General features: G+C 45.8%; 4 protein-coding genes, 1 non-coding gene and 5 pseudogenes across 11 annotated transcripts; 6 read left to right on the plus strand and 4 right to left on the minus strand.

The window, feature by feature from the left end:
* Positions 1–42939: 42939 nt before the first annotated feature.
* On the plus strand, positions 42940–56665 carry LOC103295110 (zinc finger protein ZPR1-like; annotated as a pseudogene).
* Positions 56666–65044: 8379 nt separating this feature from the next.
* Positions 65045–160689, minus strand: SNAP47 (synaptosome associated protein 47). 4 transcript variants are annotated; one of them, XM_054717164.1, is made up of 5 exons: positions 160484–160689; positions 136577–137122; positions 96940–97430; positions 81083–81207; positions 65045–66681 (listed from the first exon to the last, which is right to left on the minus strand). In XM_054717164.1, exons 2-5 carry the CDS (start codon positions 137074–137076, stop codon positions 66535–66537), a joined length of 1263 nt encoding a protein of 420 aa, XP_054573139.1. In that variant the 5' UTR covers positions 137077–137122; positions 160484–160689; the 3' UTR covers positions 65045–66534. The 4 variants fall into 4 exon arrangements, with proteins under 4 accessions (XP_054573139.1, XP_054573138.1, XP_054573137.1 ...); XM_054717163.1 differs by having other exon boundaries at positions 136577–137117; positions 160294–160689; XM_054717162.1 differs by having other exon boundaries at positions 160294–160689.
* Positions 118875–122246, plus strand: LOC129149469 (cysteine-rich secretory protein 2-like; annotated as a pseudogene).
* On the minus strand, positions 137528–137634 carry LOC114235139 (U2 spliceosomal RNA; annotated as a pseudogene).
* On the plus strand, positions 144290–145624 carry LOC103295111 (beta-1,3-galactosyl-O-glycosyl-glycoprotein beta-1,6-N-acetylglucosaminyltransferase 3-like). The gene is given in 3 exon segments (XM_008151539.3): positions 144290–145132; positions 145135–145265; positions 145267–145624. Coding segments are annotated over 3 exon segments (1332 nt in total).
* A 119-nt stretch (positions 160690–160808) lies between the features above and the next one.
* Positions 160809–165936, plus strand: JMJD4 (jumonji domain containing 4). Of its 3 annotated transcripts, XM_054717166.1 has the most exons (7): positions 160809–161031; positions 161142–161227; positions 161482–161647; positions 163798–163923; positions 164264–164510; positions 165048–165194; positions 165522–165936. In XM_054717166.1, exons 1-7 carry the CDS (start codon positions 160940–160942, stop codon positions 165831–165833), a joined length of 1176 nt encoding a protein of 391 aa, XP_054573141.1. In that variant the 5' UTR covers positions 160809–160939; the 3' UTR covers positions 165834–165936. The 3 variants fall into 3 exon arrangements, with proteins under 3 accessions (XP_054573141.1, XP_028016291.2, XP_028016296.2); XM_028160490.2 differs by having other exon boundaries at positions 160809–161227; XM_028160495.2 differs by lacking the exon at positions 161482–161647 and having other exon boundaries at positions 160809–161227; positions 164350–164510.
* Positions 165937–187008: 21072 nt separating this feature from the next.
* LOC129149374 (ferritin light chain-like) lies at positions 187009–189341 on the plus strand (annotated as a pseudogene).
* Positions 189342–203369: 14028 nt separating this feature from the next.
* ZNF496 (zinc finger protein 496) lies at positions 203370–241620 on the minus strand. 2 transcript variants are annotated; one of them, XM_054717167.1, is made up of 10 exons: positions 241536–241620; positions 241117–241311; positions 239598–239700; positions 238822–239248; positions 238227–238410; positions 234078–234154; positions 210774–210906; positions 210217–210324; positions 209103–209216; positions 203370–205892 (listed from the first exon to the last, which is right to left on the minus strand). In XM_054717167.1, the coding sequence occupies exons 4-10, from the start codon at positions 239209–239211 to the stop codon at positions 205138–205140; spliced, it is 1761 nt and encodes a 586-aa protein (XP_054573142.1). In that variant the 5' UTR covers positions 239212–239248; positions 239598–239700; positions 241117–241311; positions 241536–241620; the 3' UTR covers positions 203370–205137. The 2 variants fall into 2 exon arrangements, with proteins under 2 accessions (XP_054573142.1, XP_054573143.1); XM_054717168.1 differs by lacking the exons at positions 239598–239700; positions 241117–241311; positions 241536–241620 and adding an exon at positions 239470–239538.
* On the minus strand, positions 212572–228975 carry LOC103295088 (polyadenylate-binding protein 4-like; annotated as a pseudogene).
* Positions 228901–229030, plus strand: LOC114234037 (small nucleolar RNA SNORA33). Its single transcript, XR_003620236.2, has one exon. It is a non-coding gene; the product is annotated as a small nucleolar RNA SNORA33 (small nucleolar RNA).
* Positions 241621–286045: the final 44425 nt, after the last annotated feature.

Consider the following 286045-nt stretch of genomic DNA (forward strand, 5'->3'; position numbering starts at 1 on the left):
TTCCCAAATAGTCCCCACCCCCCCGCCCGCTCCAATACTCCTAGGGTTAGCATTCCATCCCATAGTCAGATCTAGACATACTGCTTCTTTTTGAGACTTCTGTAATATATAGATCATGATGTTTTCAGCCTTCTTTATGGCCCAATCAATTCTATTAGGTCAATTACTATTTATAGACCTGCCATTCAGCCATAAAGTCTTTTCTGTTAAGGTGTAACTTACACACAGTAAAATTGATCCAATCATGCAGGTTTTGACAGCCAGAATATAAAAGAGTTCCACTGCCCTGCCCAGTCTCCTCTACCCCCATATAATCAAGCCCTCCTGCCTCCAGCCCCTTGAACAATTAATGTAGTTTTCCATCCACATAGTTTTGCCTTTTCCCGAGTATCATATATGTAGTCTTTAGAGTCTGGCCTCTTCTATTAGCATACTACATTTGAGATTCATTTATAGAATGGCCTGTAAAACCAACTTGGCCTGGAATTTTATTTTCTGAAAGGTTTTTAACTATGAATTCAACTTCTGTAACATATGTAGGAGTGCTCAGGTTATAGATTTCTTCTTGGGTGAGTTTTGATACTTTGTATCTTCAAGAAAAATATCCTTTTCACTTGAATTGTTGAATTTATGGGCATAAAGTTATTAGTAAATATTCCCTCTCAATTCCTGTAGTAATGACCCTCCTTCATTCCTGATATTGTTAGCTTCTAACTGATAATTGTTTTATATGTGAAGACTATTGTTTGTTTTTGTATGCTACTTTACTGAATTTTCTTTCAATTTGTGATAGTTTCACATTGATTCTCTTTTTGTTGTTGAGTTGTAAGATTTTTATAAATTCTTGATACAAGTCTCATCAGATATATGGTGTACAAATATCTTCTCACAGTAGTGTGCTGCCTTTTTACTTTCCTGAATGTGTTCTATGACACACAAAAGTTTTAATTTTAAAGAAGTCCAATTTATCTCCTTTTTTGCCATTTACACTTTGGAATTTATATCTAAGGAACCATTGCTTAACCTAAGATCATGAAGATTTACTCCGATGTTTTCTTCTAAGTGTTTTATCATGTTAGAGCTTACATTTAGGTCCATGATTGATTCTTAGTTAAATTTTGTGTGTGAATATGTTTGTCCCAGCATCATTTGTTAAAAAGAGTAATCTTTTCCTATTGACTGTCTTGAAACCTTTGTCAAAAAACAATTGACCATAAATGTATGGATTTATTTCCGGACTCTTAGTTCTATTCTATTGATGTATGTTTCTGTCCTCATTCCAGTTCTACACTGTCTCAGTTACCATAGTTTTGTAGTAATTGTGTAATCAGGAAATGTAAGTCTTCCAACTTTGGTCTTTTTCAAGATTGTTTTGACTTTTCTGAGTCCTTTTTCACATGACTTTTTGATCAGCTTGTTAATTTCTGGAGGAAATCCAGCAGAAATTTTGAAGAAGATTGCAATGAATCTGTAGGTAAACTTGGAGAGGATTACCATCCATTATGGGTTGGATTGTGTCTCCTCAACAAATATGTTGAAGCCCTAATCCCAGTACTATGAATGTGAACTTATCTAATCTAATAATAGACAAATATGCAAATTGACCGCACCTTCGCTACACCTAAGCCACACCCACCAGCCAAGCCACGCCCACCAACCAATCAGGACGAGTATACAAATTACCCCAACAAAGATGGCGGCTAATTTGCATATCAAGACAGCGTCGAACGAAGCCAAGAGCTGCAGAAGGGAGTAAAGCTTCGAAGAAGCAAGCAAGCCGGGGGGGGGGTGCGGGGGAGGGAGGGGAGGAGAAGGGAGGAGCGAAGTCAGGGCCAGGGGTGAAGGGAAACGAAGGCGGGCTGGAGGAGAAGGCAGGGCGGGTGACAAGGGTGGAGTGGAGGCGGGGCCGGGGGCAAAGGGAAACGCAGGAGGGCTGGCGGAGAAGGCGGGGCGGGCGACAAGAGAGGAGCGGAGGCGGGGTAGAGTGCAGCAGGAAATCCTATTGCAGGATTTTTCCTGCAACGGGAACGCTAGTTTGCAAATAAATTGGTTGTAGATATACTTAGATTGAAGATGAAGTCAAACTGGAATAGGGTGGGTCCATAATCCAATATAACTGGTGCCTTTATAAGAAAAGGAGAGAGAAGCATACAGGGAGAAGATGGCCTTGTGACGACAGAGAGATATATGGAGAGCACAATATGAAGATGGAGGTAGAAATTGGAATAATGCATCTACAAGCAAAGGAATTCCAAGGATTGCCGGCAATCACCAGAAACTAGAGAAGAGACATGGAACAGACACTCCCTCAGAGCCCTCAGAAGGAACCAACCCTGGTGACACCTTGGTTTCGGACTTCTGGCCTCCTGAACTGTGAGAGAATACATTTCTGTGACTTTAAGCCACCAAGTTTGTGGTAATTTGTTATGGCAGCCCTAAAAAACTATTACAGATTTTGGTAACAGAAATGGAGTCTGACAAGTCCAAAATCTATAGGGCAGGCAGTAGTCTGGAAATTCTGGCAAGAGTTGAGGTTTCTGAAATTGGTAGGGCAGGTTGGCATGCTGGAAATTCAGACAGTTTCTGTGCTAGTCTTGGGTGAGGCCTTCTTCTTCTCCAGGAAACTTCAGCTTTTACTCTTAATGCCTTCAACTGTCTGGATGGTGCACACTCACAAATCAAGGGGAATATCCTTTACTTAAAGTCAATTGATTGTGTTTGTTAATCACTTCTACAAAATACCTTCAGAACAACATTTAAACAACATCTAAAAAACAGCTGGGCACCATGGCCTAGTCAAGTTGATACATAAACTTAACCATGACCATTCTCTCTTTTCAAGGTTTCCCAATCCATACCTAATCTTCAGATAAAGACAATAACCAAGTCATTCTTCTACATTATATGATACAGCCATCCTGAACAACTGAAAATGCACTAGCTCTTTCCCCAGGAGAGTCTGCAGACTCTTTAGGTGATGGGTGCTCTTCTTCTTGATGTCCTATAACACATTCACACATACATGCTTGCATGTTCATACACACACACATATATACACATGTACACATTCGTATTCATAGCAAAATGAGGAAAAATACTCATAACTATTATAGTCCAAGTTTCTTCAAATGATCCTAGCAGGGATTTATAGCTTTTCCACTACTCATTACATATTGCCTTTGCCCTCAGCAAGCAACTCAGCTGATCGTGGTTTTTATTTCTTTCCTGAAGGATCTGCACCATCAGCAATCCTGCCTGAATTGGGATATTGCAGTTTTCCAATGATTTTTGTCACAGGGCATGGTGATCTTAGAGACACTGTAAGGCAGGGGTGGGGAACTTTTTCTTGCCAGTGCCCATTTGGATAATTATAACATTATTTGCAACCATACAGAATTATCAACTTAAAAATTAGCCTGCTAAAAATAAATGACATAGAGACAAAACAAAAAAAAAACAATACAAAAGACCAATGAAACCAAGAGCTGGTTCTTTGAAATGATAAACAAGATTGATGAACCTCTAGCCAGGCTCACCAAGAAGCAAAGAGAGAGGACCCAAATAAACAAAATTAGAAATGAAAGAGGTGAAATAACAACAGACCCCACAGAAATACAAAGGATTGTTAAAAAAAAATTCTATGAACAACTCTATTTCAACAAACTAGATACCTGGAGGAAATGGACATATTCCTAGAAAAATACAGCCTTCCAAAACTCAATCAGGAAGAATCTAAAAATCTCAGTAGGCTGATAACTATGGAAGAAATTGAAGCAGTCATCAAAAGCTTCCAGCAAACAAAAGCCCAGGGCCAGATGGCTTCACTGGGGAGTTTTACCAAACATTCAAGGAAGAACTAAAACCTATCCTCATCAGACTATTCCAAAAAAATTCAAGAGGAAGGAACACTTCCAAGCTCATTCTATGAAGCCAGTGTTACCCTAATACCAAAACCAGATAAAGACACTAAAAAGAAAGAGAATTACAGGCCAATATCCCTCATGAACATAGATGCCAAATCCTCAACAAAATTCTAGCAAATTGGATCCAGCATTACATCAGAAAGATCATACACCATGACCAAGTAGGATTTATTCCAGGGATGCAAGGATGGTACAATATCCACAAATCAATAAACACGATACATCACATAAACAAATCCTATATAGTAAAAGCCTAATATGCTAAGTGTCTGACCATTTGTTTGATGATTCGACCAGTCGCTATGATGAGCACTGACCACCAGGGGGCAGATTCTCTGACCAGTAGGTTAACTTGCTGCTGGGGTCCAGCCGATCAGGACTGGGCAAGACAGGCTGGACATGCCCTGGACGAATCTGTGCACCTGGCCAGTTTTAGCCCAATCCCAGAAGGCCAGGCGGAGGGACCCCACCAGTGCATGAACCCATGCACCAGGCCTCTACTTGAGAGATAAAAATCACATAGTCATATCAATTGATGCAGAAAAAGCATTTGACAAAATTCAACACCCTTTCTTGATAAAACCCCTCAGCAAAATGGGAATAGAGGGATCATACCTCAACATAATAAAAGCCTTATATGACAAACCTACAGCAAACGTAATACTCAATGGGGAAAAAACTAAAACCATTTCACCTAAGAACAGGAATGAGACAGGAATGCCCACTTCACCACTCCTGTTCAACATAGTTCTGGAAGTGCTCGCCACAGCAATTAGACAAGAAGAAGAAATAAAAGGTATCCAAATTGGAAAAGAAGACGTAAAACTGTCATTATTCCCAGATGACATGATACTGTACATAGAAAACCCTAAACACTCCATCAAAAAATTATTAGACTTAATAAATGAATTCGGCAATGTAGCAGGATACAAAATCAATGCCAAGAAATCTATGGCATTTCTATACACCAATAGTGAACTTATAGAAAGAGAGACTAAAAAAAAAAACAATCCCATTTATCATTGCACCAAAAAAATTAAGATACCTAGGAATAAACTTAACTAAGGAGGTAAAAGATCTGTACTTGGAAAACTACAGGACACTGAAAAAAGAGATAGAGGAAGACATAAACAGATGGAAGAACATACCATGTTCATGGATTGGTAGAATCAACATCATTAAAATGTCCATACCACCCAAAGCAATCTACAGATTCAATGCACTCCCCATTAAAATGCCAAAGGATATTTCACAGATCTAGAAGGAACTCTCCAAAAATCCATCTGGAATAAAAATAAAGACCCCGAATAGCTGCAGCAATCCTGAGAAAGAAGAACAAAGTAGGAAGTATCTCAATACCAGATATCAAGCTGTATTAAAAAGCCACTGTTCTCAAAATTGCCTGGTACTGGCACAAGAACAGACATATAGACCAATGGAATAGAATAGAGAACCCAGAAATCAACCCAAACCACTATGCTCAATTAATATTTGAAAAAGGAGGCAAGAACATACAATAGTATCAAGACAATCTCTTCAATAAATGGTGTTGGGAAAATTGGACAGATACATGCAAAAAAATGAAATCAGACCACCAACTTACATACACCATACACAAAAATAAACTCAAAATGGATAAAGGACTTAAACATAAGATGGGAAACCGTAAAAATACTAGAGGAATCCATAGGCAGCAAAATCTCAGACATATGCCAAAGCAATTTCTTCACCGATACAGCTCCTAGGGCAATGGAAACTAAAGAGAAAATAAACAAATGGGACTACATCAAAATAAAAAGCTTCTGTACAGCAAAAGAAACCATAAACAAAACAATAAGAAAACCCACTTCATGGGAGAACATATTTGCCAATGTTATCTCTGATAAGTGTTTAATCTCCAACATTTACAGGGAACTCATACAACTTAACAAAAGGAAGATAAACAACCCAATGAAAAAATGGGCAACAGACCTAAATAGATACTTTTTGAAAGAAGACATGCAGAAGGCTAAGAGACATATGAAAACATGCTCGAAGTCACTAATCATCTGAGAGATACAAAAATAGATCCAGAGACAGAGAAGCATCAATCAGACCATCAAACATCAGAGGGAAGGTAGGGGAGGGTGGGGGTAAGGAGGCAAGATCAACCAAAGGACTTGTATGCATCCATATAAGCCTAACCAATGGATGCAGACACCGGGGGCTGTGGTGGTGGGGGGAGGGGTGAGAGCATGAGTGGGGAATGGGGAGGGGGGACAATGGGAGGATAAGGACACATATGTAATACCTTAATCAATAAAGAAAAAAAGTTTTAAAAATTAGCCTGCTATATTTGGTCAAACATTTAATTAACTCACCCCTAATGAGATGGCTGGAACTGCTTCTCTTTAGTGAGGCGTGTGATGTTAGCTGGTATTGATGATGTTGCTATTTGTGACTGCTTTTCCAGGTTTGCGTCCATCCGTCGGGAGCGAAGTCGACTCTTTGAGATGGCAAGTTTTGAAAAGAACTGCTCACAGCAGTAAGTTGTTCCGAACACAGATGCATATTTCAATGCATGTCCCCTCAAAGTGTGAAATTCATCACTGCTTGTGTAACATTTCTAGAACTCAAGTAGTGAAGTGGTTGTACCTAGCTTTCAGCTCATCATCACTGTGCAGCTGAATGATTTCATGTTGTAGGTTATCAGCCACATCAGCTGGTTCCACATTGAACGGTGTACAAAGATGTTCAATTCCATTAGTTTACTTTTCACATCCTTGAATCTTTCCTTAAATGTCTCAATCAGTTTCCCACGTTCATCAGCATATTCACGTGTTGCAGAAGGCTTTTGTCTGTCCAGAGTGGGAAATGCACTGTGTTATTCCTTTCAAGTTGCACTTGCCACAGCCTTAATTTAGCTTCAAATGATTTCACATTGAAAAGCAAGGAGCTGAGAAGCTGGTTGGGGCCCGGCAACTTGATGTTCAGCTCTGAGAGGTAATGTCCACCATGAACGCTAGATCACACAGCCACTTGCTCTCACTGAGTTCCCTGACAGGTTTTCCCTTCCTCCCCATGAGCTGCTTGACCTCATCTGCAGTTGGTAAAACCTCACGAGCAAGTTTCCACGACTCAGCCACCACACTGCACATTGTTAAACAAGATCACCGTACTCAGAGTAAAGATCATTCAGTAACTCCTTAAACTGGCGGCTGTCTAACCCTCTGCCTTTCACAAAATTTATGCATGACACTATTGCTGTCATCATTGTTGAGCCACAATGACTGTGCATAGAGACTTCCTTGGTGTATGATGCAGTGGCATATAATTAAATCACTTGGATCAAGACTGAGACGATTCAGGTCTTTCTTGACAAATTCATTTAACCCTTTTTGGGAGCCAACCATGGCTGGAGCTCTATCTGTAGTGAGGCCACTTAACTTTTCAAATGTTAGCTCAAATTTTTTCATGATAAAACAAGTCTCTCAAGTCCTCACCCCTATGTTCATAGCAATACTATTTACAATACTAAGATCCGGAAACAGCCCAAGTGCCCATCAATAGATGAGTAGATAAACAAGCTGTGGTACATTTACACCATGGAATCATATGCAACAGTGATAAAGAAGGATCTTCAGGGACCTGGAGAGTATTATGCTAGTGAAATAAGTCAGTCAGAGAAAGACAAGTATCACATGATCTCACTCATATGTAGAATCTAAGTAACAAAATAAAATGATGAATGGAGTGGATCTAGAGACATGGAAGCATGAAACAGAGTGCAGAATCTCAGAGGGAAGGCAGGGGAGGGTGGGTGGATAGGAAGTGATCAACCAAAGAACTTGTATGCATATATGCATAACCCGTAGACACAGACAATAGGGTGTTGAAAGCCTGGGGCGGGGATGACCCCGAGGGTGTCATTGAGGGGGGAAAGGGGACATATGTAATACTTTCAACAATAAAGATTAAAAAATAAAACATCCTGGTACTGGCATAAGAATAGTCATATAGATGAATGGAACAGAACAGAGAACACAGAAATCGACCCAAGCCATTATGATCAATTAATATTTGAGGAAGGAGGCAAGAACATACAATGGAGTACAAGAAAGTCTCTTTAATAAATGGTGTTGGGAGTATTGGACAGATACATGCCAAAAAAAATGAAACTAGATATCAACTTACACCGTATACAACAATAAACTCAAAATGGATAAAAGACTTAAATATAAGTAATGAAACCATACTCTGTCTTTTGATTGGAGCATTTAATCTATTTACATTTAAAGTGCTTATTGATAGGTATGTATTTATTGCCATTTTATTCTTTAAACTATATTCCTTTGTTTTTTCTCCTTCTTAAAGCAGGCTCTTTTACATTTCTTATAATGCTGGTTTGGGGTAGCAAACTCCTTTAGCTTTTTCATGTCCGGGAAACCTTTTATTTCTCCTTTAATCCTAATATATAAAAACCCAGGATCCGTAACAACCAAAAGCTCGACCAAACACTGGAAGTAAGTCTTTCAAGTCAGTGCTGGATTGCCATAGCGACCCAGCACTGACTGCCAAGGGGGCTGCGGATCAGGTCTGGAGAGAGGCCCAGAGAGAGAGGCAGGGTCTGATCTGCAGCCTCTGTGGCACCTGTTGATCAGCCCTTGCCTCTCTCTTTCTCTCTGGGCTTCACCAGCAGCCGCCCCTCTCTTTCTCTCCAGGCCTCCACAGGGGCTGCTGATCAGCCCTGCCTCTGACCAGGCCTGGAGATAGGCCCAGAGACACTTATTGGCATAGAAACCAACCAATCAGAACCAAATTGGCCAGCAAGGGAGGGCAGTTAAGGGTGATCAGGCAGGCAGAGGCAGTTGGGGGCAACCAGGCCAACAGGGGAGGGCAGTTGGGGGCAAGATCAGGCCAACAGGGGAGGGCCATTGGGGGAAACCAGGCTGGAAGGGGAGGGTAGTTGGGGGCAAGATCAGGCCGGCAGGGGAGGGCAGTTAGGGAAGATCAGGCAGGCAGTCAGAAGCAGTTAGGGGTGATCAGGCAGGAAGAGAGGTTAGCAGTAATCAGGCAGGCAGAGGGGTTAGGGGCAATCAGGCAGGCAGGCAGAGGCAGTTAGGGGTGATCAGGCTGGCAGGCAAGTGAGCAGTTAAGAGCCAGCGGTCCCAGGTTGCGAGAGGGATGTCTGACTGCCGGTTTAGGCCCGATCCTTGTGGGGTTGGGCCTAAACCAGCAGTCGGACATCCCCCAAGGGGTCCCCAATTGGAGAGGGTACAGGCTGGGCTGAGGGAACCTATCCCTCCCATGCATGAATTTCATCCACCGGGCCACTAGTTTTAGCCTTGCTGGTTAAAGTATTCTTGGTTGTTACTGCTTGCTTATCATTACTGTGAATATTTCATGCCAATCCCTTCTGGCCTGAAAGATTTGTTGAAAGATCAGGTGGCAGTGTTATGGGCACTCCCTTGTAAGTAAGTAAATGCTTTTCTCTTGCTGCTTTTAAGATTCTCTCCTTGTTGTTGCCTTTGCCATTTTAATTATGATGTTTATTGGTGTGGGCCTCTTGGGTTCATCTTTTTGGCACTCTCTGTGCTTCCTGACTTGTGGATCTTTTTCTTCACTAGGTTAGGGAAGTTTTGGGTCATTATTTCTTCAAATAGGTTCTTGGTCCCTTGCTCTCTCTCTTCTCCTCTGGTACCTGAATGATGTAGATGTTGTTGCACTTCATATTGTCCCAAAGTTTCCATATCCTCATTGTTTTGTTTCATTTTCCTGCTCTGATTTGGGTGTTCTTTTCTACCTTGTATTCCAAATTGTTAATTCCATCATCTGCTTCATCCAACTACTTTTATTCTTTTCAATGTATTCTTTTTTGCCTTCCAGAGTATTCATTTTTGTTGTTGTTAATCCTCACCCAAGGATATTTTTTCCATTGATTTTTAGAGAGAGTGGAAGGAAGGGAAGGAGAGAGGGGGAGAGAGAAAAACATCGATGTGAGAGAGACACATCAATTGGTTGCCTCCTGCATGCACCCTGACCAGGGCCTCATATTGAATCTGTATACTAGGTATGTGTCCTTGACCGAGAATTAAACTGGTGACCCTTCAGTGCATGGGCTGATGTTCCAACGACTGAGCCACACTGGCCTACGATCTTCCAGTGTTCTTGATGTCAGATATTGTATTCTTCATTTCTGACTTGTTCTTTTTCATGGTTTAGTTCTCACTAAGTTTCTTGATCATCCTTATAACCATTTCTTTGAACTCTATATCTGATCGTTTGCTTGCCCCCATTTTACTTAGCTCTCTTTTTCGGGAGATTCTTCCTTTCATCTGGGACATGTTTCTTTGTTTCCCCATTTGGGATATCTTTTTGTGTTTGTTTCTATGTATTAGATAGATCTGCTTTGACTCCAAGTCTTATGTAGTAGGTATCCTGGGGGACCTAGTCCTGCAGTCTCCTTGATCTCCTGAGGCAGGTGCTCTAGGAATATCCCTTGTGTGAATTATGTCAGTCCTCTTGTTGTAATTGAGTGTTGATTGCCTTTGGCTCATTCCTGCATGAAATCAACCCTCAGGCTGTCTGACTGTGAGGCTCAACCCGACCACACCATGCTAGCTGCAGGTGCTGACCAAAAAAGAGAGAAAGAAAGAATAAGAAAAGATAAGATGACTAAAGAATAAGAAAAAAAAAAGAAAAAGGGATGAGAAAGGAAAAAGAAAAAAAGAATCCTATATAATAAAACCCTAATATGCAAATCAACCGAATGGCAGAACGACCAGTCGCTATGATGCACACTGACCATCAGGGGGTAGTCTGCCAAGGCAGGTGCAAGCAGGGGCTCCCCAATTGCCCCGCCTGCCAGGTGCCCCACAGATCAGCCCTGATCGCCGGCCAGGCCTAGGGACCCTACCCTATATATTGGGAACAGTCTCTTAGATTTAAAAATTAAAACCTGGCAAGGCTACTCTAACAATGAAAAAATAGGATGATGCAGCAATGACATGCATGGACTCTGGCTTGCACATTTTGTGGTCAGCCCTGATTCTGACACTTATAACTGTGTGACAAAGCCAATTACTTACCTTCTCTCTGCTTCAGTTTTTCTACCCATAAGATGGGGAAAATAGTACTACTGCCTCAGAAGGATCATGTTATGTACTACTTTTTATAATCAGGGCAAAAAATGTAGCTGCCCATACACAGCAAGATGCCTTTCACCTGTATGAAAAGTATGGTCACTGATGCATGCAGCATCCCAGATTGCGAGAGGGATGTCCAACATGCGGGGATCAGGCCTAAACCAGCAGTCAGACATCCCCTGAGGGCACAGGCTGGGCTGAGGGACCCCTCCCCGCCCCATGCAAGAATTTTGTGCACCAGGCCTCTAGTAAGTAAGTAAAAAAACAAATTTAAAAATTAAAAAAGAATAAAGAGGAATTTCCCTCAGCAGTTTAGTGCCTGCTGCAATCTCCCATTGGATATGTTGTTTGTGAAGTTTGTTGGATCCTGCTTCAATGTTGTTTGAAACTGGCCACTTGGTGTGCTGGTTTTGGGCCTCTTTGGAGGAACTCTGGTGCAGGCCAATGTCAGATGCTGTCTGTGCCTGGCTCTCAGCAACCTGTGTGAAGCTACAAGTGAGCCATAGTTTGTAGCTGCCTCTGCTGGGGTTGGCTGTGCACAAAAAGGACCAAGCTACACTCCAAGACTGGGTTTTATTAGCACCAAGCCCCAGGGCAGGTAAAAAAAATGTCATAAGGTACCCCAGAATCTGCCTCTGCCTGCTGGCTGCCTATTAGGCTCAGTCATTGAAAGAGCCTCTGGCAGAATTGGGGGGATGGGGCTAGTTGATCTCCTGTAAAGAGACAGTGCCATATATACTTCAGGGAAGATGGTGGATGTGATCTCTTGCCCCAGAGCCAGACAACTGAGTCTGTCTTTAGATTTTGCCCTGACCTCAGCAGGCAGAACCCCTAGTAGTCAGGTGGGTGGGGCCTCCGGAACCCAGAGGTTGGGTCTGCCAGAAGCTGGGAGGGTGTTTCTATCATATCTCCTGTGAGGGAGAAGCATCACTTGGGTTCACAGAAAAGTGGAGGGAATGGCCCCACTCCAAATCCACTCACTGATACCCCTTGAGTATGCCAAAACTTCAACACTACAGCCTATGCTGCTGACTACTCAGCAGGACTTAAGATCTGCAGGGTGGGGCCTGAGGGATTCCTGAAGATGGGATAATTGTTTTCCCCCAGGCTGATGCTGCTCAGAAGAGATTGCACCACCCAAGAAGGATGGCAACTTTAGTATCCAAGAATGACTTAGTACAGGGATCCTGGCAGCTGTCCACACACGTTTCTCCCCAGAGCCACAAATCCCAGAATCTCCTCAAGTGACTTCAGTCTGCACTGGTCTCCTTCCACTGAAGTTTAGGGTGAGTCTCTATGAACAAAATTTTGCATGATAGCCCTTTAAGAGGGTGGCTATGGACTCTATCTCTCCTTGGTGGACAGAAAAATCTTGCCACTTTTCACATTCAGAGGCTATGTAGACATCTCTTCCTTGCTCTGGTGCTCTGGGCTGGGGAGCCCGGCCTGGTGTTTAGGTCCCACCCTTTCAGGAGAAACCTCCTACAGCTGAGATATCCCTTTGGCACCTCAGCTGCCACCCATGGGACTGCTCCCAGTTCATTGCATCTCCACCCTTACTAGTCTTAACATGGCTTGTTCTGCAAATCCTTGATTATAAGACTCCTCTTCAGCTAGCCCTCAGTTGGTTATTCAGGGTGATTATTCCCCACTTTAGTTGTGCTTCCAGTTTTGTCCTGAGGGGAGGTGAGTACAAGATCTACCTACTCCACTGCCATCTTGAAAGTCCTTAACTTTCTTTCATTTCTTTTCCTCATCTAATAAGAACAGGCATCCATGTCTTATTCCTGATCTTAGTTGGAGAGCTTTCAATATTTTATCATTAACTATGATGTGAACTGTGGGATTTTCCTACATGCTTTTCATCAGGTTGAGGGAATTTTATTATATTCCTAATTCATTGGAAGGTTGTTTTTTCAATCATGAAAGGGTGTTAGATTTTTTTCAAATACTTTTTCTGCATCAGTGAGATAATCATGTGTGGGTTTTGCCCCTTAATACAGTTAACTACATTGGTGAATTTTTGGATGTTAACTCAACCTTGCATCCCTAGAACAAATCCCCTACTTGGTCATGTTAATATTTTACGGGATTCACTTTGATAGTATTTTGTTGAGGATTTTTGTGTCTGTATTATAAAAGGTAATGTCTATAGTTTTCTTGTGTGTGTGTTTTTTTTTTTCTTCTGGTTTGGTGTCATGGAAATACTAGTCTCAAAGAATAAGTTGAGAGGTATTCCCTTCTCTTGTATTCTTATGAAGAGCTTGTGAAGTGTTGGTATTTTTTCTTTAGGTGCCTGGTGAATTTACCATCAAAGCCATCTGGGCCTGGGCATTTATTAATGGGAAGTTTCTAAAGTATTAATTCAATTTATTTACTTGTTGTGGGTCTATTAATATTTTGTATTTCTTTTTTAGTCAAGTGCATCTAAGTTATCTCATCTGTTGGTGTAGTTGCTTTTAGTTTCTCTTTCATTCTTTTTATTGTTAGAGTTAATAGTGGTAACTCCACTTTCATTCTGCATTTAGCAATTTGTGGGTTTTGTTTTTTGTTTTTTGTTTTAAATATTTTTATTGATTTTTTACAGAGAGGAAGGGAGAGAGATAGGAGTTAGAAACATCGATGAGAGAGAAACTTCGATCAGCTGCCTCTGCACACCCCCTACTGGGGATGCGCCCGCAACCAAGGCACATGCCCCTGACAGGAATCAAACCCCGGACCCTTCAGTCCGCAGGCCGACGCTCTATTTGCTGCATTTAGCAATTTGAATGTTCTTTGTTTTTTGGTGGTTTTGTTGTTGTTGTTGTTGTTTGTTTGTTTTGCCAGTCCAGTTAAACCACATTGATTCCTTAGGATTGAACTATATATTTAAAGCATCAACAAATGACAGTTCACCTAGGCTGGCTTGGCTCAGTGGTTGAGCACTGACCTATGAATCAGGAGGTCAAGGTTCGATTCCCAGTCAGGGCACACTCGTGGGTTGCAGGCTCAATCCCCAGTGTGGAGCATGCGAGAGGCAGCCAATCAATGATTCTCTGTCATCACTGATGTTTCTATCTCTCTCTCCTTCTCTCTGAAATCAATAAAAATATATATTTTAAAAAACAGCAAATGATATAATTCTTTCTCATTTCCTCAGGTTATTTTCTCCTGGTGTCGGGCTAATAATTTCAATACTGGCTGATACAGAGGCTTAGTTGCTCATGGAGAATGATGAATTGGGGGTGGAATGTATATATTCATCATGAATATTATGCATCTATAAATTCTCATTTTAAGTGTTTTAATGCATTGTGCATTTGATGCAGTGTCTCATTATCTTTATTTCTATAGTGATTAGCTTTGGTTGGTATTTATTCTTTCACCCTTTCAATGGGAGAGAAAATCATCTCTGGTTCCTCCTTTTAAGTCAGGAGAGAAAGCCAGTGCTGCCATCCTAACACACTGTGGTGTCACTTAGGGCCTCTTCTTATCTCAAGATGCATTGTTCAGTTCTCACATGGCTCCTATGGCTCCACTCACGTGTGCAGAAACTCATGGAGTCCTGTTGGTGCAGGTCAAATGCAAAATTCCTAGGGTCTCTCATTTCATACACTATGCAGGATTCTATCAGTATTTCAGAGGTAACCACTGTCCAGTAAGACTGTTCTCTTTGCATGTGATCCTTGAATGTCTTGCATGCCACCAGCAGACTTTAGGACCACTGCCCTTTGAGGCTTGTCATGCCCATGTCTTGCCCTCTGCAGCTCTGACACCCTGAACTTGCTTGCTGAACCCTCCTAAACCCCCTGGCTGGAGCCTCATGCATGTGGATGGCCCTCAGACAGTGTATGTAACTGCCAGAAGGTAAAGAGTGCTTGGAGAAGAAAGCTGCCCTTTGAAAAGGTGAGGAAATGGGTGGTAAAGTGGCTCAAGAATGAGGGTCTTGAGGAAGGTGGGTGAGCCTCTCAATTCTTGATGAAGAGAGGCGTGCAGTCTCCAGAGGCTGAGCTTGCCTGCAGTGCCAAGACCTGCATTGTCTTTGGGTTGGGTGCAGCTGGTGGACAGGGCAAAAATTGCAGAGCCATACTGACCCACCCATATGGCTGGCAACACTCTATATCTCAGTTTTCATTATTTAGAACAGAAACTGAATAAGAAGATATAAGAGCTAAGCCTGTATGCTAAGTTTGGAATATTCCTGTCCCACTAATCAGCCCTTAACATTTGTTGCTAAGGTAGCTTTGTGTGTTTTTTTAAACTGACTAGAAAGTACTATTTCTTAAAAATATTTACAAGTTTTTAAAAGTTCACTAAAAACTTGTTTTGAATGTTACAATTCTTGTGGAAAGGTAAAATATAAGGAGAATGCAGAAGATAAATTTTCCCTTCAAGATACCAAATTTTTTTCTGCACAGCAAAAGAAGCCATCATCAAAACAACAAGACAGACCACTGCATGTGAGAAAGTATTGGCCAATGTTATCTCCGATAAAGGTTGAATCTCCAACATTTACAGGGAACTCATATAACTTAACAAAAGGAAGATAAACAACCCAATAAAAAAATGGGCAATGGACCTAAATAGATACTTTTCGAAAGAGGACATAAGGAAGGCCAAGAGACATATGAAAAGATGCTCAAAGTCACTAATCATCTGAGAGATGAAGATCAAAATGACAATGAGGTACCATCTCACACCTGTCAGAATGGCTATCATCAACAAATCAACAAACAACAAGTGCTGGTGAGGATGCGGAGAAAAAGGAACCCTCATGCACTGTTGGTGGGAATGCAGACTGGTGCAGCCACTGTGGAGAACAGTATGGAGTTTCCTCAAAAAAACTAAAAATGGAACTCCCATTTGACCCAGTGATCCCACTCCTAGGAATATATCCTAAGAAACCAGAAACATCAATCAGAAAGGATATATGCACGCCTATGTTCATAGCAGCACAATTTACCATAGCTAAGATTTGGAAACAGGCCTAAATGCCCATCAGCAGATGAGTGGATCAAAAAACTGTGGTACATCTACACAATGGAATACTACGCTGCTATAAAAAAAGAAGGAGTTCTTACCATTTGCAACAGCATGAATGGACCTGGAGAGCATTATGCTAAGTGAAATAAGTCAGTCAGAGAAAGATAAATATCACATGATCGCACTCATTTGTGAAATATAATGAACAACATAAACTGATGAACAAAAACAGATCCAGAGACAGAGAAGCATCAAACAGACCGTGGAACCTCAGAGGGAAGGTAGGGGAGGGTGGGGATAAGGGAGAGAGATCAATCAAAGGACTTATATGCATGCATATAAGCATAACCAATGGACACAGACACCAGGGGGGTCGTGAGGGCATGAGCAGGGGGGTAGGGAGACAATGGGAGGATAAGGACACATATGTAATACCTTAATCAATAAAGAAAAAAAATACCAAATTTTATTATGATGCTATAGTAATTAAAGCATAGCTATACATATATGCAAGGATGGAAGAGAGCCCAGGGTTAGATCCTTACATACATGCAGCTTCAATACATACCTGAGGTGACATGGGAAATCAATGTGGAGAGGAGGATTTATTCAGCTAATGGTCCTTGGAAAAGTGGCTCCCACTGGGGAAAAATGAAAGAACTCCACCTCATTTTATACAAAAATAAATGTAAATGACAAAGACAACACTTTAATCTTTTAGTTTAAATTATGAATAAGTTTTCATGAATGACAAACACTGCAATAAGGGCCTCTCAGGGAAGACGACTACAAATTCATCCAAGTCATTTCCATAGGAGCAGGAAATGTCTAAGGCATGGTGATAAATCACAGACCCAGGGGAGCAAGGAGGGCCAGCGGGGAGCCAGGCATTCAAAGCTGGTTCTGCCCTTTCAGAAATGGCAGCTAATTGACTCTGTGTCACTTTCCCCACTCTTCTGAGGTTAGGGAAACAAAAGTAGGAGGCCAGGACCCACCGTGAGAGTAGGCCACTACAAACCACACCTGCTTTGGGCTGAGACAAGAATGGATGCACCCAAGGGCTGAGTCAGCAGTGAGCCAGCCCACTTATGGACAGCAGCCCAGCCTTGAATCATCTGAATGGCTCAGAAAATCTCAACTTGAACTTGGTGTAATGTCACTCCAGATGACTAGTGCGCCCTATGCCTGACAGAAGCCAGCGAAACTGCTCTTAGGATAATGGTAATATTACCCTGAGCCTAAAAGTATTTCAATAGCTTTCCAGCACATAAACAAAGATGACCAGAAATGTGAGATAATGTACCATGACGAGGAACCAGCAGAGACACAGACCTGAAGAACTCCGGGTACTTGAATTAATAGCCAGAAGCTATGAGACAAATGAGCTTGTTGTGTTTAAGGGGGTAAAATCAGGCTGGTAAATTTCTGCAACAACTGGAAACTATGTATTCCACAAAGAAGACTTGAGAAAGAACTTCCAGAATAGAGCCAAACAGAACTTCCAGAAATGAAAAACACAAAAATAAAAATTCAGAACTCATTGAGTAGCTTTACAACAGTCCAGACCAGTGATGGCGAACCTATGACACACGTGTCAGCACTGACACGCGTAGCCATTTCTGATGACACACGGCCGCTGAGGCGGCCGCATGCCGAAGATGAAACATTTGCTGCTCCTGAGGATGAAACATTTGCAAAATAATGTTTTTTCCTCAAAGTGACACACTACCCGAGTTATGCTCAGTTTTTTGGCGAAGTTTGACACACCAAGCTCAAAAGGTTGCCCATCACTGGTCTAGACACAGGTGAGGAGAGACTCCATCGATGGGAAGATGAGTCAGAAGAGACTGCCTGGAACGGGAAGAAAAAGAGGCAAATTCAAAAAGGAGCATGAACTTACTTTAGTGCCATACGTGTGCATTTTAAAAGAACACATGGGGACAACTGTAATACTTTCAAGAATAAAGATAAAATTTTAGCCAAAACCGGTTTGGCTCAGTGGATACAGCATCAGCCTGCGGACTGAAAGGTCCCAGGTTCGATTCTGGTCAAGGGCATGTACCTTGGTTGCAGGCACATCCCTGGTAGGGGGTGTGCAGGGGGCAGCTGGTCGATGTTTCTCTCTCATTGATGTTTCTAGCTTTCTATCCCTCTCCCTTCCTCTCTGTAAAAAAATCAATAAAATATATTTTAAAATAAAAGATAAAATTTTAAAAAGTAACAAATGCTATTTTTGGTTTGAGTTTGTTTTAAATAAAATAATAAGAAAACCTTCTACCTCTGGCCAAGATGGAATAACAGGGACCAGATTTATCTCCCATTTGAAACAACCTAAAACACAGAAATAATAAATACAGGAAACTGGTTTTCAAGATCGGAACATCAGGCCATGAATAATGTGATCCCTGAGAAACAGAAAATAAATGGAGTTCGCTGCAGGACTGCTTCAGCTCCCAGACCACAGCAAGCGGAAGAGCCCAGATGGAGCCTGGAGGAGCACCTGAGTCGAGGAGATCAAAATGGTTTCAGTTCTCAGGACAGAGGACCAGAGAGGCAGGAGCTGCACAGAGAGAGCTCTGTCTCTGCTGGCTCAGCAGAACCTGATCAGCGCAAGTATGCGAGAAAACTGCCCAAAGCTGGTAAAGAGTCTTCCCAAAGAAGGAGAGGGATCAGTATCCAGTGCTCGATTGAGCTGGGAATAATGCCTGTTTCCACCAACCACTAAAAGCTCCTAATACACAGGGCACTGGGCAGAGGGCTCGTGAGTTCTCACCTCAGCATCCAAGGAATTTTTATTTATTTTTAACATATTTTTATTTATTTCAGAGAGGAAGGGGGAGAGAGAGTGTGATAGAAGCATCAATGATGAGAAAGAATCATTGATCGGCTGCCTCCTGCATGCCCCACACTGGGGATCCAACCTGCAGCCTGAGCATGTGCCCTGACCGGGAATTGAGCCGTGACCTTCTGGTTCATGGGTCAATGCTCAACCACTGAGCCATGCTGGCTGGGGGCTGGGTGCCAAGGAATTATTAACACTAGACTGAGCACTGTCCCAGACCCACCTAACAAATTGTAAAAGCAAGACCTGAAAGGTCTAACTATTTGTAGTCAAATAATTTAAACACATCCCAGATCAAGGTTCAGGAAGATGAGTAGGAATAAAAAATATCCAGCACCAACAAAGTAAAATTCACAATACAAGAAAACACAACCATAATGGGAATTTTTTAAAAAACAGAAAATAACAAATGTTGATGAGGATGTGTGCACTGTTGGTGGAAATATAAAATGGTGTAGCCACTATGGAAAACAGTAAATAAATCAGTTCCTCAAAAATTAAAAATGGACCATCTCACACCTGTCAGAATGGCTATCATCAACAAATCAACAAACGACAAGTGCTGGTGAGGATGCGGAGAAAAAGGAACACTCGTGCACTGCTGGTGGGAATGCAGACTGGTGCAGCCACTGTATGGAGTTTCCTCAAAAAACTAAAAATGGAACTCCCATTTTACCCAGTAATCCCACTTCTAGGAATATATCCCAAGAAACCAGAAACACCAATCAGAAAGGATATATGCACCCCTATGTTCATAGCAGCACAATTCACCATAGCTAAGATTTGGAAACAGCCTAAGTGCCCATCAGCCGATGAGTGGATTAGAAAACTGTGGTACATCTACACAATGGAATACTATGCTGCTGTAAAAAAAGAAGGAATTCTTACCATTTGCAGCAGCATGGATAGACCTAGAGTGAAATGAGCCAGGCAATGAAAGAAACATACCACATGATCTCACTCATTTATGGAAAATAAAGAACATTATAACCTGATGAATAAAAAGATAGATACAGAGGTAGTAAAGCACTGAACAGACTGTCAAATTATAGCAGGAAGGCTGGGGAGTGTTGGGGAGGGGGAAAAAGATCAACCGAAGGACTTGTATGCATGCATATAAGCACAACCAATGGACACAAGACACTGGTGGGGGTGGGATGAGGGCATGTGACAGGGGATAGGGGAGGCTGGGGGAAGGTCAATGGGGAAAAAAAGGAAATATATGTACTACTATTTGTAATACTTTAAACAATAAAATAAAATTTAAAAAAAATTAAAAATGGAACTGTTGCAACTGTAAAACAGAAAGAACTCTTACCATTTACAACAGCATGGAGGGACCTGGAGAGTATTATGCTGAGCGAAATAAGCCAGTCAGAGAAAGTTAAGTATCACATGATCTCACTCATATGTGGAATCTAATGAACAAAAAAACCTGATGAACAAAATAGGTCCAGAGAAGTAGAAGCATGGAACAGACTGTTGAATCTCAGAGGGAAGGTGGAGGAGGGTGGGTGGGTGGCAAGAGATCAACCAAAGAACTTATATGCATATATGCATAACCCATGGACACAGACAATAGAGTGGTGAAGGACTGGGGTGGGGGATAGGGGTGGGCTGCAGGAGGTCAGTGGGAGAGGGAGGAGGGACATATGTAATACTTTCAACAATAAAGATTTTTGAAAAATAAATAAATAAAATGAAAGTACAAAGTAAAAAAATAAATGGAACTGCCATATGATCTAGCAATTCCATTTCTGAGTATGTGCTCAAAAGGTTTGAAAACAGAATATTGAAGATATATTTGTATAGCCATGTTCATAACAGCAATATCCACAATGCCTAAAACATGGAAACAGCCCAAGTGTCCATTGATGAATGAAGGGTTATCAAAATGTGGTATATGCATACAATTCAGCCTTCAAATTCTGACATGCAACACATGGATGAAATTTGAGAACATTGTGCTAAGTGAAATAAGCCAGTCACAAAAAGACAAATGTTGTATGTTTCCATTTATATGAGGTCCCTAGAGTAGTCAAAATCATAAAGACAAAAAGTATAGTGGTGGTTGCTAGGGGTTCGGAGCAGGAGCCAATGGGGAAGTGTTATGTAGCGGCTATAGAATCTTAATTGTGCAAAAATGAAAGAGTTCATGGTGGCAATGGTTGTACAATAATGGGAATACATTTAAAAATGGTTAAGCTGGGCCCAACTGGTGTGGCTCAGTGGTTGAGCTTCAACCTATGAACCAGGAGATTACAGTTCGATTCCCAGTCAGAGCACATGCCCAGGTTGCAGGCTTAATCCTCAGTGTGGGGCATGCAGGAAGCAGCCAACCAATGATTCTCTCTCATCATTGATTGATGTTTCTATCTCTCTCTCCCTCTCCATTCCTCTCTGAAATCAATATATATATATGATGGTTAAGGTGGTAAATTTTGTTATGTGTATTTTACCACAACAAAAATTGAGAGAAATGAACAAAGTTCTAATATATGTTACTACACAGATTAGCCTTAAAAAACTAGCTTGGTGAAATAAACCTGATATAAAAGGGTCAATAATGTATGATCCCATTTATATAAGTTTCCAAGAATAGGCAAATTCATACAAACAGGAAGTAAAATAGAGGTTTCCAGAGGCTGGCGAAGGGGAATAGGGACTTGTTTCTTAAGAGTTAGAGGCTCTGGCTGGATTATGAAAAAGTTTTGGGAATAAATAATAGTGATGGTGTACAACATTGTGAATATAATGAAATTAATGCCATTGGATTATACACTTAAAATGGTTAAATGGCAAACCTTATGCTATATATATTTTACCAGTTTTAAAAATTAATAATGAAATCTACAAAAGATCATGAATTGTACACTTTAAATGGCTGAGCTGTATCTTAATGTGGATTGTATTATAATAAACTGTTAATTTTTTAATAAAATGACTACTAACCCTGGCTGGTTTGGCTCAGTGGATAGAGCATCAGCCTGCGGACTGAAGGGTTCCAGGTTCGATTCTGGTCAAGGGCACATGCCTGGGTTGCAGGCTCAATCCCCAGTAGGGGGCATGCTGGAGGCAGCCAATCAATGATTCTCTCTCATCATTGATGTTTCTCTCTCTTCCTTTCCCTTCCTCACTGAAGTCAATAAAAATATATTTTTAAAAATGACTACTAAGAAAAATACATATAAATAAATATAAAAGCAAAAATTCTCAATAAAATACTAGCAAACTTAATTCAGCAGCACATTGAAAGGATCATGGTGAATGCACCAGGATCAGGGAGATTTATCCCTAGGATGCAAGAATGGTTCAACATATGCAAGTCAATTAAATGTGATACATCATATTAATAGCATGAAAGAAAATGATCATATGATCATCTCAATAGATGCATAAAAATCATTTGGCAAAATTCAGCATTTACTCATGATTTAAAAAAAAAAACCACCTCTTAACCAAGTAAGCAGATAAAGAACATATTTTAATATAACAAAGGTCATATATAAGCCCATAACTAACATTGTACTCAGCGGTGAAAGGCTGAAAGATTTTCCTTTAAGATCAGGAAAAAGACAAGGGTGCTCAGTTTCAACACTCTTCTTAACACAACACTGGAAGTTTTAGCTAGAACAATCAGGTAGGAAAAAGAAACAAAAGGTATTGGAATTGGAAAGGAAGAAATAAAATTGTCTCTATTTGCAGATGACATGACTTCATATATAGAAAATATATATGTTTTGTTCTGACATATGAGGACCTGGGAAGTCGCACTCCATCCTAACAAGTTAAATGCTGTACAAACTGAAAATCAACAGCTCTTCTTTGATCCTTTAGAGAAATGAGGTCATAGGGCAAACCCCCAAAACCAGAGAGACAGAGGTGAACCTAGAGCAGTGATGGTGAACCTATGACACACGTGTCAGCACTGACACGCGTAGACATTTCTGATGACACGCGCAGCGGCCGCATGCTGAGGATGAAACATTTGCTGCTCCTGAGGATGAAACATTTGCGACTAGAGTCTTGGAGTTAGTTTTTTCCTCAAAGTGACACACTACCCGAGTTATGCTCAGTTTTTTGGCGAAGTTTGACACACCAAGCTCAAAAGGTTGCCCATCACTGACCTAGAGAATCACAACTTACCAGAGAGAAACCCATGAGCAGAAATGTCCTGGGAAGCCAGTCCTGGGGCAGGAAACCCTGAACTATCCTATATAATAAAAGCCTAATATGCTAAGTGTCCAGTCATCCAGTCGTCTGTTCAACCAATCAAAGCATAATATGCTAATGATATGTTAAGGCCGCTCAACCACTCGCTATGATGTGCACTGACCACTAGGGGGCAGATGCTCTGGCCCATAGGTTAGCTTGCTGCTGGGATGCGGCCAATCAGGACTGAGCGAGACAGGTCGGACATGCCCTGGAACCCTCTCGTGGTCCCTCCCCAGCTGGCCAATCTCCCGCATCTCTCTCTGGCCCCGATCGTGCACTGGTGGGGTCCCTCGGCCTGGCCTGCACCCTCTAGTAATCTGGGACCCCTTGGGGGATGTCGGAGAGCTGGTTTCGGCATGATCCCACAGGCCAGGCTGAGGGGCCACACTGGTGCACGAATTCATGCACTGGGCTTCTAGTAACAGATAAATGCTGGAGGCTCAGTGTGGACAAGAATGAGTGCAAAACTCCAGGAGAGCCTGCACTTTTGTGAGTTTTACCTCCAGGAGCCACACCAAGTTTTCACACTGAAGATGGGAGAAAAATCCTTTACTCCTTCAGGCAGAGTGCTGGGGGAAGTAGCCATTGTGAGTACACCAGAACATCTGTTCTTCTAACAAGGCCTGCCCTGAGGAGAAATCATTCCACCAGAGGCTGACCACCTTGGGGGAGGGAAAGCCCACCCCAGTCCCTTTATCTTTCTTGTCCCACCTAAGAGGAGCTGAAGAACACATGTGAAGGTCACAGCTCAAGGTACAGGCCCACAAATACTGAGATCTGCTCATAGCAGGATAGTAAGAAGCTAGGAAAATCCCTGGGCAAGTGGAATGGGGAAACTGAGACAAGAAAATTAAACAAGGCCAAACAGTTTGGGCAGCTTGCAGCCAGCTTGTGAATCGCAAGAACTCATCTTCCCCAACCAAGGACACTTGAGAGCAAATGGTTTATATATTTTTCTCCCTAACCAGAAAATACATAGCTTAAATCACCCTGGCTGGGGAAAAAGAGAACAATGACCCAACTAATGCGATTTGTGACAGCTAAACCCAGGGACAGAGATCATATGTGTTCAGAGATCACAATATGCATTCAGAGATCGGGGAACAGATAGTAATAACCCCATTAAAGCCAGACAGACCTAGGACAAAAGCAAAACAGTCCAAAGAATAACCCAAAACTCCCCTATACACTCATTTTGATGCATCAGCATATTTAAAATGCACCTGAAAAGCTGATGAATATTCTACTGAAACCCTCCCCTAAGATTCTCCCCTACAGGGGAAAAAAAAGAATAGAATAGAAAGCCCTAAGGACAAAGATTCAAGGTGGGCTCATTCTAGAGCACCCCCATGCCCCTACCCAGGCATAAATTTTTTATTTCTTCCTTAATTCTAAGGGTCTCCATGAGACTTGCAGCTAGGGAAGCAGTGGGCAGCGGCAACTCGACCCAGGCTCACCCCTGATCCTGTCTCCAAGGTCCTCTTTTTCTGACTTCCCAGGGAGCTAAAGCAGCCCCACCCAGGCTCACTCTGTCACTGTGACCTTCCCTTCCCAGTGAGCTCACAGCAGCCCTGCCCAGGCTCACTTCTTTCCTGTAACATTCCTAGGGAGCCAAGCAGAGCCCCGCCTACGCTCTCTCCTGCTGCTGCTTCTACCCCAAGTCCTTCCTTTGTTTCACTGTCCCCAGAATTAAAAAAACACACTCTCAAACCCATCTGGACTCCTGATGCAAAATCTTTTCTACACAAAGTCAAGAACCCACACGCTACAGGCCGGCCTGAGGTAGACCTGCTCAGGGCCAGTCTCTGTCCAGTAGCAATACAATTATGGAATGCTCTCCTGCCCCACACCTCACCACCACACTGAAATGACTCCTGGGTAATAATAGGAATACAATTTTTAAAACTATGTTTCTCAGACAATACTTAAGAAGTCTCTGGGGAATCCCAAAGATCAAAGTTTGTCCTCTGACAAGACAGCTACAGCATCCAAAACCTCATACAAACCTCACACAAAATTGTTTTTACCTCAGTTCCTTTTACTGGTGCATCTTGTCAGCTTTAACAAAAAAGTATAAGGCATACTAAAGGGAAAAAACACAGTTTGAAGAGACAAAGCATCAGAACCAGACTTAGATATGGCACAGATGTTGGAGTTACAAGATGGGGAATTTTAAAACCACTGTGATTAGTATGCTAAGGCCTCTAATGGATAAAGTAGACAGCATACAAGAGCAAATGGGAAATATAAGTAGAGATGGAAATTCTAAGATAGAATTAAAAGAAAATGCAAGGGAAGACTGCCTTTGATGAGCTCATTAGTAAACTGGACACGGCCAAGGGAACAATCAATGAGCCTGAAGATATGCCAGTAGAAACTTCTAATACTGACATGCAAATAGAAACAAGGAAAAGGAACAGAATACCCCAGAACTGTGGGACAATAAAAAAGGTGCAACACAGCCATGGCCAGCTTTGCTCAGTGGTTAGAGCGTCAGCCTGTGCACCAAAGGGTCTTGGGTATGATTTCTGGTCAGCGAACCTACCTGGGTTGCAGGGTCGCTCCCTGTCCCTAGTCTGGGTGCATGTGGGAGGTAACCAATTGATGTGTCTCTCTCACATCAATGTTTCTCTCTCTCTCTCTCTCTCTCTCTCTCTCTCTCTCTCTCTCTCTTCCTCCCTCCCTTTCACTCTCTCTGAAAAAGCAATGGAAAAAAATATCCTCAGGTGAGGAGTAACAAAAAAACCACATATTTTTTAAAGATGCAACATACACATAATGGGAATATCAGGAGGAAAGAAAAGAGAGAAAAGAACAGAAGAAATAATTGAAGAAACAATGTCTGAGAATTTTCCAAAACTAATGATAGACACCAAACCTCAGATCCAGGAACCCCAGAGAACATCAAACAGGAAGAATAACAAAAAAGTCCACCTAGCCATATTATACTCAATACTGCAGAAAATTAAAGACAGAGAAAGTCTTTAAAAAAAGTCAGAGGGGAAAGGCTCTACCTATAGAGGATCAAGGGTAAGAATTATATCAGACTTCGCCTCAAAACCAAGCAAGCAAGAGGAGAGGAGGAAAATATTTAAAACGTGGAAAGAAGAAATCTCACTAATCTAGAATTCTATTTTCAATGAAATTATACTTCAAAAGTGAAACAGAAATAAAGACTTCCTCAGAAAAACAAAAATTAAGGGGTTTTGTCACCAGTAGACCTAATTTGCAAGAAATATTACAAGAAACTTTTCAGGAAAACAGGGGAAACTATATAGGTGAGATACTTGGATCTACATAAAGAAACACCGGAGAAGGGGTAAATGAAGGCAAAATAAAACATACCAAACATTATTCATAGTAGCCAATAATGGTAGCTAGAAGGCAGTGAATAAAATATTCAAAGTGCTAAGAGAAAAAACTATTAACCAAGAACCTATATCCAACAAAGCTATCTATAATAATAAAAGCATAATATGCTAATTAGACCGGACAGCCGAACAACCTTCTGGACGTCATTCTGGACATCCTTCCGGACAAAGCCTCTTTCGTTTTAGTGAATTTTATTGTCAATTGCCTTACAGTAAAATATACATTGCAGTAAAATACACATCACATAGCATTTACAATTTTGACAATCTTTTTAAGTGTTCAATTCAGTGGCATTAAGTGCATTCCCAATGCTGTGCAACCATCACCACCATCCATTCCCCGTTTTTCATCTTTCTAAATAGAAATTGTGTGCCTATTGTTGACTCCTGCTACCCCCTACTGAAGCCCCTGGAAACTTCTATTTCCTGTTTCTATAATTTCCCTATTCTAGAAACTCCATATAAGGGGGATGGTACAATAGTTGTCTTTTTGTGTCTGGCTTATTCCATTTACCACAGTGTCTTCAAAGTCTATCCAAGCTGTAGCCGGTGTCAGAATTCCCTTCCTTTTTAAAGCTAGGTCACATTCCATTGTATGGCTAGACCACATTTTGCGTATCAGTTCATTTGTCCATAGGCACCTGGGTTGTTTCCATGTTTTATATTGTGATTAATGCTATCATGAACATGGGTGTACAAATACATGTTTGTTTGTCTGCTTTCATACTCTTGAACATATCATAGAATGGTTGGATCATATGATAATTCTAAGTTTAAATTTTTGAGGAACCACCAACCTTTCCACAGCAGGGGCACCATTTTTCACTCCCAGCAACAATGTACAAGAGTTCCAATTTTCCACATCCTAGCCAGTACTTGTTATTTTCTTTTTTCCTTTTTATTGACTTCATTGGAGTGGCACTGGTTAAAAAAAATTATACAGGTTTCAGGTGCACAATTACACAACACATCATCTGTATATTGTATTGTGTGTTTATCACCCAAGTCAAGGCTTATTCCATCACCATTTATCCCCCCATACCCTCCTCCACTTCCCCCCACCCACTCTCCCCCTGGCAATCACCACACTGTTGTCCACGTCCATGAGTTTTCTCTCTCTTCTTTTCTCTCAATTCCTCCACCCGGCCCCAGCCCCTCAACCTCCCCGTTACAGCTGTCAGCTGGCTCTCTATCTATGAGTCTGTCTCTATTTTGCTTGTTAGTTCAGTTTGTTCAGTAGATTCCACACATGAGTGAAATCATATGGTACTTGTCATTCTCTGACTAACTTATTTCACTTAACATAATGCTCTCCAGGTTCATCCATGCTGTCGCAAAGGGCAATTTTTTCTTCCTTTTATAGCCAAGTAGTATTCCATTTGTAAATGTACCATAGATTTTTTATTAATTCATCTACTGATGGACCCTAGGGCTATTTCCAAATCTTGGCTATTGTAAATAATGCTGCAATGAAGATAGTGGTGCATATATTATTTTGAATTAGTGTTTCAAGTTTCTTTGGATAAATTCCCAGAAGTGAAATTGCTGGGTCATAAGGCAGTTCCATTTTTAATTTTTTGAGGTAACTCCATACCACTTTTCACAGTGGTTGCACCAATCTGCATTCCCACCAACAGGGCACAAGGGTTCCTTTTTCTTTACATCTTCACAATATTTGTTGTTTGTTTATTTATTGATTACTAGTGGCCCAGTGCATGGATTCATGCACAGTGAAAGGAAATTAATTAGAAGAAATATTTTCATATCGTTATGAGATTTATTCTCATCCCATAATTTCAACAGATCGAAACACACGTGTGTGAGAGCTTTATATATATGGCGCATGTGCAAGTCAATGTTTATTTTTAAACATTGTGCATGTCATATGTACTGGCCGGTCAGTCGGTCAGATGGTCGGACGAACGATCAGTCACTTAGCCTTTTATATATAGAGATAGCACTCTGACAGGTGTGGGGTGATATTGTGGTTTTAATTTGCATCTCTCTGATGATTAGTGATGTTAAGCATCGTTTCATATGTCTATTGGCCATCTGTATGTCCTCTTTGGAGAAGGGTCTATTCAAGTGCCTTTTCCAAATTAGATTGTTTTTTGGTGTTGAGTTTTATAGGTTCCTTATAAATTTCAGATATTAACCCCTTATCAGATGTAACATTGGCGAATATGTTCTATCATTCAGTGGGCTGTCTTTTCATTTTGTTGATGGTTTCCTTTGCTGTGAAAACATTCTTATTTTTGTGTAGTCCCATTTGTCTATTTTTTTTTTACTTGCCCAAGGAGATATGTCAGAAACAATATTGCTACAAGAAATGTCCGAGATTTTACTGCCTATGTTTTCTTCTAGGATGTTTATGGTTTTGAGTCTAACATTAAGTTTCTATTCCGTTTTGAGCTTGTTCTTGTGTGTGGTATGAGAAGGTGGCCGCCTGACCTCCCCCGGGTGAGTTTACCACTAGACTCCAGCAGGGCTGCAGGGCTGACCAGCAGCCTCTGAACGGTGGATGAGTGGATTACTCCAACACAGTTTCACTGTGAAAGAGAAGGCTAAGGGACGGACAGCTAAAGAAGCCAGGCAGCCTCCATTGCCTGCCTCGTTAGCCTTTTATTGTAACAGCAGTTTGAGATAAAGTTTATCTTTTAGATACAATCAGCAGGGTCAGTAATATTGGGAAGATACATGTGTTTGTAGTGTCTTTAAAGCAAGGACACCCAAAGGATTAAGCATAAGGATTCCAGTAAACACCCGGGGGTCTGCACCTGCACAGACTTGCTTGGAAAGGTCAAGGAATAATTAGGGGCACGCCTTCAGCACTCCCTTAAGTCTCCCCTAAGTCAGAATTCCGATAAACAGGGCAGGCGGCCTTCCACACACTCCCCTTTTCTCAGAATGTCCTCCTTACAACTTTCCAACCAAGTCTTATGTGCTCCCCAACACAGAGCCTTTACTCGGCCTGGAGGATGGGACCTGGACAGCGGTGATAACAAGACCCCATGGCCACAATGTAATTGCAAGGGCATCTTCCACTTTGGGAGATGAAGGCTCTCCGCTGGCAGAGGGGCCAGAGGTCCTTGCGCTTGTCCAAATGCAAGCCTGGACTCCTGCGTGCTGCGCCCAGAAGGCCCACCTGGCTACAGGGAGTATCAGTGACCACTGTCCCCTGGGATCCACATGGCCAGTGTGCCAGCAGATGGGAGCTCCTCGGCGCAGGGTCTGGCTCCCCACCCCCAGTCTCTGAAGGTGGGGGCAGTGCCACCCCCTCTCCCGACAGCGCTCAGGGGTGAGGAAGAGCCTTGGCCTGGTCAGGTGCGTGCTGACCTGAGCTGCGCTCTGCTCCCTGTGGGCAGCTGGTCTGCCACCGGCCTGGAGTGGCTGTGCCTGGGGGCCGGCAGTGGTGTCCGCGGATGTCCTCCCTAATCCGTTCCCTATGAAGCCAGGGAGGCCCAGCCCAGGTGGGTTCACTCCAGCACCACAGCCACGCAGCCAAGACTGTCCAGGCTCCTCCAGGATGTGTGACCAGGGTGAGGCCCCGCCAACCCACCCCATGGAGGAGGGTGGTTACGTGCAGACACAGGTGAAACTGGCTGAGAACCCACTCAACACACAGAGGGATGCTTCGCATAACCGGCACACCCTTCTTACAGCTGTCAACTATCTCAACAACTTTCCACTATACGGACAATGCCCCATTCTGCACACCAACACATATTCCAATGGGATGCATTTTTTAAATACATTGGCTTATGGGTGTGTCACCATAGTTAGAGGTGGATGGACAGATTCCCCTAAAAAGGCTGTACAAGCGTCCGCCAGCAGACTGAAGGGTCTCGGGTTTGATTCTGGGTCAAGGGCATGCAGCTGGGTTGCAGGCTCAATCCCTGGGGGATGTGTGTGGGAGGCAACCAATTGATCTCTCTCTCTCTCTCTCTCTCTCTCTCTACCTCTCCCTTCCACTCTCTCTAAAAATCAATGGGAAAAATATTCCCGGATGAGGATTAAGAAAAACAAAGGCTGTACTAGCTTAAACTCTCACCCCATAGGCCAGCTCCTTCCAAAACAAACTGTTCCTGAGGCCTGTTCCTTGCTCCCCATGACCCCTCCTATACCAAAACTGTCCCCAACTGACCTGCTCCTTCTACACCATGTCCCTCCTCCACCCACGTGTCCCCACAGGCCTGCTCCTTCTAACCCTATGTATACTCCTGTATCCAAACTGTCCCCAAGGGTCTGCTCCATCTACCCCATATCCCTTCCATACCCCAGCTGCCCTACAAGCCTGATCTTCCACCTTTATGTCCCCTCCTGTACACACTTGTCGCCCATGACCTGTTCCTTCCACACTAGGTCGCCTCTGTCACCCATTTGACCCTACAGCCTGGCTCCTTTCATCCCCACGTCCTCTGTTCTATCCTACTTGTCCCTGAATAACCTACTCCTTCCACCTTTATGTCCCCTTTTGTATCTCATTTATCCCCCACTGGCCTGCTCATTCCACCCTCATGTCCCCACCTGTACCTAGTCTTTCTCCCATCGGCCAGTTCCTTTCACCCACGTGTCCCTTCCTGGATTGTGCTGCAAGGGTAGCTGTCACTCCCCACACGGGCCTCTCTGGTCCTTCCCAGAAACCCCCCTCAGCTCATGGGGCAGGTACAAAGCCTGTGTCCCTGGGAGACCTGGGGTGGGAGAACTATTCCTCACTCCTGAGAGCAGGTAGATGGAGCAGGCTGAGAGCAGTGTGACTGTACCAAAGTGGGGGTGCCTGCTCAGGGGGCCTCACGGGCTCAGGGACCAGACAGGTGGCCCTGTGCAGGGAAAGCCAGGTGGAGAAGCAGTTTTCCTGGGCCTGAGGACAGGCCTCTGGGCAGTGACCGTGAAGCCACCACTGGCCCACAGAGCCCTAGACATGGTCCTCAGTTACTCCAGGTGTAGAGCTGCCAGGTCTTCCCTGGGAGATGATGTGAGCAGGGAGACATGGCCTGCTCCCGTCTAGACAGCGTTCCTCCCGCAGCTGGTTCCCATTAGAGCAGGGCTCAGCGCCCCTCCCCCCCGCCCCCCCGCCAAAGTGAACTGGTCAAGCAAATGTAAAAACCCCCAATAGTAGTCTCCTTTCCCACATTCCAGCCCTGGGAGTGGGCAGGGCAGCACTCCTGTGTCCCCAGCCAGTCCTTGGAGACCCTCACTGTCAACTGGTTCCAGAGGGAAGGGCTCCAGGACAGGAGCTGGGATGTGGCCCACTCCATCGGAGGAGCAATAGGAGCTCCACCCCCATGTCTTTGGGCTGGGACTCTGGGCAGGGAAGGGTTGCCTTTCAGGGCTAGGCCAGGCCATCCTTTGATGCTGGTGGGTGGGGCTCCAACGCATCAGAGAGATGCTCCCATCCCCTTGCCCTTTGAGGACCCACCAGCGTGAAGGAGGACAGAAGCTGTCCCGAACCCCCAGTAGCTCACTCTGCTCATGCCCCTGGGGCCATAACCCGAGAGCTGCTGAGTCCCCACTTCTTCACCTGCACCAGCCAGTTTCTCTCCCCACTCACCGGCCTGGCGGTGTCTGCCCTTGGCCTGGCAGAGCCCTGGGGCACAGTCTCCTGTCCAGGCTGGAGCTGGAGTGATGGGAACCCAGTGTCCTTCCTTGCTGTAGAGCTCCCTGCCTGGGGGTGCTGTGTGCTCCCCACCCCGGGGGCTCCTTGGCATCGTATAGACCAAGGTTAAGGGGACAGTAAGGACTGTCCCCCAGGCAAACTGGTCGAGACCGTGGCCATGCTATACATGTGTATGTGAGCCATGTGTGGGTGCTATGCACACCTGTGTGGGCGCCATGTGTTGTATGGGTGCCCAGGTCTGGTTCTCAGCCCTGGCCTGGCCCTGGGGAGGGGAGGCAAATACGGGCATGTTCCTCCGGAGAGCAGAGGCCTCAGCCCGACTCCCAGGCCATGAGGGGAGCTGCCCTGACTCTACTCTCTAGATCAGGAAATGACGCTTACCCCTGGCTGGCCACGCTGCTCCCTTTCTGGACCCTGTGGCCTCTCAGTGAGCCCTACTGGGAGAAGGTGGGCTGGGGGCAGGGGAGCACAGGGCTCCTCAACCCCCTCCTGCCCTGGGGCACCTCTCCCAGGGCTCCCTAGTCAGAGGCCTGCAGGGTGGCACTGGGCCGGGCTGATGAGAAAGCTGAAGATGGATCCAGATCCTGGGGATCCTCTGCCTTCCGGTCCCGGGACTCTCGCCATTGGTGGGTGGCTGGTGGCAGGGAGGGTCCCAGTCATGGACTGAGGGGCCTGGGGACAAGGGTCAGCCAAACTGTGCTGAGAAGTGGCCCAACCCCAGGGAAGGCCAACAGACACTCGGGAGCTGGCACTGGACTCCACCCACCCTGCTTCACACTCGGAGCCAGCCAGGACCCTCCCCAGTGGGGCTCTCCGGGCCCAGGTCCAGCCTGGCTCTGGGTCCTGTGACTCCAGCGTCCCTGGAGTCTGGAGGGGCAGGGTCTCTTGCTCCCAGATCCTGTCCCTCTCAACCCTCAGCTAAGGGTCACCACTGCCCAGAGATTCTGCCCAAACACCCACCTCTCCATCTGTTCCATCTGTGCTCTGGGCTTGTCCCCCTTGCTGCCTGGACCATGGCCCTTCAGCCTCCACCCCACCCGCTCCCCACCGCCTGGGAGCAGGGGCCTGCCTTCAGCATGCTTTGCAGTTCTGCTCCGTCCCCGGGCAGGCATCACTGCAGCTGCAGGACAGACACCTCGAGGGTGTTGCCAGACCCCTGCCCTCTGTCAGCCATCCAAGGCATCAGTCCACACCAGACACACAGGCAGGCATGCTGAACATACACACTCACACATGCACACATGCAACCATGCACTTACAGACATGCAATCACATATGAGCCCTGGCATACATGCACTTGTACGTATGCATGTGTGCACACTGCATATATACACATGTTTGCACATGCACTGGAACACTGGTACTCATGCCGTATAGAAGTAGATGGGGACAAAGCCAACTCCATCTTTGTGTCCCAGATTTCATTTCATGTGTTAGTTTCATGCTGTGACCTCTGACCAACCTCACTGTCGTCAATGAGTATATCAAAGCGTTCTATTTGATGACTGTCTGTGTTCCTTTCAATGCAGCCATGGATATTTTGTTAGCAACAGCCAGAATGGCATGACAACCAACATAAACATCAAAGTGGTGATAGTATTGATTATAAACAATCACTTACCACAGACCACCAGGGGGAATGGCCCTCGCGTTACCGCATTCTTTGTGTTTTCCTGTCAGTGCCCGAGTTGTGCTATTAAAAAAAAAAAAAAAGGTACAGTAACAGGGGTCTGTGAGCTGAGCTAATCCACGCAGAACTGCTGGGTCGTTGCCCAGTCTGACCCATTCTCCCCGTGAGTAGATGATCCTGTAATAAATCCCATCATACTCATGGAGTTGCCTGCTTTGTTCGTTTGTCTGAAAATACCTTCTTGTTATGGTGGCCATTACACTTTTTCCCCACCATTGGACACATGCAGGCACACACATGCACATGTGCTGGCACACGTGCACACATGCAGTGACATTCACGGCACTCATACGCACAGGTGCTCGGGCCACACCAGCTAGACCCACCTTCACTCCCTTTCCTTCTTTGGACTTTGAGTTTCAGCTGTGCCCCTGCCTGGTCAGCTTATCGTCAGCACTCAGGGTCCAGCTCACATGAATTTCCTCTGTGCAGCATCCAGCCCGCAGGTGAACCCCGGGGCAGTGGTCATCTTGAGGGCACGAGTGCTCCAGACACACACACCCCTCCAGCAAATGCCTGCCCAGCTGGGTGGACATGACTTACCCTGACTGCTGTCATCCTGAGGCTTCAGGGGTTCACACTCAGGTGGGAGCAGGAAAGACAAGCTCAGTCCCTCACAGCACTAGGTCACCCTCCACTACAAGGGCAGGTGGCTACTGGCCGAGTCAGGGCACAGAAGCAGTTGTGCTGGGATGTGAGCCCAGGGGGCAGGTGTTGGAGCTAGACCTTCACACCTGCACATTCTGGCTGGGAGGATGCTCTATGCTGACAACTGGGCTGCCCTACGGCCCCAGAGCTTGACGGGGCCACACTCCTGGCCAGGACAGTCCCTGGATGAGGGATGCTGGACCAACACTCTGGGTCAGGAGGATGGAGCAGGAGCCCATGTCCAGCCCACCTCAGGAAAGGTTCATCTCGGTTTTGCATGGTGACAGAGTGGGGGCAGGAAGATGATCAGGTCTCCCCATGAGTGGGGTCGCCTCCAGGATGGACATAGGTAACACTGGTGGAGAAGAGCCAATGCTAACACCTGCAGCCTGCTACTGGAGTGGCCTTAGAGTGAAGTATGTGTAACATGCCCCCCCCCCCCCGCATCCTGCAGATGGAGAGACTGAGGCCCGGGCTGGAATAGTGAATCAGAGATACAGCTTGGGAGGGGCCTGGGACTCAGATACCTGGGAAAATAGGAGCTCTGGTGAGAATGAGGGAACAGTGGTGGCTCAAATGCAGGGGCAGGTCCTGGCATGGGGACAGACATAGGAGCAATAAGATGGAACCGGGAGTCCAAAAACACAGCAGGCAACTATGGTCAATGGATTTCGCCAGGATTGCCAAGTCCATTCAGGGGGAAAGAATCGTCTCATCAACAAACGGTGCTGGGACAGCTGGATAGCCACATGCAGAGGATGGCCACACATCAACACCCAAATCAGCCAAAATGGATCAGAGAGTTAAAACTATAAAATGTTTAGAAGAAAACATAGGGCAAATCTTCATGGCCTAGGATTTGGCAATGATTTCTTAGATATGACACAAAAACACAAGCAATAAATTAAAAATAGATTTGTTGATATTCATCAACATTAAGCACTTTTGTAAATCAGAGGCCATCATTAAGCAAGTGAAAAGACACTGTACAAAATGTAAGAAAATATTTATGTCATATATCTGAAAAGAGTCTAGTATGCATAAGATATAAAGAATTATTTACAATTCAACAAGAAAAAGACAAACAACCCAGTTAAAATGAGCAAAGGACTTCAACAGACATGTCAAGTAGACACACAAACAGCCAGCAAGCACACAAAAGATGCCTATCATTACCAATCAGTCAATAGGGATGTGCAAATCAAAGCCACAATAAAGTATCACATCGGACCTGTTGAAATGGCTAGAATAAAATATACAACTAACAAAAATAACCACACACACACACACACACACAGAAAATAACAGGTGTCAGTAAGTATGGAAATTGGAATCCAGGTGTCATGCAGGTGGGAATACAAAGTAGTACATTCATTATGGAAAATGGAATGATGATTGCTAAGCAAGTTAAACATAGAATTACCATGTAATCCAGCAATCTTACTCCTAGGGAATGGAGTTTCTAGAACTGAAGTAAACACACATACCCAAGCCGACAGCAGCATTATTCACAATTGCCAAAAGGGAAAAACAGCCCCGTGTCCACCAATGGTGAACAGATTAACTCGTGTCAAAGAAAACTTACAAATGGAGTCAGAGCTGCCATCCCAGAGGAACTGCCTTTCGAGTCTTAGGCTTCAAATCTGTGGGATGTTAAGACAGGGCAGCATAACCGTTGGACTGGGCCTAAGCAGCATGGTGTCCCAAAGAACTGTTTGCAAGGATCGTGAGGAAGCAGACATTATGACTACTGGACTGATGGCCGCTTACTGGAAATTAAAAACATTGTTTGAAATTAGCGGCACTATGTTGGTTTTTCTGCACCAATACAAATGCCTTCCTTCCACTGTGGTCATTGTTCCTCTTCTTCTCATAAATACCCCTAGCCTTTGTCTCCTCATCAGGACACTCTCTGGGCTTCTGCCTGAATCTGTGTCTCATATAGCTACTCATGATTTCAATAAATGTGTTGCATTTTTAAAAAATCCTCATCCAAGGATATTTTTCCCTTTGATTTTCAGACAGAGTGGAAGGGAGGGAGGGGAGAGAGGGAGAGAGGGAGAGAGGGAGAGAGCGAGAGAGGGGGAGAGGGAGGAGAGAGAGAGAGAGGGAGAGAGGGAGAGAGGGAGAGAGAGAGAGAAACATCAATGTGAGAGAGAGACATCAATTGGTTGCCTTCTGCATGAGCCCCAACTGGGACTGGGGATTGAACCCACAACCGAGGTACATGCCCTTGACCAGGAATCGAAACCACAGCCCTTCGGTCCAAGGGCTGATGCTCTAACCACTGAGCAAAACCGGCCAGGGCTGTTGCCTTTTTCTGAAAGGCCTTTTATTTTCAGGTTACCACACAGAATATCATACAGCCACAAAAAGGAGCGAAGCCCTGACACAGGCTTCAATATGGATGAACCCTGAAAATATTGTGCTCAGTGACACAAGCCAGACCCAAAAGGCCACGTTTTGTGTGATCCCATTTATATAAAACTAGAGGCCCAGTGCACGAATTTGTGCACGGGTGGAGTCCCTCGGCCTGGCCAGCAATTGAGGCCAGCCAGGGGGAGAGGCCGCGGGAAGTTGGCTGACTGGCCCCACCCCCGATCGGTGCCCATCAGGGCCAGGTCAGGCAAGGGGGAGCAGGGGCTGTGAGAAGTTGGATGTGGGAGCGAACTGACCACCAGGGTGCAGCTCCTGTTTTGAGCGTCTGTCCCCTGGTGGTCAGTGCACATCATAGCGACCGGTCGTTCAGTCATAAAAGTCACTTAGGCTTTTATATATATAGATGTCCAGAGTAGACAAATCCATAGACACAGAAAGCAGGTTGGTGGTGCTGGGGACCAGGGAAGGGGAATGGGGAGAAACTCATTAGACACGGGGTTTAACTTGGGGTAATAAAAATATTCTGGAACTAGATAGAGGTGATGGCTTCCTGACACTGTGAACGTGCCAAATACTCCTGAATTGTTCACTTAAACATGGTTAATTTCCTGTTCTGTGAATTTCACTCTGTCCTGTAGCAGCAAGGGGACCATCAGTGGTGTCTTTTCAGAGACTGCTGACAGCCCACCCAGCGTGAACCCTGGCCTTCCCCCAAGCCACCTCCAGCCTCACTCACACCTTTGCATCCCTGACCCCTACCTTGACCCGGGGGAGGGTAAGAGGCTATTGAAGAGTCAGACAGGACCAGGCCATCCCTATCTAGGGCAGATAGCCATGGGGGGGGGGGGGGGGGGAGAGTAGGGGGAGTGCAAAGCCTGCCTGGGACATTGTCTTCCCACTTGGCCTGAAGGTAGGGCTGAGGCTTTGGCAGCCCTTGTGGGCTGGGGGCCCGGGCCCAGTGCCATCAGCCACCCATGGCAGTCCAGCTTGCCCTGCAAGCTCAGTGATACCCATCTCAGTGGCTCTAGCAACCCCTCAGGGGAGCCTCAGAGGTGTCCACAGTGGCCAGCACCCCAAGCAACCCTTCTCTGAGAGCCATGGGCCACTCCTTCAAGACCCTGCCACAGGTGAGTCCTGCCTGCGGTGCCCTGACCCCAGCCACAGAGCCCTCCGCCAGAGCCTAGACAGCCATGACAGGTGGCCACTTCCTGGGTGTGCGGGTCTTATGGGAAAAGGAACACTTCTGTCCCTTTTCAGGGGAAGGGGCTTAGTAGCAGGTATGGTCTCTTTTGGAAAAAGGTGTTCACAGATCTACAAGCTTTAGGGTGTAGAAAAAGGTATTCATCAGGCTACAAATTCAGATCCCTGGGTTCTCCGGGGTTCTGGGCCCAGGAGTCTGCGTGCCCTGAGGGAGTGGGTGGGGAAGCTGGGGGGCCGCACTCTCCAGCCTCCCTTCAGTGACCCGGGACTCCTTCAATGTGTTGGGTGCACCAGCGCAGGCTCCTTCCTTAGCCAGCCTTCGGAGAGGGTGATACACAGAAAGCACCTCTGGCCTGCAGATGCACACTAGGGCTCTGTGGGGTCTCAGAGACCCTCCTGCTAGGCACACCCCTCACATTGAAGCACAGTATGAGGATGCTTTGAACCCCTCTCATTTAGTGCATTTTTTTAAATGAGAAAATATTTTTTAAAGGAGTTATCTAAGTTTGCTTTGGAAATTGGAAATTTCAATTTAGCAGCTTTCTTTGTATATTTAGAGGCCAATATATGTATTAAAGGGTCTCAGACATCCTAGCAGGTTTTAGGAAAGGCTGCAGGTTCCAGCACTGGGGGGCGGGGCCTGCCCTGGCAAGTACCATAAACCCTGATCTCCAAGAAGCTATGCAAGTGGGTTGAAATACATTCATCTGCAGACTCCTATGTGTGTGTCCATGCACACACACACACACACAAACACACATATGTCCATGCACACACGTAGAGACTTGCACACATAGATCTATGCACACACACACATTTAGGTCCATGCACAGAGACCAACACTGGTGGTTGTTGGTGCTAATTCAACATCAACAGGAATCCTTAATTTGGGGTGTGGTGAGAAAGGAAATTATTTAGTGCAAAACAGCTTACTTGTGATACGGCGTGGCTGTGAATACAGGATGGCTGTGGAGACAGCGGGGCTGTGGAAGAGCTCAATCGGGATGCAGCAAAGCTGCCGAACAGGTCTGGGGCCAGGCAGCCCTGGGGCCAGGCTCCTCTCCAGCGATACAGCTCAGCTGTGCCACAGCTCTCCTCACAGCTCTCCTCGTGCTCTGCTCCATGCTGGGCTGCTTTGTGCTGCACTGGTTTGCTCCCAAGAGACACCTCGGGTGCTTCAGCTCACCAGGGACACACAGCCTCCCCTCTTCCGTGGAAAAGAAAAGTATACTCTCCCAACCCAAGGGGCGCTGGCTTATATGGACAGAAATCCCCGCCCATGGCCCCTGATTGGTCCTTTTTCATGCAAATGAGGACTCCAAATCCTTGCAGTTTGATTGGTCCAAAGGGACGCTGTCTCGATTGGTCAGAATAGAGCTGCTCTGGTTGGGTGGAGAAAGCTTCAGTCCTACTGGTTGAAATAGGATTTCAGGAACTCCTTTATAAGGGCTGGCTCAGGTGGCAGAAACCGTGTTCACAGGTCTACAAGCTTTGTTTTGTTTTGTTTTGTTTTGTTTTGTTGGTTTTTAGCCAAGTTAGCCACCAGGGTTCAGAATACACACAGATATCCACATGCTTTTAGATGGGCACTGTCCTTAAGCTGGTGTGTGGGCTGGGAGAAAAGCGTGAGAAGCTTGGCCTCAGGAAGCCCACACTCTCAGCACTGAGACGGGCTCACCCCACAGAAGGAAGGAAGCAAAGATCCTGGCTGCTCCTGCGCTTGATGCTTGAGGGGGTTTGAAATCACCTACTTTGTGGACCCCACCATTTACAACTTTGGGAAACTTTCAAGCCACAATGCAGAGCCAGAAGCAGCAATACTGGGCGAAAGCCAGGGCACGCGCCCGCCTCTTTCCATTCCTTCTGAAGGAGGGGACCCGGGGCCACGCAGCGGGGTGGCTCTGTGGAGGAGCCTGAAAGGAGGAACTGACCAGGTGGGCTGGGGTCTGGCCCAAGCATGGACAGCAGGAGAGGGTAGCAGCCAGGGCCCCTACCTAGGAGGGAGTCTCTAGAGAATTAGGGTAGAGGCAGGGGGACTGTTGGGTTTCTAGTACTTGGGGTAGGGAGTCCAAGGAGGGAGGGCAGAGCCTGGGAGTAATACAATGGGCAAGCAGGGGCTGCATACCTACCTGGGCAGAGAAGCCAGATGCTGGGGGAGCCTGGGAGACCCCAGCCCATGGCTGCCCCGTCCCGTTCAGGCCTCTCTCCTGCCTGTACAGTGGGAGATTGTTATTCACTCACACAGCACTTACTCCTCCGTTTGGGAGGCTGATCCCTGAGCAGAGAGAGCACAGCCAGCCTGGGGTTGGGGATGGGAACTGTTCCAAGAGCAAGAGGCAGGTTAAAGGGAATGATGGGGAGTCAGGCCTGGGCAGCTCAGGAGTCATCTAAGCAGGAGGAAACCTGCCCCCCCCCCCCCCCCCCCCCGGCCCAGCAATCCAAGGCCTGACTGCTCAGAACAAATCATGTCCCTGGGCCCAGGACCTGGCAACCCAAGGAGGGCTGACTGTCGACTCTTGGCCCTCTTGTGAGTGACCTCAGATGGCCCCCATGGTCCTGCCCCAAGGGGTACAGGGGGTGCAGGGGGCAGCTCCACCCTTCTGGAATCAGCATGTCAGTCTCCTCTGGTAAGGCCACACATATTCTCTAAAGTACATTCCAGGGTCCATCAATGGCCCGAAACGCTCCCCTGCCATTCCACCCTGTGGGGCCCACAGTGCCCCTCGGAATCTAGGGGCCTGAGTTTACATTTCACCAAGAGGAACGGGATTCACAGTGGCCTCCTGCCTTTGGTTGGGACTGAGAAAGGGTGGGCGGCCAAGAGATGGTTCCAGCTGTGTAGCCACATGGCCACAAGCACTTCCCTCCCTCTCCAGGCCTGGCCTCACTGCCACCTCTACCCAGAACGTTTCAGCATGTCCTCTAGAAAAAGGCCCTCCCAGCCAGCTCCAGCATGTCTCAGCTTCATCAATGCTCCATAGACATCTGGGGTGGCTCCCTCTCACATGGCTGCCACCTCACCCAGCTGTTATACCTCACCCAGCTGCTCCTTCTCACCCAGGTTGCTCCCTCTCACCCAGGCTGCTCCCTCCCACCCAGACTGCTCCCTCCCACCCAGGCTGCTCCCTCTCACCCAGGCTGCTCCCTCTCACCAAGCTGTTCCCTCCCACACAGACTGCTCCTCCCACCCAGGCTGCTCCCTCTCACAAGGCTGCTCCCTCCCACCCAGGCTGCTCCCTCCCACCGAGGCTGCTCCCTCTCACCAGGCTGCTCCCTCCCACCCAGACTGCTCCCTCCCACTGAGGCTGCTCCCTCTCACCAGGTTGCTCCCTCTCACCAGGCTGCTCCCTCCCACCCAGACTGCTCCCTCCCACTGAGGCTGCTCCCTCTCACCAGGCTGCTCCCTCCCACCCAGGCTGCTCCCTCCCACTGAGGCTGCTCCCTCTCACCAGGCTGCTCCCTCCCACCCAGGCTGCTCCCTCCCACTGAGGCTGCTCCCTCTCTCCCAGGATGCTCCCTCTCACCAAGTTGTTCCCTCCCACTGAGGCTGCTCCCTCTCACCCAGGCTGCTCCTTCTCACAAGGCTGCTCCCTCCCACCCAGGCTGCTCCCTCCCACCGAGGCTGCTCCCTCTCACCAGGCTGCTCCCTCCCACCCAGACTGCTCCCTCCCACTGAGGCTGCTCCCTCTCACCCAGGCTGCTCCCTCTCACCAGGCTGCTCCCTCCCACCCAGACTGCTCCCTCCCACTGAGGCTGCTCCCTCTCACCAGGCTGCTCCCTCCCACCCAGGCTGCTCCCTCCCACTGAGGCTGCTCCCTCCCACCCAGGCTGCTCCCTCTCACCAGGCTGCTCCCTCCCACCCAGGCTGCTCCCTCCCACCCAGGCTGCTCCCTCCCACCCAGGCTGCTCCCTCCCACCCAGGCTGCTCCCTCTCACCAAGCTGTTCCCTCCCACACAGACTGCTCCTCCCACCCAGGCTGCTCCCTCTCACAAGGCTGCTCCCTCCCACCCAGGCTGCTCCCTCTCACAAGGCTGCTCCCTCCCACCCAGGCTGCTCCCTCCCACCCAGACTGCTCCCTCCCACTGAGGCTGCTCCCTCTCACCAGGCTGCTCCCTCTCACCAGGCTGCTCCCTCCCACCCAGACTGCTCCCTCCCACTGAGGCTGCTCCCTCTCACCAGGTTGCTCCCTCTCACCAGGCTGCTCCCTCCCACCCAGGCTGCTCCCTCCCACTGAGGCTGCTCCCTCTCACCCAGGCTGCTCCCTCTCACCAGGCTACTCCCTCTCACCAGGCTGCTCCCTCCCACCCAGGCTGCTCCCTCCCACTGAGGCTGCTCCCTCTCACCCAGGCTGCTCCCTCTCACCAGGCTGCTCCCTCCCACTGAGGCTGCTCCCTCTCACCCAGGCTGCTCCCTCCCACCCAGGCTGCTCCCTCTCACCAGGCTACTCCCTCTCACCAGGCTGCTCCCTCCCACTGAGGCTGCTCCCTCTCACCAGGCTGCTCCCTCCCACCCAGACTGCTCCCTCCCACCCAGGCTGCTCCCTCCCACCGAGGCTGCTCCCTCCCACCCAGGCTGCTCCCTCTCACCAGGCTGCTCCCTCCCACCCAGACTGCTCCCTCCCACACAGACTGCTCCTCCCACCCAGGCTGCTCCCTCCCACTGAGGCTGCTCCCTCCCACCCAGGCTGCTTCCTCCCACCCAGACTGCTCCCTCCCACCCAGGCTGCTCCCTCCCACCCAGATGGCTAAAGATGGGAAGGGCCTGGAGAGAGAGGGAAATGCTTGTGGCCATATGGCTGCACAACTGTAACCATCTTTGGACGCCCACCTTACCTCCTTCTCAACAAAGAGCAGAGAGATGGTGACATAAGGGTGTGTCCAAACCTGTCTGCGGCCTCTCCTCAGAGTACCCTCTCTGATCCCCAAACAACACTCAGCCCTGAGAAGGCAGCCCCTCACGACCCAGCCATGGCCCTTTTCAATGCCAAAGCCACAGCAGTCATCTGGAGCATGGAGGACGCGGACACGTCGGTGGGAGCAGAGCACAGCACAGCAGCCTCGGTGGAAGGCCTGTCCTGTTGCTCAGAGGCACCAATGTGTGCCAGGTATGCCCAGTGCTGGTCATCGACATCGCTGAGAGCAGTTCCTGCGGAAGATTCCGTGCTTCACCCGGGGACAGCATCAAAAGATGCAGAACAGGCTCCCGGGCCTGCAGGTCCTCACCTGTGACACGTGGAGCAGTCATGCCCATCAGCTCAGGTACATAAGGACTGATGCAGGAACCCCGGCTGTCACCACATTGTCATCACGGTGTCTCCGTGTGCTTTCATTCCCAGCTCTATGTGGCATCACTGTCCTTTCTCCCATTTGCTTTCTTGTGACTAATCTACGTTCAGAGGAATTCTGTCCTTTAGGAGCTGTTCTAAGATCTTTCAGAACATGGCGCACGGAGTATATGTTGTGCCTATCTGCACGTGGCTGCCTGTCTCCACGAGTCTGCCTGTTTCATGTGGGCCTCCATTCTTCTGTGCGTCTTTGTGTTCCCTTCAGGGTGGGTCTGTGAGTTTCCACGTGTCTCAAGTTTTCATGTGTCTGCCTATCTTCATGTGGGTCTGCAGGCCCTCATGTCTGTGTGTCTCCATGTGTGTTGCATGTGCCTGAGTCTGTCTGTCTGCATGTGTGTGTCCCTGTGTGTGTGCATGCCTCTGTACACACACCCAAATAAATAACTACATAATTACATCTGAGTTGGTGGGGGGTGGGGAAGTCCCAGGCGACTCTCCCGTGCTGGTTCTAGTGCAGTGGTTCTCAACCTTTTTAATGTCACGACCCTTTAATACAGTTCCTCATGTTGTGGTGATCCCCAACCATAAAATTATTTTCATTGCTACTTCATAACTGTAATTTTGCTGTTAATGAATCGTAATGTTTTCCGATGGTCTTAGGCTCTACAGCAGCAGTTCTCAACCTGTGGGTCACGACCCACAGGTTGAGAACCCCTAGCAGGGTCGCCTAAGACCATCGGAAAACACAGATATTTACATTACGATTCATAACAGTAGCACAATTACAGTTATGAAGTAGCAACAAAAATAATTTCATGGTTGGGGGTCACCACAACATGAGGAACTGTATTAAAGGGTCGCGGCATTGCCGGAACCGGTTTGGCTCAGTGGATAGAGCGTCGGCCTGCGGACTCAAGGGTCCCAGGTTCGATTCCGGTCAAGGGCATGTACCTTGGTTGCGGGCACATCCCTAGTAGGGGGTGTGCAAGAGGCAGCTGATCGATGTTTCTCTCTCATCGATGTTTCTAACTCTCTATCCCTCTCTCTTCCTCTCTGTAAAAAATCAATAAAATATATATTTAAAAAAAAAAAAAAAAGGGTCGCGGCATTAAAAAGGTTGAGAACCACTGTTCTAGTGGGTGGGCACCGTCCCAGGAGCTCTGCGATGGGAGGCATGCCTCCTCAGGGTGGCCTCCTCCTCGGGGGCCTGGTGCCATGGGAAAGAAGTATGTCAAATGCTGAGGAGACAGAAACATTGCACAACATTACAAATGAACCTGCCGTCACAGGAAGGCATGAAACTGACCAGCCCAAGGGAGCATGGCTCCCAGGACAGGTGCGTCTGGAAGCTTCCGACAGCTCCCAGAGTGCAGGCTTCCGGGCTGGCACATGCTGACCCTGTCTCAAAACAACCTGCTTTTTCTTCTGATTAAAACGGACTGGGGAAGAAAACTGCTTTCCAGCATTAATTCCCCCTTCTTTCCTCTCACACAATATATCCCCTGACATAGTTTGGAGCATTCCCCCGGACGTCAGCTCCCGAGGCAGGCTGTCTGCAGTTACTACTTAAAATGCTTCGTCAGAGCCTGCTATTCCTACAGAAATTGGTGTTCAGTCGTCAACTCTTCAATCAGATAAACATTGCAGGCAAAGAGCAACCCCAGAGAGGAGATCTAGATTTCAGATCAGTCCATCGATGCATTCAGCCCTGTGTGTGGACACTGTCCCATTCACGGAGGTGGCAGGGAGGAGGTCACGCCTTCATCAGTCTCAGCAGTTTATTTCCGTGGCCGGACAGTAAGTTCAATGGTGTGGTTTTTAAACTTGCCTTGCAATATCAGGACACATTTTCATTATGCTGATCCAGAAGCTCAGAAGGAAGAGAGAAGGAAAACAAGGCTTAACACGGCTGTTTGCATTTCTACCTACAAAATAATAAAAGCCAGCCAGGAGCACCAGCACTTACAAGGCCCTGGAGTCCTCCTTAATCTACGTAAATGTTCAGTTCCAACATTTGCGGATTACAGAGGCAACTGGCAAGTTCCAGGGCAAGAGCGTGGGGCCCTTGTCCTGACCCGCCCGCCCCCTCAAAGATCGGTCCTGGCAGCCCAGGTGGATGAGGCTCCTGGAGAGAGCCCGCTTCCCTGGGACCACTGCATCGGCTCATGTCCCTCCGGGGCCATCATGCGCCCGATCATGTTGTGGGGAGCCGGCACGGCCATGGCATACTCAGCCCCAGGGCACCTTATGTGCCGCGCCAGCTCAGCCAGGTTCAGTGACCCTGAGAGGGGGCGGTGAAGGATTGAGAAAAGACAGACAAGACAATGAAAGCTGGGTCTGGGTGGGACTCTGCTTCTCTGATGGAGAGACAGCGCCATGGACTACAAGCCGGATACCACGAGGCAAAGGAAGGGCGTGGTTAAGATGTTTACAACATTCTTGTGGGTTTCGATCCTCCTCAATTACAGGCACCTGATCAAGCTTTGTTTACTTGCAGCCTATATTACTCAGGCACGTGGGGCCACGTGTTGGGACCATAGGTTCAAGCTCACAACTCCAGCTGTTGGCTATAATTGTGCTGGGAAGGCCCTGCCCTCCAAGCTGGGACTTGCACGTGGCCATGAGAGGACTCTGCCCTCTCATTAGTCCGAGGCTTGAATCTGTCCAAACACTGTAGCCGCTCTCCACACATGTGGCCTCCACCCAGGGACTCCGGAGAGACCTCCCCCCGACACACACACACACACACACACAGGTGTCTCTGCCCACTTTCCCGCTCTGTCTCCTCAACAAGAGGGTGAGCGCTCGCTAAGCCCGATTCCAGTTTGCAGTGTTGCACAGATGTTTCACTGTAAGCCAGCATGGTCCTTTGTGAGAGGAACCGAGCACAAACCGTTAATTAGTCCATGATGTAGTCGTTAATCATAGCAGAGCCTCATCATTCGAAGGTTCTGTATCAGTGACTTTTCCTCCTTTTTAACTTCGACTTGCTTCAGCTCTTTGAAACTTGTCTGGCCTCTTTCAGTGACGACCCAGAAATACAGGACTGGAGTTGAGGAGAAAGGCCTGCCCTGCTGAGCAGGTCTGCGCTGCCCAGAGGGCCGGCTCAGCACCTGCTGCTCCGAGCCCCTGTTTGCTGCTCTCGCCTCCGCAGGGGTGCGGTGGGGCCTGGGACTCAGCCTCCCTCCTGTCCGTAGGCGATGGGGGGTAAACCAAGGGTCTCTCCTCGTATCCCTCTCGCAGCTTCTCCCTCAGCTCTGGGCGAGGGCGTCACCAGGGAAAAGATGCGCCGGCTTGGGAAAGTTCAGAACATTCTCCCACTGGCCCCTTCGCCAGGGAACCAACCAGGCTGGCCCTCCCTCTGTCCCCTCACACCGCTGTCCCCACTGTCCCTGTGGACCGTGCCAGGCATGTGTCCCCTAACCAAACACAGCTCTGGCGTCAGGAGGGAAAAGGCCAGCCCTGGGCAGGGCTCCTGGTTAGTCTCCTGGGCAAATCCTGGTGGCCAAAGCCCGAGGAGGCGGAGGTTAGGGATCAAGCAGGCCATACATCTGGCCAGAAGCTGGCACCCTCAGCAAGGGGCTGGGAGCCTCCCGGGGTTGGCTGGTGCCCTCCCCGGTGTGGGCAGCCTGTATGCAGACGTGCTTGTGGAGGGCCCTCCAGTGTGGGCAGGTGCCACTGCCAGCTCCTAAGTTACCGTTTCCAGCTCATTCGTCGGGGCTCCACCCGGTCTCCTTGCCGAGGCCTGGCACTTGGAAGGTGTGGGCCCTTCGCTCCCCCCACCCTCCACCCCCCACCCATGCTTACTGAAGACCTGCCTCATAGAGATGGCTCAGCATCCACCCCTCCACCTTCCACACACTCTGGGTGCCAGCTGCAGTGAGATAGCACCAAGCTCTGCCCTGCCCTCTGTCCCCTACCGCCTCTGCCTGGATGCCCTCCCTCTGCCCGGGTCCAAATCCCTGGGGCATGCCACTCCGTCCCTCTGCCCCACTGCGGTCATCAGCTGGCTCTTACCTCCTGGGGGCTGGTCGGAGAGCAGGGTACAGGCGTGCTCACACTTGCAGGTGAGTGTACTGGGCAAGCGAATGCGTGAAACACTTCCTGCTGCACAGAATTTATCCTGAGTCTTTTCAGCACCATGTGGGCAGCAGGGCCTCCGCCGGCACCTCATTCTATCAGACTCTGAGCATAAGGAAATAATTGAGTTGAAGGGGGTATCGTTTCCAATCTAAGCAGATTTCTGTTTTGGAACCTTCTCCTTTGAAATTCACAGAAAGCCAATCCTGACAGGAATGCTTTCTTCTGAAATTGCAGAGTAATTTGTTTATTTGTTCAGGCTATGCACTCAATGGGATGGCATCTGGAGATAAACATCTGCTTTTGATGAGAGTCTGCCATTTAGTCGCGTCCAGCACACTGTGACTTTGGCCACACAAATGCCGAGTGCCCGGCCCTCTTTCTGAAATAAGAGCCAGGTCAGAGCCAGGCCAGGGTGGGGTCTTCCACAGGACAACTGATTGCAGAAGGGGCCTTGGACCGTCCACCCTCCTCTCCCCAGGACCCCGCTCCGGGCCTTCTCCTTCCTGCCTGTCCGCCCCCCTCTAACCCACAGTCACCTCCCCCACCAGGCGGAAAGCAAGGATGGTCTCGTCCCCATGGCTACAGCCCTCACCATGGGCTTCATCTGTTCCTTCTGTCTCTTCAAACGCATGCGAGAGAGGAAGGGGACTCCCAGGACCACAGAACTAAGGGACTCCTGGGACAGGAGCGGCCCCTCTGTCCCCCAGTTCCTGGAGACACCGGAGGACACAGATGACAGCGGAGGCGGTGCAGCCTGGGCCAGGGGTTCTGCCTGGTTGTGACGCTGGCTCTTCAGGATCCCCGTACTGCAGATGCAGAAATGGATGTTCAGAGGCAGGAGGTAACTTTCTGAGGCCCAAGCATCCGCGCCCTGTGGGTAAGGGAGGAGTGAGGGTGGACCCCGGCTGTCCTGGGGTGGAACAGAGAGGAGCAGATCCTCAGAGGCCCTGACATTCCTGTCTGGTGCACACACAGCTTCTCCCAGTTACCCAATCAAACGCTAATTAGGGGCTGCCATCAGCTTCTGCAGATGGAGTCATGGTCCCTGATCAGCGGGGCTGAAGAGCATCCCCCCCGGCGGGCCTGACCAGATAGCAGGGCCCTTTAAAATCAGTTTTCCCTGGCTGGTTGCAGAAGGAAGTCCAGGAGCCACAGCGTGAGAAGGATGTTGCTGCTGCTGTGGTGTGAAGACAGAGGGGCCGTGGGCTGAGGAATGTGTGTGACCTCTGGGAGCTCAGTGCGGCCCAGCTGAAGGCCGACAGGAAACGGGGATCTGGATCCCACTGCCACAGGAGCTGAAACCTGCCAACAACCAGGACGAGCTCGGAAGCGCCCAGACCAGGCCAGATGAGGGCCAGATGAGGACGCAGCCCGGCCAACACCCTCCCTAATTTCAGAATTCCAGCCTCCAGAACTGTGAGGGAATCAATTTCTGTTTTTTCAAGCCTCCCAGTCTGTGAAACTCTGTTACAGCAGCCCGAGGAAACAAATACAAATCCTGTCACCTGGATGCAGCAAATACCTGAAAATGTGCAAGTGCTTTGGAATTCGGTAATGGCTTGAAATTTTTGAGACAGAGGGTGGAAAAGGCCTGGACTGGCTTGAACAGGCTGCTGGTAGAAATACGGACATTGGCGACACTGCCAGTGAGTGCGCAGAAGGGAGGGAGGGATGGAGGGAGGGAGGGACACGGCACTGCAGACTGGAGGGAACTGGTTATAAAGTGGAGAGAGCTTGGGTGAAAAGTGAAAAGCAGAACTTGTAAATAATAAGCCTGAGAAGATTTCTAAGCAAAATGTTGAAAATGCAGCCTGATTTCTCCTTGTTGTGTTTAGCACAATGTGAGAGGAAAGAGATACATTGAGGAAGAAATTGTCAAGCAAAAGGGAACCAGCACCTGATGGGGGAAATCCTCAGTATGTCCAGCTTGCAAAAGATGCTCAAATTAGGAGATTGTGTTTGGGAAAGTGTGCATTGCACAGAAAGCCAACAATGTGGCGGGAGAGATTAAGTGTGTGACTTGTGGTCGCGCTCAACCATCTCGGCAGAAGCCGGGAATGGGACGGGCTCGCCCAGGACAGATCTGTGGAGGAGCCTCCTCTCTGACGGTGCGCATCCCTGTGACCAACACGGAGACACACAAGGTATTTGAGAATGTTATATCAGCAGAAAACTCATGTTTAGACTGAAAGGGACAAAGTGAAAAAGGGCGGCGGCTGGACTGCCAACAGTCTACAGGCAGGAAATAGGCGAATAGCGCTACTGAGCTACGAACATGTTCTACCCTTCAAGAAAACGGAGTGATTCCAAGAGGGGAGTCATCGGTGCAGAGGGTAAGGCCTTGAACCACAGGGGATTCTCTCAGGTCTTGAGTCCTAATGGAATCTGCCTGCTGGGCTTGGATATCCTTCCTTTACCTCCATCCTTTCCTTCCCTCCATTTTTTAAGTACACTTTTTTTTTTTAAGAGCCATTTTAAGTTCACAGCAAAATTGAACGGAAGGTACAGAGACTTCCCATGTACTTCCTGTCCCCACATACAAGAAGCATCTACCACCATCACCATTCCACACCGAAGAGTTTCATCTGTAATAGGTGAGCCCACACTGACACATCGTTATCACCCCAAGTCCATAGTGTACCTTAGGCCCACTCTTGATGTTGTACGTCCTATGGGTTTGAGACGAATGTATCCACCACTACAGTATCACACAGGGTAGTTTCACTACCCTGAGAATCCTCTGTGCTCCGCCAATTCATCCTCTTTGCCCCCAACCCCTGGCAACCACTGATTCTTCCACTGTCTCCATAGTTTTGCCTTTTCCAGAATGTCATACAGTTGGAATACGATATGTGGCCTTTTCAGATTGGCTTCTTTCACTTATTAATATGCATTAAGGTTCCTCCATGTCTTTTCATGGCTCAACAGCCAATTTCTTTTTAGAACTGAATAATATTTCATCATATAAATGTAGCACAATTTATTTATCCATTCAGTCCTTTGGATAACAGTCTTTCTCTGATGTGTCATTTGCAAATATTTTATCCCAGTCTGTGGCTTGTCTTCTCATTCTTTTGACAGTATCTTTAAGAGTGCAGAATATTTAAATTTTAATTTAGTCCAGTTTGTGCCTTTAGTGTTCTACACACCAGAGTTTTATAGTTCTGTGTTTTACATTTAGGCCTATGATCCATTTTGAGTTAATTTCTGTGAAGGCTGTACACTGTAAGGGCTGTGTCTAGATTATTTTTATTTATTTATTTATTTGTTTATTTATTTTTGTTGTTAATCCTCACCTGAGGATATTTTTCATTGATTTTTAGAGACAGTGGAAGGGAAGGGGAGAGACACACAGAGAGAAACATCTATGTGAGAGAGACACATCCATTGGGTGCCTCCTGCATGTGCCCCGACCAGGGCTGGGAATTGAGCCTGCAACTGAGGTACATGCCCTTGACCAGAATAAGACCCATGACCCTACAGTCCACAGGCCGACACTCTATCCACTGAACCAAACCAGCTAGGGATTCATTTGTTCATTCATTCATTCATTCACATGTGAATGTCCAGTTGTTTTAGCACCATTTCTTGAAAAGACTATCTTTACTCCATTGTATTGCCTTTGCCACTTTGTCAAAGATCAGTTGACTGTATTTATGCGGGTCTATTTCTGGGCTTTCTATTCTGTTCATTGATCTATTTGTCTATACTCTCACCAGTACCACACTGTCTTACTATAGCTCTGCAGTAGTGTCAGTTCTCCAACTCTGTTCTTCTCATTCAATATTGAGTTGCCTATTCTGTTTCTTTTGCCTCTTCATATAAACTTTAGAATCAGTTTGTTGGTATCCACAGGAAAACTTTCTGGGATTTTGATGCGGATTGCATTCAGTCTATAGATCAAGTTGAGAAAAATAGATAATATCCAGTGTTTCTATCCATAAATATAGAATTTCTATTTATTTAGTTCTTCTTTGATTTCTTTCATCATAGTTTTGTAGTTTTCCTGGTATAGCTCTTGTACATATTTTGTTAGAGTTCTGCATATTTTATTTTGAGGTGCTAATGTAAATGATGTTGTATTTTTAATTTCTAATTCCATATATTCATAGAAAGGCTATTGACTTTTTATATTAACACTGCGCCCTACAAACTTGCTTTGATCACTTGCTAGTTACAGCAGTTTTTTTATTCATTTTTTTTCAGATTTTGTATGTAGACAATCATGTCATCTGCAAGCAAAGACAGTTGTATTATTTCATTTCCAATCCATGTGCTTTTTATTTCCTTTTCTTGTCTTATTGCATTAGCTAAGACTTTCAGTGCAATGTTAAAAGGGATGGTGAATGAGGGCAAGTGCCAGGGGTTAGGGGAGGCTGAGGGGAGGTCAGTGGGGTAAAAAAAGAGACATATGTACTACTATTGGTAATACCTTAAACAATAAAATTTAAAAAAATAAAATGGTAAAAAAAAGGGAGGGATGGTGAAAAGGAACATCCTGGCCTTGTTCCTTATCTTAGTGGGAAGCTTCTGGTTTCTCAACATTAAGTATGATGCTAATCTGTAGATTCAATGGCATATTTCAAAGACCTAGAACAAACTCTCCAAAAATTCATCTGGAATGAAAAATGACCCCGAATAGCTGCAGCAATCCTGAGAAAGAAGAACAAAGTTGGAGAGATCACAATACCAGATATCAAGCTGTATTACAAAGCCACTGTTCTCAAAACTGCCTGGTACTGGTACAAGAACAGACATATAGACCAATGGAACAGAACAGAGAACCCAAAAATCAACCCAAGCCACAATGCTCAATTAATATTTGACAAAGGAGGCAAGAGCATACAATGGAGTCAAGACAGCCTCTTCAATAAATGGTGTTGGGAAAACTGGACAGATACATGCAAAAAAAAAAATGAAATTAGACCACCAACTTACACCATACACAAAAATAAGCTCAAAATGGATTAAAGGACTTAAATTAAGACGGGAAACCATAAAAATCTTAGAAGAAGCTATAGGCAGCAAAGTAGCAGACATTTGTCATAGCAATATCTTTACCAATACAGCTCCTAGGGCAATGGAAACTAAGGAGAAATTAAACAAGTGAGATTACATCAAAATAAAAAGCTTCTGCACAGCAAAATAAACCATCAACAAAACAACAAGACAGCCCACTGCATGGGAGAACATATTTGCTAATGTTATCTCTGATAAGGGTTTAATCTCCAAAATTTATAGGGAACTCGTATAACTTAACAAAAGGAAGATAAACAATCCAATCAAAAAGTGGGCAAAGGACCTAAATAGACACTTTTCTAAAGAGGACATGCAGAAGGCCAAGAGACATATGAAAACATGCTCAAAGTCACTAATCATCTGAGAGATGCAAATCAAAATGACAATGAGGTACCATCTCACACCTGTCAGAATGGCTATCATCAACAAATCAACAACAACAAGTGCTGGTGAGGATGCAGAGAAAAAGGAACCCTCGTACACTGCTGGTGGGAATGCAGACTGGTGCAGCCACTGTGGAAAATACTATGGCATTTCCTCTAAAAATTAAAAATGGAACTTCCATTTGACCCAGTAATCCCACTTCTAGGAATATATCCCAAGAAAACAAAAACACCAATCAGAAAGAACATATGCATCCCTATGTTCACAGTAGCACAATTTATAATAGCTAAGATTTGGAAACAGCCTAAATGCTCATCAGCAGATGAGTGGATTAGAAAACTGTGGTACATCTACACAATGGAATACTATGCTGCTATAAAAAAGAAGGAATTCTTACCATTTGCAACAGCATGGATGGAACTGGAGAGCATTATGCTAAGTGAAATAATCCAGTCAGAGAAAGATAAATATCACATGATCTCAGTCATTTGTGGAATATAATGAACAACATAAACTGATGAACAAAAATAGAACCAAAGTCATAGAAGCATTAAACAGACTGTCCAACCTGTGAGGAAAGGTGGGGAGTGAGGGGTAAGAGATCAACCAAAGGACTTGTATGCATGCATATGAGCATAACCAATGGACACAGATGGGGGGAAATGGGGGAGGTGAGGGCATGTGCTGGGGGGTGGGGACAGCCAGGGAGAGGTCAATGGGGGAAAAAGAAGACTTGTGTAATACTTTAAACAATTTTTTTAGAAGTATGATGCTAGACATAGACTTTTTGTAGACTTCTTTATGAAGTTGAGGAAGTTCTCTCTGCTCCTAGTTTGCTGGGAGTTTTCATCATGCATAGGCGTTGGATTTTGTCAAATGCTTTTTCTGCATACATTGATGTCATCATGTGATTTTTCTTCCTTAATTTGTTGATATGATGGGTTATATTGATTGATTTTTGAATGCCAAACTTGCCTTGCATACCTGGGATGAATCCTACTAGGTCGTTGTGTGTAATTACTTTATACATTGTTGATTTGCTAATATTTTGTTGAGCATTTTTGTATCCATGGTCTGTAGTTTCCTTTTCTTGTAATGTCTTTGTCTAGTTTTGAATTAGAGACATGCTGGCCTCATAGAATGAGTTTGGAAGAATTCCCTCTCCTTCTATCTTCTGGAAGAGATTATAAAGAATTAATATGAATTCTTCATTACATGTTTGGTAAAATTCACCAACAAACCCACCTAACCTGGTGCTTTCTGTTTGAGGGAGTTATTAATTATTTATTCGATGTATTAACAGATATAGGCCTATTCAGATTGTCTATTTCTTTTTATGTGAGTTTTGGCAGATTGCATACTTCAAGGAATTGGACCATTTCCTCTAGACCAGCGGTCACCAACCTTTCAGACCTCACAGACCACAAGTGGTCTGCAGACCACTGGTTGGCAACCACTGCAGACTATCAAATTTGTGGGCATAGAGTTGTTCATAATATTCCTTTACTATCATTTTAATGTCTACAGGCAAATAAGGTGATTTTTTTCCCCCTCCTTTGGATTCTTCTGAGATTTTTTTCTTTATCTTTGAGTTTTTGAAGTTTAAATATGCCTAGATATAGTTTTTTGTTTTTGTTTTGGCATTTATCCTGCTTGTTGTACTCTGAGGTTCCTGGATCTGTAGTTTGTTGTCTGACATTAATTTGGGGGAAATCTTAAGTCATTATTTCCTCAAATAGTCCTTCTAGTTCTTTCTGTCTTGCTTCTCCTCCTGGTCTTCCCATTAATTACACATATATGTCACCTTTTGTAGTTGTCCCATTCTTGGGTATTCTGTTCTGGTGTGTGTGTGTGTGTGTGTGTGTGTGTGTGTGTGTGTGTGTGTGTTTCAGTCTTGATTCTCTTTGCTCTTCCATTTTGGAAGTTTCTGTTGACATGTCCTCAGGCTCACTGATTGTTTGATGCCATGTCCAGTCTACTAAATGAGCTCATCAAAAGCACTCTTCATTTTTGTTACAGTGTTTTGATCTCTAGCACTCATTTCTGATTCTCTCTTAGAATTCCCATCTCTGCTTACATGCCTATGTGTTTTTTCATGCTATCTACTTTATCCATTAGAGCTGGATATTAACGACCGTTGTGTTAAGTTCCAGCATCCTTGCATGTCTGGTTCTGATGCTTGCTCTGTCTCTGCAAACTACTTTTTGTCTTTTGGAATGCCTTGTAGTTTTTTCTTGATAGCCAGACATGTGTTGGATAAAAGGAACTGCAGTAAACAGACCTTCAGTGATGTGGTGATGAGATATAGGGATGGGGCATTTGATTATGCCCCATATTTGTGAGTCTGTTGCCTGGACTGTGGCCTTCACATGTGCTCCTCAGCCCTCCTTAGGTGGTACAAGAAAGATAAAGGAGCAGGATGGGCATTTCTCTCCCTCATGGTGGTCAGGATCTGATGGAATGATTTCTCCTGAGGGCAGGCCTTGTTAGAACACATGCTCTGGTGTATTCATAATGGCTACTTCCCACGCCCAGCCTGAAGCAGGAGGGGATTTTTCTCCTGTCCTCAGTATGAGAATCTGGGGTGGCTCCTAGAGGTAAAACTCAAAAAAGTGGGGGCTTTGGCCCCGCCCTGCCTGCCTCGGCCCCAGCGCGTTGTTCCGGCCCATCCACGCCGAGGATGAGGGCCAGCAGCCCACGGAGAACGAGTCGCTGTGCATGAACTGCTATGTGACGGTGTGACGCACCTGCTGCTCACCACAATCCGTTCTTCAGAGAAGTGATGGTCAGCTCCTTTTTCTGTGAGCACTGTGGCTGGAACAACACGGAGGTCCAATCATTGGGCAGGATCCAGGGCCAGGGAGTGCACTACACTCAGACGGTCAGGGCGGCGGAGGACATGAACCGAGAAGTAGTGAAGCCTGACTGCCACCACAAGGATTCCAGAGTTAGATTTTGAAATTCCCGCCTTCAGCCAGAAGGGAGCTTTGACCACTGTTGAAGGATTGATCAGCAGTGCTATCTCTGGCCTGGACAGGATTAGCCCCCATGAAGGGCAAACGAAGAAGCCATAGCTGAAAGACTGGATGAGTTCATTGTCAAACTGAAAGAGCTAAAGCAGGTGGCCTCTCCTTTCACCATGATCATTGATGACCCCTCAGGGACAGCTTCGTGGAAAACCCACACGCTCCCCAGAAAGACGATGCCCTGGTGACCACATATTATACCCGGACTCTGCATCAGGAGGAGATGCTGGAGCTCCAGGCAGAGGCACCAGAAGAGAAGCCACAAGAGGAAGATCTCAGAAATGAAGTGCTGCCGTTCAACACAAACTGCCCGGAATGCAATGCCCCAGCTCAGACCAACATGAAGCTAGTTCAACGCCCCCTCTTTAAGGAGGTTATCATCATGGCTACCAACTGCGAGTACTGCAGTCATCCGACCCGACCAATGAGGTGAAGTCTGGAGGAGCAGTAGATCACTTTCCATATCACAGATCCCTCAGATATGACCAGAGACCTCTCCAACCTGAGACGTGCAGTGTGGAAATCCCAGAACTGGAATTTGAATTGGGAATGGCCGTCTTCGGGGGCAAGTTCACCACACTGGAGGGGCTGCCAAAAGACATCCCGGACCTGGTGACCAAGAACCCTTTCACACTGGGTGACAGTTCCAATCCTGGCCAGATGGACAAACTGCAGGAGTTTAGCCAGAAGTTGGACCAGATCATAGAGGGTAAAATGAAGGCCCACTTTATTATGAAGGATCCAGCGGGAAACAGCTACTTGCAGAATGTGTATGCACCTGAAGATGATCCGGAGATGAACGTGGGACGTTGTAAGTGCACGTTTGATCAAAATGAGGAGCTAGGGCTCAATGACATGAAGATGGAGGGCTATGAGAAAGGCCTGGCCCCACGGTAGCAGTGGACGGTTTCCCGGCCAACCTCCTGTACTGCTCAGATCACAGGCTTATCCATTACTATTGGAAAAGCGGGGAGTGACCTCCCCACCTGCACCTGGTCTGAATCATGTTGAGATACGCTCCCTCTATTCTCACATTGCTAAGAGCTTTTATCACAAATGGGTGTTGGATTTTGTTGAATGCTTTTTCTGTGTCTATTTATATGATCATGTGATTTTTGTCTTTCAGTGTATGTAATGTATCACATTTATTGACTTGCAAATATTGTACCAACCTTGCATCCCTGGGATGAATCCCATGGGATGAATTCCACTTGGTTATGATATATGATCTTTTAATATATTGCTGGGTCCAATTTGCTAATATTTTGTTGAGGATTTTAGCATTTATGTTCATCAGGGATATTGGCCTGTAATTCTCTTTATTTGTAGTGTCTTTATCTGGTTTTGGAATGAGGATAATGCTGTCCTCATAAAAAGAGTTTGGAAGTGTTCCTTCCTCTTGGATTTTCTGGAATGTTTTGAGGAGTATAGGTGTTAGTGAAGCAGTCCAGACCCAGGCTTTTGTTTGCTGGGAGTATTTTGATGACTGCTTCTATTTCATCAGTTGTTATTGGCTAATTCAGGTTTTCTGATTCTTCATGATTCAGTTTTGGGAGATTGAATTTTTCTAACAATTTGTCCATTTCATCCACATTGTCTGGCTTGTTGGCATGTAGTTGTTCATAGTATTTTCTTGCAATCCTTTGTATTTCTCTAGTGTCAGTGGTCACTTCTCTGCTTTCCTTTCAGATGTTATTTATTTGGGTCCTCTCTCTTAGTTTCTTGGTGAGTATGGCTAATGGTTCATCAATATTGTTTATCATTTCAAAGAACTAGCTCTTGGTTTTATTGATTTTTTTATTGTTTTTTAGTTTCTATGCCATTTATTTCTTCTCTAATCTTTTTTACTTCCTTCTTTCTACTTACTCTGGGCTTTTCTTGTTGTTCTGTTTCTAGTTCATTAAGTTGTAGGGTTAAATAGTTTATTGTTAATTTTTCTTGTTTTTTGAGGTAGGCCTGTAGTGCTATGAACTTCTCTCTCAGGACTGCTTTTGCTGTGTCCCAGAGATTTTGTGTTGTTGTGTGTTCATTTTCATTTGTTTCCAGGAAGTTTTTGGTTCCTTTTTTTTTTCTTTTCTTTTTTTTTTATCTCGCTGTTAACCCATTCATTGTTTAATAGCATACTATTTAGCCTCCATTTGTTTGAAAATTTTTGGGTGTTTTTACTGTATTTGATTTCTAATTTCATTCCACTGTGATCTGAGAAGATGCTTGATATGATTTCAGTTTCCTGGAACTTGTAGAGACTTGTTTTGTGTACTAACATGTAGTCTATCTTTGTGAATGATCCATGTGCACTTGAGAAGAATGTATGTTCTGCAGATTTAGGGTGAATTATTCTATAAATGTCAATTAAATCCATCTGATCCAGTGTGTCATTTAGAGTCAATGTTTCCTTGTTGAGTTTTTGTCTGGAAGATCTAAACAGTGAAGTCAGTGGGATGTTAAAGTCTCCTACTATGACTGTATTATTGTCAATCTCTTCCTTAAAGTCCTTTAGAAGTGGTGTTTTTTTGTGTGTGTGTGTTTTTTTAAATATATTTAAGTACTCCTGTATTGGGTACATGTATGTTTACCAGGTTTATATCCTCTTGTTGGATTGATCCCTTTAGTATTAGATAGTGACCTTTATTGTCTCTTGTGATGGCCTTCACTTGAAGTCTATTTTGTCAGATATAAGTATTGCTACTCCAATATTTTTCCCATTTGCATGGAAAAATTATTTTCCATTCGTTTACTCCCATCCTGTATCTGTCTTTTGTCCTGAGGTAGGACTCTTGTAGACAGCATATAATTGGGTCATGTTTTTGTATCTATTCAGCAACCCTATGTCTTTTGATTCAAGCATTTAATCCATTTACATTTATTATTAAGTACTTATTTATTGCCTTTTTAATTCTGTATGCATAGGTTTCTGTCTCCATTTCTTCTTCTCATTACAGCAGTCCCTTTAGCATGTCTTATAATGCTGGTTTGGTTGTGATGTACTCCTATAGCCTTTTTTTTTTTTTTTTTTTTTTTTTTGACCAGAAAGCTCTTTATTTCACTATTTTGAGTGCTAGCCTTGCTGGATATAGTAATCTTGATTTCAGATCCTTGTATTCCATTACATTGAGTGGCCTGTAGAGTTTCTGATGAGAAATCAGGTATCAGCCTTACTGGAGCTCCTTTGTAGGTAACAGTTTGCTTTTCTCTTGATGCCTTTAAGATTCTTTGTCTTTAATTTTTGGCATTTTAATTATGATGTGTGTGGGTGTGGGCCTGTTTAGGTTCTTCTTGCTTGGAACTCTCTGTGACTCCTGAACTTGTGTGATAGCAAATGACTGCATGAGAAAGATGACCTCTGCAGCATGAGGGGATGTCTCAGCACAGGATACTGGGGTGTCTGCTTTCTGAGCTCTAATCCTTGAGCACCCCATCCTGGCTTCTTCTCACACAGCTTCAGTCCACTCTGCCCTCCCTCTGCTGGAGCACAAGGTGAGTGGCTGCCCAGGGAATTCTGTGTGTTGGCCCTTTAAGAGGATTCCTGCATTCCCAGCCATCTCTCCCTGGTGGACAGTAACCCCACTGCTCTTCACAGCCAGATGTGGGTATCCTTCTCAGTTCTGGTGCCCTCTGCTGGGGGCCCCGGCTTGGGGATTAGACCCCAGAGTTCTCAGTGGCAACCCCCCACAGTTGAGATATCTCTCTGGAACTTCAGTGCTGTCTGTGGAACCCAGCCAGCCCTTTCACACCTCCAACCCTCCTACCAGTCTCTATGCTGTCTCCACTTTCTGTTTTCGGTTACCAGGGTTCTTTCTAGCAAGTCTTCTGTTGATTATTCAGAAACTTTTTCTGTATTTTAGTTTTAATTCCAATTTGGTCCTGGGAGCATGTCTGTGTAGTATCCATTTACTCTGCCACCATTTTTAAACACCCTCTCTCCTGGAGTTTTGCACTCAGTCTTGTCCACACTGAGCCTCCAGCATTTATCAGTTATAGTTCAGGGTTTCCTGCCCCAACACTAGTTCCCCAGGACATTTCTGCTCATGGGTTTCTCTCTGGTGAGTTGTGATTTTTTATAGGTTCACCTCTGTCTCTCTAGTTTTAGGGGTTTGCCCTATGGCCTCATTTCTTAAAGTATCAAAGAAGAGTTGTTGATTTTCAGTTTGTACAGCTTTTAACTTGTTAGGATGGAGTGCAACTTCCCAGATCATCATATGTCAGAACAAAATAGGAACTCTGGTGCTCTTTCTAATTTTCATATTTTTTCCTCTTTCAAGTAGGAGCACCCACCTCTTTATCTGGAAATAGCTAATTTTTCTGACTTCACAAAGTTGGAGAGGAATTCTGCCCCAGGATGGACTGTACTATCACCCATGTCGGACTTAGAGATTAAAGCTGATGATATATAGGTGAGATTTTTGGACAAAGATCTGATGTGTAATAGTTGAAAATTTTGGAGATGTTGGGATGGAGTAAATATATTTCATATGTGGGATGAATGTGAATTTGGCAGGAATAGAGTATCATAGGTGGAATTGTGCTCCCCAAAATATATATGTCCAAGCCCTAATTCTAGGAATCTGCAATTTGACATTAATTTGAAAAGGTGTCTCTGCAGATGCACTAAGGTTAAGGTTCTTGAGATGAACAGATCATGAGGAATTATCTGTTGGGAGGGAAGATTCTGAAGTCAGTGGAGAGTGAAGAGCCAGGAGATGGGGAGACCCCACCATGGTGTGGGGTCTGTGCACAGTGAGGGCTGTGACATGGAGACCCCATCATGCTGTGGGGTCTGTGTACACTGAGGACTAGGTGACAGGGAGACCTCACCCATGGTGATGTTCTTGTGTTGGGCAGTGTGATAAAGCAGAGCTGAGCAGGCAGTAGGCTGAAGGCAGCCTCAGGCCAGTCTGAGATGCCCCATAGGCAGAGTCTCTTTTTCATGATCCAGAGGTGAGAGCTTGGATGAGATCCTATCACACACTGGTACCAGCACCTTAGGTGATAGGATGTGATAGGATGGCAGCCACAGCTTCAGGATGAGCCCTGGGTGTGCAGTGGTCTTTCCTCATGACCACACACTCTAGCAATGCACAGTGATGAGGCTGCTGGTTCAGGAGTTTCTCTCATTTTGGTTTGTGCTGGAGAGACCAGGACACCTTGTACCTTCGAGGGCATCTTGATCCACCCACCCACCAAAATCCCCATATTGCTCCTACCTTGTCAGGGCCATGTCCCACATGGATAAGATCACTGGGAAGAAAGGCATTGTGTGAGTTCAGCAGGCAGCTCCCACCTCTGGTAGGAAACCAGTTTACTCTGAGATGGTCCTTGAATAGGTGGGTTTGCACCTGTAGACTCTGGTATGTATGTGCACCCTGAGCAGCTTTGGCCTGTCCTGGCCATATCTCACAACCTGGGACCCTTTTCCTTCTCACCACTGTCTACCCTGCAGGCTCGCTCTCCTGAGTAGTCGGGACCTAGTGTGTAGATAGAGGACAGAAGCTGCCAGAGACTCAAGCATGGACCCTGGGCGGGTGCAAGTGTCTGTCCCCTCATCTGTAAGAGGAGTAAACAGACCGCCCAACTGGGGATCCTCTGAGCATTGGAGCAGACATGAACATCTGATTTTCAGATGAAGCACTTAGTGGGTACCAGGAATGGGCCCTGTCTGACCCGCTCCCATCTTCCTCTTTTCTAATATTCACTGCCTAGTGGAGCGTCTTAATGCTGTTGTCCCACATTCAGAACCAAACCACCCTCTGGAGCAGCGGTCACCAACTGGTGGTCCGTGAGGTCTGAAAGGTTGGCGACCACTGCTCTGGCGCATCACTTCCATTGGAAAATGCAGCCCAAGGCCCAAGCTACTGCATCCCAGGGACCTCATGAGGCTGTGCTTTGTGTTTGTCCTCACCCCCATGGTGCAGGAGCCCAGCGATGGCTGCTCCAGCACCCTTTTCCAGGGCATCTGCCCCAGAGCCTCTGGACAAGGGTTGGTTGGCCTCATTAACTTCCCAGCAGCAGCTGCATGTGCGGGACATGGAACAAAACGAGCACTGAGGCAGTGGGGCAGTTGAGAGTATGCAAAAGAGGAGACCCCCCAAGGGAGCAGCCTCAAGCTATTGGTGCACATCCAGGGACACCCACCAGGCCCAAACCCTCCTTTGCATCAAGCTGGGCTTCTGCAAACATGATGGGCACGAGCCTTGTACTCATCTAGGAAACATGACCCTGCTTGAGCATAAGGTAAACTTCCCTCCCCAGGATTTTACCAGGTCAGGGAAGTTTCCTGCCATTATTTCTTCAAATATGTTCTCTATTCCTTTCTCCCTTTCTGTCTCTTCTGGCAAACCTGCTATTCGAATTTCATGTTGTTCTACAGCTCCCTTAAGCTCTCATGTTTTTTAATTGTTTGTTTTTTTCTTTATGGTTCTCTGATTTTTTTTTAACCCTGTCTTCTAATTCACTGATTTGATCCTCATCTTCCCCTAGTCTACTGTGTATTCCTTGCACTGTGTTCTTTATTTATGCTATGTCATTCTTTATGTTTTCATAGTTACTCTATTTTTTTCTCATGCTGTTGAGCATCTTTACCATCATTATTCTGAACTCTATATCAGTTATATTTCTTATCTCCATTTCATTTAGCTCTTCTTCTGGAGAATTCTCTTGTTCTTTCATTTGAGGTTGTTTCTCTGTCTCCTCCTTTTGGCTGCCTGTTTGCGTTTGTGACTATGCATTACATAGATCTCTTTCTCCTCTCAGTATCTAGTGCAGGACAGTATAAAACACTGTTTCTGACTAATTAGATCAGGCAAAGCCTCAAAGCCTCCAGAGACCACCTTGGCCTGCAGACTGATAGGAAGGGGCAGAGGTGGGGGGGATAAGAGATGGTGAATAAAATTCAAGGGCACTGAGGAGCAGGTGCTGCTTAAGACTCAATGGGAGACCATGCTGGAGGATCCTGTGGTACTGGTACCTTAGGACAGCAGCTGTGTGTGATAGAATGGCAGCCACAGCTTCAGGATGCGTGCCCACATCCGCAGGAGCCCTGGATGTGCAGTCCGGGCCATAGCGCACAGCCTTGAGCCAGTCTTGCTCCTAGCTCCTGGCCCTGTAGCCCAGGTCTCTCTGTCCGGGCTCAATGGCCTTCACTCTAGAAACTATACATGGGCCTCTGTGGCTCTCCCAGCGGCAAGCAGCTCCTGGTGCCTGAGAATGGATGCTTCCCCGCTCCACCTCCCAGGCCTGCTTCTCACTGAGGAAGCTGAGGGCAGGATGAGACCAAATGATCCTGTGGGAAGCAGGACCACCCTTGCCTTCAGAGGAGCTGGAGGACCAGCCCTGTGGCTTTTCACTTTCAAAATGAATCAGGGAAAATTGCCTCCTCGACAAGCCCATTGCTATCCCACGTTTCCAAAAGGGTGCCAAAAGCTGGAAATATGTGGATGTGGAGATCAGTTGCAAATGTGAAACCTAACTACAATTTGGGTGTCTTTCAAGTTTTACTAAAACCTACAGCTAATAATTAAACTGGCAGCAGTGAAAGGGGAGGGGGCTCCTCCCAGGTGAGGCCGTGGGGCCTCGGAGGGGCTTCTTGTAAAGTGGTCTCACGCCAGGGTAAATGCCTCAACCAATACAGCTGCCTCCTGGAGGGCATTTCACCCAACCCCAAACCAAATCAAACCCCCACCCTGATTGCATACAGTCGAGTTTTCTGTGGTTTTTGGAAATAGCTCAAGGACTGATGGGTTTTTGTTTTTTCTTCTCTCCTAAGATTTCTGTGTGCTGATTTGGGGCATCCAGGGAAGATCACTTGTGAAAACCAGCACGGGCCTTTCCTCATCTTGCCCCCCGCCCCTTCCACTGTGCCCCTATTCCAAGCTCTGCCTTTAACAGGAATGGGACCAAATGTCTGCAAAGCTCTGGACAGCTAAGCACAGCCAGAAAATGAGGTGGCGAAGGTCTCCTGGCCGCAAACCTGGACTGGCATTGGCATTGGCATTGGCAGCAGTGTCATGCTGAGGGCTCAGGCCACTCTTCAGTTTGGGGCTAAGAAGGGCAGTGAGTCACCCTCCAGGACAGACATTGCTGAACTGTGGCTGTAGCCTTGGAGATCACACCTGCTGGGCAGGTGAGCAAGCACAGCAGCCTGCTCCCCTGTGGCCTGCATGCTAAGGACCTACTTGAATTTTCACTGGTTGAAAGAAAATCAAAACAAGAATAACATTTTGTGACACATGGAATTCCAAGGTAGTTTTATTGGAACCAGCATACCCATTGCTCACAAGTCCAGGCCGTCTTCACGTAAACAGCAGACCTAAGATGTCATGACAGACACCAATATGGCTCCAAAGATGAAGCAGTTACTCACTGTACTTTTACAGAAAGTCTGCTGACCCCTGCCCTCAGCTAACAAAAGAATCAGCCCACCTTTTTATTGATTTTTAGAGAGAAAAGAAGGGAGAGGATAGAGAAGAAGAGGGAGGGATAGAGAGAAACATGGATGAGAGAGAAACATCATCGACTAGCTTCCTCCTGGACATCCCTGAGCCCGCAATCCAGGCATGTTCCCTGACCAGGAATCAAACTGTGACCTCTTGGTTCATGGGGTTGATGCCCAATCACTGAGCAACACCAGCGGGGCAGAATCAGCCTTTTCTGATAAAATGTCAGAGTCGTTTCATTTAGTTGCATTCGAAGGACTTGCACTGTGTCTACCTTCATAGAGAGAGTAACTAAGCTCACATTAAGTTTTAGGAACTGCAAACACCTTACAGGGTGACAACAAACTTACAAAATACTGACAGGGTAAAGGGCAGATTTTGGTGCAGGAATGATGCATGCGAAGTGCTCAACCCCACACATAGGCCCGACATCAGTGTCAGAGGGTAAGCTCCAACTCAGGAGGGGGAAAGCAGGACCAGAGACACCCTGCTCTATGCCAACTAATGATGATGATAATGGCTCTAGAGGGTCTAATGACCTGATCCGCTCGGTGGGAGCCATCAGGGCACGTGCTATCTGGATGCAAGAGATCACTGGGCTGCCTGCTGACCTCCTTTCTCCGGTCTAGCATCTGAGCATCATAAGGTCCGCTCCCCTCATGTTTTCCCTAGGGTGAAAGTGTAAGGTGAAGACAGTGCACCAGGTGAGGGGGACAGTGAAGATGAAGACAGAGACCTGGCAGTGGGAGCACTGGAGGGTGAAGTTGCATCGCCTTGGATGTGCTAGTCTAAGGAATTGGAATTTGTGCTCCTAGGTGGGGGGGGGAGGGGTCAAGAAAGATAAGCATTCGTGCACCTGGTGTGGAGGGGCCAGGAAAGGGGGAGTTAGTGCACCTGGGGTGGGAAGCAGTGGGAGGTAGAAGTGAGCACCTGGGTGGGAAGCAGGGGCTGTGCGAGTTCTTAGTGTCAGGGTTTTTGGTGCTTTTGCCTCAGTTAGGCAACTGTTAGTGGGTTTAAACAGGTAGGTTTCTGTGGTTTGGGCTCGAGTCATCAACTCAGATGGATTTTCTGTTACTGGAAGCTTCTAAGTGCCAGGAGGGAGTGTAGCCCTGCAACACCCTGACCTTGTACTTCTGACCTCCAGACCTGGAGAGCACACTCCTGTTGTCGTATACTCTGTGTGGACTTGCTAAGGTCAGCTCAGAAATCTAGCACTGCCCAGGGCAGTTCCCTGAACCCACCCAGGACTCCGAACACAGCAGCACAGGGCCTGAAGGCGCCATCCCAGGAACTGTAGACACTCCTCAAGATCTAAGGAGCCTCTCTTTGTACAGCCTCCCAGGATGCTATTTCAAAGTGGTCTGGGAGATGCACGCTCCTCCACTTTCCCCTCATCCCCCAAGGGGCCCGCTCATGGACTCCAAACCAAGCAAAAAGCAGCATCAATGTGTATCTTCACAAAAAATCCTAACACTAGCATTTCTCTTTTGTTTCTGGATAGAAATGGGGCAGTAAAAGCAAAAACCAAAACCTCTTAAACAGGTGCAATATGTACTATTTTCACCTTGGCTAAAAAGTGGGCAGTGAAATAGTATTTCAGGTGTTTACTAGTATATGATGACCTTAAGGTATGCTAGACTCTTAGCTTCAGTTAGAAAATGAAAATACAACCAAAAAGAAACTGGCCTGCCCACCAGAGAGATGGAACAAGTGAGGGTGGTGGGTCGCTTAGCGGCCCAGAGGGGAGCAGGCTCAGGCATGTGGTCCTGGAGAAGGGATTGTGCCGATACAAGGTACACCTGCAGTGCTTAGACCCGCAGTTAGGAAAAAGCAGATTTTATTCACAGAGGCTTAAACCTTCCTTTTACGAGAAGGATGATAATGCAGCTACTGGTGATGCTGGAGACCTGGGATAAAGCCATGCAAAGTGGTCCCTCAGCGCTGGGTGCAGACCAGCCTCTGAATGAAGAGCCACCACGCAGCTGTGCAGGGCTCACCGGGGCTCAGCCACGTGCTTGAGTGCATGGGTGCTCCTGACGGCACCAGCAGCTCGGGAGGCCTTGGCGGGAGGCCGTTTGCTGTGTCCACAGCAGAACTCCTCTCCTGCAGCTGCACCTTCAGGGCCTGCAGAGGGCCCCTCCCTCCGCGGCTGCCCAGGGCCTTCACAGCAGCCTTTGTCCTGAGGCAGGTATGCCCGAGGCAGGACCAAGTTTCTCTCTGGCCCTGAGAATGACCTCCTGTGGTCGTCATCTGAAGGCAGCATGCAGGGGTTGAGGACAACATACTGAGATGCGATTCTCATCAAAAGCTCTCACCTCTACCCTCCCTGTCCTTCTAAGTCAGTTTTTTCACTCGTCGATTGTGCTTGTCAATGGTTAAGGTTGCCCGGTCCACGGCAGTGGCGATGCCATCCAGTGCCTCGTCCTGTCTCTCCAGCTCTGCCTCGGCATCCAAGGCAAGACCCTTCAGCTTCCCAAGGATCTGGAGAGAAGCACAAAGACAGGAGGGGCTTACTTTCCTTAAACTCTCAAAATAGACAATACTTCTTTCCACCATTTTTATAATGCTTAAGGAATTTTATAAGTCAGTGGGGATAACCCACCCTCTGTCCCACGATGGAGCCAAGCCAGAGCTTGGGTGTGGGTCTCAGCTCGGCTCTGCCACTGACTGGAGAGCTGTTGGAAGATGATGCATTTGCCCCTGGCCTTGCTCCAGACACGGGCAGCAGTCTGATCTCAAGTCCCTGGGGCATTACTGTTCCAGCCCACAGTATGCTGTGTCACCAATGCCTTACCACATCCATGAGGAATTCCAGCGGTAGTAGAGGGGCGACAGACACAGGAGAACCAGAGAGCTGGGGCCGACAACTAGGATCCAAGTTCCAGCTCCTGCCCAATCGTTATGTTAATTACCTGTCTGCACCCAAGTACCTAACTGAACACTGAAGCTCAAAAAACAATATGTAAAAAGAAAAGCAAAATCCTTTTGTCTGTGTGTTTGAAATATTTCACATACAAATACAAAAGGCAGAATAGAACATAGCACTAATAATTCAAATCACATAGCACAACCCCCCACCTCCCGTCCCCCATGCCCTGAGCCTGAGAAACTGAGAAACAAGGGAACTAACCAGGAAGCACAAGGCCTGGGGCTCCAGGAGGTAGAGAAGGGACCAGGGTGAGAACACACAGAGGGCACAGAAATGCCACAAACCACAGCGATGCCACAGGGGAGGCTGGTGGGCGCCCACAGGGTGGAGGCTGCACTGAAGGCCCTCCCCCACTTGTGACTCATGAGTGTCAGCCTTCATACCAGTAAGAGTGGTAAACCAGTAAGAGTGGCCGTTTTATCACAAGTCTACTGAGACAAACTGCATTGTGAAATGTACTTTAACTACATTCTTACTTGAGCCTGGGGTTGAAACATTTAATATTCTCAAGCAGACAAAAGGAATAGTTTTAAGAGAAATTATAATGACCAACTACTTGCTATAAATGTTAATGCCTCTTTTAGGGAAACTTTCAATCACTGGTTAGGCCAAGCAGCAGGAACACAGAATAGCAGTATGAGAGACTGCGGAGCCTTGCTTGTCCCAGGGGATCAACTGCCATGTCACATAGAGATGGATGTCAGCAGTTATCAGCCTGGACGACCACCCCAAAAGACCCCAAGTCCAGTCCTATATAATAAAACCCTAATATGCAAATCAACTGAACAGTGGGACAACCGGTTGCTATGATGTACACTGACCATCAGGGGGCAGATGCTCAATGCAGGAGCTGCCCCCTGGTGGTCAGTGTACTCCCACAGGGGTAGTGCCACTCAGCCAGAAGCTGGGGCTCACAGCTGGCAAGCACCGCAGCGGTGGTGGGAGCCCTGCCTCTATAGCAGCGCTAAGGACCCCTCAGGGGATATCCGGCAAGGGGTCCCGGACTGCAAGAAGGTGCAGGCTGGGCTGAGGGATTCACCCCCCTCCCCAGTGCATGAATGTCATGCACCAGGCCTCTAGTATGTTGATAATACATCATGCCTCACAATGACATCAGCCCCGGGTCCCACCAGGTGGTCCAGGACAATGCTACCCCCGGGGGAGCAGAGTGAATGGCCCCATATAGAGTCAGGAGGCAGGGACGGTACCTGGGCTATCACATGGCAGCTCTACACTTAAGAGTCACAAGAAATGCCTGATCACCTGGCCACCACCCACTGCCTGGGGGGACTGCTTCATCAGGTTAACAAGAAACAGAGTCAAGGCAGGATGATGCGAAGAAGGATAATAAGATCAGCCAGGAATGATGAGGCTCCAATGAGGTTACAAATGTGAAAACTGTGAGGTGCTGTGTGGTACCTCAGCCAAGCCTCAGCACGCTCAGCCGGCAGGTGCCCAATGCCACCCCATCTGTGGAAGGGACAGGGACGAGCAGAGCTGAGGTCATCCATGCAGTCACACCCAGGTTGGTGGCAGAGGCAGGACAACCCCACATCTCTCCAAGCACAGCATCGTCACTGGATCTTTATCCTGAGACACCAGTAGATCGTAACTGGGCCATCCAGCCCAGGCACCACCTTTCTGCACCCTCTGGGAGCTGGTGGAAACTCCATCAGTTGAATCACTTGAAAAACTGGACAGCGCTTTGGAAAGTATACCAAAGGGTCAGCCGGCTCTGGAGGGGCTGGGCTGGATGACCTAATACAGGAGGTCTTTTCCATCTCTCATTCAAATGATCTCACAGGGCTGAGGCCCAAACAGCGTACTAAAAAAATCAGAGCTCACCACCATGTCATGCAGGTCCTTTCATGACGTTTTCTCTGGTCAACTATTCCCTCCTAACTTACCTCCATTGTTAGTGTGATAAGAAGACTGCTCTATCAGATACTTGTACAAAATGTTCCCTGGAGATTGGCCTTTGCCGCACATGTGCAGCTGGTTTGAAACCCCGAGGTCTTTCTCCTGAGCTGAGTGATCAGGCTGCACAGACCCCTACAGCTCTCTCTGCACCCTCTGTCGTAAATCATATCAAAGTGTGGTCAAGTTCATTTCCAGTTGAACTGTCCTTCAGGCCCCGGACTGTAAACAGCCACCCTTGTGCTGTGCTGTGCTGAGGGTGGAAACGGGCTCAAAGCAGGCAGCCACGGTTCCCTTCAGTGCAGCTCAGGACAGAGAACTTAGAGAAGAGTCCACCGAAATCCACATCCAGACCAGGCCTATCAGACAAGCACTGTGAGTGACTCTGGTGGCGCCTTCCTTCCACCCCAACAACCACTCCCACAGAAAATTAAATTGGCTTTAGAGTGTGCACACAGATTTGTTTTCTGTTTCCTCATTCCCTAGTCATCCAAAGTAAGGCTGAGTTATGGGGCCTGGAGGTGTGCCCTAACTATCCTTTCTCTGTTAATTCTCAAAGTCACTCTGCTTCACAAACTAGGCTGAGGGTGCTGGGTGACTTGTCTGTTTCCTAAGCTCTCAGGATGCATCTCCTGGTGTAACCCTGACATGACTGTCACACCGATAACAGAGGTCACATACCAGGACACTGAGAGAAATCGAAAATATCCCTTAAGAAAAAGGCAAAAGAGCCACCACCAGGATTGGCAAGCCATTCGCACACCAAGGGAGGACTGTGCCAGCTCATAGAGCCCTCAGCAAAAGTGGCAAGAGGTCCAGTATAAGGAGAGCCACACTTGTAATTTTTAAATTTGTTAAAACAGTCAAACTGCAGTTCTTTAATATCTCCCATGTTGAATAATTAAGTTCTTAACCAAGTTGTTCACAGAAAATAATGTCATGGTTGTCGAACAAAACTTCGGTTCTTGACCTAACAAGTGACAAACGAGAATGAGCGAATGAGTCAGTTTACCGCTAACCTCGCATTGTTAATATCTCAGGAAACTGTGCTGTGAATACTTTCTAATGGAAAAAAATGATTTGGTTTTGGAACGAATCACTTCTCAAAGAGCCTTCTGGCCCTGGCCGGTTGCTCAGTGGTCAGAACATCGGCTCTCAGACCAAAGGGTCATGGGTTCAATTCCAGGCCCCAGTGTATGCAGGAAGCAATCAATTGATGTGTCTTTCTTACATCAATGTTTCTCCCCCCATCCCCCTGCCTCCCACCAACCCTCCCTCCACTTTGTCTGAAAATCAATGGGAAAAATATCTTCAGGTGAGGATTTAAAAAGTTAAATAAATAAAAAAGCCTTCTGGAACTAATTAAGTTTGAGAACCAAGGTTCCACTTACTCACATTTTAAAAACTAAAAAATGAGTGTAATTCATTTTAATAATATATTTTATTTAACCAAATCAACTTCATATATAAAATTGATATAATTATTAATGAGATATTTTATAATCTTTTTTATATGAAGTCCTAGCAAGCTGGTGTGAATGAGAAACAAAGGAAGTAAGCATGTGCTATATAGATAGCACATCTCAACTTGGACCAGCCATTTTTCAAGTGCTCAGTAGCCACAGGTGCTAGTGGCTACTGTGCCACATAGCATTGTACCACATTGCCACATGACAGTCCCTGTGTGTCCTACATGTCCCTCGGCCGGCCACTTTCCTTAGGAGGATGAATCGACTGCCTCTTTCCCAGTCCACAATTAAACAGTGGCAAAAGCAAGAATACCTCCTTCCCCGAGTCTATGTTCAAGCAGCACAGTAATAACAGGCGCATACCATTTATTTTGTGAGCAAGAACAGCTGACATGCCTGAAGAAGTTGAGCATTTTACTGAGTCTGTAGTGCAAACAAGGGCTGGTTCCTGCCAAATTTTTTGATTTGGAAAAAGTCTCCTGGAGGATGGCCTTACCTATAGCACGCATTCTATGCAGCCTGTTGAGACCCTTAGATACTCTGCCAAAAATGGTACTTGAAATTAATTTTGCAAAAATACTAGAGAAATCTTTACAGCTACTAAGTGTACAAAAATAATTCCCGAGTAAACCTCTAAATTACTATACCTCAGAATACTGGTCCTGCGTCTTTTTCCTTTAAGACAGGGATTGAAGTAATTAAATGTCATTGCATGCATTCCATATAACATGGGATGGAAAGAATGGAGAATAGGAAGACTGGCCAAACCTTAAACACAGTTGTTACTTCTGTGGCCCAGGATGACAAGCTGTCTAGTCATCTACATAAGACGCTGCCAGCCTCTAAATATTAGCTGGCCTCTCAGATGGGCCCTCACTGGGTTCTGAGTCTAAGACCAGGCTCAACGCGGACTCTTCTCCGAGTCCATGTGACACTGATAAATAAACCAGGAGCCTTCTTTCCAGCCTTATTCAGACCTCTGTTGAACTATCTGGTTTAAAGGGCATTGAGTTTTACAAGAAAATAACCTTATAAACTCCAAAGAAATACACAGTGCATTTAGTACAGGAAGACACAAAAGCACATGTGCCAGCACTGCCCGGGCACAGGGTCATGAAGAAACAGGAGCACTCGGTTTCCTTAGCACGAGGGTCACAGGCGCCCACAGAGCCAGTGCAGGAGGCTCGGTCCCACAAGCAAATGCTGGGCCCGCTCACCAACGTCAGTGATTAGGGGTGGGGCAGCCAAGAAGACTCAGGCAGAAGTGGGAGGCACTACATGGCCCAGGGCAGAACAGACATTACTGGAAGGGTAAGAACCTCTACTTGGGTCACATACTATGGCGCCTCCATCCTCCAACACCACAGATCTCAGGACTGCAGCATAGGCACTGTCTGGGTCAACACAAGAACAGATATGGAGGCATTTTAGCCTTCTAACCACTTCCATTTTGTTTCTAAAAACAAAAAATAAGTTATGGAAAAATAGCTTACCCAGTAGAGTAGGTCCACTCACCAAAACAGACGTGTTTACACGTCTGTGCCTCACCAAGCCATCGGAACCCTGAGCTCTGCTGTGAGCTGCGCCCCTGAGGGGCTGAGGCATGTGTGTCACTGAAGCAAGGGAAGAGCATGGTGCACCGAAGGAGAGCCTTGACATTTCCAAAATATCTACAAAATTCTAGTTGTTGTCTCAACTTATAGTCAGAAAAAAAAAAAAGTTTTGCTCTACTTCATGATAAAAATCCAGGATTCTGAATATTACTATATTAATATTAAGCACTTAAAATGAGTTTAGTATTAGTTAGATTGTCTGCCCTCATCTTGTTATTAAGCTGACTCATTGCAAGACTGAATTTTCTTGCAGTGAGAAATTAGCAACCATTTAAGAACAGAGCTGGGATAAATCAAGCTGTCTGCAACTCCAAATAGTTCTACCAGTTGGGGCCATTAATATGCTATAGAGAAGGGTAAGAGGGAAAAATTGGCTTCTAGCACAGCTAAAGCTTTAGAGGTTGTAAAGAACATTCTGGGCTACAAACTGTCACATTCAACACTCATAGACCACCCCCCACCCATGTCCCATCAGATCCCCCTGCTGCATTCCTGGGCCCCGGCACAGGGTTCTCTTGTAGGGCCCCCTGCGTGCTCCCTTTCTCATGCCCCCTCAGGGCAGAGGGTAGAGCTGAGCACAAACCCGCTTGATGAATCAGGGCTGCAACTACACAGCAGGGAGTGGTCAGTCCTCAGTTATAAATGGCCTCTCCAACTCAAACACAGGTGAGCACCTCCCATGACTGGAAGGGGTCCTGGGAGCCAACCTGCCACCAGACCCTAAACAGAGCTTCCCATGACAAGAACCAGGTTTTTAAGAGAACAAAGAATCCCCACCAAGTAAGACACTCAATTAACTGAAGGTTCCTCTTACATGTGGAAGTAAATGCCTCGGTGGGGCAATTCTCAGAGTATGAAACATATGGAAAATGTATTAAGTTTGTGGCTTTTCAGAGCTGACAGGGTCACAGTCAATCAAAGCCTCACTGACATATTTGTCTAGAGCTCACGAAACAATTCCACCCCACACAGTGCAAGCCTCCTCACCTCATCCCTACACAGCCTTGAGGAGGAACCCTGTCCGAGAAAATGCGACAGGAACACTGAGCAAACATGCAGCTTGCCGAAGGCCACACAGCTAATGTGGCAAAGGTACTCTCTGGCCACCTCAAGCCAAGTCTCCAACAAATAATCCCCAGACCTCGTGCTATAGATGGGACAGACAGACATATGCTACTGAGGACACAAGGTTAAACATTCTCCCCAACACTAGCTCAAAAACCATACAAACCAACTTCCAGCATGAACTAAAAACCACCTAATACCTGCTATTTTAAAAAGTTAATAAAATTACATTGGTAATGGATAAGACACCCAGACAAAGATCAGTAAGGAAAGAGAGGACATAAACAATAATATACATCAACTGGACCTAACAGATATATACAGAACACTCCACCCAAATCAGCAGAACACACATATTCTTCTTAGGGTCTCTAGGACAGACCATATGGTGGGCCACAAAACAAGCCTCAGACATAAAAAAGACTTAATAAAAAGTAAATTCCCTTGACACAGTGGAATGAAACTAGAAATATAGAAAACTAGAAAATTCACAAATATGTATAAACTAACATATTCTTTTGTAAATCCTTACCCGAGGATATTTTTTCCATTGATTATTTAGAGTGGAAGGGAGACAGGAGGAGGAGGAAAGAGAGAGAAACATCAACAGGAGAAAGACACATGGATTGGTTGCCTCCTGCATGCTTTGAAACAGGGCCAGGGATTGAACCTGCAACTCAAGTATGTGCCCTTGCCCAGGAATTGAACCCGAGACCTTTCAGTTTGCAGGCCGACACTCTAACCACTGAACAAATTGCCAAGGGCTAAATTAACATATTTTAACCAATAGGCCAAAAAGAGAAATGAGTAAAATTCTTTGAGACAAATCAAAACACACCATACTAAAATACTAGCAAACCAAACCCAGGGATTTATCCCAGAATACAAAGGTGGTTCAATGTAAGAAAATCAATCGATGTGATAAGCCATGTTACTAGAACACCATCTCAATTGATGTGGAAAAGACACCGATAAAACCCAACATCCTTTCATGACAAAATCAGTCAGAAAATGAGGAACGGGACTTCTTCATGAACCTAAGTAAAACTGTGGACACTCAATGCTCAGTGAAGCCACCTGGCTGGTGAACACACTGATGTGTCAAGAAGAGTGGCACACCACTTCTACTGGGGAGGGCACAAAGCTCCAGGTGGGCCCCTCCCAGACTTCACCCCAGATGTCTCTTAATTTGGCTGTTTCCAATCTGCATCCTTTGTAGTCATAAGAAGAGTGAACTCCTAAATTCTGTGAGTAGCTCTCATGAACTATCAAGCCTGTGAGGGTTCATGGGAACCCCCCTACATTTGTAGCCCATTGGTCAGAAGGTGGACCCCAGTGCAGCTGGTGTCTCAAGGAGGGGCAGTCTTGTTGGGGGCCAAGACCACTGTGGAGTCTGCTCTAACAATGGGTAGTTAGTGCCAGGATTGAATTGCAGTTCATTAGCAGGGCTTGGGACCAGTATTGCGTCAAAGGGCATTATCAAGAAAGTCAAAAGACAACCCACAGAATGAGACAAGTTTCTGCAAACCACAGATTTGAAAAGGATTTAATATCTAGAATATGTAAGAAACTCCTACAACTTAAACAAAGAGACAAACAGCCAATTAATAAAGGGGAAAAGAACTTGAATATACATTTCTCCAAAGAGGACATACAAAGGGCCAATAAAGCCATGAAAAGATGGTCGACAATGTCAGTCACCAGGGATGTGAAATCAAAACCATAACGAGATGGCTCTTCACATCCACCAGGATGGCTATAACAATTTTAAATTTTTCAAAAAGGAAAATAAGTGTTGGTGAGGCAACATTTTGAATGTAACTAATACCACTGAATTGTACACTTAAAATGGTTAAAATGGCAAAATTTGCATTATGTATATATTTTACCACAATAAAAACCATGGTTATAATATATATAATACATATTCATTACATATAATCCTATCTAATAAAAGAGAAACATGCAAATTGACTGTACCTCTGCTACGCCCACCAGCCACGCCCACCAGCCAATCAGGAGCAAGTATGCAAATTATCACAACAAATATGGCGGCGGCCATGGAGCTGGAGCAAGCAGGAGGCTTGGGTTGCCCCCAGCAATGGAGGAAGCCAAGCTTCCTGCCTGCCCTGGCCAGCCCTGGCCTCCACTCAAGGCTACAAAGTTTCAATTATAGAAGATAAAATAAATCCCAGATACCAGGGCCTCCACTTGGGTCGCTGGGGGGCGTGGCCAGTCTGAAAACCACCACAGGCCCCTCACCCAGGTGCCCCACGCCCCAAGGGAACCCCCACCCTGATCCGGGACACCCTTCAGGGCAAACCAGTCAGCCCCCACACATGCACCAGGCCTCTATCCTATCTAATAAAAGAGTAATATGCAAATTGACCATCACTCCAACACACAAGATGGCTGCCCCCATGTGGACACAAGATGGCTGCCACAAGATGGCCAGCAGGGGAGGGCAGTTGGGAGGGACCAGGCCTGCAAGGGAGGGCAGTTGGGGGTGATCAAGCCTGCAGGGGAGGGCAGTTAGGGGTGACCAGGCCAGCAGAGGAGGGAAGTTGGGGTGACTGGGCCTGCAGGGAAGTTGTGGGGGACCAGGCCTGCAGGGGAGGGCAGTTGGGGGGTACCAGGCCTGCAGGGGAGGGCAGTTAGGGGTGACCAGGCCTTCAGGGGAGAGCACTTACGGGTGACCAGGCCTTCAGGGGAGAGCAGTTAGGAGTGACCAGGCCTTCAGGGGAGGGCATTTAGGGGTGACCAGGCCTGCAGGGGAGGGCAATTAGGGGCAATCAGGCTGGCAGAGGAGCAGTTAAGCATCAATCAGGCTGGCAGGGGAATGGTTAGGGCCATGTTCGGCAAACTGCGGCTTGTGAGCTACATGCGGCTCTTTGGCCCCTTGAGTGTGGCTCTTCCACAAAATACCAGGCCTGGGCAAGTCTATTTTGAAGAAGTGGCATTAGAAGAAGTTTAAAAAATTTGGCTCTCAAAAGAAATTTCAATCGTTGTACTGTTGATATTTGGCTCTGCTGACTAATGAGTTTGCCAACCACTGGGGTAGGGGGTGATCAGGCTAGCAGGCAGAAGCGGTTAGGGGCAATCAGGAAGGCAGGCAGGCGAGCAGTTGGGAGCCAGCAGTCCTGGATTGTGAGAGGGATGTCCCAGATTGGAGAGGGTGCAGGCTGGGCTGAGGGACACCCCCCGCCCCGTGCACGATTTTCGTGCACCAGGCCTCTAGTATAACCATCCAAAGCCAGGCACTCAATAACAAAATAATCAAACACTTGATTTTAAGACTTGAGGATCATTTAAGTGCAGACTGAGAAGACAGGAAAATGTTCCAGGGAGAACAAGTCATTCTTTTAATCCTGCCGCCCTCGTCCCACCCCCTGCAGCCATGCAGCTGCTTTAGAAGAGGCTTACCCGGACGCTGGTATGGTCTGGAGTTCTGGAGTTCCTTATCTGGCAGGTCCCTCCCTGTCCACAGTGCCCAGAGCAGTGGAAGGGACAGAATGCATCCCAAGATTCATGTGCACGGGCATCTGGACCATGTAGCCCAGGCTTAGCCATGGCTTCTATGTGAGGGAGGTCCACCACACCTGCACAGCCTTCTGTCAGCTGCAAGGGACACACAGCCACATGCCTGGACAGGCCCTCCCACTCTGAACAATCATTGCCACAGACAGCATGGGTCTATGCTAGATAGGTGACCACATTCAATGTGACAAGAGCTCTGACAGCTGTTCGGAAATTTCAGAGGGACCACAACAGGCAGGGTGGGGTGGGGGGTGTTGCATGTCTGCTGTCCTTCAAAGCAGTGCTCATTGTTACCAATGACCTAGTTAACCAATAGAGCAGACAGAAAAATCATGAATGGATATTTAAAAAGCTTGGCACTTTTTATAATTCAGCTTTCATTTCATCATGGTAGTTTCAGAAGTAGACAGTGGGAACTGGAAGCCAGGGCCTCGCCTTTCAGTGGTGGCGGCTGAGGCCAGGGAAGGAGCAAACCTGCCTGGGTCTATGGGCCAACAGGGCAGGGCCAGGAGCAGTGCCAGGACCCTGATTCCTAATGCAGGGCTCATCCTAGGGCACATGTCCTCTTATTAAAATGTCAATGGTGTGTGGATGTCAGAAGTTACTAAGCACCTTTTCTCAGTTAACTAGAAAGGCTTAACATTTAGAAATGACATAGGATGTGATGTAAGGAACATCCTATATAATAAAAGGGTAATATGCAAATCAACTGAACAGCAGAATAACTGGTTGCTATGATGTGCACCAGGGGGCAGACACTCAATGCAGGAGCTGCCCCCTGGTGGTCAATGTGCTCCCACAGGGGGAGCACTGCTCAGCCAGAGGCCGGGATCACGGCTGGCGAGAGCAGTGGTGGTGGCAGGAGTGGGCCTAAGCCATCAGTAGGACATCCCCCAGGGGCTCCCAGACTGTGAGAGGGCACAGGCCGGGCTGAGGGACCCCTCCCGAGTGCATGAATTTCGTGCACCGGGCCTCTAGTTTATTAATAATTCACAATTAAAGTAACAGATACTGAAATAAGTGGCCCAGCTCACTGGTAATATCTATACTGGTATCAAAGCCATTAAAAAAAAACAAAGCATCATAACCACACCTCCTCTCCCAATTAATAAATGAAATTAGCAGTCTGGAGAAGGTTCAGAAGGCACAGGACAAGAAGAGAACCTGAAGAGGTATTCAAGTCTGAAATTATCCCACCACTCCTCACTCAAAAAATCCTCAGTGACTCCAAGCTGCTTACAGGACACACTTCTGACTCCCTGCCTGGCAGGAAAGTCCCACTGTCTGTGCCACACCCCTTGCAGGTCCTCCCTGCCTGTCCACCCTCGAGGGTCCCCCAGTCCAGCCACACTGTGGCCCTCTTCATGGGGAATGACAAGGGCATCAGCTCAAGTCTCCTGTCGTTGCTGTTTTCAGTGCTGGGGCTCACACAGCACCTTCCCTGCAATCCACCAGGGTGGGAGCCTGCCCCAAACCTGCCTGGATAAACTAAAATACCAGACTCGTGCCAGCTTCTCATCTGGTTCTTTCCTGGTGAAAGAGGAAGGCAGGAAGAAGAAAGACCAAACGCAGGACAAGACAGAGGAGTTGATAGGTTCAGAAGTTATAAAGAAAATGCCATGAAACCGAGATGCCCTCAGAGGAAGCCAAATGTGGTTTGGTTTTGTCATCTCCAAATGCTGCATCAAACATGTGGCAGTGACAGACTGTAATAAAGAGCCACCGTTCTGAGGCAGGGGAAGTTGGCCCATCCCACATTAGACAGGAATCAGGGCACACTGCCAAGCCCGTCCCAGCCAAACCACGCTCTCCAGCCCCCACAGGGGTCCTCTTGCAGTGACGCAGCCATGGCCACCACAAGGAGCTGCCGCCCCAGGAAGTCAGGCGCACCATCTCTCAGCACCAACTGCAGTTTAAGTCACCAAGACCCATTTCACATGACTTTAATAGCATTTGTAGCAGAAACCACAGCTGAATTGAGGATGCGTGTGCATTTTTTTCTCCCCAGAAATTTAACTCATTCCTCCATATGCTTGAGTTTCATTACACAGTGAGATCTCCTCTCTAAATAAGGAAACATGAGATTAACCTCTAAAAGATCATCTCTTGAAACTAGGCTCTCCCTGCAGGAGGGAGAGTGAACAGCTGACAGTAGAAAGCCCTGCCCCTCCTGCAGCAGCCCTGTCCAGTCACTGGTTACTACTTCCTCAGCCCTGAGGCAAGTCCTGGCTCACTTGGCCACTGTTTCCAGCACTAATGCACAGGCTCGCTAATAAGACTTATTGACGACAGTCAGGACCAACTACACAGAAATGTGCTCTCAGGGGCTGTGGGTGCATTTATCCTGACCTCTCCCATCACTCATGGCTTTCACAGGAAGGGTCCTCTCAAATTGCACAGCCACCTTCAGAATTAACAGATAAAATCCCTACATCCCCCATCACAAAGCCACAGGTTCCTTCCTCAGCCTCAATAACGTCATGGGGGGAGGGGGCAGCTTCCAGATCCCACCAGCCTGAGACCATGCTCCCATCCACTCTCAGGAGCATGGGCACGTCAGCCTTTATAGATCAAGGGCTCTCAAGCCCAGAGCAGACAAGAGCCACGTGTTCTGGAAGCAATTAGGAACCTGCCACATTTGCTAGTAGCAGCTATAAAGCAGCATTTCTATGTCATTACAAAAAGTGACTAAGTTAGACCAGGAGGAAAAAGTGACAAAACATGTATATTTAAATTACCCCACAGTAAAGATGAACACTTTTTTCCCCAAAAGGAAAGGGCTAAGCTTAAGGACTCTATGCCTGGGCAGACACATATCTGTTACTTTAATTGTGAATTATTAATAAACTAGAGGCCTGGTGCATGAAATTCGTGCACTCAGGGGAGGGGGTCCCTCAGCCCGGCCTGTGTGTGCGGCACCAATGAACTGGTCTCTCCAAAGCAGAGCTGGGTCTGATGGGGCTGTAGAGCTATATACTGACCTACAGAGAGCATACTGGTCACCCTGGGGAAACCAAGTCAGGAAGATACAAATTGCAAAATGCTGATTTCAATGAATAAACTGCAAAGGAAAATGAAAAGATGACAGAGGCAAGCTATGCATTAAGGTGTTTCACCGGGCCCAGCACTCAAGCCTCACGGGCTCCTGAACTACAAATGCACAACACACTCCTGAAGAAGGATGACAGGGAGATGTCTGATGACAGCAGGAATTACTTTTTATTTTTTCTTAAGGTAAGCATGGTATGACATTGGTTTTTATTTATTTACTTATTTTTATTTATTTTTTCAAAATATATTGTCATTGGTTTTATTTGATACTTGTTTATTGTCACTTTAGGTAAATAAATAATTTAATATTGCTTCATAATGATATATGATCCAATTTACCCAAATGTCCAACTTTTTAAAAAAATATATTTTTATTGATTTCAGAGAGAGGAAGAGAGAAGGAGAGAGGGATAGAAACATCAATGATAAGAGAGAATCATTGATTGGCTGCCTCCTGCATGTCCCCTACTGGGGATTGAGCCCACAACCCAGGCATGTGCCCTGACACTCAACCACTGGTCGGACATAATGTTGTTTTTTTAAAAACAGTTATCTTTTAAAGATACATACTGAAATATTTAAGAATAAAAAATAATGTCTATGTATTTGCTTCAAAATTATTTAAAAGCGTAAAAAAGCCATTTTATTGCCCAGCAATAAGATAGGGAAGACAAATTAAAAGTATTTCTATCAAATATTATTTAAATTTCAACTTCCTGGATACAAAGTAGCCAGTCTCTTCAGAATCTAGTTGAGCACTTGAGAGAGATGACAGAACAAATGCCCTCAACTGGACGCACACACACACACAGCACACACGTGTACACTCACAAAAAACAACTCACAGCTCACACACAGTACACATATACACACATGTATACTGCATAAGTTCACACACATACACAGACTCACAGCATACACATAGCACACACACAGCACACACACACGTACACCCACACAGCACATACATGTACAGACTCAGCAAGGCACAGCACACACATGTACACACATGTACCGACTTAGCACATGTACACATAGCCCATATGTGTGTCCATGAGCACTCATGCACACACGTGTATACATATGTGCATGGGTGGAAGCATAGGAAGGCTGTGCTGTGTGCATGCACAGAGCACAAGGACTCGGGATGGGCACTGTCTTTCTCAAATGGATGTCTCAATTGGGTGTCTCAGCAGCTCCTATGGGTGAGAGGCAAGTACAAGCCAGGGAGAATCCTTTTCAGGCAGGAAAGAGAAGAGAGTCACCTGCAAGGGAGGATGGAGCCCCCAAATGCATGTTACCTGTCTGAGTTCCTGAGTGTCCTCCTCAGAAATGAGTGGCTCGCTCATCTGTAGCTGAAGCAGCCTGCCCTCCTGGCTCCCCGAGGAGGGCTCTCGGTGCCTGGCACAGTCCACGGGCCTGGACGCTGAAATGCAAGTCAAACAGCAGTGACATCTTCCATAATGCACACAATGCAGAAGTACTCACGACTTTACAAAGATCGTTCCTGCTCTCTGGGCCAAGGACATCTCTCCATCTGCAGTCTCTGTGCCTGCTGGTCCCCTCCCTGAGCCTCTGCTAAGCTGAGCGGCTGTGGGGCCTGCCCAAGTCTTGTCTTCCACTCCAGTCCAGGGTGGTTTCCTTAACCCACCCCGATCTCAGTGAAACACTGTAAATGCCTGGGGTCTGGTTCTATAACTGGCTCTAAGAAAGACCCCTATCCAGGATTAATCATTTTCTTAATGAGAGAAGACTATAGATTTAAAGTTTAAGATAGTAGTTGTTGAATCCTCAGAATCCCTCAGGACGCTCTGGGTCTAGAGAGCACTGGGATGGCCAGCTGACTGGCCAAACAAAGGTAACTATGGAGCCACAAGGGAGGGAAAGTCTGAGAGCACAAGGCCAGGCACTGCTCAGAATGGGTTTCCGCTCAAACAGCACCTGCCTGGGTAATGTCCCCGAGGAGCAGAAGGGCAGCCTGAATAGAGGCTGCTAATCAGGTGGCTCACAGCCCCTCCCGCGGTATGCCACCTGTCCTTTATTTAAAGAACTGACTCCACCTGAACCCTGGCCCTGGGAACCCAGATAAGGGCATCACTTAGAATCTGCTGCCTACTCTTCTGCACGGACCACCTCAGGTACACAGTAGTTACTGATTAGGATGCTGGAGAGGAGAGCAGGTGGCAGAAAGTGCACAGATCTGAGAACCAGCACCAGATGCTCCAAGCAGCCTTCTCTGCTTTAGTGGAATGGGGGCACAGCAGGGTAACAGGTGACCCCCACCTCCTTCCCCCAGCGCCCTAGTGGTGGTGAGCAGAGCCGCCTTTCATCAGAGTGGCTTGGACAGCAGCTAAGGAATGGAGAAGCAAGCCTGTCTCAGTAAGGCTCTCACTGGGCCTGAAGGGCTGAGGCCTAGCTGGTGGCCTTCAGGACACACCGACTGCGCAGGCTTCTCCTTGGTGGGAGAGGTCAGCCACTCCTAACTTGCACACAAAAATGCCCCCGCTATTCTTTTTTTTTTTAAAATATATTTTACTGATTTTTTTACAGAGAGGAAGGGAGAGAGATAGAGAGTCAGAAACATCGATGTGAGAGAAACATCGATCAGCTGCCTCCTACACAGATGTGCCCGCAACCAAGGTACATGTCCCTTGACCGGAATCGAACTTGGGACCTTTCAGTCCGCAGGCCGATGCTCTATCCACTGAGCCAAACTGGTTTCGGCTCCCCCGCTATTCTTACTAAAAAAAAAAAAAAAAATTCTTACAAGAAGAGTGCCTGGCCTCAGGATAAAAGCAGGTTGAGATGAGACAGGAAGCAGGTGGGTCCCGGGAAGAAAAGGGCCCAGGCCAAAGGAGTAAGCGCAGGCAACAGAGGAGTAAGTCTGCCGGAGCAAGACCCCAGCCCTCCCCAGCCCATCTCTAACTGTGCGAGTGAGAAGCGCATCCTGTACAGAGCACCACACCTGGACCACATCGCTAGGTCTGGAAAAGTCGCACAAGACAAAACATTACTGCAAACCATGCACTCGAATATCTGCTGTTCTAGGCCATTCTTTAGGAAAATGCTAGTTGAAGTCCTAAACAATGCCGTAACTTGTGTTCTACACTTGCTAAAGCCCCACCTACTCCAACATCCTGGGGGGCTTGTTCATCAGAACGGTCCCCATTGTTCCTATGTGGTCTAGTGTCCCTCACTGGGATGTCACATATGAAAAGTCCCTTTTCTAAAGTGTCGGTCAGCAGCAGAGCACTGTCAGAGCTGGGTTGGAAGCTATCATGGCAGAACAGAGGGCGTATCCTACTAGTTATTACTAGCCTAAAGGAGAGGCCACCTTACGCATGACATGACGTTAAAGCGTTACCTGTGATGACACAATGGCAAAGTGTACTTCATAGGCCTGTGAGAACAGCAGTTCTCTGGCCTCACTCAGCATGCACCTGTGCTCAGTCTGTCCCCTACCCCACCCCCAGCATGCTGGCCCCACCTACCTCTCCACCCCACACAGGTCCTGCACTTGGCCCTTCCATCTGCAGCAATCCTAGTGTTATTCCATTTGCACACCTTTTAATGAACTTGCTTGGAACTGCCCTGTTTATTTTTTCAGCATCACTCCAGGATCTCTCTGACTAGCTTCTGTGCCCAGGACTGTATTCTGGTGTCCATTTCAACACCTATAGCTCTATTACTGACAGAGGCATACTCTTTCTGAATGTTTAGCCAAAGAGTATTATTACAACCAGAAAGCCAAAATGGAGGATATTTCTTCCTAGAACATACTAAGTCAGAGATGTTTTTCAGGACAAGCCATGGGCTCAGTGGGATCCCGCCCAGCACAAGGCTTTGGCCACCCCCAGTGCTGTGTTGACACTGGAGCTACTGACTCAGTTACCTCAATGCTTTGAAATATCTTCTGAGAAAAATTAATTTGGTTCAGTATAAGATGGTTTTTGACTCTAAAGTCATTAATTATCTCTTTTAACCAAACTAAGCACACATTGTTCCAGCTAAAAGGAAACTTACAGATGATTTCACTTCCCAGGAAGGAGGAGACATCGAGGAGGACCTGACTGAGCAGTAGGGGCGGCACCAGAGGGCAAGTGTGAGGCAAGATTTCCATGGGGTGAGTGAGTGGGTGACCAGGTGTCTTTAATTAGGTGGTCAGGGAAGGACTCTCTCAGAAGGTGACAGTCAGTAAACAACAAGGCCAAAAATCAGTTCCAGAACGCTTAATAGTGCCAGGCAAGGCCTGCTCTGCTGGAGAAGGATCTGTGGGCTTCCTCCCACACCTGTCACTCCAGGACCATGAGACAACCTGGGAGCATGCTACAACTGCTAAGAACGATCAAGACCACTAAAGCAAGGAGAGTCTGAGTAACTGACACAGTCAAGAAGGGTACAAGGACATGCGCTGCCTAAACGTCACGTGGGATCCTGAAAGAGTAAAATGTGAAACAATCTGGATAAAATATGGACTTATGAGAATAGCAACGTATCCGTATAGGTTCATTAGTTATGACAATAAAGGACACTAATGTCGGGTGACAACAAGAGTGTGGAAGACATGGGAACTCTGAACTATCCTTGTTATTTTTTCTGCAAGTCTGATACTTATTCTAAAATCTGAAAGGTTATTTAAAGATACTATGCAGAAAAATAGCACTTTGCAACTGCTCTTCCCTAAGGTGGAAACTGCCCACCTGTGTCATTCAGGGCCCTCACCGCCCCACACAACATATTACCTCAGAGGTCTCTGGAAAGTTCTACTCACCCAAGGCAAATACCTGTCTCCTGTTACTAGACTGCCACCTACTGGCCACATATTTTACCCAAATACCTCATCAAGGAGAGGAATCCATTTCTGAGATGTCAGTCACTGTTTCCACCTCCACTGTCTGTGCAGTTTCCAGTGTGGAACAGCAAAGACAGAGGTGATGGCAGACACAACACAGGCGACAGTGAGAAATTGGCCCTCATCACTAGGCTTGCAGAAGACACAGAGAAGTTTCTAGCAAGTCAGATGCCATCTCACTTACTAAACTCAACATGCTGGCTTCTTCCAAATGCATCACTTCTCATTACCTGAGCCTCTCCAAACCCACAGCTGTAAGGTACATCTACTCTGTGAGGTAGGGTGGTCTCGCAAAGGGAGAATGGAACTTCTTGCTCAGAGCAGAAGAAGACACTCTGCAGGGATCCCTCCCACCCAGAGGCTAAAGTTAGCACCGAGATGAAAACCCATCTGTCAGCTCATCCCACACACATTGGATCCATTACCGTGAAAGGCCAGGCCACAGCTATTCTATCCAACCCTAATCTAGGTGTTTATGGGAAAGTGTTTGTAGTGTGGATAGAGGAGGCCTACAATCATTGACTTTAGGTAAGGGAGACTGTCCTAGATAATGTGGTGGGCGTGATACAATCAGTCGAAAGGCTTTAAAAGCAGACCTATGGCCTCCTGGAGGAGGAAGATGATGCTCGGCCTGTGGTCAGCAGACTCAGCCTGTGCCCAAGAGGTCCAGCCTGCCCTTCCTGACGACAGGCCTATGGAACTTGCACTCACCTATCTTCCTACAGTCTGCCTGTGACTGCAGAGGCCCTGGACTCGCTTCCTGCTCCTCTCCAGCCCTGTCTGCCACCTGGGCTCTAGCGTCAGAGCCTGCCATCCTACCTTTCGTGGGGTCCCTAACAGCAGGCCCAGCAATTTTGTGCAGTGTGACCTCTGTGCTACACATAGCGTGCTCGCATCTGCTATCTCATTCATTACATTCTGTGCCCTATTTTCTATCAGAAACCCCATGCCCAACAACCCACAAAACATGGTGGAGCTCTGTGACAAGGAGGGTATAGAGGGCTGCCTGGGAAGACACATGGGCATTTTCCTTAATTATCGTCAGCTGAACTCAGGGCGTAGGCAGAGCCACGCCCTGGGAACATCTTCCCCAATGAGGCTGGACATGTTAATCAGTCCTGACTTCATAGCAGCCCAGGTGTCGGCAGAGGCGGGACTAGATATGTAAATCTAGGCCTATAAAAACAAATGCTCTGCGTGGCTCGGGTCGTCGTCGTTGCAGCCTCTCCACCAGAGAGAATGAATGGCGTCCCACCCAGCTCCCAGCTTTAAATCTATTTCTGCGTCTTCTTTCTTTATTTCCATTATTTCTCAATCCCTGGCCGCCTCCACTTGGAACCAGTTAGTTCATCTCTCTTTCCATGCAGGACGTGGAAAAGGGAGATCTCCGCCATGTCTGGCCCCCACCGCATCAGGCCCCCGCATTTCTGGCGCCCAACGTGGGGCAGAAGAGGCAACAAGAGGTAAGAGGCAAGGGTTCGCTCCTAAGAATTGCACGCGCCACAGATTTAAGGAATTGTAAGGTAGGGGGAGTGTATTGTTGTGAATTGCATTAGCTGGGTGTAAAACATGGGTAATCCTCAAAAATGCTTTCAAAGATCCTGTTAAGCATAGTCAGATTCTTGATTTCTTTCTTAATTTTTGTTGTTGAAATGTGGGAAAAGGTCAGAAAGCAGTTGCATGAACGATACTCAACAGAAGGTCCAGAGAAAATTCCTATTCCTACTTTAATTCTTTTTTTTAAATATATATTTTATTGATTTTTTACAGGGAGGAAGAGAGAGGGATAGAGAGTTAGAAACATCAATGAGAGAGAAACACCGATCAGCTGCCTCTTGCACACTCCCTACTGGGGATGTGCCCGCAACCAAGGTACATGCCCTTGACTGGAATCGAACCTGGGACCCTTGAGTCCGCAGGCCGACGCTCTATCCACTGAGCCAAACCGGTTTCGGCCCTACTTTAATTCTTGATTCAGCACAGGAGAGTTTACCACAGACTTGTAACCAAGTAGAAAAGGATTAAAGGAATTTCTCAGCAACTGCCAATAATTCTTTATCTTAAAAAATCTTTTTCTTGCCGAAACCGGTTTGGCTCAGTGGATAGAGCGTCGGCCTGCAGACTGAAGGGTCCCAGGTTCGATTCCGGTCAAGGGCATGTACCTTGGTTGCGGGCACATCCCCACTAGGGGGCGTGCAGGAGGCAGCTGATCGATGTTTCTCTCTCATCGATGTTTCTAACTCTCTATCCCTTTCCCTTCCTCTCTGTAAAAAAATAAATAAAATATATATGAAAAAATAAATAAATAAAAACTGAAAAAGTAAATAAAATAAAAATAGAAGCCAGACCATCACTGAATCTTCCCACTAAGAAGCAAGGAGGTGGGGGAAGGGAGACACGTGGAGATCCAATATGGACGCCACTCCCCGAGAAAGCCATTTTAAAGGGCCTCATCTTCCGCCATGTTTTTAAAGATGGCGGATACAGGTGGGCTTGCCAAGGCTCTTTTGAAATTTCCCGCCCTGAGGCAAGTAACCAGCAGGAAGTAGGTAGAAAGTTTACATGTGAATAGCTATGGGTTTGCTTCTTGACTTCCCCAGTAGAAAAAAAATTTTTTTTAAGTTAGCAGCTTTGCCAGGCCTATTAGCTGGAAACTTAAAACTTTTAAGTTCACTGATATAAATGTATTAAAATGATATAATACTGAAATGTTGATCTGAGTATGCCTAGTATAAAGTCTAGATGACAGAAGTTAATCTATTAATTGAATATGCCTTCTATTTTATTTGAAATATATCCTTAAAAATGTAAAAGTATTATTGATTTGAGAAATGCTAAGTATTTAATTTTGCTACCTAAAATTTAAAGCTCTGAAAGTTTAAGGTCTCTTTTCTTGCCATGAAGAGGTTTTAAAGCTACACCCTTTTTAATGGAGGAAGGGATAGACCCTTCCCCCAAAAGAACAGGTAATCCAATTCCCGCCAGCAGCCATCTTTAAAGAATGTGTTAATTTGCATTTAAATGGCTACACCTTTGGTAGACACCCTTCCCAGAAAAGGTCAAACGGCCAAAAGGTGGCTCCTTTGAAATCAGCTTTTCACCAATAGCCTTTTTTTTTTTAAGGACAAGTTTACATGTGAATACCTACAAGTTTGTATCTCAGTTTCCCCGGGCAGAAAAAAAAAACATGGTTTAAAGTTAATTATTAGATTTTAAAATTTATTCTTAAGAATATAAAGGTGTTATTAATCTAAGAACTGCTAGATATTTGACTTGCAAGCTCTGAAAGTTTAAGGTTCAGATTGAATTGGGAGAAATTATATAATTGTGGTAACTAAATGCCTAGAGTATAGCAACTTGTTTTTGAGAAAATAAAATGTGTTTTCTCTTAAATAATTAGGAATTCAATATATGTTACTTCTTGGTCTGATTTTAAAAAGAGGATTAATTCAGTAGAATTTCAAGAAAGACAAGCCCCAAGCAGCCTCCATTTTGAATGGGCTGGGGGTGGTTTTGGATCAGACCAAATAAGTATCAGATCTATAAGTTTACTGAATAAGTTTTTTTGCCTTTTTAGTTAAAGATACCTACTTAAGTTACTTTATAAATTAGCTTTTTAAAATATAATCAAGGTCTCATATAAATTAAGTTACATGAGAAGCCAATGTTTTTGTAAGTAATTGAATCCAAGTAATATTTAAGAACAGATTAGAAGCCACCATTTACTGCCAGACTTGGTAGCCTCCTGCATTCTTAATTAAGCTAGAGGTGGGGCAACATTTGCGGCTTGTGAATTCAGAAGTAAATTTGCTTTATTTTTAAAATGAAGATACCTACTTTAACCTTTTGCACTCGGATGTTGGGTGTGACTCGACACAGTTAGCATCGGTAGCAGGAACCGAGAAAAAAGCAAGCGAGTGCAAAGGGTTAATTACTTAAATAAATTAGCTTATTAAATTATAATCAAGGTTTTCAGCTAAATGAAAAGCCAATAATTTTATAAACAATTCTAATAAAGACTAGAAACAGCTAGTGATTGTCTGCAATGTGATTTTTTACTGTCTTTTAAAAGAACAGATTGAGCAGCCGCCATGATGGCCACATGGCTTATTGCTCGCCATCTTAAAATAACAAAGGCCAACCCCCTTCCTTTGAATAAGCCAATGTCTTTTTCTTTTTAATTTAATAAATCTTTATTGTTCAGATTACAATTGTTTCTCCTTTTTCCCCACCATATCTCCCCACCACCCAGTTCCCACCCCCCCTTTGTCCTTACCTTCCCCCTCTGCCCTTATCCACAGGTGTATGATATTGTCCAGTCTCTTCCCATACCCCCCACACAGACACCTCTTTCCCCTGAGAATTATCAATCCACTCCCATTCTATGCCTCTGATTCTATTATATTCACGTTTATTCTGTTCCTCAGATTTTTAATTCACTTGACTTTTAGATTCACTTGTTGATAGATATGTATTTGTTGTTCATAATTTTTATCTTTACTTTTTTCTTCTTTTTCCTCTTTTTAAAGAATACCTTTCAGCATTTCATATAATGCTGGTTTGGTGGTGATGAACTCCTTTAGCTTTTTCTTATCTGTGAAGCTCTTTATCTGCCCTTCAATTCTGAATGATAACTTTGCTGGGTAGTCTTGGTTGTAGGTTCTTGCTATTCATCACTTTGAATATTTCTTGCCACTCCCGTCTGGCCTGCATAGTTTCTGTTGAGAAATCAGCTGATAATCGTATGGGGGCTCCCTTGTAGGTAACTAACTGTTTTTCTCTTGCTGCTTGTAAGATTCTCTTTGTCTTTTGCCCTTGGCATTTTAATTATGATGTGTCTTAGTGTGGTCCTCTTTGGATTCCTTTTGTTTGGGGTTCTGTGTGCTTCCTGGACCTGTAAGTCTATTTCTTTCATCAGGTGGGGGAAGTTTTCGGTCATTATTTCTTTAAATAGGTTTTCAGTATCTTGCGCTCTCTCTCTTCTTCTGGTACCCCCATAATTCTGATGTTGGTACGCTTGAAGTTGTCCCAGAGGCTTCTTACACTATCTTCAACTTTCTGAATTCTCCTCTCTTCTTGCTTCTCTGGAGGAATGTCCTTTGCCTCTTTGTATTCCAAATCTTTGAGTTGATTCTTGCGTTCCTCTAGTCTCTGTTGGGTCTCTGTATATTATTTTTTATTTTGGTCAGTGTATGTTTAATTTCTAGTTGGTCCTTTTTCATATCCTCGAGGGTCTCATTAAATTTATCAGCCTTTTCCATGAAATTCTTGAAAAACCTTATAACCGTGGTTTTGAACTCTATGTCCATTCGTTTGTTCTCCTCCATTTCTTTCATTTGGGATCTGTTTCCTTGCCTCCTCATTTTCGCTGATTCCCTGAGTTGGTTGGGTGGCTTTGTGTACTAGATGTCTTATTGGTTCGACGGGTCAGCCTCCCAGTTACCTGAGGTGGACACTCTTGGTGTACCCCTTTGTGTACTGTGTGTATAGCCTTGTTGTAGTTAAGTCTTGATTGTTGTTGGTGTCACTGGGAGGAATTGACCTCCAGGCCAACTGGTTGTGAGAACCCGCTGTGTCTACAACGGGAAAATTGCTGTGCAGGAGACACGTTTATGGGGCAGGACTTGTTCCAGTAGGGCTTTGGTGCTCACTGAGTCTTCCTCTTGAATGTGTCCCTTATGAGAGTGGTTGAAATCTGGTGTCGTCTCACACCGACCACTAGATACCCTAGTTTCTGGATCTCCAATGGGGTGCAGGTCAGCTACTGTCTGAGGCCCCCCAGCAGGAACTACAGCAAGAACTAGTTTTCTCCTCTTTGCTTGGGTGGTTTTGGAGCCGTCTGACTGGAGCTGCAGTTAATTTGGTTAAGCTGCCACAGAACAGGCCATTTATATGCAAAAGCCGCTGTGTGGAGCCTGGGCGGGTTTGTAGAAGTGCAAGGCGGGGTCTCAGGGTGGGGCGGGGTCTCTGGGCATCACTAGGCTAGAGCGTGGCAAACGGCGATGGCTGCCGTCAGCCGTCTCTGCCTTTCCCCATTTCCAAGTCCCTGCGTCCCGCACTCCAGTGCAGTAAACACTGATTGCTGGGCGCATCTCTGCAAAAAAGTCACTCTCACTTTCCACCCCGATGGCAGAGAGTCCAGCTTCTCCCCGTAGGCGTCTGGGTCCCCCGCGTGCCCCCAGAAACTGGATTTCAGAGTGATTGGGAGCTTGTCTCCCTTCAGGTTGAAGAAAAGCCGCGCATCCAGTTGCCCGCCACCAGCCCGATTCGCGCGCCTCTGTACCTCAGCTTTTCAGCGTTTGTGCTCCTTTCTCTCCTTAGTTGTAAATCTACCACTCAGCCAGCTTTCCCGTGGTTCTGGGTGGTAGACTGTTTTGTCTTTTAGTTGTATTTTTGAAATTGTTGTGCGAGGCGGCAGTTTAGTTGTTTAACTTTGCCGCCATCTTGGTTCCTCCAGCCAATCCTACCTAATAATAGAGTAACATGTAAATTACCATCACTCCACTACGCCCACGATTGGGCGGCGGGAGGCTGGGGGGCGGGACTCAGGGTGGCCTATCCGGCCATTGAGAGGCACGGATCCGCTGCCACTGAGGGGGGCTACGCTGCTGTTGAGAGGCCAGATCCGTGGCTGCTGAGGGGGCCTGTGCGGACACCCAGCTGCGCCTCTCAACGGCAGGGTAGCCAGGTGTCCGCGGCAGCCCCCCTCAGCAGCCGTTGAGAGGCGCAGGGGGCGGGAATCCCACCCCCTGCGCCTCTCAACAGCAGGGTAGCCTCCCTCAGCGGCCACGGACCATCAAGCTCCCTCAGTGGCCATGGACCATCAAGCTCCCTCAGCGGCCACGGACAGGCACCCAGCTCCAACTCCCCCTGGCCCGCATCCAAAGCAAAAGCGTGGGAGCTGGGTGCCTGTCCGCTCAGGCACCAGGCCTTTCAGAAGCCTCCGCCGCGCTGGAGGCTTCTGAAAGGCCTGGTGCACTAGTGGACAGGCACCCAGCTCCCCGTGATCAAAAGCAAAAGCGTGTAGGGGACCTTACATGTGCATGATTCAATCATGCACTGGGCCTCTAGTGTCTTTATAAGCAATTTAAATAAGTCTTCTATGAAAGTTAGTTAAGACTTCCCATGATCCCTCTGTATATACAAATAAGCTTAAGAGGATACTTTAAAAATATATTATAAATTTAAAAAAAGGAGAAATTTTAAAATTTTGAATTCTCTTTCACTAATATTTACAGTATAAACTAAAATTGTTGTTAAAATGTTAAATCTGAAAGTAAGTTAGCAGTCAGCCTTACTGTAAGAGTACTTGTAATATAGCTAGCTAGTCGCCTGAGGATTGAATTTCAAGCTGCAGCCCTACAGGTTGCTTGTTGTAAAAAGAAAGACAAAGATTCTTAAATGAAACTCTCTGTAGCCTGAAAGTTATTCTGGAAGGAAATAAAGAGTTTCCTTCAAATGTCTTAAGAATTGTAATTGAAAGCCTATATATTTGACCTCTTAAACTAAAGTAAATAATTTGTGTTTTTCCTCTCTGATAAATTTTATGTAAAGTTAAATATTAATTGCAGAAAATTAATGTCATTTACTGTCCATAACCTAGGACAAGTAAAGTTAAAAAATAAGCCTTATTTTCAGATTAATTTAAATTGGCTAATTGAAATAAGTGAATATTCATAAAAACTTAATTGTACTGGACAAAAAACTATTCCTGAAGTATTAACAAAAAGCTTTTATTGATGGTTCATCTCATAGTAAAATTGTTAAACATGATATGAATCCAAAGCAGTCGTATTTCTGTGCAAAAATTAAAAATAAAAGATTATCACGACTGCATTAAAAGTTTTTATAAAAGCTTCAAAATAATTAAATAAAAAATGGGATTATTAAAATAATATCTTGTAAGAAATATCCTGTAAGTAAATTACATCATGCCTTAATTGCTTTAAAATTTTTTACTCAAAAATTAATTTCCATTTGTAATGCTAACAGTAAGACACCCATGAAAAACATACGTGGTGTCAAAATAAGCCAAAAGAAAATTGTTTGGACAAAAATCAAAAGGATCCCAAGTCTAATTTATAGAAAAGATTTCTTTATTAACCTTTGGTCGAGAATATGTTTATATTTCCAGAAAACTCCAAGCCCATATGGATTCCTGCAACAACGGATCCCAGAGAGGACCTGATAGAACTGTTCCAGCCACAGAATAAGCAGTGGCCCACAAGAACAGAGGTGAAATAGTCCAGAAATAAAGATGGTGAAGACACCTTGCCATGCTAGCAGTCAGCACCTGTGCATTACTGCATGTTGTCCAGGACCAAGGGCAAGGAAGGTCAGTGTGCGTGCTTCCAGACCATGTGTGCACACCCTTCTGCATAGAAGTCGATGTTTAATGTTTTGTGTTCTACCAGGATCCCTGACTTGAGGGGCTTGCCTTAATTTTAACACAGGGAATGGTATTAACTACCACATTAAAAGAAATGTTATACCTCAGGCATTAACCATTTTTACAGATGGATCCAGTTCTGGAAAGGCTGGATCTACTGCAGCAGGGAAGCAAAGGTCCTTCAAACCCCTTATATTTCAGTAGAAATACAAGCTCTTATTTATGCCTTAACAGATTTTGCTACAGAGCCCATCAACCTGTAGTAATAGTGCTTATGTGGTAAGTATGAGCCAAAAATTATTGAAACAGCCACTATAGGGCACACTAATTCAGAGGAACTTTTCATTTAATTTTCAGCCTTTAAAATGTTATTAGAGAAGGACAATTTCTATGTTTTATTGGAAGCAATGTCCTCAGTCTGTTATCCACCTTTCTGTGCCAACTTTAGGGGTAAATCCCTGAGGACTTAAACCTAATCAAATCTGGTAAAATGGATATCACTCAATAGTGGAAAGAGCCAATCGTACTCTTAAAATCATTTACTAAAAGAAAAAGGGGGAGACAGATGTTATGTGTCACCTCAAGAGAGGCTCAGTCATGCTTTTTATACTTTAAATTTTTTGAATTGTGATGCAGAGGATCATACAGCAGGTGAAAGGCATCAGGCCTCCTGTACAGTAGCCTCCACCGAGTTAGCTAGGTGGAAGGAAGCAAAAACCAGACAAGAGTTTTATCAGATTCAGTAATAATGTGGGGAAGAGGTTGTGTTTTATATCTTTCCAGAAGGAGCAATGCAGCCAATTCGGGTGCCAGAGCATTACGTCCATCACCATAATGGACCCAGAGAAGCTTCTGTGTCCCTTCATTCAAAAGGACTAAGTACTGCCCGATGACAGCAAAGCAGAAGAAGAAAACTGAAAGCTACGCAAGGGACTGAGGTGCCACCATGGAGTCATCTGAAGAAGTTAATGACTGAAGTACAGCAGATTGTGGAAAAGCAAGAAGTGGAAGCTACTTCTTCAACCTTGTTCCTGCTTATGCTAGCATCTGTTAGCTGCCAGTCTTCTGCAAAGTCTTGCGCAGCCAAGTCCAAGGACTCTGAGTAAATATACACCAGCAGCAAAAGAGACTTTCTTTCATTTAGTAGCAAAAAATGTTAACATGTCCATAGTTCTGATTTCTCTTACTGTTGTTTTGCATTGGCATTGTTTTGTTATTATTTAATAGCCAGAGTTTTGCTCTTGACATTCAAGTTTTAAAATGATAACATGTATGTAGTTTAGTTTTTGCATTGGCACTGTTTGCAATTATTTTAATATTAGAGCTTTATTCTTTTTTTTATAATATATTTTATTGATTTTTTACAGAGAGGAAGAGAGAGGGATAGAGAGTTAGAAACATCGATGAGAGAGAAACATCGATCAGCTGCCTCTTGCACACCCCCTACTGGGGATGTGCCCACAACCAAGGTACATGCCCTTGACCGGAATCGAACCTGGGACCCTTGAGTCTGCAGGCCGACACTCTATCACTGAGCCAAACCGGTTTCGGCTAGAGCTTTATTCTTAATGTTTAAATTTTACTTTTATTATAGTTGCTTAAAAAACAAAAAAGGGTGAGATGTAGAGGACCGCCTGGGAAGACACATGGGCATTTTCCTTAATTATTGTCAGCTGAACTCAGGGCGTAGGCAGAGCCACGCCCTGGAAACATGCTTCCCCAATAAGGCTGGACATGTTAATCAGTTCTGAGCCCAGGTGTCAGCAGGGGCGGGACTAGATATGTAAATCTAGGCCTATAAAAATAAACGCGCTGCGTGGCTCGGGTCGTCGTCGTTGCAGCCTCTCCACCAGAGAGAATGGATGGCGTCCCACCCAGCTCCCAGCTTTAAATCTATTTCTGCATCTTCTTTATTTCCATTATTTCTCAATCCCTGGCCGCCTCCACTTAGAACTGGTTCGTTCATCTCTCTTTCCCCGCAGGACGCGGAAAAGGGAGATCCCCGCCACATCAGGCCCCCGCAGAGGGTTGTGGGTTTTATTTAGCATTTTTTTTCCAAGACTATAGGTGCTGAATACCATGCCTGGCACTGCAGGGTTCTCAGTGCTGGCGGAACCGGTGGCTGATGGTTCTGTGTCTTGTCCCTACAGAGCCTCCTCCTCTCACTGCTGAGGCCTCCCCCACGGGAAAATGCAGTGGATGACTCAGTCAAAACTTGGGGCATCAGAGCAGCTGCCCAGCTGGGCTTGTATGTGGCCTTGCCTGACACATTGGTTGCCACAGCCCACCATTCTTGGCTCTTTTATGGGCCAGCTTCTGAGTCCTGCTTGAGTGAGGGGCCAAAGAAAACCAGAAAGTAAGTTTTTAAATTAACATTTCTAACATTTTGGCTCTCATTGGACCAGATCTGTTATCAAGTATATATTTTTTTGAAACTCGAAGTCATCTAGAATAACATCAACATATTCATGTGTTAGGAAAATAGGTTAAATATTAGAATTAAAACCAATCACTTAAGAGAAAGAAGAAAAGGAACCAGAATAGTAAAAAACATCTCTTACTTTAACAGACATGCAGGAATCAAAGATACTTGTTAAAAAAAAAAAATCACATTAAATACAGAAGTAACATTACCTATAATTCTAGTATTAGAAAATATCAGAATATTTTATGACTTTAGGATTTCTTAAATTGGGCTCACAAACAAACTTAAGGGGGGGAAATGGTGGATCTGACCACAGCAAAATTAAAGATTTCTGTAATGGAGGCTGACAGCCTGGGAAAGCACTGGCAGCCCCTCAAATCAATAAGGAATGAAAACCTAGAATATATAAAGAACTCTTGCAAATCAGACAAAACAGCAACAACAACAAAACAGAACAGGCAATCTTTAATCCTGTGGGATTAAAGAGCAAATAAGCATCAGATGCTCTATCTCACAATCAATGAAAGAAATTAAAATACCATCAAGATGCCACAGAATACTGTAAGAATGGCAAAACTGAGAGGTCAAACATCAACTTATCCCATGCTAGGGAGGACACTGGGACCCAAGAACTTTGAGATGTGTGGACATGTAATATATCCGCATGTCCTGCCTCCCACACTCCACCCCACTGGCCATGCCAGCTACACCCTCCACACCCGAGACCTGCAAGAGAACACCACAGAGAAAGCAAGTTTTTCAGAACAACTCACGCATGCCCCATAAACTACCCAAACTATGCTGCATAGTTTTCAAAGATTCTGATACCTGAACACACACCTGGAAGGTGGTCTGGGAAGATCTCGATCAAATGTGAAGGAAAACAGGAGTGAGGCTCAGTAAGTTACTGGTAGGAGGAATGGAGACTCAGCAAAGCAGGTGGGGGCTGCTGCTAGTTAAGACCCTGAAATGCTAATTCTCAAATCAAATAGAGGGAAGAGTGAAAACACTTAACTCAGACCTTCTCTTTGTTCTGAAAGGGTCATCAAAACCCTTTCTGGCCCTAGCTGGTTTGGCTCAGTAGATAGAGCATCGGCCTGCGGACTGAAGGGTCCCGGGTTCGATTCCAGTCAAGGGCACATGCCTGGTTGTGGGCTCCATCCCCAGTGGGAGGCATGCAGAAGGCAGCCGATCAATGATTCTCTCATCATTGATGTTTCTATCCCTCTCTCCCTATCCCTTCCTCTCTAAATCAATAAAAATATATATATTTAAAAAAAAAAAAAAAAAAACAACCCTTTCTGATCTACTTGGAAACCTCTACAGCTTTCGAGTGTATGATAAACCAAAGTGATTTGAGATTCACAGTTGGCAAGTACTAAAGAAAATGGTCTGAAATTATTTTTATTTACAATGCATCATGTTAAGTACATACCACAGGCAGACTGAGATTTCCCAGGTCTGTGCACAGGCTGTGTTGATGGTCACTTACCTGCCTGCCAAACTGAGTAGCCCTTCTCTGCTGGGGAAGAAGTTCCCGTGCTTCTGAGCATCAAGGCATCTTCTAAAAACTCGATCTTCTTGCTGAACTGCATTTCCAAAATGGGGATAACTTCTGGCATCTTGGCAGATATCAAACGAAAAGCTATGTCTGGCTTCCCAATGAACCGCTGGCGGATGCTAACTTCATAATGTGTGTGAACCTTAATGTCATCTACATCCTCTCTTTCAAATCTGTGTAACAGCAAAGAATTTGAGTCATGGATTTCCAACCCAGAAACAAGGATGGTGAGCCTTCCTGGTTTAACGTGAGATTCTGTTCCTTGGGAAATAACAGCAGGAATTCTGATCACTATTCCTTCTTTTCCAAGAGCTTTGGTACTAGCCACTGAGGAGCCTCCCCTGGAGTTTGTGTCTGATGGCATCTTCCAAAGCTTGAAGCTAAAGGGCCACCAAGAAGGAGATTCCAGTTCTTTCAGCAACCTAGAAGATGAAACAAAATACAAAAAACTAGGTCAAGCAATTTTTAATACTTTTTTTTAACTGCTTTAGCCTTTACAAAGCACTTGTACCATTTATAGTTTTCTTTTCCACAAATACTCCATGAAACAGAAAGAGCAGAAATGGTTATCCCCATGTTTTAAGAAAAGAAACCTAGGCTAAAAGCAGTAAGGTTATTTGCCTACACTGCAGGGGTCCTCAAACTTTTTAAACAGGGGGCCAGTTCACTGTCCCTCAGACCGTTGGGAGGGCCGGACTATAGTTTAAAAAAAACTATGAACAAATTCCTATGCACACTGCACATATCTTATTTTGAAGTAAAAAAACAAAATGGCAAAAACACCCGCATGTGGCCCGCGGGCCGTAGTTTGAGGACGCCTGGCCTACAGTATGTATACAAAGCTATTTGTAGTGGACACATATCTTTTGACTCGAATATTACTCTTACCACACTTAACCCTAGGTAATTCTGACTCAAAATAAATCCTGTTCTTAATCTCTCGAGAGGTAATAGAATTCTGGCAGTGACCTGTACTGTCCAATACAGTAATAGGCACATACAGCTACTAGGTACCTGATATATAGCTAATGTAAGGCAGAACTGAATTTTAAACTTAAATGTAATGTGTTCCTAGCTACCATATTGGACAGCACACTCTAAAGTAACCACTAACAGATATATCTAAAAAGTCAATAAAAGAGGAAAAAAATAAAAGCAGGACTGGGAAAGCAAAGGAACAAGGATCAAATAAAATAAAACAAATAAGATGGTGGAATTAAACACAACCATATTAGTAATCATATTAAATAAAAATAGACTAAATTTTTAATTAAAAGTCAGATTATCAGCTTGAAAAAGAAACAAGACTCAACTATATCTTGTTTACAAGAGACACTGTGAAATATGATGACACAGATATATCAAAAGCAAAGGGATTGGAAAAAAGATATATCACGCTATAAGTAAACTTTAAAACAAACAGTGTACCAGGAATAAAGAGGGACTGTGCATAATAAGAGGGTTGAACCAACTGAAAGACTTAATAATATTAAATATGTATGTATCTAATAATAGAACTTCAAAATTCATTAAGCAAAAATCTTCTCTAATAATAGACAAATATGCAAATTGACCATACCTCCGACACACCCACAAGCCACACCCACCATCCAATCAGAGCGAGTATGCAAATTAACCCAAACCAAGATGGCTACAGCCGCAGAGAGCAAGGTTTCCTAGGTAACAGAGGAAGCCAAGCTTTCCGCCTGCCCTTGCCAGGCCTAAGCCTCCACTCAAGCTACAAAGTTTCAATTATAGAAGGTAAACAAATTCAAACAAATGGCGGCCGAATGGAGCTTGAGAGAGCAGGCCAGGGTTGCCGCTGGCAACAGGGGAAGCAAAACTTTTCGCACACCCTGGCCAGGCCCACCTGCTTAAGGCAACAAAGTTTCAATTATAACCCCAACACAAATGGCTGCCGGCCGGCCTCGGAGGGAGCCCCAGGCTTGGCTCTGCTCCAGGCTACAAAGTTTCAATTGTAGAAGGAAAATAAATTCCAGATACCAGGGCCTCTGCTTGGGTTACCAGGGGGCATGACTGGCCTGCAAACCACCACAGGCCCCTTGCTCAGGCCCCCCCACACCCCAAGAGAACCCCACCCTGATCCCGGACACCCTTCAGGGCAAACCAGCTGGCCCTCACCCCTGTACCAGGCCTCTGTCCTATCTAATAAAAAAGTAATATGCAGATTGATCATCATCGCAACACACAATATAGCTGCCCCCATGTGGTCAAAGATCCTGCCCCAATGTGGACACAAGATGGCCACCACAAGATGGCCAGCAGGAGAGGGCAGTTGGGAGGCACCTGACCTGCAAGGGAGGGCAATTGAGAGGGACCAAGCCTGCAAGGGAGGGCAGTTGGAAGTGATCAACCCTGCAGGAAAGGGCAGTTAGGGGTGACCAGGCCGGCAGAGGAGGGAAGTTGGGGGCAAACAGGCTGGCAGCAGAGTGGTTTAGGGGGTAATCAGGCTGGCAGGCAGAAGCGGTTAGGGGCAATCAGGAAGGCAGGCAGGCAAGCAGTTGGAAGCCAGCAGTCCTGGATTGTGAGAGGGATGCCCGACTGCCCGTTCAGGCCCGATCCCACCGGGATCAGGCCTGAACGGGCAGTCGGACATCCCTCAAGGGGTCCCATATTGGAGAGGGTACAGGCTGGGCTGAGGGACAACCCCCCTCCGTGCACGAATTTCGTGCACCGGGCCTCTAGTTGATATTATGAAAGGAGAAATAGATAATCACAGCTGTAGATTTCAATTTCAATTAATTTTTCTCTATGATTGATCAAGCAAGAAAACAAAAATAATTAGTAAGAATATAGAAATTTTGAGCAATATTATTTAACCAACTCAACCTGATTGGTATTCATAGGAACAGTATCAACTGCTGAATCATTCTTTTCAAGTGTATTCAGAACATAAAAATAAAAAAAAAGAGTGCCCTGGCCAGTACACTCAGTGGTTAGAGCATTGGCACATCTGACAAAGGGTCTCAGGTTTGATTTCCGTCAATGGCCATACCTGGGTTATAGGTTCGATCCCTGCCCCAGTCCAGGCGTGTGTGGGAGACAAGCAATGTATGTGTCTCTCTCACATCGATGTCCCCCCACCCCTCTCTTCACCATGCTCCCTCCCTTCCACTCTCTAAAAATCAATAGGAAAGATCTTTGGGTGAGGATTAACAAAAAACAAAAACAAGAGTATAACAAGCCACAATAAATATCAAGTATTGAAATCATACAGAGTATATTCTCTGTCCCCAGAGAAAGAACACTAAAAGTCAATATCAAAAAGCCAATTACACCCTAGCTGGTTTGGCTCAATGGATAGAGCATTAGCCTATGGACTCTGAAGGGTTCGATTCCAGTCAAGGGTACATGCCCAAGTTTCGGGCTCAATCCCCAGTGGGGGGGCATGCAGGGGGCAGCCAGTCAATGGTTCTCTCTCATCATTCTATCTCTCTCCCTCTCCCCTCCTCTCTGAAATCAATAAAAAAAATTTTTAAAGATTAAAAAATAAATAAAAAGATTTTTTTAAATCTTAAAAAAAAGCCAACTAAAACATTCTCAAATAGTTGGAAATTAAACACAATTCTAAATAAAGGACATAAAAATATGTGAAGTGAATGAAACTGAATACATAATACACACAAAAAATGGAATACAAATAAAGCAGTGAAGCAAGGTAAATTTATTGCCCCCAAAATGCATGCATTTGAAAACTTTTTGGGAAAGTTTAAAAATCAGTGATCTAAGTTTCTATTTTAAAAAGTTATAATTAAACCCAAATGAAGTAGAAGAAAGAAAAAGTAGAAATCAATAAAATTTAAAACAAAAAATATTATCAAAGCCAAAGTCGGTTCTTTGAAGCAATTTCAAAAAGTAAACCCCTAGCAAGAAATGCTCAAGAAAAAAATAAAATAAAATGCAAATTACCAATATCAGGAATAAAAAAGGGGGCACCACCATAGATCCTTCAGCCATTGAAAGGCTATAGAGTAGAGGTGGAAAACCTTTCTGCCAAGGACCATTTGGATATTTATATCATCATTCACGGGCCATACAAATATATCAACTTAAAAATTAGCCTACTATATTTGGTCAAACATTTAATTAACTCACCCCTTAATGCCCTGGCAGGGCCAGATCAAATGATTTTGCAGGCCTTCTATGGGCCTGCAGGCCAGACATTCCTCACCCCTGCTATAGAGGATGTAATTAATACTCATCCGATAAATTTGACAACTTATATGAAATATACAAAACACTTGAAAACCCAATATGTGAAACCGAGGAAAGAAAAAGTTTAAGAATAAGAATAGCTGCCAAGCCAGCGTGCTCAGTGGTTGAGCATTGACCTATGAACTAAAAGGTCACAGTTCGATTCCCATTCAGGGCACATGCTCGGGTTGCAGGCTCAGTTCCCAGTGTGGGACGTGCAGGAGGCAGGTGATCCAAGATTTTCTCTCATCATTGATGTTTCTATCTTTCTATCCCTCTCCCTTCCTCTCTGAAATCAACAAAAATATAATTTTTAAAAATAGCTCATAAAGAAATTGAATCTGTAATTAAAGAGCTTTCCATGAGGAATGGGGGTAAGCTATGGTTTAGGTGGCTTCACTGATTAATTCTGTAAACATATAGAAAAAAATAATAATTGTATACCAACTCTTTGCCCATTCAGTTCACAAGACCACTCTAATTCCTATTCCCAAACCCGGTAAGGACATTATAAGAAAACAAGAACATAGCAATATCCCTCAATAACACAGATGCAGAATTCCTTATGAAAATATCAGTAAATCAAATCTAACAATATATAGAAAATACTACATTATGATTAAGTGGTATTAATTCCAGGATACTGATATTGGTTTAACATACACAAATTAATCATTGTATCTCACTGGGGGAAAACTGTAAGTTTCACAAAAGATGCAGAAAAGGAATCTGCCCCACCCTCCTGCTGATCTGTGATCCAGTCGTTATGCGGTCGGTCATTATGCTTCATAGCATTAACAACCATTTCCATATTACATCGTTATTATATAGGGTATTTGTTTGTTTATTGGAAAATACTTAAATTTTTAAGAAACGAACACATTTTTAAAAGAGCTTTGATGGGAGATATAGCCGTTCTAGGGCTCCCAGTCCACATCGAAGACCAACAACATATATTTTAAATGCCAACTTTTCTAACAAAAAAAGTATGAGGAAACCAAAATGTGGCCTATACACAGGAAAAAAAAAAAAACACAAAAAACTAAACAATCAATAAAATCCATTTCTGAAAGCATTCATATAGTGTAATTAACAGATATAGATTTTGAAACACTTATTATAAATATTCAAGGAATTAAAGGAAACCAAGTTAAAAGGCTTTAAAAAAAGCATAATGATGATGATTCATCAAATAGAGACTATTAATTGAGGGAAATTATATAAAAAGGAATCAAATGAAAATCCTAAAATTAAAAAGTTATAATAACCCAACAGAGAGTCCAGGAGCACATGGTTTTAGTGGTGGGTTCTACAAAACATTTAAAGAAGAATTAATACCAATTCCTAGCAAACTTTACCAAAGCTAGAAGAGGAGAAAGCAATTTCAAACACATTTCATAAGGCCAGCATCACCTTGACACTAAAATCAAACAAGGACACAACAAGAAAAGAAATTTCTAAGCAAATATTCCAGGTGAACACAGATGCAAAAACCTCAACAAAATATTAGCAAACCAAATTCAACAATATGTAAAAAAGATCATACACCATGACTAAGTAAGATTTATTCCAAGATGCAATGATAGTTTGACAACCAAAAACCAATCAATGTGACATATACCATGTTAACAAAATAAATAATAAAAATCATATGATCAACACAATAGATGACAAATTATCAACAAAGTGGCTATGGAAGGTTTGTACTTCTACATAATAAAGGCCATATATGACAAAAACCACAGCTAACATCATAAGCAACAGTAAAAAGCTGAAAGCTTTTCCTATAAGATCAGGAACAAGACAAGTATGAGGTATGAGATATATAAGAAAACTACTTTTATTCAATATAGTATTAGAAGTCCTAGCCACAGCAATCAGACAAGAAAAATAAAGAGCACCCAAACTGAAAAGGAAGAAGTAAAACTATTTCTATTTGCAGATGACGTGACATTATATATAAAACCCCAAAGACTTCAACAAAAAACTGTTAGAATAAACAATTTCAGTAAAGTTGCAGGATACAATATTAATATACAAAAATCAGTTGCTTCTATACACTAATATCAACTATCAGAAAAAGAAATTAAGAAAACAATCCCATTTACTATTGAATGAAAAATAATAAAACACCTAAGAATAAATTTAACCAAGGAAATGAAACACCTGTACAATCAAGACAATAACACACTGAAGAAAAAAACTGAAGACACAGGTAAATGTAAAGATATTCTGTGCTCATGGGTTCAAAGAAAACAGTAGTTCTGCTCTTATCCATCATTTCCTTTCTGCAGTTTATTACCCATGGTCAGCAGTGATCAGAAAATATCCAGAAATAAACATTCATGAGTTTTAACCTGTGTGCCAGACAACTGGATATGCCCTCAGCTTTATAATAGATCTCTATTTGGTAAATCTAAGCTGTAAAGGAGGATGAAGTTAAAAATGGTGGCAGAGTAAGTCGATGCTGCAGAGACATGATCCCAGGACCAAACTGGAATTACAAATAAAATACAGAAAAACTTCCAGAATAATTAAAGGAAGACTCATTGGAGGTTAACCCTGATAACTGAAAGTGGAGACTGCATAGAGACTGGTAGGAGGACCAGAGGCATGAAAGGGCTGGCCAGGCTCCCACAGACAGCAACTGAAGTTCCAGAGAGATATCATAGCTGGGGGTGGTGCCACTGAGAACTCTGGGATCTGATCCCTAATCTGAGCCCCCCAGTAGAAAACCAGAACTGAGAAGGGTACCCACATAACATCTAGCTGTGAAAAGCAGCAGGGTTGCTATCTGCCAGGGAGAGACAGCTGGAAATTCAGACACCCACTCAAAGGGCCAATGCACAAAATCCCTGTGGAGCCACTCACCTTGTGCTCCAGCAGAGTGGACTGGAGCTGTGTGAGCAGAAGCCAGGATCAGAGGCTTTGGGGTTAGAGCTCAGAAGGCAGACACCCAGGTTTCCAGCGCTGAGTCATTACCTCATGCTGCAAAGGCCATCCTCATGCAGACATTGGCTATAAAGGCGGCCTTGCCTGAGGGGAAAACAGTTGACACACCCTATTGGAAAACACCTTGCCTGTGGTGGGGAGTTAAGGAGGCCCATTAAGAGTCCGAGAATAACAATTAGCCTCCAGGCAGAAGCAATTGCCCAACCCTATAGAAAAAAAACTCTTGCCACACCCGTGGATGACTGCCTGAGGGCAATTCAAGAAAAAATCCTATCAGTCTATAGACGAGGGTGGGCTCCAGAGGCTTTGAGTTTTTGACTGATCTAATTAGTCAGAAACAGCATTTGACACCGTCCTGCACTAGAGATTGAGAGGAGAAGCAGATCTACCTAATACATTGTCACAAACAGGCAGCCAAAATGAGGTGACAAAGAAACAACCCCCAAATGAAAGAACAAGAGAATTCTCCAGAAGAAGAGATAAATGAAATGGAGAAAAGAAACTTATCGGATATAGAGTTCAGACTAATGATGGAAAAGATGCTCAACTGCATGAGGAAAAATATTGTCACTATGAAAACAGAAATAAAGAATGACAGAGCACAAGAAAAGAACACTTTGAAAGGAATACACAGCAGATTAGGGGAAGTTGAGGACTGAATCAGTGAATTAGAACACAAGGTTGAAATAATCACTCAATCAGAGAACCAAAGAGAAAAAACAATTGAGAAATGGAAGACAGCTTAAGGGAGCTGAGGGATAGTGTGAAACATAATAATCCTAATATATAAAAAGCAAGGGGCCATCACAACCGAAACAACCAGACAGATGACCCAACAGCAGGCTGTGTGGGGCAACCAGGCTGGCAGGGGGGTTAGTGAGGGATGACCAAAGAACTGAACAGCAGGCTGCATGAGGTGACCAGGCCGGGGGGCGGGGGCAGTTGGGGTGACCAGGCCCGGGGGGGACAGTTAGGGGTGACCAGGCTGGTAGAGGCAGTTGGGGCCGACCAGGCTGGCGGGGGGGTGGGGGGGGCAGTGAGGGGCGATCAGGCGGGCAGGCAGAGGCAGTTAGGGGTGATCGAGCTGGCAGGAGGGGCAGTTAGGGGCAGGCAGGCAGGTAGGTGAGCAGTAAGGAGCCAGTGGTCCCAGACTGTGAGAGGGATGTCCGACTGCCGATTTAGGCCCAAACCCCGGGATCAGGCCTAAACTGGCAGTCGGACATCCTCCGAGGGGTCCCAGATGGGAGAGGGTGCAGGCTGGGCTGAGGGGACACCTCCCCCCCCCCCCCCCGCACAAATTTCGTGCACTGGGCCTCTAGTCTATAATAATAAAAGTGTAATATGCTAATTAGACTGGACGTCCTTCTGGACAACCTTCCGGATGAAGCTGGGGCTGCGAGGGAAGCCTGAGCCCCGAGTGCCTGCTGGCGGCTGGAGGGCGGCCCGGGTCCCGGGTGCCAGAGGGAAGCCGGTGCCAGCAGCTGGGGAAGGAAGCTTACTCTTGCACAAATTTCGTGCATCGGGCCTCTAGTATTCACATAATAGGAGTGCCAGAAGAGGCAGAAAGGGACAGAGAACCTGTTTGAAGAAATAATGGCACAAAACTTACCTAATCTGGTGAAGGAAAAAGTTCAGGAGGCACAGAACATCCCAAGCAAGAAGAATCCAAACAGGCCCACGTCCACACACATCATAATTAACCTTTTGCACTCGGATGTCGAGTGTGACTCGACACAGTTAGCATTAGAATAAAGGAATCGAGAAAAAAGCAAGCGAGTGCAAAGGGTTAAAATGCCAAAAATTAAAGACAAAGAGAGAACATTAAAGGCAGCAAGAGAAAAGCAACTGTTACTTACAAAGGAGCTCCCATAAGGCTGACACCAGATTTCTCATCAGAAACTCTACAGGAAAGAAGGGAATTGCATAAAGTACTCAAGATAATGAATAGCAAGGATCTGAAACCAAGATTACTATAATCAGCAAGCTGCCCACCTCAGAACAAAAGACTCACACAGTATGAGAGTGGAGGGATAGAAAAAAATTCTCCATGCAAATGAAAACAAAACAAAACAAAACAAAAGCTAGGATAGCAAAACTCATATCTGACTAACTTCAAAATATAAGCCTTCATAAAAGACAACAAAGGTCACTATATAATACTAAAGGGATATTACCCTGGTAAACATATATGCACTTAAATATATATATATATATAAAAAACTTCTAGAAAACTTTAAGGGAGAGATCAACAACAATAGAGTCATAGTAGGGAAATTTAGCACCCTGCTGACTTCACTGGATAGATCTTTCAGGCAAAAAATTAACAAGGAAACAGTGACTAAAGCAGCAGTCACCACCGGTTGGCGACCGCTGCTCTAGAAGATACACTGGATCACATGGATTTAATTGACATTTACAGAACATTTCACCCCAAAGCTGCTGAATATACATTCTTCTCAAGTGCACATGTAACATTCACAAAGATAGTTCACATGTTAGGACACAAAACAAGTCTCTACAAGTTCAAGAAGACTGAAATCATATCAAGCATCTTCTCAGATCACAGTGGAATGAAATGAGAAATCAACAACAGTAAAAACACCAAAAAACATTCAAACACATGGAGGCTAAATAGCATGTTATTAAACAATGAATGGGTTACCAAAGAGATCAAGAAAGAAACAAAAAACTTCGTGGAAACAAATGAAAATGAACACACAATCATCCAAAATCTCTGGGACACAATAAAAGCAGTCCTGAGACGGAAGTTCATAGCGCTACAGGCCTATCTCAAAAAACAAGAAAAATTAATAATAAATCACATAAGCCTGCAACTTAAAGAAATAGAAAAAGAACAACAAGAAAAGATCAAAGTAAGTAGAAGGGAGGAAATAATAAAGACCAGAGCAGAAATAAATGAAAAAGAGACTAAAAGAACAATACAAAAAAATCAATGAAACCAAGGACTAGTCTTTGAAAGGATTAAAAAAAAATGGATGAACCATTAGCCAGACTCATCAAGAAACAAAGAGAGTAGACCCAAATAAATAAAATCAGAAAAGAAAGCAAAGAAGGAACCACCGATACTACAGATACAAAGGATTGTAAGAAAATACTATGACAACTATATGCCAACAAGCTAGACATGTGGATGAAATGGACAAATTCCTAGAAAAATACAATCTCACAAAACTAAATCAAGAAGAATCAGAAAACCTGAATAGGCCAATAACAGCTGATGAATAGAAGCAGTAACTAAAAAACGCCCAGCAAACAAAAGCCCGGGTCCAAAAGGCTTCACAGAGGAATTTTACCAAAGAAGAATGAACACCTATACACCTCAAACTATACCAAAAAATCCAAGAGGAAGGAATATTTCCCAGCTTTTTTTGTTTTACGAGGCCAGCATTAGCCCAATTCCAAAAACAGATAAAAATACCTCAAAGAAAGGGAATTATAGACCAATATCCCTGATGAACATAGATGCTAAAATCCTCAACAAAAGATTAGCAAATCAGATCCAGAAATTTGTTTAAAAAAAAAAAAAGATCATACACCATGACCAAGTGGGATTCATTCCAGGGATGCAAGGCTGGTACAATATTCGCAAATCAATAAACGTGATACATCACGTAAACAAATAGACAAAAACCCTATGATCATATCAATAGACACAGAAAAAGCATTCGACAAAATCCAACACCCATTTTTGATAAAAACTCTCAGCAAAGTGGGAATAGAGGGAGCATATCTCAACATGATAAAGGCCATATATGATAAAACAACAGTGAACAATCATACTCAATGAGCAAAAACCAAAACCATTTCCCCTAAGAACAGGAACAAGACAGGGATGTCCACTTCCACCACTCTTATTCAAAAAAGTACTGGAAGTGCTAGTTACAGAAATCAGACAAGAAGAAGAAATAAAAGACATACAAATTGGAAAGGAGGAAGCAAAACTCTCATTATTCACAGAAGATATGATATTGTACATAGAAAACCCTAAAGACTCCCCCCAAAAATCTACTAGGTTTAATCAATGAATTCAGAAACATAGCAGGGAAAAAAATAAACAGAAATTTATGGCATTTTCATACACCAAAAAAGAATTCTCAGAAAAAGAAAATAAAAAGCAATCCCATTTACCATTGCAACAAAAAAATTAAGATATGTAGGATTAACATGTACTTGAAAAACTATAAGACACTGAAAAAAGACATAGAGGAAGATATAAACAAGTGGAATAATATGCTGTGTTCATGGATTGGTAGAATTACTACCATTAAAATGTCCATACTACCCAAAGCAATCTATAGATTTAACACAATCCTTATGACAATCCCAAAAACATATTTCACAGATCTAGAACAAATATTCCATAATTTATATGGAACCAAAAAAGATTCTGAATACCTGAAGCAATCTTGAGAAGAACAACAAAGTTGGAGGAATCCAGTTATACTACAAAGCTACTATAATCAAAACAGCCTGGTACTGGCACAAGAACAGGCATATAGATCAATGGAACAGAACAGAGACCCCAGAAATTGACCCAAGTCATTACGCTCAATTAATATTTAACAAAGGAGGCAAGAGCATACAATGAAGTCAAGACAGTCTCTTCAATAAATAATGTTGGGTAACTGGACAAGTACATGCCAAAAAATGAAACTAGATCACCAACTTACACCATACACAAGAATAAACTAAAAATGGATAAAAGACTTATAAGCCGTAAAACCATAAAAATCCTATAAGAAACCATAGGCAGCAAAATCTCAGATATCTCTCACAGCAATATGTTTATGTATACATCTCCTAGGGCAAAGAAAACTAAGGAGAAAATAAACAAATGGGACTACACCAAAATAAAAAACTTCTGCACAGCAAAAAAAACCACCAACAAAATGAAAAGGTAGCCTGTGTGGGAGAACATACTTGGCAATGATTTTTCTGATAAAGGGTTAATATCCAAAATATATAAGGAACTCATACCACTTAACAAAAGGAAGACAAAAATCCAATTAAAAAATGGGCAAAGGACTTAGACGCTTCTCCTAAGCAGATATACAGATGGCCAAGAGACATGTGAAAAAATGCTCAAAGTCACTGATCCTGAGACGTGCAAATTAAAATGACAATTAGGTATCACCTGACATCTGTGAGAATGGCTACTATCAAGAAATCAACAAATGACAAGTGCTGGCAAGGAAGTGGAGAAAAGGGAACCCTAGTGCACTGCTGGTGAGAATGCAGACTGGTGCAACCATTATGGAAAACAGTCTGGAGTTTCCTCAAAAAATTAAATATGGAACTGCCATTTGACCCAGTGCTCCCACTTCTAGGAATATATCCTAAGAAACCCAAAACACCCATCAGAAAGAATGTATGTACCCCTATGTTCATAGCAGCACAATGTACAATAGCTAAGATCTGGAAATAGCCTAAGTGCCTATCTATAGACTAGTGGATAAAAAATCTGTGGTACATTTATACCATGGAATACTATGCAGCAGTAAAAAAGAAAGAATCTCTTACCCTTTGAGACAGCATGGAGGGACCTGGAGAGTATCATGCTAAGTGAAATAAGCTACCCAGAGAAAGACAAGTATCACATGATTTCACTGACATGTGCAATCTATGTAACAAAATAAACTGATGAACGGAGTGGATTCAGAGACTTGGAAGCATGGAACAGAGTGTGGGATCTCAGAGGGAAGGTGGAGGAGGGTAGGTGGGTGGGAGGTAATCAACCAAGGACCTTGTACGCATATGTGCATGTCCCTTGGACACAGACAATGGGGCCAGCATCACTGCCGCCTTTCACCGCTGGATGTTATGTGGGGTGGGGGCGGGCTTTAGGAGATCAATGGGGTAATAAAGGGGACATATGTAATACTTTCAACAATAAAGAATTACTTTAAACTAATAATAAATCTAAGTTATAAGGGAGTAGAAAATAATGAATATGTAAAAGGGAGGGAAAATGGCGGCCAAATAGGCAGACCTGTGTGCACCTCATCCCAGAGCCAGAGTGGAAATACAACTAAACTGGAGAATATTCACCTGGAATTACCAACTGAGGTCCAGCTGAGGAGACTTACATCAAGGGAGGACAGAAAACACCTGGAGACCAGTAGAAAGGGCAAGGTCTTGAGGGGAGCTGACCCAGGTCCCAGCGGGGGAAGGCCACCAGGCCAAGAGAGGAGGTAGCGCTGGGCTACAGAGGGTCTGTTTTCTCAGAAGATAGAGGCCCAAACCCAGGCTGGGCTCCACAGCACGGAGCACCAGAGCCGAGACACGCCCCACCCCCACCCCCCCACCCCGGCCCATGTAACATCCAGTGGTGAAAGGTGGCAGGGCTGCTGGCTGCAGCAGAGCCTGGAACCCGTAGACCAGAGCTGGTTGGAGAGAAAGCCAGTTTTGTGATTTTTTGTTTTGTTTTTTTCTCTAAACCCAGAGCACAGGAGTTTTCATTTGCAGCTACTCACTTGAGGCTTTGGTGCAAGGAGGAAAGTGCGGACTTGAGGTGCTAAAGAGAAGCTGGGGTGGGAAGCAGTGCAGGGAGACGGAGAAAAGCAGTAGCCAGGATTCCTGCATTTGGTCGTTTCTATGCACCCAAACCAAAATAGCCATTTTTCCTGAGAGGAGCTTTTCAGAGGAAACAAAAGCAGAGGCCAAGCCTATGGGTTTGAACAGTCTCAGGGAGCTTCAGTGACTCGATTGGGGGAGGGGTCTTTCTCTTCACCATCCCGGGAACCTGGGAACCTGTCGGTACTTTCCCCACATGGGAGAGCTGGTAAAAACTCCAGGTTTCCAGCTGATCCCACTGGGTTGCATGCAAGGATCTCTGCCCAGCCGAGAGCAGAGTAATATTTTGGGCCACTTGCAGAGGAGTTGCTCTGGGACAAGGAAACACACCAACCACAGTCCTTGAAATCTGAACCAGAACCTCCCCTCCCTCCCTCCACCCCCAAAGTTCATTCAGAAACAGTTTTGAGTGATTAAGATTGACAGCTGGTTAAAAGACAAAGGTGGGCAGAGACTGCGCCTGGAGAACCAAGGGAAATTTGCTGACCCAGCCCTGTGCTACTGCTAACAATCGTGCTTTAGAGGGCTGATTGTCCCCTCCTGCTTGCAGCCATGTACTGTGGAGATGGACACAAACTGTGGATCACTTGGAGCTTCAAGCAGGTTGCTGAAAGCCAAAGGAGGACAATTTCTGAAAGTGATTAGTTAGCACCTAAATATCTCATGAAAAGCCCAGAATTGGCAGACAGAACAGTCAGCCACAGTCATCAGAAGAGTAGGATCTAAAGGGAGATGCCATGGAGCACTAAACTCAGCTGAAAAGAATACCACTTCACGTTTTTGTTCTCTTTTTTCTTTCCTTTCCCCTTTTAAAAGCTTTTTCTCTTTCTCTTGTTTTTTTATTTATCTACTTTACCTATCTCCTTAATTGATTTGCAATTATTCTAGTCTCCATTGTTTCATTCATATATCTAGTTTTCCTCTTCCCTTTTCCTACACACAATCTCCCCCCACCCCCCACCCTTTTTTTTTCTTTACTTTCTCTATTTTCTTTCCCTCCTGCTGTCTCATCATCCTTTTTTCCTTTTCTTACTTTGGGTCTATCTGTTCTCTCCTCTATTTTCCTTTAAAAAAATTTTTTTTTGGCTGTTCTTCCTCCTTTATTTTAAACTGTTTTCCTTCATCTATTCCCCTAATTCGTTATTCTTATTTTCTTTATTTCAGCTCTGCACCTACATATTCCTCCCCCTTTTTTTGCCTTTCTTTTCTTCCTCCTTTATTTTAAACCGTTTTCCCTCTCCTAATTCCTTATTCTTATTTTCTTTATTTCAGCTCTGAACATACATATGCTTTTATACCCACCACATGTTGTTTGTTTTTTGTCTTTTTTTGTTTGTGTGGGGGTTTGTTGTTGTTTGGTTGGTGGTTTTGTTATTTCTCTCCTCATATTTTTTTTCTTTCTTTTCTTCTATCATTCCAGCTCTCTTTCCTAATTCTCTCTTCCCCAGCTTTTGTTGTTGCTGTAGGGGTCTTGTTTTAGTTCTATGTTTCTTTTGCTTCGCATTTTGTTGTGTTGTATTTTGTTCTGTTCTGTCAGCACCTCCACAACAGCTCACACAATGTGGTCTGGGGTGAGCCACAGAGTCAGCCAGCCTGAGAGACGATTCCATCCATGAATGGTACAATCACATTCAAGACACAACTACACTAGGAGAACCCAAATAACTCAAGCAAGAGATTTTTGTAGAGCAACCAGCTCAGGAGATGTAAGAAACTGCACCACTTGGTCCCACAAAGTATCTACTACATAACACCACCCCACAAAGACTGGGAGGCATAGCAGTTTGACCTAATACATAGAAACAAATGGACAGCAAAAATGGGGAGACAAAGAAATAACAACCAAATAAAAGAAATGGAGGAATTTCCAGAAAAGGAACTAAATGAAATGGAGGAAAGCAATTAATCAGGTAAAGAATTCAGAGTAATGGTAACAAGAGTGCTCAGACAATTCAGTGAAATTACAAGCAGCTGAATGAGAAGTATAAGGAAATTAATGAGAGTATTAAGGGCCTTAATGATAGCTACACCAACAAAAATAGAGGTTGAATCAACAAATAAAAATCAACTGGAAATGAGGAACACCATAGCTGAAATAACATCCTGGAAGGATTCAACAGTAGACTAAAAGAAGCTGAGGACCAAATCAGTGAATTAGAAGACAAAGTAGAAAAAAAGACAAAAAAAATAAAAAAGAAGACAAAGTAGGGGGAAAAAACACACCCATTCAGATCATCAAATGAAAAAAAAAATAAAAAGCAGGAAGAAACTTTAAGGCAGCTTTGGGACAACATGAAATGTAACAACATTCACATCACAGGGGTAACAGAAGGAGAAGAATCCGAACAAGGACTAGAGAACCTGTTTGAATAAATAATGGTGGAAAATTTCCCAACCTGGTGAAGGAGAGTCACTCAAGTTCAGAAAACACAGAGAGATCCCAGCCAAGATGAACCCCAAAAGATGCATAACTGGGCACATAATAATTAAAATGGCAAATGTTAAAGATAAGGAAAGAATATTAAAGTCTGAAAGAGGCAGAAAGTTACCTACAAGGGAGCTCCCATTAGACTATCAGTTGTTTTCTCAATAGAAACATCTCAGGCCAAAAGGGAGTGGCACAAAGTATACAAAATAATGAAAACCAAGGGACTAAACCCAAGACTACTCTATCCAGCAGGGCTATCATTCAAAATTGAAGGTGAGATAATGAGCATAAGCAGAAATAATAAGGCTAAAAGAATGTATTACCACCAAACCAGCACTATAAGAAATACTAAAGGGACTGCTGTAAGAAGAAGAAATAGTGAGAAAGAGAAGAACAGAGGCATAAAGAGTAAGAATGGCAACACATAAGTACCTATCAATTATAACCTTAAATGTAAATGGCTTGCTTTTTTCTCGATTCCTTTAGTCTACTCGGGATTTAATGCTAACCATGTCGAGTCACACTTGACATCCGAGTGCAAAAGGTTAAATGCTCCAATCAAAAGACATAGAGTAGCTGAATGGATAAGAAAACATGAACCATATATATGCTGTCTACAAGAGACCTCAGAAAAAAAGATTCACAGAGAATGAAAGTGAAGGGATAGGAAAAAATTTTCTATGCAAATGGAAAAAAAAAAAGCTGGGGTAGCAATACTAATATCTGACAAAATAGACTACAAAGTGAAAGACATAACAAGAGACAATGAAGGCCACTTGATTATACTAAAGTGATCATTACAACAATATATGGTAAACATATATGCACCCAATACTGAAGCATCCAATATATATAAAAAACTTCTGGAGGGTTTTAAGGGAGAGATTGTCAACAATACAATCATAGTAGGGGACTTTAACACCCCACAGACATCACTGGCTAGATCTTCTAGCCAAAAAAAAAAAAAATCAACAAGGAAGCAGAGATCCTAAACGACACATTAGATCAGATGAAATTGACATTTACAGTCAAGAGCAGAAAATTTCTGCCATTATTTCTTTAAACAGGTTCTCTAGTCCTTGCTTGGACTCTTCTCTTTCTGGTACTCCTGTGATGCAAAAGTCCTAACGTTTCATGCTCTCCCAGAATATACATTCTTCTTAAGTACACATGGGACATTTTCAAAGACAGACCACTTATTGGACACAAACTAAGACTCTACAAGTTCAAGAAGAATGAAATCATATCAAGCATTGTCTCAGATCACAATGGCATGAAATTAGAAATAAAGCACAATAAAAACCCTCAGAAACATGCAAACATGTGGAGGCTAAACAGCATGTTACTAAACAATGAATGGGTTACCAATGAGATCAAGAAAGAAATCAAAAATTTCCTGGAAATAAATGAAAATGAACACACAACAACCGCAAATCTCTGGGACACAGCAAAAGCAATCCTGAAAGGGAAGTTCATAGCACTATAAATCTACCTCCAAAAACAAGAAAAACTTTTACTAAGTTATCTAACCATACAACTTAAAGAATTAAAAAGAGAACAACAACAAAAGCCCAGAGTAAGTAGAAGGAAGGAAATAATAAAGATCAGAGTGGAAATAAATGACAGAGACAAGAAAAAAAAAATACAAAAGGTCAATAAAACCAAGAGCTGGTTCTTTGAAAAGATAAACAAGATGGATAAATCTCCAGTCAGACTCATCAAGAAACAAAGGGAGAGAAACCAAATAAACAAAATCAGAAACAAGAGAGGAAAAGTAACAACTGACCCAACAGAAATACAAAAGATTGTAAGCAAATACTATGAACAACAGTATTCCAACCAGCTGGAAAACCTGGACGAATGGACATATTCCTAGAAAAATACAATCTTCCAAAACTAAATCAGGACACCTGAATAGGCCCATAACTACTGATAAAACTAAAGCAGTAATCAGAAAAACTCCCAGCAAACAAGAACCCTGGTCCGGATGACTTCACAGAGGAGTTTTACCAAACATTCAAAGAACTAACACCTATACACCTCAAACTATACCAAAAAATCCAAGAGGAAGGAATATTTCCCAGCTCTTTTTTTATGAGGCCAGCTTTAGCCCAATTCCAAAAACAGATAAAAATACCTCAAAGAAAGAGAATTACAGGCCAATATCCCTGATGAACAGATGCTAAAATCCTCAACGAAATATTAGCAAATTGGATCCAGCAAGACATTAAAAAGATCATACACATGATCAAGTGGGATTCATTCTGGAGATGCAAAGCTGGTACAATATTCAAAAATCAGTAAACATCACCTAGACAAGATGGATGACAAAAATCACATAATCATATCAACTGACACAGAAAAAGCATTCAACAAAATCCAACACATTTTTTTGCTAAAAAATCTCAGCAAAGTGGGAATAGAGGGGTCATATCTCAACATAATAAAGGCCATATATGACATACCTACAGTCAACATCATACTCAATGGGCAAAAACTAAAACCATTTCCCCTAAGAACAGGAACAAGGCAGGGTTGTCCGCTTTCACTACCCTTATTCAAATTAGTACTAAAAGTCCTAGCCACAGCGATCCTACAAGAAGAAAACATAAAAGGCATCCAAATTAGAAAGGAGAAAGCAAAACTCTCATTATTCACAGATGACATGATACTGTACACAGAAAACCCTAAAATCTCCCCAAAAAAACTACTACGTTTAATCAATAAATTCAGAAACGTAGCAGGGAAAAAAATGCACAAAAATTGATGGCATTTTCATACACCAATAATAAATTCTCAAAAAGAGAAAATAAAAAAGCAATCCCATTTACCACTGCAACAACAACAACAAAAAATTAAGATACGTAGGAATAAACTTAACCAAGGAGGTAAAAGATCTGTACTTGGAAAACTATAGGACAATGAAAAAAGAAATAGAGGAAAATATAAACACATGAAAGAATATGCTGTGTTCATGGATTGGTAGAATGAATACCATTAAAATGTCCACACTACCCAAAGTAATCTATAGAGTCAACGCAATCCCTATTAAAATAACAACAGTATATTTCACAGATCTAGAACAAATACTCCAAAAATTTATATGGAAGCAAAAAAGATAGCTGAAGCAATCTTGAGAAAGAAGAACAAAGTTGGAGGAATCAGAATACCAGATATCAAGTTATACTTCAAGGCCACTGTACTCAGAACAGGCTGGTACTGACAAAATAAGAGGCATATAGATCAATGGAACAGAACAGAGACCCCAGGAATTGACCGAAGCCATTATACTCCATTAATATTTGACAAAGAAGGCAAGACCATACAATGGAGTCAAGACAGTCTCTTCAATAAATGGTGTTGGGTCACTGGACATGTACATGCCAAAAAATGAAACTAGATCATCAACTTACACCATACACAAGAATAAACTAAAAATGGATACGGTAAAAGACTTAAATGTAAGTTGTGAAACCATAAAAATATTACAAGAAACCATAGGCAGCAATATCTCAGATATCTCTCGTAGCAATGTGTTTATGGGTACATCTCCTAAGGTGAAGGAAACTAAGGAGAAAATAAACAAATGGGACTACATCAAAATAAAAAGCTTCTGCACAGCAAAAGAAACTATCAATAAAGTGAAAAGAGAACCCACTGTAGAAGAGAACATATTTGGCAATGATAAGGGGTTACAAGGAACTCAAACAATTTAACAAAAGGAAGACAAACAATCCAATTAAAAATGAGCAAAGGACCTAAATAGACACTTCTCCAAAGTGGACATACAGTAGGCCAAGAGACATATGAAAAAATGCTCAAAGTCACAAATCATCTGAGAGATGCAAATTAAAATGACAACGAGGTATCACCTCAGACCTGTCAGAATGGCTATCGTCAACAAATCAACAAAAAACAAGTGTTGTCAAGGATATGGAGAAAATGGAACCCTAGTACATTTCTTGTTTTAATGCAGACTGGTGCAGTCATTATAGAAACAGTATGGAGTTTCCTCAAAAAATTAAAAATGGCACTCCCATTTGACCCAGTGATCCCACTTCTAGGAATATATCCTAAGAAAACCAAAAACACCCATCAGAAAGAATATATACACCCAAATGTCAATAGCAGCACAATTTACAAGATTTAGAAACAGCCCAAGTACCCATCAGTAGATGAGTAGATAAAAAAGCTGTGGTACATTTACACAATGGAATACTATGCAGCAGTAAAAAGGAAGGAAGTCTTACCATTTGCAACAGCATGGATGGAGCTGGAGAGTATTATGGTAAGTGAAATAAGCCAGTCTGAGAAAGATCATATGATCTCACTCATACGTGGAATCTAATGAACAAAATAAACTAATGAACAAAACAGATCCAGAGATATAGAACCATGTACCATACTGAAGAATTTCAGAGGGAAGATGGGGGTGAGGGGAGAGATTGATTGGGGAACTTATATGCATATATGCATATCCCATGGACACAGACAATAGTGTGGTGAAGTCTTGGGAGGGGCGGGTACTGGAAGGAGGGGGTCAATGGGGATGAAAACAACAACAAAGACAATAATAGTAAGTATCTTCAAAACAAATAAATCTATTTAACTCTAAATAAATAGATAAATTGCACGCCATTCTGAGTAGTGTCATGAAATATCAAGCTGTCCTTTATAAAGGGATAAATCATCACTTTATCCAGCATATCTATACTGCATATGCTACCTGCCTGCCACTTACTTAGCAGACATCTAGATTATCAGATCAGCTCTCGTGGTACTGCAGTGCTAATGTTCAAGTCACCCTTATTCTACTCAAAAATGTCCCCAAAGCAAAGGAGTAGTAATGCTGGCAATTTCAATATGCCAAAGAAAAGCCGTAAAGTACTCCCGTTAAGTAAAAAGGTAAAAGTTTTGGACTCAATAGGAAAAATAAATAAATTTTATGCTGAGATTGCTAAGAACTATGGTTAAGAACAAATCTTGTAACCATAAAATTGTGAAGAATAAAGAACTTTGTGCTAGTTTTGCTGTCCCACCTTAAACTGCAAAAGTTAAAACCACAAGTGTGTGATAAGTCCTGAGTTAAGCTGGAAAAGATTAAGTCTGTGGGTGGAAGACATGAATAGAAAATATGCCAAATGAAGGCAACATGTTGTGCCAGAAAGCACTGAGCCTATCTATAAAGACTTCAGCAAGGAATCCCCTTATATGAGTGACACAAAGCCATCTACTACTGTGATTAATGGATGGTTACACATACGCAGGAATAGGTTTGGACTGAAAATATAAGTTAGTGTAGATGCTGCACCTGCCAATGAAGAAGCTACTGCCATAGCTCCAGAAGAGTTGAAGAAAATGATTAAGGAAGGAGAAAGGATACCACCCAAAGCAAGGCTTCAAATGCAATGAAAACGGGCTCTTCTGGAAGAAGATGCTCAATAGAACCTACATTTATAAAAGTGTAAAGGGAGAGGGCGAGCTGCAGTGGTCTTTGGCTCCTGCCCTCAAACGGGAAGATCTGGGCTCTGGAGTTAGGGATTATGAAATCATACACCATGCTTGTCCTACAGACACGCCTGCAGAACACACCTAGTTTTGAAACACCTGCAAGAAAGGGCACAATACTTTTCTATTAATAAAGCAGATGCTTCGTCCGACTCTGAGAACCAACACAATGTCTTTACTCCCAGCGGTGGTGTTTCTGACTGCTGTGCTGCTTCCACCTTTACCTTCAGAAGGAAAGGATCCAGCCTTTCCTGCTTTGTTAACCACTCAAACACAAGTCCAAAAAGGTACTGTAAATACACACAATGAACTAAGAAAATCAGTCTCTCTACTTGTCAGCAACATGCTAAAGATGGAATGGAGCAGAAAAGCAAAAAGCCAATGCCCTAAAGGGGGCAAACAAGTGCACTTTAGAACACAGTAATGCAGAGGACCAGAAAACCAGTACAAAATGTGGTGAGAATTTCTGTCAAGTGGCCCTACAACAAAGAATAAAGCTTAATACTGCTGACTAACCATAGCACTAAAAATAAGAATGTACTACCCCTATTAAAATACCAACAGCATACTTCACAGATCTAGAACAAATACTCCAAAAATTTATATGGAATCAAAAAATACCTCAAATAGCTACAGCAATCTTGAGAAAGAAAAACAAAGTTGGAGGAATCAGAATACCAGATTTCAAGTTATATTGCAAAGCCACCATAATCAAAACAGCCTGGTTCTGGCACAAGAACAGGCATATAGATCAATAAAACAGAACAGAGACCCCAGAAATCAACCCAAGTCATTACGCTCAATTACTATTTGACAAAGGAGGCAAGAGCATACAATGGAGTCAAGATAGTCTCTTCAATAATGGTGTTGGGAAAATTGGACAGGTACATGCAAAAAAAATGAAACTTGACCACCAAATTACACCATACACAAGAATAAACTAAAAACAGATAAAAGACTATTTAAAAGACACAAATGCAAGTTGTGAAACCATAAAAATCCTAGATGAAACAATAGGCAGCAAAATCTCAGACATCTCTCATAGCAATATGTTTATGGACACATCTCCTACCTAGGGCAAAGGAAACTAAGGAGAAAATAAACAAATGGGACTACATCAAAATAAAAAGCTTCTGCACAGCAAAAGAAACCATCAACAAAACAACAAGAAAGACCACTGCACGGAGAACATATTTGCAATGTCATATCCGATAAGGGCCTAATCTCCAAAATTTATAGTGAACTCATACATCTTAACAAAAGGAAGATAAACAATCCAATCAAACAATAGGCAAAGGACTTAAATAGACACCTTTCAAAAGTGGACATACGAAAGGCCAAGAGACATATAAAAACGTGCTCAAAGTCACTAATCATCCAAGAGATGCAAATCAAAACAACAATGAGGTACCATCTCACACCTGTCAGAATGGCTATCATAAAAAAATCAACAAATGACAAGTGCTGGCAAGAATGTGGAGAAAGCCGAAACCGGTTTGGCTTAGTGGATAGAGCGTCGGCCTTCGGACTAAAAGGTCCCAGGTTCGATTCCGGTTAAGGGCATGTACCTTGGTTGCGGGCACATCCCCAGTAGGGGGTGTGCAGAAGGCAGCTGATCGATGTTTCTCTCTCATCGATGTTTCTAACTCTCTATCCCTCTCCCTTCCTCTCTGTAAAAAATCAATAAAATATAAAAATAAATAAATAAATTAATTAAATAAAATAAAAATTAAAAAAAAAAAAAAAGAATGTGGAGAAAAAGGAACCCTCATGCATTGCTGGTGGGAATGCAAACTGGTGCAGCCACTGTGGAAAACAGTATGGAGTTTCCTAAATAAATTAAAAATGAAGCTCCCATTTGACCCAGTGATCCCACTTCTAGGAATATATCCCAAGAAATCAGAAATACGAATCAGAAAGGACATATGCACCCCAATGTTCATAGCAGCACAATTTACAATAGCTAAGATTTGGAAACAGCCTAAGTGCCCATCAGCAGATGAGTGGATTAGAAAACTGTGGTACATCTACACAGTGGAATACTACACTGCTGTAAAAAAGAAGGAATTCTTACCATTTGCAGCAGCATGGATGGAACTGGAGAGCATTATGCTAAGTGAAATAAGCCCGTCAGAGAAAGATAAATATCACATGATCTCAGTCATTTGTGGAATATAATGAACAACATAAAATGATGAACAAAAATAGATCAAGAGACAGAGAAGCATCGAACAGACCGTCAAACTTCAGAGGGAAGGCAGGGAAGGGTGAGGGGAGGTGGATAAGAGATCAACAAAAGAACCTGTATGCATGCTTACGGACACAGACACTAGGGGGGTGAGGGCAAGTGCTGGGGGTTGGGAGCGTGGCCGGGGAGAGGTCAATGGAGGGAAAAGGAGACATGTAATACTATATGTAATACTTTAAACAATAACACATTAAAAAAAAAAGCAGTGGTACATTTATACCTTGGAATACTATGCAGCAGTAAAAAAAAAAAAGAAGAATCTTACTCTTTGAGACAACATGGAGGGACCTGGAGAGTATCATGCTAAGTGAAATAAGTCAGTCAAAGAAAGACAAGTATTACACGATCTCACTCATATGTGGAATCTAAGTAACAATATAAACTGATGAATGGAGTGAATCCAGAGACACGGAAGCATGGAACAGTGTGTGGAATCTCAGAGGGAAGGTGGGGGAGGGTGGGTGGGTGGGAGGTAATCAGTAATCAACCAAAGACCTTGTGTGCATATATGCATAACCCATAGAAACAGACAATAGGGTGGTGAAGGCAGACTTTAGTTGACATTAAAGATCTACACTGGCACCAGCAAGAACACTGCCTGCACATCTACAGCTCCCTCCCCCTGATTTCTTTGTTTTGCTTTTCCTCTCCTTCCTGATCAAAAACCTGCCCGCACTAAGCTGTTAACTTAGTTTTACAGGACAGGAGTCCACCATCTTCTCAGGTCACAGGCACTCGAATAAACTACTTTTTCCCCCCACCAACACCTGTCTCACAAGCTTGGCTTTTGTTGTAGCAGACAGCTGAATATGCATTCAGTTTCAACCCTACTACCTGGTCAAATGCAATTCAAAACCAGTAGGATGACAGCCACGATTTTGTCTATTGTGTAGGAATAGTTCAAGTACAGTTGTACGTTATATTTGTGTACCAAATAGTTCAAGTACAGTTGTACGTTATACCCAAGTTATTCGCTACTCATCTTACCATACTGGATAAGGAACTGCCTATTGTCCCAATCAAGACAGTCTAAAATACTATGTTTGCCAATATTGTCCTGTTGATAATGTTATTAGAAAGAATACTTCTTACAAACAAGAAACATCTTGTGCCAATTGCCCTGGTAACTGTGACAATTAACTATGCGCTAATAGTTGCCAGTATGAAGATCTCCTTAATAACTGTGATTCCTTAAAGACAACAGCTGGCTGTGGACAGGAATTGCCCAAGGAAAAGTGCAAGGCCACTTGCCAAAATTTACTGAAATGCTCAACATTCACTGCACAAGACTAAGTGGTAAGGGATGCACCACTTAGCTGACACACCGCAGAGGAGAAATTGCAGTCTAGTTACAAATTTGGTTCCAAACAGTTTTTCTCTTGAATCTTTACAGAAATCTATCTCATACATCAATTTACAAAAGCAGCATAGTCTATGATGACAACTTTGGATTTTATAAATTTGGTACTTTAATAAACTGAATCAAGTTAAGGATTTTTAAAATTGTATAACCTTAAGACTTAGATCACTAGAAGTTTGAATTAAAATGAGGAATTACACTGCCCAGGCCAGTTTTGCTTAGTGGTTAGAAAGTTGGCCCGTGGACCCACAGGTTGTGGGGTTTGATTCCTGGTCAAGTGCACCTACCTTGGTTAGGTTCAGTCCTGCCCCAGGTTGGGGCGCATTCAGAAGGCAACCAATCAATGTGTCTCTCTCACATCAATGTTTCTCTCTCTCTCTCTCTCTCTCTCTCTTCCTCCCTCCCTCCCTTTCACTCTCTCTCTCTAAAATCAATGAAAAAAATAGCCTTTGGTGAGAATTAAAACAAACAAACAAACAACAAATTACGCTCTCTGAAACAAAATGCAAAAACCAACTAACATCACTGACATTCCCACTACATTATTTTTTACATGAATAAAGAATGAATTCAAAGATCACCATCTACTTTTTCTTATGGCCTCCTCTTTTAAAAAGTAATCAACTCTTAGAATAAAGAATTTATCTAAGCAACCACATAGATCTGATTCTTGTGCTTTATTTTATAGTATTTACTAGAGGCCCGATGCACAAAATTCATGCAAGGGGCTCGGCCCTCGTGGCCCCGGCTGCCTCGCAGCCCCACCCCTCGCCCACTAGTCATTCTGGAAGGTTGTTCAGGAAGGTCATTCTGACATCTGGTCTAATTAGCATATTAGCTCTTTATTATCCTACCTAATAAAATAGTAATATGCAAATTGACCACACCTTCGCTACGCCCAAGCCACACCCACCAGCCAATCAGGGTGAGTATGCAAATTACCCAACAAAGATGGTGGTTAATTTGCATACGCTGAGAGAGGGAGGAGTGAAGACTGAAGACAACTTAGAAGGAAGAGGGAGGAAAAGCGGAAAGCAAGGTGGCTGCCAGAGGGAAAGCCCGGGTGGGGCGGAGCGAGCGGTTGCAGGCGCGGTGGCCGCAAAGGCTGTGGCAGCGGCAGCACATGCGGCCGCAACAGCCGCTTGCAGGATTTTCCTGCAAATGAGCTACTAGTATAGGATAATTAACTCCAGCTGGACTCAGCCCAGATAATAATTATTCAGAACAAAATTTCTAAAATATTTGCCTATAAAATTAAATTTTAAACTTTAACCAAAAAGAGGAAAAAAGTAGAATGGAGGCACCAGCATGGAAGAACATATTAACTCTAGTTCTATGTAGCAATACTGCAGGAATATGATAAAGCAAGACATAGTGTACAGTGTGAAGAAATCACATGCTCTAAAATATACTCCAAAATTATCTGCCCATATTTTGGCAACATAATAAGAAGCATGTTGAGAGCCATCTTATTTATGGAACGGTTCCATCAATGCATCACCAGAGCACAGTACAATATGAGATTTTGAGAAAGAGAGAGATCACATTCACGTAAGTTTTATGACAGCATATCATTACAATTATTCTATTTTATTACTGGTTATTGTTAATATCTTATGGTACCTAATTTATAAACTTAACCTTATCATAGGTACGTACGCAGAGTGGTTTCAGGTATCCACTGGGGGTCTTAAAACATATCCCCCACAGATAGGGGGCAACTACTGTATTGTTAAAATATCTAAACTACCCAAAACAATCTATGGATTCAAAACAATCCTTATCAAAATGCCAATGGCATATTTTCAGTAATAGAACAAACAATCCTAAAATTTATATGGAACTACAAAAGACTCCAAATAGCCAAAGCAATCTAGAGAAAGAACAAAGATGGAGGTGTCACACTTCTGGAGTTCAAGCCACATTATAAAGCTATAGTATTTAAAACAGAATGGTACTGGCATGAAAACAGGAACATAGATCAATGGAACAGAATGGAGAGCTCAGAAATAAACCCACACAATTAATTTATGACAAAAAAAAAAACTAGAACGCACAATGGAGAAAGGAGAGTGACTTCAATAAATGGAACTAGGAAAACTGGACAAATACATGCAAAAAAAAAAAAAAAAAAACCAGAAAGGAAGAAACTTTCTTATACCATACACAAAAATCAAGTGAAAATGGATTAAAGACCTGAATATAAAACCTGAAACCATAAAATTCCTAGAAAAAAACATAGTAGGTAAGCTCCTAGACATTGGTCTTGGCAATGATTTTTTTAAGATGACAACAAAAGCAAAAATAAGTGGAATTACATCAAGCTAAAAGGCTTGTGCACAGCAACAAAAACCACCAACAAAATATAAAGGCAATCTACAGAATAGGAGAAAATATTTGAAAATCATTCATGTATTTGATAAGGAGTTAATACCCAAAGTATATAAACAACTCAGTAGAAAAAAAATCCAATTAAAATATGCGAACAGTATTTGAATAGATATTTTTTCAAAGGAGATATACATACAGATGGCCGATAGACACATGAAAAGGCATTCAACATCACTAATCATCAGGAAAATGCAAATCAAAACTGCAATGAGATATTACCTGACACCTATTAGAGTGGCTAATATCAGAAAGACAAGAAATAACAAGCAATGGCAAGGATGTGGAGAAAAGAGAACCCCTATGCACTGTTGGTGGGAATGTAAATTGGTGTAGCCACTATGGAAAACAGTATAGTAGTCCCTCAAAAAATTAAAAATAGAACTATTATATAATCCAGCAATTCCACTTTGGGGTATGTATTTGAAGAAAACAAAATAACTATCCCAAAAAGACATCTGCACCCCAATGTTCATAGCAGCATTATTTACAATAGCCAAGACACAGAAACAACCTAAGTGTTGATTGAGAGAAGAATGGATAAAGAAAATTTGATATGTAAATATACAGATATTATTCAGCCATAAAAAAGAGGGAAATACTGCCATTTGTGATAACATGGATGGACTTTAGAGCATTATTCTAAGTGAAATAAGTTATGTGGAATCTGAAAAATCTTAGCCAAACTTTTGAAAACCAAAAAAAGGAGAGAACACTTTGAAAACAGCAACAGAAAAATGATTTATCATGAATAAGAGAACCATAATAATATTATGATGACCTCTATCAGAATCAATGGAGACCAGAAGTTACTGGGATGATGTATGCAAAGTTCAGAAAGAAATAAAACTGTCAGTGGAGAATTCTATATCCAGCAAAACTATTCTTAAAAAAAACAAAAAACAAAAAAACACAAAGCAAAATAAAGACATTTCCAAACAAATACTGAGGGATTCACTGGTCGCAGGCCTGCCTCCCACAAAAAACAAAAAACAAAAATGAAAACGAAAACCTAAAGAAAGTTCTTGGGCTGAAATGAAATGACACCCCCAGAAGAAAACTCAAATCCCTACAAAGAAACAAAGAACACTGGTAAAGGGAATCATGTAGGTAATTAGATAATATAAATGTTCTTGTTTACTTTTCCTGATTCAAAAGACAACTGCATAAAATACTGCTTTTAAAATTATACCGGAGGATTAGTAACATATAAAATACCATATACCTCCTTGGGAGGAGTCTGCATGGAGCAGCAGTGGCTAGGTGCCCAGCCTCACCACCACCCAGACTAGCCGCAGCCTAGGCCTGAACTCACAGGCACCCCACCACAGACCCTATCCGCACCCCAAGGACACAACCCAGACCCCAGGTGCCCACAGCAGACACTGCCTGGACCGTGCACCTAAGTAAGTGAACACCAGCAGGACACTGTGCCTTCAGCTGACATCTGTGGGACCTCGTGCTACCGCCACAAGGAACAGCTGCTGCCACCACAGCCACTCCCTGGGCACAGTTCCACCTAGGAGAGCCGTCATCTTAAAGGGTTTACAAGGTCCTCCTGGGGAGGAGGCTCTGGGGAACAGCAGTGGCTAGGCACCAAGCCTCGCAACCACCTGGACTCACCACAGCCTAAGATCAAACCCATGTGCACCCCGCCCCAGGCCCCATGCACCCACAGAGGTCACAACCCAGTCCCCATGCACCTGCAATAGACACCTGCGGAACCTCTGCACCTCTGGCACATACCCAGCCTGAACCTGTGTGCCTGACGGGAACACAGCCTGGACTCTATGGCACCACTGTGCGACCACCACTGACCCGGCAGGACTCTCGCCCCTGCCATGTACTCACCCACTGCCACTGCTACTGTGCTGCCACCACCACCCTTGAGCCCAGCTGCTCAGCTCCACCGACAGGGCTCTGGGGCAGGAAATGCTGAAGGCTAGGAGGTGGCTGTAACCTCCCCAGACCTGGACCTATTAGAACTGAGGACCTGAGGAGACTGAAGAGGCTGCAGATCTGTAGGTGAGAGGGGAGTGCTGGGGCTGAGAGAGGAGGCCCGAGGGCACTGGCTGTGGAGACTGCGGAGTGGGTGCAGCAGTGGAAGCCTGGGGCTAAAGTACCTGGATAGAGTAGTGCTGGCACCCCACCATAGTGCACCCTGGGAAACTCCTCCTGACCAGTGGGAAGGGCCATACAGTGGAGCTCAGGGCCAGCCTACACTGGAGGGGTCTGAAGGACACACCCAACATTGAATCCGGCTCTATTTCTTGGAGGAGCATGTGCTAGTGAGCAGAAAGGGGGCTGGACAGTAGGTCCAGGAAGGAGATCAGCCCTGCCCACCTAGAACACAGTGGAGGTTCCCTCTTTCCCTCTGGCAAAACAGCTGCTTCTGACGTGACCTGCAGTGACCTGAGGCAAGAGGCAACAGACTGGGGCAGGAAATCTGTGCCCCTGCAGGTGATAGAGAGGAGGTGCCAGCAAACCAGGCAGAGCTGAGGTATTAGAAGAAGAAGGGCTTGCCCCCCCTTCCTATAAGCTATGGCACCACCCAGAACACGAGTCTGATCAAACCATCCCGGCCAAGACCAGAATACCCCAACAGAGCCCAGCACTGTCAGGGAAGGGAGTACAGCTCAGAACAGGGACAATCAAAGTGTGAGACTTGAGGCAGACCCAGCCTCTGGGCTAAGGAGTCCCCACCTGCTGGACCACCAGGGGCTTCAACCTCTAGGACCTCAATCAGGTTGCCCAGAGCCAGAAAGGGACAGTGACTCACATTGACCTGCATGAGAAAAGCTCCCAGGAAGCCCAGGATACAAACACCAAGGGACCAGACCGAACAACATCAGAGAAAAATCCAGCGAGCTCCACAAATAGTAGACCCAAAGGATTTTCAGTGTGTGAATGTGTGTGTTTTTATTTGTGTGTGTGTGTGTATTTTTGTTTTTGTTGTTTGCTTAATCCTTTTTTCTTCTATTTACCTTGCATATCTCTAGTTTCTCTCTTTCATTTGATTCTATTCTACTTTTGTATATTCTCATTGTTATTATTTTCTTATTTTACTTTGTTTTTCTCATTTTTTTTCCATTTTACTCTTCCTATCTACACTGAGTGGCCAGATTATTATGATCTCTGAATGTATAATTATCTGGCCACTCAGTATATACATATTAGAGGCCCAGTGCATGAATTCGTGAATAGGTGGGGTCCGGCCAGCCTGGCCTTAGGGAGGGGACATGGGCGGTTGGCCGGCCTGCCTGCTGGTCGAACTCCTGGTCGAGGGGACAATTTGCATATTAGCCTTTTATTATACAGGCTATATACTGAGTGGCCAGATTATTATGTGTTCAGAGATCATAATAATCTGGCCACTCAGTGTATATCTTAATATGTCCATTATTACTATATTTTAAATTCATTATTATTTCATTTATTTTGTTTCCTTTTCTTTTTTCTCCCTATACTAGTTCTTTAGCTTCTTCTTTGCTTCCATATAGCCATTTCTCCCCCCATTCCCCCACTCCTCCTTCTCCTTTCTCTCTTTTTCTTTTTATCCCCTCAAAGTCTTGGGTCACATATTTGATGGACATTAAAGGAGAAACTGACAGCAATACTGTCATAGTAGGGGACTTTAACACCCCACTGACATCACTGGATAGATCTTCCAGAAAAAAATAACAAGGAAACAGAGGCCTTAAATGACACACTAGATCAGAGGAATCTAACGGATATTTACAGAACATTTCACCACAAAGCAACAGAACATACACTTTTGTCAAGTGCACATGGAACAATCTCAAAGCAAGACCACATGTTAGGGCACAAACAAATCTATATAAATTCAAAAAGACTGACATAATACCAAGCATCTTCTCAGATCACAATGACATGAAGTTAGAAATCAATTATCATAAAAAAAAAAAACTAAAAACACTCAAATACATGGAGGTTAAAGAGCATGTCATTAAGCAATGAATGGGTTACCAATGGTATCAAGAAAGAAATTAAAAACTTTCTGGGAAAAAATGAAAATGAACACAACCACAAAAAACCTATGGGACACAGCAAAAGCAGTCCTGAGAGAGAAGTTCATAGCACTACAGGCCTACCTCAAGAAACAAAGTACTAATGAACTATCTAAACCTACAACTAAATGAATTAGAAAGAGAACAGCCAGAGAAGCCCAGAGTAAGTAGAAGGAAGGAAATAATAAAGAACAGAGCAGAAATAAATAACATAAAGACTAAAAAAACAATGAAACCAAGAGCTGGTCTTTGATAAGATAAACAATATTGATGAACTTCTAACCAGACTCATCAAAAAACAAAGAGAGAGGACCCAATTAAAATCAGAAATGAAAGAGGCAATATAACAAGGGACACAGCAGAAGTACAAAGGATTATAAGCAAATACTATCAACAGCTGTATGCCTACAAGCTGGACAATGTCGATGAAATGCACAAATTCCTAGAAACATATAATTTTCCAAAATTCAATCAGGAAGAATCAGAAAACATGAGTAGGCCAATAACAACTGATGAAATTGAAGCAGTAATTCAAAAACTTTAAGCAAATAAAAGCCCTGGTCCAGATGGCTTCACAGGGGAGTTTTACCAAACATTCAAAGAAGAACTAACACCTATCCTCCCCAAAACATTCCAAAAAATCCAAGAGGAAGGAACACTTCCAAGCTCTTTTTATGAGGCCAGCATTATCCTAATTCCAAAACCAGATAAAGACACTACAAAGAAAGAATTACAGGCCAATATCCCTGATGAACATAGATGCTAAAATCCTCAACAAAATATTAGCAAATCACATCCAGCAATATATTAAAAAGATCATGCACCATGACCAAATGGGATTTATTCCAGGGATGCAAGGCTGGTACAATATTCCAAATCAATAAACGTGATTGATCACATAAACAAACTGAAAGACAAAAATCACAAGATCATATCAATACATGCAGAAAAAGCATTTGATAAAACCCAGCACCCTTTTTTAACAAAAACTCTAAGTGGGAATAGAGGTATCATACCTCAACCTAATAAAGTTCATATATGACACACCTACAGCCAACATAATACTCAATGGCAAAAACTAAGTGTTTCCCTTAAGAACAGGAACCAAGACAGGGATGTCTGCTTTCACCACTCTTATTCAACATAGTACTGGAAGACCTAGCCACAGCGATCAGACAAGAAAAAGAGATAAAAGGCATCCAAATTGTAAAGGAGAAAGTAAAACTGTCATTATTCACAGATGGAATGATATTGTACCTAGAAAACTCTAAAGACTCCACCAGGATGTTACTAGATTTAATACATGAATTTGGCAAGATAGCAGGATATAAAATTAATATTCAGAAATCAATGGCATTTTTATACAGCAATAATGAACTCTCAGAAGGAGAAACTAAAAAAGCAATCCCATTTACCATTGCAACAAAAAGATACCTAGGAATAAACTTAGCCAACGAGGTAAAAGACCTGTACATGGAAAACTATGACATTGAAAAAAGAAATACAGGAAAATACAAACAAACAGAAATGTATACCATGTTCATGGATTGGAAGAATTAATATAATTAAAATGTCTATACTACACAAAGCAATCTATAGATTCAATGCCATCCCTATTAAAATACCAACGACATACTTCACAGAACTAGAATACTCCAAAAATTTATATAGAACCATAAAAGACCCCAAATAGCTACAGCAATCTTGAGAAAGAAGAAGTTGGAGGGATCACAATACCAGATATCAAACTATACTATAAGGCCATTATAACCAAAACAGCCTGGTACTGGTACAAGAACAGGCTTATAGACCAATGAATCAGAACAGAGACCCGAGAAATTGACCCACACCATTATGGTCAATTAATATTTGACAAAGGAGGCAGGAACATACAATGGAGTCAAGACAGTCTCTTCAATAAATGGTGTTGGGAAAACTGGACAAACACATGCAAAAAGATGAAACTAGACCACCAACTTACACCCTACGTGAATAAACTCAAGATGGATAAAAGACTTAACTGTAAGGCATGAAATCATAAAAATCTTAGAGAACACGAGCAGTAAAATCTCAAACATCTCACGTAGCAATATGTTTCCAGATATATCTCTTAGGGCAAAGGAAACTAAGGAGAAAAATAAACAAATGGGACTGCATCAAAATAAAAAGTGTGTGCACAGCAAAAGAAACCACTATCAAAATGACAAGGGAACCTACTGTACGGGAGAACATATTTGCCAGTGATGCATCCAATTAGGGGTTATAAGGAACTCATATAATTTAACAAAAGGAAGACAAACAATCCAATTAAAAAATGGGCAGTCGACCTGAATAGACATTTCTCCAAAGAAGACATACAAATGGCCAAGAGACACATGAAAAAATGCTAAAAGTCACTAATTATCAGAGAAATGCAAATTAAAACCACAATGAGATATCACCTCACACATGTCAGAATGGCTATCATAAAAAAATCAACAAACAAATGCTGGTGAAGATGTGGAGAAAAGGGAACACTAGTTCACTGCTGGTAGGAATGCAGACTGGTGCAGCCACTATGGAGAACAGTATAGAGTTTCCTCAATAAATTGTAAATGGAACTTCCCTTTGAGACAGCAATCCCACTTCTGGGAATATATCCTAAAAATCCCAAAACACCAATGCACCCCTATGTTCATAGCAACGTTATTTACAACAGCTAAGATTTGGAAACAGCCCAAGTGCCCATCAGTAGATGAATGGATAAAAAAAGCTGTGGAACATTTACACAATGCAATGCTATGCAACTGTAAAAAAGAGGGATCTCTTACCCTTTGGAACAGCATGGATAGACCTGGAAAATATTATGCTAAGTGAAATAAGCCAATCTGAGAAAGACAAATATAACATGATCTCACTTATTTATGGAATCTAATGAGCAGAATGAATTGACCAACAAAATACGACCCAAAGCAGGGAGGCATGGGACAGATGTGGGATTCGGGGGATGAGAAGAGATAAACCAAAGAACTTATATACTTACTAGAGGCCCAGTGCACAAATTTGTGCAGGGGTGGGGTCCCTCGGCCTGGCCAGCGATTGGGGCCATCTTGCCAAGTCCCGATCGGAGCCGGCCGGCCGGGGGGAGGGACAGACTTTGGGAGGTTGGCTGACCGCAGGAGGTAGGCTGTGGGAGCACACTGACCACCCGCCAGCCGGGGGGAGGAACCACAGGAGGTTGGCCGAACAAGGGAGGTTGGCAGTGGGAGTGCACTAACCACCAGGGGGCAGCTCCTGCATTGAATGTCTGCCCCCTGGTGGTCAGTGCACATCATAGCTACTGGCTGGTCATCTGGTCGTAATGGTCACTTAGGCTTTTATATATATAGACTAGAAGCCTGGTGCATGAAATTTGTGCACGGGGAGGGGGTGTTCCCTCAGCCTGGACGGTGCCCTCTTGCAGTCCAGGAATCGGGCCTAAGCTGGCACTCATACATCCCTCTTGCAGTCTGGGGCTCCTGCAGTCCAGGACCCCTCCCTTCTTACCACCCACCTGCCGCGGAGGCGGGAGAGGCTCACGCCACCTCCGCCATACTCCGCCGCACTTGCCAGCTGTGAGCCCGGCTTCTGGCTGGGGGGTGGGGGGGGAGGAGAGTGCCGCTCAACCAGAAGCCAGGCTCACTGCTCCTTAGTGCTGGCCCGCCCCCTGCCCACTGGTGTGGGGAGGTGACCTGGGGCCAGCCTGGCTGGGGGAGAGGCCATGGGAAGTTGAGGCGCTGTGGCCACACCCTGTCCCATCTCTGCGGAGGCTGTGGGACTGTGCAGCCCCGTCCCCCCACCTCTGTGGAAGGCATGATGCCAGGACCGGGCTTGCACCGCGGCCTCTCCAGCCACCTCTGCAGAAGGGGCAGTGCCAGGATGGGCAGAGGTGCAGGCCCGGTCCTGGTGCCGCCTCTTCTGCTGCCTCTACGAAAGGGGTGACACAGGGACCGGGCCGCACTATGGCCTCTCCCGTGGTCTCTGCGGAAGGGGGGTGCCAGGACCACCATGGCTGGCCTGGCGGTGCAGGCTCACTGGCCCTGCCCCGCCCACTGGTCATTCCAGAAGGTCGCCTGGAAGGACGTGCAGAAGGTCATTCGGCTGTCCTGTCTAATTAGCATATTACACTTTTATTATTACGGATAGGCATAGAATGGACACAGGCAATTGGATAGTGAAGACATGGGTGGTTGGTAGGGGCTGGGAGCATTAGGGTAAAGGGGGAAAAAAGAGGAGATATCTGCAATACTAACAACAATAAAAAATAAAATAAAAATAGAGAAAGAAAAACTAAATCCAAGGTTCGACTGCCTGTCACCATGAAAGCCAAACTTGTGAGGCAGGTACCAGTGAAAAGAGAGGTTTATTAAAGTGCTGGTCACCTGAGAAGATGGGGGACTCTTGTACCAAAGCCCATCTTAGTATCTCAGTGCAGGCAAGGGTTTTATAAAGGCACAGAGCACTCACTACAGCAGCAGGCATGGGAACCCTATGTCTTCTGCTAAGCCTCACTTTACAGAGGTGCAATGTCTCAAACAGTGCTATTCTTCACTGAACAGGTTATTATATAACTAGTGGCCCGGTGCACGAAATTCATGCACATTAAAAGGGGATTAATTAGAGGAAATATTTTAATATTGCTATTTGCCCTTTCTCTATAATAGAAGTGTCAGAGATGAAAGAAGACTAGTAAAATGTATATGAAAATCTTCCTCCTATCAAGAGTCTGGGGCGCACCGTGGGACCCAGAGTCAAGTCCCTGCCCACCTGCAGCACCTCAAAATTGCTTGAGACCCATACCGAGCTGGCCCCACCCCCATTGGGCGAGATCTAAACCCGGCCAGCCCCACCCCCATCAAGCCTCGCTGGGCGGGGGACGCAGCCTCAGGTCCCCCGTCAAGCCCCGACGGGTGGGGGCACAGCCTCAGGCCCCCTGGTCTGGCGCTGGGTTGGGGGGGCACAGCCCCAGGTCCCCCACCATACCCTCAGGTCCCCTGGCCCAGTGCCGAGGTGGGCGGAGTGGCCTGAGGTCCTCCGTCAAGCCCCGCCGGGTGGGGGGTGCGGCCTGAGGTCCCCCAGCCCGGACCGGGGTGGGGTGCGTGCCTTGAGGTCCCCCGTCAAGCCCTGCCAGGTGGAGGGCGCAGCCTCAAGTCCCCCGGCCCGGCGCCAGGAGGGGGGCCCAACCTCAGGTCCCCCATCAAGCCCCACCTCGTGTGGGGCTCAACGTCAGGTACCCTGTCAAGCCCCGCTGGGAGGATAGCAGAGCCTCAGATCCCCTGGCCTGGTGCTAGGCGGGGAGCACAGCCTCAGGTCCCCAGCGCCGGGGTGGGGGTCATGGCCTGAGGTCCCCTGACAAGCCCCACCAGGCAGGGGGTGCAGGTTCAGGTCATCTGACCCAGCCCAGCGCCATGCAGCCTCAGGTCCCTGCTGATTGCTCCTTAAGGCTCATTATGGGAACTCGGCCTCCACTGTGGGCGCAGCCATCTTGTGTTATGGAAACCTCACCTACGCTGTGGGCACCGCCATCTTTGTGATGGTGTGATGGTCAATTTGCATATTCCCTCTTTATTAGATAGGATACTGGAGGCCTGGTGCATGGATTCGTGCACTGGTGGGGTCCCTTAGCCTGGCCTATGCCCTCTCAAAATCTGGGACCCCTCGGGGGATGTAGTAGTGCCGGAAGCAGCAGGTGGCTGGGGAGGAGCCCAAGCTCGGCCTGGGCACCTGCCGCCACCGCTGTTCAGTAGCGCTGCCACGGAGGCAGGAGAGGCTCACGCCGCCACAGCGCTTGCCAGCTGTCATCTGGCACCCAATGGTCAGCTGAGCGGCACTACTGCTGTGGGAACACACTGACCACCAGGAGGCAGCTCGCATCATAGCGACTGATCGACTGGTTGTTCGGTCATTCGGTCGCTTAGGTATATATATATATATATATATATATATATAGTCGCTTAGGTATACATACACACACACACACACACACACACTCACAGAGTGGCCAGATTATTATGATCTCTGAACGCATAATTATCTGGCCACTCAGTGTATATTCTATATAATAAAAGGCTAATATGCAAATTGTCCCCTCCACCAGGAGTTCGACCAGCAGGCAGGCTGGCCAACCGCCCATGTTCCCTCCCCTTGGCCAGGCTGGCCGGACCCCACCCATGCACAAATTCATGCACCGGGCCTCTAATATATATATATACACTGAGTGGCCAGATTATTATGCATTGAGAGATCATAATAATCTGGCCACTCAGTATATATATATTAGAAGCATGGTGCAAGGGTGGGGTACCTTGGGGTGGCCTGCGGAGATTGGGCCCCAACTCGTACCCCCAGCCTCGCAGCTACACCTGGCACCCCGCCTTGGCCTAGCACTGCCCCATCACCTGCTGCACCATCCCGCCTGTGGGATGATTGGTTGGGGCCGAGCCCCGCACCTGGTTCCCTCAGAGCCTGGGAGCTGGTGGCGGCCCCGCTCCCACCACTGCCACTGGTCACCATCTGTGGGACAATGGGCAGGTTGATTGGGCCCCCGCTCGCACCCGCCTTGGCCTGACACCGCCCACTCACCTGCTCCACCATCCCCCCACGGTCCCGCTCTCATTGGGGCCCATCGGGGCCGGCAGCACCTCCACTGCCTCCCGCTGTCAGCGCCGTGTCACCGACACCCACCATGTTCCACACCACCCCCTGGTAGTCAGCACTTGTCATAGCGAGCAGTCGAACTCCCGGTCTCCCGGTCGAACTCCCAGTCAAACAACCACCCGAGGGTCCAATTTGCACATTAGGCTTTTATTATATAGGATAATCCAAACGGCGGAACAACCACCAGGGGGCAGACACTCAACACAGGAGCTGCCCCCAGCCCACAGACCCCAGGGCAGCCAAGGCTGGTGCTAGCGGAGGCCCCAGATCGCCCCTCCAGGCACCCCACAGATCGGCCCTGATCAGCGGCCAGGCCTAGGGACCCTACCTGTGCACAAGTTTTGTAATAATAATGTAAAAATATTATTTTTTAAATGTCACATTACTAAGTCATGAGTTTATTATTTTACTCTTTAAACAATATTTTTAATTTTTTAGTTTTAAAAAACATAGTTAATAGAACATAACCCACAGAAATAAAAGCTCTTTGGGGCCTCAATTTTTAAGAGAGTAGAAGGGCCCCAAGACCCAAGTTTTGAGCGTTGCTGGTCCAGCAGCTCAGGTGGTAACTTCTGGAGCCAAAATGCTTCTGTTAAAAGCTGGCTGCTCCACAGCTATATAAAAAAATAAGCTACTAAAAAACTAAACTATGTTAACAAACTTAGTGTGTGTGATCTCAAACAAATTCTTTGGCCTCTCAGACTCAGTTTCCCTCTCTTCTTGGCTTATCTGGTGATTGAATACGGTATCCTCATTAAAGACTTACACTAAATCTGGCAATAGTTCTTTTACTGTCTGTTTGCCCAGAGCATCCAGCCCAGCATAACTGTCCACAGCAGGAACAACCCATGTTTTCTGAATGTGTATTAACCCTACCAGACCGCTGTACCGATTTTTCGGTAATTTCCAAATCTGCCGCTATACCGCTGTACCTAATTTTTGGTATTTTGCCTAGTACCTATTTTCTACAATGTCTCCAAGTTCCATCTTATTCTAACCACTTGTTTGCATGTAACTAACATTTTTCTGTATCATGTTGATTTTTTCTCTTTAATGCTCTGGAGCCCAGGTATAGGGGACAGTTAGGTTCAGGGCCTCAGGTCTGGTAGGTTTAAATATAGGATATGAAAGACACCAAAAGAGCAGCTTAAGGCTGCAGTACTTTTCTCTACCTGTCAGCCACATCCAGGTCAGACTCCATATTGTCCAGGCTGCTTGTTATGCTGTCCAGCTGCTCACCCTGGTAGTGTAGGACTCTGGCTGCATCTTCTAGACGCTTCTGGGAACAGGCCATCAGACCAGTCAGCTCCTTCCCCTTGGTCATGCTGGAGGATGACGCCTCCACAGCAGCTCCTGGCTGAGACAGTAGCAACTCTCTCCAGAAGTGTTCGATGATATGGAAAACAACATTCCGACTAGGCTGCAAGGAACTGAACCAGTGCTTGACATGGTCCTTTTCCAGGATGGTGACAGAACTGAAGATAAAAAGAGAAGCTTCTTTCTTGATCTCAATTATATCAGCAAGAGGAAAGCTGACAAGAAAGTCTCCAGTTTTATCAGTCAGAAATTTTAGTGAGAGTGGAGTTAACCGAAGTTTTCCAGGAACCCATCGCTTCTCAAGTTCCAAATAATAGGAGCATGGCCAGGTGTGGACACAGAGGTCTCTGCTCATCTGGTTCCTGGGTCAGTCTCCACCAAGGCCAAGACCACTCTCTGCTCTAAAGGAAAAGGGACAAATTAGTGGGTATGTCAGGCTAAAATGTGTCATCACACTTGACCTAGAGACACTAGGACATCAACGGTGAGGGAATGGTTTGGATTCAGAACAAACCTAAGACACCAGCACATTAACAGGGTCCTTGCCTAGCAAGAGCTCTCAGCCCACATGTGATAGGCAAGACGAAGTCTTTGTCCTACTTAGCAGAGAGGACATGGCCACATCTCAGACTTGTGTTCTTCCTAAAGCCCCAGGGTCCCTGAGCTCTATGTCCACCAGAGCACCCCCCACTCAGACCAGAGTCCAGAGCTGATGTAACTGAAAGAAGAAAACTGCTGGAAACCACTATGCCAAGAGGTGTGATAACCTCTATCACTACACATTCTTTACAAGTTTCTAAGCTAATGAAGAGTCTCCATTTGAAATTTTTATAAACTCAATTTCACAGAGAAAATATTAAACTGATCAGAACAGATACTACACTTTATCTTAGCCAAAAAGCCAAAAAGTGATCACAGAGAAAATAATCTGACAAACTTTTCCACTCTTATAACCCCAAATAGTTTTTATAGAGTTCCATACAATCATGGAGTGATATGTGTATACTTATAGTTTTACTAGAGGCCCGGTGCACGAAATTCGTGCACAGGTGTGGTCCCTAGGCATGGCCAGCAATCAAGCACGAGCATCTGGCATGGAAGGACAGGTCCCAGCTGACCTCTGGGCCCTGGGCAGCACCTGGGCCCCCAGGTCACCATGTACTCCCCTCTGCCTGAGTCATCAGGCCCCCCGCCAACACTGCTGGTCATCTGTGGGGCAATCAGGCCCTGCTTGCACCCGCCTTGGCCTGGCGCCGCCCGCTCACCTGCTCCACCAGCCCGCCACAGTCCCTCTCTCGTCGGGGCCCATTGGGGCCGACAATGCCTCCACTGCCACTCGCTGCCAGTGCCGTGTCGCCAACACCCGCCATGTTTCACACCACTCCCTGTTGGTCAGCGCACGTCATAGGGAGTGGTCGAACTCCCGGTCAAGGGGGCAATTTGCATATTAAGCTTTTATTATCTATATAATAAAGCGGTAATAGGCAAATTGACCATCACTCCAACACACAAGATGACCACCCCCACTTGGACACAAGATTGCCGCCACAAGATGGCCGGCAGGGAAGGGCAGTTGTGGGCAATCAGGCCAGCAGGGGAGGGCAGTTGGGAGGGACCAGGCCTGAAAGGGAGGGCAGTTGGAGGTAATCAGGCCTGCAGGGGGGTGGCAGTTAGGAATGACCGGGCCTGCAAGGGAGGGCAGTTAGGCGCACCAAGCCTACAGGGGAGGGCATTTGGGGGCGACAAGGCCAGCAGGGGAGGACAGTTAGGGGCAACCAGGCCTACAGGGGAGGGCAGTTGGGGGTGACCAGGCCTGCAGCAGAGGGCAGTTGGGGATGCCAGGCCTGCAGGGGAGGGCAGTTGGGGATGACCAGGCCTGCAGGAGAGGGCAGTTAGGGGCGACCAGGCCAGCAGGGGAGGGCAGTTAGGGGTGACCGGGCTGGCAGGGAATGGTTATGGGGTGATCAGGCTGGCAGGCAGGCAGGCAAGCGGTTGGGAGCCAGCAGTCCTGGATTGTGAGAGGGATGTCCCAGATTGGAGAGGGTGCAGGCTGGGCTGAGGGACACACACACCCCCGTGCACAAATTTCGTGCCCCGGGCCTCTAGTATAGGATAGTTTTATCCATAATTAGCAGTTATCAATGCAGTTTGAAAAGTCATGACGGATTTGAAACAACCCTTATAGAGCATTTAGCCTAACCCTGTCATACAGATGAAGAATACAAGGCCATGAAAGAATGAGGACCCTGTACAACAAACATGTTAAACTTGCGGCCTAGAGGCCACATGCAATCCACAACGAATATTTTTGCAGCCCAGCCAATATAACGGTATGTAAGAAATGTTTTAATAAAAAATTTCATAAGTTAATTTTTACAATATCCTGTTATACATAATTAATAACCAACTACAACATTCACTAATGACTGATTACTATAATCATGTTGCATTCATTTCCCTTACATGCCTGTGCACCATTTCTCTCCACTAATACTAGCAGTGAATATTTTAGCATCCCATTGCCATGTCATCAGTATTGGACTGACTTGTTTGGTGTGTGCAACAGGAAATATTTAACTTGCAGAGAACAAGAAAAATAGGTTTATTTGCGTTACATTTATTAATTTGTGCAGTTATTCAGTGTCTGGTAAGTTAATGTTCAAGAAAAAATATTAATTTTTATTAATACGTTCTATTATTTTATGTTAACAATTACTCATTTATTTCAGCCCTTTGTATTCAGCATGTCTCTATTGAAATAAATCTATGTTTCTATGAAAATTGAAGCTTTTTTTTTGTGGCCCACATAAACTTAAACCTTGTTTATTTGGCCCATGTTAGCCTTTGAGTTTGACATGCTTGCTGTACAAGGTCAAACCACAAGGACATGACATTGACATGGCTAGAGCTAGGCCTTCTAATTAGAGGTCCACCTGCAATACTGCACATCTTCCACTTCTCTCTGTCTCTCACATACACACTCTTCAATGATAATACAATTTCACTTATAAAAATGAGAACAAATCACTAATATTATCTCTTAAAATGCTAACAAGTGTGGGCTTCCTCGGTCTGGCTAGAGGCCAAAGGGATTCTCTGCATCTGGTCAACAAGTTTTAGCCACCACACCACACTGGACTGCAAGGACAAGAGAAATGACACTGACATAGTCCCAGGCTCCTGGAGCTTAGAACCCAGTGGAAATCTATGGATTTCCTCACTGGGCTACATTCTAAAGACCCAGACTCTTCAGTGTAATTGTACAGACACCACATCAGGCAACACAAGGCCTGACAACAAAAAAGGTAGAACCTACACCTAAAGAACTTGTGTGGAATTGATTCCTAATTATGAAGAAACAGTAATTTGAGAAAGGCAACGTATCATCAAATACAAAGGCAGTTAACACAAATGAAACCCCAAAGTTCATAGGGCTGCAGACATGATCAGAACTATAGCAACAGTCTAATAGGCCTCCTGCCTTTGGCATCTGCCACCCCAAAGCATCCTGCACTGCCACCACAATCTCTCTAGAGTGGGAGAGCCTAATCCACCCAGCCCTTACCTCTCCCTGCCCCCACCCCTCATAAGGCTGTGTAGACCTGGCACACTCACTACACCTGTATGAGGCAGAATGACCACTTATTTGACTGTAAGCTCTCAGAGGACAGGTATTTTGTTCATTTGTGACTAAATGAATGGAATAGAAACTCATGGTTTATACTGTTTGTCCAGTGAGGACCCTCAGCCTGGCTGAGATCAATGTTGCAGGCTAGCTTCATCCTGCTGTTTAGAGCCCTACTGATGGCAGCCTTGATACTGTTATACAAACTGCACAGATCTGGTCCCAGTCAAATTAACCAGAGTGGCTGATGGAGTGAAATGGGAATACTCTCAAGGCCAAGATGATACAGAAACAAGAGGTGGACATTATTGAGAGGCAATCTCCATGGTATTTCTCCACATCTGGTATCAGGGTCTATCCCAGACTATCTTTCTCACAGCTGTAGATGGTGTCTCCCTTCTGGTTGACCTGGATAACAGGATACTGTCTTCTTGGAAACAAGGGTTAGAAAGGTTTGTTAGCAGCCCCCTTACAAATTTAGAGGGTTCCTTGCTGTGACACAAACCCACACTGTGTGCAGCACGTACTGAAGCCCGGAAAACCTGGGGCACAGGGAAACAGATGCACATAAAGCCTACTGTACCATGCATAACAGGCCCTTTCTCTCTGACCAGAGTCCCTATTTGCTGACACATCTAGAAAAACTGTGGCAGGGTCACTGCTAGCCTGCCAGTCTCCCATTCTTCATAGTTACTGACAGTGATGTACACCAAAAAAGATCATTCTATTCAGGGTATGGGTTCTTCACACCAGAATTCTATATAATAAAAGCCTAATATGCTAAATGTCCAGTTGACCAGTAAGCCATTCAACCAATCAAAGCACAATATGCTAATGATATGCTTGGGCCACTCAACGGCTCGCTATGATGGGCACTGACCACTAGCAGACAGACGCTCCGACCGGTAGGGTAGCTTGCTGCTGGGGTCCAGCCGATCAGATGGGCCAGACACACCCTAGAGCCCTTCTGCGGTCCCTCCCTGGCTGGTCAACCTCCCACATCTCTCCCTGGCCCTGATTGTGCACCGGAGAGGTCCCTTGGCCTGGCCTGTGCCCTCTCGCAATCTGGGACGCCTCGGGGGATGTCGGAGAGATGGTTTTGGCCTGAAACTGCAGGCCAGGCTGAGGGACCCCACTGGTGCACGAATTCATGCACTGGGCCTCTAGTCTCAAATAAAACTAAATATTTAGGAAGCAAACTCCAGAAACACACTCAATTCATAACACCTTAGGATATTTCTATTGGACTTAAAGGAATACTAAAGCTTTCCCCAAATTTTGATTCACTTTAAAAATAAGCATATTGATGGCCGGCATAGCTCAGTGATTGAGCGTCAACCTATAAACCAGGAGGTCACAGTTCGATTCCTGATCAGGGCCTGGGTTGCAGGCTCAATTCCCAGTGTGGGTCTTTCAAGAGGCAGCCAACTGATGATTCTCTCTCAGTATTGATGTTTTTATCTCTGTCTCCTTCTCTCTTCCTCTCTGAAATAAAAATAAAAAATAAAATAAATAAATAAAGCATATGAAAAGTTCAGAAACAGAAAGTCAGAATGCTGGTTACAATTGGGTAGACAGCAGGGAGCCTATATATAGGTGCCTCTGTGGCTGGTGATGTTCTACTTCTTGTCCTGGGTGTACTCATTTTGTAATAATTCAAAATTGTGCATTTTCTATCCTTGTGATTTATTCATTATTTTGCATTAATACTTCAATAAAAGGTTTACTGAATGTTTAGCAATATAAACTGTATTAAAAAGTGCTAATATGAAATTAAAATGTACATATAAAAGGTATACCAGAACTGAATTTCAACTGGATGCTACAATTTCACAAACATCTGAAATCATTGCCCTAGGCCAGTGATGGAGAACCTATGACACGCATGTCAGCACTGACACACGTAGCCATTTCTGATGACACGTGGTCACTGAGGCGGCCACATGCCAAGGATGAAACATTTGCGAAATAATATTTTTTCCTCAAAGTGACACACTACCCGAGTTATGCTCAGTTTTTTGGCGAAGTTTGACACACCAAGCTCAAAAGGTTGCCCATCACTGCCCTAGGCAGAAGCACAGTTAGAAGACACACCACCACATAGTTGTCACACTAGTAACAGCAGCATTTGCATGTGACCCCTTGTCAGTTACTTAGCCTCTCTGCCTCCATTTCCTGATCTCTAAGTGGAGATAGAATTGTCCTTATCCTGCACCACAGTGGTGAAGTTTAACTGATTTGATATATCAAAGGCACTTAGAAGAGCACCTAGGTCCTATATGCTACATGTGACATTATGATCATATTTAATCCTACAAAATATCTAGAACTAACTCTGCTCATCGTTTAGAAGTGGGAAAAGTCTACAACTTCCTCTGGATTTTTTTTTTTAATTATTTCTCATATGACTGCTAGAACATCGTCTCGTCCAAAATCTGCCATTTGGCCTAATTGGTTTTCACGATCTGATCAGAGTTGGCTACAGACAGCACCTAGCCACAAAAACAAACAGATACACACAAACATGACAATGAAGAAAAGAAAAGATGGAAGAATGTGCCCAGTGAACACAAAGTTAAGGTGCCAGGTTAAAGCAAGACAACTCGATCCCACCACAGGACAAATAAATGTAACTTCTATGTTAATCCGACTCAAGTACTTCACTAGTGCATCCTGGAACTTCTCTTCACCACAGGAAGGGCAGGCCCACTCATCTCAGATGTACACACATGCCAACCGGCTCCTGGTACTCATTGGTACAGATCACCAGCTGGGCTAATTACTAATATCTGAAATTAGGACAAGCCTAAAGGTCTGCCATATTAAGTGTGAGAACTCTGTCATCATTGCAAAATAAAATATGGTACTAGGAAGTAATATCTATAAAGATATCAGGGCTGGCGGGATCACAGAAACCATCTGTCCAATTCACATTTCATAGATGAATGTGCATAGCATGTCATGGCAGAAGCTCTGAAGTCCACTGAGAAGCTGGCCAATATTCACTCAAGAGTACTAACATCAAGTGTTTTGCACAAGTGTCAATTCTGAGAAAGAATCAGCCTTAGGATCTGAATATTTTAGGTGATACAATACAGTTCAGACACCAGAGTAATACAGGTAAGGAGACATAACACTTACAAATAAGAAACAGTAAGACTTCACATACTTGCACTAAAGAGCAAAGATAATGTGTGGTAATCCTGGAACAGACTGCTGTGGATTAATACTATAGGGAAGGCAAGCCTTCTACTTGAAAAATGTGGTAGAACTGGAGCAGAAAGCAGCAGGCCCAGTGCACCTTTCGCATTGATAAGCATCACCACCCCAGGACACAGAGGAGGACCTGAGGCTGGCAGGGTCAGAAATTTGCCCAAAGAGATGAACCCAAGAATCTGTCTTCTTAGCCAGGATGACAATTAATGCCAGACCAAGGAGAATCTCAACACTAAAAATGCAGGCAACGGAAAAAGGCTGGTGACTTTATCCATCGTGACCATGTAATGAAGCTTCTATAAATGCCCAAGAGGATGGGGCTACAAGAGCTTCCAGGTTCATGAACTTCTGGAGATGTGTGGAGAGTGGCGCACCTGGATCAGGCATGAAAACGTTGGGACCCTTCCCACATACCTTTCCCTGTGCATCTCTTCCATCTAGCTGTTCTGAATTATATCCTTTTTATAACAAACCAGTGACCTAAAATTGAGGAGCCGGAGACAGTTTTTTGGACGCCCTGTGAATATCAGAAAGTATATTTTGGAGGGGTTAAAAGAAGATCAAGGGATATGGTTTTCACATCTGCTTCCATGGAACCCAACCAATCTTCTCTGGGAAATAGAAACAAATCATGGCAAGAGATCTACCCTAAATAGGAAAGAAGCTATTAAAGGATTCCAATCTCCTCTTCCTTCCCTGTGCCCAAACTCTACTGATCTCCCATACCATGAAGATGATTTGGTGGAAGAAACTCTGCTGGCAGCATAACCTGTGGACCCTGGGCTGCTATTTGCTGTTGGCCATTGTTGCTCTGAGATTCTCTGTCAGATTGAAATGTGACTTTGATTCCCTGGATCTGGAGTCCACAGATTTTCAAAGCAAGCACTGTAAAGATATCTTGTACAAGTCCCTGCTGTTGACAGCAAGGAGATCCATCAACTGTTCTAAAATCATCCAAGGGGACAAGGAAACAGTGATTGAGGCTCTCCTGGACAGGGTGGAGGTCAAGAAGCAGGAGCCTTTCATAGACACTGACTACATCAATATGACCAGAGACGGTGAGTACCTTAAAGCCAAAAGGAAGTTCATACCGTACCCACTCAGCAAAGAAAAGTTAGACTTCCCTATTGCATACTCTATGGTGGTCCACGAGAAGACTGAAAACTTTGAAAGGCTGCTGAGAGCTGTGTATACCCCTCAGAACATATATTGTGTTCACGTGGATGAGAAGACACCAGACACTTTCAAAGAGGCAGTCAGGACAATTATTTCATGCTTCCCAAATGTCTTCATGGCCAGGAAGTTGGTTCGGGTAGTTTATGCCTCCTGGTCCAGGGTGCAGGCGGACCTAAACTGTATGGAAGACTTTCTTCAGAGCTCAGGGCCATGGAAATACTTCCTGAATACATGCGGAACAGACTGTCCTATAAAGACCAATGCCAAGATGGTCCTGGCCCTCAAGATGTTGAATGGGAAGAACAGTATGGAGTCTGAGATACCTACTGAGTACAAAATATCTTGCCGGCAATATCACTATGAGGTAAAAGACACAATATACATAACCAACATGTATGTATATGTAAGATGAAGGACCCTCCGCCTAATAATTTACCTATGTTCACGGGAAATGCCTACATTGTGGCTTCTCAAGGCTTTGTCCAACAGGTCTTCAAGAACCCCAAAGCCTGGCAACTGATTGAGTGGGCAAGATAATTATATCCCCGATGAACACCTCTGGGCCACGCTTCATTGTGCCCCATGGATGCCTGGCTCTGTTCCCTACCAGCCCAAGTTTCACATGTCAGACATGGCTGCCATTGCCAGGCTGGTAAAGTGGCGGGGCCATGAAGGAGACATCAGCATGGGGGCACCTTATGCACCTTGCTCTGGAACCCACCAGCGGTCTATCTGTATTTATGGCATTGGAGACCTTCATTGGATTCTTCAGAATCATCATCTGTTGGCCAACAAGTTTAACCCGAAGGTGGATGATAATGTTCTTCAGTGCTTAGAATACTTATGGTATAAGGCCATCTGCAGACTGAACTCTGAGATACACTGAGAGAACTGCTACCTCAGATTGAAATGCGGGGCAAGAATATGTGCAAACATGCCCAGAATGTGCTGGGACAGTGCGGGGTATGAGACCAGGTCTGTGGAATCCATGGCATCCCGCAGGGTTAGGGCGCTGCTATTGGAGTGTGGGTAAGTAGATCTGTTGCCTTGCAAATTGCTATCCCGGATGAACACTGACTTAGCTCTCCCCATTCCCAGTAGCCTCTCCACTGACTTTCTCACAGAGTGAGCTAGCTATTTGAAAGAGCTAGGGAGGGAAGTGTGACAGGGGACCCTGGACTTTAGTTGAATGCTTGGTGTCCAGCTTTTCCATTCTGAGGAGATGCCATTCCTAATAATTCTAGGCTTGGTAGTGGGGAGGGGAGTTTGATGGAAAGAGGGCCTTCTTTTGTACTATTAACTTAAAAATAAATAGCTCCTGATTCAAACTTCTACCTCCGTTTTCTGTTTTGGAAGCCAGAAATAAGACAAAAATGTGATAATTTTTTCATTACTATTGGTGGCATTTAAAATCCCTCGGGGCTGGCCAGAGACTCCCCATTATTCCAAAATGATCGTGGCAGGCTGTATAAATAGCCAATTCAAAAAAATATAGAGGTACGGAGCTGATGCTTTCATTGTTGAAAGCCCTCCTCATGTTGTTTACATTGCCAGATTTGTGACTCTTCTATATGGGAAAAGGCAGGATGGTTTAACCAATCTGACCACCGTATCTTTATGGGGAAACTACAACCCTAATTTAGTTGGCTTCACAGCCAAAGCTTAACGTTCTATAACAAAGATAATACCTAGTTTAAGTAAGGTTACCATATAATTTTTTGTCCAAACTGGAACACTTTTACAGGAGGGAAGGCGATTATACTATTAAAATTATGTGGGGAAACAAGAATAAACTATGACTGTTTAGCTAAACCAGGAAATCAGGTTATTTCCCATTTACTAGTAGGCCTTTTGAGTGAAAACTCTTTAAGTATGTGAATGAAAGAGTCACTATTTGTGGTTCTCTGGCTTATACATTTCCTCATGGGGAGACAATTATGTGTGTGTGCATTTGCCACCACTCCCCCAAAATGTTACCCAGTGAAACGATGATCTCTGAAGCCCCAGAGATAATTGTCATAGTATTATGGAAGGCTATTGGCTATTGGTAACACTCTTCTGTGATGGAGAGGGGATACTACATAAAAAGAAGCTATAACTATATAGTACAGTTGATCTTCTGCATACAATGTGCTTTGGAAAAGTGATTTAAATACAAATTAATTTGTGTAATTTGAAAAAAAAAAAAAATACAGGCAACGACAGGGAGAACCAAGATGGTGGCATAGGTAAACACCTCTACTCTCTGCCTCCCACAATGACATCAAAATTACAACTAAAATACAGAACAACCATCATTCAGAACCACCTGAAAGCTGGCTGAATGGAAGTTCTACAACTAGAGAAGTAAAGAAGAAAGCACATCGAGACTGGTAAGAGGGGCAGAGACGGGGAACAGGCTGGTCTGACACCCACATGTGACTTTTTTTAATCTGGAGGGAGATCATCTCTGCGAAGGCCACCAGTGAGAAGCAGGGGATCCCAGCTGCAACCAGAACCCCAGCCCCAGGTTCCAGAGCTGGGAAGAGAAGTCCAGTAACTTCAGGCTGAGTGAGACGGAGGCTGCGGGAGAACCACATGTTCCTTTTAAGGGGCCAGCACACAAACTTACTTAGAGTTGATCCCTCTGAGCTCCAGCGCTGGGAGGCTTTGGGAGACCCAAACACATAAGGGGAGGAACTGTATTGTCTGGCATCGGAGCAGGAACTCAGGGGTGGCTTTCTCCCAGATGGGGGTGCTTCCAGAGGTCATTGTTCCTGTGCTGGGCCCACCCCATTGCAGAGATGGCTGGCAGCCATATCTGAGTTTCCATCAGCGTGACTCACACTTCGCTGAACTCTGGTGATTCCCTGAGACCCCACCCTAACCAATTTGCAGCCCCACCCAAGCCGTTTGTAGCAGCTTTTCCATATGAATGGCCTGTCTGGCTCAGACTTTGCTAAAATCTCTCAAACAAACTGCAACTGGCATCAGCATGTCCCAATAAAAGGCCCAAGACCTGGCACTAGCACAAGTCTGCCTTGCTTCACAGCTGGGCCTCATCTGGGCATTTCCAAAACCAATACAAATAGCAGCTGCCTGTGGATCTCTCTGTAGCTCCTGCTGGGTAGCCCCAGGCAATGGCTGACTTTGCACATCTCTGGAGGACCTAGAGCCAGTGCATAGCTTCAGACCCTAACAGATTACAACTCTACACATCCACAAGCAATCAAGGGGCTGACTCAGTGAGCACCACTGAAGCAAGTCCTGCTCCATAGGGGTGTCTCCTGCACAGCACCTCTTCCACTGTAGTCACAGCTGGTCCTCACAGCCAATTGACCTGGAGGTCAACTCCTCCCAGTGACCCAACAGCAATCAAAGCTCAAATACAACAAGACTGTGCACACAGCCCACACAGGGATGTACCTAGAGTGCCCAGCTCAGGTGACGGGAGGCTGAGCCACTGGGCCCTACAGGACACCTAATACACAAAGCCACTCTAAGAATTCTAAGAGACATTTCAGCTCTGCCTAATACATAGAAATAAACACAGGGAAGCAGCCAAAATTCAGAGACAAAGAAACATGTTACAAATGAAAGAATTGGAAGCAAACAAACTAATGGATACAGAGTTCCAAACAATGGTTATAAGGTTACTCAAGGATCTTAATGAGAGCTTCAAGGGACTCAAAGAGAGCTTCAAAGGACTTAGTGAGACTTTCAAGGATCTTAATGAGAATGTCAAAGACATGAAAAAGGACCAATCAGAAATTAAGCATACACTTACTGAAATAAAGAATAATTTACAGGGATTCAACAATAGAGGAAAGGATTCTGAGAATCAAATCAATGATTTGGAATATGGGGAAGCAAAAAACAACCCAATCATAAAAGCAAAAAGAAAAATGAATTAAAAATATGAAGATAGTGTCAGAAGATAGTGTCTGGGACAACTTCAAACAAACCAACATTTGCATTATGGGGGTGCCAGAAGTAGAAGAGAAAGAGTAAGACATTAAAAACCTATTTGAAGAAAGAATGACAGAAAACTTTCTCTACCTAGTGAAAGCAATAGGCTTACACGTCCAGGAAGTGCAGAGAGTCCCAAATAGGAGGAACCCAGAGAGGCCCACACAAAGACACATCAGATTGAAATACCAAGGGTTAAAGGCAAAGAGAGAATCTTAAAAGCAGCAAGAGAGTTACCTTCAAGGGAGCACCCATACAACTATCAGCTGATTTCTCAACAGAAACTATGCAGGCCAGAAGGGAGTGGCAAGAAATATTCAAGGTGATGAATAGCAAGGACCTACAACCAAGATTATCCTACCCAGCAAAGCTATCATTCAGAATTGAAGGTCAGATAAAGAGCTTCACATACATGAAAAAGCTAAAGGAGTTCATCACCACCAAACCAGTATTACATGAAATGTTGAAGGGTATTCTTGAGGAAGAATAGGAGGAGGAGCAGGAGGAAGAGGAGGAAGATAAAAAATATGAACTATAAAATGGCAATAAATACATATCTATCAACAAATTAAATCTAAAAATCAAAATAAACCATCAAGAAATCTAATGGGTAAGGCTTGAGAAAAATGGCGACGGAATAGAGTCGGGTTTGGAGTCTGTTCCTGGGGCGGAGAGTCGGAGCAGCAGAGGCTCGCAGAGGGAGTGTATGTGGGCAAGCCAAGGGACAGCTAAACTCCAGGAGAAGGCGGGGGAGTGCTGGGCAGTGTTCCTCTGACCGCGCAGCACCCACAGGGGCTGGGTCCCCTCCTGGAGCTGCGGGCTCGCCGGGCGCCTCGCCATCTTGCAAGGAAAGGAGGATTTTAGTGGAAACCTGACTTTCTGCGACAACTGCAAACACTGAGCTGCTGGGAGCACCAGACCACCGGTCCCGTATCAGCGCAAACATTCGGATTCAAAGAAACTCTTCACTGCACCACGGAAAGGTCAGATTTCGTCTGAAATAAGCTGCGGTTTCTGATCCCCGCGGTGGGTGAGGGAGGCGCTGGGTGAGGGAAGCGCGGCAGCCGCAGGACCTGCAGGAGCCGGGAGGTCTGTGCCTAGAAAAGTCGGCGGCAGTTGGAACTGCCGTGATCCGTGAATGAGGAGGGGGGTCTTCTGAGCTGCTAACAGAAGTGACCTCTTGAAAGCAACTCATTTTAATCTGACGAGGAGGGTCAGACTAGGAGTTTTCAAAGGAGTGCAGGATCCTTGGTCTGGCGCACAGACCCACGGTCCGCACACCTGGGCTCTTTCCGACTCTGATTGCTAAGCCCAACACATAGAAAAACCCAGGTGGAAACCCTGAAAGACTGCAGGGGGAAGGTGTTTTTTCGGAACCTGGGGACCAGAGCTGCGTGTGACCATCAGAGAGGCAGCTCTGAGGCGCACACCTCCACAAGCTCTGAGGCGCACACCTCCACAAACCGGTAGTGAGTGCCATAGAGGGGGGAAAAAAAAAAAAAAAAGAGCTAGAGAGGCCCGGAAGTCAATTCAGAAACACTGCCACCCAGGGGCTGAAACGCTAATTGTCTCTGGTGTAATAAAAAATAAATACGAGAAATTAAGACACGGCTGGCTTAAAAAGCAGGACTGGCGTCCAACACTGAGGAGCCCTGGAATGAAGCTGAACTGAAATACCGCCCAGACTGGGAAAAAGGCGTACCAAACAGAATAATAGAGGAAGTGAATGACAGCCGCTACTGCACATTTTAGTCTTCCTATTTTTTAATTTTCAATTCTTTTTTAAATTTTTTAAATTTTTTATTCTCATATTTTTTTATTTTCATTTTTTGCATCTTTTACTTAAGAAACTAATTTTTTTTCCTTTTTCCTCACTCGATTTTCACCTTTTTAATTATTACATTTTTATTTTCAATCAGCACTATTATTACTATTATTTTACTTTTTTTTTTTTTTTAATGTCATTTGATTTTCTCTTTCTTTTATTTTTGGATTAGTGTCCTACATTCGATTTGCATCTTTCCCTTACAATCGCTTTACCCTATCTCAAAGCTAACATTATGCCATCACTCTCCTCCTAACCTTTCCCCTTTTGGTCCCCAGTTTATCTTAACCCTTTCTGGCTTTAGATTTTCCCTACTTTTTCAGTTTACTCCCTGCTAAAACTTCACCCTACTTATATATCTAATTCCCAACCCCCTGCTCCAAATCCATACAAACCTCTCTCTACGCTACCTTAAAAAAATTATTTTTCTCTCAGGCCTTTTGTTGTTGTTTGCTTGAATGTTGATTAGATTGAATTTTTATGCTTTTTTATGAGATTGTTTTGATTATTCTTTTTGTTGGTTTGGTTGGTTCTTTTGTTTGCTTTGTTTTTGTTTGTTTTTTACTTTTGTTTTCCCTTGCCTCACTTGATATTAGCTGCTGTTGCAGTTTGTATTAATCTCCAGGCTCGTGTTGCTGGAATTTGCTGGGAATAGTGGTTGTTCTAGTGGAGTTTACTCCCCATATATATAGTTTGTTCCCCTTTTCTCTCTTAGTATCATTCTTGTCTCTCTTACTTTTTTTTTCTTTTCTTTTTCTTTTCTGTTATTTCTTTTTCTTTTCTTTCTTTCTGCTCTTTTCCCAAGTTCAGATTCACACTCTTTGTTTTTTTTTTCTTTTTTCGTTGTTGTTCTTTCTTTTTACTCTCCCTCTTCCACTCCTATTCCCTAATTTGTCTTTCTCTGGTGGTTACCTTTATTGGAGGTTATTAATATCGTGAATACAATTCTGTTCAGTGCCTTGTCTGTTGTGCCTGGTTGTGTTGTATTTTATACCTTTAAATCAACGCCAGAGAGAGAAATCTATATAACCAGACATCCGGAGAAGAGAGACCATGAGGAGACAAAGAAACAGCCCCCACAGGAAAGAGAAGCAGGCATCACCAGAAAAGGAAGTAAACGATTTAGAGGCAAACAACCTATCAGAGAAAGAATTCAGAGAAATGGTCATAAAGTGGCTGAAAAGGATGGAAGACAAATTTGACAATATGAGTAAGAACCAAGAAGAAATGAAGAAGAACCAAGAAGAAATGAAAAATGACATCGCTGCTGTAAAGAACTCAATAGAAAGCATCAAGAGTAGACTAGATGAAGCAGAGGACCGCATAAGTGAGCTAGAAGACAAGATGGAAAAAAATACCCAATTACAACAGCTTCTAGAAACAAAAATTAGAAAGATTGAGGAGAGCGTAAGGGAACTTCGGGACAATACAAAACAAAACAACATCAGGATAATAGGGGTGCCAGAAGGAAAGGAAACTGAGCAAGGAATAGAAAACCTGTTTGAAGAAATAATAACAGAAAACTTCCCTGATATAGGGAAGAAAAAACCCACACAAATCCAAGAAGCTCACAGAGTTCCAAGCAAAATGAACCCCAAAAGACCGACGCCAAGGCACATTATAGTTAAGTTGGCAAACACCAACGACAAAGTAAGAATCTTACAAGCGGCCAGAGAGAGACAAACAGTTACATACAAAGGAACCCCCATCAGACTAGCAACTGATTTCTCAACAGAAACTCATCAGGCCAGAAGGGAATGGAATGAAATATACCAAGTCATGCAAAGGAAGGGTCTAAATCCAAGAATACTGTACCCAGCAAGGCTATCAATCAAAATTGAAGGTGAAATCAGGAGCTTCACAGACAAAAAAGGACTAAGGGAGTTTATCACCACCAAACCAGCAATGAAAGAAATGCTAAAGGGTCTGCTGTAAAAAAAAAAAGAAAGAAAGAAAGAAATAGGAAGCAAAGAAGGTACACAGGGGTATAGAATAAAAATGGCGTCAAATAAGTACCTATCAATAATAACTTTAAATGTAAATGGATTGAATGCCCCAATCAAAAGACACAGGGTAACAGACTGGATAAGAAAACAAAACCCAGATATCTGCTGTCTACAGGAAACCCACCTCAAAAAAAAGGATGCATACAGACTGAGAGTAAAGGGATGGAAAAAGGTTTTCCAGGCAAATGGAAATGAAAAAAAAGCTGGGGTTGCAATACTTATATCTGACAAATTAGATCTCAAAGTGAAGGACATAACAAGAGATAATGAAGGCCACTTCATAATACTAAAGGGAGAAATCCAACAAGAAGAAATAACTCTGGTAAACATATATGCACCCAATACAGGAGCACCAAGATACATTAAAAAACTCCTGGAAGATATCAAAGGAGAGATTGACAGTGATACAATCATAGTAGGAGACTTCAATACCCCACTATCACCATTGGACAAATCCTCTAAACAAAAAATCAGCAAAGAAACATCAATCCTAAATGACTCACTAGAACAGATGGAATTAATCGACATCTTCAGAACATTTCACCCCAAAGCCACAGAATATACATTCTTCTCAAGTGCACATGGGTCATTTTCAAAGATAGACCATATGTTAGGACATAGGCAAAGTTTCTCCAAATTCAAGAAGATAGAAATCATATCAAGTATCTTCTCAGATCACAGTGGCATAAAACTGGAAATCAACTACAATAAAAACAACCCAAAGAAATCAAACACTTGGAGACTAAACAGCATGCTATTAAACCATGACTGGGTTACCAAAGACATCAAGGAAGAAATAAAAAACATCATGGCAACAAACGACAATGAAAACACAACAATCCAAAATCTATGGGACACAGCGAAAGCAGTCCTGAGAGGGAAGTTCATAGCTCTACAAGCCTACTGCAAAAAACAAGAAACAATAGTAATAAATTACCTAACCCAACAACTCAAAGAGTTAGAGAGAGAGCAACAAGATAAGCCCAGTGTAAGCAGAAGGAAAGAAATAATAAAGATCAGAGCGGAGATAAACGACATAGAGACCAAAGAAACAATACAAAAGATCAACAAAACCAAGAGCTGGTTCTTTGAAAGGATAAACAAGATTGATGGACCTCTAGCCAGGCTCACCAAGAAGCAAAGAGAGAGGAACCAAATAAACAAAATCAGAAATGGAAGAGGTGAAATAACAACAGATCCCGACGAAATACAAAGGATTGTTACAAAATACTACGAACAACTCTATTCCAACAAACTGGACAACCTAGAGGAAATCGACATATTCCTAGAAAAATACAACCTTCCAAAACTCAATCAGGAAGATTCTAAACAGCTCAACATGCCAGTAACTATGGAAGAAATTGAAGCAGTCATCAAAAAGCTTCCGGCAAACAAAAGCCCGGGGCCAGATGGCTTCACAGGAGAGTTTTATCAAACTTTCAAGGAAGAACTAAAACCTATCCTCCTCAGACTATTCCAAAAAATTCAAGAGGAAGGAACACTTCCAGGCTCCTTCTATGAAGCCAGCATCACCCTAATACCAAAACCAGATAAAGACAACTCAATGAAAGAGAATTACAGGCCAATATCCCTCATGAACATTGATGCCAAAATCCTCAACAAAATTCTAGCAAATCGGCTCCAGCAGTACATCAGAAAGATCATACACCATGACCAAGTAGGATTTATTCCAGGAATGCAAGGATGGTACAATATCCGCAAATCAATAAACGTGATACATCACATAAACAAATTGAGAGATAAAAATCACATAGTCATATCAATAGATGCAGAAAAAGCATTTGACAAAATCCAACACCCTTTCTTGATAAAAACTCTCAACAAGGTGGGAATAGAAGGCTCATACCTCAACATAATAAAAGCTATTTATGATAAACCCACAGCAAACATCATACTCAATGGGCAAAAACTAAAACCATTTCCCCTAAGAACAGGAACAAGACAGGGATGCCCACTCTCACCACTCCTGTTTGACATAGTACTGGAAGTATTAGCTATTGCAATTAGGCAAGAAGAAGAAATAAGAGGCATCCAAATTGGAAAAGAAGAAGTGAAGCTGTCCTTATTTGCAGATGACATGATATTGTACATAAAAAACCCAAAAGATTCCATCAAAAAACTAATAGACTTAATAAATGAATTCGGCAATGTAGCGGGATACAAAATTAACCCCAAGAAATCTATGGCTTTTCTATACACCAATAATGAACTTACAGAAAGAGAGACTAAAAAAGCAATCCCATTTACCATCGCACCAAAAAAATTAAGATACCTAGGAATAAACTTAACTAAGGAGGTAAAAGACCTATACGCAGAAAACTACAGGATACTGAAAAAAGAGATAGAGGAAGACGTAAACAGATGGAAGAACATACCATGTTCCTGGATTGGTAGAATCAACATCATTAAAATGTCCATACTACCCAAAGCAATCTACAGATTCAATGCACTCCCCATCAAAATACCAACAGCATATTTCACAGACCTAGAAAGAACTCTCCAAAAATTCATCTGGAATAAAAAAAGACCCCGACTAGCCTCAGCAATCCTCAGAAAGAAGAATAAAGTAGGTGGGATCTCAATACCAGATTTCAAGCTGTATTACAAAGCCACTGTTCTCAAAACAGCCTGGTACTGGCACAAGAACAGACATATTGATCAATGGAACAGAATAGAGAACCCAGATATCGACCCAAACCACTATGCTCAATTAATATTTGACAAAGGAGGCATGAACATACAATGGAGTCAAGACAGTCTCTTCAATAAATGGTGTTGGGAAAATTGGATACATGCAAAAAAATGAAACTAGATCACCAACTTACACCATACACAAAAATAAACTCAAAATGGATACAGGACTTAAACATAAGACGGGAAACCATAAAAATACTAGAGGAATCCACAGGCAACAAAATCTCAGACATATGCCACAAGAACTTCTTCACTGACACTGCCCCTAGGGCAATGGAAGCTAAAGAGAAAATTAACAAATGGGACTACATCAAAATAAAAAGCTTTTTTACAGCAAAAGAAACCATCAACAAAACAACAAGAAAGCCCACTGCATGGGAAAACATATTTGCAAATGCTATCACTGATAAAGGTTTAATCTCCAACATCTACAGGCAGCTTATACAACTTAATAAGAGGAAGATAAATGATCCAATAAAAAAATGGGCAACAGACCTAAACAGAATATTTTCAAAAGAAGACAGAAGGAAGGCCAAGAGACACATGAAAACATGTTCAAAGTCACTTATTATCCGAGAGATGCAAATCAAAACAACAATGAGGTACCATCTCACACCTGTCAGAATGGCTATCATCAACAAATCAACAAACAACAAGTGTTGGCGAGGATGCGGAGAAAAAGGAACCCTCGTGCACTGCTGGTGGGAATGCAGACTGGTGCAGCCACTGTGGAGAACAGTATGGAGTTTCCTCAAAAAACTGAAAATGGAACTCCCATTTGACCCAGTAATCCCACTCCTGGGAATATATACGAAGAAACTAGAAACACCAGTCAGAAAGGATATATGCACCACTATGTTCATAGCAGCACAATTTACAATAGCTAAGATTTGGAAACAGCCTAGGTGCCCATCAGCAGATGACTGGATCGGAAAACTGTGGTACATCTACACAATGGAATACTATGCTGCCATAAAAAAGAAGGAATTCTCATCATTTGCAGCAACCTGGATGGAATTGGAGAACATTATGCTAAGTGAAATAAGCCAGTCAATGAAAGAAAAATACCACATGATCTCACTCATTTAGGGATAGTAAAGAACATTATAAAGTGGTGAACAAAAAGATAGATACAGAGACAGTAAAGCATCAAACAGACTTTCAAATTACAGGGGGAAAGTTTGGGAAAGGTGGGGGAGTTATGAAATCAAACGAAGGACTTGTATGCATGCATATAAGCATAAACAATGGACGCAAAACTCTGGGGGGGGGAGGGCATGTGTGGGTGTGGGGTGGGGGGGGTAATAGTAAGATATGTACACATATAATACCTCAATAAAAATATTAAAAAAAAAAAAAAGAAATCTAATGAACAAAATAAACTGGTGAATAAATTAGAATCAGAGTCATGAAAACATGGAACAGACTGACAAATCTCAGAGGGAAGGGGGTAGGGGGCAGGAAGAGATTAACCAAAGACACAGACAGAAGGGTAGTAAAGGCCTGGGGTGGGGTGGGGTAGGAACCAGGGTCGGGGAGAGGCCAATGGGGGAGAAAAATGGGGACATCTGTAATACTCTCAACAGTAAAGATTTAAAAAGGAAAAAAAAAAAGGGGGGGGGGGAGATAAAATAAAATAAAAATGCAGGCAACAACAGCCTCACACTCTCATCCCAGGAGACTCTGTGAAGGAGCCAGAAAGTCCATGCTCTTATGTCACTGGGAAGCCAGCAAGGAGTTCCTCAGCTTCTGACTCCTGACCTCTGAACAGAGGACAGTGGTATCTTCTTGAGGGGCCTGACCTGTGAGCTGTCCACACACGCTGGACCTTGCAGCAGCTCATCGCGGGGGCAAGAGTAGCTGGGCCTGCCTTTCCTCTATGCCCACAGCTCAAGCAGGATAGAGGGATCCTTAAGGCACCTGCATCTTCATCAGCCCTTTCTCCCTAGTGAGAGGAGCTCTCACCTGGGTATTCTGAGACAAGCACAGAGAAAATGCAGAGCATGGCTGCATGGGACTGACCTCTCAGGACAGGGCGCAAGTGCCACAGGCCCCAGCCAGTCATGACCAACAATACCTACCATGCACACAACCTGCTGGATTGTGAAAAATGCAAAAGGTCTCTACTTTCAGAATTAGGGGATGACTATGACATCAGTGTCACCATGGTTTTCAGTGTTTCCATGTCTGACAAATGTTGGGGGCTGAGTACCTCAGGCCTCCATCACAGCAGCATGCTCACAACCCTGGTCGACCCTGAACCTGCTGCTCCAGGACACTGAATGGCCTCTGCCCCAGTGACACCATCTCTCCCAAAATGGAGCCTCATCATGGAGCCCTCATCAACCACAGAACTCACCACAACTCCTGAGAGCCTATAAATGTGCTCACATGAGGGACAACTGGGTCTGCATCCTGAAGAAGCAAACGTCCCGCGGAGAGTGCCTTGTGCACAGTGCCAGCACATCCAGGCACCCAGGGAGTATCTGCTGAGTGAATCCCATGCCATGTGGAAACATCAACTGTCCACTGTGGACTGCTTTCCTCCTTCATGTGCTGATGCTGGTCCGATATATGCGGAGTTCTGGAGTCCTTACTTGGTCCTCACCCGCTGTAATCTAGAACCTACATCTTCTAGTGAAAGCCTTACAGACTTGCATGGACCCTGAAAATAGAGCTGAAATGGGAAGGGAAGGTCATGGCAAGGCTCCCCAAGGATATCCAGAGCTCATCGGCAGAGTGATGCTCTAGGTTACTGGACCACACTTATGATGCACGGCATTTAGTATAACATCTCTTTCAGCTCTTGCATCAGAACTGTGCCTACAGTGAAAAAGTATCAAGTAAACACCTATTTTTAGTTAATTTCCAGAGTAACAGCACCAGCAACATTTTACACACCTTCCAATAACTCCTGACCACAAGAAGGCTCAGAGTCAGAACAGTGGGAGCAGTGTCTCCAGGTGCCATGGCCAGCCTTTTCCATTACCTTCATCTCCTGCTCCTCAGAGGCACCCACTTTCAACCTGGGAGGTTCCAAGTGCTATTTGGATGTTTTACTGTAGCAGCATGGCGTATTCACAGGGCGTGCCCCATCTTTCTAGCTCCTCAGAGTAAATAGGACTTTATGTAATTCCCACTGCATTTCCTACAAAAGTAAGCACTACAAAGTGCTTACTTTTAAACTCCCTCCTGCTGTTTTCTCGCTGACCCTCTGAGGGGTGTGTCACAGGGAAGTACCCACCCCGGGGATGTGACTCCCCAGGATGTGACCACAGTATGTCTGAGTGGGGCCCAAGCATGTACACTTCTCACCAGTTCCAGGTGATGCCAAGGCTGCCGTCTAGTGGCCTTTGAGGGACACAGACCTGCTCTCACTGGTTCTGTTAGAGACTCAGTGGTGGTGACACTGCTCGTGCCAGAAGGTCACCGTGTGGGCTAGGGGAAATACAACACAAATGCCTGGAACAGCCAATGCTCAAAAAAAATGGCCTATCTCCTACCTTGAGGGACAACGCCAGGAAGCATGTGGACCTGCTGGCCCAAAGCCTCCCCTTTCTTAGAAAATTTACTCTCAACCACACACCTTCAGGAGCTGGATTCCTCCCAGGCAATACCCAACTGAATTTCATTTCTCCCATGGGGCAAACTTTGACCCATATTTCCCACATCTTTATACTAGTATACTTATGAATACTCTGCCCCTATGCCCCCCGAGATCCACAACTGTGTAAATGTACAGGGAGGGAGAGAATACAAAGGAATGAATAAATGAATGAACACATATCTGGAATGAAAGCTCTACATCAAAATGGAAAACATGCTCATCCCTGGATGGGGTTGTGGTTGACTCTTTTTCTCCATTTAGCCTTCCCCTTGTGTTCTCACTGTCTGCCCTAAACTAACCAGCCCAATGAAGAATGCCACACCTTAAACACACAGGCAGATGGGACACAGATCACACAACACCTCCCACTGCTCCACTTGCCACACAATATCCACCCCCAGTCCCATTTCTCCCATGTTCTTTTTTGTTGTTGTTAATCCTCACCCAAGGATATTTTTTCCATTGCTTTTTAGAGAAAGTAGAAAGGAAGAGGAAGGGGGAAGGGGAGGAGGAAGTGGAGGGGATGGAGGGGAAGGAGGTGGGAGGAAGGGGGAGGGAGAAAGGGTAGGGGGGAAGGAAGCTGGGGAGGAGGGAAGGGGAGGAGAGGGGAGGAGAAGGAGAGGGGAAGGAGGAGAGGAGGGTAGGGGGAAGGGGAGGAGGAACTGGAGGGGAAGGAGGAGAAGGAGGGGAAGGGGAGGGGGAAGGAAGCTGGAGAGGAGGGAGGGGGAGGGGAGGAAGGGAGGAAGAGAGGAAGGGAGGATGCATCTTTCCCTCCAGGAAATGAGATGAGAGAGGTCTTATTTGCTTTTTCTTCTGCCTTACTATGTTGGAGATGTGTTAAGTTCTGCCCAACTCTGTTCTCTCTTGCTGATGCTCCACATACATGTATGCAATCTGACAAGTTCACACAGTAACGAGTCTGGTTTCTTTCTTTCCATGCTGAGGTGGGTATGTTTGTGAGGGTAGGACTGATTTCTCCGATATGCCGAGACGTGACATGTCACCCCCACCACCTTTCCACTCATGTCCCTCCATTGTAGGCCTGCGGTAAATGCAGGCTCAAATCCCCATCGTTGATCACCACACCCTCTTTTCAGGTCTTCCTATTCCTCCACAATCCCTCCTAGCATCTTCCAGGCACCTACCAATCCCTCCAAGTCCCCGCTATCTCTCCAGCCCCCCCTCCCCCATACTTCAGGTCTCCGCCATCCCCCTAGGCTCCCAGCATCCCCTCCAGGTCCCCATGGTTCCTTTCCCTCCAGGTTTCCACCATCACCATAGGCCCCATTATCTCCTCTAGATTCCCACAATCTCCCTAGGCCCTCTTATTCCCCTTAGGCCCCCACCGTCCTCTCCAGGTCCCCCATCATCCCCTTAGTCCTTCACTACCCCCCAGTACCCCACCTTTGGCCCTTCTGTCCGTTTCTCAGCCCGGCCCGCAACCCACCACCTACCGCAGTCCCTGGGGCACTGGAAAGAGGAGGGGCCCTCACTGCCAGATAGACTAGGCACGACGCGCTCCTGAGTCTTGCTTGAGGCGCGAAGATGACGAGACTCAGGGTGGGCGCCGTTTGAAAACCTCAGGCGCTGTGTGGACCCGGAGCCGGTCGGGTGTTTGGAGGGCTGCCCCAGCGCCCGCCCTACCTGCGCCGGTGAGGGCCGCCGCGTCGTGCGCATGCGCTCAGGGCCCGGCGCTCCGCCGCACCGGCTCCGGCAGGAACTCTGCCTGGGGCGTCTTGGTTCCCCTCCGCAGCGTCTGGCGCTCGTGTGCGCCTCGCGATCTCGTTCCTGCCAGCGCGCGGGTACCCAAGGCTTCTGTGCGGAAGTAGTTTTAAGAAGTACTTCCTTCACCTCCCAGGTTAACAGGCAAGGCTGTGGGAGGCCCGAGGCCGGCTTCCGGCTTCCGCCCTTTCCCGGCGGCGGCGGCACTGGCCCTCCGTCCTCCCAAGCCCCCGCACCCCACCCCCGCCCCGGCCCCTCAGCTCTCGGTAGACCCTCTCCTCCCCTCCCGATCCTCCCGCCCGAAACTTCTCCATCCCCCGATAGAACCCTTTGTTCCCTCCTGAGCCATCCCCTCCGCCCTCAGCAGCCCCGCACCCCATGGATGCAGAGCCTGGCCTGGCATGGACAGGGAGACGCGCGTGTTCGCCGAGAGCTATTTCCGAGGCCTCCGGGGGCGTCTCCCCAGCAAGGTCTGCCCGACCCCGGACCGTGTGGACTTCATCGAGAAGCCCGACTCCTTTTCCTACACGGACTTCTTCAAGGGTTACCTGCTCCCCAACGTGCCCTGTGTTTTCTCCAGCGCCTTCACTGAGGACTGGGGCAGCAGGAAGCACTGGGTGACACCCGGTGGGAAGCCCGACTTCGATTACCTGCTTCAGAATTATGGTAAGGACTGAGGGCGAGCGCAAGCACAGGACTAGAGCCGAGTCCTCTTCCTCTCATCCTGCCAAACTCCCTTCATAGCACCAGGGGCGCAAATGCGGGTAGCCACTGAGGGTTTGGGGAGAAGGCATCAGTGGGCTCCCCAAGGAATTCATGCGGAGACGGCATAAGCAGCGAGTTGGAGGGGTGGACAGGATCAGAGACAATGAAGAAGCTGGAGGACTCAGGAAAGTATGTGCCTGACCCTCCCTTTCCAGGAGATGTAGTTGTACCTGTTGCAAACTGCGGGGTCCAGGAATACAACTCGAACCCTAAAGAACACATGCCCCTCAAAGATTACATCAGCTACTGGAAAGAGTTCATCCAGGGAGACTACTCCTCTCCACGGGGCTGTCTCTACCTCAAAGACTGGCACCTGTGCAGGTAAAGGTGTGGTGCAATGGCCACGGCGCTGCTTTTTCCGGACTTGAGTGAGCCCTGGCTGCACACCGGGGATCTCCCTGGTTAGGAATTTTAATCCGTATTTTTAAAAATCCAGCTCTGCAGCACAGTGTGGCCATCCCATGGTGTGCACGCAGTTGGCTGCTGTGGAGAAGCGGGATTGGTGGAGGTGCAGGTGGGCTCTGGGAATTACCTCTTTGTCACATTTGCTCAGAGCTGAAGGCTCCACTTCCATCTAACTGGCAGCACCCAGCCTGCCTTCCTCTGCTCAGATGCCCCTGGGAATCAGCCTCCCTTTCCAGCCCTCTTTCTCTAGGTCCAGCCTGTTGGGCTGCCAGTCTCCTGACTGGCTGCCTGCCGAGCCCTGCACCCCACTGCTAGGCTCACTCAGGTGCAACTGCTCTTTAAGCTGTGGCCCACCTGCTTAAAATCTCATCACTGCTGCCCTAGCTGGTTTGGCTCAATGAATAGAGCTCGGCCTGTGGACTGAAGGGTCCCAGGTTCGATTCCAGCCAAGGGCACATGCCTGGGTTGCGGGCTCGATCCCCAGTAGGGGGTGTGCAGGAAGCAGCCAATCAATGATCTCTCTCATCATTGATGTTTCTATCTCTCCCTCTCCCTTTCTCTCTAAAAATCAATAAAAATATATTTTTTTAAAATCTCATCACTGCTGAGCAGCACCAACTATAAAGAGGACTTTTCTTTGCTCCCTCCTGCACACTTCCACCTGGGGAGCTCAAACCGATGCTGTTCTGAAAACATCTCACTCTCACTGTTGTGACCGCTTTCTGAGGGGGTCTTCTGGTTTTGTTTCCATTTCCCCCACCCAGGGGCATGCTTTTCACCAGCAGAAACCATCCTAATCAGACTCCCCTTAGCTGGCACAAAGGTGTAGTTAGTTGGATGAATGCGTGCACAAATTGAATTCTTGTTTTGCTGATGTGGAAACTCAGGCTCAAAAAGGTAAAATGAGACTAGAACTCAGGCCCATGTGATTCCAAGACCACTGCTAGAGTACACGAAACACGCCAGCGCCAGCCCCCACCCACCGCACCCATAGCATGTCCTCAGTGTTCCTGCCACAGCTCTTTGGATTGGGCATGGAACTTTCTGTGTAGACAGTGGTTAAGGTGTGACCAGACACTGACCCTGGCTTTCTGGCACTCATAGGCCCTGATGCTTATGCAGTGTGGATTTGAGCTTCAGATAAGCAATGAGTGTGTGTGTGTGTGTGGCGGGTGTGTGGCGGGGGGGGGGGGGGGGGGTTTGTTTGTTTGTTGTTTTTGGTGTAAATATATCCCAAGTATTGCATGGGGCACACTTGTACTAAAAACTTTATTGTTAGTTTGAAATTAGGTGTTGACTGAGTGTTCTGGCAACAGTAAAATGAAAAGAGCCGAGCAGGCCTGGGCTAGGCAGACACGGGAGGCACTGTCTGAGCAGGGTGTGTGAATGGGCAGGAGTCAGTGCACAAGGCATGGTGTTGGGGGAATTCCAAGTGGTTTGGTGGTACTGGGTTCTCCTGGCCTCTGACTGAGCATGAGGTGTGAGCCTGCCCGGCATTCTCCCTTGGGCTGGTTTGACATGCTCCTGTGTTTGAGAGCCCATGGCTGGGTTGGGGGATCCACCAATGGAATAAGGATTTGAGAGGCTGAGGGTGAAGAGGACCTTGGTGTTCATGGCAGTCCTTGTGCCAGGGCCTGTGGCCTTGTGTCTGCTCAACAGAGTCAAGGTCACTGGTGTGGGTGAAAACACCAAAGCAACCCACAATTTCAGAAAACCGTGTCATTCCAATGATGCGTTTAGAACCCAACTCTGAAATCCAACAGTCTGAAATCCCGGACCATGTGCTGGAGGGCCCAGAGCGCGTGGGTTGCTACCTCCATGGCTGGTCTAACCCTGTCACAGCACCCCTCGGCCATCTCATCTACTTACCACCCTGGTTCAGGTATTTGGGCGAGCTCAACTAGGATCATCTGATGGTCAGACCAGGGCTGGTCATCTGAGGTGGCCCCACTCAGCCTGGCAGTTGGTCCTGGCCCTGGAAGGCAGCTCAGGGGCCCCCATATCAGTGCCCATTGGGTTTGGGAGCGTGGAGATGGCAGCATCCTCATGCCGCTTGCTCTCTGAAGGTACTCCTCTGCCGAGGACTTATTCACCCTGCCCGTGTACTTCTCGTCCGACTGGCTCAACGAGTACTGGGACACCCTGGATGTGGACGACTACCGTTTCATCTACATGGGGCCCGCTGGCACCTGGTAACCGTGTCCGCTCCCACCCACTGCCCTGCACCTTGTCCCTGATCACTCTCCTGAACCATGTTGCACTCTCAGAGCCTCTGAGAGATTGCCCTTGGCCAGGCCATGGAGTCAGCTGCCAGGTCTGGCATTTCCAAGCCCATTTCCTTCTTCCATAGCTCTGCTCAGAACCGGTGTCCCTCCAGCGGGATATTCGGAAGTGGGGAAGGTCTGGCTCACCCCTGTGGCTCACAGATAGGTGTGAGCGCTGGGGATCTGGGGCCTCTGAGTGTGGCCAGTCTATTTGGAAGAACCAAAGCCCACACCCAGACCACGAGACACCAACAGGGACTCTTCACAGGTCGCCGTTCCATGCCGACATTCTCCGCTCCTACAGCTGGTCTGTCAACATCTGCGGGAGGAAAAAGTGGCTCTTCTTCCCACCAGGGCAAGAAGAAGCCCTGCGGGATAGCCACGGTGGCCTACCCTACGATGTGACCGCCCCTGAATTCCTGGATAGCCACCTGCACCGGGTGCTGGAGGTCACGCAGGAGGCAGGCGAGATGGTGTTTGTGCCCAGCGGGTGGCACCACCAAGTCCACAATCTGGTAGGGTGGGCATACCCTGCTCCACGTGCCCAAGAGGTAGTCCGGGCAGGCACGGAGACATGCCAGGGGGGTTTATCAGGCTGGCCTTGACCCCCTTTCGACTGGACCCTCAGCCTGCTCTTGGACTTTTCTTGATGCTTCCTGAGGAGAGAGGGCTGGGCTGTCCCTGCTGGCTCCACAGTTGGCAGGTTGTCCCTCTGGGAGAGCCCGGGTGTGTGATAAGGCCGGCCATAGTGAGGCTGGGCCCATGTGTAGGCTTGTTGAACCCACACAGCACTGCTAAGGGCTCCCTCCCTTCCACATTACTTTCCTCGTCTGCACATAGTAGGGTTGTCCAGGGCCCCTGGGGAGCCCCACCCTGGACTAGCTATGGACTCAGGTGGTCCCAGACTCGGTTCCCTCTTACCTGCTGACACCCACTGGGAGATACGAGGGAGAGCCTTTCTCAGCTGAGGAGGGCAGGGAGGACCTCAGGATGGGGGAGGGGACACTGCCCCTGTGGGATTGTAAGGACAGCCTGCAATCTGCCTCTTCCAGGAGGACACTATCTCCATCAACCATAACTGGATCAATGGCTGTAACCTGGCCAACACGTGGCGTTTCCTGCAGCAGGAGCTGTGTGCCGTGCAGCAGGAGGTCAGCGAGTGGAGGGACACCATGCCAGACTGGCACCACCACTGCCAGGTGGGGTGTTTGGCCCGGACAAGACTGGGGACAGGGAGGGGCCAAGGCATGGGAGGGAGGTTGGCGGGAGCTCACCAGAGACAGGGCTGCAGTGGGGGGAGGGGTGGCTACCTGGTCTGCTGGGAAGAGGGTTAGTCTGGGGCTGAGGCAGATCACTGGGGCTCAGACCAATCCATCACTGGCTGGCCTCCAGGTATCTGACTCCATCCTCCAAGACTGGTCGATGGCTTGGGATCCTTGGCAGCTGGGACTCTGTCCACAGTCAGCAGAAACTTGCCTGGAGTTGCAGGTGAGCAGTAGCTCACTGGCCTCTCCTCTCTGCTCCAGGTCATCATGAAGTCCTGCTCCGGAATTAATTTTGAAGAATTTTACCACTTCCTCAAGGTCATTGCTGAAAGGAGGCTCCCCCTAGTGAAGAAGATAGGCCCCGGTGAAGTGCAGTGCGGTGAGGGCTCTGGGCTGGGCCCCCAGCACACCATTTTTGACATCAGCCGGATCGCTGAGGTGCTGGCGTCTGTGGTGGTCAACCCCGACTTCCAGAGAGTGGACACGAGCAAGTTTTCGCCGCGGCCAGAGGACCTCCTACAGCAGCTGCAGGAGGCCCTGGCCACCACAGAGCCCCTTTCGTGTGCGCCCTGAGCGTTAGTTGGCAGCCTGACAAGGACCCTCGAGGCCCTGCTCCAGGGTCCCTTCCAGAAATAAAGCTGCATCCTCTGTGTGGGCTGGGACATGTGGCCTCCCAGATATGGTTCCTGCTCTTAAGGGTCTGGTACTGTCCTGGCATCCCAGACTCCAGTGCCTGTCCAGAGGGTCCAGGTTCCTTGTCCTTGTGAGGCCCAGCCGGACTGGGGACTCAGACTGGTGAGGGGGTGGGTGGAGAGTTGTTGGTAGCTTGGACCTGTGGCAAGGCTGTGGGTATGCTGGGGACTCAGGAGTGTGAGCAGCATGTGGCTGATTTTTCTTGGTGTCCCTAGCCCTCCCTTAGCCGAGACCAGCACCAAGCTGTTGGGCTTCCCGTCCACAGCAGCACAGGGCAATGGATTGTTTTGCAGGCCCACTCTACAATAGCATCACACACACCCCAAGTCCACGCCGATTCCTCTGGAAGCAAGCCCCCTGGGGTGGGGTAGAGACTGGGGCCCAAGGCACCTCCATGCTGCAGGGCCTGTGTCTATCCCACATTCGAACCACTGTTTAAATAGCTCCCTCCTTTCCTCCACTGGCCCCTGGCCCCCCTTGGCAAGGTCCTGAGCCAGAGATGTCATACCGGTCTGTGCTCTAGGCCAAGCCTTCAGGTATCACAGGCACTGTATTCAGGGGACACTCAGGCCCTGCTGGCAGTAAGTGGCAAGTCAGAACACCCGTTGCCTCCCTTCTGCTTGCTGCAGCAACACCTTCCCCTTCAGAGACTCCATTCAGGGACAGCCCTTTGCTCCCAACCAGCAGTGAGAGGGCCCTGATTAAGATCTACCTGCAGGCCAGATGGAGCCCAGGCCTCTTCCACACCTTGCACATCCATTCTGCACCATCCACCTACTTGTTGCACACTTTGCAAACTGATTCAACAACCACTCTGCACACTCACTTTCCATCCATTTCCCAACCCTTGCACATCTCTTCTGTGCCAGGCAAATCAATTATTACACACTGTTACACATTTTAACCTCTGCAAGCTTATCTGCACCATCCAATTTCTATCCCCTGCACACCTCTGCCCCCTCCCCCCAAGAGTGGGTCCAGGTAGCTCCTTCCTGCAGGGGGCAGGGGAGAGGGCAATGGGGCAGGGCCTGGCACACCTGTGTGTCACTGTCATGGGATGAGTGCTCTCCAGGGAAATGGAACCAAGCTGAATGAAAAGAGATGGGGCTGATGAGTGTGAGTCTGCAGAGAAGGCTGGGCTCGGGCAAGGTTTCTGTGTTGCAGTCTGGAGGCAAAATTGCTCCTTCATAAACCTTGGTCCTTGCTCTTAATACCTCAACTGCTTGGACAAGGCCCACCCACATTATGGCAGGGTCATCTGCTTTACTCAGTCTGCTGAGTTAAGCATGAATCTCCTCTAAAACCTTTGACAGCATTATCCTCACTGGTGTTTGACCAAGTGGCGCTGTGGCCTTGCCACATTGGCATATAAATGTGACCAGTGTAATCACTCTGCTTGTTCATTTGGACTCAGCAATCACTGCTTCCTCCAGCACCCGCTTCTGAACACGCCCACACTGACATTCAGCAGTCTCCTTGCACAGTTACTGCGGGCAATCCAGTAACCCCCCGTGGTGTCCTCACCTGCCCCCATGCTCTTCCATTTGACTCAGTCAATACAATTCCCTGGGTGTTGTGTTTGTTTTTAATCCTCACCCGAGGATATTTTTCCACTGATTTTTAGAGAGAGGGAAAGACAGATAAATATTGATGTGAGAGAAACACATCGATTGGTTGCCTCCTGCATGAGCCCCAACCAGGGCTCGGGCTGGGGAGGAGTCTGCAACCAAGGTACATGCCCTTGACCAGACTTGAACCTGGGGCCCTTTGGTCTGCAGGCTGACACTATCCACTGAGCCAAACCAGCTAGGGCTCCTGGGTGTTTTGCCACAGCGTGTGACTAAACTAGTCATATCACTGTGTAATTCTGCAACCATCCTTTGCACATTCGTCCTATACCAACCAACATCCACTGTTTGCATGCCCTCTACCATTTAATCACTGCACACTCCGTGTAATTAAAAAGTCACGGTCTCATTCTCCAACCTCACACTTTGCACACCCAGTGTTTGCCATTCACAGTCAACTTTTACCCACGCACCATGTGCAGCTCAACAACCAATCTGTGCATGCATCTCACTCCATCCAACTTTTCCTCCAGCACACCCTCTGTGGCATTTAACAACTGCTTTTCTAATGCTCACAGACTCACTTTGCACAGCCACCGTGTGCTGTTCACCAGTGTCTTGTTGCACACTCCTGTGCAAGAGCCACTCTGAACACTTTACTGGTTACCAACCTCTATTCACCATTCTGCTCTTTCCAGCTCCCATCCTGCACCACTGTGAGCCAGTGCTTGCACACTCACTGCAAGTCAACAACCATTGCATGCATGTCAATTCAGTCATTCCTTGCACATTAGCCCTACACTATCCAAGTTCCATTACGCCATCAATAATCACCTCACATGCCGAAAACGGTTTGGCTCAGTGGATAGAGCATCGGCCTGCGGACTGGAAGGTCCCAGGTTCAATTCCGGTCAAGGGCATGTACCTTGGTTGCGGGCACATCCCCGGTAGGGGGTGTGCAGGAGGCAGCTGGTCGATGTTTCTCTCTCGACGTTTCTAGCTCTCTATTCCTCTCTGTAAAAATCAATAAAAAATATTTTAAAATATATATATCACCTCACAATCACTGGTTGAACAATCACTTGCACCATTTTGCTCTCTCCTATGTCTTCTTGCACAGTCACTGGGCCCTGCACAGGTGACAATTGTAGCCATCATGGGGGAAGGGATAACTCAGCTGCCCCACATTTCACCCTGCTCCTGCCTTTACAAGCTATATATTCTGGATCGGTTGGAAAAAAAAGTGATAGGCTAGAGCAGTGGTCGGCAAACTCATTAGTCAACAGAGCCAAATATCAACAGTACAACGATTGAAATTTCTTTTGAGAGCCAAATTTTTTAAACTTAAACTTCTAACACCACTTCAAAATAGACTTGCCCAGGTCGTGGTATTTTGTGGAAGAGCCCCACTCAAGGGGCCAAAGAGCCGCATGTGGCTCGCGAGCCGCAGTTTGCCGACCACGGGGCTAGAGGTTGTGTCTGTCCCAGAGGCTCCCTACTGGGTCTGCTGTTAGGCCTTGAGCCCTGATCCTGGGGAAAGCCCCAGAGTGCTCACGGGAGCTCAGGACAGTGTCTTTCCCTAGGGTTGGAAGCACTGCAGTGTTCAATTGGTAATGATGTGTTCCTGCTGCCTGTGGACATCAGTCCTGCTTGCACCTCCTCCCCTGCCCACCAGGCTACATCTTTCAGCCCACCCACTGCAAAGGTTACACCCCCATGACATAACCAAAGCACATTCCTCAGGGCCAGCAGGAGGGGAGTGAACACTGTCCCTGACTTGAGGGGGTGGGCGGCTAGAGGCTCTCTCCCAGGACGGTTCAAATCTAGGTGAAAGGCCAACTGCAGGGCCCTTGGGACAGGGTGGAGTCCTGCCTGCCCTCATATTCTTGGCTAATAATCTTCCTCTGGCCTTTTCCTTCCTACATTGTATGTTTTCATCTATTTTACAATTTTTCCCATTTAGTGCTGATGAATTCCAGTTTGACCTTAAAAACTACAATTCCCCAATTGGCAGTCAAAAGATACCTCAGCAAGGGAAGCAGAAAGTGTTTCTTTTTCCTCAAAGTGTAGAAAGGCAGCCACTGTCTGGGGCAGCAAGTGGCCCTGACAAGTGCTATTTTTAAAGACGCCCAATTTCAGGGGCTGTAGCTCTGCCTGTGTAAGTACCTTCAACCTCTAATCCCGGGAGTTCTGCGGGGCTGTCTCTGCTCCTGGCCCAGGTTCACAACACAGGAATGAACCTGACCTCCGAGGAAGTGGGACTTGGGCATGTGCCTCAGGTCCAGGGAGGGAGCTGGCCCTTCTCCCACCTAAAATAAACGAATGGTTCTGCAAAACTTGCAAGGAATGAGTCTGATTTAAATTAACAGGAAATGAAGAGCAAAACCACAACTTCCAGGCTATAGTAGAAACATACTTCAATATAATACTCAAGTGTAGCTTTCACTTTTTACAACAAATACTGTAACAAGATTTTCTTTTTACCTTTTATATAAAAATCCAATCCTACCTCCTCTGAAATCTTCCCTTCCCACTGACCCCACCTCCTGTGGTCTCAAAGTCCTTTGTGCCTGGCACCTGCAGGGGAGCCAGAGAACATCAGTGGGACTTAGCTGTCTCCTGTTCACCTGGTGAAGAGCCACTTATGTGATGGGTGGGTCTCTCCCAGAGGAGGGGTAGGCAAGACTTGATGATGGGACCTTTGCAATTCCATGTGCTGACAAAGGCTAGAGTGGTGAGAGGCTGGGCCAGGACCCTGGGAAGTTCACAGGCAGGTGATGTAGACATGAGAACTGCAGTCTTCAGACCTAGTGGGTGAGTGGGTGCTCTGGCTGCCTGTGGGCCTAGGTGACAGGGACCCACCTGTACCTGCAAAGGGATGATGGGAGGGTAGAGCTAAAGACAGCTAGTCCTCTGGTTCCCAGAGAGCAATAGGCACCCAAAGCAGCAAGTGAGCCCTGGGAATCCAGGTCAGCCTGCCAACAGTCCGGCACCATACACAGCCAGAACAGAGGTCCAATGGTGAGACGAGTCTGGAAGTGGCCTGGGCTGGCAGGTTGGGAGGGAGGTGCCTGGCTGGCTAGGGCCACTTCTGTCTGTTTATCAAGTGTTTATAACAACAGAACCCTGTGCCTAGTTGAAACCAAAACTTGTCAAAAAAGAGCTGCTGAACAGAAATTGGAATGGAGGCCCAGGTGACCAATGAGAGCTCCCACCCCAGTCTTAGGGAGACCTTTCTGCTCAGAGGAACCTAGTGAGAACCCTAATCCAGGCAGTTTGAATCTTTTAAAAAAAATATCCTACCTAATAAAATGGTAATATGTAGATTACCATCACTCCGCTACACCCACGATTGGGCCAGAGGGAGGCGCAGGGGGTGGGACTCGGGGTGGCCGGGGTAGCCGATTGCGCCATGGCTGTGCTGCAGAACAGAAGGGGCCTCTGGGGCAGCGAGCCCACGTCCCGCCGCAGACCATCAAAAGCGGGGGAGCTGGGTGCCTGGAGGCTTCTGAAAGGCCTGGTGCACCAGCGGACAGGCACCCAGCTCCACCGGGATCGAAAGCGAAAGCGTGTAGGGGACCCTACATGTGCATGATTCAATCATGCACTGGGCCTCTAGTTTTTAATATATTTTATTGATTTTAGAGAGGAAGGGAGAGTGAGAGAAAGATAGAAACATCAATGATGAGAGAGGATCATTGATTGGCTGCTTCCTGCACGCCCCCTATTGGGGATCAAACCCACAACCCAGGCATGTGCCCTTGGCCGGAATCGAACCTGGCTGGCTGACGCTCTACCCATTGAGCCAAACCAGCTAGGGCCAGTTTGAATCTTTTAGGTTCTCAGATAAAAGGGATTTACACTTCCACATACACATTATCCCTAAACATCCTCTCTTCTTTCCTTCCTTTTCAAGAAGAGCTCCTGGAAATTTAAAAAACTGTGTAGCAAAGACAATTCCCTGAGCAAGAAACAGCTCATCCAAGTAGAGTGGGGGCTGCCAGTCGGGGAAGAAGAGGGAAGGCAGACTGGTTGTAGCTTTGATAGTTTGTCACTTAAGATTTCTCTAAAAAATTTCCAGCCAATCTTGTCCCAATTAACAGGAAGAGGGAGTTATGACTATGCACAGGTTGGGGGAGCAGTTTGAGAGGCAGGAGGTCCTGATAATGGGGTGAGGATGTGGTCATGCCCAGGTAGATCTAACAGGTCTATGGCCCCCATCCTGGTCTCTCCTGCTGGCACTTAGGTGCTTCCAGGCTATGGGGTGGATGGGGTACATTTTTGCTCTATACCAGCCCAGGCTGTCTTCAGGAAGCCAGGCTCCTGCTGCTCATTCTGCCTTCACTATACCTCCGAGGGGAGGACACCCTGCCTGCCCCAGAATGGACACTGCAGGGGATTCTCATGGGCCAGGTGAACAAAAGGACTGCTTGGCCTCAGGTCCAAACTGCTGGACCAGAGACTGACATGCGATTTCCCACTGTGCCCATGTATCAGTCACTGTTAGTCACAGTTGGGCTTTCCCCTGGTGCCTAATAGGCAATAGCTCATGCCCCAGGTGGTCTATGAGAAGTAAGTGCCTGGGAAACTGATGGATTCTTACTGAATGGACGTCAGTAGCTTCATGTAAACTAGAAAGCAAATTGTCCTGTCACTCCCTAACCTGTCAGTCTGATGTGGTCTCTCAGAGGTCCTGTCACTGAGTGGATGACAAAAGACGGCTGTGCAGGGGGATGTCCTGGGGCATTCCTTGGAAGCGCAGACTAGGTATGGCCTCAGCTCCAGCCTAGTGGGCAGAGACTCCACTGGGAATGGAACCAGGCTCCTCGGATACCCCGTCTATCGCTCTCCATTCATGGTTTATCCCGGAGCTGGGCGTGGACACAGCTCGAGAGCCCAGAGGATGAGCTCTGGTCAGTGGTGGGGCTGTGTGTGAGGGGAAGGCAGCTGGGACACAGCCTCTGGCTCAGAGTGGCCTCTCCTCTGTGGATCTCGGTCTCCTTCTCTGGGAAATGGAGGGATGATCTTGTGCTCAGGCCTCCCAGGAGGTGATGAGATTCAAGTGAGGAGATGAGTGTGGGGAGCTTTGTGCCAGCTCTTCCTGGAGGGGTGAGGGGAGAGCGGTGATGAGAGTCAGATGACACTGAGTCCTCAGGAGCTCCTGAGAGGCAAAGGATGACTTCTCACACTTTCCAGAAGTCACCCAAGGCCACTCAGTGAATGAGTGTTGGAGCTAGGATTGTTCTAGGATCCGATCATACTGGGGTCAGAGTAGCATTGTTACCAGATGACTCAGGTCAGATATCCAGGGTTTGAGGCCAGCAGTGTGTGCCGCGCCAGCACGGCCACGGGTGAACCTGAGTGGGGGCGGCTGAAAGGCTTAGAAAAGACAGATAAGAGAATGAAAGCTGGGTCCCGGTGGGACGCTGCTTCTCTGAGAGAGCGCCAACACCCACAAGCCGTGTCTTTATTTTATAGCCGATGCCACGAGGCAAAGTAAGGGCGTGGTCAAGAAGTTTACAACATTCTCGTGGGTTTCAATCCTACTCAACTACATGCACCTGAACTCTATCAAGCCCACATCACTCAGGCACGTGGGGCCACGTGTTCAGACCATAGGTTCCAGCTTACAACTACAGCTGTTGGCTATAATTGTGCTGGGAGGGCCCTGCCCTCCAAGCTGGGACTTGCACATGGCAATGAGAGGACTGTGCCCTCTCATCAGTCCAAGGCTTGAACCTGTCCAAACACTGTAGCTGCTCCCCACAGCAGTGAAGGGCAGAATTGTAGTGAGGGGAGTGTGCCCTCACTGACCCTGTCCTTAACCCTGGCAGGAGCAGCTCTCCAGGTGTGCCACCCTGGTGAGAACCTCCAGAGACCAAAAGAGGCTGCAGAAGATGAGTGTGTCTGTGGAGGAAGGGTTCCAGGGACACTGAATGGAGGATGATCCGGAGGTGGTGAGCCTGGCGTTCCCAGGATGGAGACTTTGGAACAGAAAACCTCATACTGAGCCCTGAGCTCTCAGCATATGGACAACCTCCATCATGAGAGCCTCACAGCTCACCTGAGCTGAGGCGTCATGGCCATCTTAGTGATAACTAAACAGAGGGCCCACATAACACATGCATCCAAATCACTGGTGAAGCACAGAGCTGTCTGAATGAAGTTTGTCTGAGCTGGACTCAGCCTCTCCTTGACTTGCTACCCATAGAGAGGGGAACAGTGAGGTCTGGCCCCTCCCAAACAGTAAGCACATACGTGGCCTAGTAGTCCCTTCTGCCTGAGGCCTCAGCAACACGCCCCCCAACACACACACATACACACACACACACTCATGGCATCAGAGAGGGTCAGCTATAAAACCTCTGAGGCTCAGCTCCTATGTTTTCTTTTACCTGGAGACCAGAGCCTGGCCTGTGTGTGTCAGGCCCTGTCCTGGGACCTGGCAGTAGTGTACCAGGAGGAGGGGTGGGGCATAGGGGGCTAGTCATGGCTAGGGACTCTTTCTGATGGACTTTGGCTGTCTGTCTTTCAGAGGAATGAGATCAACCACCTGAAAAAGAACAAGGTGAGCAGCTGTGGCACTCTCTATGGGGGAGGGGAGGAGAGAGGAAATGAGAGAGACCCTCAACCCCCAGGCACAGCATTCCTTAGCTCCATCTCCTGCATCTTACATTTACTGGGAGAGTCTGATAACAGAGAAGTGGGAGACCCTCCAGTTGGTAGCTGGGGGTACAAAGTTGGCATCAGGAATAACTTCCTGGAGGAGGGGCTGTTAAGCCCAGGTAAGGCCTGGATGAAATTGGAGGGGAGGGAGGATCCCATGTGAGCAAAGATCTGGAACCCATTCCCTGCCCAACTCTTTACCTACAACAAAGCCCCTACAGTATCCCCACCCAGGCTGTATCTGCATCATCTCCTTCCCTCTGGTCTCAAAAATACAAAGTAATGACAGAGACCATGCCGCTCCAGGTGGCCGCAGGAAATTACAAACTAGAGCCTGAGGAGCAACTTGGAGCCTGGATCCAGGACATGGAGCTGTGCAAAGAAAATGAGAGGTGAGGTTGGGCAGAAGATGGGGGAGGGCAGGGGTGGACTCTTTCTGCTGACCAGTCCAGAGAAACTGTGCTCATAGCTCCCTGGTCAGCCCCAGATTTTGTTGCAGGGTGACCACTGGGACCCCTGACACTAGGAGGGAAAACTGAGACGTGGCTCCTGGTAGTCTCATAGATGCTACTCTATGCTGCAGTTATATCCTGTCCTGACAGCTGGAGCTCTGGTCTTAGTTATCCAGCAGAACACTCAAGGCCAAGAAAAACCATCAGGCATCATCAAGGTCAGGGGTGAGTGAGTGTCCAGGCTGGCAGTGCAACCTCTTCCTCAGCAGTGAGGATGCAGCCAGGCCATCAGGGTGCACTGGGCCAGCTTCTCCTGAGCGGAGGTGAAGGAGGATATTGGGAGGCTTTTATTGGTGTCCCTTGAATGCCAGGGGAAGAGAGAATAGCCCCACACTATCTCCCTGATACCTTTTTCCCAAGGACTATTTAGGTAAACAATATTTGTTATCTATATTATAAAAGGCCTGTGGCCGTAACACCATAACAACCAACAACCGGACTCACCAGGAGGTGCATTGAGGGCGGGACTTCTGGGTCCTGCGGTGCAGGCGGGAGGGAATCTGGGGTCTCGCGGAGCAGGGGGTCTGGGTCTCACGCAATTTCATATGCTGGGCCTCTAGTAAATAATAAATGCTAGGTTTGAATATTATTTTTCTTTCAGCCTGGGAGTGATGGTTTGATTCTTTCACTTTCTATAGTAGTTCCAATGAGATACAGACTCCAACATTTCTTCTTGAACTAAGAAATCTTGCAGCGTCACCAGCTTATTGAGTGTGGAAGAAGGGAGAAGGGCCAGCTCCCTCCCTGGTACTGAAGGACATGCCCAAGTCCTGCTTCCTCAGAGGACAGGTTCATTCCAGTGTTGTGAACTTGAGCCAGGAGCAGAGACAGCCCCTCAGAACTCCTGGGACTAGAGGCTGAAGGTACTTATACAGGCAGAGCTACAGCCCCTGAAATTGGTCGTCTTTAAAAATAGCGCTTGTCTGTCCATCAGTATGTGAGTGGATAAAAAGCTGTGGTCCCTTCACACCATGGAATACTATGCAGCAGTAAAAAAAGAAGGATCTCTTACCCTTTGAGACAGCCTGGAGGGACCCGGAGAGTATCATGCTAAGTGAAATAAGTCAGAGAAAGACAAGTATCACACGATATCACTCATATATGGAATGTAATTAACAAAAGAAACTGATGAACAGAGTGGATCCAGAGATAGGGAAGCATGGAACACAGTGTGGAATCTCAGAGGGAAGGTGGGGGATGGCGGGTGGGTGGGAGGTAATCAACCAAAGACCTTGCCTGCATATGTGCATAACCCATGGACACGGACAATAGGGTGGTGAAGGCCTAAGGCGGGGGAGGGTGGCTGGGAGTGGGCTGGAGTGGATCAATGGGGGAAAAAAGGGGACATATGTAATACTTTCAACAATAAAGATTTATTTTTTTTAAATAACACTTGTGAGGGCCTTCCTTCTCCAGGACAGTGGCTGCTCTTCTACCCTTTGAGGAAACAAACACTTTCTGCTTCTCTTGTTGTCTTTTGACCAAATATTAGAAACTTGTAGTTTTCTAGTTCAACCTCAGGAATCGCATCAGCACTAAGTGGGGGAAACGTGTCAAGAGCTCGAACCGCACATGTGGATAAGACCAGGCCACAGGAAGGTCGTCTGCCGGTGGCCTAAGGACCGGCAGGACTTTCCACCCTCAGGCCCCCAGGGCTCCGTGTTCACCCCGTACAGAGATTTGATTCCTCCAGGACCCTGGCTCATGGTCTCCCAGTTCCTTTTCCTGCAGATTTCTTCTCTGGGGGAAAGATCTGTGGTGCAGCTTTTAGGGCTACAGCTGGGCCTCATTCCATAAACATTTATGCTCGGTGTGCATAGGATGTGTAGCCTCCCTGCCCTTCCTTATACAATTCTGTCTCAGGCAGAAATTCCCTAGAGTTCCCAAATCTCTGTCAGCTACATCATGACCCCTCTCTCCTGGCTAGGACCTGATGGATCCAGGATGGGTTCTCATTTGCCAGGATAGGTGTCTGTATCCTTGGCCTGGAAAAACCCTACATGCCCACTTGCTGACCAAGGTGACTTCCAGGAAAGGCCAAGTGGTTCTGAAGTCTTCAGATAATGACCAATTTACCTGCTCAGTCATGTTGTTACTGACATGCCCTAAATTGGTAGCTTGTCACCTCCTGGGATGGCTGTGTTCTTTTCCTATCTTGTGCTGTGGTTATGCCATAGTGTGTGTGTGTGTGTGTGTGTGTGTGTGTGTGTGTGTGTGTGAGAGAGAGAGAGAGAGAGAGAGAGAGAGAGAGAGAGAGAGAGAGAGAACCTTTCCTCTTGGAAGCTTTGAAAAATAAAGTATGAGAGAATGGGGAAGGGGGGTCCAGCTTATCCATGGGCCTGTGTGGACACAGCTTTATCTGTTATAAAACTGAAATGCTTTCCTGGGTGGGAAAGACACTGCTCTGAGCTCACCCCAAGTACCCACGCCCTGATCAGGAGCCAAAGGGATACCAACTGGCATTTTGAACATCCCCCTGGAAACACCTTATAAAAGCAAAACCAAGGTGAATTTCTCATCAATTCTGAGTTATCTTCTTCATCTGAAAGCTGCAAGTGTCCCTTAGATGCACAGCAGGGCTGGTCTCTGCCAGGGAGGCCATTGCTGTGTAATCAGGAGCTGAGTATAAATCCTGATGCCCGAAAGCCCAGGTCCCTTAGTGACAGGGCACAGCCATCCAGGAACATGATTTGCTAAGACTGTACCTCCAAAGAGAAAGAGATGTGCCAGGTTCCAGGGCTAATTGTCCCAGGGGAAGGCAGGGTACCTGAAGGGTTTCCGCTGCAGGACTGTGAAGGCCTTGAGAACCGATCCTGCATCTACAAATATTTAATAACTCTTGTGCCTAATAATACAGCCGAGGAGGAACAACCTGTTCTGTCTTGGGGCATCCATTTGTCAAAAGTGTCCCCACAGACATGAAGAAGAGAACCACTTTTGCAGCAATGGTCACATACTATTCAACTTTTGTTTTTACATTTATGTAAATTTAACTAACAGAAAATATACACAAACACTCAAACTAATTCATCACTGAACAAGAAAGAAGTATAACAACCAAATTTATTATTTTGCAGCTGGTCACCCTTTTGGAGCTGGTATGTATAATTACCTTTTTCCATTGCCCACTCCATAGTTCCTTTGCCCTTAGCAAGCACCTCAGCTGGTCATGTTTTTTTTTGCCTGATTGGATGATCCTAACTTTAATTCCTGAAGGGACAGGGCCATCGGTAGTCATGCCTGGATTGCTTCCTTGTAGTTTTCCATAGACTTTTATCACAGGGCATGATGATAACATGAAACCCCTAAGGCAGTGGTCGGCAAACTAATTAGTCAACAGAGCCAAATATCAACAGTACAACAATTGAAATTTCTTTTGAGAGCCAAATTTTTTAAACTTAAACTTCTTCTAACGCCACTTCTTCAAAAGAGACTCACCCAGACCATGCTATTTTGTGGAAGAGCCACATTCAAGGGGCCAAAGAGCTGCATGTGGCTTGCGAGCCACAGTTTGCCAACCACGGTGCTAGTGAATTGTTAGGGGTAATAGTGGGTGGTGCCACATGCATTGCTGAAATTGTGAATCCTGGTTATGGGAAAATTAGTGCTGTATAATGGAACCTGAGCAGCTTCCTGGGGACAATGCCCCAATCCTGCAAGGTATTGCCACTTAGGTAGTGCTAGCTACTCAGTCTTCATAAACCCATTCTTCTGTTCCATCAAGTCAGCTGCTTCAGGATGATGGGAACTCAGAAAGACCAGCAACTTTCATGAGTAGGGGCCTATTACTACACTTCATTTTTGTGCAGTGAGTTCCTTGATCAGAAGCCATGCTGAGTGGAATACTGTGATGGTGGATAAAGGACTACAAATGTTAGTTAACAGAAACATTGTGTGAAAAGAGACAAATCTGTGTCCAGAGTAGCTAATTCATTACAAACAAAACACTGCCCGTCCCATGGTAGACAATGTTCAGTATACTTCCCTGCTACAGGATAGCAGCCTGGTCACCCTGGGGAGTGGTGCCATATCAGGGACCCTGTTTTCATCTAGGTTCCTGGTAAACTTGGCACTCAGCAGAGCCTCAAGAGGTCAAGCTTGAGTGGAAGTGCATGACGCTGAGCCCATGCATAACCTTCATACCTGCCATTATGACCACTTTATTCATGACCCCATTGGGCACTGACAGGAGTGTCTAAGGGAAGAAACTGAACAGGTCATCCTACCCACTGGATTATTGAAATCCTCCTCTACTGAGGTCACTCATTAGTGAGCATTTTTATGGACCGCAGTAGAGTCACATGTTTTGCCCATCAGGACTTGTGAATAATAAATTTTGGTCTTCAAATTTTACTGGTCATATTTACTAAAATGAGATTTGTAATCCTAGTAGAAACCACAACAGCCAGTCTAGACTACAAGATAGGCTCTAGACAGGGAAGTATCAGTGAGCGCTGGTCAAAATAGTATGAGGCCAGGCTAATTGCTCAGACATTCTTATAGCATCACCATCAATAGGCTGACACTGACAGAACATATAGCTACTTGTACGTATGAAATACAGTATTGATAACTCTAGTCACCATGCTGTACAATATATCTGCAGAGCTTATTCATCTTTTGACCCAATCTCTACCCATTTGCACCACCCCTCAACCCTGGCAACCACCATTATCACTCTGTTTCTATGTGTTCAGTGGTTTTATTTCCTATTTGTTTAAAAAATATATTGATTTATTTTATTTTTTATTTAATAAGATTATAGAGGTTTCAACAGGTCATTTTATTGATTTTTAATTTTTTGAGCTTCATGTTTTTTTAGATTTCACTTATAAGTAAAATCATATAGTATTTGACTTTCTTTTTATAAAATCCTCACTGGAGGATATGTTTGTTGAATTTAGAGAGAGAGGAAGGGGAAGAGAGAGAGAGCGAAACATCAATGTGAGAACATCAATAGGTTGCCTCTAGTACACACCCCAGCTGGGGACCAAACCCACAACCTATGTATGTCCTCTGACTGGGAATCGAACTCGCATCCTTTTTGGTGTATGGGATCATGCTCCAACCAACCAAGACACCTGGCCAGGACAGTATTTGACTTTCTTTATCTGACTTATTTACCTAATTTAATGCCCTCAAGTTCTATTCAAGTTGTTGCACAAAATGGCAGGATGTCCTTTTTTATGTGTTTCCCTTAAATACTCTTTATGCCAGCTCTGGGATTCCTTGAGGATCCCCATACTTCCAACTGGCCTTGGGTCTCTCTCTTACTGTAGGAGGAGCCAGATGTAACAATGTGTCTTTCCCCTTGGAAGGATACTTCACCATGCCCCACACCACTGGACCCCTAGAACTTTCACTGAGAACAAAGGCCCCTAGCCCTGGCCAGCGTGGGTCAGTGCTAAGAGAGTCTGCCCTCAGACCAAAGGGTCGTGGGTTCGGTTCCTAGTCAAGGGCACATACCTGGGTTGCAGGTTAAATTCCAGCCCCGGTCAGGGCAGGTGTGGGAGGCAATCAATCAATGTGTGTCTCTCAAACTGATGGTTCTCTCTCTCTCTCTTTCTCCCCACTACCCCCTCTCTGAAAATCAATGGGAAAAATATCCTCAGAAAAATATCCTTGGGGAGGATTAACAAGAACAAAAAAATAAAAGGCTCCTTAGTCTTTTGGGGCATATCTCCCACCCTCTGACATGCAAATGTCCTACCAACAAGTTTAGACTAGTTTCTACTTCTGAGTAGAGCCAATCAGAATATGTCATCATTGTGGAAGGGAAAGGCAGGTGAGATTCCTGTGAATTAAATTATGACACGGGGCAGCAGAGTTGATCTGTCCCTGAGGTGGGACAGGGAGGGTGTATTAGTGACCTTGATAGCTAAAAGTATGGAGAAAAAGGCATCTGCCAGAGCAAGAGTTACAGACCAGGGACCAGGGGATGGGTTTTGCCCTTCTCCAGGGTGCATTGTCTTCTGCACAGGCCAAACAGGTGAGAAGAATCAGGGTCACTGCAGATTCATTTTCCTATATACATGTTCACCTGTTGGTATCACATGTATGTGATCTGAGAGACGGAACCTGGACTAGTTAGTCCACATGTCTCACATAAGAGGACCCCTAAGGTCTCTCTTTGTCTGCTCCCACTTTAACCCCCACCCAGCTTTGCTTGGATCCCAACCCCTCTCCATGGACATTAGTGTTGTTTCCAGTTCCCTGTTATTTCAATCAGTGCTGTGAATGTCTTGATGTCTTGAAAATACATCTTTGAAAATTATTTCTGTGTAAACTCTTAAGATGAGCATTGCCAGGTAACGGTGTATGCCTGTGGAACTTGGATGGGTCTAGTGCAATGTTCTTACAGAAAGGAGGATCCGTTCACACTGTGGGGGATCTAGTGGGGTCTCTGCTTTCTCACATTGTCCCCCGGGTGAGAACCCTGTCAGTCTGCTGGTGACGATGCTCTCCCCACAGTACTCACATGTGCATGTGTGCCCATGGGGTCAGGCATCTCTGACATACTGGTCATATGTGTTGTCTTTTGTTGGAATTGCATGTGTTCACTCTCTGTCATTATTACAGCATTGACTCTTGAGGTTTTTTTGCATCACAGGGATGGTAAGCCTTTCTCTGGCCTTGTGCTGTGAAGAATATTTTTGTGTTTGTGGTTTATTTTTTCCAGCTTTCTACATTTTTCTTGATTTTGTTTTGGCCACAAGAAGAGCCAGCCGTTTCCTGTCCGTCTTCTGGTCTTGATGTCACACATAGAACAGTGCTGTTTACCCTGAGATGTTGCACAGACTTATTTAAAAGGCTAGGTTTTATACATCTAGTCTTTAATCCATCTGGTATTTTACTTTAAAAAACAAAATACTATTTTCAATTAAAGCAGAAATAAAAATTACTGAGTTCCTTCAAAAATATGTGGACAGACACAAAAGGGGTCCTATTGCATGATTCCATTTACAGGAGACATGTAGAATAGGCAAAGGAACAGAGACCGAAAGCAAGTTAGGGGTTGCCAGGGGCTGGGGGGAGTGGGGGAGGGAGGAATGGGGAGCGAATTCTTTTGGTACAGAATTTCCTTTTGGGGAGATGAAATATTTCACACTTCCATAGTGGCAATGGTTGCAGGGAATTATGAATGTACTTAATGCTCATTAATTATACAATTACAATGATAATGTGAAAACGTTATCTTTAAGTTAAAATCTAAAATATGTCACTATATAAAATGTAAAAACAAAATTTTATAAAACCTAACTGCAAACAATAAAAGGGGAAGGAAAGGAAAGTCCTGGTCAGGGTGAGGTTGAAAGTATAGTTCAGGAAATGGTGCTGAGGGGCTCTCCAGGGCTGGCCCTCCCTGGAGGGGTGCTGGGTCCTGTGTGGGCTCCAGGTCTCCTGCAGGAGCTGGTGCAGGTGCAGGTGCTGGCCCTCCCTGCAGGGGTGCTGGGTCCTGTGTGGGCTCCAGGTCTCCTGCAGGATCTCCAGATGCCAGCTCTTACCCCAGAACTGCAGGTGCAACTGATGTTGATATTGCTGGCAGCTCTGGAGCAGCTGCTGGAGGTGGACAGTTTCCAGGACCTGCAGATGCTTTTGATTCTGCACCTACAGCTGGCTCTCAGGATGCACAGAAGCTGAAGCTGGAACTTGGATAGATCCCTGAGCTAGTGCTAGACCTGGAAGAGAAGAAAAGCTTACCCATCTGCCTGCCTTTCCACATGCATTCCAAAATCAGAACACATTAGAGTCTTCTGGAGAAGTCATAGCCCTGGAACCGACAACGGGCTATCTTCCCTGGCTGCAGCCACCAGGTAGGTGGTCTAAGGCCAGTCTTTGCTTCTGGCTCCATGTCAGCCTCAGGGGCTCCTCCTTATGTGTCTGGCACTGACCCCTCCCATGCGCTCACAGGCACCCTCCCACACTCCCTTCTCACTGACAGACTGCCTCTATGAGGTCAAAGTGATCCAGTTGAGTCACCAGAAGTCAAGCAGGACGATCTGGGTGCTTGGCTTGATCTGGGTGTTAGGCATAATCAAATAATTGAATTGATGCCCCCTCCCCTGGGCACTGACCTTTAGGCCACTTCACAATGGACATTCCCTTTTGCTTAGACCACATTCCATCTTGCTAAGATCACATTCCACTTTCTACGGCCATTATCCGTCCCCTCCAGGCCTTCCTAGGATCCAGACCTGCCCCAAGAATGCTCTGCCCAGAAGAAGCCCTCCTAGAGTCCTTTAAAACCTCTAACTCTCTGTCCCTGGGCACTGGCGCCATTTTGGGGCTCAGCCCATCTGGTATCCAGATGACCTAATACATTTATAGCCCCTTACCACTTTGGCCTCATGCGTTACTCCTTCGGCAACACTAACACAATGTACTACACAGAGACCCAGGGCCAGGCCCTGAAGAGTGGCCTGGGCAAGGCCTGGACTGGTGAACTTCCCTGGTCCCAGTTCTGAAAACACCTTGGCCAAATTCATCCAGAGCCTGTACTGGCCCTTGTTGGCGGTGTGGCTCATTCGCTCCTCACTTCGGGTGGAACGGGTATCCCGGCCGACCTGCTCATCAGCAACCTGCATGGAGCTCTGCAATGACAGTGACTGGCAGCCATCCTGGGAGCACAGAACCCTGCCCGGCCATCGTCACTATTTCTTCTGCTCACCTGACCTTCTGCTCCCAGGTTAGGCACAGACCTCCACCCCGGTGAAGTGAGATTCACCTGTGGGGCTTGGGATAAACCTCGGGCAGAAGGGTGCCCCTCTGCACTCCACATCCCACCCAGCCAGCCTTCACTGGGGTGTGATCATGACCAGCCCACCAGGCTTCTGAGCTCTCCTCAGCCTGCTCCTGCTCAGGGCGTGCTCTCCCCACGTGAACCCCCTTACTTACACATATGTAGGGGGACAGAGGGCTGCCAGGGGGAATCACAGTGGTGGTCTGGCCTGGCCGGGTATGCCCTAGGCCTACCTGTGCTACCCTTGTTCATCTCCACGGAAATGGCTAGAGGTGTCTGGTGTGAGCCCTGGCCCACCATCTACAGCAGAGGAAGAACTTCTCACAACATCCTTTCCTGAGGTCACAGTCTCAGAACATAAAGATGCAGCAAATGAACATGTTGCTCTCTCTCCAGCATCTCCCAGTCAAGGGAACTGGTGCAGTGTTCGTACAGAATGGGAAAGGGCCTCTCTAGAACGTGGCTGTCTGGTTACCAGGGTTCCAAGTTCTGTTGGGCTCTCTCATCAAGAAGTGAGGTCACTGCCTGGGGTTCCCTACCTGGGCTTCCTCCTCAGACCAGAGCTCCCAATGACCTCTCTGGTCTGGTGACTGCTCACCCTCCACCCCACACCATGTCCATACACAGAATAAGCTGCAAACATAATGCTGCTTTCCCCTAAATATTTAGTGTATATTTTCTAATATTTTTATTTTACATAATCATGGTAAAGTGATCCAAACAGAAAAGTTGATGCTGGTATGGCACCATTATTTAATCCACAGTGTTTAATCCACAGGATTATTCAATTTTTACCAATTATCCCAATAATGTCCTTTACAACTCCTTCTCCCACACCCTGTGCAGAATCTAAGCCGGATTCCACATAACATTGACTTGTTATATCTCTTCAGTCTCCTTAATCTGGAACAATTCATATTTTTTACTTTAACTACATTTATATTTTTAAGGAGAAATAGATTATGAATTATGTATAGTATACTATAGATCAGGGGTCCTCAAACTTTTTAAACAGGGGGCCAGTTCACTGTCCCTCAGACTGTTGGAGGGCCGGACTATAGTTTAAAAAAAAACTATGAACAAATTCCTATGCACACTGCACATATCTTATTTTGAAGTAAAAAAAACAAAACGGCAAAAACACCCGCATGTGGCCCGCGGGCCATAGTTTGAGGACGCCTGCTATAGATTATGTATAGTATATTACAGATGATGTAAGAATGCATGAGTCTAAAGTAATAAACACAGATATAAATAAGGAAAGCTCTCCTTTCAGTAATATGACAACTAATAAAAATGCAGAAAAATGACAGAATTAGAGAATTACCATTTTGCAACCATTATAGTAATAATTGATTCAGGCATGAATTATTAATGGATAGTAAAACTAGCAAATGAAAGTTCAAAGAAAAAACATATGGCTTTAAAATATTGCCCCACTAATCAGTTATCTATCTATTTTGTATAATAAAGAGATAATATGCAAATTGACCCTCACGCCCTCACACAATATGGCCACCCCCATGTGGTCAAAGATGGCCACCACAAGATGGCCAGCAGGGGAGGATAGTTGTGGGCGATCAGGCCAGCAGGGGAGGGCAGTTAGGGGTGACCAGGCCAACAGGGGAGGGCAGTTGGGGGCAATCAGGCCGACAGGGGAGCAGTTAGGCATCAGGTCAGGCCTAAACCAGCAGTCGGACATCCTCCGAGGGGTCCCAAATTAGAGAGGGTGCAGGCTGGGCTGAGGGACACCCCCCCCGCCCCAGTGCACAAATTTTGTGCACCAGGCCTCTAATATATATAAAGGGCTAATATGCTAAGTGTCCCTCCACCTGTCTGACTGATTGCCATGACACGCACTGAACACCAGGGGGCAGATGCTCAATGAAGGAGCTGCCAAGCTGCAGTGATTTGGGAGCGGCGGTTCTCACATGAGGCACCCTGGAAACCAGAGGGAGGGAGCCTAATTTCTTGTGGGGCTGCACAATTCCACCTTTGGCCATGGGTTATATTGTTGCTGGGGCACTGTTGCCCTGAATCTGGTTTACTGCACACTTGCATTTGCATTCCACACCCTGTACCACAGCAACTTTGCAGAGTGCCCTCTCTTACTCCGGGACCCCTCGGGGGATGTCGGAGAGCTGGTTTCAACCCGATCCTTGCAGGCCAGGCCGAGAGACCCCACCTGCTGGAGGGATGCTGCTCACTCCACAGACACCCTTCGAGCCATGGCACCACCCCAGGTGCAGCCGGCTGGGGAGGGACCACAGGAGGTTTGCGTGTCTGGCCAATCTCGCCCAGTCCTGCCCTGCCGGCCACTTTCTAATTAATTTCCTTTCAATGTGCACGAATATGTGCACTGGGTCACTAGTTAATTATAAAGAAAGGGACAGTAACTTTATAGTGGTACTATGTTAACCAAGTAGTCAAAGTTAACATTACCAATAATAGAACAAACCATCATTGATATGATGCATTAAGGAAGGGTAAAACTTCACTTAGCTGGTATTCCTGCTAAAAAAATAAATCTATTCATGAGGAAACAGACAAACCTAAACTGAGGATATTGTACAAAATAATGTTTGCTTTTTAATGACAAACTTGCTCAAATAGAGGGTGGCATCAAAAGTTGCATTATCAAAGAACAACACTAGATGTCACTGTGGTTTTACCAGTTGCACAAGTTTTATCTGTTTTAGTAAAGAATATCAAAGTCCTTTGTGGCTTGCCTCTTTACTTTGATACTTTTGAAGACAGATACATTTATCCAAGTCCAATATATAGCTTCTGAGAAGCCTACAAGTTAAATAATGATAAAAGCATTGGAAGAAGAGGCAGCCAGCTTACATTAACACCTGTCTCTGGCATCACAAATGACCATTGCTGGTCATTTCTGCCCTGTCGCTGGTCCTTGTTCTCTTCATTTGTAAAATGAACAGATTTGGATTGTCTGCTCCTACTCTCCTGCAGCTCTGACAGTCTGTGATTTTTAAGGTGACATGTTCTCAACTGAAATCATTTCAGTGCCCTTCATAAGATTTTTGCCCAACCACATTGGATCCACTATTAGTTTTCTTTGCTTTTTTTCACCCAGTACTCTACCTAATATTTATCTTTACTCAGCTTTTAAAAATGTAGATAAAGAAAAAGAGTTGACTCCGTTTTTTAAAATGTAAATAAAGAAAACAACTATAGACCAATAACAAATGGAAACCAATTCACTTACCATAAAGAGAAGGAAACTACAAAAATAAATGGAATAGCACCAGCTTGTTTGGCTCAGTGGATAGAGCATCAGTTGGTGGACAGAAGGGTCACAGGTTTGATTCCGGTTCAGGTCAAGGGTGTGTGTGGGAGTCAACCAATCGATGTGTCTCTCGCATCGATGTTTCTCTCTGTGTCTACCTCTCCCTCCCACTCTCTAAAAATCAATGGAAAAATATCCTTAGGTGAGGATTAATAAAAATAAATAAGTAAATAGAAATAGAATAAAAGTAACATAATGCAATTAAATTGGAGCTAGATGCTATTGTCTGCCAAAGGCTCAGAGCCTGTTTCTGTTTGTTTTTTTCTTTCTAAAGGGAGGGTTAAAGAGAAGTTGAAGGCAGATTAGCCCCGCCACTTTCCTCTTGATGCAAGCAAAAGAATTGAGACCGATGACCTCTCTGTCTGTGCGGTTCAGTATTATTTAATTCTTCATATACCATCATATACCATCTATACTTCATATACCATCTATATTATACCATATAATACTTCATATACCATCTATAATCCAGTCCTATGCTTTCATATACCATCTATAATCCAGTCCTATGCTTTCATAAGCTGTTCTAAGTTTTATTATTTCCTCCCTCCCTTCCTTTCATTTTTTCCCTCTTTTAACTCTTGATTCTTCAATATTTATAATAGACTAGAAATAAGGTAATTAGAAATCATACATTATCAAACTTTTGCTTCAAACTATATTTAAGCTTTTGTTTTATTTTTTAAGAAATATATATTTCTATTGATTTCAGAGAGAGGGAGAGACAGAAACATCAATGATGAAAAAGAATCACAGATCTGCTGCCTCTTGCACATGAGCACGCACGCACGCGCGCGCGCGCACACACACACACACACACACACACACACACACACCCTCTGGGGATCCCTCACTGGGGATTGAGCCTGCAACCTAAGCATGTGCCCTGACCAGGAATCAAACTGTGACTTCCTGGCTCATAGGTCGACCCTCAACCACTGAGACACACTAGCTGGGCTGTTTTATTTTGATATTCTTCAGTTTGGTGTTGGTTTAACCCCCTTTAGGGTTTATTTAAATTTGTTTTTATATTCAGTCTTCTTCTATTGAAACTGCTCACTCCCTTTGACAGAGATGATATATATCCCTATGCTGTCAATGTTGTTGAAGCATTTATATGCCAACAAATGACTTGTGATTTGGCATCTTCTCCTTTTAAAGGCTTTATGATAGGATGTGGCAAAGGTCAGAATTCTGCTGAGTACAACCTGAGGGGATGCTTCATATTCTTTGAGCTTCATCCAAATTCCCTAGGACATAACAGAACACTGGTCCCCTTCAATTTTGGTGCAGAAGGTTTTTCTTCATCCTTCACAGAGAATCAGAACCAAGATGTCGAAGGATGAGCCATCTAATTAATTACTCCCTTACATCAGTGTAGCTTTTCCAGTGTATAACCTGTTAGAATTACTAATTTGCTGGCCACAGTTAGCATAGAGGGTTTTATAGGAGCTGAGACAACTTCTTAGCTACCACTGTTACTAAATAATTTAAAAAGGGAAAGGCGAGAATTTCCATGAAATATGTTTTGTTTTCTTAATGCTTGTGTTGCCATTTAGGAAAACCATTATAAGGTAGGAAATCAGGAAATGCATTCAATACACCAATTATTTTTCTGCATTATAATTATTTTTTCATAATTTCTTTTTCTTGGCAAGGTGGATTTAATTTGCCATTAGACACCCAAAAGCTGAGAGGTCAGTTTCACTGTTCAACGAAACAGAATGCTTTTTGTCTCGCTGTTCCTATCTGCAAAAAAACTATCTAGAGTGCCCTCGGCGGTCCTGGATCTGTCTTATTTCAAAAGTGTTTGGACAGAACAGACCCAGGGACTCCCCTTCCTCCAGCCTCCGGCCACCCTCCTGCGTCTTATCCAGTCACCACCTTCAGAACCACCTCCGGGACCAGCCAACACACGGGTTTTTCTTCTACCTTAACTCCTATTGCCGAACAACCATGAGCTCCCAAATTCGTCAGAATTATTCCACCGAGGTGGAGGCTGCGGTCAACCACCTGGCCAACCTGCATCTGCCGGCCTCCTACACCTACCTCTCTCTGGGCTTCTGTTCCAACCTTGAGGCTCTCGAGGGCATGGGCCACTTCTTGTGCGAGTTGGCAGAGAAGAAGCGGAGGGCCTGAGCATCTCTTAAAGTTGCAAAACAAGGGTGGCGGCCACATTCTCTTCCAGGAGGTGCTGAAACCTTCCCAAGATGAGTGGGCAAAACTCAGGACGCCATGGGAGCCGCCCTGGCCTTGGAGAGGCACCTGAACCAGGCCCTTTGGGAGCTGCAGGCCCTGGGTTCTACCCGTGCAGACCCTCATCTCTGTGACTTCCTGGAGAACCACTTCCTGGATGAGGAGGTGAAACTGATCAAGAAGAGGAGGTGAAACTGATCAAGAAGATGGGCAACCACATTACTAACATCTGCAGGCTGGCAGCCCCTCCCCCCGCCCCCGCACCGCTCCCCCAGGCTGGGCTGGGCAAGTATCTCTTCGAAAGGCTCACCCTCAAGCACAGCCAGGAGCCTTTGGAGCCCAGAGGCCTTTGAGGGGCCCCTCTGCATCCCCTGGTGTCTCTGGCTTTTACCTGAGCTTCTCCCCAAAACTACTAGCCATTCTTTTAACCACCCTGAAGCCCTCTCCCATGCATTGGACCAAATGAAACAATAAAGCTTTTTGCAGGGGAAAAAAGAGATTGTCCTTCCTTCCTTTCCTTTCCTTTCCTTTCCTTTCCTTTCCTTTCCTTTCCTTTCCTTTCCTTTCCTTTCCTTTCCTTTCCTTTCCTTTCCTTTCCTTTCCTTTCCTTTCCTTTCCTTTCCTTTCCTTTCCTTTCCTTTCCTTTCTTTTCCAGAACGAACTTGCCCAGGATGGAGAGGTATGCCTGGGATGCTGAGTTGGAAAACGTGGGTCGAGTGTAGAAAGGCTATTTCAGGCAGGGCCCAGGAAAGAGCAGAGTCCGGGAGGCCAGGTTCAGGAGCGGTGCAGGCTGCAACCGGCCAGCGCTCAGAAGGGAGGGCCAGGTCTGGAGGAGGCTGCGCTCCCGGGCTGCAAAGGAGGGATGGGAAGGCAGTTGGGGAGGTTGGGGGACAGACGGACAGGGACTTCAGGCAGAGAAGTTGGGAGCTGAGGGAAACCTGCAGTGTGTACACCCTTCTATAAAATTGTCTTCTGGACTCTGGGGCCTCCATCTCAGGCCTCCCCCACCGCGACCCATTCCTGAGCCCGGTCCTGCCCCAGAGTGCAAGGAGGGGGCGAGGTGGCCCTTGCGTCCAGGGCTGACCGGTGGGACGCGGGCGCCCCGGGAGGACTCCGTAGGGGCCACCGCTCCCTCTCCAGGCGGTTTCCAGTCCGACGAGGGCCGGCCGACTCGGAGCCAACTTCTCGCGGGTCGGTTGCGCAGAGGGCGCCTCGGGCTCCGGGGAGCTGCCGGCCTTCGCGGCCCCGGACGCCGAGCGAGCGGGCGGCGGCCGGGCACTCCCCGCGAAGCTCGCAGCGCCAGCCGGGGCGAGTTCAGGGAGCCAGAGCCGGTGCCGAGCTGCTGCTGAGGCCCGGAGGGTGGGTTGGGGCGCCCCGGAGGTGATCCCCGAAGATGCGAGGGACCCTCCGGGGACGGGATGCTGTCGTCAGAGGCCGCCTGTGCCGGGGGGAGTCATGTCCTCGCCGCCCCAGGGGCCACTGAAGGGTGGAAGCTCCGGGGGGCGGGGGAGGGGGAGTAACCGGGAATGGCTTCGGAGGGGCCCACGTCCTGCCAAGGACGGTGGGTCCACGGTGGCGGGGTCGCTCTGAGGTGGCCGTCCCCTGGGGACCTGTGAGGAGCCCGCGGAGCCCCAACCCCGATGGGGCCAGAGGAGTGCTCTGGGCTGGCAGGGTCCCAGAGCGGGACCCGGGCGGCGGGATCAACTACCCTTCCCGGCTGGCAGATTGCCGGGGAGGTGCTGGCTAGTTTCTGGGGGCTGATTCGGGCCCGGAGGGCTGCCCCCGCCCAGACCCCGGGCTTCCCTGGAGGCAGTGAGGAGGCCCCTGACCGCCGCCTGTTCTACAACATCACTGTCTTCAGCCGAGACCTGCACCTGCGGCTGCAGCCCAACGCTCGCCTCGTGGCGCCCGGGGCCACGATGGAGTGGCAGGGGGAGTCGGGCACCACCCGCGTGGAGCCCCTGCTTGGGACCTGCCTCTACACTGGAGACGTGGCCGGCGTGAGGGAAGCCTCCTCCGTGGCGCTCAGCACCTGCGATGGGCTGGTGAGTAGGCACTTCTCCACCCCTTTCTGCCCATGGCTCTTGCCTGAGCTTCAGAAGCCCGTTACCTGGGTGTCCCCTGGGAGGGCCAGGCCTGCGCTGAGGGCCTTCTCTGCTTAGGGACCACAGGGCATACACTGGGCGGGTGGCTGCAAGGCAAGTTATTTTGATTGACGGGAGAGGGGTGATTGATGCAGGAGGGGGTCCGGGTCTCCAAAGGGCTGGTCAAGTAGCCATGTGTCTCCTTTAGGGCTGCAGACACAGGTGTTGGCTTGGCATCAAGGTGTGTGTATATGTCTGTGAGTGTGTGCACATGTGTTTGGAATGTTGATGTGTACACGTATCTGGGCACCTGTGTGAACACGTGAATGTGCCCTTGTGTGTCTTGTGCACGTGTATCTGTAGGTTTCTGCTCATTTGTGTGTCAGTTGAGTGTGTACCCTGTGCATTTTAGTATGTGCCATGTGTGTGGAGGACACATACACTGGCAGTCAGTCTCCTTGTCTCTGTGTGTGCGGGTAGTCCCAGCCCAGGGGGCAGGCAGTGATGCTGAAATGCCCAGTTATCCCTCTGCGCCTGGCTGACTGGGATCCACTGATTTTTATGCTGTGGGTTCCTGTGAACTTCAGCTGGTTATTTAAAAAGTCGGTTTCTCTCTCTATTTTGAACCAAGGGGAACATTGGGAAATGCAGGCTCTGGTGCCCATGGGCAGCCCCTGGAGGACAGGAGAGAGGCTGGGGGAGGTCCCTTCCTGGGGCTGCCTGGGCCCCCCAGTGTGATTGGAGCCCTGGGAAGTTCTCCTACTTTGAGGGGATGGGCAGAGGGACCATGGCTTGTCATAAGAGCCCCACAGCTGCTGGTCTTCTTTTTATGGAGACACAGGAAATGTCTCTCCTTCCTTCAGAAAATCACTGGCTTTGCTGGATTTAGTTAGAACCTGGGCGTATTGCAAACAACCGTCAATTTCCTTGGAGGAGTTGGGTTAACATGGTGCAGCCCTCTATGCCCTGTGGTCTCTGAGGATGTCCTGGGCCTCACAGGTGTCTCACATTTAACTCTGCAGATGAATTTCCTAAATTAATGGAAATTTAATTCAGGGTGCTGGGGACTGCAGGGTGGGGTGGGTAGGCTGGGAAGAAATGACATGAATACAGTCTGTTGGTGGGCCAACTCCTATGTACTAATTACTTTTGTATGGAAAGTATTTCAGGGCGTCTTTGTTATTGTATTATTCATTCATCTGTCCATTCAGATGCTACAAAGATACAAAGCAATTTGTAGCTGGCTGCTACTTGTGTTGAGCTTGGAGGTGTCCAGGAGAGACCGAGCTGTAAACCAAGGTGAGCTGCTGCTAGAATTAGGTCTTGGGCCTCTTATTGATAAGTATGGGGCACACTGATGCCAGCTGCTGCTTGTTTGAGATATTTTAGCAAAGTCTGAAGCCTGAGCCAGAACAGGCCATTCATATGCAAAAGCCACTGCAAACAGCTTGAGTGGGGCTGCAAATTGGGTGGGATGAGTTCTCAGGGAATCACCAGGGTTTAGCAAACAGTGTGAGCCAGGCTGATGGAAACTCAGATATGGCTGCCAGTCAGCTCTGTGACTGGGAGATGTCTCAGCATAGTAGCAAAGCACTCCTGTATGGGAGAAAGCCACCCCTGAGATCTTGCTCCAACGCCAGACAATCCAGTTCCTCTGCATATGTCCCTGGATCCCCTCAAGCTGCTGTCCCAGTACTGGATCTCAGAGGCAGCAAGTCCGAGTAAGTTTGTGTACCAGTCCTTTAAGTGGAACTGCCTTGGTCTCCAACAGCCTCTGTGTCACTTGGCCACAATCTCTGCTTGTTTTTACAGCCCGAAGTAATGGGGACTTCTCTTCTCAGCTCTGGAACAATGGGCTGGGTGTTTGTTGTGGGGCTGGGACCCTTTGCTCCTCATGGGGGGGGGGGGGGCCTCCACAGCCAAGATATCCCTCCTGACTAAAAAAAAAAAAAACACCAAAAAACAACAACAACAACAAAATACCACACATGGTCTGTGGCTATTCTGGTCAAGGGTATGTGCCTTGGTTTTCTAGTTGTAGGACTTTCATTCAGCCAGATTTCAGGTGGTTTTGAATGTTAGTTGTTCTGTATTTTAGTTGTATTTTGATGTGGTTGTGGGAGGTGATGAGTGTGATTCTGGTCAAGGGCATGTACCCTGGTTGTGGGCACTTCCCCAGTAGCGGGTGTGCAGGAGGCAGCTGATCAATGTTTCTCTCTCCTTAATGTTTCTAACTCTCTATCCCTCTCCCTTCCTCTCTGAAAAAAAATAAAATATATTTAAAAATAAACCAGAGTGAAAAATGAGGGGTCCTCATTCCCCATGTTAAGTCTTGCTCAGGTCAAGAGAGGTGCATTCATACTCAAGATGATTTAATCTCAGGGCAACAGGTAAGGGAAGGGGAGAGTGGCAGGCGTGGAGTTTTAATCTTGCCGCTCAGAGGGAAACAATGATTGAGCCTAGAGTTGGGAGGAGATCCCTAATTCAGAGCAAAGCAGGCTCCATGTGAAGGAAACCTAGCCACCAGGGCATTCTTCTCAGCTTGCCTTTCTGCTTCTTCAGTAGGTGGGCTTGGAAAAGCTCCTGTGCAGGGTGTGAGGGGTGAGCAGGAAGGATTGGAATGAGGGATTGGTGGGTGGTGAGAACAGTAGGTCTGAAGCTGACAGAGGGGGAGGGAAATGGACCGAAGGGAATGAAGATTCCTGCAGCACCTATTCTGTCAGACACTCAGGTGGTGGGTTATGGAAGCTGAGAGAGAACAGGCCATGTGTTTGTTTGGGCCTTTGGGTGGACACGAGTGTGGAGGGGGGTGGGTGGTCAGGGGCACAGCCTTCTGAAACCTGGAGGTGGGTGCCTATAAGGGTCACCATGTCCACCTTCCCATTTTATGCTGTCTTGAGTACTGCCCAAAGCATGGCATGGGTGCCACTAGCCAGTGCCTCCTGGGCCTTTTCAGAGCTCATCTGAGGAAACCAAGGAGGCCCCTCTGCCAGCCAGGGCAGAGGAGATCCCAAGGATGTGGCATCTTAGGACCCAGGGAAGGTGTATCTCACTTCTTAAGTCCATCTTCCTGACTTCCAATTATCTATCCTATGGAGGTTTGATCATTCGTTGAAAAATTTCATCCTGAGACCCTCCTTTGCATGCCACAGTGATAATAAAGTGCTCCTCTCACCTTCTTTCTTTCTAAGGCTGGTGAGCAGTGTCCGGGAGGGGAATTTCAGGACCCTGGAAGATGTAGGACTAGTAAGTGGACAGGAGGGTCAGTCTTCCTTGGCCAAAAGTGGGTGTGCATCCCTGACTCCTGGCCTCCCCTGGCTGTGCCTAGAGCTGGCTGTGGCTGACCCTGTCATGACAGTGCCCTGGACATTCAAGGGACTATGAGAATCTCAGCAGGAGACAAATCAAGAGACCTGGAAATGAGCTCTGTCTTGACCAGACCCAAATTTACTTTCATGATGAAAAGCCAACTCTAGGCCTGATCACCTGTTATCCTGGGCATAGCACTTATTTGGAACCCAAGTTTTGTACTCACTCAAGAATTCTGTTCACCAGATATCTGAGAAAGTAGGCTTTGGCTTTTGTTACACAGACCTGAAGAAATGAGTGTGAAGGTTGATTTTATGTATCAACGTGGCTGAGCCATAGTCCAATGCTTTTTTTTGATAATATTAACATTTAAATCAGTAGACTTTGAAGAAAGCGGATTGCTCTCCATAATGTGGGTGGGCCTCACCCAAACAAGTTGAAGGCTGCTATGAAGTGAAAGTTTATGCCCCCTCAAAATTCACATGTTGCAACCTCCTAATCTCCAATGTGATGGTATTAGGAGGTTGGGACTTTAGGAGGTGATTGGATTATGAGGGTGAAGCCCTCATGAAATTCAGTGACCTTATAATAGAGATCCAAAGAACTTCTTCACCCAAATGATAACACAGCAAGAAGATGGCTATGAACTAGAAGTGGGTTCTCACTAGACACCAGATCTGCTGGTGCCTTGATCTTGGATTCCTAGTCTCCAGAACTGTGAGAAATAATTTTTTCTTTTAAGAAACATTATTTACTCACCCAATTTATGGTATTTTTGTCACAATAGCCCAAACTAAGACAAAGGCCTTAATAAAGCAAAGACCTACCTTCCCCCAAACAAAGGAATTTCTCTAGTAGAGTGTGTTAAAACTGGGACTGCAACTCTTCCCTGGGTTTCCAGCCAGCCGGTCCACCCTGTAGACTTTATTTATTTTTATTTATTGATTTGAGAGAGAGTGGAAGGGAGAGAGACATTTATGTATTGCTCCACCCATTTATACATTCATTCATAGGTTGACTTTATAAATAATATTTATTTAGTGCTTAATAATGTAAGCTTTTTGTTGTTGTTGGATATTTTTTCCATTGATTTTTAGAGAGAGTGGAAGGGAGGGGGGAGAAAAAGGGGGGAAGAAAGAGAGAGAGAGAGAGAGAGAGAGAGAGAGAGAGAGAGAGACACATTGATTGGTTGCCTCCCAAATGCGACCCAACCAGGGCTGGGGATTGAACCTGCAACCCAGGTACATGCCCTTGACCAGGAATCAAACCCGCTACCCTTTGATGCACAGGCCAACACTAATCACTGAACACACCAGCCATGGCTCATTGGTTGATTCTTATATGTACCCTGACTGGAGATCAAACCCACAACCTTGGTGTATTGGGAGGACTCTCCAACCAAGTGAGCTACCTGGCCAAGGCTTGCCTATAGATTTTAGACTTGCCAGCCCCCACAATCATGTGAGCAAATTCATTGGAATCAATCTCTCTCTGTATACGTACACATGCTGTTGGTGCCATTTCTCTGGAGAATCCTGAGGTATACAGAGGTATTTCCCTTTCTCTCCTCCAATCCTGGCCCACTGCCAGAAATCTTGCATTCTTTCCCCTAATTGTCTCTGATCTCAGACAAAATGTTAACCAAATGGTCCCCACCTGTCAAGGAGGACTTCAGGTAACTCACTGTGTCTCTTTCAGAGTTAACACTGAAATTACTTTTTTTTAAATGCATGTCTTTTTTATTTTTTTAAAATATATTTTATTGATATTTTACAGAGAGGAAGGGAGAGGGATAGAGAGCTAGAAACATTGATGAGAGAGAAACATAGACCAGCTGCCTCCTGCACACCCCCCACCGGGGATGTGCCCACAACCAATGTACATGCCCTTGACCAGAATCGAACCTGGGATCCTTTAGTCCACAGACCGACGCTCTATCCACTGAGCCAAACCGGTTTCAGCAACACTGAATTTTTGACTGAAGAGAATTATTTCCCGAGGGAGAATTATTTTACTGTGGAACACCAGAATGTCAAGGGCAGCTTTGATTTGCCAGAGTCCTAAATTATTGATCACCTGGCTGGTTTTGATGTTAATCCTCCCTTGAGAGGACCAGATCCTTGATAATCATTGTAGTGAATTGAATGGGGCGCCCCGTGAAGATCTGTTCACTGGAACCTCTGATTGTCACCTTTATTGGAAGAAGGGTCTTTGTAGATGTAATTAAGTTAAGGATTTTGAGATGTGATCATCAGGATTGCTTGGGTTGGCTCTAATTCCAATGATTGTGTGTTTCTAAGACACAGAGAAGTGTCATGTGAAGACAGAGGCAGAGTTTGGAATAACGTGGCCACAAGCTCTGGGATGCCTGGACTACCAGAAGCTGATACGACAAATGGCCACAAACTGGGTGGCTTAAAACAACAAAAATGTATTCTCTCATAGTTCTGAAGGCCAGAAGCATGAAACCAAGGTATTTAAGGCAGTAGGGACAGATGCCTCTTTGCCTCCTCCAGCTTTTGTTGGCTCCAGCAGACCCTCAGCTTGTGATCATGTCACTGCAGTCTGCCTCCATCTTCATATGGCTATCTCTTGTGTATCCCCTCTTCTGTCATGTTTATTCATCTTATAAGGACATTTGTCATGGCACGTAAGGCTCACCCAGGTAATCCAGGGTGATCTATTCTCAAGATCTTTAACTGCATTACATCTGAAAAGGCTTTTTCCAAATAAGGTCACATCCATAGGTTCTAGAGGTTAGGACATGGACATATCTTTGGGAGGGAGGTGATACACAACTCAACCCGCTGCATGCGCCTTCATCCCCAACTAGTTTCCCAGTGTCTTCTCTTACTCTCCCTGGGGCCATGTTTCAATCTTATTTTGTTTTTTAAAATATGTTTTTATTGACTTTAGAGAGAGGAAGGGAGAGGGAAAGAGAGATAGAAACATCAATAATGAAAGATAATCATCGATCGGCTGCCTCCTGCACAACTCCTACTGAGGATAGAGCCGCAACCTGGGCATGTGGGTGGATCGAACCATGACCTCCTGGTTCATAGGTCAATGCTCAACCACTGAGCCACACTGGCTGGGCTCAATCTAATTTTATATGCAGGTTGTGATTATTACTACTGCCTGCTTATACTAGGTTCTCAGAAATTTTGAATGAATGTTCCCTCCCCCAAGATTATTTGCTGTAACATGGGATCTGTTCCTAAGTGAAGCCTATAACACTCCTGGGGTCTTCGTCGCTACTCAAGGAGGAGGGAATCACAGGAAGGGCACTCAGGAGCCGTGGCCACTGGTCTGAATGGTCCTCCATTACTCAGCTGATCAGCCCCGAGTCATGATACCTGGACCTTGATCCAGGTGCTCACAAGCCTCACGTTCTAATGCTTTCTGGCTCACCAGAAAAGTGCATGAGGCAAACTGCTTTTTGTAAAAACCTCCTTCCTAGAATCTTGCCTTTTTATAATGTGCTTCTGTGCTGAGAGCTATATGGAAGGGCTTCGGAGACAGGCTCCCAGGTTTTGTGGATAAACTATGTGAAGATTAGAAATGCATGAGAAGCCTGGCCGGTGTAGCTCAATGGTTGAGTGTCAACCCATGAACAGGATATCAGGGATTGATACCCCGCCAGGGCACATGCCTGGGTTGTGGGCTCGATTCCCTTTAGGGGGCGTGCAGGAGGCAGTGGATCAATGATTCTCTCTCATCATTGATGTTTCTATATCTCTCCTTTCCTCTCTGAAATCAGTAAAAACATATAATTTTTAAAAAAGAAATGCATGAGGACTGTTGCCTGGGAAGGGGAAACTGGGTCAGATACACATACCTTGGCCTAAATTACTTCATGTTTTATGAGCCTCTGCACTTGATTTGCTTCAAAATGAGAGGCTAGAAGCAGTTACCTGACTCTCATCTCCTTGGGGTGTAGGAGCCTGCCTTTCTTGTGAATGTGCCACTTTGCTGAGAGCTGTTTGCAATGCGGCATCAGGAAGATTCCATGCCCACAAAAAGTGGGGGGCCTCATGGAAAAGTGCTCCAGTCATATTAAACTTTTGGTGAATACAGCCAAGTAAATTGATGTGCTCAATATATTTCTCTTTTTTTAGACAATGAAGAATTTGCAAACATAAACCATCCAAAAAAACACTTGAAGGTACTACATTTCTAAAACCCAACTCTGTGGGTGTTCCCACAGCTGTGGACTGGAGGAAACATCATGGGTGACTGCTGTTGAAGACAGGGTACCTACTGTCAGCTCCACTTCTCAGGATTCGGACACAAGTTTACTACAAACTGAGGAAGTTAATCATGGACGGGAACTGCAGCATTGCCACTTCCTGTGGGGCCATGCTATGTTCGTCTAAAGCAGGTGTTTAATGACTCTTGTCTAGTGTTTCACACCATTCCTCACACTTCCATTCAATTTATTTTTTAATTAATTTATTATTATTTTAATGTATTTTTATTTATTTCAGAGAGGAAGGGAGAGGAAGAGAGGGATAGAAACATCAATGATGAGAGAATCATCGATTAGCTGCCTCCTGCACATCCCCTACTGGGGATCGAGCCCACAACCCAGGCATGTGCCCTGACCAGAAATTGAACGGTGACCTCCTGGTTCATTGGTCGATGTTCAACCACTAAGACACACTGGACGGGCTCCATTCACTTTAGACTTTTGTGAATCTCCTAAGACAAGTAGAGGAAATGGACACTCCCAGTTGTAGACAGAGGAAATTGGATGCAGACAGGGTCTCTAAAATCACTTGGCATCCAGCCCCATCACCTGCAACAACCAACTACACCAGGCTAATTCCCTGAGGGTGAAGAAGGATGTCTCCAAAAATATTCTTTGGGGCGGGGTAGGGGGGTTGTCTCTGGTTACAAATGTTTAGGATTTGAAGGCCGATGCATGAGAACATCCACCTGTAACAGAGAAATGCTTTGTCTAACTCCAGCTTGTTCAAACCTGCTTTGTTTTACAGACAAGCTAATCATTAGAGGAATTCTGCTTACAGCTTGAGTTTTACAAAAGTAGCCCCTCCCATTTCCCCTGTCTTTGACATAAAAGAAGCCTGAACTTAGTACTTTCTTAAGATGAATTTGAGTAACTACTAGGACTCCCATCTTCTCAACCATTAAACCTTTCCCGCCCAGTGGCTGACCATTGACCTATAAACCAGGAGGCCACAATTCAATTCCAAATCATGGCACATGCCTGGGTTGTAGGCTTGATCCCCAGTAGGGAGCATGCAGGAGGCAGCTGACTGATGATTCTCTCTCATCATTGATGTTTCTATCTCTCTTTCCCTCTCCCTTTTGCTCTGAAATAAATATATATATTTATTTTAAAAGTAAAAAATAAACCTTTTCTTACTCCAAACTGACATTAATTTTTTTTAAATTTTATTTTAGAGAAAGGGAGAGGAATCGAGATACACATTGATGAGAAAGAAACATCAAAAGACTGTTTCCTGCACACTCTCTACTGAGGATTGAGTCCGCAACTTGGGCACGTGCCCTAACCAGGAATCAAACCGGTGACCTCTTGGTTCATAGGTAGATGGTCCACCACTAAGCAACACTGGCCAGGCCAAACTCTGACATTTTTAGTTTTGGCCTTCTGCAGCATCAGGTACATGGGCCTTGGACCAGTAACACACCTGTACACATTCCTTCCCAGTGTGGGACAGGATTATTTAGATAATCCGGACACTGGAGTCACAAAGCTGACTGGTGGGTCCCTCTGCAGTGCCCACCACTGTGCACATGCCGAGAACCCCGAATATGAAGCCACATGTCCTTAAGGAGGTGTCCACCATCTATGAATAAAATCCTAAGAACAAAGGCCACGTTGGTCTTCTAGTTCCTAATTGTGTAATTTCCTTAGTTGCCCCAAATTGCAGCTTGTCAAAAGTACTAAGGAGAGCAGGAATTCCTAGGAAACTCGCATTCCAGGGTACATGCAGTTCTCATTGGGCTTTTAGCTCCACTTGCTTTTAACACAGCAGCATTTCTGTGACACCAGCAAGCTGGTGTCCTGAAGTGAACAAGCTCTGGTGGGCTGCAGCCAGCACAGAGGGGCAACAGGGGCAATAAGATGCCTAGGTTTGGGGTCCGATTTCTAGGAGGGGCACATGTGGGAGGCAGCTGGAGTTTCATGGCATGGGGCATCGACATGAAACGTGGTAAGAATCCTGGACAGCTCAGCTCAGCCCAAGGTGACTGGCTGAGAGCTGGCCGCACCCTAGTCCACAGAGGGCGGGCATGGAAGCTCTGTCTTTCGAACACCCATCCCCAACCTCGTCCATTGCATCCCTTCCTTTTTGCTGTTCCTTGGTTGTATCCTTTATAATAAACACTCACCATAAGGATAACACTCTTACTGGAAGTCATTGTAGTGAATAATCAAACCTGAGGGGTCTTTAGAACCCCCGTCTGTAGCCATCTCAGCATTAGTCTGTACGGCCCCCAAGACGCCTAACTGGCATTTGAAGTGGGGGATCTCGTGTAGGCCTTCACCTTCAACCTATGGGAGCCAGTGTTCTCCCAGGTCATTAGTGTCAGAGCATTGGCATGAGGATAGCACAGGCTTTGCTTGGCACTGGCCAAGCTGGCTTCTAAGGCCCTGCTCTGGCAGGAGCCAGTGCCGCTCAGGAAGGCAGACCGGACAAGGTATGCCTTATACGTCACATAACAAGGTCTCGTTTTGTTTCAGACTTTGTCAACAGGAACACAATGAGGTCTCTGTCCTTGGTGACTAGTAGTGGGGAAAGTGTGGAGAGATGCACCAGGTATCTCCTCCTGACATGGGTCCGCATTCACCCTCTCTGAGCCCCAAGACTGCCCACCAGCCACCTGGCTAACTTTGTTGTAAGACAGAGTGTAAGCCAGAGGTCTCTGCTATTAACAGCAGCAGCTACGTGAAAATCCCCACAGGGATGGAAGACTGCCTTAAGAATGTCGGGGCCCCTGGTCCTCCCATCTTGGTGGCCATCTTTTTAAAAAAATAGGTATTTTTTTTATTGATTTCAAAGAGGAAGAGGGAGAGATAGAAACATCAATGATGAGAATCATTGATCAGCTGCCTCCTGCACACCCCGCACTGGGGATCAAGTCCACAACCCGGGCATTGGAATCGAACCTTGATTAGAATCTAATCTGGGAGGCTCTATCCACTGAGCAAACCAGCTAGGCCTTCGTGGCCATCTTTGTTGGAGCACCTCGTTCTGTGCAAATTTAGTGAATGCACATCTGGTCAGACTTTTGGCTTCTTGAGCTCAGACGGTTAGTGAAGCCTTTATATCATGGCCATGGAGTATCATCCTAATACTAGCCAAGCCATTTTAGAAAAATGGGAATAACCAACCGGGAGACCAAGATAGATATGGTTTACCTATCCTCAACACCATCACCCCCTCCCAACTGGGTGGGTCAATGTTTGCTGAAAATGCAAAGTACTGGTAAAATTCCCACAGCTTTATACTCTTTCTCACTCAATCTTCTTCTGGAAAAACACTTTAAAATATCCAGAAAGCTGCCTGGCTGGTGTGGCTCAGTGGTTGAGCGTTGACCTATGAACCAGGAGGTCAGTTTGATTCCTGGTCAGGGCACATGCTGGGCTGCTAGCTCAATCCCCAGTGTGGGGACATGCAGGAGGCAGCCAATGATTCTCTCATCACTGACGTTTCTCTCTCTCCCTCTCTGAAATCAATTAAAAAAGCATTTTTAAAAGTCCAGAAATCTCACTCTGAATTTACCTTCAGTGGGCTGGAGACAGGTCCTGTCTTCTCTCAGAGCACACAGTTGCATTCAAAGGGGCCCCAGCCTAATTTGGATGGAGTAGACTTACCCTGATTCTCAGATGTGCCTTTTCTGACCTGCAACATTTTCCAGGCAAGTGTCCCAGCCCCTCCATATTTTGACAAGATGTGGCAACGTAAGTTATCATCAAATCCCCTACATTACACTCTGCACTCTGCTTTTGGCAGAAAATGGAAAACCATCTTATGGGAGAAAAGTGACATAGACCGATCTCCAAGGCAGGCATGGACTCACACCTTCTCACCAACTGGTCACGTCCCTCAGCTAGGGAGAGAGGTTGGGAGACAGGATATAGGACAATGGTGAGGTCAGGTTAACCAGCTGTAGTGTGCCCAGTACAAAATACCCCTGGTGTAGTGACTTGCTCTGTCCTTTGGACAGGTGTCAGATCGGTGAGCAGGCCATCTATCTGAGGCCTAAATGTGCCACAAGGTGAACTCTGACCCCAGAGGACTATTTTCAGCATCCTTATACCTCAAGCTCACCTTGTCAGGCCAATCGACTATCTCAACTGTGGTGCACATTACTTTTTAAACTAAATGGAAAGTGTAACATGAATATTAATTCAGCAAGTCAATTTTTATGTACTTAGGAGTTTGTGGCAACAGTGTCCAGAGATCCAAGGAGCAGGGAGGGCAGATGCTTCTCGGATGTGGGGCCTGTACTCCCATGGTAAGGTGGAGACGTAGCTCACCTGCCTGCCCATCCCCCAGGGAGGGAGCAAGTGGTCAGTTCTCCGGTGCCCGGAGGAGCAGGTAACCCCACTGGCCGCTTTGGAATGGGATGAACTGGGATTTGAGCTACATCACCCTGGAGGGCTTCTGAATCCTGAGTGATTGACCTTCCAATTAGGTAGGTACTAGGTGTACGGGGTCAGTGAGTGGGGGGTTCTCCACAGTATTTGGTGGGGTCTCAAGGAACAGTTACATCCCCTTGGTGTTTTTCTTATTTAGGATCTGGTTTTACAGGTAAGACACAACAGTAAGTGGGGCGATGTTCCTCCATTTCACAAATGTCTGAAGCAGATGGAGAACCATCTTCCAGCTGACAAGCCCTTGAGCAAGAGTGCATGAGGGTGGGGCAAATGCATAACCTGGCTTCTATTTGGAATTTCCTCCTCAATAGCCTTAAAGATTCACTTCCCCCCTCTTCCTGGCAGATCAATAAGAGGCAAATTATTTAGAAATGGAGAGCCCCAATATTTATTTTTTTGTTCAGGGTATGACCTAACTGTTTTATTGCATTTACTGCTCCTCAGGATGCAGGGGTGTCTATACAGGCACAGTAATCAGAATTATAAAACCTGTGGCTCTTCCACTGGGTTTGAGGGCATCTCATGTGACAACAGAGGTGACAAGGGGCCTGGCTGCCTGCTGATGGACATACAAATAACACAAAACGTCCACCTGGTGGCTTTGAATCAGCTACCACTACTCCATAGTCCCTGTGCTTTCTCGACATTGAGCCTGGCGGATATTACCAGTCTTCCGGGAACAATAAGACCACGGTTTTCGTTGCTTGAGATTTCACAGCCAACGGTCACTCCCAATCCAGAACTCCAGGCCACACACTTTCAAAGCTATGCTGCTTCCAGTGGAATGGACAGCAAGCCAACCGCAGCTTCTGTTGGCTCATCTGTCAATCAGCGATGACCAGATAATTGCAAGACTATCTGCTGTTGTGGACTGGATTGTCTCCCCACCACCCCAAATTCCTATTTACGTCCTAACCCCAATACATCAGAATGTGGCCTTTCTTAGAAATATGGTCATTGTGGATGTTACTAATTAAGACAGGAATATACCAGAATAGGCATGGGGGCCCTGATCCAATATGGTGTCCTTATAAAAAGGGGAAATTTGGAGACAGACACGTACACAGGGACACCACTTAAGATGAAGGCAGAGATGGGGTAATATTTCTACAAGGAACATCATCGACCGCCAGCACCACCAGAAGCTGGGGGGGAGGTGTGGAACAGACCTTCCCTTACAGCAAACCAACACACTGAGCCCTTGACATTGGACTTCCAGCCTCCCAAACGGAGGCAGTATGTTTCTGTTGCTCTAAGTCACCCTGTTTTGGGTATTCTGTTAAGGCAGCCCTAGCAAATGAGTATGAACAGCAGACGAAGTTACTTTGTATGGAGAGCCCAACCTCACAGGCGGTTGTTTCCACTGCCCCTCATCCAGACAACAGAACCCCCGCTGGGGTGGCTGAGCTCCCCATTCCCGGACACAATGGGACGGGCAGGGGAACTTAAGTGCCTTTCGAATGATGACGACTGCTTCTACCCCACAACCATTTACCGGGTCCTTCAGGTACCAAGAAATGACATTTGAGCAGGGTGTGCAACAATTTAAAATGTGGGTATTGCCCTCAGTGAACTCGAAATCCTCATCAGCAGCTGCCATCCCAAATAAAAGTATGACACGGTTCCCCCTTCGCAGGCAGCTGTACAGCGGCCCGGAGGCTTCTGACCCTGACAGGGCTGCCTGCTAACCGCGGGTGTCCTTTGGGTCAGCTGGTGACACGGCAGGATTGGTGTGCCTGGCCTCGCTGCCCACACGCACTCCCTGCCTTTCTCTAGCCATTACCGCGCCCACAGCTTCTTGCTCTCAGATGGGAAGTACAGTTACCCTGGAACCTCAAGATAGGGGCCGGGGTCCAGACAAGGCAGCATGGCAGTGTAGTGAGTTGGTGGCAAGGGACAGACCCCAAATGGTCACTGCAGCTGGGGCAGTCCAGACCCTCAGACCGCCTGGGAAGCACGGACGGGGCTCTCTTCTGACCCAGAAACACCGGGCGAGTCCAAGCTGGTTGTGCACCTCCCTCCCTGCTTTTTGGCACAGCAGAGACGAAAGAAATGCTCCGTTGATCACTAGCTCATTTCTACCTGAGAGCAAAGGGTGGGAAGGTGAGGTCTGTCCAGGAGCAGGTCCGGCCCGGGGAGGGCCTGGCGTCAGTCAGTAGGAGTTGAGAGCCTGCTTGGAGCGGCGCTTCATATGCAGGCGCTGGTGGCGCAGGAGGTCGGAGTTGTGCAGGAAGCTTTTGACGCAGTACCGGCACCGAAAGGGCCGGGCCCGGTCCTTGGCGTGCACGCTGCGGTGCCTCGCCAGGTGGTCAGGCCGCTGGAACAGCTTCCCGCAGTCACAGCACTGGGTGCTCGGCCGGGCCCGGCCCTCAGCCAGCGAGGCATCGGGCCCCGCACCCGTGGACTCTGCCGCCCCCTGCTCGCTCCCCATCACCGGCCCGGGTCCCGTCGGCGGCAGGTGGACCCGCGTGTGGCAGAGCAGGTGCGAGTTGAGGCGGAAGGTCTTCCCGCAGGCGCCGCACCGGAAAGGTTTCTGGGCCTCGTGGGCTTCCAGGTGCCCGTCCAGGTCCTCGCTGTCACTGAACAGCTCCCCACACACCGAGCACTCGTGCAGCTTCTCCTGCTCCCTGCGGCTGCGCAGGTGTCGGATGAAATTGACCCTCCAGCGGAAGACCTTGCCGCAGTTGGGGCACACATAGGACTTCCCGGAGGTGTGCACCTCGCCCCCCACCGAGAGGCCATTCTGCTGGGGCATGGGGGTGCCGTTCTGCTTCCCCAAGGGGCTCCGTGTCTCATCCGTGCAGTAGGGGCCCAGCTGGGAGTCTTCATCCCCAGAGCTGGACAGGACGATCTCGATGGTCACCTCCTCATCCAGGCTGTTCTTAGGGGGCGGTGGGTCCCCTCCGGCTGCGGGAAAGCAATGTGGAGGCCACTTAGAGTGGATGACGGAACAGGTATGACATTGGGGGTTATGGGGAAAGGGTGAATGTATTTTGAATGTGAGGACGTGAACTTAGGGGACCAGAGGGTGGAGTGCTAAGGGCAGAACTGCCTCCCCTAAAAATCCCTATTCTGCTTACGTCCTAACCCCAAATACCTCAGGTTGTGACTATATTTGGAATTAAGGTCTTTCAAGAGTTAAGTTAAAATGAGATCATTAGATGGATTGTCAGCCAACTGGCATCCTTCCAAGAAGATATTAGGACACAGACATGGGGAAGCTCAGGGAGAAGACAGCCAGCTACTGGCCACGAAGACTTGCTGCAGGAGAAGCCCCTTCTGATACCTGGACCTCAGACCTCCAGCATTTTGAGAAAATCCATTTCTGTTGTTGGAGCCTCCTTAGGAGACGAATACAGTGCATACAGGATGACAACCCCTCAAATCAGTTAAAGTGACAAAAAACGAATGCAATTTCTAAAAGGGGCATAAACAACCCTTAGTGCTCCTGTGGGCCATTTACACAATGTGAGGAGTTGTTACTAGGTGAGGTGGGAGTCAGCAGTGTGCCCCAAACACCGGAGAAACAGTGAAATCAGGGAGTGATGAGTATAGAAGGAGAGGTGTGTGGGGGGGACACAAACACTGAACCCCGCAACAGGTCCTCTGATGTTTTCATTCTGCCCCTGGGGCTCCTGAGCAGAAGTCGCTGACCCAGGGTCCACCGTGACAGGCCATGGGTGTCAGACTGAGGGTCTGAATGTGGGCGGTCAGGCCCCAGGTCTGGGCTTTGCCGAGCCACAGCTTGCCTTTTCTCTGAAGTCAAAATTATGGATCTGAATCTGTTGCCTCTTATTTGTACATAATCCCTCCCATTTTTCTTTTCTTTCTTTTAAAAAAAATTTTATGTATATTGTTTTAGCACATTTGTTTTTTCAGTTTTAAAATGCAACACATTTATTCATCTCCTTTTGGTTTTATGTCTTACAAGAAAGCTTCCCCATCCTAACATTATAAGAATATATTCTTTATAATGCCGTTGTCTTTTGTTTTTCACATCTGGCTTCCTAGCCTCCCTGCTTCTCTCCTCAGTCCCTCCAGCTCACAGGGAACCATCCATCATCCATCCCCAGGCCACGCACAGCATGGCCACAGGCTTCGGTATCCCCAGTCCCCCAACTGAGCTCAATTCCCCTGACACGTTGGGCAATTTTCTCTTTCTCCTTTAAATTTTTTCCTGTAAAATAGAGATAGGAATCAGAGCTGCCTTTTGGGGTTATTGTTGAGGATTACACATGATTTAATACATATGTAGGCACCCACCCTGTGTATCATGAGGCTGCTATGGGCAGGCAGAGGCCAGAGAAGGCCAGAAGTGCACATGTGGCAACAAGCATTCATCTAGCCCCACTGAAATGGCCACCCTCATCCGGGGGAGGGGCCATCCTCAGCTATGCATGGCCACTCTCGGCCTGTTGCAGGCACCTGAGAAAACCAGGGGCGAGGGAGCTCAAAGTTTTGGGAAGGGGCTATCCTCCTTCTGGATCTGCTGTAAATGTAAAATCCCTTTGTCTACACGTGACGGGGTGAACAGAAATAGCAGGGAGCCCTGCACAGAGATAAGTGGAATTACCACAATGCCAGACAACTCTTTTTTTTCCCCCTGAATCTTGGCTTCACCCCAGAATCTCTGGAGAATTCTTTTTTATTTTTTAAATTCTTTATTGTTGAAAGTATTACGTATGTTCCCCTTTACTCCCATTGACCCTCTCCTGCCCGCCCTCACAGGCCTTCTGCACCCTACTCTGTGTTATGCATATATGCACACAAGGTCTTTGGTTGATTACCTCCCACCCACCCTCCTCCACCTTCCCTCTGAGATTCCACACTCTGTTCCATGCTTCCATGTCTCTGGATCCACTCTGTTCATCAGTTTCTTTTGTTAATTACATTCCATATATGAGTGAGATCATGTAATACCTGTCTTTCTCTGGGTAGCTTATTTCACTTAGCATGATACTCTCCAGGTCCCTCCATGCTGTATCAAAGGGTAAGAGATTCTTCTTTTTTAGTGCTGCATAGCATTCCATGGTGTAAATGCACCACAGCTTTTTTATCCACTCGTCTACTGATGGGCACTTGGGCTATTTCCAGATCTTAGCTATTGTAAATTGTGCTGCTATGAACATAGGGGTGCATACAATTCTTTGCCAGAGAACTCTTGCTCCAAAAGGCATCTCGGGTAAAAGACTGTATGTGAGTCAGTCCCCACAGCTGTGGAAAGTCTCCATCACACAGTGGGTTTGAGTATGAACCAGAAACTAATATAATATTGTATGTCAACTGGAATTTTAAAAAAGAACAAAACAAAACAAAAAAAGAACCAGAGACTCAGGTATGGTGTCTGGAAGAACATTAAAGATGGCTACATTGCCCAGCTGGTGTGGCTCAGTGGTTGAGCATCAGCCCATGAACCAAGAGGTCACTGGTTCGATTCCCGGTCAGGGCACATGCCTGGGTTGTGGGTTTGATCCCCAGTATGAGGTGTGCAGGAGGCAGCCTATTGATGTTTCTATCTCTTTATCCCACTCACTTAAAAGATTCCTCTTTCTCTAAAGATCAATAAAAACATATATTTTAAAAAATGGCCACATTTCAGTCTTTGCCTCTGGAGGTGGTGACTTTTACCAACATGACCTTATGAGGCAGGTGGAGGACACTCCCCAGAGTCCCTTTCGCAGGCATGCCACACTCCTGCTCTTCAGGTCCAAGGCTTTGCCCAGGACTCTGGCTTCTGTGCTCAGGGATGAAACACCTCCCTAATGGCCAGTAGCGCTGTGGCGCACCTGCTTCAACCTGCCAGGGTGAGGCCAGGAGGGGAGGGTCTTGGGCTGGAGCTCAGCTGGAGAGACCCTAGCAAAAGGGAACCCAGCACAATAAGCTGACAACTCATAGGAGTGGTCGGTCAGCAAGGACCTCAGAGAGTTCAATCCCTGACCCCACCCACACCAGCAAACGTGCATGCACACACCATACACGTTCCCACTTCAACATACCAGACACTATACACACAAAACATGCACATACCACACAGCAGATACTACATGTACACACACTACGTGTACACATATGCTCACATATGTATCACACACCCCACACCCTCCAGACCCTCTTTACCTGGGCAGGTGCTCTGAGCAAGTATTGTCTGCTCGCAGGCCTGGAACTCTGGTCCCTGTAGCTCATCCTGTTTTCCTCTTTCTTCGGCCTGGAATGGCTGGACACTTGGAACGTCTTTCCAGAAAAGAAAATGGAAAGGTGGATTTGTCGTGCAGCTGTGGCATTTCCTGGGGAGGTATCTTAACAGATGCCAGGCTATGAGCCAAGGGCAGCTCAGAGCTCCCTTCTTGGGCAGCCACTCAGTCAATGTTTGTGGAGCAAATGAATTTGTAGGCAAAAAGATTCTGAAGCTATATGCAGTCAGCACGAGTCCTGGATCTGCCTGTCGACTTGCCTGGGAAGGAGTGACTGCCACCCTATGGTCGTTTCCGCTTCTGTGGTGGGATTTCCACAGGCCCCGGGCCCCTCGCAGACCCTGCATACACAGTCGGCACAGAGCCTGCTGGGCTGCCAGGACAGGCAGCTGGCCACCCGAGGCCCTGCATGCTCGTCCAGGTGGGAATGGAGACCCACACTTGACTGCACTGGGCCAGCTCTAGGTCCTGAAGGGAAGGAGTGGGGCTGCTGTTGAAACCATACAAAGCCTCTAGTCCTGAAGGAGCAGTGTCTCAGGCGTTAAGGCAAGTGGTTAACAACTTACACAGAGCCCAGATGGGGGACTGGGAAATGCTGCTGCCCATGCTGTGCAGTTGTAAGCCAAGGCCCAGCACCCCGTGCCTTAGTTTCCTCACGCTCGCAGCATGTGGTGGAAGGACTGGAGAATGAGACACCTGGAGGTCCTGCACTAGTGTCCTTCTCCACCTGACCTCTGGAGAATGTGACCTCACCTGTGGAGGGGCTGCTGGCTTGTCAGCACAGCCCAGGTGCTGTTTATAGCAGAGAAGGATGTTCCCACTGTGTCCTAGTCCCTGGTTGATGAGTGTGATCCCACACCCGCCAAAAAAAATAAACCTACATTCTTTCTGGGAGAAGTCATGGAGGCGGCAAAACATGCTCTACTGAGACAGAGCCTGGGGTTACAGAGGGCTGCAGAGAGATGGCAGGGAGTGGCCCACCTCTGGCCGGCACCACCTACCACCCTACTCTGTCCCCCAGTGGTGGAATCATGACTCACCCAAGTAGGAGACCTGGGTAGCACCCTTGCTCTGGAGGTCCTGCAGCTCGGGAACACACGGCTCGTTCTCCTCACCCTGAGAGAGGTCCTGCTGGGCTGTTGGGTCATCTGTTCACAGAAAAGGGGAGGACACACATTCCTCAGTGACCTAAAGGGACGCAGGCCAAGCCATGGCAGTGACAGGGCCACACAGGGCTGCAGAGAAACTGAGAGGCTTGAGCAAGCAGAGAGGGCGGGGAGGGGCACACTAGTGGGGGAGCTGTGGGCTTGGGGCAGCTGTCAGGCCCACGAGACAGAAAGCCAGAACTTCAGAGGCCCTAGGATCAGAATGATAGAAGGAAAGTGGGTGCACAGGAACCTGTTATGTTTGGTTTCGAATGCAAAACAGGCAGTAAGCCTGATTTACATGTGATAGCAGCAGGTGAGGATGCCTCTACTAAGAGCCCTCAGTGTCGCTGTGTGCAGGTGACCTCATGTCAGGGATAGAGGGTGGTCGGCAAATTCAGATGTGGGCCCCCAGCGCCCTGGTCTTAGGAGAGGGTGGAAGGACGTCTTACTTGAAGGCAGCGAAACCCCACAGTCCTCTCCAATGATGAACTCCCCGTAGAAGCCAGTCTGGGCAGGGTCTAGAAGGGACCAGTCCTCTTCCGAGAAACAGAAGATCATGTCCTCGAAAGGAGAAACCCGTTTCTGAAACCACAGAACAACAGGGACGCCTCAGTCCAAGGACAAGCTCGGGAAGGGTCGCTGCAAACAAGGGAGCGAGCTGGGGCTGAGGGCACCCCCCCGCCCCGTGTGTGCACGGAAGGGAGAGAGCAGAAAGCTGCCCTCCAGCTCTCACCTGGGATCCACCTCCTTCCTATCTAGTTTGGCCGAATGCAAACCATGGTGACTCTCTGGTGGCCACGGTTGTGGGCAGGGCACACAGTCCCAGGCAGCTAATGAAGACCGAGACACCACCAGGCTCGGCCCAGCACACGCCACGCCATTTCTAGAGTCTATTTTGCACATATGCAGTGTTAGGTCTGGACCAGCCTAGTCACGGAAGCATTGATGATCACAGATAATACTATATTATCAATACATTTTGATCATAGATAATAAAGACTGAAGATGCTGTTTATAGCAGAGAAGGATGTTCCCAATGACAGGCTCTCTGCCCATCACCAGAGCCCAGATTAACTCCAGGACAGTCTGCTGGGTTCGAGCAAACTCCCATTAGGAGCGAGGGTCCTCTCTGCACAAGCAGAAAGCCCTCCAAGCTGTGTGTCACAGGATCTAGACTGCTCAATGCACAAAATGTCCACAAGTCTGGATCACCAGCAGCTTAGCAGTGGGACCTGGGGTAAGGCACGGCTGGGAGACTTCGCTTAAACTTGAATCACAGACCATGGTAATATGTCAAATTAATATTAATTAAATTAATTATTTTTAAAAATATTTTTATGGAGTTTTTCTTTATTGAGAAACTTAAGACTTGGATACATCAAACAAAACCAATTCCTGGGGTGGGGGCGGGATCAAAACCCACAACAGGAAAAAAAGAAAAAAGTTAACACTGCCTGAGCCATAGCAGAACCCAGAGAATATATTCTTTTAATTAAAATATTCTAGGTGCTTCATAATTGACCTTTTGATACAAAATGACCTAATAAATTTGCAATTTGTGGTTCTTAGTGTTGAGGCCCGTAGGACAAGCTAGGAAGTCTTCAAACCTTGAGCTGGATTTCCTCAGGGGCTATTTGGCTTCTGAATCGTTTTTTCCTTGCCTAAGAGGTAGCAGCAGCAACAGTGCCCACCTGCCGGGCAGCTTCTTTCTTGGCATGATAAGCCTGTAGAACGGCCACAGCTTCATCCACCTTGGAGCGGAGACTTGGGGGACCCCAGCATGTGCAGCAGCTCAGAGTTGTCGATCATTCCCGTAATCTTTCCAGCCAGGTTTGGAGGAGAAGGAACAAACGTTCGCCCAGCATCTGCTTCTGTTCCTGGGGGCGCGGGGGAGGGGGGGTGCTGCAGCCGACATGGAGGCGGTCAGGGGCTCCTGTCCCTGCACGTGGACCACAGGCTGAGAGGTGGTATGGCAGGGTGAGGTGCTAAGTTCTGCACAGCTGTGGGAACACCTCCCGACTGGCAGCTGTCAGTCAGCCCTTGCTGGGTGGCACCAGCCCCACCAAAGTCCATAGCCAAGTGGTCTAGGCACTCAGACCCGACTCTCTGAGCAGTTGTAGGGAGGCCACGAGAGGCCGGGGCATTACCAGTGGGAGCCAGATGGCGAGGAGTTGGATGAGGCCCAGACTGGCGTACAGCACTTGGCATTCCTCGGAAGCCTTGCTGCCAGCATGGATTAGGTCACATCTATGCTGACTGGTTAGGTGTGTAACATGGAGGCCTTTCCTGAGCCTGTGGAACTGCTGGCACGAAGTAGCCACCAGCTGCAGGTCGGAAGTGATTTAAGATGGCACTGGCAGGGAGTGCTCTCATTCCGGCCACCCTCTGCATATACTGGTTGGTCAGGTGAGCCTTTCGCTCTTCCTTCCTCTGGGCCAGGGCGACATACGGTGGCTTGGAACCCATGATGCATCCATTCATCTCAGTGACTGCCTTGGTGGCCTCTTCAGGAGACGAGAAGCAAACAAAGCCGAGCCCTTTGCTTCTCCCATCCTCCAGCATTACCTCAGCACTGGTGATGGATCCGAAAGGAGAACTCTTTCCTTAGCTTCTCGTCAGTGGTGTCATCCAAGTTCTTACTGTAGAGATTCACCCCCTGGTATCGACTAATTCTCTCTTGCTTCAGCTGTTCAAATTTCTGTTTTACCTGCTGCCATTCCACTTTTTTCTGTGCACAGCCTACAAAAATGACTTTCCCACTGATTTCTTTTCCATTCATCTCTTCCACAGCCATATTGGCATCCTCGTGTGTGTTTTGTTTTTTAAATATATTTTTATTGACTTCAGAGAGGAAGGGGGAGAGAAACATTAATGATGAAAAAGAATCATTAATCAGCTGCCTCCTGCACGCCCCCCACTGGGGATTGAGCCTGCAACCTGAGCATGTGCCCTTTACCGGAATCAAACCCGGACCCTCCATAGGCCGATCCTCTATCCACTGAGCCAAACCAGCTAGAGCTATCCTCATGTTTTTTTAACTCATAAAGCCAAAGCCTTTGGATTTCCCATTGGGATCTCTCATCACCGTGACACTTAGGGTCTTCCCAAACTGGCTGAACAGCTCTTTCAGTCTCTCATCACCCATCTACCTCTTCCCCAAAGTTTTTGATACACATCTTAGTAAACTCCTTGGCTTTGGCCCCAAGTTCAGCTTCCCGCTCTTTTTGAGACTTGAATCTGCCCACAAACACTTTGTGGCCATTGAGGAGCGTGCCGTTCATCTTCTCGATGGCCTTGTCTGCAGCCTCCTGGGTCTCGAAGTGAACGAAAGCATAACCCTTAGAGCCGTTCTCGTCACACACCTCCTTGCAGGTCAGGATGTTCCCAAAAGTAGAAAAAGTATCATGAAGTGCCCTGCTATCTATAGATTTTTCCAGCTTCTTGATGAAGACTTTCCCACACCAGCTTTTCTCAAAGAGGGATCCCTTCGAGACCACGTGATGAGGATTGGCTTTCCCTGAATCACATCCAAGTTCACAGGATCCCAGGCCCGCTCAGCGCCAGCCGGCTGCTGGAAGTTGACGTGGGCATAACTCAGTGGGCGGCGGGTGGTTCCGTCGTGGCAGACCCGGATGGAAGCACAGGCCCCGCAGGGCTGAACTTTTCATACAGCGCGGCCTGGGTGACGCCCCAGTGCAAGTCGCCCACACACAGGGAGGCCACGGGGTAGCTGCTGGCGGCAGCGTTCAGCTCCCCAGCCCCCGTGGCCCCAAGCCCCGCCAGACTTCTTACAGGGACCACACAGGACAAAAGGGGTTCTTCCCCAATCCGCACTCAACCAGCTCATGGGTGGCAGAGCAGGAGGGACCCAGAAGTCTTGGGCGGCTCACTCGAGACTGCAGGACCGCTCACAAAAGGCTCTCAAAAACAATATGGCTCTCCCCGGGAGTTTGTAATTTTCAGCTCCAAATTTCCAAATAAATGTATTAAATGGGGACTTTCCTCCAAATTACAAAAATTCTTAAAGAGCCAGCCAAATGGTAACCACGCGGCCTCTGGGATACATGTTTCGCTTTAAATATAGGCCTCGGGCTGCTGGCAGTTTAAGATTACAGCTGGGGAAGAGGGATGCAAAATATGTCAGTGTGCAAGCCTGGGGGGCCGAGCGCAGCCACCTTCACGCGGGCCGCCAAGGGCAGCCAGACACGTGGTGCTCGGGGAGGACGGGGGGGAGGACGGTGCGGGGCTGCCACGAGGCGCGGGCGCAGGGACGGCGCGGCTCACCACCCACGCCCCGGTGCCATGGAGGCGGCTGGCAGGCCAGAAGCGTGCAAAAGTGACTTTCCGGTAGGTTCGAGGAGGATTTGCTTTTTCTTTTTATCCCCCCAGATTTTAAAGCGTTTTCGAGGTTTTGTTTGGAATTTTTTCTCTTCAGGCTACTGAGCCCGAAAGCAGCAGAGGCTGCGGCAACACCGGGTGGAGAGTTTAAAATATATTTTATTGATTTCAGAGAGGAAGGAAGAGGGAGAGAGAGGTAGAAACATCAATGATAAGAGAGAATCATGGATCAGCTGCCTCCTGCACACCACCTACTGGGGACAGAGCCCATAACCTGGGCATGTGCCCTTGACGGGAACCGAATCTGGGACCCTTCAGTCCACAGGCCAATGCTCTATTCATTGAGCCAACCCAGCTAGGGCAAGTTAATTTTAATTTTAAAAATGGTGACATATCCATATTATATCAGAAGACCATAAAAATAAAGAAGTCCTGCCGAAACCGGTTTGGCTCAGTGGATAGAGCGTCGGCCTGCGGACTCAAGGGTCCCAGGTTCGATTCCGGTCAAGGGCATATACCTTGGTTGCAGGCACATCCCCAGTTGGGGGTGTGCAAGAGGCAGCTGATCGATGTTTCTCTCTCATCGATGTTTCTAACTCTCTGTCCCTCTCTCTTCCTCTCTGTAAAAAATCAATAAAATATATTAAAAAAAAAGAAGTCCTTTACAAAATGGAAATAGATATTTGCCCATTGAAGCATTAAGTTATTTGGGTCTCAAACTTCCTGTAAATATTAATATGACAATAAGCAATAAATGTCATTGAAAAATTACTCACTTTGAAATAATCTGGAACCTTGATTATTTGAAAGAACATGGAGAACTCCTGGAAGCTGACATTTCTGTTCATACTGTCTAATCCCAGAAGAGCAAACACACAGCCTATCTCCACTAAGCATGTCACACTGTACGTGTATATATGGTTGCAGGAACTGCCTGCATGTGTATTCATTAGATATTGGCTGGTGTGAATAAAGCAAAATTATATATATATATTTTTTTTGTCAGATCGACAAAAAAATGTGTTCCATGAGATGAAAAAGGCTAAAAATCGTGGCTCTAGATGATCACCAGTTACCCGGATGGTTGCTCTGGGGCTGGGATCAGGTGTGTGTGTGGGGGTAACAGGCTGGGAAAGGACAGTTTTCAACGAATATCCTTTGGACTCTTCCTCCCCTACGTACGCAGTTGTTTTCACATTAACCCAGAGACAGCAGAGAGTAGGACAATGAGCATAAAGGCCCAGAGCCCTTCAACTAGATTTGCTAAGTTAACATCTTGCCTATCTGTCACATTTCCCGTCTCTCATGTGTGACGGGTGGGCATGATCCCTCATCCCCGGGGTCACTGGGGACTTAAGGCAGCACGACAGGCTGCCCCAATAAGGGTCCGCATGAATCTTCTGAGAAAAAGGTTCCTCTTCCACATCGGCACCATGTCTATGGCACTGTGACTCTGCACCCAGAGGGTATGTGGCAACGCCTGGAGATACTGTCACGACTGGGATGGTCACTACAGACATCAAGAGGATGGAGGCCAGGGACGCTGCGCAGCACCCCACAGTGCCCAGGACAGCCCCGCGTGACAAAGAACTGTCAGCCAAAATGTCAATGAAGCCACGGTCTAGAAACTGCTCTAGAACATCAGAAAAACTTAACATGGGTTCAATAATAACATTTAGTATCTTTTGAACTACGAAATAGTATTACTTTATCAAGGTAAAGAATTATGAAGACTTCCACAGACTATGACAAGAAGTCAAGATTGGAAATTGCTGGGTCAAAGCTTTCTAATGGGCCCTAGAAATCTTGCTAAACTTGTCTTTAAATGTCAATCATCAGGTATACAAGTGAAATTCAACAGTCTTATATTTACACTAGAGGCCCGGTGCACGATTTCGTGCACAGGTAGGGTCCCTCGGCCTGGCCGGCGATCGGGGGCGATTGGGGCCGCCAGCCGGGGAGGGACTGCGGGACATTGGCCTGCCGGGGAGGGACCGCAGGCGGGCTCTAGGGTGTGTCCAGCCCGTCTCACCCAGTCCCGATCAACCGGACCCCAGCAGCAAGCTAACCTACCGATTGAAGCATCTGCCCCCTGGTGATCAGTGCGCATCATAGCGACTGGTGGAACAGTCGGACGAACGGCTGTATGAACGGTCGGACACTTAGAATACGCTTTTATTATATAGGATATTATATAGGATGACAATAGTCATGGGCTTACAAACACTTGTTTTGTTTTGCCTATGCCCATCAGGAAAAAGATGAGATTAAGTGTAATACTCCCATGGGTCCTTGAGGAAATTTCTGGACAATCTGGGGAGAAAGTAACAGAAGTACACCCTGTGACTCATTAATTCCATTTCCAGGACATTTTCCTAAAGAAATCATGAGGAGGAATGCAAAGGTGTGTGCAAAAGAATGTAGAAGATACTTTTTGGTAGAATCAAGCATCAGGTTTTTTCTTTATACCTTTTTCCGGTGTCTGAAGACTTATCCTAAGCATGGATAACTTAAGTTTCATTAAGGTTGAAACAAAATACCCATGCACCCACCTCTAAGATATAAACAATGTAGACAGGTTGCAGTCTTTGCTTTAGGTTTTCTTTGAAAGGTGTGGTGTGTAGGTCACAGACTGCATGTATCTGTCAAATATATGCTAAAGACACACTGGATCACTTGGATTTAACTGACATTTATACAACACTAGAGGCCCGGTGCATGAAAATTCATGCACTGGAGGGGGGGTGGGTCCCTCAGCCCAGCCTGCCCCCTCTCACAGTCCAGGAGCCCTCAGGGGCGGGAGGCTACCCAGCGATCAGGGGAAGGCGATGCCCCCATCACACCTCTGCTGCTGCCACTGCCGGCAGCACAAGCCTTGGCTGGCCCTGGTTACCTGGGCCTTGGACAGCCCTGGGTGGCTGGGCAGCTGCCATCTGAGGCTTGCCTGCGCCTTGGGCTGGTCCTGGGCAGCTGGGGGCTGAGGGTGGGTCCGGCCACACCATGTGCCTGCCGCCCCACCCCCCGACTGGGCAGAAAGGACTGGGGGACTCCGGCGGGGGTGAGGGGACTGGGCACCACCATCTTGTGGCTATGGGCGCTGCCAGCTTTGTGATGGTGTGACAGTCAATTTGCATATTCCCTCTTTATTAAATAGAATTTCACCCCAAAGATGCTAAATATATATTCTTCTCAAGTGCACATGGGTCATACACAAATATAGAACACATTTCAGGACACAAAACAAGTCTCTATAAGTTCAAGAAGATTGAAATCACATCAAACATTTTTTTTTTCAGAACACAGTGGAATGAAATGAGAAATCAATTATAGTAAAAACACCCCAAAACATTAAAACACATGGAGGCTAAAAAGCATGATATTAAGTAACTAGAGGCCCGGTGCATGAAATTCATGCACTGGAGAGTTGAGCGGGGAGTCCCTCAGCCCAGCCTGTGCCATCTTACAGTCTGGGACCCCTTGGGAGATGTCCAACTGCCTAATCTGGCAGGTGGCCAGGGAGGAGCCCGAATGGGGGCTGGGCACCACTCGCGCTCATCCCAGCCTGTTAGCCGTAAGCCTGGCTTCTGGCTGAGTGGCGCTCCTTCTGTGGGAGTGCACTGACCCACCAAGGGGCAGCTCCTGTGTTGAGCGTCTATCCCCTGGTAGTCAATGCCCATCACAGCGACTGGTCGTTCCGCCGTAACACTTGCTTAGGCTTTTATTATATAGGCTAGAGGCCTGGTGCACGAATTCGGCACCAATGGGGTCCCTCGGCCTGGCCTGAGGGATCAGGCTGAAACCCGCTCTCCGACATCCCCCGAGGGGCCCTGGATTGTGAGAGGGCGCAGACCAGGCCAAGGGACCCCACCGGTGCATGATCGGGGCTAGGGAGGGATGTGGGAGGTTGGCCAGCCAGGGAGGGGCTGCGGGAGGGCTCCAGGGTGTGTCCATTCTGTCTTGCTCAGTCCCGATGGGCTGGGCCCCCGCAGGAAGCTAACCTACCAGTCGGAGCGTCTCCCCCTGATGGCCAGTGCACGTCATAGCGACTGGTTGACCAGTCGACTGTCTGCCCCCTGGTGGTCAGTGCATGTTATAGTGAGCAGTTGAGTTGCCTTAGTATATCATTAGCATATTATGCTTTGATTGGTTGAACAGCCTACCCGTTAACCAAACACTTAACTATTTAACCCTACAACTTAAAGAATTAGAAAGAGAATAGCAAGTAAAGCCCAGAGTAAGTAGAAGGAAGGAAATAATAAAGATTAGAGCAGAAATAAATGACATAGAGACTAAAAAACAATACAAAAGATCAATGGAAGCAAGAGCAGGTTCTTTGAAAGGATAAACAATATTGATGAACCGTTAGCCAGATCATCAAGAAACAAAGAGAGAGGACCCAAATAAATAAAATCAGAAAGGAAAACAGTGAAGTAACAACTGACACCACAGAAATACAAAGGATTGTAAGAAAATACTATGGAAAACTACATGCATACAAGCTGGACAATGTGGATGAAAGAGACAAATTCCTTGAAAAATATAATCTCCCAAAACTGAATCAGGAAGAATCAGAAAACCTGAACAGGCCAATAACAACTGGAGAAATAGAAGCAGTAAATAAAAACCTCCTAGCAAAGAAAATCCCTGGTCCAGAGTCCAGATGTCTTCACAGGGGAGTTTTACCAAACAGTCAAAGAAGAACTAACATCTATATTCCCAAACTATTCCAAAAAATCCAAGAGGAAGGAACACTTCCAAACTCTTTTTATGAGGCCAGCATTATCCTAATTCCAAAACCAGATAAAGACACTACAAAGAAAGAGAAGTATAGGCTAATATCCCTGATGAATGTAGATGCTAAAATCCTCAACAAAATATTAGCAAATCAGATCCAGCAATATATTAAAAAGATCATACACCAAGACCAAGTGGAATTTATTTCAGGGATGCAAGCCTGCTACAATATTCACAAATAAAAAACCTGATACATCACATAAACAAACTGAAAGACAAAAATCACATGATCATATCAATAGATGCAGAAAAAGCATCCAACAAAATCCAACATCCACTTTTGATAAAAACTCTCAGCAATGTGGGAATAGAGGAAGCATATCTCAACATAATAAAGGACATATATGACAAACCTACAGCAAACATCATACTCAATAGGCAAAACCTAAAACCATTTCCCCTAAAAACAAGACAGGGATGTCTGCTTTCACCACTCTTATTCATCACTAGAGGCCCGGTGCACAAAATTTGTGCACAGGGGTGTGTGTGTGTGTGTGTGTGTCCCTCAGCCCAGCCTGCACCCTCTCCAATCTGGGACCCCTCAAGGGATGTCCGACTGCCCGGTAGGATCGGGCCTAAACGGGCAGTTGGACATCCCTCTCACAATCCAGGACTGCTCGCCTGCCTGCCTTCCTGATTGCCTCAAACCACTTCTGCCTGCCAGCCTGATCACCCCTAACCACTCCCCTGCCAGCCTGATTGATGCCTAACTGCTCCCCTGCCAGCCTGTTTGCCCCTAACTGCCCTCCCCTGCAGGCCTGGTCACCCCCAACTGCTCTACCCTGCAGGCCTGGTGCCCCCCAACTGCCCTTTCCTGCAGGCCTGGGTGCCCCCAACTGCCCTTTCCTGCAGGCCTGGTCACCCCTAACTGCCCTCCTCTGCAGGCCTGGTCACCCCCAACTGCCCTCCCCTGCTGGCCATCTTGTGGTGGCCATCTTGTGTCCACATGGGGGCAGCCATCTTTGACCACATGGGGGCAGCAATCTTGTGTGTTGGAGTGATGGTCGATTTGCATATTACTCTTTTATTAGATAGGATAGTACTGAAAGTCCTAGCCACAGTGATCAGACAAGAAAAAGAAATAAAAGGCAACCAAGTTGGAAAGGAGGAATTATTTGCAGATGACATGATATTATACATAGAAAACCCTAAAATGTGCACAACCCCCCCCCCCCACTAGATTTAATAAATGAATTTGGCAATGTACCAGGACACAAAATCAACACCAAAAATTGATGGCTTTTTAATACACCAAAAATGAATTCTCAGAAAGAGAAACTAAACAAACAATCACATTTACCACTGCAGCAAAAAAATTGAGACTCTTAGGGATAAACTTAACCAAGGAGTTGAAAGACTTGTACTTGGAAAACTACAGGACGTTGAAAAAATAGATAGAGGAAGATATAAACAAGTTGAAAAATATACCGTGTTCATGGATTGATAGAAGTAACATCATTAAAATGTCCATACTACCAAAGGCAATCTACAGATTCAATGCAATTCCTATTATAATACCAACATCATATTTCACAGATCTACAACAAATACTCCAAAAATTTATATGGAACCAAAATAAGCCCCGAATAGCCACAGCAATCTTGAGAAACAAGAACAAAATTGGAAGAATCACAATACCAGATATGAAGTTATACTACAATTCCAGCGTAATCATAGCAGCCTAGTACAGCCATAAGAGCAGGCATATTTATCAGTGGAACAGAACAGTGACTCCAGAAATTGACCCAAGACATTATGCTCAATTAATATTTGACAAAGGAGGCAAGAACATACAATGAAGTCAAGACAGTCTCTTCTATAAATGTATTGGGAAAATTGGACAGATACATGCAAAAAAATGAAACTAGACCACCAACTTACACCATACACAAGAATAAACTCAAAATGGATAAAACACTTAAATGTAAACTGTGAAACCATAAAAATCCTAGAAGAAACCAAAGGTAGCAAAATCTCAGACATTCCCTGTAGGAATATGGTTACAGATACATCTCTTAGAGCAAAGGTAACTAAGGAGAAAATAAACAAATGGGACTATATCAACATAACAAGCTTCTGCACAGCAAAAGAAACCATCAACAAAACGAAAAGGGAGTCCAGTGTATGGGAGAAAATACTTAGCAATGATATATCTGATAAAAGGTTAATATCCAAAGGAACTCATGCAACTTAATAAAAGGAAAACAAACAATCCAATTTAAAAAATGGGCAAAGGACCTAAATAGACACTTCACTAAAGCAGACATACAGAAGGCCAAGAGACATATGAAAAATGCTCAGTCACTGATCATCAGAGAGGTGCAAATTAAAATGATAATGAGGTACCATCTCACACCTGTCAGGATGGCTATCATCAACAAATCAACAAACGACAAGTGCTGGCGAGGATGTGGAGAAAAGGGAACCCTAGTACACTGCTGGTGGGAATGCAGACTGGCGCAGCCATTATGGAAAACAGTATGGAGTTTCCTCAAAAAATTAAATATGCAACTGTCTTTTGACCCAGGGATCCCACTTCTAGGAATATATCCTAAGAAACCCGAAACACCAATCAGAAAGAATGTATGCACCCCTATGTGCATAGCAGCACAATTTACAATAGCTAAGATCTGGAAATAGCCCAAGTGCCCATCAGCAGACGAGTGGATAAAAAGCTGAGGTATATTTATACCATGGAATACTATGCAGCAGTAAAAAAGAACGATCTCTGGGAGCTATGCATATATACTTTTATGTATAGCCCATGGACATGGGCCATAGGGTGGGGAAGACCTGGAAGGATGGGTTGAGCCTGGGAGGAAAGGGGAGAAGGCAGAGAGAATGGGAGATATTTGTAATACTATCAACAATAAAAAATATATTTTAAAAAATTAAATTTAATAATAATAATAAAAAAGAAGGATCTCTTATCCTTTGAGACAGCATGGAGGGACTGGAGAGTATTATGCTAAGTGAAATAAGCCAGTCAGAGAAAGACAAATATCACATGATCTCACTCATATGTGGAATCTAATGAACGAAAGCGTGTAGGGGACCCTATACGTGCATGATTCAATCATGCACTGGGTCTCTAGTGATAAAATGATGAACAAAATAGATCCAGATAAGTAGAATCATGGAACAGAATGAGGAATCTCAGAGGGATGTTGGGGTGGGGGGATGGAGGGAAAGAAATCAACCAAAGAACCTGTATGCATAAATGCATAACCCATGGACACAGACAATAGGGTGGGGAAGGCCTGGGGTGGGGGCAGGGGTGGGTTAGAAGTGGCCAATGGGGGGGTGAGGGGACACATGTAATACTTTCAACAATAAAGAATTTTAAAAAAATAAAAATAATAAAGCTATAGAGAGACAGAAAAAAAATCTATAGATTATACTCAAATTTTATAAATATCATATTAAAAATTACCAGGAGCCCTATGTGGCACACTACTTCGATGCCACCCCTGGAAGGACATGACTCAGCCCAGCATTCCCACCAAAACATGTGACTTGAATCTCAATAGGAATTAAACCTTACTGAGGTCTCGTCTTCACTCTCCAGGATTACTGATGCCATGACAAACATGGACACCCCAAGGAGGAAACACTAGAGCCAGGATAAAGAAATGAGAAGCACAACCCTGGTATATTATTTAAATGTTAAATTTCCAGAATGTGACACACACACAGTAAGTCCCTACTTAACGTTGATGATAGGTTCTTGGAAACTGTGACTTTAAGCAAAACGATGTATAAGGAAACCAGTTTGATCAGGGGCATTGGCATAAACTAGACCAAGTTCCTATGGCATATTTCTGGTCACAAATAAATCACCAAATTTCTAAATGAAGACCCAAAATACTTCTCATATCAAACACGGAAATAAATGTGAGCTATACAGACATTTAAGGAAGATTAATAAGAATAATTAAGAACATGACTTTCCCACATGCTGATTCAGGGTCATGGTGGCCGGAGTGGAGCCTCTCCGGCAGTTTGGCCCCTGGCAGGACCCACGGACCCTGGGCAGGAGGCCTCCTAGTTCTTCCATCACAGGGAACTTACACCCACCCACACTCAACTACAGTGAGGCAGATGCACCAACTGCCCTCATGCACATCTTTGGGACGAGGAAGGAAAATGGAGTCCCCAGAGAAAAACCATGCAGATGTGGGGAGAACGGGCCAACTCCATATGGACAGTGAGTCACCCTGTCCCCGGCCAGAAACTGATTCTCCCTCCACATCAACGTGATCATGGCTGATGTGGCTCAGTGGTTGAGCATTAACCTATATGACCCAGGAGGTTAAGGTTTGATTCCCAGTCAGGGCACATGCCCGGGGTTGTGGACTCGATCCCCACTAAGGGGCGTGCAGAAGGCAACCGATCAATGATTCTCTCTCATCATTGATCTTTATCTCTCTCTCTCTCTCTCTCTCTCTCTCTCTCTCTCTCTCTCTCTCTCTCTCTCCCCCCCCCTTCCTCTCTGAAATCAATAAAAATATATTTTTTTTAAAAAGGAGGAAAAAAAGGATACTGAATTATACAACTTTATTCGAGAACCTGCTATATTGTGGTTAGGTAAAGCAACCATCCTAGCTTTTAGAAAATATGCTCCCGTATGACTAGAGAGACACAAAGTCTCTAAAAACTCAGGAAAAAATGAAAGCAGAGGCAAGAGGTGAGACAGACAGGGAAGGGGAGAGAATGAATATACAGAAATTAAAGTGAAGGGTATTTGGAAATCTCTGTCCTAATCTTATAATCTCCCCAAGTTTGAAATTAATTCCAAAGAAAAAGTTAAAATAAATAAATAGTATATTTCAAAAATAAAAAAACAGTGGATAATAAAGAAAAAAATGAAATACAGGTAAAAATACACATTCTGCCTCAGTTGGTCTGGGGTGCAGCTTGAAAAGCTGCATTTGAAGGGGTCCCCAATTGGCTTTGCTGCTAGAAAGAGGCAAGCCTGGGGGAAGCCCGTCCCCCGGGACAAGTCCCTCAGAATGGAAGACAGGGGCTTGTAGAAAATAATTTGATGTTGGTCTCGAAGGGGATCAAATATGCCACCCCCAAATGAGCAAGCTTGGCAAAAGACGGTTTAAGCTGAAGTGAACAGAGAAACAAAGTCTGAATGTCCCTTTATGCAGGAATACCATTTCCCCTTCTCCCAGGAAGGGCACAATGACTCTGGATTAGCAGACAGAAGTCTACACTTTATCAGCCCAAGGCAGCATAACAAACTACTAAAGAAACCTTATCTTCCATAAGTGTCCACGTATATTTACCTGCCCACAACTTACTGCCCCTTGAAGCTCAAATTCCTTTTCCTTTGTCTTGTCATTTCTCCATGAAAATGGTATATAAGCTCTGACTGCTGTCTCGAGATTTTCATTTCATTTCTGTCAGGCACCCCATAGGCATATGAAATCAGTCTTTTTTTCTCCTGTGAATCTCTCTTGTCAGTTTGCAGGGCCCCGGCCACTGAACCTAAGAAAGTAGAGAAAAAGAGTTTTTTCCCTCCCTGACAGTCCCTTAATGAGGAAAAGATGCTAACTGCCACCATCGATGAAATACGAGAGGAATCTGGGCTCTGGGACAGCACTGGGAGGTGTCTGGCTCTGCAGTTCCAAGAAGAAATTGGCAGCAAATATTTTCAAAAGAAATGTGGGTCTTGTTTCCCTTTGACCCTTGGTGGTGTCTGCGAAAACAGTGGGCAAGGACGTTCACAAACTATGGAAGCAAACTGGAGTGCCAGCACAGGCGAATGACCCGTGGCACCCAGCGCCACCCTGAATGCTGACACAGCCACTTAGTAGGACACCCAGGGGGCTTTTGTGTCATATGGGGGAAAGCTTACACTTGGAGAGAAGCATAAAAACAGGGCCCAGTGATCTACAGAGTGACCGCAGCCAGACCCACATCCAGAAGAAAGCGCATCCAAACATTTCTTCTGAGGGAACTGGGGACATGTACCACACACTTTCACTTTCTAAACCGTGCCCATTTTTTACAAGGGGAGACTGGATGGGGGAAATTCGGCTGCCTCCTCAGAGATGGGGCAGAAGTACTTTCCCCTGGCTCCTTCCACTAAGGACAGCTCAAACCCGGACAGCCCAGGGGCCTGGGGGCCTGAGGACCCCGGTTTTCCTAATGCCTCAAACAGCAAACTTGAAGCAGCAGGAGCTGGCAATCCAGAAATACCACAGGCACAGACAAAAATAAAACCCAACAAAACCTATTCACTCAGCCACAGAACCAGGAAAGGGCAGCAGAGTCAGACAGACGATAACTGCTCTACTTCCACCACGCACCGCACAGCCACCTGGGGAAGCCCAGACTTCCCCCAAACCAGGCTGCAGTGAGGGGTCTCAGGAGGACCCATGGGGGGCCAGGACTTCTGTCCCTGCAGGCCAATGGCAGCCCCCCGCCACACACGCACACACACACACACACACACGCACACACACACACACACGCACGCACGCACGCACGCACACCCATCGGTGAGCTCCCTCCTCCGCTCAGAAGCCCCCTTCAGGGACAATGAAGACCACAGAGGAATCTCAAACTGGAGGGAAAAAAGACCAACAGATGTGAGCTGTTAAGAACCATCTGACAAGAAAAGAAGCCCTGATAAAAATGCCTCAATGGACAATTACAAGCATACTAAAAGCATATAAAAACCCTCCGCAAAGACATCGTCTCAGCAAAGAAACCAGAAGATAACAAGAATAACAAAATGGACCTGCAGGAACTGAAACCACAACACAGGCATCCCTGGGCTTACTGTGCTGCATGGACACGCCATTCTGTGCAGGATGGAGGCTGGTGGCACCCCAACAGGCAGTCTACCGGCACCGATTTCCAACACCATTTGCTGACTTTGTGCTTCTGTGTCACATTTTGGTAATTCTTGCAATAATTTAAACATTTTTATTACGATGTTTGTTACGGTAATGTGTGATAAGTGATCTTTGATGTTACTCCCATAACTGCTTGGGGCATCACGGACTGCATCTACTACTATATAAGAGGGTGAACATCAATAAAGGTTGTGTGTTCTGACTGCTCCATCAAGGGGCTGTTCATTCTCTTTCCCTCTCCCCAGGCTTGCTAATTAGACCGGACATCCTCCGGACATCCTTCTGGACAAAGCCACAGTGGTGGGGGCCGAGGCAGAGGTGGTTAGGGGCAACCAGGCCGGCAGGAGAGGGCAGTTATGGGCGACCAGGCCAGCAGGGGAGGGCAGTTACGGGCAACCAGGCAGGCAGGTAGAGTGGTTAGGAGCTATCAGGCAGGCAGGCAGGCAGGTGAGCGGTTAAGAGCCAGTGGTCCTGGATTGCGGCGAGAGGTATGTCCAACTGCTGGTATAGGCCCGATCCCTGCGGACATCCCCCGAGGCATCCCGTAATGGAGAGGGTGCAGGCCGGGCTGAGGGACCCCCCACCCCACCCGCCCCCCCGTGCACAAATTTCATGCACCAGGCCTCTAGTCTCTTATAATAAGAGGAGGGGACACTTCCAAATTCATCTTATGAAGCTAGTATCACCCTGAAACCAAAGCTAGACAAAGACAATAAAATAAACACTGACCAATATAACTCCTGAACAGATACAAAATAATAGCAAACAAAACTCAGCAATAGATAAAGAGATTTTATACCATGACAATAAGGGAATGCAAGGCTGGTTCAATAATTAAAAATCAGTCAACATAATCAGCACATTAACAGCCAAAAGAAAATTCACATGTTCGTTATCAACTGAAGCAGAAAAGACTTTAAATCCAACCCATACACAATAAGAAATCTCAGGAAAAGAAATTGAGATGCTTCATCTTGATAAAGAGAATTTACAAACACTTATAGCTCCAGCATATTTAATGCTAGATAACACTTTCCCCCTAAGACTAGGAACAAGGCAAGGAAATCCTCTCTCACCACTGCTCTTCAACATTGTGCTGGAGGTTCTAGCCAATGGAATGAGGCAAGAAAAAAAATAAAATAAAGGCATAAACGCTGGAACGAAATAAAACTGTCCTTATCTGCAGATAACATGGTTGTCTATATAGAAAATCCAGGACTCTATTTAAAAACAAGCAAATACACATAAAAAAACCCCAACCCTCCTTAAAACTGATATATGAATCCAGCAAGGTCACAGAATACAAAATAAACATACAAATATCTATTGTGTTTCTTATACTAAAAATGATTATATTGCCATCAAAATTAAAAATATAATACCATTTGCAATTGCTTAAAAAATGTGGTACTTATGTATAACAAAACATGTATAGAACTTGTGCATTGAGAACCACCAACCAATGATGAAAGAAATCAAAGAGAATGGAAAGGCATATCACATTTACAGATCACAAGACCCAGATAGTAAAAATGTCAATGCTCCCTAAATTGACACACAGGTTTAACAAAATTCTTATTAAAATCTCAGTGGGACTTTTTGCAGATATGGGCACGATTATTCTAAAATGCATAGAAAAAAAACAAAGAAATGAAAATACATAATTTTGAAAAGGAAGAATAAAATAAGAGGAGCCAGTCTACATATAAACTGTGTACTATTAGTGCAGAGAAAGACAAATACATCAATGGAACAAAACAGAAAACCCAAGAATAAGCCACACAAATATGCTCAACTGATTTTTGACAAGAGAATAAAAGCAATTCAGTGGAAACAAACTTTTCTGCCAAGAGGGCCGAAGCAATTGGACATCCACTAGCAAAAACAAAACAAAACTGTGACCTAATCCTCCACCGTATACAAAAACTAGAACTATAGACTTAGATGCAAATGGACCACAGATTGTAATCATAGATTGAATCTATGACTACCCAGGTATGCAATTATTGGGTTAATGTATTTTGGACCAAAATGTAAAGTGGATAACTAAAGGAAAAAACATAGAAAATCTTTGGGATCTAAAACTAGGCAAAGAGTCCTCAGACTTTTTCCAAAAGCATGATCCTTAAAAGGAAAAATTGGTTAACTTAACCCAAATTTAAAACTTTTGCTCTGCTAAAGACCCTATGAAATGGATGGGATGAGAAGAAATATTTACAAAACATACATCCAACAAAGGACAAGTATGCAGACTATATAAAGAGTTCTCAAACTCAACAGTAAAAAAAGCAAAATGGACAATTAGAACATGGACAATAGTGTGGTGAAGGCCTGGGAGGGGTGGGTGTGGGGTGGAGAGAGTTAATGGGAAAAAAAGGGAAGACAATAGAGATAAAGTAAAAAAAAAAAAAAAGGACAAAAGTCATAAAGAGACCTTTCATGGAGAGGATTTAGATTGCAGATGAGCACATGAAAAGATGTCCAACTTCATCAGCCATTAGAGAATTCAAATTTAAGTCCAAAGGAGATATCAGTATGCATCTATCAGAATGGCTAAAATAAAAAATGGTGAAAGCCAGCCAATGAGTCTGCTTACCTGAATGTGTTTCTGCAGAAATTTAGACAAAGCTGGCAATAGTAAAGCCATGTTACGAGCCTTAAAGACATTGAAGTCATTAAGGTCCCTGAAAATGGCAATAAAAAAATTAATTAATTAATTAAATTAAAAACAGTGACAACATCAAATGTTGGCAAGGATGTGGGGAATATAGTGGAAATGTAAAACGGTACAGTCACTCTGGAAAAAGGTACCAGACAACCCAACAATTGCATACCTGGGCATGTGTCCCCAGAGAAATGAAGACTGATGTTAACACAAAACCTGTACACGAATGTTTATAGCAGCGTTATGCAAAATGCCCTAAACTGGAAACCACCCAGATCTCCTTCAGCAGGTGAATGGTTCAACAAACTGTGGTACATCCATACGGGGGGGTCTTTCCTCAGCAATAAAAACAGAACGGACTACTGACACATGCAAAACACTCGTTGAAGCTCCACAGAATGATGCTGATTGAAAACCATCCCCTGCAAGATTGGTACAATATCTGGAAATCAATAAACATTATACACCACATAAACAAAATGAAGGATAAAAGCCACATGATTATATCAAAAGACACAGAAAACGGCCTGGCCAGCATGGCTCAGTTGGTTGAGTGTCAACCTATGAACCAGGAGGTCAAGGTTCAATTTCCGGTCGGAGCATATGCCCAAGTTGCTGGCTTGATTCCCAGTGTGGGGCATGCAGGAGGCAGCCGATCAATGATTCTCTCTCATCATTGATGTTTCTATTTCTATCTCTCTCTCTGAAATTAATAAAAATATGTTTTTAAAAAAATACATGCAGCCGAAACCGGTTTGGCTCAATGGATAGAGCGTCGGCCTGCGGACTCAAGGGTCCCAGGTTCAATTCCGGTCAAGGGCATGTACCTTGGTTGCAGGCACATCCCTGGTAGGGGGTGTGCAAGAGGCAGCTGATCGATGATTCTCTCTCATCGATGTTTCTAACTCTCTATCCCTCTCCCTTCCTCTCTGTAAAAAATCAATAAAATATAAAAAATACATAAAAAAACAAACAAAAAAAAGAGATGCAGAAAAAGCATTTGATAAAATAGAGCACCCATTTATGTAAAAACTCCCTGCAAAGTGGAAATACAGGGAACATACCTCAATGTAATAAAGGCCATATATGCCAGACCCACAGCCAAAATCATCCTCAGTGGCAAAAACTATAAGCATTCCCCTTAACATAGGGAACAAGACATGGATGTCCACTTTTACTACTCTTATTCAACATGGTACTGGAAATCCTAACCATATCCATCAGACAAGAAGAAATAAAAGGCATCCAAATTAGGAAGGGAGGAGTAAAACTGTCATTATATGCAGATGGCGTTATACTGAACAAGAGAATCCTGAAGATTCCACCAAAAAACTACCAGAACTGATCAATGAATTCAGTAAAGTAGCAGGATACAAAATTAATATCCAGAAATCAGTTGCTTTATTTATTCATCACCAAAAAGTATTTATTCAGGAAAAAGAAAGGATTGCAATTCAAAACTTGCAGAATTGGTGAGCCATGTGCAAATTCCTCAGTTGCATTTTTATACATCAATAATAAACTATCAGAAAGGGAAACTAAGAAAACAGTATCATTCACAACTGCTTAAAAAAAAATTAAATACCCAGGAATAATTTTAACCAAAGAAGTAAAAGACCTGTACTCGGAAAATTATAAGACACTGAAGAAAGAAACTGAAGATACAAGTAAGTAGAAGCATATACCATACCATGTTCATGGATAGGAAGAATTAACATATAATTAAAACATCCATACTACCCAAAGCAACCTATAGATTCAATGCAATTCTTACCAATATATCAATGGTACATTTCATAGTACTAGAACAAATATTCCAAAAATTTATATGGAACCACAAAAGACCCCAAATAGCAACAGCAATCTTGAGAAAAAAAGAACAAAGCTGGAGGAATCACACTATCTGATATCAAACTATATTACAAGGCCATAGTAATCAAAACAGCATGGTACTGGCACAAAAATAAGACATATAAATCAATGGAACATAATAGAGATCCCCAAACTGAACGCACACCTTTGGGTCAATTAATATTTGACAAAGGAGCCTGGCTGGCGTGGCTCAGTGGTTGAGCACTGTTGGTAGGAATGCAGACTGGTGCAGCCACTATGGAAAACATTAAAAATGGAACTGCCTTATGACCCAGTGATTCCACTACTTCTGGGAATTTATCGGAAGAAACACGACACACTAATTCGAAAGAATATTTGTACCCCTATGTTCATTGCAGTGTTATTTACAATAGCCAAGATCTGTAAGCAGCCCAACTGTCCATCAGTGGATGGGTGGATAAAAAGAGCTGTGGTACATTTGCACAATGGAATACTACTTGGCTGTAAAAAAAAAAAAAAGGAAATCGTACCCTTTGCGACAGCATAGATGGACCTGAAGAACATTATGTAAGTGAAATATGCCAATGAGAGAAAGACAAGTACCATATGATTTCACTCACATGTGGAATCTAATGAACAAAATGAACTAACATGCAAAATAGAGACAGACTTATAGAGAGTCAGCTGACAGCAGGGGAGGGGGAGTTTTGGGGGGTGTCTGAATGTTAGGCGGAGGGATTGGGGGAAAAAACAAAGAGAGAAAACCTAAAAAACTTACGGACAGCGACAATAGTGTGGAGACTGAGGAGGGGAGGGGGGCTAGAGGAAAGGGAGCAGGGTTCAGGGGGGATAAATGGTGATGGAGACCTGACTTGGGGTGGTGAACATACAATAGTGTACAGATGATGTGTTGTAGAATTGTGCACCTGAAACCTGTATAATTTTGTTAACCAGTGTCACCCCAATAAATTTTTTAAGAAGTCCATACCTAAATGTGACATACTGTATGAACCCACCTACTTACTAGTAATGTTATTAAACACTATCCGATCGTTATCAGAGACCAAGGAGAGGCTGGGGTGAGAGCAGTGGGTATGGCCGAAAAAGGCAATAGGAAGGATGCTTCTGAAAGCAAACGTTCTGTATCCTGTGTGTACTGATGTCAGTGTGCTGCTTATGACATTGTATCTACCAGCTTGTAACATTGTATTGTATTGTATCTGTTATTTCTTACATCTGAGGTGAATCTATGATTACCTAAAAAAAATAAATAAATGCACCCATATTCACAATATTCACAGCAACATTATTGACAGTGGCCAGAAGGTGGAAGCAACCTAATTGTCCATCAAAGAATGAAATGCCCTGGCCGGTGTGGCTCAGTTGGTTGGGCATCGTCCCAAACACCAAAAGGTTGCTGGTTAGATTCCTGGTCAGGAATGCCAGGGCTGTAAGGTCAGTTCCCAATAGGGGGCCTGCAAGGGGCAGTGAATCAACGTTACCCTCTCACATCAATGTTTCTCTCTCTCCCTTCCTTTCTCTCTAAAAATCAATAAAAATATTTTATTTTAAAAAGAGTGAGTGGATAAGCACAATGGGTTATATACAGTACACACCACGAAATATCATTTAGCCTTCACGAAGGAGAAAATTCTGACACATGCTGTATCATGGATGAGCCTTAGGACATTACACCGAGGGAAGTAAACCAGACTCCTAAGGACAAATGCTGCATGGTTCGACGTATGTGTGCTCTCTAGAGTGAGTGGGATGGTGGGTGCCGGGACCAGAAGTATGCGGGAATGGGGAATTATTACTGAATGGGTGAGGAGTTTCAGTTTGGAAAGATGAAAAAATTCTGGAGATTGGTTGCACAACAATGGGATATACTTAAGATTACTGAACATTTAAAAACACCACTGTACATTAAAAATAACTGAATTTCATGTCAACCAAATTTTGTAAATTTTGTTGTATGTATTTTACAATTAAAAATTCAAAAGAGCCGAAACCGGTTTGGCTCAGTGGATAGAGCGTCGGTCTGCGGACTGAAGGGTCCCGGGTTCGATTCCGGTCAAGGGCATGTACCTTGGTTGCGGGCACATCCCCAGTGGGGGGTGTGCAGGAGGCAGCTGATCGATGTTTCTCTATCATCGATGTTTCTAACTGTCTATCCCTCTCTCTTCCTCTCTGTGAAAAATCAATAAAATATATTAAAAAAAAAAAGAGAGAGAGAGAAAAATTCAAAAGAAAAAGCCCTAAAAAATAAGACCTTCAGGATGGTGACTTTTAGTGCACTGGGCAGAAACAATCCTCAATGGAGTGATAAAGAGCAGATTTATCAGAACCTGTCTCTTCTGCTCACTGTGGCATCTACAGGGACCTGGATAAATTCAAAGGTGAACAACCGAAACTCAACAGATACTAAATTCATAGCATCACTTTGCAAGTTGTACGGGTCAAAGGTATCAGCACATGCTGTGTTCCAGGGGTACAGCTCCAAGGGAATGGACAATCCCCCACTCCATGTGCCCAGCAAATTCCCTCTCGTCCTGAGCTGAACCCCCTCCCAAGTTTGAAGTCCTGCTACATGGATGTGCAGAGAACAAACTGTCTACTGTCCTTCAGAGAGTCTTCCATCTGCTGAGAACCAGTAACAACAGGGTCCACCCCTTTACAGCACCGACGTTCTGGTAATAACTGAATTTCATGTCAGCCAAAGGAAAGTGGTCAGTAGGGAAACTAAGGGGGTGTGGTCAGAAACCACAGCCCGAGGCAGGACCTGGGATGGAAAGAGGGGAGTGAAGACGGCTGCCAGACCAAAAACAGCTCCCACCCGGGGAGGACACCTGAGAAAGAAGCTTTACGTGGAAACCCCCGAACAGCCCTCTGCACGGCTACGTGACGGTACCAAAGAAATCTATCTCTTCCCCTCCCCTTTTTCACTGGACGGGACACCAAGATGCCAAGAGGAAGAGAGACGGGGACTCCGGGATGTTTGTTGTCCACCACCATAGTCCACACAGGCTCCCGAAGGTGACAGCACAGCCGGCATAGTGAGCAGCCCGGACTATGGGGCAGGAGGAGGGATGGGAGTCACATAAACTCACATCTGTCCTCTTATCTTTTCTAGGCTGGGCTGAACAGCCTGTGCGGCAGACAGAAAGCTGGCCAGGGTCCTGGCAAAGCTTCCCTGTAGCTGACAGAGAGGCAAAGCGGGGTTTTCAAGGGTTCTCACAGAAGTCACTCACCAGGGGCAGCTGGAGAGAGGTCATCTGCTGTCCATCCCTCATGCTCCCTTCCTGAAGGAGGGAGGGGTCCTGAGGAACTGAAAGAGATGAGAAAAGCGTGTCTCACAACCCTGGGCCTCTTTTCTTACCTGGGAAGATTACAAGATAATGCAGATAAAAAACTTGGGGCAAACTACAAGATTTGTTACGTTGCTTTCAGACACAACTAGGGGGACTTTTAACAGGGAATGCCTGGGCTTGAGTTGGCCCTGCCACCAAGTCGCAATGTAACTCCCCTCAGATGCAGGGGCTTCGACTTCATGATCCGAAATATGGGGAAAATAGAGGTTAGAGCTCTGAGTCAAGATATCAGTAAGAGCTGCCAGCAATGAAAATCACTGTGGGGCTCCAGGGTCATAGAAATGTATACACCTGGCAGTTTATAAACTGTAAACTCCAGAAGACTGTGTCCCTGTTAGGTGTCGCCCCCCCCCCCCCCCCACCCCCCCTCCCGGAAGAAGCACTTGATGAAGCCCACTACAAAGTGCAGAGTGTAGCACTGGGACCACCTCCCTTAGCCTGACCTTGAGGCCTGGGGGGCAGGGGCTGCTATTCCAACAGACTTCTCTCCGACTGGCAACTACACCTTGCTCAGGCTTCTGTGAGCAGAGCCCCATACCTGGCCCAGGGTGCAGCCATGTGAAAATAAGTTATGTTTCAAAAGGTGCTCCTTTCACAGAGTAAGACTTGGAAAGCTGCACTATCGTCTCTTGGTTGTTTGTTTGTTTTTTTAATATATTTTATTGATTTTTTTTTACAGAGAGGAAGGGAGAGGGATAGTTAGAAACATCAATGAGAGAGAAACATCGATCAGCTGCCTCCTACACACCCCCCACTGGGGATGTGCCCGCAACCAAGGTACATGCCCTTGACCGGAATCGAACCTGGGACCCTTCAGTCCGAAGGCCGACGCTCTATCCACTGAGCCAAACCGGCTAGGGCCGTCTCTTGGTCTTTTAAGGCTGATCCTGGTCACATGTTAAATCAGCCTCAGAGCTAACACAGAAGCCAGCATCTCTCACCAAGGTGCCGCTGGGAAAGGTGTAACTATTTAAAACAAGGGTCCAAACAGGAGGCAGAACAGGGGACGGCGTAGCCAGCAGTGACACTGGGGGTCCCCGAGGGAGGCAGCCTCCTCACTCTGCTGGGGAAAGCTCCAGCAGGGAGGGTGTGGATGTGAGGGGGGGGGGGGGGGAGTTCATTCTGCTCTCGTACCCTGCCAGCTTCTGGGGGATGAATGACAGCTTCTCCCTACCTTTCCCAGGGGACATGAGTACACGGACACTTTTACAAATCAATCCCAAGTGGAATGCTTTATCCTTTAAATAAGATCTAGCGTTTTGGAAAGATTTTCAAGATTAGGAACGACAAGGTTTTTACTGGTGGCTCATCCCAATGACAAATCACTTTAAGTCTTTAAGGTCTTCCTAGTAACAAACTCATCATGGCTCCTTTGTCCTTATTATTGCTCAGGGAAAATGGAGGAGCTGAGTTTTTGGACCAGAATCCCATCAGTGGTAACTGGCTTATCTCTGAACTTCCTCAAGAAGCACCAGCTTAGGCTGGGGCAGCTACTTCTGAGGGCATTCTTGCTACCCACAACCTGCATATCCCAAGCTGCCTGCACATGCAGTGTTTATTTGGACTAATGGTTGCTTCCCTTAAGCTTGTCGTTAGACTAAATTATGTCCCCACCAAATTCACATGTTGAAGTCCCAACCCCTATGACCTCAAAATGTGACTGTATTTGGAGATGGGGGTCTTTCAAGAGGTAATTAACCTTTTGCACTCGGATGTCGAGTGTGACTCGACATGGTTAGCATCGGTAGCAGGAATCGAGAAAAAAGCAAGCGAGTGCAAAGGGTTAGGTTAACATAAAGTTTTTAGGATGGGCCCTAACCCAATATGACTGATGTCCTTATAAGAAGAGATTAAGCCCTGGCTGGTACACCAAAAAGTAGCAGGTTTGACGGCTGGTGTGGCTCAGTGGTTGAACATCAACCCATGAACCAGGAGATCACAGTTTGATTCCCCATCAGGGCACATGCTAGGGTTGTGGGCTCGATCCCCAGTAGGGGACGTGGCAGGAGGCAGCCCATCAATGATTCACATCATTGATGTTTCTATCTCTCTCTCCCTCTCTCTCTGAAATCAATAAAAAACATCTATATATATATCTATATATATATAATAGAGAAATATGCTAATTAACCAAGACGCCGTAACGTATTGACCGGACAGTAGGAGGTTGTGCATGCAACTTTGGGAGTGGGGCAGCAGGGGCCTCCATGCATGCCTGCACTGGGGGAGGGCCTGGTCAACAGCCGCTGAGGCTGCTTCAAGGGCCGGAGAGTGAGGCAGGGCTGAACCAGCGACTCCAGGGTGGGCGGCACAGCTTGACAGCAGGGCCAGTTGGCCATCGCCGCAGCAACCTGCAAGCAGGCAAGCGCGGCCCGCAGGCAGCACCCAGCAGGGCCTACTTGCCCATTGCCGCGGTGTAGGGCAGGCAGGCCCCACAGAGAGCAGAGTACCAGGGGGAGCGGGCCTAAGCCATCAGTAGGACATCCCCTGAGGGCTCCCGAACTGCAGAGGGTGCAGGTCGGGCTGAGGGACCCCCAACCTCCGTGCACGAATTTTGTGCACCGGGCCTCTAAGTATTTAAAGAAGAAAGAAAAAAGGTGGCAGGTTTGATTCCTAGTCAGGGCACATGCCGGGTTGCAGGCTCAATCCCAAGTAGAGGGCATGCAGGAGGCAACCAATCAATGTTTCTCTCTCACATTGATGTTTCTCTCTCTCCCTCCCTTCCTCTCTCTAAGATCAATAAAAAAAAACTTTTTTAGTTAAAATCGTAAGTTTTATATAAAAAAGAGAGATTAAGACACCCACAAAGGGAGAAACACATGAGGTCATAGGGAGATGATGGCCATTCACACACCAAGGAGAGAGGCCTCAGAATGAACCCGCCCTCCTGACACCTGGTCTTGATCTTTCAGCCTCCAGAACTGGAAGAAAGTAAATGTCTATTGTTTAAGCTGCCCTGTCTGTGGGACTTTGTTCAGACATTCCTGAAAGACTAACACAACTATCTGGACTTTTAACCAAGGGGAGGCTGAAGAGTTTGGTTTATACAGAAGTCAATATAGTTTAACCCATAAAGAAATTTAATATGCTTTTTTAAAAACTTATTACAATGTTAAGGACGACCCTGAATCTCAATAATACTCTCTAAGAATACTCTCCTGGCATCCTCCCTCCTTTCATCTGTTATCTGTAGCACAATGTAAGCAGTAAGTCTGCCTGAAACAACCCTCACACCACAGAGGTCCCTTAACCCCACGGCAGCACAACTTCCCATAGGATTACTTCAACTGAAAATCATGACTGCCTCAGGCCCCCTGCTTAGCATTTTATGGATATAATCCTTTAATCCTCAAGAAACCCAATAAGGGTAATGATTACCTCCTTTGGACGGACCAGGAAACTGAGGCTTTCGGAGTTTAGAAGCATGGCCTGGGTTATAGCGAGAGGATTCCACGTCAAGTGTACCTGGTGCCAAAAGCACCTGCCTGAAGCCACCCACACACTTTGTACAGATATTGCGACATGGCTAGGTGACACTCAAGCCCCAAACCCTGAGACCCCAACCTGTTCCCTCTGAGAGTATTTCTGTATTTCCTTGCAACATCATAACAAGCCTGAGATCAGGGGCTGTTTAGCTGGGAAAGAGAGGTTCAGGGAGACAAGAGGATATGGCCACACTCGGCTCCTCACACAGCCCTGCTGGGACAGCCAATAGTGCCCGGCTGTCCCCCCAAAATGACAAAGCCCAGAAATGCACCCTCACAGAGAGAAGATGGTGCAGCTTCAAAGACAGCCCCTTACAACAGAGCCTGCACTGGGAGACAGAGGTCCCTCTGAGTGAATGGGGCACCATGAAAAGAACAGACACCCTCAGGAAATTCTGGTTCAATCACTCTAGGGAGGAACTCAGACCTTGAAAGTTGTTTATGGTTCCTCAGGGGATAGGAGAGAACTACTGAGGTCAAGAGCCACCTCTAAGGCACAAGGTGGGGTACACAGGCCGGCCCGCCCCCGCCCCAGACTCCCTACCTGGGTCCCCGCTGAGCTGGCCTGGCAGTCTGCTTGGGAGCCCAGGGCCCTGGGGCAGGGCCACTGGCTGGGCTTCCTGGCTCTTTGCAAGGTGGCTCTGGGCCTCTGCTGGCAGCCGCTCCTGCTCCTGGTCCAGAGGGCCATCCCCATCGTCAATCACCACGGGGTCCTCACAGTGCTTGAGCTGCAATCCCAGAGAGAGCTTTTCAGGACTCATGGAGAGGTCCCTAGCCAGCAAGGGCCAGAGGCTGTGCAATCTCCCTCCCTTGGCCTACTGACCATCACCTCCACAGCTGATCACTGGAGGCTCAGCCCAGGCTTTGGACAGGGCTGTAAAGGGGAAGGATTTATCTTCCTAGTTAGAGCCTTTAGGGAATATAACCTGCTCTACCGAGAAACCAACACTCATGTGTACTTCACCAAAGCAAGAGTTCTGGAGAGAATTCCTCATCCCTGCCAGGACAGGGGAAGGGTGTGTGTGTGTGTGTGTGTGTGTGTGTGTGTGTGTAGGGAAGTGGCCCCTCTCTACACTGCTGGCTCTTACCCTCTCCCCCCGCCCAACCTCCAGCCAGCCCAGAGCAGCTGCTCCACTCACCCACTGCCAGGGTCTCCCTGGCTCCCTTTCTAGTGCCTCCACAGCAGCCACAGCCTGCTCTCCGCTCTCCGGCTCCTGGGCACGCACCCAGCCCTGGATCTCGCGAGGCAGGATGGCCAGGAATTGCTCCAGCACCAGCAACTCCAGGATCTGCTCCTTGCTGTGCCGCTCGGGGCACAGCCAACCCCGGCACAGGTCCCAGAGGCGCTGCAGGGCCTCACGGGGGCCCGCCGCCTCCTGGTAGCGGAACCGGCGGAAGAGGCGTCGGGAGGATTCGGGGCTGGGAGGCTCGCCCTGGGGTCCAGGGCTCTCTCCCGGTGGGCTCCTCATTTTCCTGGGCTCCTCACTTTCCTTCGGAGCCAAGACTCGGGGACACAGGGCTGTGGGCATGATGGGATTTGATGGGGGTCAGCAGCAGAAGACGACCCTATGTCCAAACAGAAATCACTGGCTTCAATACTCTGGTCTCTTGTAAGTAGGTGTGGAGGGTGGTGATGGGGAGAGTGACAAGGCCCAGAGACCAGCCCTCGGGAGGAGCCCTGGGACACGTGCGAAGTGTCAGTGTGACTGGTCTGGTCCTTATACAAATGGAGAGAGGGAACTGCCACCCCCCACAGCATCATTGCAGGGTCCCCGTAATTGGTCAACCTGACAGACAAGGCAGGGAGTCCGGGAGAAAAGCGGTGGCCTTTCAATGTGACAAAGACATTCCGAGCATCCCAGGACAATGACAGGGCTGCATGCAGGAGAGAGAAGGAAGTAAGACTCCGTGGTACCTTCGGTGGCCAGATCCTCCTGGAGAAAACCCAAGAGGGCCGAGCTAAGCAGGCTGCTATCCTGGGATCTCTGAGCCAAAGTCACCGTTCCTGCCCTTGAGACCTTTACAGCATGAGTTGGAAAGACAAAGACAGATGCTCCAGATAAGAACCGTGAAGGCATGTTGAGGAGGGAAAACCCACCCTGCTGGTGGCCTGCTGGATCCACACAGCCAGACCAGCCCTCACCCACAGAGTCTGCACTGGGAGACAAGAGTAAAACACATGGCCGAGAAGATACCCAGACAAGCCCTAGGCCAGGGCAGCTCAGTAGGTTGGAGCGTCGTCCCATACACCAAAGGGTGGCAGGTTCAATCCCCAGTCGGGGTGTGTATGGGAGGCAACTGATCCATGTTTCTCTCTCACATCAATGTTTCTTTTTTCCTCTCTCAAATCAATCAATAAACACATATCCTTAGATGAGCATTTAAAAAGCAACAAAAAATGGGACAAAAGTGATAATCACACCTCAGATTCCAGGAGAAAAGTAATGCTGTGCATTTATAAATACCAGTACTGCCTGGCCCGTGTGGCTCAATGGTTGAGCATCGACCAATGAACCAGGAGGTTCATTCCCCGGTCAGGGAACAAGCCTGGTTTCCGGCTGGATCCCCAGCAGGGGGCGTGCAGGAGGCATCAGATAGATGTTTCTCTCTCATCAATATTTCTCTCTAGCTCTCCCTTCCTCTCGCTCTAATTTTTTTTTTTTTTAAAGAGTAAACGCCACTACTCTGAGACTATGGGACCCAGAGCAAGTCCCTCCCCTTCTCTCAGGCCGTGAGACCACTGGTTAGTCACTGGACTTCCATACCCAGACTGTATGAGGCGCCCCAGCTTAACCTTAACCCCCAGCAGCTCAGGGTCCTAAGGGTCCCATGTGGAATGCAGGCCCCGCTCCAGTTTCACAGGAAGACCAGAAGAACCGCAAAGCCACGGAATGGCAGTCAGAAAAACCAAGTGTCTGGACTGCTCTGCTTTCCAATGGAAAACAGACTGGCAGAAAAGGACTCAAGAAGTCTGGCTGGGCACCTTAGAGCCTGCCCCATGGCCACCTTCCTTCAGTGCCCTTCCTGCATCTGGAACCAGCCCCACCACCCCAACGACAGGGCCTCTGGGTTCCCAGGTCGGCCCCCACCTAGGGTACCCAGGCCCCACCCTCAGCACTCAGTGTGCGCTGGGAACCAGCCCTAACCAGACAGTGGCGGTCCTCTTTGTCACCCAGGCACCTGGTGGAAGGAGGCGCAGGAGTGATGCCTGATGAATGAACGAACGTGGGATTCCCGTGGCGCGGGGCGGGGCTTAAAGCAGCTGATGGAGGCGGGACAGCGCGGGACCAGCAGCGAGGAAAGGGAGGGCATTTTAGGCCAAGGGAAGAGCGAGCTTTTCCTCGCTCTCCCTCTCCCGCTTCCCTCCCAGCGCGCGCACGCACCCCCCACCCCCGCGCGCGCGTCTCCAGCGCCGCCCGCTCCCGGCTCCGCACCTCCCGCCGTCTGGAACTCCTTCCCGGCGTCCAACTCCAGTCGCTCCTGCTGCGGCGTTAGGCTCCACAGCCGCTCCTCATCCTTCCCAGCCCGCCTCCCGGTGGCCTTCCCGAGGCGGGCTCTCTGCTGGGCCCGACTCCGTCCCTGGCCAGCCAAGCCCCGTCTCCAGCTCATCCAGAAACCCACGGCTCCACCTGGGAGGGAAGCAGTAGAAAGAAATGCAGGCACCTGAAAGGCGATATCGCCTTATCTCCCCGCCCGCAGAGCCCCGGCGATTGGCTCCGGGATGGGGGGCGCGCGGGGCCGACGGGCGCGCGGGGTCGGTCCGGGGCCGCGGGGCCGCGAGTGCGGAGTGCTTGGGGCTGGGAGAGGCGGCGGGAGGGCGCCGCGCGGGCCGTGGGAGCCCGGCCGCACTCACCGCCGCGACGCGTCCCCGCTAGCCGGCCGCGCAGGCTTGGCCGCCGCTGGAGCCCGCCGGACGCGGAGGAAAGGAAAGGCCGGACCCTCCGGCTCCCTCCCCTGGGACACTTCCTGCTCCACTCTAGGACCGCGGAGGTCTCGGCGTCTCAGTGGTTCGCTCCCCGCCCCCCCTCCTCCCCCCCCAGGCCGAGGTGTGCGCAGGGGTGACATCCGACACCCCCAGCCCGGCCCGCGCGCCGCCCCGCCCCTCTCCTCGCGCGTCCCGGCCTCGGCGCCCGCCGGGACGTGGGCCCCGCCGCCAGGGCCGGCCTCCCCGCGGCCCGGGCGCGCAGCGGGGACGGCGCCCGCATACGGTGGCCGAGGACACAGTCGGCACGAGGGCGCGCGGGGCGGGAAGGTGCCTGGGCTATCCTTTCCTCTGGGCTCTCCACTCCCGGGCCCCCGGACTAGAGGATGCCCGGAAGGGCGGATGGGGGCCAAGCTGAAGGCTGGAATGGGGAGAGGAAGCCGTTCCATTTAGGAATCCCTGGTGACCGCCCCCGGATGTCCAAAACCCGTTCTCTCAGCCAGCTGCAGCCAGCCGCTGGAGAGGCCAGAAGGTGGAGAGAGACGCAGACCCCTCCCCCCACCCCCTTGGCCTCCTCCACCTTGGGAGGTCCAGGCGTCAGTTTGCACTTTCTTGGGGTGAAACAGATTTGCGGAGTTTCAATTTAAGGAAGGTTGCCCGCTGCATGGCCTTTCTGAGCGTGAGGACAAGGCTGGGGAGTGCGGGGAGGGCCCCTGTGAATCTCCCACCCCCACAGCGGTTGGTGGGGGAAGCTTGGTGCTCTTGGTTCACACTGAGCCAGAGGCACAGGGAGAGGGCAGAAGGCTTCGGAAGTTAAGTGGCAGCGAAGGGCAAGCAGGAATTAGGGCCTTCGGATCCCCCAAACACTACCCTGTGCTGAACATAGCCCGAGTCAGGAGGGGTCTTCCTGGGTCATCCTTAATCTTCAGATTCCGGAGTTGGAGAGAAAGAGTGCCTCGGGTCCCCTCAAACCTCTCCTCCTTAAACCACGCTCTGAAGTTAAACTCTCCCACGGAACAGAAGGCAGAGAAAAGTCTCCATGTACCAGAGAGCCACCGACTGCAGACAACTCTGCTTTCTGTCACTTAACTTCCTTCCTTCCTTCCTTCCTTCCTTCCTTCCTTCCTTCCTTCCTTCCTTCCTTCCTTCCTTCCCTCCTTTCTTCCTTTCTTTCTTTCCTATATTTTTATTGATTTCAGAGAGGAAGGGAGAGGGAGAGAGATAGAAAAATCAATGATGAGAAAGAATCAGTGATCTGCCTCCTGCATACCCCCACTGGGTATGGATCCAGCAACCTGGGCATGTGCCCTTGACCTGGAATGGAACCCAGGACCCTTAAGTCCGCAGGCCCACGCTCTGTCCACTGAGCAAACTGGCTAGGGCGTCTGTCAGACCCTGTTTTAAGGGCAAGCAGAACAAACCAGTTCCCTCAAAGAAAATGGCCTGGCTAAGTGGGTGGGGAGGAGATGAGTGCGCCAAGACACCAGACCTTTGCCCTGCATGTCTTACCATTCCATGGCCTGGTGCCTCCTGTTTCTTCCTTTAAATGACAAATGATCGCTCCTGACTAGTGCAAGTTACTGGTAGCCACATTTGTCAAATGCCTGGACTCTGACATCAGCAGGAAATGAACAAAGCAAAGGATTGAAGCTCTTTTTAGTGAACAGTGATGGTATTCCCCCAAATGCCAGATACCGGCAGGATCACCCAGAGATCTCACCTGGAGCCTACGGATACCAATGGGAGTCACCCCTGTTTAGCCTCCCCGAACTCAGTGGGAAGCCCCCCTCAGGGACACCAGCAGCACCATTGGGGCCCTGGCCTGGAGGAGAGGTTCCCCGTGGGAGGAAGCAGGGACCAGGGAGGTAGGCTGGACGTAGGTGCTTTAGCCAACAGCCCGGCCTGTGCACTGCTCTGGAGGTCCAGACCCTCTGCTGGAGCCCCCAGTTCTGTGACTGGCTGAGGAACCCGCTGTTGAGTGTTGGGAATTTGTGCTCCTCTTTCTGCCTAGTGCAGCCCTAAAGCAGGTAAAACGCAGAGCCCAGAGATTGCCAGCACACAGCGGCAGGTCCATCCCCAACTGCCCAGCCCAGCTCCTTCCCCTGAACAGATACCGCCCTGCAAATTGTTGACCCATCTCAGCTCAGAACTTGCATTTCTCTTGTGTTTTGCTAAGCACGGGGTTTAAGAGTCAGAGCACCAGAGTTCAATCCTGCCTCCCCGACTCCTCACTGGATGATCTCAGGCCAACTTAACCTTTCTGTGTTTAGTTTCCTCATCCAGAAAACGGAGATGATGATGCTGTCCACCTCATTGGGTGGATATGGAATCATTATTCAACAAACATACTTAGCACCTACTAGGCTCTCATAGTGCTAGGTGCCTTTCCAGGTGCTCAGAGTACATCTGTGAACAAAAGTTTGATCCGTGTTGCAAAGGAAAAGGAAAGTGGAGCAGTGTCAGTAACGGTAAGGGGGTGCTGGGTCTCTCTATTAAAGAAGTCAGGGCCGCGCAGCTCTATCGGGGAGCTCACTGGTGCCTTTCCTGTCCCCCAGGCACATTACCTGTACCTCTTTCTCTTTCTCCTAAATTGCAAGGGCCCTTTTGCCTTTGTACCGTGTTTCCTGAGCCCATTTTTTCTACAGTTCATTTCTTCTAGCTCTTTGACTTTCTAAATGAATTTTCTTATTAAAAAAAAAAAAGGTAGGCAGGCTCCATTGCCACAGTGATATCTGAAATGAGGGAGCTGATTAAGCTCAAGCCTGGATAAGAACAGGGTTCCTAGGGGGAGGAGGGGTGGCATAAGGTGCTGGCCAGTGAACAAGGGGAGTGCGTTGTCAGAGTGGGGGCGGGAGGGGGGGCACTGAGTGCCATGGGAAGGTGCTTTCCTCTGCACCAAATGGGATTGTGTTATTTGTCACAGGTGACGCACCAGCAGGGAAACCCTGCTCTGAACCCTGCTGAAGGCCCACCAGCCAAAGTGTATGTGTGTTTGGTTTATATTACTGCTGCTGATTGTGTATGTTTTTATAAAATGCTTGCTGTGTGCCACCAATTGTTCCATCCTTGGGGAGACCGTGATGGACAGAAGGTCCTGGCATCTGGAAGGGGAATCAGATAGTAAAAGAATGACTCTTCAGTATAATGCCATTGTTGATAGATGCCATAAAAATAAATAAAATGGTAAGGAAGAGCCTGCCATGGCAGTCAGGTAGGACCTCCATGAGGAGGTGGTATTTGAGCCAGAGCAGGTAGATGGCAAGCACAACAGAGGTGTGCGGGAAGGGCATGTCAGCAGAGGGAACAGTTCATGCAGAGGCCATGAAGCAGGAGTTTGGTCTCCAAGTACATCTAACCATTGAACAATGTGAGGGTTAGGGACTTTGACCACCATTACAGTAAAAAATTTGCGTATAACCTTAGACTCACCAAAAACTTAACTATTCTTGGTATCCTTGGGGAATTAATTGGTTCCAGATATCAAAACCTATGGATGCTCAAGTCCTCTATATAAAATTGTATAGATCGGAATGCTCAGGACCTACTCAAGAAGGCAAATAATCCCTTCCACCAATATTTACAGGGTAAAACAAGATTATTGTTAGAGTAATAAATTTGACAGTAAAATAGTAGTCAAGTTTTCAGGCAAATTTAAATTGGCTAGTTGAAACAAGTGAATATTCTAGAAAAAATAATTGTACTGGACAAAAAGGTGTTTCTAAAGTGTCAACTAAAATTTTTATTGGTACTTCATCTCACAATAAAATTGTGTACCATATAATGAACCTAAAACAGTAATATTATAGTGCAAAAATTTAAATTTAAAAGCCATCAAGACTACATTATAAAATTGTCAAAAGCCTCCTAACATTTAAATCAAAAAAGAAGGGGATAGTAGAGGAATATCATGTAAGGAAAAATATCCTGTAAGTAAATTACATCTAGAAAATTAATACTTTAGAAAATTAATTGTAAGGCTAAAAGCAAGACACCCATGAAAAACACACAAGGTGACAAAACAAGCCAGAGGAAAATCATTTGGGCAAAAATTGAAAAAGGATCCCCAGTCAAATTTATAGAAAATATTCCTTTATTAACTTTTGGTCGAGAATATGTTTGTATATTTTCAGAAAACAACTCCGAGACCATGTGGATTCTAGCAAGAGAGGAATCGACAGGACTACTCCAGCCATGAAGACAGAAGAGAAGCAGTCCAGAGACGGAAGATGCTGATGTGGCCTTCCCATACTAGCAGTTAGCAGCTGTGCATCACAGCAGATTGCACAGGACCAAACCAGACAAAGTCGGACCTGCATTACCACCATTTGTCCACCATCCAGAACTGAAATGTCAGTGCTGACATGTACACATAAGGAACTGTTGGACATTGAAATTGGGTCTCAAAAGAACTGTTGGCCCAGAAAGAAACTCACTACAGACCGATTCATTTGCCTGTCACCATAACCATTATTGCTTGTCTCATTTTCGGTTCTTATAAGTGTATTTCTAATAGCACATGATCTCACTCATCTAGGGGAAATAATGAACAACATAGACTGATGAACAAGAACAGACCCAGAAACAAGGAGGCATGGATCAGACTGTCGGGCCTCGGGGGGAGGGTAGGGAAGGGTGGGGGTAAAGGGGGAGATCAACCAAAGGACTTGTGTGCAAGCATATGAGCCTAACCGGCGGTTAAGGACAACAGGGGGGTGGGGGCATGTGTGGGGAGGGGGGTGGGATGGAAATGGGGGGACGAGGACAAATATGTGATACCTTAATCAATAAAGAAATTTTAAATAAATAAATAAATAAATAAGTGATAAAAAAAATAAAATTGTATAGATCAATACTGAATTAAGAAGAAACTGAAAATCTAAACAAAACAATCACTAGTAATAACATTGAATCAGTTATTTTAAAAAAACCTTTCAACTAACAAAACTCCTGGACTAGATAGCTTCACAAATAAATTATACCAAATATTAAAAGAAGAATTAATATTTATCCTTAACAAACTATTCCAAAAAACTAAAGAGGAAGGAAAGTGCCCTGACCAGGGATCAAACCCACAACCTTGGGGTATTGGGACAACGCTCTAACCAACTTAGCTACCCAGCCAGGGTAAGATGAGACCTCTTGAAAGCATTTGCTATTTTGGGGAGGAACTGTGTGGCAAACTTGGAGATGAAATCAGAGGTCCTCATACACCAGGCTAAAGGGTTTAAATTTTATTCTACAAGAATTTCTCACACCTTTTTTTTTTTTTTTTTTTGCCTGCAGCCCAGAGAAAGGCACACACATCAAGATTCAGTCTGATAATATGCTCTATTCTATATTCTATTCTGCTAGAAAAGGGCTGGGCTGTTATTGTGGCAAAGAAAAAAGGGGGGAGGGATGGAATCTATGGAAAGTAACCCTTACAGGTCCTTTGATCATAAATTTCTAACTGGGCAGATCATGGTGGGTAGTCATGCCTCAGGCATATAATATTTAAAAAAATATATTTTTTTTTATTGATTTCAGAGAGGAAGAGAGAGGGAGAGAGAAAGAAACATCAATGATGAGAGAGAATCATTGATCGCCCTGCCCTGGGGGTCAAGCCCGCAACCCGGGCATGTGCCCTGCCCAGGAATTGAACGTGACCTCTGATTCGTAGGTTGATGCTCAATCACTGAGGCACACCAGCTGGGCTCTATAACATTTTTAGTAAAAGTTTCATCTTTGTCTTGAGCCCTATTTATTGTTTCTGTGCATCTATCTGGGTTAACACACATTTGCAATGCACCTTCCTAAAGAGTGACCACTCTCAGTCCTGGCATGGGAACTCAGTTGGTTATTGTCATCTCCATATGCCAAGGTTTCGGGTTCAACCCCTTTTCAGGGCACATGCAAGAATCAACCAATAAATGCATAGATAAGTGGAACAACAAATCGATGTTTCTCTCTCTCTCTCTCTTTCTCTCTCTCTCAAATCAATAAGAAATTAAAGAAAAAAGAAACTGTAAAACTGTCATTTTCTGAAAATTTTGAGTTGTTTTGCTTCCTGACAATTGTAAGCTTGGCTCAAAGAAATTCTTATAAAAATTCTCTACAGATTTAAATGTTCTTACATTGACAAGTCTCTCCTGAACCGAACTCTACTCATGCTTCCCTGGGCACTTTTTCCAGTAAAACTGACTTTTGGGCTTCCCTGTTCATCTCTGCATTGTCCAGTTTTAGCAAGAATCTTGTCTGTTTAACCAGAACCCCCACCCTCAAGATATCTGACCACCCTAGACATCTGGTCAGATTCCTCATCCCCACCCTCTCTCAGGTAATGCCTTCAGCAGGAACCCCCAGAGGTCAGCTCAGTTTACCCAGAACCGCCATTGCCCTTCATGTTTCCTCTGAGTAATATTCTATCCTCTTACCCCCACCCTGCTTACTGGCTACAAATTTCTTCTTTTTAGAATCTGAGCCCATAAAGATCTCCCCCCACTACAGGACATTACTGCAGTGGTCCCTACACCTATCCCAATAGTCTCCAGAATAAAGACTGTCTTACAGGGCTCATCAAGTGTCATGGGTAATTAAAATAATTTTAATGCTGTTACAAGTTGTTGTGGGGGTTCAGAACCAGTCACCTCAAGATGTGTCTTTGTGGTATGTGGATTGTTTTGAACTAGAGGCAACCAAGACCCTGTGGACTCAAGAGAAATGTCTGCCCCACCTAACTACCTAGAACTTGAATTAGGGGCCTTGCCCATAATAAGAGAGTTATCAGATGGATTTTATTGACATTTATAGAACATTTCACCCCAATGATGCAGAATATACATTCTCAAGTGAACATGGGTCATTCACAAAGATAGACTACATGTTAGGACACAAAACAAGTCTCTCCAAGTTCAAGAAGATTGAAATCACACCAATCATCTTCTCAGAGCACAGCGGAATGAAATTAGAAATCAACCTCCATAAAAACACCCCAAAACATTAAAACCCATGGAGGCTAAATAGCCTGTTATTAAACAACGAATGGGTTACTAGTGAGATCAAGAAAGAAATAAACTTCCTGGAAACAAATGAAAATGAACACACAACAACCCCAAATCTCTGGGACACAGCAAAAGCAGTCCTGAGAGGGAAGTTCATAGCATTACAGGCCCACATAATAAAAACAAGAAAAATTAATAATAAACCTTTTAACTCTACAACTCAAAGGACTAGAAAGAGACCAATAAGAAAAGCCTAGCCCCTAGGGCAATGGAAGCTAAAGAGAAAATCAACAAATGGGACTACATCAAAATAAAAAGCTTTTTTACAGCAAAAGAAACCATCAACAAAACAACAAGAAAGCCCACTGCATGGGAGAACATATTTGCAAATGCTATCACTGATAAAGGTTTAATCTCCAACATCTACAGGCAGCTTATGCAACTTAATAAAAGGAAGATAAATGATCCAATAAAAAAATGGGCAACGGACCTAAACAGAATATTTTCAAAAGAAGACAGAAGGAAGGCCAAGAGACACATGAAAACATGCTCAAAGTCACTTATTATCCGAGAGATGCAAATCAAAACAACAATGAGGTACCATCTCACACCTGTCAGAATGGCTATCATCAACAAATCAACAAACGACAAGTGTTGGTGAGGATGCAGAGAAAAAGGAACCCTCGTGCACTGCTGGTGGGAATGCAGACTGGTGCAGCCACTGTGGAGAACAGTATGGAGTTTCCTCAAAAAACTGAAAATGGAACTCCCATTTGACCCGGTAATCCCACTCCTGGGAATATATCTGAAGAAACTAGAAACACCAATCAGAAAGGATATATGCACCCCTATGTTCATAGCAGCACAATTTACAATAGCTAAGATTTGGAAACAGCCTAGGTGCCCGTCAGCAGATGACTGGATCAGAAAACTGTGGTACATCTACACAATGGAATACTATGCTGCCATAAAAAAGAAGGAATTCTCATCATTTGCAGCAACCTGGATGGAATTGGAGAACATTATGTTAAGTGAAATAAGCCAGTCAATGAAAGAAAAATACCACATGATCTCACTCATTTATGGATAATAAAGAACATTATAAACTGATGAACAAAAAGATAGATACAGAGACAGTAAAGCAACAAACAGACTTTCAAATTTCAGGGGGAAAGTTAGGAAGAGGTGGGGGAGATAAGAAATCAAACGAAGGACTTGTATGCATGCATATAAGCATAAACAATGGACGCAAAACTCTGGGGGGTGAGGGCATGTATGTGTGTGGGGTGGGGGGGTAATGGTAAGATATGTACACATATAATACCTCAATAAAAAAAAAATGGAAAAAAAAAGAAGAAAAGCCTAGAGCAAGTAGAAGGAAGGAAATAATACAGATTAGAGCACTAAAAAAAATACAAAAAAATAAATGAAACCAAGAGCTGGTTCTTTGATAGGATAAACAAAATTGATGAACCATTAGCCAGACTCATCAACAAAGAGAGAAGACCCAAATAAATAAAATCAGAAATGAAAGCTGAGAAGTGACCACAGACACCACAGAAATACAAAGGATTGTAATAAAATACTATGAACAACTATATGCCAACAAGCTGGACAATGTAGATGAAATGGACAAATTCCTAGAAAAATGCAATCTCCCAAAGCCTAAGCGACCATTACGACCGATCGATCAGTCCCTATGATGTGAACTGACCACCAGGGGGCAGGTGCTCAGTGCGCTCCTACAGCCAACCTCCCACGGCCAGCCAACCTCCCCCAGATCCTCTCCCCCCCCACTCCCCGCTGACAAACCTCCTGCGGTCCCTCTCCCCGTCCCTCCTGCCCAGTCTGGCAGGCCCCGACTGGCAGCTGGCAGGTCCCAACCGGCCTGGCCCCAATCGGCACTGAGCGAGATGGCTCTAATAGGCCCTGATTGCTGGCCAAGCCTAGGGACCCCAGCCATGCACGAATTTTGTGCACTGGGCCTCTGGTGTTATATAAATGACACAGGCCAGTAAGAGGACAAGTAGAACAAGGACAAGGGAAACGGAGATAGCAAAACAGCAATTTTGGACAAGGGAAACTGAGGACATGGACAAGGGAAACTAAGAGGACAAGGGAAACAAAGAGGACAAGGGAAACCATCTAGAAAATCCAGATGCCAAGAAGTTTGCAGCCATCTAGAAAACCCTATCTTCCCTAAACCAAGGACACTTAAGAGTAAATGATTTGAGGATAAACCTCATTTTGGTATATTAGACTACAGCCCTCCAAACCAATGTCTCTTTCCTTCCACCAGACCACTTACCATAATTCTTGTTCTTCTAGCTTTTTCCCCAGTAATATTAAAATTTATAAAACAGTTTGTCTCCACCAGGTTGCAAGCCCTACTTGCACTCAGGAAATTCCACCCCTTACACACCATCATAATTTCCTTTTGTGCCCAGGCCTCATTGTCCCTTTGACCCCAGAGCAAGGATGATGGGCCAGGTACAGGTTTAGAAACTCACTGGGCCAGAAAGCTCTGGAGGCTAGCAAGGGGAAAAACTGGGAAAACAGGAACCTCGCCCTCAGGGTAACCTATCTTCCCACAGCAAATAACTAGTCAGGCAACTAAGAACCCTGATCTTTTCCTCCCTAAAGATAACATCTGGGCTTCAGTTGAATTTCAGCCCCAGGCCCAGAAAAGCAGCAAAACCAGACGAGTGATGCTGTGGCAGCCTCAGGAACATCTTTTACCTCCCAAGTCACTCAACCAGGACCATTTTTGAGCCTTCACCAACCAATCTCTTGGGGAAATCATGCTGCTGTGACCCCTAGTCCAGCCCACTACTATCAAATCCCTTCCCCTGTGATCTCAACATCCCACCTCAGCAGAAAGTAAATACGGAAGATATGACCTTCGTTTCTGTTCCATAAAAAAAAGGCTGGAGTGTTAGGTCTAATCAAATAATTGAATCAATGCCCTCTCCCCTGGGGACTGACCTTTAGGCCAGGACATTCCACTTGCTTAGACCACATTCCACAGAGAATTCTCCTCCAAGAAAAAGCCCACCTAGAGTCTTTTAAAAACCGCTGACTCCCCGTCTTTGGGTGCTAGTGCCATTTTGTTTTTTTTTGTTTGTCTGTTTGTTTTTGTTTTGTTTTTTATAAAATATTTTTTTTATTGATTTCAGAAAGGAAGGGAGATGGAGAGAGAGATAGAAACATCAATGATGAGAGAGAATCATTGATTGACTGCCTCCTGCACTCCCCCTACTGGGGATCAAGCTTACAACCCAGGCATGTGCCCTTGACCTGAATTGAACCCAGGACCCTTCAGTCCACAGGCCAACGCTCTATCCACTCAGCCAAACCGGCTAGGGCAGTGGTTGGCAAACTCATTAGTCAACAGAGCCAAATATCAACAGTACAACAATTGAAATTTCTTTTGAGAGCCAAATTTTTAAAACTTAAACTTCTTCTAACGCCACTTCTTCAAAATAGACTTGTGCAGGCCGTGGTATTTTGTGGAAGAGTCACACTCAAGGGGCCAAAGAGCCGCATGTGGCTCGTGAGCCGCAGTTTGCCGACCACGGGGCTTGGGCGCTGGTGCCATTTGGGGCTTAGTCTATCCGGTATCCAGATAACCTAATAAATTTATAATCCCTTACCATTTTGGCCTTGTGTGTTCTTCCTTTGGCGACCCTAACACATTTGAAATTAATGAAGAAATGTAAGGAAGATTCCATGGAGGTAGGAGAAAGCTAGGTGAGACTGGGTTACAGGGTAATATAAGATTAAGAGCTCTCTTGAGGATGGGTCCATTGTAGAAGGGGGCATTTCAAAGGTGTGTTAACCTAGATCAGTGATTGGGCAACCTTTTGAGCTTGGTGTGTCAAACTTCACCAAAAAACTGAGCATAACTCGGGTAGTGTGTCACTTTGAGGAAAAAACTAACTCCAAGACTCTAGTTGCAAATGTTTCATCCTCAGGAGCAGCAAATGTTTCATCCTCGGCATGCGGCCGCGTGTCATCAGAAATGGCTACGCGTGTCAGTGCTGACACGCGTGTCATAGGTTCGCCATCACTGACCTAGATGCACAGAAACAACGGATAGGGCTTGCTTAGCGTTAAGGTAGAGATAAGCCTTTTACTAAAATGTTATATGCCTGGGGCATGATTACCCACCATGACCTGCCCAGTTAGGAATTTATGATCTGATCACTGTGTGAGGTTACTTTCCAAAGAACTCCCTTTTTTATTTATTTTGAGAGTACATTTATTAAAGCTGGGGACAGTGAAACAAGGAAGGGCTTAGGATAGAAGAAGCAACAGGATAGAGTTTAGATGGGGCTGCTTTGGCTCACTAAGAAATAAAAATTACAAACAAAAGAAAAAAAAAAAAGCAAATGAACAAAAGAAATAAGAGTCACAGTGACAGAAGTGAGCCAAGATGGGGCTGCTATTAGTTCACTGGAAAGTCAGAGGAAAGGGGGCCTGGGAGATAGGATTGGGAGGCTGGCCTGGGACAGGCTGCAAATGCCCATTGCTCCCCTGAAAAGTGTTAGGTGACCAAATAATTGAATTGATACTCCCTCCCCGGGGAAGTGACCTTTAAGCCACTTCACAATGGACATTCCCTTTTGCTTAGACCACATTCCACTTGCTAAGGCCATATTCCACTTGCTATACCATTATCTCTCCCCTCTGGACCTTCCCAGAATCCAGACCTGCCCAGAGAATTTGCCTAATAAAAGCCTGCCTAGAGTCCTTTAAAATCTCTGACTCCCTGTCCCTGGGTGCTGGAACCATTTTGGAGCTCTGCCCATCTGGTATCCAGATGACCTAATACATTTGGAATCCCTTACCACTTTGGCCTCATGCGTTCCTCCTTCGGCGACCCTAACAAAAAGAATGCCTTTTTTGCCCACACAGATTTCACACTATAGGAAGAGATGGTTTAAATGTTATTTTGTACTCCCATTTCTATTTTTTTATAAGAGAAAGTTTGTTTGTTTGTTTGTTTAATGTGGTAAGCGATTATAAATTTATTAGGTCACCTGGAAACCCAGGTGGACTGAGCCCCAAAATGGTGCCAGCTGAGAAAGTTTATTTAGAAGGCACAGGAAACAATTACAGAAAAAAAAGAAGGGCCCTTGGAGGTTAGGAGAGAGAAAGGCAAAGGTAACATGCCTGGGGAGAAGAAGAGGTGGAAGAGAAAGGCATGGTCCTCCTCCTGAGAGGAAGAATAAACCTTCCCTTTCCTTTAGTTTCTTTATATGTTTTTATACATATACTAGAGGCCCAGTGCACAAAATTCGTGCAGTGGGGGCGCGGGATGGTGTCTCTCAGCCCAGCCTGCACCGTCTCCAATCTGGGACCCCTCAGGGGATGTCCGACTGCTGGTTTAGTTCCCTGCAGGATCGGGCCTAAACCAGCAGTCGGGCATCCTTCTCACAATCTGGGACTGCTGGCTCCTAACCACTCACTTGCTTGCCTGCCTGATTGCCCCTAACTGCTTCTGCCTGCCAGCCTGATCGCCCCCTAACCGCTCCCCTGCTGGCCCGATTGATGCCTAACTGCTCCCCTGCCAGCCCAATTGCCCCCAACTACTCTCCCCTGCAGGCCCGGTCACCCCCAACTGCCCTCCCCTGCCGGCCCTGCTCCATGGAGATGCTGGACCAGGGAGCAGCTGTTCAGAGGGTGGGTCCACAGCTACTCAGCTGACCATGATGAGTGGCACTCCCACAGCGGGCCAATCCTTGCAGACCATGTCCCTTACCAGTGCGTGAATCCTGTGCACCGGGCCTCTAATATATACTTATATGTGGAAAGAGAGAGAGAGAGAGAAACATTGATGTGAAACATCAGTTGGTTTCCTACTGCACGCACCCCAATTGGGGATTAAACCCCTAACCTGGGTATGTGTCCTGACTGGGAATTGAACTCACAACCTTTGGTGTATGGGACGACACTCCAACCAACTGAGCTATACCAGCTAGGTCTATTTATTGGTGAGAGAGAGAGAGGAGAGAGAGAGAGAGAGAGAGAGAGAGAGAGAGAGAGAGAGAGAGAGAGAGAGAGAGAGAGAGAGAGAGAGAGAGAGAGTGAGAGAGTTTTGTTGTACCACTTCTTTATGAATTCATTGGTTAAATCTTGTATGTGCCCTATCTGGGGATCGAGATAACACTCTAACTGAGCTACCCGGCCAGGGCCCATTTCCTTTTTTACATTACTTATTCTCATGTGGAAGGTTACAGTTCACTTGTATCCTTAGTGTCACTTTATTTTTTTGTTTTGTTTTTTCTTTTTCTTTTTTTTTTAATTGATAAAAACAAATGCTTGTGTTAAGGGCTGACTGTCAATAGATTACAGTGAGGGAGTTGCACGTATGAAACCCTGACCTTATTGTCACTTAAAAAGAAATCTGCACATCTCAGGATCAGTTATTATTCATCCCACAACTATTTGGTATCATTCCTCTAAAAGGTTTTTTGTTTTGTTTTGTTTTAATTTGCTACTTCTACTGATACAGAGTTAATACTGTGAGAAATGATCCCGTATCAAACTCCTTAACTGAATTGCAAGCAAGGTCCAGAAAAGTGAAGGATCCACACACAGGGCATTGGAGGGATTTCTGGGGGACATAACCAGTGCACCTGACCCTGATTTCCAGGCTGTTTTGCAGGGACCACTGTGTGGCCTCACAATTTCAGAGCTTTCCCTTTGCTGGGCTGGACACTGCAGGCCCTTTGGCCTTCCTTTCTCTGGCCCTGTCAATGGGACCCTGTGGCCTCAACAGTTCCTCCTCTCCATCCCACCGCCACAGTGGCTCTGGGAGTTTCTCCTGACCAGTCCCTGGGGATGCTCCTTACAGACCTTTTCCTGTCCCTGTAGTGGAGGAAGGGGTGTGTGGCCACCTCCAAACTTCGGACTGGGAAGGTGAGGAGGGTGGGGTGATCACATACCCGAAGTCTGTAGGCACCCAGACAGGAATTTATGAGAGTCGGAGACTAGAGAATTCCCCACTGTTGGTCACCAATGGCCACCGACTTTGGTGCCAGGACTCACTGGTAGTGATAAGTGGAGTTTGACAAGCAGACTCTCCCTCTGAGTTCCTGTCCTATAAAGTTTGAAGAATAAAATTCATGGACTAAAAGATTTTTAGGCAAAATTGGGGAAATTTATTGGAAACATATACAAATTTCCCCTGGTGAGGGGGTCCCCAAAATGGGAAAACCTGCTTGCTTTCTCTAAAATGGGAAAAAATCTACTTCTCTGAGTCTCTTTGTCTACTAGTTTATATGTGCTGGTAGCTTCCTTGTCTGAACATGATACTTTCTAATTGGTCCCTTCCTTAATTTATGTGCCTTGTGCTCTCCTAATTGGCTACTTTACTGCAGGGTATCAGTTTCAAAGTTTAAAGCTCACCTGGTGGCCCCCTCTTCTTCTTCCCCTTATCTTGTAACATTCCTCCATCCTCTGTGAATGTAAGATAAGCATCCTGGCAACTTGGAGTGCCCTCCCCTTTCTTTTCCCCTTATCTTGTAACATTCCTCCATCCTCTGTGCATATATTTCTTCCTCCCCCATGAACCCTGTTACCCTAAAACTGCCTTTCCTGTCTTTAAAATTCCGTTCAGTAGTAAGAAGGGCTAGGTAGGGCAGGCCCTTGCACACTGGCAGGGGTAGAACAGGTCTGAGGTAGCTCTCCCTTCCCCACAAATGAATGGAAAGGGAACTGGGGATGAACATTTATTTCCAAATTACTGTGTAAATACTTGAAATCAGAATCCACCAGCATTTCAATCCCCCATTTCTAGGGCAGAAGGTTTAAAGAAATTTAAAAAGCAAATTGTTTTCTTAGGGAATCTCCTTTAAAAAGGTGGCTAAGCAGAGTATGTAAATATCTAATCTGTGGACAAAAAGGGGCTGCTGTAATCTATATATATAAATCTATATATATAAAAGCCTAAGTGACCAAATGCCTGAACGACTGGTCAACCAGTTGCTATGATACACACTGACCACTAGGTGGCAGACACTCAGTGCAGGAGCTGCCCCCTGGTGGTCAGTGTGCTCCCACAGTGGGAGCGCTGCTCAGCTGACCTACGGGTGCCAGACACCAGGCTCATGGCTGGCAAGCGCAGCTGCGGTGGTGTGAGCCTCTCCTGCCTCCGCAGCAGCGCAGGTGCAATGGACCAGGATGAGCAGGAGCGGGTGCAGCGCCTGGCCCGGGCTTGGGCTCCTCCCCGACCACCTGCTGCTTTGGGAACTACTACGTCCCTTGGAGGATGTTGGACTGCCGATATCAGTCCAATCCCCTGGGATCTGCCCGAAACCGGCAGTCTGACATCCCCGATGGGTCCCGGATTGTGAGAGGGCACAGGCCAGGCTGAGGGACCTCACTGGTGCACGAATCCATGCACCAGGCCTCTAGTAAATGATAATGTCTTAAACTGGGTGGGTCTTGGTGGGTAGTCAGACTCCAGGCATATAATGTCCTTAGTAAAAGCTTATCTTTGTGTCAACCTAAGAAACATTCAAACCTATAGAGAATTTTTGTGAGTTTATTTGAGCCAAACTGTCGACAATTGCCAAGAAGCAAAATCTCAATGGATTGAGATAATATTCTGGAGAATGGCAGTTTTGCACCTTATTTTATACATTACAATCAAAAGAGAAGATGGGACTGAGTTAGATGAAATTCATTGGTATCGATTAGGGAGGCTGGAGAACGCAAGCAGGGAAACCTCTGGGATTGGATATAAAAAATAAAATGATAGAGAAACACTTATTTTACTTAGGTGGGTATAGGATAGTTAAGAGTCAGTAATTAACTCAATAACAATGAGGGGTTTTATGATTTTCACCTGTCCTTTGAGGGGTCTGGGAAAAGGAAAATGACTTTGACATTCCAAAGATATGTTATCCTAGATGCAAAAAGACAATAGACAGGCTCAGTTAAGGCAAAGGTTGACCTGTGTCAGGGAAGATGTGAGCCTAGGACATGACTTCCCACCATGAACTGCTTTTAGTTAAAAAGTTTTCATTTCAGACCCTCCTTTGTGGTTACTCTATGTCTCTGAGTTTGTAAGGCCACCACACAGGCCTGCCCTGAGCTCGTAAGCTTTAGTATGTGGCCCCCTTTTGCCCACATTTGTTTTAAGCAATCCCTGTCAGTTGTTGTATCTAGGCAACACATCTCAGAAATGCCTCCTTTTAGACCTTTCCCATTTAAAAAAAAATTGATTTGAGAGAGAGAGAAACATTAATTTGTTGTCCCACTTGTTGACGCATTCATTGGTTGATTCTTGTATCTGTTGTATGTGCCCTGACCAGGGAATCAAACCTGCAATTTTGGTGCAACTGAGCTATCCCACCAGGGTCTGACCCCCTCCTTCTAAGAGGGAACCACCCTCTAGAGAGCATGATCTTAACTCTACTCTGTAATCCAACCCCCACCTTGTAATCTTCCTTATGTTCCTTCTTCCTTAAATTCCTTCCTCCTTAATTTCAAGTGCATAAAAGAATCTCAAAACCTGTTCTTCTCCAGGGCATTTGAGATCTTGCTTCTTGGCATATGTTGTCAGTTTGGCTTTCTACAGGTTTGGATGTGATGTCTTTTCTTTTCTTTTTTAAAAAATATATTTTTATTGATTTTAGAGAGAGAAGAAAGGAGATGGAGATAGAAACATCAATGGGAGAGAAACATCCATTGGCTGCCTCCTGCATCCTGCTCCCCGCCGCAACCCCCAGGGGTCGAGCCGGCAACCTGGGTAAGTGGCCAGACTGGGAATTGAACTGGGGACCTCTTGGTGCATGGGTCAATGCTCAACCAATTGAGCCACACTGGTCGGGCTGGATGTGGTGTTTCTTACGTGGACAAATCATTATGTCGAATACCTGAGACTAATGCAATATTGTATGTCAACTGTAATTGAAAAAAAATTAAAAAAAAAAAAAAAGAAAGCAACCATGTCTATACCTCTCAATTATTCTGATGTGTTGTTATCGATGCAAATTAAAGGAATAAGCGCGAGCTGAAGGCTAGAACTGCTTGGGTTGCCTCACAATCGCGAAGGACAATGAGCTTCTCCCAGCCGTGTGGTTCACTGCCCGAGAACAAGGCGCCTCTTGGTTAGATCTTGTCTCCTTTAACTGTATCTCCTTCCTGGGATCTCCAGTCTAGTGGGGCCGCGCAGCCTTCCCTCCCCCTCAATCCCCAGAGCCATTTTAAGACCCATTTGGCTTCTTTCCTACTGGAGGCCTATGGCATCCTTGAGTCCAGATTTTCTGTACTGTAGGTGGCCCAGCTCCAGTGATAATGAGAATTAAGAGCCTGTCTTTAACCCTGGAACCTCACAACATGTCCATGAGTTTCTCTATAGGTCCATGAGTTATGCTGGACTCAATCAAGCCATCGGTTGATGCCAGTCTTATTGTTGTTTATTGAAGAGGCCAGTGGGATTGCTTAAAACAAATGTGGATGAAAAGGGGCCACTTATTTCCCCAAATGTGCACATTGCCCTAATTGGGGAAATAAGTCCCTAGATGCTGAGGTTTCTGAAATAGGACTTTCTGCAAGAAGTAGGAATCAGGGGAGCATCCAACAGAGTCACTGATTACTTCCCACAGTTCTCCCCACATTTGAGGGGTTCTTCTCCAGAATAAAAGAAGACACTCCCCTCTAGAAATAGTGGTTTGGGTATCAACCTGGAGCCAGGAAAGTCCTCAGAAGTAAACACACAACCTGTGTTTGAAAAGCTAAAAAGGAAGAAAAAAGAAAAAGAAAAACAACACAAGTAGTGATTTGAAATCCACCCTAATTACCCAATGTTAAGGGTGTGCTATGCATTTGAAAAGCCATCCAAATATATATTTAAAAGAGGGATTAGGGAAATGCAGGCTTTATTCAGAACAAAGACAAGCCTGACCTTGAGGGAGAAAAATGTAAGATTGCTATTGTTCATGCATTTGTATCTTTTGGAGCACATGACAAAGTTCTGGTTGTAGAGGGACCCTCATCACACCACAGGTTCAGTACTGTTCCTTGAAATTTCTTCCCATTTTATTTTTAAAAAATATATATTTTTATTAATTTCAGAGAGGAAGGGAGAGGGAGAGAGAGATAGAAACATCAATGATGAGAGAGAATCATTGATCAGCCGCCTCCTGCATGCCCCCTACTAGGGACCGCCTCCTGCATGCCCCCTGCTAGGGATGGAGCCACAACCCAGGCATGTGCCCTTGACCGGACTCGAACCCAGGACCTTTGAGTCCACAGGCCGACGCTCTATCCACTAAGCCAAACCAGCTAGGGCCCCATTTTATTTTTATTATTATTATTTTTGTTGTTGTTAATCCTCACCCAAAGGATATTTTTCCATTGGATTTTAGAGAGAGTGGAAGGATAGAGCAGTGGTTAGGCCATCTATGCCTGTTCCAACCTCTGCTGTGATGCCAAGGGTTATTAGGAGAGGGATTGTCTGAACTGCCCTTTGTGTCAGATATGGTGGGTTATGGGGACTGATTATACTGACAGGTAAAGACTGATTGTTGGGGCCACATCTACATATAGATGAGAGTACAGGTTGCTGTCCAGTTGGTGGGGAGACAGAAGTATGTGTTCTCCTCACAGAGGAAGAAGAATCTCTGATCATGGAGACAAGCTAAAAGGTATAGAGGGAAGAGGTGGACTAAAGGGTATGAGATTCCCTTTCGGGTTCCGTGATCCAAGCTGAGAGGGGAGTTGCCATGGTGCTACCAATAAGGGGTGACAGATGAGTGGTTGAGATTTTATTGCAGTAAAAGTGGGAGGGAATGCTAGAATGAGCTGTTATCCAAGGGAAAACAAAGGGAAGGAAAGGAGCCGTTGAAGTCACGGGCCTGAATGGTTGGATAAGAAGTAAAACAGATCGGCTGTAGGAAATAACCATTGGCTTCAGGGGAGACCTGGTAGTCAACCCACTGGGACCAATGGCCGTTTGGTAGTTCTAGTTTAACTGTGGTGTTGCAAGCTGATGATGGGAGATGGCCTATTGTTATATTGCCCTGTGACCTTGTAAAGCACAAAGGGGCTTGGGCGATTAGTGGGGTGTGCAGAGTGATAGGACCGGTGACCGGGAGGGAGGAAGGAGCTACCTTTGCAAGATCTTGAATATAAGTACGGAAAAGAAGGGAGGCTTGATTTGCCTGGGCTGTAGGATAATTACCTACTTTTTGAGAAATATAGTTTCCTTTTCTTTTTATAAGCTAGAGTGATTCTTGCCTGATTCCATCTCTTGATTGGTATAGGGATGGTGGTATACGCTGAAGGGGAGAGAGAAAGGCAGAGTCAGCAATCCCTGGCAAAGGTTGGCTTGGTCTGGTTTAGGAGGAAATGGGTAAAGTTAAGTGTTGGTAGGAGATGAGTGAAGGTGATAAAGTTCCTTATGGGTGTAGGAGAGGAGGGTTGGAATAAGATGAGGAGAGCTAATCCCCACTTCCAGGGTTGGGATTGTCTCAAGTGGAGGAAAGGGTAAATTCAGGACCTAGAGAGAAGGAAATCTTACCCCATGGATAACTGAAGTCCCCTTGTAGAAGGAAGTCCCATAGAAAGGTGAGAATCCTAATGCAAAGGGAGAGGGGGTATTTTAATAAGTATTGCATTGAATCTATAGATTGCTTTAGGTAGTATGGGCATTTTAATGATGTTGATTCTACCAATCCATGAACATGGTATGTTCTTCCATTTGTTTATGTCTTCCGCCATCTCTTTTTTCAATGTCTTGAGGGGTCCTGGATAGCTAGAGGGCGAATCTTGGGTGATGCATCTCAGAATCAGGCTCCCTCCTCTCTGCCAAGTCACGACAGCTTGGCAGCTCCTGAATTGAGCATCTGCCCCCTGGTGGTCATTGTACATCATAGCTACCTGTAGGACAGTCACTTAGCCTTTTATATATATAGATTTCATTTTGATTACATATTCAGTAGTCAGATTTTCTGCATTGTCTTCCCTTATTTGTATTTAAAACTTTCTTCTAATCAGAATTGAAATAAAGATGTCTCCTAAATATCTTAAAAAAAGAAAAAGAAAATTGTCCTTTGGGAAAGGGCGGGGGGTGGGGGGAAGGGAGTAAGAAGGCACTGAGGTCAGAGCAGATTATAAGGTCAGAGCAGTTTTCAGAGCATTAAAGCGGTGATAATTCTGGCCTTGGGATCTAAAGGTTCAGTGACGGGGGGTCCCTTTACCATGTCATGTCATAGAGGAGCTTTGTGAGAAGACTGAAGTTAGGAACTCAGAGGCGATAATATCCAGTAAGCCCAAGAAAGGAGAGTATTTCTTGTTTAGAGGAGGGGACAGTCATGGAGGAGGTTAGGCATTTACAGTCTAAGGAATGGTGCAGCTTTGTGAGGAGAGTCAAACTGAAGTAGATGACGGATGGCTGTTTGGGACAACTGGGTTTTATGAAGGGATGAGCGGTAGCTCTGGTTGGGCATTGAGGTAGAACTAGAAAAGAGTAAATGGGGTTTTTAGTAAGATGCAGTGTAGAGGTGAGGTGGCTAATGGCTGTGAGACTAATCTGTCAGACAACCCCTGTAATAGAGACTGAGGAGGGGACAAGGGTTTCAGCAAATTTGGGGAGGGCAGAATAAGTAGCCCCAATGTCAATTAAAAAGGAGATCAGCTTACCTGCCACCACAATCGTTACCCAAGGCTCTGTCCTGGTGATGTAAGTCTGTGGGGTCTTGTCAGAGCCTGGGCAGCTTCTGTCTTTGGTGGCCAGTCCCAGGAGGTCTGGGAGCTTGAAAATGGATCCAGAGAGTGGCCTTGCTGGACTGGCTGAGGTCCGACCTGGAGGGGCCAGACTACAGTCTGATTTCCAGTGGCCTTCCCTTCCACACCTTGGGCAGGGACAAGCAGGGGTCTCAGGTTTGAGCAGGACTTGATTCAGTGTCCTTCTTTGTTGCATTTGAAGCATGGACCTGGAGGAGGGTAAGCCCCTGACTTACCCTTGGTTGAAGGACTGGCACTTTGTTTGGGGTTTGTGAGGGTGGCTAGGAGCTGGAAGGCCTCCTCTGGGCCTCAGCCTTGGCCTGATCTCACCTTTGTTTTTGGATTTGGGTCTCCTCATCTCTATTATTAAAGACCTTAAAGGCCAGGTTAATGAGGTCTTTTTGAGGGGTTTGTGGGACTTTGTCTATTTTTCGAAGTTAGTGGCGTATGTCAGGGCCTGATCCTATACAATAAAAGCCCAATATGCTAAGTGTCTGGTTATCCGTTCAACCAATCAAAGCGTAATATGCTAATGATATGCTAAGGCCACTCAACCACTCACTATGACATGCACTGACCACCAGGGGGCAGATGCTCCGACTGGTAAGTTAGCTTTCTGCTGGGGTCTGGCTGATCGGGACTGAGCGAGACTTTCCAGACACACCCTGGAGCAGTCCCACAGTCCCTCCCCGGCTGGCCAACCTCCCATGTCCCTCCCCAGCCCTGATTGTGCACCAGTGGGGTCCCTTGGCCTGGTCTGCGCTCTCTCACAATCCAGGACCCCTCGGGGGATGTCGGAAAGCCAGTTTTGGCCTGATCCTGCAGGCCAGGAAGAGGGACCCCATTGGTGCATGAATTCATGCACCAGGCCTCTAGTTGGGATATAAAATGGATGTTCAGAGGAAGGGCTACCTCTGGGGAGGTGGAGTCTAAGGTGGTAAATTTCTGTAAGGCCTTTGTGAGGTGGAAGAGAAAGAGAGCTGGGTTTTTGTTAGGGCCCTGAGTGATTTAATTAAGTTTGTCATAATTGACCACCTTATAGGTAGCCTTTTTGAGTCTGGCAATTAAGACAGATGATCATATGGCTATGGAGCTGGCGTCCTGGAGAACTGTCCCATCCCGGGTCAGTTTGGGGACTGCATCAGCGCCAACCAGGTTGGCCATCGAGTCCTGTCTATGGAGGGCCTTTGGCATGGTCCTGAGCTGCTAGCCAGATGCACTCCTCCTCTGGGGTAAGAGAAGAGGACAGGATGGATTAGATGTCGTGCCAGATCAGGTCATAGGACTGGGTCAGGTACTCAAATTCCTTAATAAAGGTGGTCGGGTCGGTGGAAAAAGTCCTGAGATGCCTCTCAATCTGTGAGCATTCAGACATAGAGAATGGGACATGGACTCAGACTATGCCTTCAGTTCCTGTTACCTCCCTCAGGGGTGCAATGGGCGTGGGAATAGAAGAGGCTGTTAAGGAAGGCAGTCTTTGGGTGGCCTGAGAGCGAGTGTCAGATGGGAAAAGGCTGTTTTGGAGCTGGAGTTCTCGGGATTTAGGCTCTCAGGGGTTGGGGGAGAAGGTGGTTGCTGGTTAGGAGGGTCTGGATTTTGGGAATCTACTACAGGTAAGGGGTGGGGCACATAAGGGGATGGAAGTCGGTGGTCTGCTGGGTCAAAGTAGGTTCAGAATCAGAAGTGTTAGGAGTATGATGTTTGTGTGAAGGAGAAGATTCTAATGGATAGAGCAGGACCGACAGAGAAAGGGGTGGGACCGGAGGTTGCATAAGGCCTGGATGTAGGGAATCTCTGACCATTTTCAATTGCGGTAAAGCAATTATCTAAACCAGACAGTGTGTTAAAATTGAAAGTGTCATTTTCAGGCCATTGAAATTTATTATTTAGTTTATATTGTGGCCAAACAGTGTCACAAAAGAAAATGAGGTGGTTGGGCATGATCTCCCCCGTGAGTGTGCAGAGGGAGTGTAGCGTGGCCCACAAGAGAGGAAGGGTGAGTGACTGTTAAGGCAGGCGTCCCTGCTGCTAAACAAATCACCATGAGAAATGAGGGGGTAACCCTCTGAACTGGGCGTCCCCAATCCAGAAGGACCCAAAGCCAAATGGCTTGAGGAGTCTGCTGGCCTAGCGGTACGACTTTTGAGACGAGAGACTTTCGACAAGTCAGTGAGAGAGAGTGGGCAGAAAACTCGAGACGAGAGAAATTGTGGAACGTCACTCACCTAGAGAAGATTGGCCAGTGTGGGATGGAGGGTCAGCAATGGAGAAGGAAAGATTCCGGATCTGGCACCCTCCTTGGCTGGTTCAGGAGGGTCCATAAGGGAGGGAGGCCTAATCGAGGCCAGCAATCAAGTCACCTGAGTAGGATTTGGAGGCAAGCCCAGGTCGGGCTGCCGCTGCCTACTGCTCTCTAAGTAGCTGGGACAATGGCTCCCCCTCCCCGTGGAACCCTCCCGGGTTTTGGCATCAAATATTAGGGTTGCCGAAAGAGGGACGCACAAGGCCAAAGTGGTAAGAGATTATAAATTTATTAGGTCATCTGGATACCAGATGGGGCTGAGCCCCAAAATGGCACCAGCCCTCAAACACGGGGAGTCAGAGGTTTTTAAAGGACTCTAGGCGGGCTTTTTCTGGGCGGAGTATTCTCTGTGCAGATCCGGATTCTGGGAAAGTCAGGAGGGGAGAGATAATGGTTTTAGCAAGTGGAATGTGGTCTAAGCAAGTGGAATGTCCATTGTGAAGTGGCCTAAAGGTCAGTTCCCAGGGGAGGGGGTATCAATTCAATTATTTGATCAGATTTAGGCAGGAAGCTTACAAATGGCCATTACGGATTGTATTGCCCTATAGTCCTCACAATACATGCCTGTGTATTTACATACACATAAATACATAAGTACTAGATACGATGGTAGATGCATTTCTTTCTTTGGTTTTCAATTATGAAACATGTGAATGATAGTAGCCATGTTGCACTATGAGTTCTTAAAGAGCAGTCAGTCAGTCAGTGAAATGTGTGGGTTTTAATGAGAATGCTGATGGCCAACAGCCTTCGCAAACCTTCCCAGAGGGATGTACTAGGCAGGAGCCTTCAGAACCCACCTTCCCACCGGTAAGTATTTCTCAACATGCAGGGGGAACAGACTCTATCACCACCATCTAAGTATCTTTAAGGCCAAGGCTCCTAGGTCCTAAAATGGTTGGGGGCGGGGTCAAAGAAGCCTTCCTTTTTCCTAAACTGAGTATCTTTCTTTCTTTTTTTTTTTTTTTTGTAAGAGAACATTTATTTTTGAAATCATAGAGGTAGGAGAAGTAATTTCTAGAAGAAATGGGCTTAGGAAACAGGTTATAGAGGTAAAGGAAGGGGCCTTGGAGCTTGGGAGTGAGGAAGCTAATGGTAAAGTGCCTGGGGGAAGTGGGGAGGAGGAGAAGGGAAAGGAAGAGGCATGGGTATGCTCTGGGGAGGGAGAGCGCCCCCAGCTGAGTATCTTTTTTTTTTTTAAATAAATATTTTTTATTTATTTCAGAGAGGAAGGGAGAGGGAGAGAGAGAGAAACATCAATGATGAGAGAGAATCATTGATTGGCTGCCTCCTGTATGCCCCCTACTGGGGGGTCAAGCCCACAACCCAGGCATGTGCCCTTGACTGGAATCGAACCCGGGACCCTTCAGTCCACAGGCTGACGCTCTATCCACTGAGCCAAACCAGGTAGGGTGCAGCTGAGTATCTTAAACACAAAAGTTGGAGGACCACTGCTTTAGGTGATTTTGGTACATATAGGAAGTTTTCAGTCATTGCTTGTGAACGCCATTGTATTTTTTTTTTGTATTGAGATATAACTGACATATAACATTGTATTAGTTGTAGGTGTAAAATATAATAATTTGATATACACTGAGTGGCCAGATTATTATGATCTCTGAACGCATAATAATCTGGCCACTCAGTGTGTGTGTGTGTGTGTGTGTGTGTGTGTGTGTGTATACACATATTAGAGGCCCGGTGCATGAATTTGTGCATGGGTGGGGTCCGGCCAGCCTGGCCAGGGGGAGGGGATATGGGCCATTGGCCAGCCTTCCTGCTGGTTGAACTCTTGGTCGAGGGGACAATTTGCATATTACCCTTTTATTATATAGGATATATACTGAGTGGCCAGATTATTATGTGTTCAGAGATCATAATAATCTGGCCATTCAGTGTATGTCCCTTGATATCTACCAATGCTTCCAGGACCCCAGAGACACAAAAATCTGTGGATGCCCTAGTCCCTTAAATAACTTCTGTCCATTCATCTCTATAGAGTACTATATTACAATGTGAATGCAATGTAGGTAGTTGCTATACTGTGATGTTTAGGGAATAAATGCAGGGGGGAAATGTCTCTAGATGCAATAATTGTAGGCCTAACTACGTATTACATGTCAGTAACAATGTAACTTTTAAAATATTTTCCATCAGTTGTTTGAATCCCGTGATGCAGAACCCTGGGACACAGAGGGCCACCTGTATATAATGCTAAATAAGTTGAAGTTTAGTTAGTATCCATCATCACACATAGTTACATTTTTTTTCTTGTGATGAGAGAGTTTAAGATCTACTCTCCTGCTTTGGTCAGGGAGCTCTGTTGGCTAGCGCATCCTCCCCAAATGCCAAGGATCCCCGGTCAGGGCACATACAAGAATCAACCAATGAATGCATAAATAAGTGGAACAACAAATCAGAGTTTCTCTCTCTCCCCCCCCCACCCTGCTCTCTCTAAAATCAATCAGCACATAATTAAAAAAAAAAACTACTCTCAGCCACTTTAAGCTGTATGACACAGCAGTGTCAACTACAGTCACCACCCTGTCCATTACATGCTGGGATTTATTTACCTCATAACTGGAAATTTGTGTCTTTTGGCCCCTTCCATCCATTTCACACACTTCCCCCGACGATTGTGTTTTAACATGGACCCAAGAAAAGTTCCCCTGCAAGGAGGAACTCTAAAGCCTAAAGCATCACTCTCTGTCCAAACTCCAGCTGTGGATTTCAGGCACTCTGTGGCTCCCCAAGAGTGGAAAGGCAAAGACGCACCTGGTCTCCGGTGGTGAGTGGGGCGTTTTCAGTTATGAGCTCCCTGCACAATGTCCGTTCTTATTGTTTATTAACAGTCATGTGCTCTTCTAAAAATTAATTGGCTTGCTGACTCAAAAGCCAAAAAATATATATACTAGAGGCCCGGTGCACAACATTCTGGGACCCCTCTGGGGATGTCCGCCGTGGGGATCAGGCCTAAGATGGCAGGCAGACATCCCCGGTGGGGTCCCGGACCACCTCTCCTGCCACCACCGCTGTGCTCATCAGTTGTAAGCCTAGCTTCTGGCTGAGCGGTGCTCCCCCTGTGGGAGTGCATTGACCACAAGGGGGCAGATCCTGTGTTGAGTGTCTTCCCCCTGGTGGTCAGTGTGCATCATAGCGACCGGTCTATTTGCATATTAGCCTTTTATTATATAGGATTTTAAGTAGAGTACTGTGCCAGCAGCCTCCCGGGCCAGATGCTGGGGGAGCCGCTGTGCAGTCCTGGTCTCGGGTATTCCTGAGGAGTCTAGTGGGGCAGGCTGGGAGCCTGCCGGAACGCACACCTAGAGATCCCACAAGGTGGGAGGGAACATGGGAAGACAAAGGCACTATCCACTGTGGCAGCAGGTCTCCAGACGGCAGGTGCTGCGGGAACATCGCATCCACAACAGAACCAGAGGGACATGTACGTTTGGTGAAATGATGACTGTGAGAGCCACAAGCTCTGGATGTTTTTAATACAAATTGCAAGGTCAGGAATTTCTGCCTGGAGGAACAAATCCGTCCCTTGCACCCGAGTTTAGTGCTAAATTCCCCACCAGTTTTACTTTGCTGTAACCACCAGAGGGCACCAAGGTGCTTCCATCGCCGGCGGATCTTCTGAGTCCAGCCCTACGTTAAACAATTTATAAACAACAGGCTTTCCACCTGTGCTGCTCTGATCAGGGAGCCACAGAGGGCATGCGCGCCCACTCCACATGCACCAGAGTCCCCACCCCTGGCCTCCTTGAACTCCTCTCGCTCTAGCCTATCACTGCCGCAGGGTACAGGTCCCAGAGCTGCACACACCTGCACCTTTATTTCTCTTGCCTTTTTTATTTTGTTATTGTTTAAAGTATTACATATATTAGTACATATATCTCCTTTTTATTCCCCATTAACCTTCCCCCAGCCTCCCCTACCCCCTGTTGCGTGCCCTCATCCCCCCGCCCCCCCAGTGTCTTGTGTCCGTTTGATGTGCTTATATGCATGCATACAAGTCCTTTGGTTGATCTATTTCTCTCCCTCCCCAACACTCCCCAGCCTTCCCGCTGTAATTTGACAGTCTGTTCGGTGCTTTACTGCCTCTGTATCTATCTTTTTATTCATCAGGTTATAATGTTCTTTATTTTCCATAAATGGGTGAGATCATGTGGTATTTTTCTTTCATTGCCTGGCTTATTTCATTTAACATAATGCTCTCCAAGTCCATCCATGCTGCTGCAAATGGTAAGAATTCCTTCTTTTTTATAGCAGCGTGTTTTTTTTTTTTTTTAGTTTATTTTTTTTAGAAAGAGAGGAGGGAGGTATAGATAGATAGATAGAGATAAAGAGAGAGATGGAGGAGGGGCACATCCTTGTAAGAGTGATCTGCAATCCCATCATGTACCCTGACGGGGAACCCAACCAGCAAGCTTTCGGGTGCATGACGATGCCCAACCAACTGGGCCACACCAACCAGGGTTCCTGTTTTAAAAAATATTTTTATTGATTTCAGAGAGGAAGGGAGAGGAAGAGAGAGATAGAAATATCAATGATGAGAGAGAATCATTGATCAGTTGCCTCCTGTACACCCTACACTGGGGATTGAGCCTGCAACATGGGCATGTGCCCCCACTGGAGCGGGAATCGAACCCTGACCTCCTGGTTCATAGGTTGATGCTCAACCACTGAACCAAGCCAGCTGGGCTCTACCCTTCCCTCCTCCCTCTCTCTCTCTCTCTCTCTCTCTGTCTCTCTCTCTCTCTGTCTCTCTCTTTCTCTCTCCCTTTCCTTTCCTTTCCTTTCCTTTCCTTTCCTTTCCTTTCCTTTCCTTTCCTTTCCTTTCCTTTCCTTTCCTTTCCTTTCCTTTCCTTTCCTTTCCTTTCCTTTCCTTTCCTTTCCTTTCCTTTCCTTTCCTTTCCTTTCCTTTTCCTTTTCTTTTCTTTTCTTTTCCTTTTCTTTCTTTCTTTCTTTCTTTCTTTCTTTCTTTCTTTCTTTCTTTCTTTCTTTCTTTCTTTCTTTCTTTCCTTATAGGTACAGGGTTGACTTCAACTGAGCATGTGCCCTCTTGTGGACACATGTTGCCTCTTCCGCACATCCATGTAAAAAGGAGTCAGGGTGACATTCCTCTTCTGCTTCTTTGCTTTGCAGCAGCAAAGGAATGGAAAGGACCTTTTCTCCTCTTTTGTTTTTCTTCTAATTTTTTTCTTCTCCCCCTCTCCAGTTCTTTCTTCCTTTCTTTCTTCTCCTCCTCCCCCTCTTCTTCCCAACTCCCTTCTTTGTCTTCTGTTGTCCGTCTTTGTACTGAATCAGGGATTGAAAAGCTCTGGAGAGGAGTTCCCAAAGGAGGCTAGGAAGGTCAGCCTTAGTGTTGTGACTTTGGTTAGTCTCATGGTGTTTATTTTTATTAAAAAATGTAAATATTTCAAAATGATGAATAGCAAGAAACTACAACCAAGACTACTCTACTCAGCAAAGTTATCATTCAGAATTGAAGGGCAGATAAAGAGCTTCACAGATAAAAAAAGCTAAAGGAGTTCATCACCACCAAACCAGTATTATATGAAATGCTGAAAGGTATTCTTTAAAAAGAGGAAAAAGAAGAAAAAAGTAAAGATAAAAATTATGAACAACAAATACATATCTATCAACAAGTGAATCTAAAAGTCAAGTGAATTAAAAATCTGAGGAACAGAATAAACTGGTGAACATAATAGAATCAGAGGCATAGAATGAGAGTGGATTGATAATTCTCAGGGGGAAAGGGGTGTCTGTGTGGGGGGTATGGGAAGAGACTGGACAAAAATCATACACCTATGGATAAGGACAGTGGGGGGGAGGTAAGGGCAGAAGTGGGGGTGGGAACCGGGTGGAGGGGAGATATGGGTGGGAGGGGGAAAGGAGAAACAATTGTAATAATCTGAACAATAAAGATTTATTAAATTAAAAAAATTTAAATATTTATTGTTGAAAGTATTACAAATGTCCCCTTTTCATAGTGTTTTTAGAGTTGCTTATGACAACTTTGTTAGAAGGAGATAAACTACGAAACTTTAGTACATTAATTGTCTTATATATAGCACAGGCACAAATGTGAATATTGTGTCATATTATATTAGGTTGTATCTTTATAGAATATGATATATGATTATCTCTTTCAGATATTTGGGGGGATACTTTTGTGGACTGAAAAATAAGATATTACCAACAAAAACTATTTTTTTCTTCTTTTTCTGTGAAAGAGAAGCTAAGGGGCTAGTTGGCATAAGGAGCCAAAAAAGCCTCGATTGCCTGCCTTTTTTGGCTTTTATTGTCACAACAGCTTGAACTAAAATTAACTTCTAGATACAATCAGCAGGGTAAGCATCCTTGAGAAAGTATATCCGTCTGTCCTGTCCTTTAAGCAAAGACATGTCTAAGTAAACATCTGGGGGCTCAGACTTGTTTGGAAAAGTCAAGGTAGTGGCTGCCGCCATTGGCAAGATCTCCTTGAGGCCTCTGACCTTTCAGAGAATCCTCCTTCCAGACTTTCCAACCAAGTCCCATGCTTCCCCCAAGACAGCTGCTGAGACTGCCCCCTGGTGGGGTGTGAGGTTCAGCACCAAGACAGGAGGAGTGGCAAAATTAGCCCTTTATTGGATTTTGGGAAAGGACCTTGTCATGTAGGCTAGACTCTTGAACCTAAGCTTTCATGACGGAAGCTTGCTTCTACAGGCTCTGTTGGTCTCTGCTGCTTCCCATCCCACTAGAACAGGCATAGCTTTCTGTGTGCAGCCTTTTATGGCTTATGTGATAGTTACCATCTGAGATCCTATGAAATACCAAGCATTTCATATGAGGTATATTACGTGTGCTATTTGACAAATAACTCCACCTTCCTGTTCCTCCCCCACCCCAGCAAGGTGTAATTGACATAAGATTAGTTTCAGGTGTACAAATTAGTTTCAAATACACGATTTGTATTTGTATATCCTACATTCCTAGTTTTCATTCCCTTATATATTATTTCCTTATTTTTGATACATTCCTGTTTTTTATTTATTTTTTTATTTAATAAATATTTATTGTTCAGATTATTACAATTGTTCCTCTTCCCCGCCCCCATAGCTCCCCTTCACCCTGTTTCCACCCCCCCTCTGCCCTTACCGCCCCCCCGACTGTCCTCATCCATAGGTGTACGATTTTTGTCCAGTCTCTTCCTGCACCCTCCACACCCCTTCCCCCCTGAGAATTGTCACTCCCTTTCTATGCCCCTGATTCTATTATATTCACCAGTTTATTCTGTTCATCAGATTTTTTATTCACTTGATTTTTAGATTCACTTGTTGATAGATATGTATTTGTTGTTCATAATTTTATCTTTACTTTTTTCTTCTTTTTCCTCTTCTTAAAGAATACCTTTCAGCATTTCATATAATACTGGTTTGGCAGTGATGAACTCCTTTAGCTTTTTCTTATTTGTGAAGCTCTTTATCTGCCCTTCAATTCTGAATGATAGCTTTGCTGGATAGAGTAGTCTTGGTTGTAGGCTCTTGCTATTCATCACTTTGAATATTTCTTGCCAATCCCTTCTGGCCTGCATAGTTTCTGTTGAGAAATCAGCTGACAATCATATGGGTGCTCCCTTGTAGGTAACTAACTGTTTTATTCTTGATGTTTTTAATATTTTCTCTTTGTCTTTTGCTCTTGGCATTTTAATTATGATGTGTCTTGGTGTGGTCCTCTTTGGATTCCCCTTGTTTGGGGTTCTCTGCACTTCCTGGACTTGTAAGTCTCTTTCTTTCACCAGGTGGTGGAAGTTTTCTGTCATTTGTTCAAATAGGTTTTCAATATCTTGCTCTCTCTCTTTTTCTGGCACCCCCATAATTCGGATGTTGGTACGCTTGAAGTTGTCCCAGAGGTTCCTTGCCCCGGCCAGCGGGGTCTTCTAACGGGGGTACCGAGGCGGCGCACCTAAGAGAATGAGAGACAGACAAGGGACGCAAAGAATGGAGGCAAGACAAAGGGGTTTCTGATCAAGCCTCGAAATTTTATTTTTACAGCGTTCCTTATATGTGATTTCTAGAAGGGGAGATGCCTAGGAGGGGTGGGGGCTGACCTAGATAATCGGCTAAAGTCGTAAAGGGTGCGGACTATAGATAAAGGGTGTGGCAGTTGAAGGGCGGCTACAGAAGGAATGCTTTGTCCTCAGGCAAGAGGAAGTGGGCCTAGTTTCAGTAACTTACTGAAGGTCAGAGTTAATCCTTTGACCAACTCTTGGCTCCTGACATCTCCTCCCTCTCTGTTTAAGAAACGGGAGTGGGCATTAATCGACCGAGGAGACATTGACCTGGTTCCTCCCGTGGGCTTTGCATACCCACTGTGTGTGGCTCTTGACATCTTTTGGGGAGGAGAGGCAGAGCCATTATTTTTATCGATGTCAACCTCTATGCAAACCAGGTATACTCTCAGGGAAATCCAGAGGAGGTTGGAAAAATATCCCAACCTTCCCTTGCAATGCTTTGCTCTGCACCCGGTTCGATACCCATACCTCTGGCTCTGGCTATAGCGTAGGTAAGCATCCCTCTGGTTAAGATGCTGTCCCCGTAGGGAAGGAGCGAGTCTGGGTCTGGAGGTGCTCTCGCTCTTGGTAATCCGAGTCCCACCTATCGGCCACTTCCAGGCGTTGATAATGAATCTGAATGGGTTTTGCTAAAGCTGAATCTATTTGCTGTTTTACGAGGTCGGTTATTTTTCTAAATGCCCAAGGGCCAAATGTAAGAATAAGGAGAAAACCAACAAGGGGACCAAGGATTGGGAGGAGGTAGGGGAGGAGTCCATTAAGTCCACTCCAGAGCGGGTTCTTGTAGCTTCTTGATCTTGTCTCTGACGATGCCAGACTTGTTGGTGTAGAAGCAGCATCGTTCCTGTAGAGCCAAACATATCCCTCCCTGTTCTGCCGTGAGCAAATCTAACCCTCTTCTATTTTGTAATACGACTTCTGCTAAAGAATCAATTTGGTCCTGAAGATCACTAATGGTCCCTGAAAGAGCTTGGACATCATCAATTAATTGATTAGAGAGTTTTGTGTAGGAGTGTATTGCTACTCCTAGACCTGCTGTGCCGGAAGCTACGGCTCCAGAGATCCCTAGACCAACGAGTAAGGGGATGAATTGAAACCTATGGGTTGAACCCTGAAGGGGACATTACGACTGCAATTGGTACCTTCAGTGATGGAGGAATTGGATGCCGGAATAGCTGTAGGCATGGGAGTTCCAATAGTCATGCATAGCCAGCAGTCTCCAGCAAGGTGAGGGTTGGAGGCATTTAAAGCTATGAGAGTGGCTTCTAGGATGTTACTTGTCTGGGTGTCAAGATCTACATCCCAAGACTTTGGGAGAGCCAATGGATGGTATTGGAGGGGAGGATACATGAGTTTAATAATTTCTTCGATTTGTTTTTGAACTATGGATTCTCTTACTCTGTCTGTTGGCCCACCACCATCAGATATATGAATAGGTGCTTGTGGCGGCCAACAAGTATCTTTTCCAACATCGCCAGAGCAGGAGGCTTGGGCATATTTAGTGTGACCTGTTGAGTTGGAGAAATCAAGCTCACCTCCCATGGTTCCTAGTTTAGTTTTCTGGAGAATGGCCGTTAGATGTATTTTACCACCTGTGTGGGTACACTGCTGGACACTGTTGTAGCAGGTCGAGTGGAGTTCTACCACGTGTTGGCAATTACTGGGACACTGCCCTGGTTTGCCCTCAATTGTAGGTATAACCTTGGGCTTCCCAACACATCTCCATCCTTGCTTGAATCCTCCCCCAACTAATCTTTCAGCGGCGTCCGTGAGGCGGCTGATAAAATCACTGTAAGGCTCCTCAGCCCCTTGGCGAATTTTGGCTAGCGAGGTAGTGGCAGAATCCTTAGCGGGGAGACGGCGCCAAGCCTTAAGACCGGCGACTTGGATTTGGGCTAGTAAACCAGGGGGAAATTTGGCCTGGACTTCATTGGTTTCATAGGGGGTCTGCCAAGAAGTTTATCTCTGGTCCAGGAGCGGGAGTTTTTACTTTCATTATTACGTTGGGCTGTTTCTCGGCAGTTTTCAACAAAGTCTGTACGCCAAAGGACATAATCACCTCCTGAAAGCGTGGCTCGAGCCAGTCATTAGGTGTGAGCCATTTGTCACTTAAGCTTTCGAGAAGGGTGATGGTAAATGGGGCCGTAGGGCCATAATTACTGACCGCGGCTTTAAGATGTTTAAGATTAAGGCGGCGGTATTTTTGTTCAGATGTGTTACTCTGGCTAGGGTTGGGGTCTTCAGTGTCTGAAGCTTCATTGTCTGAGTCTGGATTTTGAGTTTGAGAGTCAGAGCCTTCTTCTTCCTCAACTACCATAGGGCGGGAACCCTGACTTCGGGTGACGGGAAAAGCGTGGAGGGTGGTTTTTGATTTAAGCTTTATTAGGAGGCTCTTGAAGAGCAGGAGCAGTGAGACCCCAGGGATCTTCACCGTCGTGGCAATGAGCAGCCTGTTCATCAAGGGTTTCTTGATCTTCCGGGGAGAGTTTATCATCTAAGGGGGTCTTATTAAACCTTTAGGGATTTTCTCTGGGTCAAAAGTCTCATAATAATCCTGAAGGGCGTCGCCCACTCTTTTCCATCACTTTGAATCGATGGTGCCCTCTAGTGGAAACCAGGGACATGCCTTTCTTTTTACCCTTACTCCTTGCGTCCTGAGGGACTCCTTGAGCCCACCGAGGAATACCTTGTGAGAACTGAGAGAGGTGCCCATGTCAATGTGGGAGCTTCTCAATTTTTTGCCTCCTCCGCGTAAGCCTCTGGGACGTATAAACCCCGTGACAGGTCAGCCCTGAGTTTCCGTTGCCTAGGACAGTTGTCTCGTCAACAATCTCTGTTTGCCCAAAGGCCCCTGCTCGCGTATCATAGGTCGGGATGTATAAGCCCCATGCCAGGATAACGACCACTAAGACAAAGCGAGCTCAGGGTTTGCGAGAGACGTGATGAGGAACCGACCAGAGACAAATTACTCCTCAGGGTGATTCAGAGTTCTCGCTCAGCCAGATCGCGGTACCCTTAACTCTTCCCGGATCGGCGAGACGAGTGCTTATTAGCGGACTGGAGGTTGAATCGAGAAGCTCAAAGTGTAGGAAATCCGTCAAAGGGCACAAAAACTCATTCTCACAAGGAATTCACTCTTAAATCTTGTCTGAAAAAATCATCTGCAAAACTCAACTGCGATCATACTCACGGACGGGCAGCTCCACGGCGATCAAGGGACGAGTCTTCACTCACGGCGTTCCGCGGCGACTCAAGAGGGTGTCCGGCCGGACCGATGTGCAGATGTTCCCCGGAGAGCCGACTCTCGGGCCCCACGTCTGGGCGCCAGTAATGCCCCGGCCAGCGGGGTCTTCTAACGGGGGTACCGAGGCGGCGCACCTAAGAGAATGAGAGACAGACAAGGGACGCAAAGAATGGAGGCAAGACAAAGGGGTTTCTGATCAAGCCTCGAAATTTTATTTTTACAGCGTTCCTTATATGTGACTTCTAGAAGGGGAGATGCCTAGGAGGGGTGGGGGCTGACCTAGATAATCGGCTAAAGACGTAAAGGGTGCGGACTTTAGATAAAGGGTGTGGCAGTTGAAGGGCGGCTACAGAAGGAATGCTTTGTCCTCAGGCAAGAGGAAGTGGGCCTAGTTTCAGTAACTTACTGAAGGTCAGAGTTAATCCTTTGACCAACTCTTGGCTCCTGACAGTTCCTTACACTATCTTCATATTTTTGAATTCTTTTTTCTTTTCTGGTTGGGTGTTTTTTGCTTCTTTGTATTTCGAATCTTTGACTTGATTCTTGCGATCCTCTAGTCTGCTGTTGGATCTCTGTATATTATTTTTTATTTCAGACAGTGTGTGCTTAATTTCTAATTGGTCCTTTTTCATATCCTTGATGGTCTCGCTAAATTTATCGGCCTTTTCTAGAAAATTCTTGAAAAGCCTTATATCCGTGGTTTTGAACTCTATATCTAGTCATTTGCTTTCCTCCATTTCTTTCATTCGTGACATGTTTCTTTGTCTCCGCATTTTGGCTGCTTCCCTGAGTTGATAGAGTGACTTTGTGTGCTAGGTGTCCTATAAGGCCCAGTGGCTCAGCCTCCCTAGTTACCTGAGGTGAACACTCTTGGTGCACCCCTTTGTGGGCTGTGTGCACAGTCTTTTTGTAGTTAAGCCTTGATTGTTGTTGTTATCAGTGGGAGGAATTGACCTCCAGGCCAATTGGCTGTGAGGATCAGCTGTGTCTATGATGGGAGAACTTCTGTGCTGGAGACACCCTTATGAGGCAAGACTTGTTTCAGTGGGGCTTTGGTGCTCACTGAATCTGCTCCCTGAGTGTGTCCCTTATGAATCTGAGGAGTTGTAATCTGGATGGTCCTACTCTGACCCCTGGGTGCACTGGCTCTTGGATCTCCAAGGAGGTGCTAAATTAGCCTCTGCCTGAGGCCACCCAGCAGGAGCTATGGAGAGATCTGCAGATTCCTCTTCTTCGTTTGGGTTTTGGAGGTGCCCAGATGAGGCCCAGCTGTGAAGCAATGCAAGCTGCTGTGGGGCCTTGGGCCTTCTTTTGGATGTTTTGGGTCTCTCTGACTCAGCTGCAGTTTGTTAGGTAAGTTTAAAATTCAAAGGACCAGGCCATTCATATGCAAAAGCCTCTGTGCACAGCTTGGATGGAGTGGAGTCTCAGGGTGGAGCAAACAGCAATGGCTTCCCATCAGCCCTGCCCTAAGAGGCCCCAGGGTCTCAGTGTCCCTTGGTAATTGCTGCAAGCACCTCTGGAGAGAAAGCCACCCTTGAGTTCCGCCCACTGCCAGACAGTCCAGTTTCTCCCCAAATGAGTCTGGGTCCCCAGAATCTTGCCCGGAACTGGAGTTCAGAGCAGTCGGGAGCTTGTGTCTCCCTCCCGATTGAAAAAGCCAGACGTGTACTCAATTGCCAGCCCTCTCCACGCACGTGCCTCCATACCTCTGCACTTTACTTCCGCAGCTCCTCTGAGTCTCAGTGTGCTTTTCTCTTCCCTTCTAGTTGTAGAATTTCCACTTAGCCAGCCTTCCTGTGGTTCTGGATGATGTCTGTTTTGTCTTTTAGTTGTAGTTTTGAAGTTGTGTGAGGCAGCAAGTTCAGGTGTTTATCTATGCCGCCATCTTGGTTTTCTCTCCATCCCTGTTTTTAAAGACCAATAAACCAGTATTAAACACAGCAATTATTCATAGTAAAATGTTGGAATAAATATTCAAAGGCCTCCCCACCCCCTTTTTAAGGTAATTAAAATGCTGGGAAAGTCATGTGTAGGGCCTTCTATCTTGGGGAATTCTCTCATACTGAAATTACCATGACTGGAGTCATTTTTTCCACAGAGAGTCATGGTACTTCAGCTGTGCTTGAAAACTGGTTTTATGTGGTACTCAACCAGTTCTGCTAGACTCCATATTAATTTCGAAAAACCAACACTTGGATTTGAGTGAAACATCCAAGTGTGGATCTTTCTAATTATTGGTTTGGTCTTTTTTTTTTTTAATCAGTTTTTTTTTTATTTCAAGAAAAACAATTTTAAATATAATAATGTTACATGCAGTAAACCTTAATATTTCAAGAAAAATGATCTTAAATATAATAATGTTACATGCAATAAACATTAATATCTCAAAAAAACACGATTTTAAATATGATGTTATGTGCAATAAACTCCAATAAACATTAATATTTCAAGAATAAAGGGATTTTATGTGTAGTAATATTACCAAAACTGTACTAACATAGTATGATATCACAAAAGTTGTAGGGAATACTAAAAACCTGCAAATAACAGGATTGCTTCTATTATATTCTAGAATACTTTTTCCCCTCTGCCTCTATTTTTGTTCATCAGTTTATGTTGTTCATTATATTCCACAAATGAGTAAGATAATATGATATTTATCTTTCTCTAACTTGCTTATTTCGCTTAGCATGATGTTCTCCAGGTCCATCCATGCTGTTGCAAATGGTAAGAGTTCCTTCTTTTCTACTGCAGTGTAGATATACCACAGTTTTTTAATCCACTCATCTGCTGATGGGCACTTAGGCTGTTTCCAAATCTTGCCTATTGTAAATTGTGCTGCTATGAACATAGGGGTGCATATATCCTTTCTGATGGGTGTTTCTGATTTCTTGGGATATATTCCTAGAAGTGGGATCACTGGGTCAAATGGGAGTTCCATTTTTAATTTTTTGAGGAAACTCTGTACTGTTTTCCACAGTGGCTGCACCAGTCTGCATTCCCACCAGTAGTGCACAGGGTTCCTTTTTCTCTGCATCCTCACCAGCACTTGTCATTTTTTTTTAAAATATATTTTATTGAGTTTTTACAGAGAGGAAGGGAGAGGAAGAGGGATAGTTAGAAACATTGATGAGAGAGAAACACTGATTCAGCTGCCTCCTGCACACTCCCCACTGGGGATGTGCCCACAACCAAGGTACATGCCCTTGACCGGAATCGAACCTGGGACCACTCAGTCTGCAGGCCGACGCTCTATCCACTGAGCCAAACCGGTTTCGGCACATGCTTATATTCTTGAGGTTCATTATACAGTGTTTGATTTGCAATGGGACTTTTTAGTATTCCTGTGACTTCAAATCTCACGCATATGATTTGCCAAGCTCTAGACGGCTTGTTAAATATGAAATATATTAAACTTTTCACTTTATCCTAAATAGAAACTGTAAATAAGTTACACCAAAAAGAGGAGCAGTTTAATGCGCTATCTTCTGAATTGGAGAAGTTGAGAGAAAATCTAACAGGTAAGAAGATGTCTCTGGTTACTAAACATTAAGTATAGTATGCTCCCTAGGATTTGAGATAATTGCAGTATGTTAGAATAACATATCTATTGAGGCTTAATGTCTTCACTCATTATGGTGATACAATGGGACAAAATATTTTGAGGTCCGTAACCTTCAGCAAACCCTCTCGCACTGTTTTCATTTTTTTTTTCTTCAATTTTTTTTATTAAGGTATTATATGTGTACATATCTTACCATTGCCACCCCCCACCCCACTCCCATATATGCCCTCACCCCCCAGAGTTTTGCATCCATTGGTTATGCTTATATGCATGTATACAAGTCCTTTGATTGATCTCTTATCTCCCCCACCTCTCCCTAACTTGCCCCCTGTAATTTGACAGTCTGTTTGATGCTTTACTGTCTCTGTATCTATCTTTTTGTTCAAGTTTATAATGTTCTTTATTATCCATAAATGAGTGAGATCATGTGGTATTTTTCTTTCATTGACTGGCTTATTTCACTTAACATAATGTTCTCCAATTCCATCCAGGTTGCTGCAAATGATGAGAATTCCTTCTTTTTTATGGCAGCATAGTATTCCATTGTGTAGATGTACCACAGTTTTCTGATCCAGTCATCTGCTGACGGGCACCTAGGCTGTTTCCAAATCTTAGCTATGGTGAATTGTGCTGCTATGAACATAGGGGTGCATATATCCTTTCTGATTGGTGTTTCTAGTTTCTTCGGATATATTCCCAGGAGTGGGATTACTGGGTCAAATGGGAGTTCCATTTTCAGTTTTTTGAGGAAACTCCATACTGTTCTCCACAGTGGCTGCACCAGTCTGCATTCCCACCAGCAGTGCACAAGGGTTCCTTTTTCTCCGCATCCTCACCAGCACTTGTCGTTTGTTGATTTGTTGATGATAGCCATTCTGACAGGTGTGAGATGGTACCTCATTGTTGTTTTGATTTGCATCTCTCAGATGATTAGTGACTTTGAGCATGTTTTCATATGTCTCTTGGCCTTCTTTATGTGCTCTTTCAAAAAGTGTCTATTTAGATTCTTTGCCCATTTTTTTGATTGGATTGTTTATCTTCCTTTTGTTAAGTAGTATGAGTTTCCTGTGAATTTTGGAGATTCAATCCTTATCAGAAATAACATTGGCAAATATGTTCTCCCATGCAGTGAGCTTTCTTGTTGTTTTGTTGATAGTTTCTTTTGCTGTGCAGAAGCTTTTAATTTTGATGTAGTCCCATTTATTTATTTTCTTTTTAGTTTCCATTGCTCTAGGAGCTGTATCAGTAAAAATATTGCTATGACATGTCTGATATTTTGCTGCCTATGGATTATTCTAAGATTTTTATGATTTCCTGTCTTACGTTTAAGTCCTTGATCCATTTTGAGTTTATATTTGTGTATGGTGTAAGTTGGTGGTCTAGTTTCATTTTTTTCATGTATCTGTCCAATTTTCCAAACACCATTCATTGAAAAGACTATCTTGACTCCATTGTATGCTCTTGCCTCCTTTGTAAAATATTAATTGAGTATAATGGCTTGGGTCAATTTCTGGATTCTCTGTTCTGTTCCGTTAGTCTACAAGTCTGTTCTTGTGCCAATACCAGGCAGTTTTGGGAACAGTGGCTTTGTAATATAGCTTTATATTTGGTATTGTGATTCCCTCCAACTTTGTTCTTCTTTCTCAGGATTGCTGCAGCTATTCGGGGTCTTTTTTTTTTTTATTCTAGATGAATTTTGGAGAGTTTGTTCTAGGTCTGTGAAATGTTCTGTTGGTATCTTAATGGGGATTGCATTGAATCTATAGATTGCTTTGAGTAGTATGGATATTTTAATGATGTTAATTCTACCAATCCATGAACATGGTATGTTCTTCCATCTGTTTATGTCTTCCTCTATCTCTTTTTTCAGTGTCCTGTCATTTTCTGAGTATAGGTCTTTTACCTCCTTAGTTAAGTTTAGTTCTAGGTGTCTTAATTTTTTTGGTGCGATGGTAAATGGGATTGCTATTTTTAGTCTCTCTTTCTGTAAGTTCACTATTGGTGTATAGAAATGCCATAAATTTCTTGGTGTTAATTTTTTTGTATCCTGCTACATTGCCAAATTCATTTATTAAGTCTGATAATTTTTTGATGGAGTCTTTAGGGTTTTCTATGTACAGTATCATGTCATCTGCAAATAAGGACAGTTTTACTTCTTCTTTTCCAATTTGGATGCTTTTTATTTCTTCTTCTTGTCTAATTGCAGTGGCTAGTACTTCCAGTACTATGCCGAACAGGTGTGGTGAGAGTGGGCATCCCTGTCTTGTTCTTGTTCTTAGGGGAAATGGTTTTAGTTTTTGCTCATTGAGTATGATGTTGGCTGTGTGTTTGTCATATATGGCTTTTATTATGTTGAGGTATAATCCTTTGTTTATTTTCTCTTTAGTTTTCTTTGCCTTAGGAGATGTATCCATAAACATATTGCTATGAGAGATGTCTGACTGCTGCAACCAGCACGGCTAAGGTTCAGGATCTGAGGAAGGGGCCAATGTACAAATGAAAACACTAGACAAGAAATATGAATTATTAAGGGGCCAGGTGGAAACCTCTCTCTAGGTGAAGCTCTCTGAAACCCTGGCCTTGTCAGTTTTTATTCAATTTTAGATACACATCTTGCCCTCAGATAAGCACAGCAAACAGGCAGCAGACAGACCATCTCAAAGGTCAGTAAAGATCAGTAAAGATTTACTTTGAGGCTATTAGGTCAGGAAATTGCTTCAAGCCATCGCTATCTCAACACAGAACAATTGGTGCATAGCTTTTAGCCCTGCTAAAGCTCAAGGTTCATCAGTCTTCCGAGTTCCTTGGTGCACTCTCATGATAGCATTGACAACGGATGGCTTCCCGCATCTGACCTTTTGCTGCCTATGTTTTCTTCTAGGAATTTTGTGGTTTCACGATTTACATTTCAGTGTTTTATCCATTTTGAGTTTATTGTTGTGTATCGTGTAACTTGGTGATCTAGTTTCATTTTTATGCATGTATCTGTCCAATTTTCCCAATAGTCTTGACTCTATTGTTTGCTCTTTCCTCTTTTGTCATATATTAATTGAGCTTAATGGCTTGGGTCAATTTCTGGAGTCTTTGTTCTGTTCCATTGATCTATATGTCTGTTCTTGTGTCATTACCAGGCTGTGTTTATTACAGTGGCTTTGTAGAATAACTTGAAATATGGTATTGTGATTCCTCCAACTTTGTTCTTTCTCAAGATTGCTGAGAATATTTGGAGACTTCTTTGGTTTCATATAAATTTTTGGAGTGTTTGTTCTAGATCTGTGAAATATGCTGTTGGTATTTTAATAGGGATTGCATCAAATCTGTAGATTGCCTTGGGTAGTATAAACACTTTAATGATGTTGATTGTACCAATTCATGAACATGGTATATTCTTCTACTTGTTTATATCTTCTATCTCTTTCTTCAACATCCTGTAGTTTTCCGAATACAATTCTTTTGCTTCCTTGGTTAAGTTTTTTCCTAAGTATTTTAATTTTTGTGTGCAATGGTAAATGGGATTGATTGTTTAGTTTCTATTTCTGAGAATTAATTATTGTTGTATTAAAAAGCCATCAGGGTTTTTCAAGATGGTGGCCAATGGAACGTCAGGCTGCAAGATAGTGTGAGTGAGAGAGCAAAAGGAGAGTGCATTGACCTGTGGGTAGTGTCTGTATTTGTGAGTGAGGGACAGTTATATTTCACAAGATTGTTGGGGACAGGCGGACCAGGCTCCCCTGACCGGGCAGCCTCTACTACTGCTGAAATCTCTCCCAGAGTGGCTAGCTCTGCTGCAGAGACCATGCCATCTTGAAGGGGAGAGTGGCTGTGATCAGAAGCCCAGACTTACCTTCAACTGAGAAGACCTTGAATACCTCCTGGGACCCTACAATCACAATGCCCAGTGATCAGCTGCCTCAACTGTGAACCCACGAACACCAAGACTCCAGCCTCCCTGGCCACAGGTGCCTGAAAAGTTTGTCCAGGGAGAGATAAAGTGGCACCGAATACATGGACAGGTCCTGGGCCTTCTCATAGAGCAGATAAAAGGAACAGTGGAATCAAATAACATCCACCAGGAATTGGTGAATTAAAAACAGCTGGTGAGGCAATCAGTGGATGGAAAGGTCAGAGATCACATAGGGAGAGGTGAGATCTGGTATCCAGGCTGGAGGGAGAAATGCCCACAGCAGGGACTACAGTCTCAGGGGGAGACTGCACTCCACCAAACCTGCAGCCATTGGGGTCAGTGTAGCCCTCGAATGTGGAAGGGGGTCCACAGGGCTGCTGGCAGAGGGGGACTCTAGATATAAGCCCACAGCCATGGGAAACTGTGCCCAGAAAGGCAGCCTGAAGTTCTATACTGGCCATGCAGCGCCAGGGGAAAAAGACGCAAGTTAGTGTGGTTCCTTTGCTTTTTTTTTTTTTTTTTTTAACCTTCACACTTTTGCTTGCTAAGTCCAGTACATAGTCTCTTACAATTAAAAAATTCACTGAGGCTGCAGGGGAAAGTTGTTTTTGTGGAAACTAGGGATCAGGATAAGGAGAGATGAACAGGAAACCAGCTCTGGGTCAGTCCATCCCTCCAACCCTGTATTAAGTGCAGCAGGGAAAGAAGAATCTAAATACTGGGTAGAGGGGCCATTTGGTCCTGGAAATTAATACAGAAACACCACCACCCAGGTGTTGTGTCAGAAATGAACTCTTGTGTAAATACAACTGAAGGCAGGCAGAGAAACAAAGTGAGCAGAGAGATCCCACCTGCTTGAAAATAAGGTTGTGGCTTATGACACAGAGGAGCGGTGGATTGCAGGGAACTTCAACACTGTGCTGACTACCTAACAGGAAACAGATGTGCCAGGCAGAACAGGAGAGGAAGTGAATGACCTTTACTACTTCACTTTTTTATTTTTTATCTTTTACTTATGTAACTAAATTTTTTTCTCACTTGATTTTCCTTTTTTATTATTACATTTTTATTTTTAATTATTATTATTGCTACTATTATTTTACCATTTTTTAAGTTTTATTTTATTTTATTTTGGAATTAGTGTTCTACATTCTATTTTTTTCTTTTTCTTTTAGCATTATTTTACTCTATCTCAATTTTTTCTTTATGCCAACACTCTCTGCCTCACTTTTCCCCTTTTCATCCTGTTTCTCTTACTCTGTTCCTGCTTTAGTTTTTCTCTATCCTTTCTTTTTACTCATATGTTAAAAACTGATCTTACTCATATATCTAATTTCCTCTCCCCTTCTCCAAGTCCATGCACTCTTCTCTCTTCTCTTTCTTCACTAGCCAATTTTTCTTTCTTTTTCTTTGTTTCTGTCTTCTTGTTGTTGTTTGTTTGATTGCTTGTTAGTTTGGTTTTTTCTTTATTTTTTTTTTGCATCTGTTTTTCCTCTCATCGCTTGTTCTCTTATACTAATAGCTTTATTAATTCCAACCACCGACTCAGGCCTATCTACTCTCTACTCTCCTTTTCCAATAATAGATGAACACATAGGTAGATAGATTAAAGAAAGGGAAAAATTTATATATATGAATTTTCTTATATATATATTTTAAATATATTTAATATATTTCTTTTATCTTTTTTTGTATTTTGTTTTTCACTTTTCTTCTTACACATTCATTCTCTTTCTACCTCCTTTATACTGAATTGTGGCCATTTCCCCATTCATTTATTTTATTTTTCCCCCCATTCATTTAATTCCTTGACCTTACCTTCTGGAAATAAGTTCTGCCTCCTAGGATTCATCTGGGTGTTTGTTGTTTGGGTGTTTGTTGTTTGCATTTTGTTGATTAGTTGTTTTTTATTCGAGTTTTCTCCCCTTATTAATGTATTTCCCTCCTTCTTTTTTCTTCTCTTTCTTTTTTCTCTTACATTTTTTCCTTTTTTTCAATATCATTTTTGCACTCTTTTCTCTCTCCTAATTCTCTTTTCTCTGGTGGTCACCTTTATTTGGGGTTATTGATATTATGGATACATTTGTGTTTGGTGCCCTGTGTGTTGTGTCTTGTTGTGTTGTATTTTGTGCCTTTAAGTCAATGCAGGAGAGAGAGAGAGCTATATAACCAGACACCCTGAGAGAAGCAAACATGGGGAGACAAAGAAACAGCCCCCATATGAAAGAAAAGGAGTAATCACTGGAAAAGGAAGTAAGTGAAATGGAGACAAGCAATATGTCAGAGAAAGAATTCAGAGCAATGGTCATAAGGACACTGAAAAGGATGGGAGACAATTTCAACAATATGTGTAAGAACCAAGAGGAAAAGAAGAAGAATCAAGAAGAAATAAAAAATAACATTGCTGCAATAAAGAACACAATAGAAAGCATCAACAGTATACTAGAAAAAGTGGAGGACTGCATCAGTGAGCTAGAAGACAAGGTAGAAAAAAAATCCCCAAGCAGAGTAGCAACTGGAAAAAAAGCTTAAAAAACAGGAGGAGAGCCTAAGGGAACTTTGGGACAACACAAAACGATACAACATCCACATAAAAGGGGTGCCAGAAGGAGAGGAAACTGAGCAAGGAATAGAAAACCTG

This window comes from Eptesicus fuscus, chromosome 6 (assembly GCF_027574615.1).
Source record: "Eptesicus fuscus isolate TK198812 chromosome 6, DD_ASM_mEF_20220401, whole genome shotgun sequence".
Lineage (NCBI taxonomy): Eukaryota > Metazoa > Chordata > Mammalia > Chiroptera > Vespertilionidae > Eptesicus > Eptesicus fuscus.

Bases quoted from the DNA above. Each gene is read 5' to 3' on its own strand.
- SNAP47 (XM_054717164.1), bottom strand. From the start codon at position 137,076: ATGAGCAGAGACCTCTGTGTCCACACCTGGCCATGCTCCTATTATTTG. The intron at 97,431-136,576 runs GTAGAGAAAAGT...TTCATCTTCTAG, and splicing joins GACCTGGATGTGGCTGACAG to GTTGCTGAAAGAACTGGAAT. The intron at 81,208-96,939 runs GTAAGTGACCAT...CTTGCATTTCAG, and splicing joins CTACTCAGTTTGGCAGGCAG to CGTCCAGGCCCGTGGACTGT.
- ZNF496 (XM_054717167.1), bottom strand. From the start codon at position 239,211: ATGCCCACAGCCCTGTGTCCCCGAGTCTTGGCTCCGAAGGAAAGTGAG. The intron at 210,325-210,773 runs GTAAGACGTCCT...TTCTGTGAACAG, and splicing joins TGGGGTTTCGCTGCCTTCAA to ATGACCCAACAGCCCAGCAG. The intron at 209,217-210,216 runs GTGAGTCATGAT...TTTTCTGGAAAG, and splicing joins TACCCAGGTCTCCTACTTGG to ACGTTCCAAGTGTCCAGCCA.
- JMJD4 (XM_028160490.2), top strand. From the start codon at position 160,963: ATGGACAGGGAGACGCGCGTGTTCGCCGAGAGCTATTTCCGAGGCCTC. The intron at 161,648-163,797 runs GTAAAGGTGTGG...TGCTCTCTGAAG, and splicing joins AAAGACTGGCACCTGTGCAG to GTACTCCTCTGCCGAGGACT. The intron at 165,195-165,521 runs GTGGGGTGTTTG...TCTCTGCTCCAG, and splicing joins ACTGGCACCACCACTGCCAG to GTCATCATGAAGTCCTGCTC.